Source organism: Dendrobates tinctorius, unplaced genomic scaffold, assembly GCF_039654945.1.
Source record: "Dendrobates tinctorius isolate UK_male_01 unplaced genomic scaffold, ASM3965494v1 ptg000341l, whole genome shotgun sequence".
In the NCBI taxonomy this organism is placed as follows: Eukaryota; Metazoa; Chordata; class Amphibia; order Anura; family Dendrobatidae; genus Dendrobates; species Dendrobates tinctorius.
The window spans coordinates 2175001-2442500 of NW_027362007.1; the positions used below are offsets into that span (position 1 = coordinate 2175001).

General features: G+C 45.8%; 4 protein-coding genes and 1 long non-coding RNA gene across 5 annotated transcripts in view; 2 read left to right on the forward strand and 3 right to left on the reverse strand.

Moving 5' to 3' along the window:
* GPAM (glycerol-3-phosphate acyltransferase, mitochondrial) overlaps window positions 1-562 on the reverse strand; it is a 45765-nt gene extending 45203 nt beyond the window's left edge. Inside the window, exon 1 of the mRNA XM_073562133.1 lies at window positions 455-562. Coding sequence (XP_073418234.1) covers window positions 455-530 — 76 coding nt within the window. The 5' untranslated portion in view covers window positions 531-562. The remainder of the gene's footprint in view (window positions 1-454) is intronic.
* A 10228-nt stretch (window positions 563-10790) lies between these two features.
* On the reverse strand, window positions 10791-17320 carry LOC141074871 (uncharacterized). The gene is made up of 2 exons (XR_012227235.1): window positions 17277-17320; window positions 10791-12276 (listed from the first exon to the last, which is right to left on the reverse strand). It is a non-coding gene; the product is annotated as an uncharacterized lncRNA (long non-coding RNA).
* Window positions 17321-56348: 39028 nt separating this feature from the next.
* On the forward strand, window positions 56349-143903 carry LOC141074879 (EF-hand calcium-binding domain-containing protein 6-like). Its single transcript, XM_073562188.1, has 17 exons — window positions 56349-56507; window positions 57573-57673; window positions 68309-68386; window positions 68464-68637; window positions 70202-70321; window positions 70412-70551; window positions 82646-82791; window positions 84123-84319; window positions 91405-91512; window positions 91804-91869; window positions 95242-95352; window positions 104018-104138; window positions 107427-107551; window positions 112045-112288; window positions 114473-114642; window positions 114913-115069; window positions 140814-143903. Exons 1-17 carry the CDS (start codon window positions 56349-56351, stop codon window positions 141030-141032), a joined length of 2436 nt encoding a protein of 811 aa, XP_073418289.1. The 3' UTR covers window positions 141033-143903.
* Window positions 143904-154498: 10595 nt separating this feature from the next.
* TECTB (tectorin beta) lies at window positions 154499-177491 on the forward strand. The gene is made up of 10 exons (XM_073562128.1): window positions 154499-154574; window positions 155601-155791; window positions 158847-158989; window positions 159092-159164; window positions 166252-166355; window positions 167627-167710; window positions 169275-169437; window positions 171617-171686; window positions 176267-176299; window positions 176807-177491. The coding sequence occupies exons 1-10, from the start codon at window positions 154499-154501 to the stop codon at window positions 176857-176859; spliced, it is 990 nt and encodes a 329-aa protein (XP_073418229.1). The 3' UTR covers window positions 176860-177491.
* An 8767-nt stretch (window positions 177492-186258) lies between these two features.
* LOC141074880 (guanylate cyclase 2G-like) overlaps window positions 186259-267500 on the reverse strand; it is a 107705-nt gene continuing 26463 nt past the window's right edge. Inside the window, exons 7-23 of the mRNA XM_073562189.1 lie at window positions 250701-250804; window positions 250218-250384; window positions 243653-243687; window positions 229382-229502; window positions 228786-228872; window positions 216907-217011; window positions 216008-216079; window positions 215554-215722; window positions 211186-211341; window positions 210878-211055; window positions 210497-210637; window positions 206134-206326; window positions 204264-204438; window positions 201654-201752; window positions 198519-198610; window positions 195543-195650; window positions 186259-188080 (exon numbers count right to left, since the gene is read on the reverse strand). Of these exons, the coding sequence (XP_073418290.1) occupies window positions 188057-188080; window positions 195543-195650; window positions 198519-198610; window positions 201654-201752; window positions 204264-204438; window positions 206134-206326; window positions 210497-210637; window positions 210878-211055; window positions 211186-211341; window positions 215554-215722; window positions 216008-216079; window positions 216907-217011; window positions 228786-228872; window positions 229382-229502; window positions 243653-243687; window positions 250218-250384; window positions 250701-250804 (2026 nt within the window). The 3' untranslated portion in view covers window positions 186259-188056. The remainder of the gene's footprint in view (window positions 188081-195542; window positions 195651-198518; window positions 198611-201653; window positions 201753-204263; window positions 204439-206133; window positions 206327-210496; window positions 210638-210877; window positions 211056-211185; window positions 211342-215553; window positions 215723-216007; window positions 216080-216906; window positions 217012-228785; window positions 228873-229381; window positions 229503-243652; window positions 243688-250217; window positions 250385-250700; window positions 250805-267500) is intronic.

Consider the following 267500-nt stretch of genomic DNA (forward strand, 5'->3'; position numbering starts at 1 on the left):
GCTATATATATATATATACACCCCGGGGTCCGGGCTTATCGCAGGCTATATATATATATATACACCCCGGGGTGGAGGGGCCGCGGGGTCCGGGCTTATCGCAGGCTATATATATATATATACACCCCGGGGTGGAGGGGCCGCCGGGTGTAAAGTGCAGGGAGGGAGTTGTCAGGAGAACAAGGACGGGTTGTCAGGTAGATACACTGCAGGTCAGCCACAGGCAGCAACGGGAAAGCAACTGAGGCCAGAGTGTGAACACGGCCAGGAGACGGGAGAGAGGGTCGTCAGGCCGGCACACCCCCCGTGCACAGAGCCAGCAGGGGGTACAATGCACGCCCGGAGCGGCGCCTCCACGTGCCGGTGATCGCCCCCTTGATTCCAGCGCAGAAGATACAATGTATCACTAGAGGCCACGTGACCCCAGCGGCCCCGCACTCACTCACTCACTCACCTCTCCGCTCCCGCAGCTGCACTGCGCCCTGAGTCGCCGCTCTCCGCACTCTGCAGCCTGGGAGTGGTGACGTCATCAGTGCCCGCCTCAGCTGCCTCAGCCGCCGCCATGATGAATGAGGGCAGCTGCCCTGACTGCAGGTGACGCTGTGCAGGAGGTCAGCCGTGAACAAGGGACAATTTCATCAATACTCTCAGTATTTTGCAGACCTTTCTGTGATTTCTGAGTGAGATTTGCAAAAAATGCTTGTATCAGAATAAAACACGAACGAAGAAATATCCGCTGCCAATCTGCTGCGTGTGAATGTCGCCATCGTGCAGTAACGCTGGCTGCCGCGATTCTGAGCCGCGTCTGGGGGCACAAGGGTCACGATCACACAAATCCCAAACCGTCATAAACCTTGGCCGTGTGACGCCCCCGTACACAATGCCACGGACGGACCGCCATAATCTGCAGCACAATCCGCTAACGCCAAAACAGCGAGGAAAGGTGAGCCATGATGGAAACCATCAGATCGGGGAATTGCTCTTCCAGCAGTTTTCTCCTGCTCCGCAGAGCTGCACTCCTCAGCCTCTGGTTTCCACATACAGCGATAACACGACAAGGCGCCAATGATGGAGGCGCTCACTGATGAAGGCGTCCACCGATGGAGGCGCTCACTGATGGAGGCGCTCACTGATGGAGGCGCTCACTGACCATTGGACCAGTGGACCATTCCCTATTATTACAGACCCTCTCATCTCTTGGTATCACAGACTTGGCCCTATCCTGGATCTCATCATACCTAACAGACCGGACATTCAGCGTCTCCCACTCACACACCACCTCCTCACCGCGCCCCCTATCTGTCGGAGTCCCACAAGGTTCAGTCCTAGGACCCCTGCTCTTCTCCATTTACACCTTTGGCCTGGGACAGCTCATAGAATCTCATGGCTTTCAGTGTCATCTCTATGCTGATGACACACAGATCTACATCTCTGGACCAGATATCACCTCCCTGCTAACCAGAATCCCTCAATGTCTGTCCGCTATTTCATCCTTCTTCTCCGCTAGATTTCTAAAACTTAATATGGACAAAACAGAATTCATCATCTTTCCCCCATCTCACGTGACCCCCCCAACAGACCTATCCATTACAGTAAATGGCTGCTCACTCTCCCCAGTCCCACAAGCTCGCTGCCTCAGGGTAATCCTTGACTCTGATCTCTCCTTCAAACCACATATCCAAGCCCTTTCCACTTCCTGCCGACTTCAACTCAAAAATATTTCACGGATCCGTACATTCCTCAACCAAGAATCTGCAAAAACCCTAGTCCATGCCCTCATCATCTCCCGCCTTGACTACTGCAACCTCCTGCTCTGTGGCCTCCCCTCTAACACTCTCGCACCCCTCCAATCTATTCTTAACTCTGCTGCCCGACTAATCCACCTGTCCCCCCGCTATTCCCCAGCTTCTCCCCTCTGTCAATCCCTTCACTGGCTCCCCATTGCCCAGAGACTCCAGTACAAAACCCTAACCATGACAATCCACAACCTGGCTCCTCCATACATCTGTGACCTCGTCTCCCGGTACTTTCCTGCACGCAACCTCCGATCCTCACAAGATCTCCTTCTCTACTCCCCTCTTATCTCCTCTTCCCACAATCACATACAAGATTTCTCCCGTGCTTCCCCCCTACTCTGGAACTCTCTACCACAACATATCAGACTCTCACCTACCATCGAAACCTTCAAAAAGAACCTGAAGACCGACCTCTTCCGACAAGCCTACAACCTGCAGTAACCACCGATCCACAAAACCGCTGCACGACCAGCTCTACCCTCACCTACTGTATCCTCACCCATCCTGCTGTAGATTGTGAGCCCTCGCGGGCAGGATCCTCTCTCCTCCTGTACCAGTCGTGACTTGTATTATTTAAGATTACTGTACTTGTATGTATTATGTATACCCCTCCTCACATGTAAAGCGCCATGGAATAAAGGGCGCTATAATAATAATACTAATTGATGGAGGCGCCCACTTATGGAGGTGCCCACTAATGGAGGCCCTCATTGATAGAGGCCCTCATTGATGGAGGCGCTCACCGATGGAGGCTCTCACCGATGGAGGCTCTCACTGATGGAGGCTCTCACTGATGGAGGCGCTCACTGATGGAGGCTCTCACTGATGGAGGCTCTCACTGATGGAGGCGCTCACTGATGGAGGCGCTCACTGATGGAGGCGCTCACTGATGGAGGCGCTCACTGATGGAGGCGCTCACTGATGGAGGCACCCACTGATTGAGGCACTCACTGATGAAGGCACCCACTGATGAAGGCACCCACTGATGGGGCGCTTACTGATGGAGACGCTCACAGATGGAGGCGCTCACTGATGGAGGCACCCACTGATGGAGGCGCTTACTGATGGAGGCCCTCACTGATGGAGGCGCTCACTGATGGAGGCGCTCGCTGATGGAGGCGCTCGCTGATGGAGGCGCTCACCAATGGAGGCCCTGACTGATGGAGGCGCTCACCGATGCTGCGCTCACTGATGGAGGCACCCACTGATGGAGGCACCCACTGATGGAGGCCCGCACTGACGGAGGCGCTCAGCAGGTTTCTCATTTGTCTGTCACTTTAGTAACAAGAGTCAGCCTTCTGCAGTTTTGCGTTGTAATCCCGGGTGACGCTCCGATTCCTGGACGTCCGGCATCTTGTGATGAGCACAGGATGGTTGTCTGTAAAAAGGAGTAAAAGCAAATTCATGTAACACGCCAACAATTCACCGGATACAAAGACTCAGCAATCAGAGGGGGAATATGAGTATTAACCCCTTCCCCTCCCCGCAGCTGGAGTCAGGATGAGGCGGAGTGGAGCCTGACATGTGTAACCTGCAGACTCGTTCCCTCTGCTCTTTCTGTAGGATCCGGACTCCGGGATTATCGCTCATATCGTACATCTTGGGTGATATAAGACCTCGGTGTTAGGACGCCGCAGATTTTAGACCATGGCTAACGGAAATGCCTGATTTTTGGGTGTCAAAACAAAACTCGAGATACATCCAGGGCCGTGGAGTCGGAGTCTACGTCCGGGGTCACTGTGTAATGCGAGAAACTCACATCTCAGTACCCATCACTGCCGCCGGCACTCGGGATCGGAGTGTGCGACTGCATGGATTTCTATGTATTTCTATGCAGCTGTGCACTCCGGTCCGAGTGCCGGTGGCAGTGACGGGTATTGATGCTAGAGACTTGCGCGAGTTTCTCACATCACACTCGTAAGTGTGACCCCGGCCTTGGTCAATGTCCATTTTGGTGGAGTCGGTATAAAATGGAGCGAATCCGACTCCTAAAATATATAATCCATTGGGTGCAGTAGTACAATGCAGGACGTGCCGTAAATGTTTCCATAAGAATTTGGGAAAGTTCTGAAATGTCCTATAAATGTCTGTTCTGTTACTGATCTCCGGATCTCGGCCTTTAGTGGAGATGAATCTGTGCTGCACTTCATGTCCAAGCTCAGTAGTGACCGGGGCTGTGGAGTCTGAGTCGTGGAGTCAGGGAAATTGAGGATTCGGAGGTTCAGCTTACTGACTCCACAGCCATGGCTTCATCCCCTCCTACCCCTCTATCTTGCCTTCTATTACATTCTTGCAGCTTCATCCCCCTCCTCCTTCTATATTCTGTCTCCTATCACATTACTGCAGCTTCATCCCCCTCCTCCTTCTATATTCTGTCTCCTATCACATTACTGCAGCTTCATCCCCCTCCTCCCTCTCTCTCCGGTCTCCTATCACATTACTGCATCTCCATCCCCCTCCTCCCCCTATATTATGTCTCCTATCACATTATTGCAGCTTTGTCCCCCTCCTCCCTCTCTATTCTATCTCCTATCACATTACTGCAGCTTCATCTCCCTCCTCCCTCTCTCTCCTGTCTCCTATCACATTACTGCAGCTTCATCTCCCTCCTCCCTCTCTCTCCTGTCTCCTATCACATTACTGCAGCTTCATCCCCCTCCTTCCTCTCTATTCTGTCTCCTATCACATTACTGCAGCTTTATCCCTCTCTATCTTATCTATTACTTACACTGAACAAAAATATAAATGGCCGCCCTAAGGGCCCCGTCATACATAGCGACTCACCAGCGATCCCGACAACGATAACAACTTGTCAGGATCGCTGGTGAGTCACTACATGATCGCTGGTGAGCTGTCAAACAGGCAGCTTCACCAGCAATCAGCACCAGCAAGCGACGCCGAGCGGGCGCATCGCTGTGTAGGTTAGTTACCAGCGCGCTGATGCAGGTGTAGGTAATAGCAGGTTCGCAGGATGCAGTGACGAGACGCGAGACTGCTTGAACTTTGAAAAGCAAACTTTTATAAATTGAAGCCGCTAAGGCTATACTAAGCAACCAAAAAGGGATAACAACAGTTGTCCTCGCAGGGACTCAGTACAACCAAACACTATTTGAAAAGACCACGACTAACCCGGCCGAGGCCGGTTACTATGGGGCCACGGTATGGCCGTCTACGGGTCCTTATACTCTATAATGTCACTTATCCGTCCTGACGTCCCTCGGCGTCTCTGTTGGAGCTGCGTTGCGGATGAAGCTGCTTTGGCGTCTTTGATGAGGCTGCCTTGGCGTCGCAGCCGCTGGGCCCAGCTGCTGAAGGTTTGGAGTAATCTTCAGGCGCCCCGGCGCCCAGCAGGAGTTGGGGCACAACAGGCCCTGATGGAGTCCTGAGATGGAATAACCCCTGTAGTAACAGCGAGGTTGCGCTTGTCAGCGAGTTCAATGGGACTCCTGTCCCCAAGCAGGGTTGTGTCGCAGTGCTCAAGAGTGGCGGTTTACTGGCACCATGCACAGCCTGAGGCTGTGTGCAGAGTGTCTCTGTTGACGAGGAACAGGCCCCAACTGCCGACTGCAGCGGGGTGAAGGTGGCTGTGAGCGGTAATAGACAGGCCGCAACCGCGGGCTGAAGTGAAACAGCAGCGTCCGCGGGTAGCAGCGGGCAGGCCACAACCGCGGGCTCAATGGGGATGGCAGCAGCCGGGAGAGGGAGCGAACAGGCCGCGGAGGGCTCAAGCTCAGCGGTATCGGCCGAGGATGACCGGGGGCAGATCGTAACCCAGGATTGGGGTGAAGAGGCAGTCCCCTGTCGGTAAGCTCGGCGCCTCTTTCCTGAGGGCCACTGCGTATCTACCCTCTGCTGCTGGTCTCTTCGCTCAACTGTCAGTGTCCTTTCCGCTCTCTCACGCCCCCTCCGTCTCCTGCTCCTTGTCTGACGTATCACCAACTGACTCCTCTGCACACTCCCTGCCCCTTTTATACTCGCCCCTCCCCTTGCTGTCCTGTCACTCTCAACAGTCCTCTCTCTTCCTCTGTTCTCAGGGTACTGTTTCCTTAGAACTCAGATGGCGGTCCCCTTGGTTCCCGCCCGGACACTCTGTGGGGGTCCTCCTCCCTACACTCCACCATCCTGTAAGCTCGCCAGTCCTCGGGCGAGGGCTTCAGTATACTTGGGCTGGTCTGCGGAGGTGTCAGTTTTTGTTGCCATATGAACTGGTCCTGTTCGTATCGTTCGGGGGGGTTTGCCGGCTGTTGACCGCTCGGAGCGTCTTAGTTCGACGAGGGTGGAGTCTTCTGGGGTGGTGGCCGGTACTGGGCTAGCTGGTTCGGGCGGGCTAATTGTGTCAGTTGGTTTGTCATTGAGTAGAGAGCCCCTGGTTATTGTGGGGAAGTCTTCCTCGTCGTCCGAGTCCCAGAACACGGGCAATGGTTCAGAGACCTGAGGAGCAGGTTCAGGTTGTTTCGGGTCGGTGGAAATACAGGGGCGTAGCATATTCCGATTCACTATGCGGGTAGGCAGCGTTTCATCTTTCTCGGGTCGTATTTCATACACAGGTCCTTGAGGGTTTATACGGCGTAGGACCCGATAGGGACCCTCTTCCCAGCGTGGCTCTAATTTGTTCTGGGGACGTTGGTCTAGTACGGGTACTCGGTCTCCGCTTTGGAGGACAGGAGGTAGAGATGAACTCTTTCCTGGGTGTTCTAAGTCTTGAAGTTTGGTATGTACGATTCGATGAAGAGTTTGCAGCCTGTGCCGGTGATTTCGGACCCGTGATGATATCCCAGTCCAGGGCTGAGGTTCCTCTGGGTCCAACTCTATCTCCGTGTTCCCCTTGCCCTCGCGTCCGAACAACAGGGAGTAAGGGGTATAGCCGGTAACTCAATGTACTCGGTTGTTATAGACCCATACTAGTTCAGGGACATATTCGGGCCAACGGGCCTTCTTGTCACTCTCCAGAGTACGCAACATTTGGATTAATGTCCGATTAAACCGTTTGCAGGCCCCGTTTCCCTGCAGGTGGTATGGCGTGGTCCGGGATTTGTCAATACCGTAGAGGCGGTGTAGTTCCTCCATTATTTTTCCCAAAAAACATGCTCCTTGATCGGAATGTATCCGTTGAGGGCAGCCGTAAACTTGTATAAAGTTTCTACAAATTGTGGAGGCGGCCGACTCCACGGTCTGGTCTCGAGTGGGGGTGACCACAGCGAACTTAGTGAAATGGTCTACCATGACGAGGCAGTGTTCATACCCCTGGAATGCCGGACCAATGGTCAGGTAATCCACCATCAGAAGCTCGAGGGGCGCTGAGGTCACGATTGTTTGTACTGGGGCTCGCTGGGCAGGCGGTTTAGCTAATTCACGTAGGCGACCAGTCCGGCAAGTCTCGTCCACAACAGCATGCAAGCGTGGATGGTAAATTTTCTGTTGTAACCATTGCAAGGTCTTTTGAGCTCCGAAATGAGCCCCTTTTTCGTGGGCTTCTCGAGCCAGTTCGTTAAGTTGGGCTCCTGGCGTAACTACCTGCCAACTCGTCATAGATGTCGTTCGTGATGTCATTTTACGATACAATAGTCCCTTTCGGATAACCAATCTCTCCCATTGTCGTAACATCAGTGACATGTCCTGAGTCAAAGTCTGTCTTTGGGAGTCAGTGCGTAATTTGCCAGCGGTTACCCATTCCCGGAGAAGCCCAATTTCTTCGTCTTCTTGCTGCTGTTGGATGCACTTATACCCGGATTGTTCCAGCATGCCTCTTAGGGTCTCCATGGGAGGTACTTCCTGGGTGGCAGCTGTAAGCACGGCAGCGGTGAGGGCAAACGGTATCTCTTCCCCTTCTAATTCGTCGTCTCGACTCTTCCCTATGGTTATATGTCGAATCCTGGAGAGAGCATCGGCGTGTACATTCTCGGCCCCTCTTTTATAGATAATTTTATAGTTGAATTTCTCCATCCGGGCCATCCATCTTTGTTCCAGAGCTCCCAGTCTGGCGTTTTCCAAATGGGCCAGCGGGTTATTGTCGGTCCGCACCACTACTTCGGAGCCCACCAGGTACTCTGCGAACCGCTCCGTCATGACCCACACTACTGTGAGGAGCTCGAGCTTAAAGGAGCTGTAATTGTCAGGGTTGCGCTCGGAATCATGGAGTGAGCGACTTCCATACGCGATCACTCTCCCTCTTCCCTCTCTACTGCGTCTACTTTGTACTAAATTACTGCAGTTTCGGATCCTTCTTCCCTCTCTCCTGTCTCTACTTTGTACTACATTACTGCAGTTTCAGATCCCTCTTCATCTCTCTTGCATCTACTTTGTACTAAATTACTGCAGTTTCATCTCCCTCTTCCCTCTCTCCTGCCTCTACTTTGTACTAAATTACTGCAGTTTCATCTCCCTCTTCCCTCTCTACTGCGTCTACTTTGTACTACGTTAGTGCAGTTTCATCTCCCTCTTCCCTCTCTCCTGCCTCTACTTTGTACTACATTACTGCAGTTTCAGATCCCTCTTCATCTCTCTTGCATCTACTTTGTACTACATTAGTGCAGTTTCATCTCCCTCTTCCCTCTCTCCTGCCTCTACTTTGTACTAAATTACTGCAGTTTCATCTCCCTCTTCCCTCTCTACTGTGTCTACTTTGTACTACATTAGTGCAGTTTCATCTCCCTCTTCCCTCTACTTTGTACTACATTACTGCAGTTTCATATCCCTCTTCATCTCTCTTGCATCTACTTTGTACTAAATTACTGCAGTTTCATCTCCCTCTTCCCTCTCTCCTGCGTCTACTTTGTACTAAATTACTGCAGTTTCATCTCCCTCTTCCCTCTCTCCTGCGTCTACTTTGTACTAAATTACTGCAGTTTCATCTCCCTCTTTCCTCTCTCCTGCATCTACTTTGTACTAAATTACTGCAGTTTCATCTCCCTCTTCCCTCTCTCCTGCCTCTACTTTGTACTACATTACTGCACCTTCATCTCCCTCTTCCCTCTCTCCTGCATCTACTTTGTACTAAATTACTGCAGTTTCATCTCCCTCTTCCCTCTATCCTGCCTCTACTTTGTACTACATTTCTGCAGTTTCAGATCCCTCTTCATCTCTCTTGCATCTACTTTGTACTACATTACTGCAGTTTCATCTCCCTCTTCCCTCTCTCCTGCATCTACTTTTTACTAAATTACTGCAGTTTCATCTTCCTCTTCCCTCTCTCCTGCATCTACTTTGTACTAAATTACTGCAGTTTCAGCTCCCTCTTCCCTCTATCCTGCCTCTACTTTGTACTACATTACTGCAGTTTCAGATCCCTCTTCATCTCTCTTGCATCTACTTTGTACTAAATTACTGCAGTTTCATCTCCCTCTTCCCTCTCTCCTGCGTTTACTTTGTACTACATTACTGCAGTTTCATCTCCCTCTTCCCTCTCTCCTGCGTCTACTTTGTACTAAATTACTGCAGTTTCATCTCCCTCTTCATCTCTCTTGCATCTACTTTGTACTACATTACTGCAGTTTCATCTCCCTCTTCCCTCTGTCCTGTCTCTACTTTGTACTACATTACTGCAGTTTCATCTCCCTCTTCCATCTCTCCTGCATCTACTTTGTACTACATTACTGCAGTTTCATCTCCCTCTTCCCTCTCTCCTGCCTCTACTTTGTACTACATTACTGCAGTTTCATCTCCCTCTTCCATCTCTCCTGCGTCTACTTTTTACTACATTACTGCAGTTTCATCTCCCTCTTCCCTCTCTCCTGCATCTACTTTGTACTACATTACTGCAGTTTCATCTCCCTCTTCCCTCTCTCCTGCGTCTACTTTGTACTACATTGCTGCAGTTTCATCTCCCTCTTCATCTCTCTTGCATCTACTTTGTACTACATTACTGCAGTTTCATCTCCCTCTTCCCTCTCTCCTGCATCTACTTTGTACTACATTACTGCAGTTTCATCTCCCTCTGCATCTCTCTTGCATCTACTTTGTACTACATTACTGCAGTTTCATCTCCCTCTTCCCTCTCTCCTGCGTCTATTTTGTACTACATTACTGCAGTTTCATCTCCCTCTTCCCTCTCTCCTGCCTCTACTTTGTACTACATTACTGCAGTTTCATCTCCCTCTTCCATCTCTCCTGCGTCTACTTTTTACTACATTACTGCAGTTTCATCTCCCTCTTCCCTCTCTCCTGCATCTACTTTGTACTAAATTACTGCAGTTTCATCTACCTCTTCCCTCTCTCCTGCGTCTACTTTGTGCTACATTACTGCAGTTTCATCTCCCTCTTCCCTCTCTCCTGCCTCTACTTTGTACTACATAACTGCAGTTTCATCTCCCTCTTCCATCTCTCCTGCGTCTACTTTTTACTACATTACTGCAGTTTCATCTCCCTCTTCCCTCTCTCCTGCCTCTACTTTGTACTACATTACTGCAGTTTCATCTCCCTCTTCCATCTCTCCTGCATCTACTTTTTACTACATTACTGCAGTTTCATCTCCCTCTTCCCTCTCTCCTGCATCTACTTTGTACTACATTACTGCAGTTTCATCTCCCTCTTCCCTCTCTCCTGCATCTACTTTGTACTACATTACTGCAGTTTCATCTCCCTCTTCCCTCACTCCTGCATCTACTTCGTACTACATTACTGCAGTTTCATCTCCCTCTTCCATCTCTCCTGCGTCTACTTTGTACTACATTACTGCAGTTTCATCTCCCTCTTCCATCTCTCTTGCATCTACTTTGTACTACATTACTGCAGTTTCATCTCCCTCTTCATCTCTCTTGCATCTACTTTGTACTACATTACTGCAGTTTCATCTCCCTCTTCCCTCTCTCCTGCGTCTACTTTGTACTAAATTACTGCAGTTTCATCTCCCTCTTCCCTCTCTCCTGCGTCTACTTTGTACTACATTACTGCGCCTTTATCTCCCTCCCCTGTATATTATTTACTGCATTTCTACACCTCATCTGCCATCCAATAGGTTTTTTTTCCCCCTATAATTGAAGATTTCCAGACAAAATATATTGGAAAGTTGCAGAACTTTTAATGATACAATGTGTCGGATTGGTTGACCTTAGATTATGACATCCCTTTAAGCCGCCCCCTCTGCGAGGACTTACATGTACGGAGAGCCCCTATCCACATCACCTGTGCCTACACCGCCCATCTCTCCTCCTCGTGGAGCCAGTGACGTCTCTGCGCCATGTGGCGGTGTAAAGCTGAGTGTGGGCTGATAATGTCTGCGCTGCTTTTTCTCTCCGGCAATTACCATGTTTTCTCATCCAGTATATGGGGTGGAACTGCTGATCAGTCACATTAGGAGGCAGCTGGTCCACAGTGCCCCCATATAATGATCGCCGCGCTACTCCCCTGAATGTGCTGAGCTCAGGTCTCTGATGGCTCCTGCGTCATCGACAATAAATCACCGGCACCGCTGTGGTGTCAGTCATTGCATGGGAGCTTCTGGTGGTTGGTTCGGGTCTCGGTGGTCTGTCTTCTCCGTCATCTACAATAAATCACCGGCACCGCTGTGGTGTCAGTCATTGCATGGGAGCTTCTGGTGGTTGGTTCGGGTCTCGGTGGTCTGTCTTCTCCGTCATCTACAATAAATCACCGGCACCGCTGTGGTGTCAGTCGTTGCATGGCAGCTTCTGGTGGTTGGTTCGGGTCTCGGTGGTCTGGCTTCTCCGTCATCTACAATAAATCACCGGCACCGCTGTGGTGTCAGTCATTGCATGGGAGCTTCTGGTGGTTGGTTCGGGTCTCGGTGGTCTGGCTTCTCCGTCATCTACAATAAATCAGCGGCACCGCTGTGGTGTCAGTCATTGCATGGGAGCTTCTGGTGGTTGGTTCGGGTCTCGGTGGTCTGGCTTCTCCGTCATCTACAATAAATCAGCGGCACCGCTGTGGTGTCAGTCGTTGCATGGGAGCTTCTGGTGGTTGGTTCGGGTCTCGGTGGTCTGGCTTCTCCGTCATCTACAATAAATCAGCGGCACCGCTGTGGTGTCAGTCATTGCATGGGAGCTTCTGGTGGTTGGTTCGGGTCTCGGTGGTCTGGCTTCTCCGTCATCTACAATAAATCAGCGGCACCGCTGTGGTGTCAGTCGTTGCATGGGAGCTTCTGGTGGTTGGTTCGCGTCTCGGTGGTCTGGCTTCTCCGTCATCGACAATAAATCAGCAGCACCGCTGTGGTGTCAGTCGTTGCATGGGAGCTTCTGGTGGTTGGTTCGGGTCTCGGTGGTCTGGCTTCTCCGTCATCTACAATAAATCAGCGGCACCGCTGTGGTGTCAGTCGTTGCATGGGAGCTTCTGGTGGTTGGTTCGGGTCTCGGTGGTCTGGCTTCTCCGTCATCGACAATATTGCATGGGAGCTTCTGGTGGTTGGTTCGGGTCTCGGTGGTCTGGCTTCTCCGTCATCGACAATATTGCATGGGAGCTTCTGGTGGTTGGTTCGGGTCTCGGTGGTCTTGCTTCTCCGTCATCTACAATAAATCACCGGCACCAGCGGCTGCAGCAACAAGACAAGTATTAACCAACGCTCAAGGCAAAAAATCGAAAATGTCAGAAGAAAGAAAATGTAACCTAGCGCGGGGTACAGTACGAAGCTAGGACTTAATATGGGGCCCCCAATATTTACTATGTCAGCAGCTGACAGTGGGGCTGCAGTATGATTGACAGCTCTGTAACAGACCCACCAGTGTGGAGCGTGTGCCCCCCTCAGTATCAGAACACAGCATTGCTTCCATTTCCTAAACAAGACCCCAGAGAGAACAGCAGCTGGATGTGTAATAAGATGTAGTGCTGAGCTGTTCCCTGTGATAATTGCTGAATGGGACTGAGCTGCATCGCACCTCACCCTGCATTATACTCCAGAGCTGCACTCATGATTCTGCTGCATCATAGTTAAGGGTGGCAGAATTTCCTGCTGATTCAGTGTCTGCACCCAGCATGCTGCGGACTGGTATTATAGAGTGTTATCTTTACACAAGGCTGCTTTACAGGAGCTAAGCTGCTTACTGACTGTTTCCAGTAACAACCAACAGAGCTGTATTGCAGCTCATTTATTAATCAATCTGGACTTAAAAAGGCCCCACCCCACTGTTTGGTAGGAGGTCTAGTGAGCCATGTCTCATTATATGACCTGGATCAATCGGCAGTCCTGGAACAATGCGGATAATGTGATCAGCGCCAGAATAATCACATGGACGGTCTCACTGACCGCCGCTCGTCCTGATCCTCCTCCAATACTTGGAATCTGGAACATTCACGTTTTCAATCACTCTTATAATGTGGATTTTTAAAGTTAAATTTCTTTTTTGCTTCGTGGGATTCTTTCCAGTTGTAGAGCAAAATTCTTCAGCGTGGTGCTGACGGGTTGATAAATTTTGTGCAAAATCAAAGATGTTCTTTGATTTTGTTTCGTACACTCCTTCCTTCCCCCCATCTTTTCCCTGCATTTTTTCTTTCCATTCACTTCTCTATATTTTTTTGTCTTTTTCCTTCCTCCCCATTTCCTCCTTCCTTACATCCTGTATTTCTTCTTTTTTGCTTTCCATCATTTAATTCCTCCTGTGGTGCAGTAACCTCTGTTAAAGCTAGGGGGCGCTGCATATGCGACTCAGAATATGCATGTGGGCATTTCCTTGATTGTGGTGGTGAAACAGTGACCGGCATGATTGTATATGTCCAGTAGGTGTCGCAGAGGTTCTCTGCGCTATAAGCCCAAAAATAGCGATGTTATGCTGGGACTTGTAGTCCATGAATTATTTACCTATAAGGGCGGCTTATAGGGCTAGTCAGAGAGCTGGGCGGGATCGGCTAGCCACACATACACCGCCCACATATGGGGTGGTTTGGGATATATAATGTGACTGAGGTCTGATCACATGGGTTGTGTGTTTTGATCCTGATTGGTCAGAGTGCAAGGTCCCGCAAGGCCTGTGTGTGCTGGAAGTGCCTGGGACTAAACTTCCTGGAGAGCACATGGAAAGGCCCGGACCTGCTAGAGTCTGTGACGGCTCTGTGTAGGGGTGCTACTGCCCGGCTGTGGGTCTGGAACTGCTAGGCGGCCTAGTGAGTAAGGCATTGTCCGGAACGATGATCCGAGTGCGGCCACTGCCCTGATAACCCGTGAGTAATGCTGCCCGAGGTCAGTAAGAAACTGTGTATGCTGTAAAGCTGAATGTTTATTGGACGTTGTACTGGAAGCTACATGCTATTTAGTTCATGAAGCGCGGTTTATGCTGCAGTTTAATAAACCGAATGAACTGTTTAACCCTGAGTGTCCCAGCATATGCCTCAAAGACCTGCCAAGCAATTAAATCCCCGATCCACTCATGGTGGATCTCTACACTCCCTTTCTCCTTTATGCCTTTTTCATTTGACCTCCATGTATCATTCCAATCTCTCATTCCTTTCTTCCACTTTTCATTCTTTCCTTTCTCCCTTCGGCCGCCCCTTCTCCCTTCGGCCGTCCCTTCTCCCTTCGGCCGTCCCTTCTCCCTTCCTCCGTCCCTTCTCCCTTCCTCCGTCCCTTCTCCCTTCGGCCGTCCCTTCTCCCTTCCTCCGTCCCTTCTCCCTTCGGCCGTCCCTTCTCCCTTCCGCCGTCCCTTCTCCCTTCCGCCGTCCCTTCTCCCTTCCGCCGTCCCTTCTCCCTTCCTCCGTCCCTTCTCTCTTCCTCCGTCCCTTCTCCCTTCGGCCGTCCCTTCTCCCTTCCTCCGTCCCTTCTCCCTTCCGCCGTCCCTTCTCCCTTCCGCCGTCCCTTCTCCCTTCCGCCGTCCCTTCTCCCTTCCGCCGTCCCTTCTCCCTTCCGCCGTCCCTTCTCCCTTCCTCCGTCCCTTCTCCCTTCTTCCGTCCCTTCTCCCTTCCTCCGTCCCTTCCCCCTTCGGCCGTCCCTTCTCCCTTCGGCCGTCCCTTCTCCCTCCGTCCCTTCTCCCTTCCTCCGTCCCTTCTCCCTTCCGCCGTCCCTTCTCCCTTCCTCCGTCCCTTCTCTCTTCCTCCGTCCCTTCTCCCTTCGGCCGTCCCTTCTCCCTTCCTCCGTCCCTTCTCCCTTCCGCCGTCCCTTCTCCCTTCCGCCGTCCCTTCTCCCTTCCGCCGTCCCTTCTCCCTTCCGCCGTCCCTTCTCCCTTCCGCCATCCCTTCTCCCTTCCTCCGTCCCTTCTCCCTTCTTCCGTCCCTTCTCCCTTCCTCCGTCCCTTCTCCCTTCGGCCGTCCCTTCTCCCTTCGGCCGTCCCTTCTCCCTTCGGCCGTCCCTTCTCCCTTCCTCCGTCCCTTCTCTCTTCCTCCGTCCCTTCTCCCTTCGGCCGTCCCTTCTCCCTTCCGCCGTCCCTTCTCCCTTCCGCCGTCCCTTCTCCCTTCCGCCGTACCTTCTCCCTTCGGCCGTCCCTTCTCCCTTCCTCCGTCCCTTCTCCCTTCCTCCGTCCCTTCTCCCTTCCGCCGTCCCTTCTCCCTTCCTCCGTCCCTTCTCCCTTCCTCCGTCCCTTCTCCCTTCGGCCGTCCCTTCTCCCTTCGGCCGTCCCTTCTCCCTTCGGCCGTCCCTTCGGCCGTCCCTTCTCCCTTCCTCCGTCCCTTCTCCCTTCCTCCTTCCCTTCTCCCTTCGGCCGCCCCTTCTCCCTCTGCCCCTTCTCCCTTCCTCCGTCCCTTCTCCCTTCCTCCGTCCCTTCTCCCTTCCTCCGTCCCTTCTCCCTTCCGCCGTCCCTTCTCCCTTCCTCCGTCCCTTCTCCCTTCCGCCGTCCCTTCTCCCTTCCGCCGTCCCTTCTCCCTTCCGCCGTCCCTTCTCCCTTCGGCCGCCCCTTCTCCCTTCCGCCGTCCCTTCTTCCTCTCCTCACTCTTCCTTCTTGTCTCCTGTACCAGTCATTGGAGCAGATTTTCTAAAGCTGGTTCCGATATGGACAGTCTGAATATGGCCATATTTGGTTTGTGCTTGATGATACATTTGTTGTTTTTATATTGTGACATTTTTTTGTCTAACGTTGGGCTCTTTGTCACATTTTAGACCACACCCCATTCCATCTTAGCCACGCCTCATTTCATCTTAGCCACACCCCTTATCAAATGAGCTGCAAAAAGTGTCTAAAACACATCGGCCTTGATTCCTCATCGCCTTTGCGCCTCTTTCATCTAGTTTTGCACCTTTGTTTGCACCCAATTCATTATTCTAGTTGCACCTTTTTTGGAGGCAGGATTTTTAGCTTTGGGGCAGAGGTTAGTGATTCCAAAAGCTTTAGTCTGATTCATCAATTGTAACTTTTAAAAAGTCACAACATTTGGCCTAACTTCACTGCAGTCCCCCTGGTGGATTTTTGGCACAATTGTGATACAGTTCAATACAGCAGGAAAGCCCATGAATCAAATTCATGAATCGTCTGCCTCATTTTGATGAATATGGCGACAAATAGGACATGACACAAAAAGGACCCTCCAGTGATGAGCGGGTCCATGTAGTAAATCCGCGCCAATGGCGGCATGGCGCTAAGTGACCGCCTGCTCGGTGCGATGTGCTGCAGATCTATCCGTTGTCACTCAGATCTACCAATAGTAGAAATCACAGATCTCCTGGGACTTGTGGTTCCCCATCTGCGGATGGTCAATGTCTGAGCCGGACCGCACATTCCCACACCGCAGGAATCCATTCTCCCTCATCTTCAGGCTGAGCTTTAATTGCTTCTTTGTTGTCGTTCTCACTGGTTGAAGTTACTGAGGAAACATCCGATGTGAAACCCTCGTCCCCCTCGGCCCCGTTCCCCCGACGGACGCTCACTGCTTTCTACACTGAGACAAAGAAGACAAAGGTTGTTTGTCCAAAGTGGCCCAAAAAATTCTCCTCAATTGGCCTTCACATCAGGAGAAAGCGACTAACCCCTTCACGACCAACACAGATTTAATGACAACACAGAACTGGGGCAACTAAGCCTGAAAAAACTATAGGGTGAAAAAAAGACCCCGTAAAATATAACTTTTAGAAAACTTTAAAAAAGTATTGCATGAATAGGACAAGGATACAGCACAAAGATGGAATAATGAAAAAAAAGTGCAAAAAGTGATGAAAACACTGAAAAAAATGAAAAAAAAATTGAGCAATAGGGGAGCGAAAGCCACCAAGGGAGCACAAGAGAAAAGTAGGAAATGATTACAGTATGTGGGCTAATATGCCCTATAAATCCCCGCTGGATGCCATAAGTTTCCACGGTATGGCGCCCCACTCGTCGGCGGCTACCCCTAAAACCCCTAGTGTATGGGTCTGGCTTCCTGGGACACTACGATGAGCCGACTACACATCATAGAGGAGTATTGAACCTTTATGCCTCTGTTGAGAGGTTTACAGGCCAGCATTTGGCTATGTGGACATTTCTTTTATATTTTCTAAGAGCATTATTTGAAATTGCTTCTCTGTTTCCTATTGTAATCTCACAATTTTGAACTATATGGAATGGGGGGATGTGACCGATTTCTTGGTGTCAATACCCTCCGCTTCCAACAGGTGCCCAGGGGCCAATATATAACACTCACCTTTCGGAGGTAGGGAGGGATAAATATCCACCGGTCACTTGGACTATACTGTTTGTAGGTGTTGGTCTCATGACATAGTCTCTGTGACCCTGCAATTTCCACTCCCCGTTTTGTCGCTCTCTTATACATAACCATTGTTCCTGACTGTTTTACTACACGTTAGGTTAAGGGATTTTTAGGGCTAGTCGCCAACGAGTGGGGCGCCATACCGTGGAAACGTAGGGTGCAGGGAGGGCATCCATCAGGGATTTCTAGAGCATATTAGCCCACGCATTGTAATCATTTCCTACTTTTCTCTTGTGCTCCCTTGGCAGCTTCCGCTCCCCTATTGCTCAAATTTTTTTTTTTCAATGTTTTCATTACTTTTTCAACATTTTTTTTCGTTAGTGCATCTTTGTATACTCTTCTGTTTGATAAAGTTAAATTTTGGTCTTTGTTTTTTCTTGCATGTGAACCTGTCATGTGTGATATGGGTATCTAATACTCTCCTGTGTGATACTGTCTGCTGAGCCATGTATCTAATCCTATCCTGTGTGATACTGTCTGCTGAGCCGTGTATCTAATCCTATCCTGTGTGATACTGTCTGCTGAGCCAAGTATCTAATCCTATCCTGTGTGATACTGTCTGCTGAGCCGTGTATCTAATCCTATCCTGTGTGATACTGTCTGCTGAGCCGTGTAGCTAATCCTCTCCTGTGTGATACTGACTGCTGAGCCGCGTATCTAATCCTGTCCTGTGTGATACTGTCTGCTGAGCCGTGTATCTAATCCTCTCCTGTGTGATACTGTCTGCTGAGCCGTGTAGCTAATCCTCTCCTGTGTGATACTGCCTGCTGAGCCGTGTATCTAATCCTGTCCTCTGTGATACTGTCTGCTGAGCTGTGTATCTAAGGCCGGGGTCACACTGGCGAGGAATACGGGAGAGTGAGAGGCGCAAAAAGCACGCATTAGACACGGACCAATGATTCTCTATGGGGTCACTCGAACCAGCTGTATATTTCTCCTCCGTATCCTCCGCTCCGTGCCACTCGCAGCATGCTGGGACTGTCAGCGTACTACGCCCGTATTACGCCAATGCAAGTCTATGGGTGCGCAATAAATACGGATTACACACGGACCACACATGTGACCTGCGAGCAATACGCAACCGGTGTCTTTTAGCAAAGCCGGCAATTCAGTGCGCGATACAGTAAACTCACACTGACAGTTTTAATAAAGAAATGAAAGAATAGATATAGACACATAGAATGCATGTGTATATATATATATGTATTCTATGAGTATATATCTATTCTTTCCTTTCTTTATTAAAACTGTCATAGGGCTCCATTATATGTCCATTTTGCAAGCCTGCGAGAAAATCTCACCATACGGATTACATACGGATTACATACAGATGCTGACATGCGCAAAATACGCGACCACACCTTGATTACGGATGACATACGGAGCACTGTTTAGGGGTCATTCATCCGCATTACGCCTGTAAACTACTGACTGTATTTTGCGCAGGTTAGTGTGACTCCAGCCTAATCCTGTCCTGTGTGATACTGTCTGCTGAGCCGTGTATCTAATCCTCTCCTGTGTGATACTGACCGCTGAGCCGTGTATCTAATCCTCTCCTGTGTGATACTGACTGCTGAGCCGTGTATCTAATCCTATCCTGTGTGATACTGTCTGCTGAGCCGTGTATCTAATACTGTCCTGTGTGATACTGAGTGCTGAGCCGTGTATCTAATCCTATCCCGTGTGATACTGTCTGCTGAGCCGTGTAGCTAATCTTAACCTGTGTGATACTGTCTGCTGAGCCATGTATCTAATCCTCTCCTGTGTGATACTGACTGCTGAGTCGTGTATCTAATCCTCTCCTGTGTGATACTGACTGCTGAGCCGTGTATCTAATCCTATCCTGTGTGATACTGACTGCTGAGCCGTGTATCTAATCTTAACCTGTGTGATACTGTCTGCTGAGCTGTGTATCTAATCCTATCCTGTGTGATACTGACTGCTGAGCCGTGTATCTAATCCTCTCCTGTGTGATACTGTCTGCTGAGCCGTGTATCTAATCCTCTCCTGTGTGATACTGACTGCTGAGCCGTGTATCTAATCCCATCCTGTGTGATACTGTTTGCTGAGCTGTATATCTAATCCTCTCCTGTGTGATACTGTCTGCTGAGCCCGTGTATCTAATCCTATCCTGTGTGATACTGTCTGCTGAGCCGTGTATCTAATCCTATCCTGTGTGATACTGACTGCTCAGCCGTGTATCTTATCCTATCCTGTGTGATACTGCTGAGCTGTGTATCTAATCCTATCCTGTGTGATACTTACTGCTGAGCCGTGTATCTATTCCTATCGTGTGTGATACTTACTGCTGAGCCGTGTATCTAATCCTATCCTGTGTGATACTAACTGCTGAGCTGTGTATCTAATCCTATCCTGTGAGATACTTACTGCTGAGCCGTGTATCTAATCCTATCCTGTGTGATACTTACTGCTGAGCCGTGTATCTAATCCTATCCTGTGTGATACTTACTGCTGAGCCGTGTATCTAATCCTCTCCTGTGTGATCCTGACTGCTGAGCTGTGTATCTAATCCTATCCTTGGTGATACTTACTGCTCAACCGTGTATCTAATCCTCTCCTGTGTGATACTGACTGCTGAGCCGTGTATCTAATCCTATCCTGTGTGATACTTACTGCTGAGCCATGTATCTAATCCTCTCCTGTGTGATCCTGACTGCTGAGCTGTGTATCTAATCCTATCCTGGGTGATACTGACTGCTGAACCGTGTATCTAATCCTCTCCTGTGTGATACTGACTGCTGAGCCGTGTATCTAATCCTATCCTGTGTGATACTGACTGCTGAACTGTGTATCTAATCCTATCCTGTGTGACCCTGCCTGCTGAGCTGTGTATCTAATCCTATCCTGTGTGATACTGACTGCTGAACCGTGTATCTAATCCTCTCCTGTGTGATCCTGACTGCTGAGCTGTGTATCTAATCCTATCCTGTGTGATACTGACTGCTGAACTGTGTATCTAATCCTCTCCTGTGTGATACTGACTGCTGAGCCGTGTATCTAATCCTATCCTGTGTGATACTGACTGCTGAACCGTGTATCTAATCCTATCCTGTGTGATCCTGACTGCTGAGCTTTGTATCTAATCCTATCCTGTGTGATACTGACTGCTGAACCATGTATCTAATCCTCTCCTGTGTGATACTGACTGCTGAGCCGCGTATCTAATCCTATCCTGTGTGATACTGTCTGCTGAGCCGCGTATCTAATCCTTTCCTGTGTGATACTGACTGCTGAGCCGTGTATCTAATCCTCTCCTGTGTGATACTGTCTGCTGAGCCGTGTATCTAATCCTATCCTGTGTGATACTGACTGCTGAGCCGTGTATCTAATCCTATCCTGTGGGATACAGTCTGCTGAGTCGTGTATCTAATCCTATCCTGTGTGATACTGACTGCTGAGTCGTGTATCTAATCCTATCCTGTGTGATACTGACTGCTGAGCTCTGTATCTAATCCTATCCTGTGTGATACTGTCTGCTGAGCCGTGTATCTAATCCTATCCTGTGTGATACTGTCTGCTGAGCTGTGTATCTAATCCTCTCCTGTGTGATACTGACTGCTGAGCCGTGTATCTAATCCTCTCCTGTGTGATACTGACTGCTGAGCCGTGTATCTAATCCTATCCTGTGTGATACTGACTGCTGAGCCGTGTATCTAATCCCATCCTGTGTGATACTGTCTGCTGAGCTGTGTATCTAATCCTCTCCTGTGTGATACTGTCTGCTGAGCCGTGTAGCTAATCCTATCCTGTGTGATACTGTCTGCTGAGCCGTGTATCTAATCTTAACCTGTGTGATACTGTCTGCTGAGCCATGTATCTAATCCTCTCCTGTGTGATACTGACTGCTGAGCCGTGTATCTAATCCTATCCTGTGTGATACTGACTGCTGAGCCGTGTATCTAATCTGAACCTGTGTGATACTGTCTGCTGAGCTGTGTATCTAATCCTATCCTGTGTGATACTGACTGCTGAGCCGTGTATCTAATCCTATCCTGTGTGATACTGTCTGCTGAGCCGTGTATCTAATCCTCTCCTGTGTGATACTGACTGCTGAGCCGTGTATCTAATCCCATCCTGTGTGATACTGTTTGCTGAGCTGTGCATCTAATCCTCTCCTGTGTGATACTGTCTGCTGAGCCCGTGTATCTAATCCTATCCTGTGTGATACTGTCTGCTGAGCCGTGTATCTAATCCTATCCTGTGTGATACTGACTGCTCAGCCGTGTATCTAATCCTATCCTGTGTGATACTTCTGAGCCGTGTATCTAATCCTATCCTGTGTGATACTTACTGCTGAGCCGTGTATCTAATCCTATCGTGTGTGATACTTACTGCTGAGCCGTGTATCTAATCCTATCCTGTGTGATACTTACTGCTGAGCCGTGTATCTAATCCTCTCCTGTGTGATACTGTCTGCTGAGCCCGTGTATCTAATCCTATCCTGTGTGATACTGTCTGCTGAGCCGTGTATCTAATCCTATCCTGTGTGATACTGACTGCTCAGCCGTGTATCTAATCCTATCCTGTGTGATACTTCTGAGCCGTGTATCTAATCCTATCCTGTGTGATACTTACTGCTGAGCCGTGTATCTAATCCTATCGTGTGTGATACTTACTGCTGAGCCGTGTATCTATTCCTATCCTGTGTGATACTAACTGCTGAGCTGTGTATCTAATCCTATCCTGTGTGATACTTACTGCTGAGCCGTGTATCTAATCCTATCCTGTGTGATACTGTCTGCTCAGCCGAGTATCTAATCCTATCCTGTGTGATACTGACTGCTGAGCCGTGTATCTAATCCTCTCCTGTGTGATCCTGACTGCTGAGCTGTGTATCTAATCCTACCCTGGGTGATACTGACTGCTGAACCGTGTATCTAATCCTCTCCTGTGTGATACTGACTGCTGAGCCGTGTATCTAATCCTATCCTGTGATACTTACTGCTGAGCCGTGTATCTAATCCTCTCCTGTGTGATCCTGACTGCTGAGCTGTGTATCTAATCCTATCCTGGGTGATACTGACTGCTGAACCGTGTATCTAATCCTCTCCTGTGTGATACTGACTGCTGAGCCGTGTATCTAATCCTATCCTGTGTGATACTGACTGCTGAACCGTGTATCTAATCCTATCCTGTGTGATCCTGACTGCTGAGCTGTGTATCTAATCCTATCCTGTGTGATACTGACTGCTGAACCGTGTATCTAATCCTCTCCTGTGTGATCCTGACTGCTGAGCTGTGTATCTAATCCTATCCTGTGTGACACTGACTGCTGAACTGTGTATCTAATCCTCTCCTGTGTGATACTGACTGCTGAGCCGTGTATCTAATCCTATCCTGTGTGATACTGACTGCTGAACCGTGTATCTAACCCTATCCTGTGTGATCCTGACTGCTGAGCTTTGTATCTAATCCTATCCTGTGTGATACTGACTGCTGAACCGTGTATTTAATCCTCTCCTGTGTGATACTGACTGCTGAGCCGCGTATCTAATCCTATCCTGTGTGATACTGTCTGCTGAGCCGCGTATCTAATCCTTTCCTGTGTGATACTGACTGCTGAGCCGTGTATCTAATCCTCTCCTGTGTGATATTGACTGCTGAGCTGTGTATCTAATCCTATCCTGTGTGATACTGTCTGCTGAGCCGTGTATCTAATCCTATCCTGTGTGATACTGACTGCTGAGCCGTGTATCTAATCCTATCCTGTGGGATACAGTCTGCTGAGTCATGTATCTAATCCTATCCTGTGTGATACTGACTGCTGAGCCGTATATCTAATCCTATCCTGTGTGATACTGACTGCTGAGCCGTGTATCTAATCCTATCCTGTGTGATACTGACTGCTGAGCCGTGTATCTAATCCTCTCCTGTGTGATACTGACTGCTGAGCCGTGTATCTAATCCTATCCTGTGTGATACTGACTGCTGAGCTGTGTATCTAATCCTATCCTGTGTGATACTGACTGCTGAGCTGTGTATCTAATCCTATCCTGTGTGATACTGACTGCTGAGCCGTGTATCTAATCCTCTCCTGTGTGATACTGACTGCTGAGCCGTGTATCTAATCCTATCCTGTGTGATACTGACTGCTGAGCCGTGTATCTAATCCTATCCTGTGTGATACTGACTGCTGAGCCGTGTATCTAATCCTCTCCTGTGTGATACTGTCTGCTGAGCCGTGTATCTAATCCTATCCTGTGTGATACTGACTGCTGAGCCGTGTATCTAATCCTATCCTGTGTGATACTGACTGCTGAGCTGTGTATCTAATCCTCTCCTGTGTGATACTGTCTGCTGAGCCGTGTATCTAATCCTCTCCTGTGTGATACTGTCTGCTGAGCCGTGTATCTAATCCTATCCTGTGTGATACTGTCTGCTGAGCCATGTATCTAATCCTCTCCTGTGTGATACTGTCTGCTGAGCCGTGTATCTAATCCTATCCTGTGTGATACTGACTGCTGAGCTGTGTATCTAATCCTCTCCTGTGTGATACTGTCTGCTGAGCCGTGTATCTAATCCTATCCTGTGTGATACTGTCTGCTGAGCTGTGTATCTAATCCTCTCCTGTGTGATACTGTCTGCTGAGCCATGTATCTAATCCTATCCTGTGTGATACTGTCTGCTGAGCCGTGTATCTAATCCTATCCTGTGTGATACTGACTGCTGAGCTGTGTATCTAATCCTCTCCTGTGTGATACTGACTGCTGAGCTGTGTATGTAATCCTATCCTGTGTGATACTGTCTGCTGAGCTGTGTATCTAATCCTCTCCTGTGTGATACTGTCTGCTGAGCCGTGTATCTAATCCTATCCTGTGTGATACTGTCTGCTGAGCCGTGTATCTAATCCTATCCTGTGTGATACTGACTGCTGAGCTGTGTATCTAATCCTCTCCTGTGTGATACTGACTGCTGAGCTGTGTATGTAATCCTATCCTGTGTGATACTGTCTGCTGAGCTGTGTATCTAATCCTCTCCTGTGTGATACTGTCTGCTGAGCCGTGTATCTAATCCTATCCTGTGTGATACTGTCTGCTGAGCCGTGTATCTAATCCTATCATGTGTGATACTGACTGCTGAGCTGTGCATCTAATCCTATCCTGTGTGATACTGTCTGCTGAGCCGTGTATCTAATCCTATCATGTGTGATACTGACTGCTGAGCTTTGTATCTAATCCTATCCTGTGTGATACTGTTTGCTGAGCTGTGCATCTAATCCTCTCCTGTGTGATACTGTCTGCTGAGCCCGTGTATCTAATCCTATCCTGTGTGATACTGTCTGCTGAGCCGTGTATCTAATCCTATCCTGTGTGATACTGACTGCTCAGCCGTGTATCTAATCCTATCCTGTGTGATACTTCTGAGCCGTGTATCTAATCCTATCCTGTGTGATACTTACTGCTGAGCCGTGTATCTAATCCTATCGTGTGTGATACTTACTGCTGAGCCGTGTATCTAATCCTATCCTGTGTGATACTTACTGCTGAGCCGTGTATCTAATCCTCTCCTGTGTGATACTGTCTGCTGAGCCCGTGTATCTAATCCTATCCTGTGTGATACTGTCTGCTGAGCCGTGTATCTAATCCTATCCTGTGTGATACTGACTGCTCAGCCGTGTATCTAATCCTATCCTGTGTGATACTTCTGAGCCGTGTATCTAATCCTATCCTGTGTGATACTTACTGCTGAGCCGTGTATCTAATCCTATCGTGTGTGATACTTACTGCTGAGCCGTGTATCTAATCCTATCCTGTGTGATACTAACTGCTGAGCTGTGTATCTAATCCTATCCTGTGTGATACTTACTGCTGAGCCGTGTATCTAATCCTATCCTGTGTGATACTGTCTGCTGAGCCGTGTATCTAATCCTATCCTGTGTGATACTGACTGCTGAGCCGTGTATCTAATCCTCTCCTGTGTGATCCTGACTGCTGAGCTGTGTATCTAATCCTACCCTGGGTGATACTGACTGCTGAACCGTGTATCTAATCCTCTCCTGTGTGATACTGACTGCTGAGCCGTGTATCTAATCCTATCCTGTGATACTTACTGCTGAGCCGTGTATCTAATCCTCTCCTGTGTGATCCTGACTGCTGAGCTGTGTATCTAATCCTATCCTGGGTGATACTGACTGCTGAACCGTGTATCTAATCCTCTCCTGTGTGATACTGACTGCTGAGCCGTGTATCTAATCCTATCCTGTGTGATACTGACTGCTGAACCGTGTATCTAATCCTATCCTGTGTGATCCTGACTGCTGAGCTGTGTATCTAATCCTATCCTGTGTGATACTGACTGCTGAACCGTGTATCTAATCCTCTCCTGTGTGATCCTGACTGCTGAGCTGTGTATCTAATCCTATCCTGTGTGATACTGACTGCTGAGCCGTGTATCTAATCCTATCCTGTGTGATACTGACTGCTGAACCGTGTATCTAACCCTATCCTGTGTGATCCTGACTGCTGAGCTTTGTATCTAATCCTATCCTGTGTGATACTGACTGCTGAACCGTGTATTTAATCCTCTCCTGTGTGATACTGACTGCTGAGCCGCGTATCTAATCCTATCCTGTGTGATACTGTCTGCTGAGCCGCGTATCTAATCCTTTCCTGTGTGATACTGACTGCTGAGCCGTGTATCTAATCCTCTCCTGTGTGATATTGACTGCTGAGCTGTGTATCTAATCCTATCCTGTGTGATACTGTCTGCTGAGCCGTGTATCTAATCCTATCCTGTGTGATACTGACTGCTGAGCCGTGTATCTAATCCTATCCTGTGGGATACAGTCTGCTGAGTCATGTATCTAATCCTATCCTGTGTGATACTGACTGCTGAGCCGTATATCTAATCCTATCCTGTGTGATACTGACTGCTGAGCCGTGTATCTAATCCTATCCTGTGTGATACTGACTGCTGAGCCGTGTATCTAATCCTCTCCTGTGTGATACTGACTGCTGAGCCGTGTATCTAATCCTATCCTGTGTGATACTGACTGCTGAGCTGTGTATCTAATCCTATCCTGTGTGATACTGACTGCTGAGCTGTGTATCTAATCCTATCCTGTGTGATACTGACTGCTGAGCCGTGTATCTAATCCTCTCCTGTGTGATACTGACTGCTGAGCCGTGTATCTAATCCTCTCCTGTGTGATACTGTCTGCTGAGCCGTGTATCTAATCCTATCCTGTGTGATACTGACTGCTGAGCCGTGTATCTAATCCTATCCTGTGTGATACTGACTACTGAGCTGTGTATCTAATCCTCTCCTGTGTGATACTGTCTGCTGAGCCGTGTATCTAATCCTATCCTGTGTGATACTGTCTGCTGAACCGTGTATCTAATCCTCTCCTGTGTGATACTGTCTGCTGAGCCGTGTATCTAATCCTATCCTGTGTGATACTGTCTGCTGAGCCATGTATCTAATACTCTCCTGTGTGATACTGTCTGCTGAGCCGTGTATCTAATCCTATCCTGTGTGATACTGACTGCTGAGCTGTGTATCTAATCCTCTCCTGTGTGATACTGTCTGCTGAGCCGTGTATCTAATCCTATCCTGTGTGATACTGTCTGCTGAGCTGTGTATCTAATCCTCTCCTGTGTGATACTGTCTGCTGAGCCGTGTATCTAATCCTATCCTGTGTGATACTGTCTGCTGAGCCGTGTATCTAATCCTATCCTGTGTGATACTGACTGCTGAGCTGTGTATCTAATCCTCTCCTGTGTGATACTGACTGCTGAGCTGTGTATGTAATCCTATCCTGTGTGATACTGTCTGCTGAGCTGTGTATCTAATCCTCTCCTGTGTGATACTGTCTGCTGAGCCGTGTATCTAATCCTATCCTGTGTGATACTGTCTGCTGAGCCGTGTATCTAATCCTATCCTGTGTGATACTGACTGCTGAGCTGTGTATCTAATCCTCTCCTGTGTGATACTGACTGCTGAGCTGTGTATGTAATCCTATCCTGTGTGATACTGTCTGCTGAGCTGTGTATCTAATCCTCTCCTGTGTGATACTGTCTGCTGAGCCGTGTATCTAATCCTATCCTGTGTGATACTGTCTGCTGAGCCGTGTATCTAATCCTATCATGTGTGATACTGACTGCTGAGCTGTGCATCTAATCCTATCCTGTGTGATACTGTCTGCTGAGCCGTGTATCTAATCCTATCATGTGTGATACTGACTGCTGAGCTTTGTATCTAATCCTATCCTGTGTGATACTGTCTGCTGAGCTGTGTATCTAATCCTCTCCTGTGTGATACTGACTGCTGAGCCGTGTATCTAATCCTCTCCTGTGTGATACTGTCTGCTGAGCCGTGTATCTAATCCTCTCCTGTGTGATACTGACTGCTGAGCCGTGTATCTAATCCTATCCTGTGTGATACTGACTGCTGAGCCGTGTATCTAATCCTCTCCTGTGTGATACTGACTGCTGAGCCGTGTATCTAATCCTCTCCTGTGTGATACTGACTGCTGAGCCGTGTATCTAATCCTCTCCTGTGTGATACTGTCTGCTGAGCCGTGTATCTAATCCTCTCCTGTGTGATACTGTCTGCTGAGCCGTGTATCTAATCCTCTCCTGTGTGATACTGTCTGCTGAGCCGTGTATCTAATCCTCTCCTGTGTGATACTGACTGCTGAGCCGTGTATCTAATCCTATCCTGTGTGATACTGACTGCTGAGCCGTGTATCTAATCCTCTCCTGTGTGATACTGACTGCTGAGCTGTGTATCTAATCCTCTCCTGTGTGATACTGACTGCTGAGCCGTGTATCTAATCCTCTCCTGTGTGATACTGTCTGCTGAGCCGTGTATCTAATCCTCTCCTGTGTGATACTGTCTGCTGAGCCGTGTATCTAATCCTCTCCTGTGTGATACTGTCTGCTGAGCCGTGTATCTAATCCTCTCCTGTGTGATACTGACTGCTGAGCCGTGTATCTAATCCTCTCCTGTGTGATACTGACTGCTGAGCCGTGTATCTAATCCTCTCCTGTGTGATACTGCCTGCTGAGCCGTGTATCTAATCCTCTCCTGTGTGATACTGACTGCTGAGCCGTGTATCTAATCCTATCCTGTGTGATACTGCCTGCTGAGCCGTGTATCTAATCCTCTCCTGTGTGATACTGACTGCTGAGCCGTGTATCTAATCCTATCCTGTGTGATACTGCCTGCTGAGCCGTGTATCTAATTCTCTCCTGTGTGATACTGACTGCTGAGCCGTGTATCTAATCCTATCCTGTGTGATACTGTCTGCTGAGCCGTGTATCTAATCCTCTCCTGTGTGATACTGACTGCTGAGCCGTGTATCTAATCCTATCCTGTGTGATACTGTCTGCTGAGCCGTGTATCTAATCCTCTCCTGTGTGATACAGTCTGCTGAGCCGTGTATCTAATCCTATCCTGTGTGATACTGTCTGCTGAGCCGTGTATCTAATCCTCTCCTGTGTGATACTGTCTGCTGAGCCGTGTATCTAATCCTATCCTGTGTGATACTGACTGCTGAGCCGTGTATCTAATCCTCTCCTGTGTGATACTGTCTGCTGAGCCGTGTATCTAATCCTATCCTGTGTGATACTGTCTGCTGAGCCGTGTATCTAATCCTCTCCTGTGTGATACTGTCTGCTGAGCCGTGTATCTAATCCTCTCCTGTGTGATACTGACTGCTGAGCTGTGTATGTAATCCTATCCTGTGTGATACTGTCTGCTGAGCTGTGTATCTAATCCTCTCCTGTGTGATACTGTCTGCTGAGCCGTGTATCTAATCCTATCCTGTGTGATACTGTCTGCTGAGCCGTGTATCTAATCCTATCCTGTGTGATACTGACTGCTGAGCTGTGTATCTAATCCTCTCCTGTGTGATACTGACTGCTGAGCTGTGTATGTAATCCTATCCTGTGTGATACTGTCTGCTGAGCTGTGTATCTAATCCTCTCCTGTGTGATACTGTCTGCTGAGCCGTGTATATAATCCTATCCTGTGTGATACTGTCTGCTGAGCCGTGTATCTAATCCTATCATGTGTGATACTGACTGCTGAGCTGTGCATCTAATCCTCTCCTGTGTGATACTGTCTGCTGAGCCGTGTATCTAATCCTATCATGTGTGATACTGACTGCTGAGCTTTGTATCTAATCCTATCCTGTGTGATACTGTCTGCTGAGCCGTGTATCTAATCCTCTCCTGTGTGATACTGACTGCTGAGCCGTGTATCTAATCCTATCCTGTGTGATACTGACTGCTGAGCCGTGTATCTAATCCTCTCCTGTGTGATACTGACTGCTGAGCCGTGTATCTAATCCTCTCCTGTGTGATACTGTCTGCTGAGCCGTGTATCTAATCCTCTCCTGTGTGATACTGACTGCTGAGCCATGTATCTAATCCTCTCCTGTGTGATACTGTCTGCTGAGCCGTGTATCTAATCCTCTCCTGTGTGATACTGTCTGCTGAGCCGTGTATCTAATCCTCTCCTGTGTGATACTGACTGCTGAGCCGTGTATCTAATCCTCTCCTGTGTGATACTGTCTGCTGAGCTGTGTATCTAATCCTCTCCTGTGTGATACTGACTGCTGAGCCATGTATCTAATCCTCTCCTGTGTGATACTGTCTGCTGAGCCGTGTATCTAATCCTCTCCTGTGTGATACTGTCTGGTGAGCCGTGTATCTAATCCTCTCCTGTGTGATACTGTCTGCTGAGCCGTGTATCTAATCCTCTCCTGTGTGATACTGACTGCTGAGCCGTGTATCTAATCCTCTCCTGTGTGATACTGACTGCTGAGCCGTGTATCTAATCCTCTCCTGTGTGATACTGACTGCTGAGCCGTGTATCTAATCCTATCCTGTGTGATACTGCCTGCTGAGCCGTGTATATAATCCTCTCCTGTGTGATACTGACTGCTGAGCCGTGTATCTAATCCTATCCTGTGTGATACTGCCTGCTGAGCCGTGTATCTAATTCTCTCCTGTGTGATACTGACTGCTGAGCCGTGTATCTAATCCTATCCTGTGTGATACTGTCTGCTGAGCCGTGTATCTAATCCTCTCCTGTGTGATACTGACTGCTGAGCCGTGTATCTTATCCTCTCCTGTGTGATACTGTCTGCTGAGCTGTGTATCTAATCCTCTCCTGTGTGATACTGACTGCTGAGCCGTGTATCTAATCCTCTCCTGTGTGATACTGTCTGCTGAGCCGTGTATCTAATCCTCTCCTGTGTGATACTGCCTGCTGAGCCGTGTATCTAATCCTCTCCTGTGTGATACTGACTGCTGAGCCGTGTATCTAATCCTCTCCTGTGTGATACTGACTGCTGAGCCGTGTATCTAATCCTATCCTGTGTGATACTGACTGCTGAGCCGTGTATCTAATCCTCTCCTGTGTGATACTGACTGCTGAGCCGTGTATCTAATCCTCTCCTGTGTGATACTGACTGCTGAGCCGTGTATCTAATCCTCTCCTGTGTGATACTGTCTGCTGAGCCGTGTATCTAATCCTCTCCTGTGTGATACTGTCTGCTGAGCCGTGTATCTAATCCTCTCCTGTGTGATACTGTCTGCTGAGCCGTGTATCTAATCCTCTCCTGTGTGATACTGACTGCTGAGCCGTGTATCTAATCCTATCCTGTGTGATACTGACTGCTGAGCCGTGTATCTAATCCTCTCCTGTGTGATACTGACTGCTGAGCTGTGTATCTAATCCTCTCCTGTGTGATACTGACTGCTGAGCCGTGTATCTAATCCTCTCCTGTGTGATACTGTCTGCTGAGCCGTGTATCTAATCCTCTCCTGTGTGATACTGTCTGCTGAGCCGTGTATCTAATCCTCTCCTGTGTGATACTGTCTGCTGAGCCGTGTATCTAATCCTCTCCTGTGTGATACTGACTGCTGAGCCGTGTATCTAATCCTCTCCTGTGTGATACTGACTGCTGAGCCGTGTATCTAATCCTCTCCTGTGTGATACTGCCTGCTGAGCCGTGTATCTAATCCTCTCCTGTGTGATACTGACTGCTGAGCCGTGTATCTAATCCTATCCTGTGTGATACTGCCTGCTGAGCCGTGTATCTAATCCTCTCCTGTGTGATACTGACTGCTGAGCCGTGTATCTAATCCTATCCTGTGTGATACTGCCTGCTGAGCCGTGTATCTAATTCTCTCCTGTGTGATACTGACTGCTGAGCCGTGTATCTAATCCTATCCTGTGTGATACTGTCTGCTGAGCCGTGTATCTAATCCTCTCCTGTGTGATACTGACTGCTGAGCCGTGTATCTAATCCTATCCTGTGTGATACTGTCTGCTGAGCCGTGTATCTAATCCTCTCCTGTGTGATACAGTCTGCTGAGCCGTGTATCTAATCCTATCCTGTGTGATACTGTCTGCTGAGCCGTGTATCTAATCCTCTCCTGTGTGATACTGTCTGCTGAGCCGTGTATCTAATCCTATCCTGTGTGATACTGACTGCTGAGCCGTGTATCTAATCCTCTCCTGTGTGATACTGTCTGCTGAGCCGTGTATCTAATCCTATCCTGTGTGATACTGTCTGCTGAGCCGTGTATCTAATCCTCTCCTGTGTGATACTGTCTGCTGAGCCGTGTATCTAATCCTCTCCTGTGTGATACTGACTGCTGAGCTGTGTATGTAATCCTATCCTGTGTGATACTGTCTGCTGAGCTGTGTATCTAATCCTCTCCTGTGTGATACTGTCTGCTGAGCCGTGTATCTAATCCTATCCTGTGTGATACTGTCTGCTGAGCCGTGTATCTAATCCTATCCTGTGTGATACTGACTGCTGAGCTGTGTATCTAATCCTCTCCTGTGTGATACTGACTGCTGAGCTGTGTATGTAATCCTATCCTGTGTGATACTGTCTGCTGAGCTGTGTATCTAATCCTCTCCTGTGTGATACTGTCTGCTGAGCCGTGTATATAATCCTATCCTGTGTGATACTGTCTGCTGAGCCGTGTATCTAATCCTATCATGTGTGATACTGACTGCTGAGCTGTGCATCTAATCCTCTCCTGTGTGATACTGTCTGCTGAGCCGTGTATCTAATCCTATCATGTGTGATACTGACTGCTGAGCTTTGTATCTAATCCTATCCTGTGTGATACTGTCTGCTGAGCCGTGTATCTAATCCTCTCCTGTGTGATACTGACTGCTGAGCCGTGTATCTAATCCTATCCTGTGTGATACTGACTGCTGAGCCGTGTATCTAATCCTCTCCTGTGTGATACTGACTGCTGAGCCGTGTATCTAATCCTCTCCTGTGTGATACTGTCTGCTGAGCCGTGTATCTAATCCTCTCCTGTGTGATACTGACTGCTGAGCCATGTATCTAATCCTCTCCTGTGTGATACTGTCTGCTGAGCCGTGTATCTAATCCTCTCCTGTGTGATACTGTCTGCTGAGCCGTGTATCTAATCCTCTCCTGTGTGATACTGACTGCTGAGCCGTGTATCTAATCCTCTCCTGTGTGATACTGTCTGCTGAGCTGTGTATCTAATCCTCTCCTGTGTGATACTGACTGCTGAGCCATGTATCTAATCCTCTCCTGTGTGATACTGTCTGCTGAGCCGTGTATCTAATCCTCTCCTGTGTGATACTGTCTGGTGAGCCGTGTATCTAATCCTCTCCTGTGTGATACTGTCTGCTGAGCCGTGTATCTAATCCTCTCCTGTGTGATACTGACTGCTGAGCCGTGTATCTAATCCTCTCCTGTGTGATACTGACTGCTGAGCCGTGTATCTAATCCTCTCCTGTGTGATACTGACTGCTGAGCCGTGTATCTAATCCTATCCTGTGTGATACTGCCTGCTGAGCCGTGTATATAATCCTCTCCTGTGTGATACTGACTGCTGAGCCGTGTATCTAATCCTATCCTGTGTGATACTGCCTGCTGAGCCGTGTATCTAATTCTCTCCTGTGTGATACTGACTGCTGAGCCGTGTATCTAATCCTATCCTGTGTGATACTGTCTGCTGAGCCGTGTATCTAATCCTCTCCTGTGTGATACTGACTGCTGAGCCGTGTATCTTATCCTCTCCTGTGTGATACTGTCTGCTGAGCTGTGTATCTAATCCTCTCCTGTGTGATACTGACTGCTGAGCCGTGTATCTAATCCTCTCCTGTGTGATACTGTCTGCTGAGCCGTGTATCTAATCCTCTCCTGTGTGATACTGCCTGCTGAGCCGTGTATCTAATCCTCTCCTGTGTGATACTGACTGCTGAGCCGTGTATCTAATCCTCTCCTGTGTGATACTGACTGCTGAGCCGTGTATCTAATCCTCTCCTGTGTGATACTGACTGCTGAGCCGTGTATCTAATCCTATCCTGTGTGATACTGACTGCTGAGCCGTGTATCTAATCCTCTCCTGTGTGATACTGACTGCTGAGCCGTGTATCTAATCCTCTCCTGTGTGATACTGTGTGCTGAGCCGTGTATCTAATCCTCTCCTGTGTGACACTGCCTGCTGAGCCGTGTATCTAATCCTCTCCTGTGTGATACTGACTGCTGAGCCGTGTATCTAATCCTCTCCTGTGTGATACTGACTGCTGAGCCGTGTATCTAATCCTCTCCTGTGTGATACTGACTGCTGAGCCGTGTATCTAATCCTCTCCTGTGTGATACTGTCTGCTGAGCCGTGTATCTAATCCTCTCCTGTGTGATACTGCCTGCTGAGCCGTGTATCTAATCCTCTCCTGTGTGATACTGACTGCTGAGCCGTGTATCTAATCCTCTCCTGTGTGATACTGACTGCTGAGCCGTGTATCTAATCCTCTCCTGTGTGATACTGACTGCTGAGCCGTGTATCTAATCCTCTCCTGTGTGATACTGACTGCTGAGCCGTGTATCTAATCCTCTCCTGTGTGATACTGTCTGCTGAGCCGTGTATCTAATCCTCTCCTGTGTGATACTGTCTGCTGAGCCGTGTATCTAATCCTCTCCTGTGTGATACTGACTGCTGAGCCGTGTATCTAATCCTCTCCTGTGTGATACTGACTGCTGAGCCGTGTATCTAATCCTCTCCTGTGTGATACTGCCTGCTGAGCCGTGTATCTAATCCTCTCCTGTGTGATACTGACTGCTGAGCCGTGTATCTAATCCTATCCTGTGTGATACTGACTGCTGAGCCGTGTATCTAATCCTCTCCTGTGTGATACTGACTGCTGAGCCGTGTATCTAATCCTATCCTGTGTGATACTGCCTGCTGAGCCGTGTATCTAATTCTCTCCTGTGTGATACTGACTGCTGAGCCGTGTATCTAATCCTATCCTGTGTGATACTGTCTGCTGAGCCGTGTATCTAATCCTCTCCTGTGTGATACTGACTGCTGAGCCGTGTATCTAATCCTCTCCTGTGTGATACTGTCTGCTGAGCTGTGTATCTAATCCTCTCCTGTGTGATACTGACTGCTGAGCCGTGTATCTAATCCTCTCCTGTGTGATACTGCCTGCTGAGCCGTGTATCTAATCCTCTCCTGTGTGATACTGACTGCTGAGCCGTGTATCTAATCCTCTCCTGTGTGATACTGTCTGCTGAGCTGTGTATCTAATCCTCTCCTGTGTGATACTGTCTGCTGAGCCGTGTATCTAATCCTCTCCTGTGTGATACTGCCTGCTGAGCCGTGTATCTAATCCTCTCCTGTGTGATACTGACTGCTGAGCCGTGTATCTAATCCTCTCCTGTGTGATACTGACTGCTGAGCCGTGTATCTAATCCTCTCCTGTGTGATACTGACTGCTGAGCCGTGTATCTAATCCTCTCCTGTGTGATACTGACTGCTGAGCCGTGTATCTAATCCTCTCCTGTGTGATACTGTCTGCTGAGCTGTGTATCTAATCCTCTCCTGTGTGATACTGACTGCTGAGCCGTGTATCTAATCCTCTCCTGTGTGATACTGCCTGCTGAGCCGTGTATCTAATCCTCTCCTGTGTGATACTGACTGCTGAGCCGTGTATCTAATCCTCTCCTGTGTGATACTGTCTGCTGAGCTGTGTATCTAATCCTCTCCTGTGTGATACTGTCTGCTGAGCCGTGTATCTAATCCTCTCCTGTGTGATACTGCCTGCTGAGCCGTGTATCTAATCCTCTCCTGTGTGATACTGACTGCTGAGCCGTGTATCTAATCCTCTCCTCTGTGATACTGACTGCTGAGCCGTGTATCTAATCCTCTCCTGTGTGATACTGACTGCTGAGCTGTGTATCTAATCCTCTCCTGTGTGATACTGACTGCTGAGCTGTGTATCTAATCCTCTCCTGTGTGATACTGACTCCTGAGCCGTGTATCTAATCCTCTCCTGTGTGATACTGACTGCTGAGCCGTGTATCTAATCCTCTCCTGTGTGATACTGACTGCTGAGCTGTGTATCTAATCCTCTCCTGTGTGATACTGACTGCTGAGCTGTGTATCTAATCCTCTCCTGTGTGATACTGCCTGCTGAGCCGTGTATCTAATCCTCTCCTGTGTGATACTGCCTGCTGAGCCGTGTATCTAATCCTCTCCTGTGTGATACTGACTGCTGAGCCGTGTATCTAATCCTCTCCTGTGTGATACTGACTGCTGAGCCGTGTATCTAATCCTCTCCTGTGTGATACTGACTGCTGAGCTGTGTATCTAATCCTCTCCTGTGTGATACTGACTGCTGAGCCGTGTATCTAATCCTCTCCTGTGTGATACTGTCTGCTGAGCCGTGTATCTAATCCTCTCCTGTGTGATACTGCCTGCTGAGCCTTGTATCTAATCCTATCGTGTGTTACTGACTGCTGAGCCGTGTATCTAATCATATCGTGTGTTACTGACTGCTGAGCCGTGTATCTAATCCTCTCCTGTGTGATACTGACTGCTGAGCCGTGTATCGAATCCTCTCCTGTGTGATACTGACTGCTGAGCTGTGTATCTAATCCTCTCCTGTGTGATACTGACTGCTGAGCCGTGTATCTAATCCTCTCCTGTGTGATACTGTCTGCTGAGCCGTGTATCTAATCCTCTCCTGTGTGATACTGCCTGCTGAGCTGTGTATCTAATCCTATCGTGTTACTGACTGCTGAGCCGTGTATCTAATCATATCGTGTGTTACTGACTGCTGAGCCGTGTATCTAATCCTCTCCTGTGTGATACTGACTGCTGAGCCGTGTATCTAATCCTATCCTGTGTGATACTGACTGCTGAGCCGTGTATCTAATCCTATCCTGTGTGATACTGACTGCTGAGCCGTGTATCTAATCCTCTCCTGTGTGATACTGCCTGCTGAGCTGTGTATCTAATCCTATCCTGTGTGATACTGTCTGCTGAGCCGTGTATCTAATCCTATCCTGTGTGATACTGACTGCTGAGCCGTGTATCTAATCCTATCCTGTGTGATACTGCCTGCTGAGCCGTGTATCTAATCCTCTCCTGTGTGATACTGACTGCTGAGCCGTGTATCTAATCCTCTCCTGTGTGATACTGACTGCTGAGCCGTGTATCTAATCCTCTCCTGTGTGATACTGACTGCTGAGCCGTGTATCTAATCCTCTCCTGTGTGATACTGACTGCTGAGCCATGTATCTAATCCTCTCCTGTGTGATACTGACTGCTGAGCCGTGTATCTAATCCTCTCCTGTGTGATACTGACTGCTGAGCCGTGTATCTAATCCTCTCCTGTGTGATACTGTCTGCTGAGCCGTGTATCTAATCCTCTCCTGTGTGATACTGCCTGCTGAGCCGTGTATCTAATCCTCTCCTGTGTGATACTGACTGCTTAGCCGTGTATCTAATCCTCTCCTGTGTGATACTGACTGCTGAGCCGTGTATCTAATCCTCTCCTGTGTGATACTGACTGCTGAGCCGTGTATCTAATCCTCTCCTGTGTGATACTGACTGCTGAGCCGTGTATCTAATCCTCTCCTGTGTGATACTGACTGCTGAGCCGTGTATCTAATCCTCTCCTGTGTGATACTGACTGCTGAGCCGTGTATCTAATCCTCTCCTGTGTGATACTGACTGCTGAGCCGTGTATCTAATCCTCTCCTGTGTGATACTGACTGCTGAGCTGTGTATCTAATCCTCTCCTGTGTGATACTGACTGCTGAGCCGTGTATCTAATCCTCTCCTGTGTGATACTGACTGCTGAGCCGTGTATCTAATCCTCTCCTGTGTGATACTGACTGCTGAGCTGTGTATCTAATCCTCTCCTGTGTGATACTCACTGCTGAGCCGTGTATCTAATCCTCTCCTGTGTGATACTGACTGCTGAGCCGTGTATCTAATCCTCTCCTGTGTGATACTGACTGCTGAGCTGTGTATCTAATCCTCTCCTGTGTGATACTGACTGCTGAGCCGTGTATCTAATCCTCTCCTGTATGATACTGTCTGCTGAGCCGTGTATCTAATCCTCTCCTGTGTGATACTGCCTGCTGAGCTGTGTATCTAATCCTATCGTGTGTTACTGACTGCTGAGCCGTGTATCTAATCATATCGTGTGTTACTGACTGCTGAGCCGTGTATCTAATCCTCTCCTGTGTGATACTGACTGCTGAGCCGTGTATCTAATCCTATCCTGTGTGATACTGACTGCTGAGCTGTGTATCTAATCCTCTCCTGTGTGATACTGACTGCTGAGCTGTGTATCTAATCCTCTCCTGGGTGATACTGACTGCTGAGCCGTGTATCTAATCCTCTCCTGTGTGATACTGTCTGCTGAGCCGTGTATCTAATCCTCTCCTGTGTGATACTGCCTGCTGAGCTGTGTATCTAATCCTATCGTGTTACTGACTGCTGAGCCGTGTATCTAATCATATCGTGTGTTACTGACTGCTGAGCCGTGTATCTAATCCTCTCCTGTGTGATACTGACTGCTGAGCCGTGTATCTAATCCTATCCTGTGTGATACTGACTGCTGAGCCGTGTATCTAATCCTATCCCGTGTGATACTGACTGCTGAGCCGTGTATCTAATCCTCTCCTGTGTGATACTGTCTGCTGAGCCGTGTATCTAATCCTCTCCTGTGTGATACTGCCTGCTGAGCTGTGTATCTAATCCTATCCTGTGTGATACTGTCTGCTGAGCCGTGTATCTAATCCTATCCTGTGTGATACTGACTGCTGAGCCGTGTATCTAATCCTATCCTGTGTGATACTGCCTGCTGAGCCGTGTATCTAATCCTCTCCTGTGTGATACTGACTGCTGAGCCGTGTATCTAATCCTCTCCTGTGTGATACTGACTGCTGAGCCGTGTATCTAATCCTCTCCTGTGTGATACTGACTGCTGAGCCGTGTATCTAATCCTCTCCTGTGTGATACTGACTGCTGAGCCGTGTATCTAATCCTCTCCTGTGTGATACTGACTGCTGAGCCGTGTATCTAATCCTCTCCTGTGTGATACTGACTGCTGAGCCGTGTATCTAATCCTCTCCTGTGTGATACTGTCTGCTGAGCCGTGTATCTAATCCTCTCCTGTGTGATACTGCCTGCTGAGCCGTGTATCTAATCCTCTCCTGTGTGATACTGACTGCTGAGCCGTGTATCTAATCCTCTCCTGTGTGATACTGACTGCTGAGCCGTGTATCTAATCCTCTCCTGTGTGATACTGACTGCTGAGCCGTGTATCTAATCCTCTCCTGTGTGATACTGACTGCTGAGCCGTGTATCTAATCCTCTCCTGTGTGATACTGACTGCTGAGCCGTGTATCTAATCCTCTCCTGTGTGATACTGACTGCTGAGCCGTGTATCTAATCCTCTCCTGTGTGATACTGACTGCTGAGCCGTGTATCTAATCCTCTCCTGTGTGATACTGTCTGCTGAGCCGTGTATCTAATCCTCTCCTGTGTGATACTGCCTGCTGAGCCGTGTATCTAATCCTCTCCTGTGTGATACTGACTGCTGAGCCGTGTATCTAATCCTCTCCTGTGTGATACTGACTGCTGAGCAGTGTATCTAATCCTCTCTTGTGTGATACTGACTGCTGAGCCGTGTATCTAATCCTCTCCTGTGTGATACTGACTGCTGAGCCGTGTATCTAATCCTCTCCTGTGTGATACTGACTGCTGAGCCGTGTATCTAATCCTCTCCTGTGTGATACTGACTGCTGAGCTGTGTATCTAATCCTCTCCTGTGTGATACTGACTGCTGAGCTGTGTATCTAATCCTCTCCTGTGTGATACTGACTGCTGAGCCGTGTATCTAATCCTCTCCTGTGTGATACTGACTGCTGAGCCGTGTATCTAATCCTCTCCTGTGTGATACTGACTGCTGAGCTGTGTATCTAATCCTCTCCTGTGTGATACTGACTGCTGAGCCGTGTATCTAATCCTCTCCTGTGTGATACTGACTGCTGAGCCGTGTATCTAATCCTCTCCTGGGTGATACTGACTGCTGAGCCGTGTATCTAATCCTCTCCTGGGTGATACTGACTGCTGAGCTGTGTATCTAATCCTCTCCTGTGTGATACTGACTGCTGAGCCGTGTATCTAATCCTATCCTGTGTGATACTGACTGCTGAGCCGTGTATCTAATCCTCTCCTGTGTGATACTGACTGCTGAGCCGTGTATCTAATCCTCTCCTGTGTGATACTGACTGCTGAGCTGTGTATCTAATCCTCTCCTGTGTGATACTGACTGCTGAGCCGTGTATCTAATCCTCTCCTGTGTGATACTGACTGCTGAGCTGTGTATCTAATCCTCTCCTGTGTGATACTGACTGCTGAGCCGTGTATCTAATCCTCTCCTGTGTGATACTGACTGCTGAGCTGTGTATCTAATCCTCTCCTGGGTGATACTGACTGCTGAGCCGTGTATCTAATCCTCTCCTGTGTGATACTGACTGCTGAGCCGTGTATCTAATCCTCTCCTGGGTGATACTGACTGCTGAGCCGTGTATCTAATCCTCTCCTGTGTGATACTGACTGCTGAGCCGTGTATCTAATCCTCTCCTGTGTGATACTGACTGCTGAGCTGTGTATCTAATCCTCTCCTGGGTGATACTGACTGCTGAGCCGTGTATCTAATCCTCTCCTGTGTGATACTGACTGCTGAGCCGTGTATCTAATCCTCTCCTGGGTGATACTGACTGCTGAGCCGTGTATCTAATCCTCTCCTGTGTGATACTGACTGCTGAGCCGTGTATCTAATCCTCTCCTGTGTGATACTGACTGCTGAGCCGTGTATCTAATCCTCTCCTGTGTGATACTGACTGCTGAGCCGTGTATCTAATCCTCTCCTGTGTGATACTGACTGCTGAGCCGTGTATCTAATCCTCTCCTGTGTGATACTGACTGCTGAGCCGTGTATCTAATCCTCTCCTGTGTGATACTGCCTGCTGAGCCGTGTATCTAATCCTCTCCTGTGTGATACTGACTGCTGAGCCGAGTATCTAATCCTCTCCTGTGTGATACTGACTGCTGAGCCGTGTATCTAATCCTCTCCTGTGTGATACTGACTGCTGAGCCGTGTATCTAATCCTCTCCTGTGTGATACTGACTGCTGAGCCGTGTATCTAATCATCTCCTGTGTGATACTGACTGCTGAGCCGTGTATCTAATCCTCTCCTGGGTGACACTGACTGCTGAGCCGTGTATCTAATCCTCTCCTGGGTGATACTGACTGCTGAGCAGTGTATCTAATCCTCTCCTGTGTGATACTGACTGCTGAGCCGTGTATCTAATCCTCTCCTGTGTGATACTGACTGCTGAGCCGTGTATCTAATCCTCTCCTGTGTGATACTGACTGCTGAGCCGTGTATCTAATCCTCTCCTGTGTGATACTGACTGCTGAGCCGTGTATCTAATCCTCTCCTGTGTGATACTGACTGCTGAGCCGTGTATCTAATCCTCTCCTGGGTGATACTGACTGCTGAGCCGTGTATCTAATCCTCTCCTGGGTGATACTGACTGCTGAGCCGTGTATCTAATCCTCTCCTGGGTGATACTGACTGCTGAGCCGTGTATCTAATCCTCTCCTGGGTGATACTGACTGCTGAGCCGTGTATCTAATCCTCTCCTGGGTGATACTGACTGCTGAGCCGTGTATCTAATCCTCTCCTGGGTGATACTGACTGCTGAGCCGTGTATCTAATCCTCTCCTGTGTGATACTGACTGCTGAGCCGTGTATCTAATCCTCTCCTGGGTGATACTGACTGCTGAGCCGTGTATCTAATCCTCTCCTGGGTGATACTGACTGCTGAGCCGTGTATCTAATCCTCTCCTGGGTGATACTGACTGCTGAGCCGTGTATCTAATCCTCTCCTGTGTGATACTGACTGCTGAGCCGTGTATCTAATCCTCTCCTGGGTGACACTGACTGCTGAGCCGTGTATCTAATCCTCTCCTGGGTGACACTGACTGCTGAGCCGTGTATCTAATCCTCTCCTGGGTGATACTGACTGCTGAGCCGTGTATCTAATCCTCTCCTGGGTGATACTGACTGCTGAGCCGTGTATCTAATCCTCTCCTGGGTGATACTGACTGCTGAGCCGTGTATCTAATCCTCTCCTGTGTGATACTGCCTGCTGAGCCGTGTATCTAATCCTCTCCTGTGTGATACTGACTGCTGAGCCGTGTATCTAATCCTCTCCTGTGTGATACTGACTGCTGAGCCGTGTATCTAATCCTCTCCTGTGTGATACTGACTGCTGAGCCGTGTATCTAATCCTCTCCTGTGTGATACTGACTGCTGAGCCGTGTATCTAATCCTCTCCTGTGTGATACTGACTGCTGAGCCGTGTATCTAATCCTCTCCTGTGTGATACTGACTGCTGAGCTGTGTATCTAATCCTCTCCTGTGTGATACTGACTGCTGAGCCGTGTATCTAATCCTCTCCTGTGTGATACTGACTGCTGAGCCGTGTATCTAATCCTCTCCTGTGTGATACTGACTGCTGAGCTGTGCATCTAATCCTCTCCTGTGTGATACTGACTGCTGAGCCGTGTATCTAATCCTCTCCTGTGTGATACTGTCTGCTGAGCCGTGTATCTAATCCTCTCCTGTGTGATACTGCCTGCTGAGCTGTGTATCTAATCCTATCGTGTGTTACTGACTGCTGAGCCGTGTATCTAATCATATCGTGTGTTACTGACTGCTGAGCCGTGTATCTAATCCTCTCCTGTGTGATACTGACTGCTGAGCCGTGTATCTAATCCTATCCTGTGTGATACTGACTGCTGAGCTGTGTATCTAATCCTCTCCTGTGTGATACTGACTGCTGAGCTGTGTATCTAATCCTCTCCTGTGTGATACTGACTGCTGAGCCGTGTATCTAATCCTCTCCTGTGTGATACTGTCTGCTGAGCCGTGTATCTAATCCTCTCCTGTGTGATACTGCCTGCTGAGCTGTGTATCTAATCCTATCGTGTTACTGACTGCTGAGCCGTGTATCTAATCATATCGTGTGTTACTGACTGCTGAGCCGTGTATCTAATCCTCTCCTGTGTGATACTGACTGCTGAGCCGTGTATCTAATCCTATCCTGTGTGATACTGACTGCTGAGCCGTGTATCTAATCCTATCCTGTGTGATACTGACTGCTGAGCCGTGTATCTAATCCTCTCCTGTGTGATACTGTCTGCTGAGCCGTGTATCTAATCCTATCCTGTGTGATACTGTCTGCTGAGCCGTGTATCTAATCCTATCCTGTGTGATACTGACTGCTGAGCCGTGTATCTAATCCTATCCTGTGTGATACTGCCTGATGAGCCGTGTATCTAATCCTCTCCTGTGTGATACTGACTGCTGAGCCGTGTATCTAATCCTCTCCTGTGTGATACTGACTGCTGAGCCGTGTATCTAATCCTCTCCTGTGTGATACTGACTGCTGAGCCGTGTATCTAATCCTCTCCTGTGTGATACTGACTGCTGAGCCATGTATCTAATCCTCTCCTGTGTGATACTGACTGCTGAGCCGTGTATCTAATCCTCTCCTGTGTGATACTGACTGCTGAGCCGTGTATCTAATCCTCTCCTGTGTGATACTGTCTGCTGAGCCGTGTATCTAATCCTCTCCTGTGTGATACTGCCTGCTGAGCCGTGTATCTAATCCTCTCCTGTGTGATACTGACTGCTGAGCCGTGTATCTAATCCTCTCCTGTGTGATACTGACTGCTGAGCCGTGTATCTAATCCTCTCCTGTGTGATACTGACTGCTGAGCCGTGTATCTAATCCTCTCCTGTGTGATACTGACTGCTGAGCCGTGTATCTAATCCTCTCCTGTGTGATACTGACTGCTGAGCCGTGTATCTAATCCTCTCCTGTGTGATACTGACTGCTGAGCCGTGTATCTAATCCTCTCCTGTGTGATACTGTCTGCTGAGCCGTGTATCTAATCCTCTCCTGTGTGATACTGCCTGCTGAGCCGTGTATCTAATCCTCTCCTGTGTGATACTGACTGCTGAGCCGTGTATCTAATCCTCTCCTGTGTGATACTGACTGCTGAGCCGTGTATCTAATCCTCTCCTGTGTGATACTGACTGCTGAGCCGTGTATCTAATCCTCTCCTGTGTGATACTGACTGCTGAGCTGTGTATCTAATCCTCTCCTGTGTGATACTGACTGCTGAGCCGTGTATCTAATCCTCTCCTGTGTGATACTGACTGCTGAGCCGTGTATCTAATCCTCTCCTGTGTGATACTGACTGCTGAGCTGTGTATCTAATCCTCTCCTGTGTGATACTGACTGCTGAGCCGTGTATCTAATCCTCTCCTGTGTGATACTGTCTGCTGAGCCGTGTATCTAATCCTCTCCTGTGTGATACTGCCTGCTGAGCTGTGTATCTAATCCTATCGTGTGTTACTGACTGCTGAGCCGTGTATCTAATCATATCGTGTGTTACTGACTGCTGAGCCGTGTATCTAATCCTCTCCTGTGTGATACTGACTGCTGAGCCGTGTATCTAATCCTATCCTGTGTGATACTGACTGCTGAGCTGTGTATCTAATCCTCTCCTGTGTGATACTGACTGCTGAGCTGTGTATCTAATCCTCTCCTGTGTGATACTGACTGCTGAGCCGTGTATCTAATCCTCTCCTGTGTGATACTGTCTGCTGAGCCGTGTATCTAATCCTCTCCTGTGTGATACTGCCTGCTGAGCTGTGTATCTAATCCTATCGTGTTACTGACTGCTGAGCCGTGTATCTAATCATATCGTGTGTTACTGACTGCTGAGCCGTGTATCTAATCCTCTCCTGTGTGATACTGACTGCTGAGCCGTGTATCTAATCCTATCCTGTGTGATACTGACTGCTGAGCCGTGTATCTAATCCTATCCTGTGTGATACTGACTGCTGAGCCGTGTATCTAATCCTCTCCTGTGTGATACTGTCTGCTGAGCCGTGTATCTAATCCTCTCCTGTGTGATACTGCCTGCTGAGCCGTGTATCTAATCCTATCCTGTGTGATACTGTCTGCTGAGCCGTGTATCTAATCCTATCCTGTGTGTTACTGACTGCTGAGCCGTGTATCTAATCCTATCCTGTGTGATACTGACTGCTGAGCCGTGTATCTAATCCTCTCCTGTGTGATACTGACTGCTGAGCCGTGTATCTAATCCTCTCCTGTGTGATACTGACTGCTGAGCCGTGTATCTAATCCTCTCCTGTGTGATACTGACTGCTGAGCCGTGTATCTAATCCTCTCCTGTGTGATACTGACTGCTGAGCCGTGTATCTAATCCTCTCCTGTGTGATACTGACTGCTGAGCCGTGTATCTAATCCTCTCCTGTGTGATACTGACTGCTGAGCCGTGTATCTAATCCTCTCCTGTGTGATACTGTCTGCTGAGCCGTGTATCTAATCCTCTCCTGTGTGATACTGACTGCTGAGCCGTGTATCTAATCCTCTCCTGTGTGATACTGACTGCTGAGCCGTGTATCTAATCCTCTCCTGTGTGATACTGACTGCTGAGCCGTGTATCTAATCCTCTCCTGTGTGATACTGACTGCTGAGCCGTGTATCTAATCCTCTCCTGTGTGATACTGACTGCTGAGCCGTGTATCTAATCCTCTCCTGTGTGATACTGACTGCTGAGCCGTGTATCTAATCCTCTCCTGTGTGATACTGTCTGCTGAGCCGTGTATCTAATCCTCTCCTGTGTGATACTGCCTGCTGAGCCGTGTATCTAATCCTCTCCTGTGTGATACTGACTGCTGAGCCGTGTATCTAATCCTCTCCTGTGTGATACTGACTGCTGAGCCGTGTATCTAATCCTCTCCTGTGTGATACTGACTGCTGAGCCGTGTATCTAATCCTCTCCTGTGTGATACTGACTGCTGAGCCGTGTATCTAATCCTCTCCTGTGTGATACTGACTGCTGAGCAGTGTATCTAATCCTCTCCTGTGTGATACTGACTGCTGAGCCGTGTATCTAATCCTCTCCTGTGTGATACTGACTGCTGAGCCGTGTATCTAATCCTCTCCTGGGTGATACTGACTGCTGAGCCGTGTATCTAATCCTCTCCTGTGTGATACTGACTGCTGAGCCGTGTATCTAATCCTCTCCTGGGTGAAACTGACTGCTGAGCCGTGTATCTAATCCTCTCCTGGGTGATACTGACTGCTGAGCCGTGTATCTAATCCTCTCCTGGGTGATACTGACTGCTGAGCCGTGTATCTAATCCTCTCCTGTGTGATACTGACTGCTGAGCCGTGTATCTAATCCTCTCCTGGGTGATACTGACTGCTGAGCCGTGTATCTAATCCTCTCCTGGGTGATACTGACTGCTGAGCCGTGTATCTAATCCTCTCCTGTGTGATACTGACTGCTGAGCCGTGTATCTAATCCTCTCCTGTGTGATACTGACTGCTGAGCCGTGTATCTAATCCTCTCCTGTGTGATACTGACTGCTGAGCCGTGTATCTAATCCTCTCCTGTGTGATACTGACTGCTGAGCCGTGTATCTAATCCTCTCCTGTGTGATACTGTCTGCTGAGCCGTGTATCTAATCCTCTCCTGTGTGATACTGCCTGCTGAGCCGTGTATCTAATCCTCTCCTGTGTGATACTGACTGCTGAGCCGTGTATCTAATCCTCTCCTGTGTGATACTGACTGCTGAGCCGTGTATCTAATCCTCTCCTGTGTGATACTGACTGCTGAGCCGTGTATCTAATCCTCTCCTGTGTGATACTGACTGCTGAGCCGTGTATCTAATCCTCTCCTGGGTGATACTGACTGCTGAGCCGTGTATCTAATCCTCTCCTGTGTGATACTGACTGCTGAGCCGTGTATCTAATCCTCTCCTGGGTGATACTGACTGCTGAGCCGTGTATCTAATCCTCTCCTGTGTGATACTGACTGCTGAGCCGTGTATCTAATCCTCTCCTGGGTGATACTGACTGCTGAGCCGTGTATCTAATCCTCTCCTGGGTGATACTGACTGCTGAGCCGTGTATCTAATCCTCTCCTGTGTGATACTGACTGCTGAGCCGTGTATCTAATCCTCTCCTGGGTGATACTGACTGCTGAGCCGTGTATCTACTCCTCTCCTGGGTAATACTGACTGCTGAGCCGTGTATCTAATCCTCTCCTGTGTGATACTGACTGCTGAGCCGTGTATCTAATCCTCTCCTGTGTGATACTGACTGCTGAGCTGTGTATCTAATCCTCTCCTGTGTGATACTGACTGCTGAGCCGTGTATCTAATCCTCTCCTGTGTGATACTGACTGCTGAGCCGTGTATCTAATCCTCTCCTGTGTGATACTGACTGCTGAGCCGTGTATCTAATCCTCTCCTGGGTGATACTGACTGCTGAGCCGTGTATCTAATCCTCTCCTGGGTGATACTGACTGCTGAGCCGTGTATCTAATCCTCTCCTGGGTGATACTGACTGCTGAGCCGTGTATCTAATCCTCTCCTGTGTGATACTGACTGCTGAGCCGTGTATCTAATCCTCTCCTGTGTGATACTGACTGCTGAGCTGTGTATCTAATCCTCTCCTGGGTGATACTGACTGCTGAGCCGTGTATCTAATCCTCTCCTGGGTGATACTGACTGCTGAGCCGTGTATCTAATCCTCTCCTGGGTGATACTGACTGCTGAGCCGTGTATCTAATCCTCTCCTGTGTGATACTGACTGCTGAGCCGTGTATCTAATCCTCTCCTGGGTGATACTGACTGCTGAGCCGTGTATCTAATCCTCTCCTGTGTGATACTGACTGCTGAGCCGTGTATCTAATCCTCTCCTGTGTGATACTGACTGCTGAGCCGTGTATCTAATCCTCTCCTGTGTGATACTGACTGCTGAGCCGTGTATCTAATCCTCTCCTGTGTGATACTGACTGCTGAGCCGTGTATCTCATCCTCTCCTGTGTGATACTGACTGCTGAGCCGTGTATCTCATCCTCTCCTGTGTGATACTGACTGCTGAGCCGTGTATCTAATCCTCTCCTGGGTGATACTGACTGCTGAGCCGTGTATCTAATCCTCTCCTGGGTGATACTGACTGCTGAGCCGTGTATCTAATCCTCTCCTGTGTGATACTGACTGCTGAGCCGTGTATCTAATCCTCTCCTGGGTGATACTGACTGCTGAGCCGTGTATCTAATCCTCTCCTGTGTGATACTGACTGCTGAGCCGTGTATCTAATCCTCTCCTGTGTGATACTGTCTGCTGAGCCGTGTATCTAATCCTCTCCTGTGTGATACTGACTGCTGAGCCGTGTATCTAATCCTCTCCTGTGTGATACTGACTGCTGAGCCGTGTATCTAATCCTCTCCTGTGTGATACTGACTGCTGAGCCGTGTATCTAATCCTCTCCTGTGTGATACTGACTGCTGAGCCGTGTATCTAATCCTCTCCTGTGTGATACTGACTGCTGAGCCGTGTATCTAATCCTCTCCTGGGTGATACTGACTGCTGAGCCGTGTATCTAATCCTCTCCTGGGTGATACTGACTGCTGAGCCGTGTATCTAATCCTCTCCTGTGTGATACTGACTGCTGAGCCGTGTATCTAATCCTCTCCTGGGTGATACTGACTGCTGAGCCGTGTATCTAATCCTCTCCTGTGTGATACTGACTGCTGAGCCGTGTATCTAATCCTCTCCTGGGTGATACTGACTGCTGAGCCGTGTATATAATCCTCTCCTGTGTGATACTGACTGCTGAGCCGTGTATCTAATCCTCTCCTGGGTGATACTGACTGCTGAGCCGTGTATCTAATCCTCTCCTGGGTGATACTGACTGCTGAGCCGTGTATCTTATCCTCTCCTGGGTGATACTTACTGCTGAGCCGTGTATCTAATCCTCTCCTGTGTGATACTGACTGCTGAGCCTGTATCTAATCCTATCCTGTGTGATACTGACTGCTGAGCCGTGTATCTAATCCTCTCCTGTGTGATACTGACTGCTGAGCCGTGTATCTAATCCTCTCCTGGGTGATACTGACTGCTGAGCCATGTATCTAATCCTCTCCTGTGTGATACTGACTGCTGAGCCGTGTATCTAATCCTCTCCTGTGTGATACTGACTGCTGAGCTGTGTATCTAATCCTCTCCTGGGTGATACTGACTGCTGAGCCGTGTATCTAATCCTCTCCTGTGTGATACTGACTGCTGAGCCGTGTATCTAATCCTCTCCTGTGTGATACTGACTGCTGAGCCGTGTATCTAATCCTCTCCTGTGTGATACTGACTGCTGAGCCGTGTATCTAATCCTCTCCTGTGTGATACTGACTGCTGAGCCGTGTATCTAATCCTCTCCTGTGTGATACTGACTGCTGAGCCGTGTATCTAATCCTCTCCTGTGTGATACTGACTGCTGAGCCGTGTATCTAATCCTCTCCTGGGTGATACTGACTGCTGAGCCGTGTATCTAATCCTCTCCTGGGTGATACTGACTGCTGAGCCGTGTATCTAATCCTCTCCTGGGTGATACTGACTGCTGAGCCGTGTATCTAATCCTCTCCTGTGTGATACTGACTGCTGAGCCGTGTATCTAATCCTCTCCTGGGTGATACTGACTGCTGAGCCGTGTATCTAATCCTCTCCTGTGTGATACTGACTGCTGAGCCGTGTATCTAATCCTCTCCTGTGTGATACTGTCTGCTGAGCCGTGTATCTAATCCTCTCCTGTGTGATACTGACTGCTGAGCCGTGTATCTAATCCTCTCCTGTGTGATACTGACTGCTGAGCCGTGTATCTAATCCTCTCCTGTGTGATACTGACTGCTGAGCCGTGTATCTATTCCTCTCCTGTGTGATACTGACTGCTGAGCCGTGTATCTAATCCTCTCCTGTGTGATACTGACTGCTGAGCCGTGTATCTAATCCTCTCCTGGGTGATACTGACTGCTGAGCCGTGTATCTAATCCTCTCCTGGGTGATACTGACTGCTGAGCCGTGTATCTAATCCTCTCCTGTGTGATACTGACTGCTGAGCCGTGTATCTAATCCTCTCCTGGGTGATACTGACTGCTGAGCCGTGTATCTAATCCTCTCCTGTGTGATACTGACTGCTGAGCCGTGTATCTAATCCTCTCCTGGGTGATACTGACTGCTGAGCCGTGTATCTAATCCTCTCCTGTGTGATACTGACTGCTGAGCCTTGTATCTAATCCTCTCCTGGGTGATACTGACTGCTGAGCCGTGTATCTAATCCTCTCCTGGGTGATACTGACTGCTGAGCCGTGTATCTAATCCTCTCCTGGGTGATACTTACTGCTGAGCCGTGTATCTAATCCTCTCCTGTGTGATACTGACTGCTGAGCCTGTATCTAATCCTATCCTGTGTGATACTGACTGCTGAGCCGTGTATCTAATCCTCTCCTGTGTGATACTGACTGCTGAGCCGTGTATCTAATCCTCTCCTGGGTGATACTGACTGCTGAGCCGTGTATCTAATCCTCTCCTGTGTGATACTGACTGCTGAGCCGTGTATCTAATCCTCTCCTGTGTGATACTGACTGCTGAGCTGTGTATCTAATCCTCTCCTGTGTGATACTGACTGCTGAGCCGTGTATCTAATCCTCTCCTGTGTGATACTGACTGCTGAGCCGTGTATCTAATCCTCTCCTGTGTGATACTGACTGCTGAGCCGTGTATCTAATCCTCTCCTGAGTGATACTGACTGCTGAGCCTGTATCTAATCCTCTCCTGGGTGATACTGAGTGCTGAGTTGTGTATCTAATCCTCTCCTGGGTGACACTGACTGCTGAGCCGTGTATCTAATCCTCTCCTGGGTGATACTGACTGCTGAGCCGTGTATCTAATCCTCTCCTGTGTGATACTGACTGCTGAGCCGTGTATCTAATCCTCTCCTGGGTGATACTGAGTGCTGAGTTGTGTATCTAATCCTCTCCTGGGTGACACTGACTGCTGAGCCGTGTATCTAATCCTCTCCTGTGTGATACTGACTGCTGAGCCGTGTATCTAATCCTCTCCTGGGTGATACTGACTGCTGAGCCGTGTATCTAATCCTCTCCTGGGTGATACTGACTGCTGAGCCGTGTATCTAATCCTCTCCTGTGTGATACTGACTGCTGAGCCGTGTATCTAATCCTCTCCTGTGTGATACTGACTGCTGAGCCGTGTATCTAATCCTCTCCTGGGTGATACTGACTGCTGAGCCGTGTATCTAATCCTCTCCTGTGTGATACTGACTGCTGAGCTGTGTATCTAATCCTCTCCTGTGTGATACTGACTGCTGAGCCGTGTATCTAATCCTCTCCTGTGTGATACTGACTGCTGAGCCGTGTATCTCATCCTCTCCTGTGTGATACTGACTGCTGAGCCGTGTATCTCATCCTCTCCTGGGTGATACTGACTGCTGAGCTGTGTATCTAATCCTCTCCTGTGTGATACTGACTGCTGAGCCGTGTATCTAATCCTCTCCTGTGTGATACTGACTGCTGAGCCGTGTATCTAATCCTCTCCTGTGTGATACTGACTGCTGAGCCGTGTATCTCATCCTCTCCTGTGTGATACTGACTGCTGAGCCGTGTATCTCATCCTCTCCTGGGTGATACTGACTGCTGAGCCGTGTATCTAATCCTCTCCTGTGTGATACTGACTGCTGAGCCGTGTATCTCATCCTCTCCTGTGTGATACTGACTGCTGAGCCGTGTATCTAATCCTCTCCTGTGTGATACTGACTGCTGAGCCGTGTATCTCATCCTCTCCTGTGTGATACTGACTGCTGAGCCGTGTATCTCATCCTCTCCTGGGTGATACTGACTGATGAGCTGTGTATCTAATCCTCTCCTGTGTGATACTGACTGCTGAGCCGTGTATCTAATCCTCTCCTGTGTGATACTGACTGCTGAGCCGTGTATCTAATCCTCTCCTGGGTGATACTGACTGCTGAGCCGTGTATCTAATCCTCTCCTGGGTGATACTGACTGCTGAGCCGTGTATCTAATCCTCTCCTGTGTGATACTGACTGCTGAGCCGTGTATCTCATCCTCTCCTGTGTGATACTGACTGCTGAGCCGTGTATCTAATCCTCTCCTGTGTGATACTGACTGCTGAGCCGTGTATCTCATCCTCTCCTGTGTGATACTGACTGCTGAGCCGTGTATCTCATCCTCTCCTGGGTGATACTGACTGCTGAGCTGTGTATCTAATCCTCTCCTGTGTGATACTGACTGCTGAGCCGTGTATCTAATCCTCTCCTGTGTGATACTGACTGCTGAGCCGTGTATCTAATCCTCTCCTGGGTGATACTGACTGCTGAGCCGTGTATCTAATCCTCTCCTGGGTGATACTGACTGCTGAGCCGTGTATCTAATCCTCTCCTGTGTGATACTGACTGCTGAGCCGTGTATCTAATCCTCTCCTGTGTGATACTGACTGCTGAGCCGTGTATCTAATCCTCTCCTGTGTGATACTGACTGCTGAGCTGTGTATCTAATCCTCTCCTGTGTGATACTGACTGCTGAGCTGTGTATCTAATCCTCTCCTGTGTGATACTGACTGCTGAGCCGTGTATCTAATCCTCTCCTGTGTGATACTGACTGCTGAGCCGTGTATCTAATCCTCTCCTGGGTGACACTGACTGCTGAGCCGTGTATCTAATCCTCTCCTGGGTGATACTGACTGCTGAGCCGTGTATCTCATCCTCTCCTGGGTGACACTGACTGCTGAGCCGTGTATCTAATCCTCTCCTGTGTGATACTGACTGCTGAGCCGTGTATCTAATCCTCTCCTGGGTGACACTGACTGCTGAGCTGTGTATCTAATCCTCTCCTGTGTGATACTGACTGCTGAGCTGTGTATCTAATCCTCTCCTGTGTGATACTGACTGCTGAGCCGTGTATCTAATCCTCTCCTGGGTGACACTGACTGCTGAGCCGTGTATCTAATCCTCTCCTGGGTGATACTGACTGCTGAGCCGTGTATCTAATCCTCTCCTGGGTGACACTGTATGTGGTTTGTAGACACAATATGTCGTTACTGGAGGATACATTCTCCCCGTCTCCGTGGTGACCATTGTCTCTGCTCCGGACGGTGAATTGTTTCCAGAGAAACTCTGTTGTTGATCCTGAAAGTTCCGAACCTTGTGTTCCCCGTCAGTCAGGGTTGCGTTCACACACTGCGGTCCTTCATGGCTCTGTCAGGCGCCGGGGGCCTCTCCGGGGCCCCTTCCAAGCTGCCAGGAATTCCGCACCCCGTCCCGCTCCTGGGGGCCCCACAAAGCCTTTCAGTGCGAGGATTCTCCAGATCTCAGGGGAGGGGGGAGAAGACCCTGAAGACCTTCCGGACCGAGCACCTGGACGACTGGAGGGCGCTGGACCACTGGGCCAATACTGGTAAAGCAGGATCAGAACCACCAGCACTTCTAGTGATAGGCGACATTTCTGCACCAAAATCAAGATCTCCGAAACATTCAGAGGCTGAAAACCAAAGAACTAAAGCTGGATTCACACCCGGCATTTCCGTGTTGTAGCTTCAAATACTAATACTTTCCACAGCTGAGGTTTTGCTACAATTCTATCCAGGCTATACAATCCTCTGAGGCTCACACATGGGCTGCACAAGGCTCTCCTGTCTGGATAGAGGATGGTCCAGACTGGATACAATGTAACAGACCCTCAGCTGTGAGCAGTGTTAGGATTGCTCTGGTTTTCAGTCTCTGGGCCTGGAATTGCTTCTGTTCTCATAAAGCAAAAAATCCAAGATAGATCGTCCGATCTAAACACTTCCAACAAACCAAGAAACCCAAAAAGAAAGGAAGCTAATGCCGCCATCAGCCAACGCCCTGCACGGATCCAAGTGCGTTAAGGAAACGTCAGTACAAAGATGGAAGGATCCAGCGATGTCGGGTGACAGTAAAAAAAAACAAAATGGCACTAAAATATTCTCCGGCACATAATGTCTGGCAACACTGCATGAAAACACAGATCTACGCGTTTCGACACAAGATCTGGCTGTGCGCACACTGAACAGCATATTGATACAGTGGCCAATGAGATGATTGGCTAGACAATTACCAGTGCTATAATATATGCATTTTACAAAAATAAAAACACAAAAGAGAGTGAATATATATACGAAAGAAAGAAAATATACATAAAAAACACAAAAAATTATGATAGAAAAATAATATACTGGAATGACATCAAATGCAGTTTCATGAATTGCTAAATTAATAGTGTTTCATAAGGTGTTGTCTGGCGTTCAGACCTGAGGGAGCCCTGGTGTTTACAGTAAATGCATATATTATAGCACTTAATTGTCTAGCCAATCATGTTCTTGGATACCATATAAATATGCTGTTCAGTGTGCACACAGCCAGACCTTGAAAAAGACCTTGCGTCGAAACGCGTAGATCTGTGTTTTCATGCAGCGTTGCCAGACATTATGTGCCTGAGAATATATTAATGCCATTTTCATATTAAATATTTTTTTTTTCTCTGGATCCTTCTGTTTTTGTACTGGTAATCTTTATTAATCCACGAATATGACATTTAAAATAGTCTAAAAAGAGGGGGAGAAGCGACAAAGAAAGAGGGGGAGAAGCGACAAAGAAAGAGGGGGAGAAGCGACAAAGAAACCCCAGATATCCAGGTCACAGATACAGTAATAGTTCTATATACATTGTCATCGCCATAGAACTCAGAAACTATAGAAATAAATCATAAGATCATAATAAAGGAATATAAATGAAACCTGGGCAGGTATAAAGGAAGGTATTAGCATATGAATAGACACAGCTCATGTATCGTACTCACTGTATGACTCTGGTATACAGGTACCGCAACACTTCTTCGGCAATGATACATTGAAAAATAGAACCTAAATCTATCAGAAAGATGCAGAGCAATCACTAAAGGGAAAGCTGATAGACTGTGTATATCCGAGTAGGGCCTAGCAGTGGGATGTGAGGGAGGTGAGAGTTCTGGGGCATGGCCGGTCCCCGCACTAGGCTCAGTGTATCAGCAGCTCCTTTAATGTCCTTTTTAATCTCCATTCATCAGATAGAAGATACAGGTCATCACTGGATGAAGGCAGCAGAATCCCACAACAAGACTAATATTGGCCTTTTATCAAGATTTTACTAACTTTTTTCACACTTTTCCAAGCACCAGCTGGATATAAAAGTGGCGGTTCTGGGGGTTCTGTGTCCTCGTCGTAGAGGCGGCCATAGTCCAGCTGATGATATCCGGCTCCGCTCTATGTGCGGATATCATGGCCTGATGGTGGCCGGGTCTGGACACTGCAGCCGAGGAATTCTCTCCAGTTCTGTAGGTTTACTTCTACTTTTCTCCTTTTTATTTAGTCCTCTTGTATACAGGGGGCCCCTGCGATTCTGCTATGCAGCGCCTTAGTCTATGGGGCCGCCATTTGGCATAGTATTCTTCAATACAAGCCAAACTCTTGGGAGGAAGTTTGGTAGAAAACTTTAGGAAGAACACCCACAAAACCTTCCAGAGACACCCGCTTTGGTTCACTTTTCCACACTTCCCTTTGAGGCTGTGTGCACACGATGCAGATTTGCAGCGGATTTTACCGCGCAGAAACGTTGCATATCCGCATTGTGATGTACAGTAGCATTTTAGTCAATGAAAAAAAAAAACCCGCTGTGCAGACGCTGCGGATTTTTCCGTGCGGTTTTCCTGCGGTACAAAATCCGCAGCATGTTACTTCTTTTGTGCGGTTTTCACCTCCCCTGTCTCCAAATCCGCAGGGGGGAAACCGCACAAAAACCGCAGGAAAAATGCAGGTCATTTGACCTGCGGTTTTCTTCAATTCTGTGCGGAAAAATCCGCAGGGCTAAAAAATACATGTGCACTCAGCCTTAGGGCTCATACCCATCACTGTTAAAAAAAAAAAAAAAAATGTGACCGAGTGTTATGACAATCCGATTTCTTTTTTTATTATTATTTATTTATTTTTTTACCACGTAGCATCCGGTTTACATGCGAATATGATCCGACTGCAATGAGATTTTTAACATGAGCTTTTACATAGAGCAACTCTCCACGGCCGCGCCAACACGCCACGACGGGCAAGGGTCGGCCATGTAACGAGCTGCACCCATCATATGAGCTGGACTGGGATTCAATGACAGTGAGCAGAGATATCGCAAAGTAATAATACACAAAGAATATTGTAAGATTCTGCAACATTTCACTACATAAAGAATAGCGTAGATTTTCTGATTCCGGAACTCTCCTGTAACGTTCAGCGAGCGCAATGTGACGGTTACATCTTCGCACATTGCTGCCGATCACGAGCATCACAGCCGTCGTCTAAATCTTATGATTACCCCAGGACGAAATACATTGTGTACCCCAATAATTGTCTGGTCCAGTGAGGGGGGTCACTGCACCCCCGATGCCCCTGGAAGTGACTGCTTCCAATAGGAAGCCTAATCCCTACATGCACCACAGTATATGGAGAATCACCAACTCTTCAATTACAGGCAGCAAAGGCCGGGAAAGATGGTGGAACGCAGAGAAGGACGGATCCAAGGAGAATGCAAGCCCCCAACTAGGCCGACAGTACGAAGAGGTGAGTGACGGCGTCCTGGACAGATAACTAGTATTACTGCACGGTGTCCCTTATCTAATCCTACTGTATGTGGTGACTGCACAATGCCACGGTCCACTGTGTGTGTACCAGGTGCAAGACAAAGCATTACCCTCCAGAGCGTCAATCACTATTCTACTGGAACGCACCTTTCCTGTTTCACAACCAGAGCAGCACTCACAAGTAAAGCTGTGGATGATAAGACAGTATACGTCTCAGAATCAGTAATGTAATGTATGTACACAGTGACTGCACCAGCAGAATAGTGAGTGCAGCTCTGGGGTATAATACAGGATGTAACTCAGGATCAGTAATGTATATACACAGTGACTGCACCAGCAGAATAGTGAGTGCAGCTCTGGAGTATAATACAGGAGGTAACTCAGGATCAGTAATGTAATGTATGTACACAGTGACTGCACCAGCAGGATAGTGAGTGCAGCTCTGGAGTATAATACAGGAGGTAACTCAGGATCAGTAATGTAATGTATGTACACAGTGACTGCACCAGCAGAATAGTGAGTGCAGCTCTGGAGTATAATACAGGATGTAACTCAGGATCAGTAATGTATGTACACAGTGACTGCACCAGCAGAATAGTGAGTGCAGCTCTGGGGTATAATACAGGAGGTAACTCAGGATCAGTAATGTAATGTATGTACACAGTGACTGCACCAGCAGAATAGTGAGTGCAGCTCTGGAGTATAATACAGGAGGTAACTCAGGATCAGTAATGTAATGTATGTACACAGTGACTGCACCAGCAGAATAGTGAGTGCAGCTCTGGAGTATAATACAGGATGTAACTCAGGATCAGTAATGTATGTACACAGTGACTGCACCAGCAGAATAGTGAATGCAGCTCTGGGGTATAATACAGGAGGTAACTCAGGATCAGTAATGTAATGTATGTACACAGTGACTGCACCAGCAGAATAGTGAGTGCAGCTCTGGGGTATAATACAGGAGGTAACTCAGGATCAGTAATGTAATGTATGTACACAGTGACTCCACCAGCAGAATAGCGAGTGCAGCTCTGGAGTATAATACAGGATGTAACTCAGGATCAGTAATGTAATGTATGTACACAGTGACTGCACCAGCAGAATAGTGAGTGCAGCTCTGGAGTATAATACAGGATGTAACTCAGGATCAGTAATGTAATGTATGGACACAGTGACTGCACCAGCAGAACAGTAAGTGCAGCTCTGGGGTATAATACAGGATGTAACTCAGGATCATACATTTACAGTGAATTGTTACATGTTATTCACTTTTTCTCATTGCAGTTGAGGTTTCAGCTGTTGGAGAAGATACATTCTGGTGGATTCTACCATCTGAAGCGTTTGTTCTTATCACATGACCCAGAAGGCAGAGGAAGAATATCCCGGTACTGTAATTCCCAGGTTGATGACTTGTCTCCCTGCGCTGTAACATAAGGACTGAGGTCCTCCCTCCACATAGATACCTGCAGGGTAATGGTCCCTGTTTGGTTTAATCCCATCGCTTATTCCCTAGATTCTGATGTTAGTAGGAAGCAGACGGTAATGGCTTCATTCCATCCGGTCTTGGGAAAGCTGGGTGGTGTGGAGTTATTGCAGCCCTCAGTGTGTCCAGCTTTCCTGTCTGACTCTTTTCTATGTGTCGCCGGCTGCTCTATCGCTATAGCCAGACTTTTCATGCAGGAAACCTGTGACAACCCTGTGTGCTGAAGTTGTAGTGATGTCGGTTGTGAGGCGACTTTAGAAGAGTTCTGATGACCGGTCCTCCCAGTCTCCGGCCTGTTGCTGGAGGAACTAATGCAGCGAGGTGGGATCACCCACATGGCAGCCCCCTCGCACCACCGCGGGGTCAATGACTGTAGTAGCTCAGAAAATCCTATTAGATAGGAAGCGCTTTCTGGCAGCATTGGTGACGTCTGTTCTCTGCTATAGGTCAGGGTGGGCGCTGCTATACGTCAGGGTGGTCGCTGCTATACGTCAGGGTGGGTGCTGCTATCGGTCAGGGTGGGTGCTGCTATCGGTCAGGGTGGGCGCTGCTATACGTCAGGGTGGGCGCTGCTATACGTCAGGGTGGTCGCTGCTATCGGTCAGGGTGGGCGCTGCTATCGGTCAGGGTGGGCTCTGCTATCGGTCAGGGTGGGCACTGCTATACGTCAGGGTGGGTGCTGCTATCGGTCAGGGTGGGCGCTGCTATCGGTCAGGGTGGGCGCTGCTATCTGTCAGGGTGGGCGCTGCTATACGTCAGGGTGGGCACTGCTATACGTCAGGGTGGGCGCTGCTATCGGTCAGGGTGGGTGCTGCTATCGGTCAGGGTGGGCGCTGCTATCGGTCAGGGTGGGCGCTGCTATCGGTCAGGGTGGGCGCTGCTATCGGTCAGGTAGGTTGGGCGCTGCTGACCACTTTTTTTCCCTACCCCATGACAGCACTGCAGACATGAGATGGTATCCGCCCCCAGGAAACCTGTAGCAGAGACATAAGAAGGGGCGGCACCTCTCTTCCTCAGTTTGGTTTCCTGTTTCCCGCAGGCGGATGCCTGGGGCAGAGTCCGTACCTCCGGAGGGATCCCCCTCTGATGTCGTCCGGTCAGGAGGCCGAGGTCCGTGGGGAGAGGATGGCATCGAGGCGCGGTGGCGCACGCCTGTCAGCCCAGCTCGGTAGGCGCTGTGAGCGGTGTCCTCCTCGTGAGACTCCCCGGCGGCCGCTCCAGTGGGAGGCTGGGCCGGGGGAGGCGTGGCCACCACGACACTGGCACCGACTGAGTGGCGACGGCTTCCGGGGTCGCACCGGAAGTGACGTCACACGCCGGGGGAGCGGTGTACTGGGCACTTCCGGGCGGCAGCGGTCCCAGAAGCGCGCACCGTTCCTCCATAAAAAGGGAGGCAAGGCAGGTGCCACTGGTCCCTGAGAGGCTGCACACAGGCTCCGGAGTTGTAGAGCCACATCAGCAGCGGAGCGCAGATGGATCCTGAAGGCGAGATGAGCGCGCAGGAGGAAGAGCCACCGGCTACCGGGGTACCCAGAGGCAGCTCAATATATTAACAACTGCCCCATGTATGTCTTCTGTAGGGGAAGGCCACATCAAAGCAAAAGAACAAGGAATGTGCACTATACAAAAAGGCCCTAGCTAAATCTTATGAGAAGCGACTGTGTCGCTCGTGCATTACAAAAACAATGGCCGAAGAGTCACCATCCCTGCTCCAGAGCATTAAAGCTATGATCCGGGATCAAGTAAAGTCGACGGTAAAAGATGAATTAAAGGAGCAGACTACACTTGGCTCCGATATAACTCCTGCTTCTCCCCCGCCTCCTCCTCTCCCTCCCACAGAAATAACTACACACATAGAGTCTGAGGAAGAGCAAGGGGAGATAGGGCCCTCGGACCCGGACTCCTCGGACGAGGAAAAGGGTCGTCCATATTTCCTATCTGAGGACATTGGGAAATTACTAAAGCTTGTAAGGTCCACAATGGGACTTGAAACACCAAAAGAGCCAAAGTCAATTCAGGATGCTATGTTTAGCAATCTCGAGGGGAAAAAACAAAGGGTTTTCCCTTCCATGATAACCTGTTAAATTTGATCAAGAGGGAATGGAAGAAACCCAACAAAAAAATGTCCATACCGCAGGCGCTCAAACGTAAATACCCGTTTGATGAGGAGGTATGCGATAAATGGGAAAAAGCTCCCAGACTAGATGCAGCCATTGCTACCACATCCAGAGGAATAGCATTGCCATTTGAGGACATGTGCGCCTTAATCAAGATCAAGTTCTTTGTCAAGATCCCCTTGACAAGAAAGCAGACGGCTTTCTAAAATCTGGTTGGGAAGCATCGGCTTGGTCATTTAAGCCGGGGGTGGCCGCCACTTGTACATCGCGTGCTATGGTCAAGTGGTTAGACGAATTAAGTGACCAAATTAAGAATAAATGCCCAAGGGAGACTCTGCTAGAGGCAATACCTTCCCTACAGAAGGCAGCGGGATTCCTGGCATGCGCCCTTTCAAATTCAGGCCGCAGAGCACTTTGGTTAAAGAACTGGTCGGCAGACTTCCAGTCAAAGGATAAACTCTGCACCGTCCCGTGTGAGGGTCAATACCTGTTTGGGAAAGCATTGGACGAAATTTTAGAAAAAGCGTCAGATAAGAAAATGGTTTCCACCCCCCCCCTTCTCTAGGCGTCGGTGGATTGAAGCTCGCTCGTCCTTTCGTGGAGCAGGGAACAGAGGGAGCCGAGGGCGGCCAGACGATAGAACCACGCGGGGCAGACCCTGGAGGGGAAAAGAGAAAGGATGCCTCTTTAGTAAAACCACCCCGAGACCCAATACTAAGCAATGACGCCAGGGCGGTCGGGAGAAGGCTTCGGTTCTTTGTCCATCAATGGGTAGCATTGCCCGCCTCAAAGTGGGTAACCGACCTGTTAGCCGAGGGCCTACGACTAAGTTTTCTAAGCCTTCCATCTCAAAGAGTAAAAGTGACCCGAGTAGCCAAAAAGAATCAGGCCACGCTAGAAAAAGAGATTCAACCCCTCATGCAAAAGGAGGTACTAATAAAAGTACCGTGTCATCAAGTAGGGAAAGGATTTTACAGCACTCTGTTCCTCACGCCAAAACCAGATGGGTCACTAAGAACAATATTCAATCTCAAAGCCCTGAACCAATACATCAGAACAGAGAAATTCAAAATGGAGACCTTGGGATCAGCAGTGAAGCTACTCGCCCTGGGCTGCTATATGGCAGTAATACAGTCATATGTTAAAGTTTGGGCACCCCTATTAATGTTAACCTTTTTTCTTTATAACAATTTTGGTTTTTGCAACAGCTATTTCAGTTTCGTATATCTAATAACTGATGGACTCAGTTATATTGATGGATTCAAATGAGGTTTATTGTACTAACACAAAATGTGCAATCTGCATTTAAACAAAGTTTGACCGGTGCAAAAGTATGGGCACCTCAACATAAAAGTGACATTAATATTTCGTAGATCCTCCTTTTGCAAAAATAACAGCCTCTAGTCGCTTCCTGTAGCTATTAATGAGTTCCTGGATCCTGGATGAAGGTATTTGTGACCATTCCTGTTTACAAAACAATTCCAGTTCAGTTAAGTTTGATGGTCGCCGAGCATGGACAGCCCGCTTCAAATCATCCCACAGATGTTCAATGATATTCAGGTCTGGGGACTGGGATGGCCATTCCAGAACATTGTAACTGTTCCTCTGCATGAATGCCTGAGTAGATTTGGAGCGGTGTTTTGGATCATTGTCTTGCTGAAATATCCATCCCCTGCGTAACTTCAACTTCGTCACGGATTCTTGCACATTATTGTCAAGAATCTGCTGATACTGAGTTGAATCCATGCGACCCTCAACTTTAACAAGATTCCCGGTGCCGGCATTGGCCACACAGCCCCAAAGCATGATGGAACCTCCACCAAATTTTACTGTGGGTAGCAAGTGTTTTTCTTGGAATGCTGTGTTTTTTAGCCTCCATGCATAACGCCTTTTTGTATGACCAAACAACTCAATCTTTGTTTCATCAGTCCACAGGACCTTCTTCCAAAATGTAGCTGGCTTGTCCAAATGTGCTTTTGCATACCTCAGGCGACTCTGTTTGTGGCGTGCTTGCAGAAATGGCTTCTTTCGCATCACTCTCCCATACAGCTTCTCCTTGTGCAAAGTGCGCTGTATTGTTGACCGATGCACAGTGACACCATCTGCAGCAAGATGATGCTACAGGTCTTTGGAGGTGGTCTGTGGATTGTCCTTGACTGTTCTCACCATTCTTCTTCTCTGCCTTTCTGATATTTTTCTTGGCCTGCCACTTCTGGGCTTAACAAGAACTGTACCTGTGTTCTTCCATTTCCTTACTATGCTCCTCACAGTGGAAACTGACAGGTTAAATCTCTGAGACAACTTTTTGTATCCTTCCCCTGAAAAGCTATGTTGAATAATCTTTGTTTTCAGATCATTTGAGAGTTGTTTTGAGGAGCCCATGATGCCACTCTTCATAGGAGAATCAAATAGGAGAACTACTTGCAAGTGGCCACCTTAAATACCTTATCTCATGATCTGATACACCTGGCTATGAAGTTCAAAGCTCAATGAGGTTACAAAACCAATTTAGTGCTTCAGGAAGTCAGTAAAAAGTAGTTAGGAGTGTTCAAATCAAGAAAATGAAAAGGGTGCCCATACTTTTGCACCGGTCAAATTTTGTTTAAATGGAGATTGCACATTTTCTGTTAGCACAATAAACCTCATTTGAGTCCAGAAATATAACTGAGTCCATCAGTTATTAGATATATGAAACTGAAATAGCTGTTGCAAAAACCAAAATTGTTATAAAGAAAAAAGGTTAACATTAATAGGGGTGCCCAAACTTTAACATATGACTGTAGATCTTACCGATGCCTATTACCATGTCCCAATATGGGGGGGGAACGCCAACAATATCTAAGATTGGTAGTAGAGATTGCGCAAGTCCCCACTCATCTACAGTACCAGTGCCTACCTTTCGGGGTATCAGTAGCCCCTCGTATATTTACAAAAATCATCGGGGAAGTAGCATCCTTTTTAAGAAGGGAGAAGAATATCCTGCTAGTACCCTAGCTAGACGATTTCCTCGTCATAGCAAACGACAAGCAAAATTGCAGTTACAAACGTCCTGGAAATATTAACCAGGTTAGGCTGGATGATCAATCTAAAAAAAATCCAAATTAGCTCCAGTGCAGTCACAAGAATTCCTTGGAATTCAATTGGAATCATTAAAACAGCAGTGCATTCTTCCAGAAAGGAAAGTTGGGGCTATACAACAAAAAATACAACGGATACAATCCGGTCGAGCCATATCAGTAAGAGAGACAATGTTGCTCATGGGCACGTTAGCAGCAACAATCCCAGCGGTCCGGTGGGCACAAGCCCATACGAGAGAGCTACAGTGGCAGATCCTATCCGAGCAGGAGAAGGGTCCTTCCAATTTAAATTGGGAGACCATTCTCTCACCTCAAGTGCAGGAGTCATTAAAATGGTGGCTGAGCACCAAAAACTTAAACAGATCAGTGCCCTGGACTACTCAAAACTCGGTGGTATTGACCACGGACGCAAGTCCGAGTGGTTGGGGGGCACACATAGAGAAACGAACACTACAGGGCCAGTGGGAACGCGGAATGAGGGAGGCATCCTCAAAACTAAAAGAACAGGCGGCTGTGAGGCGAGCCCTTCCCCTGGTAAAGCGAGAAGTGTAAGGGAGACATGTCACCATATTATCCGACAACAACACAGTCATAGCATACATAAACAGACAAGGGGGTACAAGGTCGGCAACCCTTATGTAGAGGCCAGGGAATTATTCGCATGGGCGGAAAACAATCTTCTGTCCTTATCGGGTACACATTTAAAGGGGGCAGACAATTATCTGGCCCATTATTTAAGCCGTCATGTACTACACCAGGGAGAAAGGTCCCTAAGCCAAAAAATATTTGGGGAAATCTGCGCTGCCTGGGGCACACCAGAAGTAGACCTGTTTGCTACCAGGGAAAATCGAAAAGTGGACAGGTTCTACTCCCTAAATCCAAGAGAGCAACCAGAGGGGGTGGATTCGCTTCTACATCGGTGAAAATTTCGTCTGGCCTATGCGTCCCCCCCCCCCCCCGTTTCCATTGATTCCAGTAGTCTTGAAAAAGATCCGACAGGACAAAGCTCGAGTAATCCTGGTTGCGCCCTTCTAGCCGAAAAGGGCATGGTTCACATGGCTCAGACGCATGTCTATCTCGGACCCATGGATCCTCCCAGATACCCCGAATCTGCTATACCAGGGCCCAGTAGAACATCCCAATGTTCACAGGCTGCACCTCACTGCGTGGAACTTGAGAGGGGACTCATTCTAGCAAAAGGGTTCTCATTCCCGTTAGTAACCACCCTGCTCGCTAGCAGAAAGGAGATAACTTCACGTAAATACCAAAAAATTTGGGAAAAATTCTTGCAGTTCACGGGCCGACAATGGAGTGGGACAGCCCAAAAAATACCAATAAAAGAGATCCTAGAGTTCCTCCAGAAAGGACTGGAAAAAGGACTGTCCAAAAGCACCCTAAAAGTGCGGGTATCGGGCCTGGGTGCGTTGTTTGATCAAAAACTGGCTGATCACCCATGGATCTATAGATTCATTCAGGCCTCCTTTACATCCACGCCCACAAAATTAACATCTAAGGTGGCTCCCTGGGATCTAAATTTAGTATTAAGGGCATTGACAGCGTCTCCATTTGAGCCTATTGCTTCCATCTCAATAAAGGCGCTGACGCTAAAAACAGTACTCCTGGTGGCCCTAACCTCAGCTTGTCGTGTCTGCGAGCTGCAGGCAATATCTGTAAATCCACCATATACCACCTTTTTGGATGATAGTGATCATAAAAACTGATCCGGCCTTCCTACCCAAGGTAAATTCCACAGGGAGCAGGAGATAATTTTGCCCTCGTTTTGTCCAAATCCCAGGGAGAGAGAACCTTCCATTGCCTAGATGTCAGACGTTGCCTGCTTCAATATATAGAAGCCTCAAAATCATGGTGACAGTCTTCAGCCCTTTTTGTCTCCTTTCAGGGGACAAACAGGGTAAGAAAGCTTCAAAATCAACGATTGCACGATGGCTTCGTATGGGTATTGCACTGGCTTATTCGTCTTTAGATCAGACTCCGCCACTGGGTGTAACGGCACTCTACGAGGGCAATAGCCACGTCCTGGGCTGAAAAGGCAAATGCTTCGGTTGAGCAGATTTGTAAGGCAGCAGTGTGGTCCTCACCATCCACTTTCTTCCGACACTATAGACTGGACCTAGGGCCCTCAGATCTGGCCTTTGGGAGAAAGAAAGGTGTTGTCTGCTGTTGTCCCACCCTAGGAGTCTTGACGTTGGGATTGTCAAGTTGTTCTCGTTTGTGGGAGACAAGACCATCCTGAAGACCAATACCACTCCCCATAACTTAACCCCATACGCCGCTTAATAACACCAGAGACCAAGAGTTTCTTTTGGAATATGTATGGCCACAGCAGCCTTTTATTAAATTAACAAACAACAATAAATAATGTAATATAGCAATACTTGAACACTGAGGAGGAGTCCTTGAAGCCACAAAGATCTAGGTGAATTAAACTGTTGTGGACGAAACCAACATATTATTCCCAGCCGTTACCCCACAGGCTCGGGAGCACCACCACACCGAGGTACATTGTCCACTAATCAACTAGGGGATCCGCCCACTTTACGGAAACTCCCCATCCAATTTTCACCAGATCACCACCACCAAATCAATGAACATAGGAGACCCAATACCATGAGTCTCCAAAAACAATTTCAAAACGACTCCAAGGACTCCCCCCCCCCCCTTCGAACCGCCATGACCCAAGTAATCCTGACCTTACAACTGCTTATTGTAGCAGAGCGGGAACTGAATTACCGCCCCCAGCTCCTGACTTCCCTTTTTTAAAACACTTAGACGCTCCATGGGAAGCACCGTTACAGGCGGAACAAAGGTGTTTGAATCTACAATTCGCCCCGAACTTGCACTGCCCATCGTTGAACTGCCAACAAACCCCCAACTTGTGGTGCCCCCCTTGCCCCGATCCACTCCCGCTTGTGGCACTTGAGTTACCGCTGCTCTGGCTGGTGCTGCCAGCCCCCCCATGAAAGGAGCTCCCATACTTGTTCTGAGCAATAACGCGCATCCATAACCCAATATCCTTCTGATCCCAACGAATGGCTGGGCGAACAGCCTTCCTCTGCCGGAATTGTTCATCGTACCTCAGCCACGCCTGACCCCCGTAAACCCTGTAAGCTTCACCTATCGCATCCAGGTAACAAAACAATGCCGAGCAATTGTCCGGGGCCCTTTCCCCTATAACGCTTGCCAAAATGGCAAACGCTTGCTGCCAATTCACAAACATTTGAGGAATTAAGCGCCACCTGCGTTTCTCCTCATCCTCCTTTTTGCTATCCACCTTCTTGCTCTTATCCAGATTAAATTTTTCGAGCGGCAATAACGAGAAAATCTCCACATATTCGTCCTTCCATATGCGCTCCTTAACTTCCTTCTTTAAATGAGCCCCCAATGGGCCCTCAAAGCAGACATAGACCTCGCCGTGAGCCCTGTCATCCAAGTGCACACGACATTCCTTCTCCTTTTCAGTTTGCACCGAAACTGACACTGGTTCGCTAGTACGACCCGCCAGCTCTGGACCGCTCAGCCCCACCTGTTCCCCAGCTGAAGACCCCACCCAGGCCGCCAAAGGGGATGATACAACGATGCCCCGCTCTAAACGTGACAGCAAATTGCGGACCTCTGCAAGCATGGACGTAACCCCCACCCCATTACTCAAACCGTCCGTCAAGAGACCCACCCCTCCTAACCCTGGAGACGCCAATGACTGACATACAGGGGACACAGATACATACTCACCGGGCTGCGAAGGAGCTGTGAGCCCTCCAGCCGAAGCGCCAGGATCCCCAGATGCGTTCCTGCCCGATTGGCTCCTGATGCCGTCACCACTTGACCACCGCCGTCGTCCGGGACTCCCCCCTGAGGGAACCGGGCCATCGTGCCCGAAGCCCAAGGAGGATCCCGCTTGTAGATCCCCAGGCGACGTTGCTGATTGCGCCACCACGGCCGGAGACCCCGATGACGCGCCAGCCGTCCGCGCTGACGCGTGTGCGGCCCCCGCCGGCGAGCTCCGTGGGACCACAGCATACCCCCTGCTGCCAGATTTGGGGGTGTATGACGCATGCCCTGCAGAGCAGCAGGCCGACTCGTCCCTGCTGCTAGGCCTCCTGTCGCTGCTCCCAGAGCAGGAAGCAGGCCGCATTGCGGGCACCCCCCCGCCGCGGCCCCCCCGATGGACCCGCAGACTCCGCCACACTGGAGGGTGAGAGGCAAGGCCCTGCCGTGGCGCAGGCCGCTGACGCAGTCCTCGCAGACCGGGGAGAGGAGCTGGGAGCAGGACGCGCTGGATTAGAGCCCCCAGCGCGGCCCTCCGATTGATCCTGTGACAAGCGCCGCCCGGCGCGTGTCCGCCCCACCCCCTGCATGGAGCGAGACTGAGGCCCGGACACCGCCGCAGGGCCTCGCCGGGTATGAGGATTCCTCCCAAGCCGGGGCCAGCTGGAGCGAGCAGCGCGGGGCGCCCGGCCTGGAGGGTCCCCGGAGGGGCTCCTGCGCCGACGGGAGGCCCTAGGAGCCACATCAGGGGAGAGTCTTTCGGGCGGCCTCACCCGCCGTGCGCGCTGCTCCCTCGGTGTCGGCAGGACCGGCTGCCCGGACGTCCCCGGGGTGACCGCCGCCAACTGCGCCTCCAGCCATCCTGGCGGCTGGTGCAAAGAAGCCGCCCTCAGGCACTGCAACGCCCGCTCCAGGTCAGCCATGGTGAGTGGAACAACTGCTTATTGTAGCAGAGTGGGAACTGTGAGGAGGGAGGCCCCACTACACGCCCATATAGTGGCAACACCCCCTCAACTAACCCACTCCCCCCACCTTCACCCCTCCAAACCCCCCCATCATGCTGGCCTCCGCCTAATGCCTTTCCTGAGGGAAGGGGAGGCTCGGCTCCAGCCACTACTATTCTCTTTCCTCTCATGTCTGCGGTGCTGTCATGGGGAAGGGAAAAAACGATAATTACTTACCGGTAATTTGATTTTCCAGAGCCATGACAGCACCGCATCGTTCCCGCCCTACCTTGGTGATGGTTGTGTGGTGCACCAAAAAAATAAAGTTGTATCTGGATATGTAAATCTATGTGAAAAAATATTAAAAAAAATATATAATAAAGGAAAAAGAAGGTGAATATTAGTGACACTGTTATGTAACATGTATGTAAACTAATAAGGCGGCTACCTTTGCATACTCTGAAACAAACTGAGGAGAGAGGTGCCGCCCCCTTCTTATGTCTCTGCTACAGGTTTCCTGGGGGGGATACCTACTCTCATGTCTGCGGTGCTGTCATGGCTCTGGAAAATCAAATTACCGGTAAGTAATTATCTTTTTTTTTTCCTCTTACAGGGACTCGTTACTGATCATCCTGACAACTTTCCTGGGGCGCTTCATTAATAAGTCGGTGTTTCAGCAGCTGCTGTGCAGGTCGCTCCTCACAGTCCTCTATGTTACCCACCTGGGGGGCTTCTACTTACTGACAGGTGGGATTTTACTTTGCACAGATTACACCTGGAAGAGAAACCTGTGATCACATTTGAAGCCTTCTATGATCATTTCAAGCTGGAGGAAGATCAGTCTCCCCCCGAATGGCTGGACCCCATGAAGAGGAAGCGAAAGGCGGCTGTGAAGACGGCACAGGAGGCTCATCTCCAGCTGAAGGAGATGGCTACTAACAGGTGAAAGGAGGCTCGCAACGGGGGCCATACTGTCCGGGCTGGGCAAGCTGCAGAACGTTTGCATTACAACCAATGTGTCTGACAACTCCTGTGCCATCCATCCATTGTGTCTGACAACTCCTGTGTCATCCATCCATTGTGTCTGACAAGTCCTGTGTCATCCATCCATTGTGTCTGACAACTCCTGTGCCATCCATCCATTGTGTCTGACAACTCCTTTGCCATCCATCCATTGTGTCTGACAACTCCTGTGTCATCCATCCATTGTGTCTGACAAGTCCTGTGTCATCCATCCATTGTGTCTGACAACTCCTGTGCCATCCATCCATTGTGTCTGACAACTCCTGTGCCATCCATCCATTGTGTCTGACAACTCCTGTGTCATCCATCCATTGTGTCTGACAACTCCTGTGCCATCCATCCATTGTGTCTGACAACTCCTGTGCCATCCATCCATTGTGTCTGACAACTCCTGTGCCATCCATCCATTGTGTCTGACAACTCCTGTGTCATCCATCCATTGTGTCTGACAACTCCTGTGCCATCCATCCATTGTGTCTGACAACTCCTGTGTCATCCATCCATTGTGTCTGACAACTCCTGTGTCATCCATCCATTGTGTCTGACAACTCCTGTGTCTGACAACCCAAATCATATTACTGTCTGTCAAGTCTGATTATGATCCTGTAATCATAGAATCATAGAATCGTAGTGTTGGAAGGGACCTCCTGGGCCATCTGGTCCAACCCCCTGCTCAAAGCAGGATTCACTAAATCATCCCAGTCAGATGTCTGTCCAGCCTCTGTTTGAAGACTTCCATTGAAGGAGAGGAGAGAAGTAATAAGCTGCTCCTCGCTGGCGGCCTCCACTGTTGGGTGCGGCTGCTCCAGAGGTGGATGCAGCAGTGAGGTCAGTGCCGGCAGTGTGCTTGCCACCCAGCATGCACCAGTGTTAGTGTTCTCCTTCCCTGCTGGGCGGCATGATCCATGAATGATAAAAATGGTCTTCATGGCAGTGAAGGTCCTGTTGGGTTCTGTACTCTGATCCTCATTATGCCCCGGCCTCTGACTATCGTGTATAACTTCCCTGGTGGAAATATACCAATACCTACAATACCAGAACCGATAACGTCCAGCTGATCAATTATTTGTCCTTCGGTGACGAGCACTTTTGGAATCACAAATTTTTCAGATAAAAAGGTTTTTACACTTCTTTCCTGGAAAGCAAATAATTCACAGATCTTATCCTGTTAATTTACTGACTTGCAGATCTGTAGGAAAATGAATTGCACACTTACAGTATTTATGTAATATTTTCATATCGCTAATTAAATGCTGGGGGCGCTGTTGTATTGGTGTCTATGGAAAGTTGTGCCCTCCATTAGTAGTCATAAGTGGTACTGCATGCTAGAAATGATGCAAAGTATCAATGGATTTGATGTCATTTGGCCAGATTAATAAGCCTTATTCTTACACAACTGATTCTTTTAACAAAGTTTGATAGCAGCCTTCTTGAACTTGAATTTGTACACATGATCATTTATTGCATTGGCGTTCAATTACAGATACTTTGAGCTGTTGAAACAATTTCCAAACGATTGTCTGACCGCTTCTGAATTCCGAAGTGTCCTGACCAAGATGGGTATAAAGATGTCAGAAGAGGAATATAAAAAGTTGTGGAGTAGGTTAGTAAATGCCTGCAGAGTGCAAGCTCTGAGGCCCAGGATCTGAACATTTCTTATTATCATCTGTGCTTCTTTGCGGATATTTTACAGATATGTCAGAGATGAGACTGCGGCTCTGAGGTTCGATGATTTACAATGTCATCTAGGTACGAAGCGACCTGAGGAGAAGCGCAGCGTCCTACTGTGTGCTCTGCAGAAGGTGTCGGACAGCCACGAGCCCCGGCAGATGAGTAGGTGGATTGTATTGTACATGTGATGCTTGGCTTTGTACTTACCTGCACTGCGTCCTGTCCTCCTCTCAGTCATAACCGCAGTGACATCATATAAACCTAGAAAAATGGCTTAATTTGTGGCACTTCCCAAATATCCACCAATCCAAAGCGAAACAAGGAAGCATAGGCCAACATCAAATACAAGAATATTCACAAACAGTTCTAAAATAAATAAGATAAAAAATGGAGACACAAATCCAAAGAGGCTGCGTACCAGGTAAATAGATCAGCTCCTAGCATTCCACAATTATCATAAAGGAACATTCAAAAGCCTAATCCAAAATAGAAGACCTTGAAGCAGTATGGGAAAGAAATAAATATTCTAGGTGCACATGGCATCCTAAAAATCAGATTGTGTAGTCAAGTACAGTCCGTGTGACGTAACGCTCCTGAAGGCTGAAAGGCTTACCGTAAGTCTGATATCCGGTGTATTAAACACAAGTTGGCCAACAATTGAATCAATTATCCTGGTTCTTCTCTATATAGAAGCTGCTAAGCATACACAAATGGTTATATATGTCATTGCATATGCTGCATAAAGTGCATTAAATAAATCTGTCTAAACAGACTACAACAACTGCAAAAGCATTCATAAGGTGCTAATGTAAGTATAGTTCCAAGATGTCCGATCAGGTGCGGACTGGAGCTGAAGTTCAGCCCTGGCATTTGAAATCTCACAGGCCCATACCGTCTTCACCCCCGAGCACCAGATGGGATATATTACTAATATTACCCTGGACGGAGGAAAGCAAAACTTACTACAAAACCAGTGATTCTAATAATACCCGTGGCCTGCTGGGCTAAGTGACAGCGTCAGCAACTTTGCGCTCTGTCACGACTCTTAACAGAATAGGGGTCTTGAGAACTCCGATTCTGTAAACAACATAGCAGACAAGGCAGCCCACGACCAGACAGACCCTTCTGGCATATGCCAGAAATGCCAGATCCCAGACCGGCCCTGTAACCGATACATTAATATAGCAGCAACAAGCTTAAAGCATTAAAATGGCAACAAAGGTATATACAGTGCATAGGCTGAAAGAAGGGTTACATAATCTGGTAGTACAGTGCACAACCACAGTGACATCATGTCCTCTTCTCCATTCATAACCACAGTGACATCATGTCCTTCTCTCCATAGCCATAGTGACATCATGTCTTCTTCTCCAGTCATATCCACAATGACATCATGTCCTCTTCTCCAGTCACACCCACAGTGACTTCATGTCCTCTTCTCCAGTCACACCCACAGTGACCTCATGTCCTCTTCTCCAGTCACAACCACAGTGACATCATGTCCTCTTCTCCAGTCATAACCACAGTGACATCATGTCCTCTTCTCCAGTCACAACCACAGTGACGTCATGTCCTCCTCTCCAGTCACAACCACAGTGACGTCATGTCCTCCTCTCCAGTCACAACCACAGTGACATAATGTCTTCTTCTCCACTCGTAGCCACAGTGACATCATGTCTTCTTCTCCAGTCATATCCACAGTGACCTCATGTCCTCTTCTCCAGTCACACCCACAGTGACCTCATGTCCTCTTTTCCAGTCACAACTACAGTGACATCATATCTTCTTCTCCAGTCACAACCACAGTGACATCATGTCCTCTTCTCCAGTCATAACCACAGTGACATCATGTCCTCTTCTCCAGTCACACCCACAGTGACCTCATGTCCTCTTTTCCAGTCACAACTACAGTGACATCATGTCTTCTTCTCCAGTCACAACCACAGTGACATCATGTCCTCTTCTCCAGTCATAACCACAGTGACATCATGTCCTCTTCTCCAGTCACACCCACAGTGACCTCATGTCCTCTTCTCCAGTCACACCCACAGTGACCTCATGTCCTCTTTTCCAGTCATAACCACAGTGACCTCATGTCCTCTTCTCCAGTCATACCCACAGTGACATCATGTCCTCTTCTCCAGTCATAACCACGGTGACATCATGTCCTCTTCTCCAGTCATAACCACGGTGACATCATGTCCTCTTCTCCAGTCATAACCACGGTGACATCATGTCCTCTTCTCCAGTCATAACCACGGTGACATAATGTCCTCTTCTCCAGTCATAACCACAGTGACATCATGTCCTCTTCTCCAGTCACACCCACAGTGACCTCATGTCCTCTTCTCCAGTCACACCCACAGTGACCTCATGTCCTCTTTTCCAGTCATAACCACGGTGACATCATGTCCTCTTCTCCAGTCATAACCACGGTGACATCATGTCCTCTTCTCCAGTCATAACCACAGTGACATCATGTCCTCTTCTCCAGTCATAACCACGGTGACATCATGTCCTCTTCTCCAGTCATAACCACGGTGACATCATGTCCTCTTCTCCAGTCATAACCACAGTGACATCATGTATTCTTCTCCAGTCATAACCACAGTGACATCATGTCTTCTTCTCCACTCAAAACCACAGTGACATCATGTCTTCTTCTCCACTCAAAACCACAGTGACATCATGTCTTCTTCTCCACTCAAAACCACAGTGACATCATATCCTCTTCTCCAGTCATAACCACAGTGACATCATGTCCTCTTCTCCAGTCATAACCACAGTGACATCATGTCCTCTTCTCCAGTCATAACCACAGTGACATCATGTCTTCTTCTCCAGTCACAACCACAGTGACATCATGTCCTCTTCTCCAGTCACAACCACAGTGACATCATGTCCTCTTCTCCAGTCATAACCACAGTAACATCATGTCTTCTTCTCCACTCAAAACCACAGTGACATCATGTCCTCTTCTCCAGTCATAACCACGGTGACATCATGTCCTCTGCTCCAGTCATAACCACGGTGACATCATGTCTTCTTCTCCAGTCACAACCACGGTGACATCATGTCCTCTTCTCCAGTCATAACCACAGTGACATCATGTCCTCTTCTCCAGTCATAACCACAGTGACATCATGTCCTCTGCTCCAGTCATAACCACAGTGACATCATGTCCTCTGCTCCAGTCATAACCACAGTGACATCATGTCCTCTTCTCCAGTCATAACCACAGTGACATCATGTCCTCTTCTCCAGTCATAACCACAGTGACATCATGTCCTCTGCTCCAGTCATAACCACAGTGACATCATGTCCTCTGCTCCAGTCATAACCACAGTGACATCATGTCCTCTTCTCCAGTCATAACCACAGTGACATCATGTCCTCTGCTCCAGTCATAACCACGGTGACATCATGTCTTCTTCTCCAGTCACAACCACGGTGACATCATGTCCTCTTCTCCAGTCATAACCACAGTGACATTGGATCGCCCTCCCAGGGCTGTGGGGTACTCGGTACCGGGCCGGTCTCTCAGAGGGGATTGTCACAGCAGCGGTGACCCGGTCCGTGACCCTGGGCGCCCTTGTGAAAGGGGTTGAGTTGGGAATAAAGTTTATAAGTGATTCGTGAGGCCACCTGTGGTGTTCGGCAAGGGAGGTGTTAAGCCGACGCTGCAGACAGATCTTCTGGGACAGAAGGTGTGGTGCAGCAATGATGTTGTAGCCCTCCACAGGCAGGGCTAATGTCCCAGGGCAGAGTAGCGGAATGTTTAGGAAGAGGGTGCAGTGTTTGGCACAGAGATGTAGCAGTGCTGAGGATGTTGCAGGAAGGAGGCAAGGACACAACAGGGTGCAGTTTCTTTACCTTTACTTGGCAAACGCAGTCAAGGGTCCTGAATGGCAAACGGCTGTAACCCTCTATCTCTCTTGGCTCACCCGTCGCTGTTGTGCCTCTGAGTCTTAGGTGGGAATAGAGCATTTACAGCTTCCTATTCCTCTGGTTTCTGTTGCAGGACCTTCAGTATCCATACAACCGTGGAGACCAGGCTCCAGATCATGCGCTATCACTGGGAGAGAGCTCTCTATCCTCAGCTCAACCTACAGCTTCTCTCCACACGTCTACTCACGTTTGCCCTCCTCACACTAACTACTTAATTTCCCCTCCTGGCCCTCAGAGAGCACTCCTCCCCCAATTCTGGTTCAGAGCTCCCTCTGCTGGCCTGGAGTGGGAACTGTGTTGCATGACATGGTTAACTGTTTTTTGATCAAATAGATTTTTATTAATCAGAATTCAAAATACAGAATATACAGTAAATCTTCCACAAACAATAGATTTACAAATTGAACATCCCTGTCCCCCCCCTCTTACCCCCCCCCCCATGTAGACAGTATATATAACTCTTTTCTCCATAAGATTCCTCTTACACCGTAATTTACCATTAGTCATCCTTTTTTACCGATATTGTCAATCAAACCATACAAAACAGAAATGTTCCTATATCCGGGTATTGATGGTTTATCCACAACACCAGCATTGTAAAATACAGCACATTCCCATCAGTTACCTGTACCGTATTGTAACCAGGGATTCCACAACCTCTCATAGGTCTTAGAATTGCCTCTTTTAGCATATATCCTTTCCTCCAGCCGGATGATACAAAACACCTGTTTCACAAACTCTCTCCCAGAAGGTGGTTCTTTCCTGATCCAGTTCCTCGCAATCAGCTTCCTTGCTACATACAATATAGTAGTCTGGCTATAGCAAGCTTTGCACTATTAACTATGTCAATTTCCTCCACATATCCCAGTATGCAGACCAGTGGGTTTTTGGGTATAACACTTCCGTAAGCCCCTTCTATCCTGTTAATGACATTAAACCAGAACGCAGATAGCCTGGGACAAGTCCACATCACATGAAGGATTCCGGCATCAGACCCCCCCCCCCCCCCCCCACATCTTGGACAGTGAGTTGTCCCTCAGCCCCATTTTAAACATCAGAAGGGGGGTAAGGTACACACGATGGATCACATAACGATGGGACAACCTAGCTGGTTCACTCATAGTGAGTTTGGGGACATATTCTAGGACGCTGTCCCATACCTGGTCAGTCATCACCCCAATCTCTCCCTCCCATTTGGATCTTGCTTTAAGTGGGAACCCCATTAAATGTGTATGCAATATATCTTTGTAGGTGTTAGAAATTACCCCCTTCGTAAGTCCAGCACCACCACATATATAGTCCAACACTATGTCAGATTGTATCTGCAGGTTTCTGGAAAGTTTTTGAGCCGTAATGGCATGCCGTACCTGACAGTAGTGATACCATTCAGAATCCGGCAACTGAAACTCACTCTGTAATTGCACAAACGGTCTCAGCTCCCCGTTACCCATAATTTGAGACATTAATGTCAGCCCCCTACGTTTCCAGCCTTCCAGTCTCCCAAGTTTCCGAATCTCTGGGAGGTTACTATTATCCCATATAACTGTGAATCTAGTCACCCCTCTCACCCTCTTTAGTCTGTTCCCCAAGTCTTGTAAGAGTCGCAGAGTGGGACACCCGTCTCCCATTACACCCATCTTCCCATCCTCTAGGCCAAGTATCAACGGGCTTCTATTTAGTACGTATTCCAGCACTCCTCTGACGACGCCTGCCTTCTCTGGATTAGACCACCCTCTGAGATGTTGACTTTGGGCAGCTAAAAAATACAGTTCCGGATTTGGCAGTGCCAGTCCCCCCTCATCCTTTGGTCTTTGCAAGGTTTCAAGCCTTATTCTAGGTTGTTTCTTACCCCATACCAAGGCCCTAAACAGTGAATTCACCACTCCGAACCTTTTCTGCGGTATCCAGATTGGGGAGTTGTGTAATATATATAAAAGCTTGGGCATTAAAACCATTTTAAGTAGATTAATCCTTCCCATCACCGACAAGTGTAATTTGTTCCAAGTATCCACCTTAGTTCTTAGAATTGCCAGTAGGGATACTAGATTAGTATTAAGGTACTCTGTCACCGGTAGGGAAACCTGTATCCCCAAATATTTAAACATTTCCACACATTGTAGTTTGTTGGCCCCTATGCAGCGTCGGACTGAAACACCTTGGGCCCACCAGAGAAAATCATTCTTGGGGCCCACTATGTAGCTGCATAGAGTTAAATACCAGACCACCAATTATGCGGTAAAACACGCTAATATCTGGGTATAATGTAAGGTTGTACATGTCTTAATTATGTAGCAGGAGTTGGGGTAGCCCCCTCATAGAATATAAAGCAGCCCCCTCACATAGTATAATGCAGCCATCTCATAGAATATAATACTGCCCCCCTCATAGGGAATAATGCACCCCCTCATAGGGTATAATGCACCCCCTCATAGGGTATAATGCACCCCCTCATAGGGTATAATGCTGCCCCCCTCATAGGGTATAATACTGCCCCCCTCATAGGGTATAATACTGCCCCCCTCATAGGGTATAATGCTGCCTCCTCATAGGGAATAATGCACCCCCTCATAGGGTATAATGCTGCCCCCCTCATAGGGTATAATACTGCCCCCCTCATAGGGTATAATACTGCCCCCCTCATAGGGTATAATGCTGCCTCCTCATAGGGTATAATACTGCCCCCCTCATAGGGAATAATGCACCCCCTCATAGGGTATAATGCTGCCCCCTCATAGGGTATAATACTGCCCCCCTCATAGGGTATAATACTGCCCCCCTCATAGGGAATAATGCACCCCCTCATAGGGTATAATACTGCCCCCCTCATAGGGTATAATGCTGCCCCCTCATAGGGTATAATGCTGCCTCCTCATAGGGAATAATGCTGCCCTCCTCATAGGGTATAATGCTGCCTCCTCATAGGGTATAATGCTGCCCTCCTCATAGGGTATAATGCTGCCCCCCTCATAGGGTATAATACTGCCCCCCTCATAGGGTATAATGCTGCCCCCCCTCATAGGGTATAATGCTGCCTCCTCATAGGGAATAATGCTGCCCTCCTCATAGGGTATAATGCTGCCTCCTCATAGGGAATAATGCTGCCTCCTCATAGGGTATAATGCTGCCCCCCTCATAGGGTATAATACTGCCCCCCTCATAGGGTATAATGCTGCCCCCCCTCATAGGGTATAATGCTGCCCTCCTCATAGGGTATAATGCTGCCCCCCCTCATAGGGTATAATACTGCCCCCTCATAGGGTATAATGCTGCCCCCCCTCATAGGGAATAATGCTGCCTCCTCATAGGGAATAATGCTGCCCTCCTCATAGGGTATAATGCTGCCTCCTCATAGGGTATAATGCTGCCCTCCTCATAGGGTATAATGCTGCCCCCCTCATAGGGTATAATACTGCCCCCCTCATAGGGTATAATGCTGCCTCCTCATAGGGTATAATGCTGCCTCCTCATAGGGTATAATGCACCCCCTCATAGGGTATAATGCACCCCCTCATAGGGAATAATGCTGCCCTCCTCATAGGGTATAATGCTGCCTCCTCATAGGGTATAATGCTGCCCCCTCATAGGGTATAATGCTGCCTCCTCATAGGGTATAATGCTGCCTCCTCATAGGGTATAATGCTGCCTCCTCATAGGGTATAATGCACCCCCTCATAGGGTATAATGCTGCCTCCTCATAGGGTATAATGCTGCCCCTCCTCATAGGGTATAATGCTGCCCCCCCTCATAGGGTATAATGCTGCCTCCTCATAGGGAATAATGCTGCCCTCCTCATAGGGAATAATGCTGCCTCCTCATAGGGAATAATGCTGCCCTCCTCATAGGGTATAATGCTGCCCCCCTCATAGGGTATAATGCTGCCCCCCTCATAGGGTATAATGCTGCCTCCTCATAGGGTATAATGCACCCCCTCATAGGGTATAATGCTGCCTCCTCATAGGGTATAATGCTGCCCCTCCTCATAGGGTATAATGCTGCCCCCTCATAGGGTATAATGCTGCCCCCTCATAGGGTATAATGCTGCCCCCTCATAGGGTATAATGCTGCCTCCTCATAGGGAATAATGCTGCCCTCCTCATAGGGAATAATGCTGCCTCCTCATAGGGAATAATGCTGCCTCCTCATAGGGTATAATGCTGCCCCCCTCATAGGGTATAATACTGCCCCCCTCATAGGGTATAATGCTGCCCCCCTCATAGGGTATAATGCTGCCTCCTCATAGGGAATAATGCTGCCTCCTCATAGGGTATAATGCTGCCCCCTCATAGGGTATAATGCTGCCCCCTCATAGGGTATAATGCTATATAGATATATAGATATAGAGTTAGATAGATATAGATAGAAAGATAGATGTAGAAATAGATAGATATAGAGATAGATAGTAGATAATGGATAGAAAGTAGATAATGGATAGATATAGATAGAAAGATTCATAGAGATAGATAGAGATAGATATAAAGATAGATATAGAAAGAAATATAGATAGATAGATAGATAGATAGATAGGTAGATAGATATAGAGATAGATAGAAAATAGATAATGGATATATAGATAGATAGATAGATAGATAGATATAGATAGATAGCTATAAATAGAAAGATATAGAGATAGATAGATATATAGATAGATATAGATAATAGATAGAGATAGATAATAGATAGAGATATACAGATATAATAATAATAATAATAATAATAATAATATAGACATATATAGATAGATATAGAGATAAATATATATAGATGGCTATAAATAAAAATAGATATAGAGATATATAGAGATAGATAGATATAGAGATAATAGATATAGAGATAGATAGATAGATATATATAGAGATAGATAGATATAGATATAGAGAGAGATAGATACAGAGAAAAGATATAGAGATAAATAGATAAAGATAGATAGATATATAGATATAGAGATAGAGATAGATAGATAGATATAGAGATAGATGTAGAGATAGATAGATAGATATAGAGATAGAGCGATAGAGATAGATATAGATAATAGATAGAGATAAAAAGATAGATAGATATAAGAGAGATAGAGAGAGAGATATATAGAGAAATAGAGATAGATAGATAGATAGATAGATATATAGATAGATAGATAGATAGAGACAGATAGAGAGAGCGAGAGAGATATAAAAAAAAAATACAAAACACAATACTCACCTCTCCTCCTCGCTCCCACGCTGATCCCGGCCTCAGTGTCAGGAGCTGCCCTCTCTGCCAGACACACAGCGGGTGAATGATGTAGTGACGTCATCGCGCTGTGAGCCAGGAGCAGAGAGGACTGAGGGCGGCGCCGGCCCTGATGCAGAGCGGCTTACTGGGCTGGGGGCGGGGCCTCTGGGGGCGGGGCCTCTGGGGGTGGAGACTGTGAAATGATATGCTCCGCAGTGAATATTCATTTCTCTTTAGCAGCGGGGACAGGGGCTCCTGCCTCCTGACACCCGCTGCTGCTCCGCTGGCAGGGGCCCCCATAGCAGCTGCATGGTGTGTGACACACCACTGGCTGGGGGCCCCTGGAGCAGCGGGGGCCCTAGGCAACTGCTGGCCCTGTATGCCTGCAGGTGCCAGGGCCCACCAGATGCCAGGGCCCACCGGAGAATCCTCCGGTTCCCCGGTGGACCAGTCCGACGCTGCCCCTATGTCTTCCTGAGTCCATACCACCTCCTTGTCCACTTTAAATAGGCTTGATTTAGACCAATTTATGGTCGTGCCTGAGATCCCACCGAACCCCTCAATGGTCTGCACAGCGTGATCCAATGAAGCCGAGGGGTCCCCTAGGAATAACAAAAGGTCCTCCGCATACAGGGCCACCTTTTCCTCCAAATCGCCATATTGAAACCCCTTTATTGCCTTGTTGCGTCTAATAGCAGCCGCCAATGGCTATATCGCAATAGCGAACAGGAGCGGCGACAGTGGACAGCCTTGCCTCGTTCCTCTATGCAGCTGTATTCCCGCGGACATTACCCCATTAATCTTAACTCTAGCTGTGGGTTGAGTATACAATAGCTGAATCCACGCTGTAAATTGAGGACCAAAGCCCACACTATACAGCACTCTCCACAGGTAAGACCATTCTACAGCGTCAGAGGCTTTATGGGCATCAAGTGAGGCTATCACCCTCCCACCTGGGTTATCGACTGGCAACTGCAGATTGAGATATGAGATATAGTCTCCGTATATTGGCTGCTGTTGATCTGTTGGGCATAAACCCCGATTGATCCATATGGATCAATGAATCAACAACACCAGTTAGTCGGTTCGCCAGCACTTTAGCCAGTATTTTCACATCAGCTGTCAGCAAGGATATTGGCCAGTATGAATCTGGAATTCCTGGATTCTTACCGTCCTTAGGAATCACCACTATCACCGCCTCCCGCATAGACGCAGGCAAAATCCCTTCTTTCATAGCCTCCTCAAACACTATTAATAGCTTGGGTAGCAGAATTTCTTCTAGGTGTTAGTATATTTCCGCAGGAAGACCGTCTGCTCCCGGGGCCCTCTCAGTAGTCATGCCATGCAGAGCCATCTCCAACTCCTCTACTGTGATAGGAGACTCCAACATATCCCTATCTTCCATAGATGGTGTCGGAAGCAGTCCCGCTCCTAGAAATGCCTCCGCCCCCCCTTCCCCTCCCATTCTACTCAATGAATAGAGGTTCTGGTAAAAACCTGCGAAGACCTCCAGAATGTCGGGCGTCTCAGTAACCCTTGTCCCCTTTGCAGTATCCATACTATGTATAAATGAGCTGCCTCTCTGGGCTGCAGCTATAATCGACAATAGATGACCAACTTTTTCCCCTTCTTCATAGAATCTAATCTTCTGAAAAGTCTGCTTCTTAGTTTCTTTATCTAGTAGTAACTTATTGACCCTTTCATGTGCCTGCCTAAGTGTCAGTTGAGTGTCGGGTGTAGCGTGCTGTGCCACTTCTATTTCCGCCCTAGTAGGGCTTCCAGACTATCCACCTCATCTCGCTTAGTTTGTGTCTTTCTCCTACATATATCCCTCTGTAGAATTCCCCGGAGATATGCCTTCATGGCGTCCCATACCACCAGAGGGTGAGCACTATCATCATTATGGACAAAGAAGTCCCCAATCTCCCGCATGATGCCCTGCATATTTATATGTTGTATCCAGGCCGGATGTAACTTCCACTCTCCCCTTATCCGCCCTCTCAAACGCTCCCGTTTAATGGACACAAGGATGGGACTGTGGTCCGAGATCACTCTCGGTAAGTACTGCACATCCCCCACCACTGCATTCATCAGCTAATGCCATGTCGATGCGGGATAGGGTATTATAAGAAGCTGAATAGCAGGAGAAGCCCTGTTTCCCGTCATTTCTTACCCTCCAAATGTCCATCAAACCCATTTCCCGAACTAAATTGCCAAATGGGGTTATAGTGTCACTCAACACTCCCAACGGCCTCCTATTCCTGTCCCAATAAGAGTCTTTTACATTATTATAGTCACCCACTATCAAAAGAGGCAATACTCCCCCTCTTCCTGAGAATTCCCAAGTCTCCCTCAGCTTAGTACTCGAGTAGGGGGGTGGAATATAAATAGCGGCAATGCACATAAGGTGGCCAAATAATTTACATTTGATGACTACACACTGCCCATCCGGGTCAATAAGCACCTCTATCTCCTCATATTGTATTGAAGTATGAATTAGCACAGATACCCCCCTTGCGTAGCTAGAAAAAGTAGAGTGGTCGGCCCTCTGTATCCATCGCCTACTCAAGAGTCTCGTTATGTCCGGTAAAAGATGAGTCTCCAGGAGGCATGCCACCGAGGGGCCCTGGTCTTGTATATATTTGAATATTGCTGCCCTCCTAGTTTTGTCAGATAAACCCCTAACATTCCAACTTAGTACCTTAATTCCCCCCCCTCCATAGTGTTGATATTTGGAATTATTAATCGGTGTAGTTTTCCCCCTTTCTGTCTGAACCCATCCCTCCTCCCTATAGAAATACTTGGCACTCATATAGGTGTGTTCAAGAACTTATTTATTGAATGAAGAAATTCCAGAAAAATGAGACGCTTCCTGTGTTAGCAGTGGACACTGCAGACCCTCACACGGCGCGCTGCCACACACATCTCCTCTATCCAGGTGATTGATGAAGGTCAGATAGTGACCGAAACCTCTCATTTTTTCTGTAATTTCTTCATTCAATAAATAAGTTCTTGAACACACCTGAGTGCCAACTGTAGATGTGACTGGAGAACGACAAAGCTCCGGTAACAAAGTGACACGTGTTCTTCACTTTTACAGAAACTACCAATATTACAGTCTCCAAAATTGGAAATGAAAGGAAATTGTCTCTGAGTATAGAGAAATGGCTAAAGGAGAAATTCAGGGAGGGGGCTCGAGCCATGAAATCAGAATTTTCAGTACATGACCCACAGGGATCTGGTGCGGTGAGTTTACAACCATATGACAATTCTCTAAGCGGTGGCGTTATAGTTAGTGATGGAGTCAAAAGTCATCAAAATTCTGACCTGAGCCCCACTTTGCGCATCATCACCAGTAGATATGGCTCCTGGTTACAACTGAAAGCTGGACACGAGCCGCTCACGACACGGGCCGCACTCGACACAGGCTGCTCAAGACACAAGCCACACTCTCTGTACGCTTACCGCAAACTTGTTATACTGTGCTGCACGCTGACCACTCACACACCAGACGTGTGCTGCACGCTGACCACTCGCACACCAGACACGTGCCGCACGCTGACCACTCACACGCCGGACGCGTGCCGCACGCTGACCACTCACACGCCGGACGCGTGCCGCACGCTGACCACTCACACGCCGGATGCGTGCCGCACGCTGACCACTCACACGCCGGACGCGTGCCGCACGCTGACCACTCACACGCCGGACGCGTGCCACACGCTGACCACTCACACGCCAGACACGTGCCACACGCTGACCATTCACACGCCGGATGCGTGCCACACGCTGACCACTCACACACCAGACGCGTGCTGCACGCTGAACATTCACACACTAGACACGTGCCGCATGCTGACCACTCACACACCAAACACGTGCCGCACGCTGACCACTCATAACACATCGGACGCGTGCCGCACGCTGACCACTCACACGCCGGACGCGTGCCGCACGCTGACCACTCACACACCAAACACGTGCCGCACGCTGACCACTCATAACACATCGGATGCGTGCCGCACGCTGACCACTCACACGCCGGACGCGTTCCGCACGCTGACCACTCACACGCCGGACGCGTGCCGCACGCTGACCACTCACACGCCGGACGCTTGCCGCACGCTGACCACTCACACGCCGGACGCTTGCCGCACGCTGACCACTCACACGCCGGACGCGTGCTGCACGCTGACCACTCACACGCCGGACGCGTGCCGCACGCTGACCACTCACACGCCGGACGCTTGCCGCACGCTGACCATTGACACGCCAGACACGTGCCGCCCGCTGACCACTCACAACACATCGGACGCGTGCCGCACACTCACGCTTGACACACCGGACACGTGCCACACACTGACGATTGACACACCGGACACGTGCCGCACGCTGACCACTCACACACCAGACTCGTGCTGCACACTGACCATTCACACACTGCACACATGCTGCCATTTTTGTATTTTAAGTTGTTAATTTTTTAAGTTTTTTTTATTCTTGAAATATAATGGATTTGACCCTTTCCCGAATTCCCCGGAAGTCTCCATAACTGTGCGCTACATCGTTTCTTCCAGGTAACAAAGCAAACCTTCCTCCAAGTCTTGGCGACATTTAATCTCCACCTCTCCGAGGATCAGCTGGGACACTTTCTATCTCGTTGTGGACTGGACGAGACGTTGCCTCACGTCAATTACCTGGAATTCCTGCAATGTCTCCAGACCCGAAGTCAGAATGGAAGCGGGTACAAGGTCCCCCGAAAGCCGGACTGTGGGTATGGTCATAGCGCGGTGTCAAGGGCCAAACACGGTGATTAGAGATGGCCCTGACTGAATACTCTAGTCACAGCCAGAGCTGTGCTCAGAATTCTCCTAGGTCACTCTTGACTCTTAGTTGCAGATGTTCACATCTGACTGCAGCACCTGCTGGTTCAGTGTCTGGACTGCTGAGGTCTTAGATGCAGGAGAAAAGACATCATGCCCAGCCTTACAGTTTCCATGTCTACCACAGAATATGCAGTGACTTTTATTTTTAGGATACGGAAGCTTACACTTCATTTCAAGCGCTGCTGGTCCAGTGTCTGTGCAGACATTTCACTCTCATAGCCTTAAGCTAAAAGGGCTGATTTCTCCTTGCAGGCCCTCCTGGTTCAGTGTCTGCATGGACGTCGCTTGGACAAAGATTGCTATTTGCCGCCGCAACAAGTGAATAACGTTCCACCATTGTGGTACCGCGGACAACCGGGTCCAACTTTTTGCAACTCTTTTGCTGCAGTCGGTACGTTGCAGTGGCACATAGTGATCTTTGGCCACGTGACCTGTGTCATGGGGAACTTCTCCGCTCATGGTGGCTCAGTGGTTACATAGAGTAAACTCTGGAGCGGTGTTAGGTGAGCTCATTTATCACTCTGGGTTCTCCTCAAACGAAGGGAGGCGATGCGGGGTTCACATCAAGGAGTAAATCAGCAGAATCCTAAATTCAGCTCTGAAGGGGACTGCTTTATAAGACATTATTGCTCTTAGTGGGGAAAAAAAAATAATCTTGTAGTTATGATAGCTTTTAATGGCTAAGAAAAACAAAATAAATGATGTCACAAGGCAAGCATTCGAGATGTTCTCTTCATCAGGCATGGTTTAACAAAGTATCTTAAGAAGCACAAAGATCTACACACAAAGAACAGAGGCAAAAAATAATAAATGGACGTTTAAATAAAGCGAGCTTAGAGAGGGAATCCCTAATTATATTAGATTAGTGGTGTGAAAGTTTTATAGTTTGAATATCCACGTAAGATCAGAGGTCTGGTGCCCTCACTGTCTCTGCAGCCGATTCTTCTATATACTTCCCAATATTCATAAGCCAGGTATCTGAAGTTTCCTGTCGTGGGATTCTCGGGTATGAAGTCCAGAAGGTTTGTGGAATCTGTACACCGATCGCTGATGACTTTTTTCCACTCCTTCCTATGAGGGAGTTGGGTCATCATCCAGCTTGGTGTAGTATTGTCTGTCTGCTTCTGTAATGTCGTCAGTTGTGTTCAGAAGGACTATGGCTCCACCTTTATCCGCAGGCTTAAGGGCATGTGCACACGTTGCGGATTTGGCTGCGCGGATCCGCAGCAGTTTTCCATGCGGTGTACAGTACCATGTAATCCTATGGAAAATAAAAACGGCTGTGCACATGCTGCAGAAAATTCCGTGCAGAAACGCAGCGGTTTACTTTCCGCAGCATGTCAACTCTTTGTGCGGAATTCGCAGCGTTTTTACACCTGTTCCATTATAGGAATCCGCAGGTGTAAAAACGCAGGCGAAATCCGCAGAAAATCCACAGAAAATCTGCAGGGAATCCGCAGGTAAAACGCAGGACATTTCACCAACGGATTCTGCAAAATCCGCACTGGTGTCCGCAACGTGTGCACATACCCTAATAGTGATCTCCTTATTGTTCTTCAGACTGTGACTTGCCCTTATCTCCTGTACACTGATGGTAGATGTACGGTATGTCCTATTGGGGGTCTCTACATTGAAGAAACAGGGCAGGAACTGAGAGCCAGGATGAGGTCTCATCGCCACACGATTACAGACTAAAAAAAATCCATCTACCTGTGGCCGATAGGGATGAGTGAGTAGTGTAGTATTCGGACTCGCTGTACTCGTTATGAGTACCTCATAATATGTGGGTACTGGTAACGAGTCCAATGTGAGTCTATGGGAAATGCGAGTAATGGGCTGTGTGTGTGTGCGGGACTGTGCTGGTCTGTGTAAGTACTGTGCCGGGCTGTGTGGGATTGTGCTGGTCTGTGCAGGTACTGTGCGGGGACTGTGCTGGCCTGTGCGGGGACTGTGCAGGGACTGTGCCGAATATTGCGAGGCGAGAAGTGTAATACTCGCCAGGATTCGAGTACCGCATTACTCGCCGAGTACCGAAATCCTAACCCGTATACTCATCCCTAGTGGTCGAACATTTCTGTGGTCCAGGACACAGCATAAAATATATAAACGTTGTCATATTAAAAGACAAATTTAAAACACAAAAACATCGATGGGTCAGGAATGCAAACTTATTAGGATTTATGACTCCCTACAATATCTGAAGAATCTGCTCCAGAGACAGTGAGGGCACCAGACCTCTGATCTTACATGAATATTGGGACTATAAAACTTTCACACCACTAATCGAATGTTATTAGGGATTCACTCTTTAATCTCTGTTTGCTTATTTAAATGTCAATTTATTATGCCATGTCTCTGTTTTTTTTTTTTTGTGCATATGTCATGATCCAGACCGGAGTTTGAGTCCTGTTTTTTTTTTTTTTCTTTCCCCAGTCTGGTCATGTAGGGGTTAACGTTCTCAGCCTCAGTTTGGGATCAAGTTTGCTATTTATCGCAATGTTAGTTATAGTTTTTGCCTAGGGCTGCTGTAGCTGACTCTGATTGGTCCTTTTACGCTTGCTATCTGATCCCATGTCTGTGTTTTCCCCTGTTCCCGTCCTGACTCAGTGTTTCCCTATAGTGTGTTGACTTCCTGGTTTTGACTTGGCTTGTATCCTGACCTGCTTCTGTCTTTTGTATTTTGTCTTATCCGCTTCCTACCATTGCTGATTCCCTGACTTGTCTCTGACCCTGAGTTTGCTTATTCCTTTGCTCCTGCACTACAGTCTAGGATTTGACCCGGCTTGTTTGACTATTCTGCTGCCACCTGTGGTAGTCTTGTTGCTGCACAGCAGGGCAGCTCTGTTAACCCCTTCATGACCAAGCCTATTTTGACCTTAATGACCAGGCCATTTTTTGCAATTCTGACCAGTGTCCCTTTATGAGGTAATAACTCAGGAACGCTTCAACGGATCCTATTGATTCTGAGATTGTTTTTTCGTGACATATTGGGCTTCATGTTAGTGGTAAATTTAGGTCGATAATTTTTGCGTTTATTTGTGAAAAAATTAGAAATTTGGCAAAAATTTTGCAATTTTCAAATTTTGAATTTTTATTCTGTTAAACCAGAGTTATGTGACACAAAATAGTTACTAAATAACATTTCCCACATGTCTACTTTTACATCAGCACAATTTTGGAAACAAAATATTTTTTTGTTAGGAAGTTATAAGGGTTAAAAGTTGACCAGCGATTTCTCATTTTTACAACAAAATTTACAAAACCATTTTTTTTTAGGGACCACGTCACATTTGAAGTAACTTTGAGGGGTCTATATGGCAGAAAATACCCAAAAGTGACACCATTCTAAAAACTGCACCCCTCAAGCTACTCAAAACTACATTCAAGAAGATTATTAACCCTTCAGGTGTTTCACCGGAACTAAAGCAATGTGGAAAGAAAAAATGGACATTTTAATTTTTCCAACAAAAATTTTCTTTTAGCCTCAGTTTTTTCATTTTCACATGGGCAACAGGATAAAATGGATCCTAAAATTTGTTGGGCAATTTCTCCTGAGTTCATCGATACCTCATATGTGGTCATAAACCACTGTTTGGGTGCACGGCAGGGCCCGGAAGGGAAGGAGCGCCATTTGACTTTTTGAATGGAAAATTAGCTCCAATCGTTATCGGACACCATGTCGCGTTTGGAGAGCCCCTGTGCACCTAAACTTTGGAGCTCCCCCACAAGTGACCCCATTTTGGAAACTAGACCCCCCAAGGAACTTATCTAGATGTGTAGTGAGCACTTTGAACCCCCAAGTGCTTCACAAAAGTTTATAACGCAGAGCATTGAAAATAAAAAATAATTTTTTTTTCCTCAAAAATGATTTTTTAGCACACTATTTTAATTTTCACAAGGCTAACAGGAGAAATTGGACCACAAAAGATGTTGTCCAGTTTGTCCTGAGTACGCTGGTACCCCATATGTGGGGGGAACCACTGTTTGGGCGCACGGCAGGGCTCAGAAGGGAAAGAGCGCCACGTGACATTTTGAAATGCAAATTACCGTACTTCTAATCATTAGCGGACACCATGTCGCGTTTGCAGAGCCCCTGTGTGCCTAAACTTTGGAGCTCCCCCACAAATGACCCCATTTTGGAAACTAGACCCCCTAAGGAACTTATCTAGATGTGTAGTGAGCACTTTGAACCCCCAAGGGCTTCACAGAAGTTTATAACGCAGAGCCGTGAAAATAAAAAAAATTTTTTTTTCTTCAAAAAATTATTTTTTAGTGCACAATTTTTTATTTTCACAAGGGTACCAGGATAAATTGGACCCCAAAAGTTGTTGTCCAGTTTGTCCTGAGTACGCTGGTACCCCATATGTGGGTGGGGACCACTGTTTGGGTACACGTCAGGGCTCGGAAGGTAAGTAGTGACATTATGAAATGCTGACTTTGATGGAATGGTCTGCGGGCATCATGTTACATTTGCAGAACCCCTGATGTACCTAAACTGTGGAACCCCCCACAAGTGACCCCATTTTGGAAACTAGACCCCCCCAAGGAACTTATCTAGATGTGTGGTGAGCACCTTGAACCCCCAAGCACTTCACAGAAGTTTATAACGCAGAGCCGTGAAAATAAAAAATATTTTTTTTTCCTCAAAAAAAAATGATTTTTAGCCAGCAAATTTTTTTTTCACAAGGGTAGCAGGAGAAATTAGTACCCAAAAGTTGTTGTCCAGTTTGTCCTGAGTACGCTGATACCCCATATATGGGGGGGAACTATTGCTTGGGCACACGTAAGGGCTCGGAATGGAAGTAGTGGCGTTTTGAAATGCAGACTTTGATAGAATGGTCTGCTGTTGTCGTTACGTTTGCAGAGCCCCTGATGTGCCTAAACAATAGAAACCTCCCACAAGTGACCCCATTTTGGAAACTAGACCCCCCAAGGAACTTATCTAGATGCCTGGTGAGCACTTTGAACCCCCAAGTGCTTCACGGAAGTTTATAACGCAGAGACGTAAAAATAAATAAAAAAATGTTTCCACAAAAATATTTTAGCCCCCAATTTTTTATTTTCCCAAGGTTACCAGGAGAAATTAGACCCCCAAAGTTGTTGTGCAATTTTTCCTGAGTACACTGATACCCCATATGTTGGGCTAAAACAATGTTTGGGCACACGTCGGGACTTGGAAGGGAGGGAGCACCGTTTGACTTTTTGAACGCAAAATTGGCTGGAATCAATGGTTGCACCATGTCGCGTTTGGAGACCCCCGTGATGTGCCTAAACAGTGGAAACCCCTCAATTCTAACTTCAACCCTAACCGCAACACATCCATAACCCTAACCCCAACACATCCCTAACGCTAACCATAACCCTAACCTCAACACATCCCTAACCCTAACCATAACGCTAACCCCAACACATCCCTAACCCTAACCCTAACCCCAACACATCCCTAACCCTAACCATAACCCTAACCCCAACACATCCCTAACCCTAACCCTAACCCCAACACATCCCTAACCCTAACCCTAACCCCAACACATCCCTAACGCTAACCATAACCCTAACCTCAACACATCCCTAACCCTAACCCTAACCCCAACACATCCCTAACCCTAACCCTAACCCCAACACATCCCTAACCCTAACCATAACCCTAACCCCAACACATCCCTAACCCTAACCCTAACCCCAACACATCCCTAACGCTAACCATAACCCTAACCTCAACACATCCCTAACCCTAACCCTAACCCCAACACATCCCTAACCCTAACCCTAACCCCAACACATCCCTAACCCTAACCATAACCCTAACCCCAACACATCCCTAACCCTAACCCTAACCCCAACACATCCCTAACGCTAACCATAACCCTAACCTCAACACATCCCTAACCCTAATTCCAACCCTAACCCTCGTTCCAACCCTACCCTAATGGAAAAATAGAAATAAAATCTTTATTTTATTAGTTGTTCCTGCCTATGGGGGTGATAATCGGGGGGTTTATTTACTTTTCATTCTATTTTGATCACTGTGAGAATTTATCACAGTGATCAAAATGAATGAAAGGAAATTGCAGCAGACGGGTGCACTGCGCATGCGCCCGCCATTTTCCAATATGGCGGCGCCCATGGTCCGGGACTGCGGGACATCGGGAGCCATAGCGGCACTCGGTGAGTACCAGGGGGTGGGAGGAGGGGCGGGGGAGCGGAGGGAAGGCGGGGGGGCAGATGATGACAGCGGTGGCACATCGCCGCTGTCATTCAGTGGCGGGGGGCAGATCGCCCCCGTTAACCGGTGGAGGGGGGGTCGGATCGGTGCCACCAGCCATGTCCGATGCTACAGCAGCGTCGGACATGGCTGGATTGTAATATTTCATCAATTTTCATTGATGAAATATTACTATTGCTCTGATTGGCTGTTAAAGTGAAACAGCCAATCAGAGCGATCGTAGCCACGTGGGGGCGAAGCCACGCCCCCCATCGTGAAGTACAAAGCCCCCTGTATCTGCGGGTCGGGTGACCTAGGTCACCCGACCCGCAGGGGGGCTTTGAAGTCACTGGTCGTAAAGGGGTTAAGGTGGAGTCCTGCTTCCACTCTACTGCCATCTTGTGGAGTCTGCCCCTTCCTGCATTGCAGCGGCATGGTAATATATGTGCTTTTTCAGATACTTTGTTACACCATGCCTGATGAAGAGAACTAAGAAATCTCGAATGCTTGCTTTGTAACATCATTTATTTTATTTTTCTTAGCTATTAAAAGCTATCATAACTACAAGATTATTATTTTGTTTTCTTCCCACTGAGAGCAATCTTTTTTCAACTCGCTAAGGCCGGAACAAAACCTTTTTTTTCTATCAACTACATAAGACATTATGTAACAGAATAACATTAATATGACGACTGTATTGATAAGAACCCAATACTCCTGACTACAGATATTCTAATAACTTGTTTTCTAATCTTCTGTTTCATCCAGGACCAGAAACGGAGAATCGTCACGCTCCCTGTCCGCAGCCGGCGTGGCACAACAACAACTCTTACATTTATTCCACACGGATTTTAACTCTCTCCTCTCTGAATTTAGGTGAGAGTTATGTACTGGGGTGCCAACAGTCATATATATTAACATACACTGTCCTAGCAGAAATGTACCACCTTCAATATTGTTGGACCGGGTGGTCAAGGCTGTGGAGCAGTTGCTCGATTTGCCCATATTGTAACTCAGCCTCATGACACTCGTCAAATCCATTGATGGAGCGCAACCGGTTGATGGTTCTGATCATTGGTGAAACCAGAACAAAAATGTCCTCAGAATATAAATGACTCACCACAAAAGCTGCAAATGACTAACATCAAACGTCTTCTGCATTTACAGAAAAGCAGATAAAAATAACCTACAGGTTGTCAGCCACAAAGATTTCAGAGCAATCATGGAAAAAAGGTAAATTTACGTGCAGCAAATACACCAAGAGATCATAAGATAATATAATGTTTTCTATCTAATATTAAGGACATAATACAACTACTATAATACTGCCCCTATATACAAGAATATAACTACTATAATACTGCCCCTATATACAAGAATATAACTACAATAATACTGCCCCTATATACAAGAATATAACTACAATAATACTGCCCCCTATGTAGAAGAATATAACTACTATAATACTGCTCCTATGTACAAGAATATAACTACTATAATACTGCCCCCTATATACAAGAATATAACTACTGTAATACTGCCCCTATATACAAGAATATAACTACAATAATACTGCCCCCTATGTAGAAGAATATAACTACTATAATACTGCTCCTATGTACAAGAATATAACTACTATAATACTGCCCCCTATGTACAAGAATATAACTACTATAATACTGCCCCTATGTACAAGAATATAACTACTATAATACTGCCCCCTATGTACAAGAATATAACTACTATAATACTGCCCCTATGTGCAAGAATATAACTACTATAATACTGCTCCTATGTACAAGAATATAACTACTATAATACTGCCCCTATATACAAGAGTATAACTACTATAATACTGCCCCTATATACAAGAATATAACTACAATAATACTGCCCCCTATGTAGAAGAATATAACTACTATAATACTGCTCCTATGTACAAGAATATAACTACTATAATACTGCCCCTATGTACAAGAATATAACTACTATAATACTGCCCCCTATGTACAAGAATATAACTACTATAATACTGCTCCTATGTACAAGAATATAACTACTATAATACTGCCCCTATGTACAAGAATATAACTACTATAATACTGCCCCCTATGTACAAGAATATAACTACTATAATACTGCTCCTATGTACAAGAATATAACTACTATAATACTGCCCCTATGTACAAGAATATAACTACTATAATACTGTCCCCTATATACAAGAATATAACTACTATAATACTGCCCCCTATGTACAAGAATATAACTACTATAATACTGCCCCTATATACAAGAATATAACTACTATAATACTGCTCCTATGTACAAGAATATAACTACTATAATACTGCTCCAATGTACAAGAATATAACTACTATAATACTGCTCCAATGTACAAGAATATATCTACTATAATACTGCCCCCTATGTAGAAGAATATAACTACTATAATACTGCCCCCTATGTACAAGAATATAACTACTATAATACTGCCCCTATGTACAAGAATATAACTACTATAATACTGCCCCCTATGTACAAGAATATAACTACTATAATACTGCTCCTATGTACAAGAATATAACTACTATAATACTGCCCCTATGTACAAGAATATAACTACTATAATACTGCCCCCTATGTACAAGAATATAACTACTATAATACTGCTCCTATGTACAAGAATATAACTACTATAATACTGCCCCTATGTACAAGAATATAACTACTATAATACTGTCCCCTATATACAAGAATATAACTACTATAATACTGCCCCCTATGTACAAGAATATAACTACTATAATACTGCCCCTATATACAAGAATATAACTACTATAATACTGCCCCTATATACAAGAATATAACTACTATAATACTGTCCCCTATATACAAGAATATAACTACTATAATACTGCTCCTATATACAAGAATATAACTACTATAATACTGCCTCTATGTACAAGAATATAACTACTATAATACTGCCCCCTATGTACAAGAATATAACTACTATAATACTGCCCCCTATGTACAAGAATATAACTACTATAATACTGCCCCTATGTACAAGAATATAACTACTATAATACTGTTCCTATGTACAAGAATATAACTACTATAATACTGCCCCTATGTACAAGAATATAACTACTATAATACTGTTCCTATGTACAAGAATATAACTACTATAATACTGCCCCTATGTACAAGAATATAACTACTATAATACTGTTCCTATGTACAAGAATATAACTACTATAATACTGCCCCTATGTACAAGAATATAACTACTATAATACTGCCCCTATGTACAAGAATATAACTACTATAGTACTGCTCCTATGTACAAGAATATAACTACTATAATACTGCCCCTATGTACAAGAATATAACTACTATAATACTGCTCCTATGTACAAGAATATAACTACTATAATACTGCCCCTATGTACAAGAATATAACTACTATAATACTGCTCCTATGTACAAGAATATAACTACTATAATACTGTTCCTATGTACAAGAATATAACAACTATAATACTGCCCCTATGTACAAGAATATAACTACTATAATACTGCCCCTATGTACAAGAATATAACTACTATAGTACTGCTCCTATGTACAAGAATATAACTACTATAATACTGCCCCCTATGTACAAGAATATAACTACTATAATACTGCTCCTATGTACAAGAATATAACTACTATAATACTGTTCCTATGTACAAGAATATAACTACTATAATACTGCCCCTATGTACAAGAATATAACTACTATAATACTGCCCCTATGTACAAGAATATAACTACTATAATACTGCCCCCTATGTACAAGAATATAACTACTATAATACTGCTGCTATGTACATGAATATAACTACTATAATACTGCTACTATATACAAGAATATAACTACTATAATATTGCCCCTATGTACAAGAATATAACTACTATAATACTGCTCCTATATACAAGAATATAACTACTATAATACTGCCCCTATGTACAAGAATATAACTACTATAATACTGCCCCTATATACAAGAATATAACTACTATAATACTGCTCCTATATACAAGAATATAACTACTATAATACTGCTCCTATGTACAAGAATATAACTACTATAATACTGCCCCTATGTACAAGAATATAACTACTATAATACTGCCCCTATGTACAAGAATATAACTACTATAATACTGCTCCCTATATACAAGAATATAACTACTATAATACTGCTCCTATATACAAGAATATAACTACTATAATACTGCCCCTATGTATAAGAATATAACTACTATAATACTGCCCCTATGTACAAGAATATAACTACTATAATACTGCCCCCTATGTACAAGAATATAACTACTATAATACTGCCCCTATGTACAAGAATATAACTACTATAATACTGCCCCTATGTATAAGAATATAACTACTATAATACTGCCCCTATGTATAAGAATATAACTACTATAATACTGCCCCCTATGTACAAGAATATAACTACTATAATACTGCCCCTATGTACAAGAATATAACTATTATGTAGCTGCATATAACGGATGATCTCTCTCATTATCTGTAGGTTTTCTATAAAGGTAGCAGATGAGGAATTTGCCTATTTGATGGAGAAGTTTCCCGTGAATCATCTTGGAGATATCAGATATTTGGAGTTTATGGCCAAGTTCGATAGCAGGTAAAAATGAAAGCAATTAGTGAGATTAGTGATTGCTGTCGGTGGAAGATAAAACTCTTTTATTCAATAAGAAACATTTGTTGCTGGATGCAATGTGACTATTGTCATTAGTATGACTCTGGGCAGATGGAGAATCTGATTACATATCTGTGGACTTCCTAGCTATTAATGGACGATCTGCCCTCTAGTGGTCAAATGGTTAATTGCATTTATTATTGATATTCTTGCCATCATCCATTTGTCCAGAACTTCTGATCTTTTGGAATTTCTTTTCTAACAGAGCAACAAAATGTCCAATATGGTTTGATACTTTGATTGCTTTTTGTTTGTGGTTTGCCTTATTCTTTGGTCACATTCAAGGCTGCATTTCCTATTGATTCACTATGGAGGATGTGATGTTTCCAGACTGCCGGTCATTGGCCATTGCAGCAGAGCGCTCACTATAGAGCTGTAATTAAAACCAAAGGCATGAAGAAAATAAATGGAGGGAGTAGCTTTCAGAATAGTAGTGCCGACAGGAAAAAAACTAAATTCCACTAGTAGAAAAACTTTTGGCACAAAATAGGATTTGATTGCAAAAAACGTGTATTTATTGATTCAGTGTATAACAGAACCCAACGTTTTGGCCAAATTCCGGCCTTTATCAAGGTCTAAACAAAAGCACCGAAATATTCATATAATATAGCAGACGTGTGTAATCCAATATGAAGGACACAGAATTGACATATAATTACCATTAGCATATAATACAGGCTGGGCCATCTGTATGGATACACCTAAATACAATGGGAATGCAGGTGATAAAGTGGATTGGCCGTCGTGAGCCAGTTGATTGGCCACCAAGGTCTCCCGATCTGACCCCCTTAGACATTTATCTTTGGGGTCATCTGAAGGCAATTGTCTATGCTGTGAAGATATGAGATGTGCAGCATCTGAAACAACGGATACTGGAAGCCTGTGCTAGCATTTCTCCGGCGGTTTTGCTATCAGTGTCAAGAGCGGGAGAAGAGCGCTGCATTGACAATCCAACACAATGGGCAGCACTGTGAACACATTTTATAAGTGGTCATAAACTTGTAAATAACTCATGAAAGAATAAAGTTATGTGAAAACCAAGCACACCATTGTTTTTCTTGTGAAATTCTCAATAAGTTTGATGTGTCACATGACCCTCTTCACGTTGAAAAAAATAAAGTTGGATCCAAAACGGCCGACTTCATAATGACCGACATGGTCACCACCCATCTTGAAAAGTTTCCCCCCTCCCATATACTAATGTGCCACAAACAGGGAGTAGAGATCACCAACCATTCCCATATTATGTAGGTGTATCCATATAAATGGCCTACCCTGTATAATAAACAATAAATGAAAAAGTAGGGTTTCCTTATTGCCAAGTGAATCACACGGCTGAAAAACAATAAATGACTGTATTACCCCAGTAACAACCTGACATGTCGCATATGTATGATAATAACATGAATGAAATGTTCTGACATTATGTAAGGGGGACGACCAGACCGCAGGTACCTGGTTACCGATCTGGAACTGTTAAGGCTGTGTAGGAATGGGGCCAGGAGTGTAGCCATGGCCGAGGACACCCGTGGCTTGGTGTCCTGGCCTTTTCCCACAGATATGTATTCCGCACCTGTCTGCATACCTTGTGCTTCATCTGGGACGCCATCAGGGATACCACAGTGGTTCTGTCACGTGCCCCGTCCTGGGTGACACGGCCAGCAGGCCGGTAACTGATACAACAGGACGCGGCACGTGTAATTGTCCTATGTGACGCGGCCCGCAGGCCGGTAACTGATAAACAGGACGTGGCACGTGTAATTGTCCTATGTGATGCGTCTCGCAGGCCGGTAACTAATACAATAAGACAAGGGAATAGGGAAAACCTGGGTAACAATAACAATGGTGGCCCTGCGATAGGGAACGGGGAAGTGGAGACCTCCTGCACTCCCCTGAGTCAGTGTCTCTACACTCCTAACGTTCCCTAGGCCGGTTCCGCACCGGGCGCCGATCAGGAACCTAAAAACCCTGACTCGCCCTGCACCTAAACCCTCGCTAGGGAATTGGTCGGTGCGGAAACTAATTCCACCATTGCACTAAACACATAAGGAAAAGTGACAAAACAGGGGAACACCACTTGGCTTTGCTCTGTTGCTTACACTCCCAGCAACAGAGCCCACCACCTGCGTCCATCTTTTCCTCCACCGAGTCCAACATCTGGGTGCACTGTCCAGCAACAGAGTCCAGCACCTGAGTGCAGCTTCAGCAAAAGAGTCCAGCAACTGAGTGCAGCTCTACACCATAGCTGCCACTCCACCAAGCTTTGCAAGAATTCTTCACTGACACCATAGCTGTCACTCCACCATACTTTCCATGAACTCCTCGGTGACACCATAGTTGCTACTCTAGCACTCTGACTGGGCTGCCCGTGACTCTCCTTCAGCTCCATTCTTTACCCAGGTTTGCTTGCAAATGAGGAACTATCACCAACAGTGATTAACACACCTGATACCCTCTTAGAGCAATCACACCTGTTACATAATCACGTGCACAAACTAAGGTAACCAGAGTGCAATGACCCTAATGGCCACCGGGGGGGAAACTACAACTAAAATCACCATAGTGCAATGACCCTAATGGCCACCGGGGGCAAAACAACCTTTGGCACACAGCCAAAGAAAAAAAAAAAAGGTTACTTTGTGCATTTAATCTGTCAGATCCAACCTGGATCATGACAGGTTCCAGGAGCTCGGTTTTGCATACGGTCGCTGAATAATGGAGGCAGAAATGGTGGTCAATGCAGAACTTTCAATTTTACTGTTTCCTTCAGTCAAGGCAGGCACATTACAAGACATGCAGCATTCTTCCTGTACTTTCCCTACTACTACCTCCTGCCCGACCTCACGTACATTCCGGGGTAGTAGCGCCTTAGGCGATACCGCAGTATCACGTCTGTACATTCTCACCACGTAGGGTAGACGGCCGGTCTGTTTCACCCAGATCTTGCCTCAGCCCCTGTAATGAACTACCACATCGTAAACGCCTGCGCCCTGCACATCTCTTCATCTGGCTGTTCCAGCTATAGTCTGCTATTCAGCTGCAGCGCCTTCTGTTTTTCTTGTTGCCCTGTACCCGGCTGCCTTTCCTGAGTTTCTGTTACCACTTTTCAACGTTTCGTAGCTGCTGTGCAGTCCTGGGCTTAGAGCCCCTGTGGACACTATGGGCGTGTCCGCCCTTCTGCCTCACTTCCTACACTCATCACTATCTTATTCCACAGCAGCTCCTCCTATGTGATTTATCCCTAAGCTAACTCTATCCACTAACTGTAACTTGTGTGTGCTAGGATGCCCCCCCATCTAGTGGCCATCCTAAACACTGCACTCTCCCTATCTAACACAGAAATATATATATATCTATACATCACACCTTACATATTGGTAATACACTCTCTTGTGTAGCAGTACCAAGGTGTCAAGGTGATAGTACACATACAGTGGGGAAAAAAAGTATTTAGCCAGTCAGCAATAGTGCAAGTTCCACCACTTAAAAAGATGAGAAGCGTCTGTAATTTACATCATAGGTAGACCTCAACTATGGGAGACAAACTGAGAAAAAAAAATCCAGAAAATCACATTGTCTGTTTTTTTTTTCATTTTATTTGCATATTATGGTGGAAAATAAGTATTTGGTCAGAAACAAAATTTCATCTCAATACTTTGTGATATATCCTTTGTTGGCAATGACAGAGGTCAAACGTTTTCTGTAAGTCTTCACAAGGTTGCCACACACTGTTGTTGGTATGTTGGCCCATTCCTCCATGCAGATCTCCTCTAGAGCAGTGATGTTTTTGGCTTTTCGCTTGGCAACACGGACTTTCAACTCCCTCCAAAGGTTTTCTATAGGGTTGAGATCTGGAGACTGGCTAGGCCACTCCAGGACCTTGAAATGCTTCTTACGAAGCCACTCCTTCGTTGCCCTGGCGGTGTGCTTTGGATCATTGTCATGTTGAAAGACCCAGCCACGTTTCATCTTCAATGCCCTTGCTGATCATAGAATCATAGAATCGTAGAGTTGGAAGGGACCTCCTGGGCCATCTGGTCCAACCCCCTGCTCAAAGCAGGATTCGCTAAATCATCCCAGTCAGATGTCTGTCCAGCCTCTGTTTGAAGACTTCCATTGAAGGAGAACTCACCACTTCTCGTGGCAGCCTGTTCCACTCATTGATCACTCTAACTGTCAAAAAGTTTTTTCTAATATCTAATCTGTGTCTCCTCCCATTCAGTTTCATCCCATTGCTTCTAGTCTTTCCTTGTGCAAATGAGAATAAAGTTGATCCTTCTACAATGTGACAGCCCTTTAGATATTTGTAGACAGCTATTAAGTCTCCTCTCAGTCTTCTCTTTTGCAAACTAAACATTCCCAAATCCTGCAACCTTTCCTCATAAGACAGGGTTTGCAGACCGGTCACCATTCTGGTCGCTCTTTTCTGAACTTGCTCCAGTTTGTTGATGTCTTTTTTAAAATGTGGTGCCCAAAACTGGACACAATATTCCAGATGAGGTCTGACCAAAGAGGAGTAGAGGGAAATAATGACTTCACATGATCTAGACTGTATGCTTCTGTTAATACATCCTAGAATTGCATTTGCCTTTTTTGCTGCTGGACCTTTGATGGAAGGAGGTTTGCACTCAAAATCTCACGATACATGGCCCCATTCATTCTTTCATGTACCCGGATCAGTCGTCCTGGCCCCTTTGCAGAGAAACAGCCCCAAAGCATGATGTTTCCACCACCATGCTTTACAGTAGGTATGGTGTTTGATGGATGCAACTCAGTATTCTTTTTCCTCCAAACACGACAAGTTGTGTTTCTACCAAACAGTTCCAGTTTGGTTTCATCAGACCATAGGACATTCTCCCAAAACTCCTCTGGATCATCCAAATGCTCTCTAGCAAACTTCAGACGGGCCCGGACATGTACAGGCTTAAGCAGTGGGACACATCTGGCACTGCAGGATCTGAGTCCATGGTGGCGTAGTGTGTTACTTGTGGTAGGCCTTGTTACATTGGTCCCAGCTCTCTGCAGTTCATTCACTAGGTCCCCCCGCGTGGTTCTGGGATTTTTGCTCACCGTTCTTGTGATCATTCTGACCCCACGGGGTGGGATTTTGCGTGGAGCACCAGATCGAGGTAGATTATCAGTGGTCTTGTATGTCTTCCATTTTCTAATTATTGCTCCCACAGTTGATTTCTTCACTCCAAGCTGGTTGGCTATTGCAGATTCAGTCTTCCCAGCCTGGTGCAGGGCTACAATTTTGTTTCTGGTGTCCTTTGACAGCTCTTTGGTCTTCACCATAGTGGAGTTTGGAGTCAGACTGTTTGAGGGTGTGCACAGGTGTCTTTTTATACTGATAACAAGTTTAAACAGGTGCCATTACTACAGGTAATGAGTGGAGGAAAGAGGAGACTCTTAAAGAAGAAGTTACAGGTCTGTGAGAGCCAGAAATCTTGATTGCTAGTTTCTGACCAAATACTTATTTTCCACCATAATATGCAAATAAAATTAAAAAAAAACAGACAATGTGATTTTCTGGATTTTTTTTTCTCAGTTTGTCTCCCATAGTTGAGGTCTACCTATGATGTAAATTACAGACGCCTCTCATCTTTTTAAGTGGTGGAACTTGCACTATTGCTGACTGACTAAATACTTTTTTTCCCCACTGTATACGTGTAGCATTACTGACAGTCGCAAAAGCAATTTACAATACACGGGAAACACAGATGAATATGTACAATGCAGGAGGTATCGGAACGATGGACACTGGCAACACAGCCCATCCCCCTACAGCTGCATCCCTTGTTTCAGGGGGGAAGCAATAGCAAGCAGGACCTTCCTCCTGACCAAGGGGACAGGGAGATAAAGGGAGAAAGTGCGCGCAGCAGAGCAGTTTGGCACAAACCCAGGGCAGCACGCAGAGAGGTGAGCGGTGCGCTCTGCTTCCCCTTCCCCCACCGAGTACTGGCATTGCGGAAGCCCCCATCTACTGTAAAGGGACTGCACCAGAGAAAGAGAGAAGCCGGGAGTGCTGCAGCAATCTAGAGAGAGAGGGACTGCTGCGCTCAGGGAAGCCGCGTGTTCAGCAGCCGGAGAGAGAAGTGCTCCGTCCTGGGAGCACCCGCCACGCACAGATCCGCGTCCATCGTCTCCTGCCACCAGCCATGGGGACCAGAGAGAAGGAGACGTAGAGTGTGAGCCCGGTGACTACCAGAGAACAAGGCGCCGTACGGTCCGCGACACCTGTGCATTGACGTTGCCGGAGAATATTTGCCCAGACGCTTGCGCCCTGACTTCACCAGAGTATATTTGCTGTGCCACATTGGGCTCGTACCCTTGTCAGCCACTGCAGTATATGGACTAGGGGCTCAGCGGAGGGTACGGAGACCGACCGCTGCCACCAGAAGATGGGGCATTGTTGCCCACAGGACCTTCCTGTTAAAGAAACTGTGCCAGCCGTTGTCGGCGCTATTCGCTTCATGGACTTCGGAACCACTGACTCTCATCAGAACTGCCGTTATCTGAACCGTTGTCCTCCCTCTCACCTTATCCTTTGCCATTTTAACTGTTTAACCCCCTGTTTAACCCTTTACCTCCCTGCGTGGAGTATTCCGCTGTTGTTAAACTTGTTAACCCTTGCTCTGCCTCCTGTCCATCACTGCATCCCGCAGCCTGCTCACAATTACAGTAAAGTAGAACACTACAGAACCCACAGTAATGTTGTTCTCTATGAAGGTTGTGCTGCTGTCCATTTGCTTAGACAGGTATGACCTCTGACCTGTCCCTTTCCGTCTCACCTTCTGCCTCCATCTGTTTCTTTACCTCTCCAGGCTTCTCCTTGCACACTTCTTCTGATACCTGAAGGTCATGCGACCTTTTTCACCACTTTGTGTCTATAACCTTTGTGCTCTTTAACCCCTTTTCGACATCAGGCGTAAAACTCCCTCCCTTTTGATGTTGGCTCCGGTGGTGAGCCCACATCTTCCCCCCGCACATATCAGCTGTTGTGAACAGCTGCCTCGGGTGGAACCGCTATCCACACATGGCTATTAACCCGTTAAATGCCGCTGTCAAACGTTGACAGCGGCATTTAACATGCGCTTCCGGCAATCACATCGGAAATCCGCCCACCGGTGACCCCTGTCATGTGATAAAGGATCGCCGGTGGGTTGGCATGAAGTGTCCTGGAGACCTCTATGGTTGTCACTGCTGGCTTGCTGTGAGCGCCACCCAGTGGTCGGCGCTCATAGCAAGTGAGTAATTCTACTACATACAGACGAACTGATCATCGCCTGTATGCAGCAGAGCCGATCGGGCTATGGCACCTTCTAGTCTCCCATGGAGACTATTGAAGCATGCCAAAAGTAAAAAAAAAAAAAAAAGTTTTTAAAAATAGAAAAAAAATAAAAGTTCAAATCACCCCCCCCCTTCGCCCCATTCAAAATAACACAAAAAAAATCAAACCTACACAAAATTGGTATCGCCACGTTCAGAATCGCCCGATCTATCAATTAAAAAAAAAGGATTAACCTGATCGTTAAACTGCGTAGTGAGAAAAAAAAGTCAGAACGACAGAATTACAAAAAATGGCAGCTCGGTGCAGAAAAAAATAAGTCCTCACCCAACCCCATATCACAAAAAATGGAGACGCTGCGGGTATTGGAAAAATGCTGCAATTTTTTTTTTTAACAAAGTTTGGAATTTTTTTTCACCACTTAGATAAAAACCTGGACATGTTTGGTGTCTATGAACTCGTAATGACCTGGAGAATCATAATGGCAGGGCAGTTTTACCATTTGGTGAACATGATAGAAAAAAAATCCAATAAACCGTTGTGGAATTGCACTTTTTTTGCAATTTCACCGCACTTGGAATTTTTCCCGTTTTCTAGTAAACAACATGGTAAAACCAATGGTGTTCAAAAGTAAAACGGCGGTCACATTAAAACTGCGCATGCGCTCCTCCCGTACAAGGATGTCAGTGAATCATTCGGCTGATCCCGGCGGCGGCGTGTTCGCAACGGTGTTCCGCTGGTGATACCGCGCAAGAAGCTGAGTACAGCGTATACAGTGTGTGTTTCAGTGTGGTGCGTACGGCGTATACAGTGTGTGTTTGTGTGTATGTGGTGCGTATACAGTGTGTGTGGTGCGTACGGCGTATACAGTGTGTGTGTGTGTGTGGTGCGACCGTGTTCCGCTGGTGGTACCGTGCAAGAGGCTGGTACCACCAGCAGTTTCCATATTGAGACTCCCATCACTTGGGTGTCCCAATATGGCGGTCGTTGAACTTCCACCGCTTGGAATTCTGGGATCCGGACACATCTGGATAGAACAGGATGTGAAGACATTACAAGGTAAGTATATATTAGATTCTGGGTCCTTCATATTGGATTACACACGTCTGCTATATTATATGAATATTTCGGTGCTTTTGTTTAGACCTTGATAAAGGCCGGAATTTGGCTGAAACGTTGGGTTCTGTTATACATTGAATCAATAAATACACATTTTTGCAGGCAAATCCTGTTTTATGCCAAAGGTTTTTCTTCTCGTAAAATTAAAGCCAAAACACATAAAACTTATTTCTGAACTTCCAGAGATGGGAATTTAAGTATCTGGGACGGACGTGAGACGGTTCTGACTGACTGCAGCCGAAAAGCAAAAGTGACCAATGACAGCGCTGGAAAGAGTCGCAGAAGAGAGAGGAGCGAGGAGCAGGTAGAGGTCACACGGGTTCTTTATGTGAATTATTAAAGGCAATGTGTCATCAGAATTCGGCATCCTGCATGTCAGGTTGTAATGTAAATACATTTTTTTATCTATTCTTCAAATTAAGTTCTGGGCTAATTTTAGAATCTTTCTTCCGGTTTTTTTTTTCAAAAGACTTTTCAGCAGTCTCATTTGCATCTCAGTAGCTATGAAGCCGAGAGCAACAGTAAATTCAGCTGCACTTAGAGATCAGGTTACAGCTGCCACCAAAACATTTATATGGAGAGTGGAGAAGAGAGGGAACAGCTGCAGCTTCCCAGAACAGGCACATCTATGAGGCTGTGTTCACACATAGCGTTTTTTTTGCATTTTCTCGGCGTTTTTAAACGCACGATTTTGCCACGAAAATGCAAAAAAACAGCATCCCATGCAATCCTATGGGATTCCGCAATGCTGTGCTAATGCTGCGGATTTTCCCGCAGCGGAATCGCATTGCAGAAAAATACGCAGCATGTTCATTAATTTTGTGGAATCGCGGCGATTCCGCCCACATAGGAATGCTTTGTTCTGCTTACTTTCCACATGTGGCTGTGCACACCATGCAAAAAGTAAGCAGAACATTTGCGGATGGTACCCACGGTCCGGAGGAGAGGAGATTCTCCTCTGGGCTCTGGGTACCATATCCCTGTAAAAAATAGAATTAAAATAAAAAATCGTGATCTTCTCACCTTCCGATGTCCCACGTAGCGTCAGCAGGCTTCAGCGATGCCCCCGGCAGGTCCCTTTCCCAGTGATGCATTGCGATAATGACCTTTGACGTCGCGGTCTCGCTATACTGTAACGGTCTCGCGAGACCGCGACGTCATCAAAGGTCATTGCCGCAATGCATCACTGGGAACGGGACTTGGCGGGAGCATCGCGAGGATCGGGGATGCTGCGTGGGACGCCGGAAGGTGAGAAAAACATGATTTTTTATTTTTTTTATTATTTTTAACATTAGATCTTTTTACTACTGATGCCGCATAGGCCGCCTCCTCCACTGTGTTTGACGAGTGTGACCAACCTGTCAATCAGTTCTCCAAGCGATGCTACAGCTCGCTTGGAAAACGCTAGCATTCTGTAAGCTAATTACGCTTGCAAATCGCTAGTTTTTCCCACGGGAAATAGGCGGGAATTAAAATGCGGTTTTCTTGCATATTTCCCGCAGAATGGAATTCAGGAATTCCAGCTGAAAGTTCCGCGGGAATTCTGCAACTTGTGCACATAGCCTTAGATACTCCAATTCTGGCACTTTGCCCAGCTCGTCTCACTTACCCTGGTGCGGTGGCAAGTGAGGTAATATTTGTGGTTTATGTCATTTTTTGTAATATCAGGTGACATCAAGCCCACAGGGTAGTAATGGACAGGCGTGTATAAGAAGCCCCCATTACTAATCCCATCATAAGATTATAATAAAGACACAGCAAGAATAAAGTCCTATATATGAAATAAAACTACCCACCCTTTTTGTTCCGGTTGGTGTGAAGAGCGGTCGTATCACTGATGTGACTGCTCTCCAAACCACCCAGATTGTCATGGAACAGATAGGGATTATCTTCTTGTCCAACAGATGAGGAATATGATGTTTTGGTTTTTTTTTACGGTAATAAATGGATAAAGACACCGCCAGACTTTATTCTGGCTGTGTCTTTATTTCAATATCTCCATGGGGTTAGGAATTGGGGGTGTCTATTAGACACCTCTGCATAACTAACCTCTCAGCTTTATGTCAGCTGACATTACAAAGCTGACATCAAACCCAATACTATTATCACACTTGCCACTGCACCAGGGCAAGTGGGAAGAGACAGACAAAGCACCAGAATTGGCACATCTAATATATGCACCTTTTATGGGAGGCTGCGGGCTGCTATTTTTAGGCTGGGGGGGGCAATATCAATGGCTCCTTCCCAGTCTGAGAATACCAGCCTCCAGCTGTCTGCTATAGCTTGGCTGGTTGTCAAAAAATATGGAGGACCCTACTCCGTTTTTCTAAATTATTTAAATAATTAAAAGAAACGGTGTGGGGTCCCCTCTACTTTTGATAACCAGCCATGATAACGCAGCTTTGACCAGCGGTAAATTCGATCAGAGCCGGTGTTTCTCGCTCTGTCACACAGATGTCAGCGTGGGAAACACCCAATTTTCGGGCTGCCAAACCAGAACAGTAACATGGACTTCCTGGAGAAGTCCGTGTTCGGGGTCCGTGTATGGACACTAAGTGTTCGGTACAGACCCTGAGCTTTACTGTTCAGGTTCGCCCATCACACCTTCTATCCTGCGCTGATGCATTGTATCAGTCTGGAGTCCAAGCGGAGCATTGTCTACACTGGATACATTTGTAACAAACTCTCTTTTGTAAGAACTACACACAGATTATTTGCGGAATCCACTGAAATTCTTCCAATAATAAAAAAAAAAAAATAGGACATTTTATATCCACATGCTCCACATTCACATGCTCAAAAAAAATCCGCATCTTACATATTAGCTATGGATTGTGCTCAGGAAGTCACAGGACTCGCTCCATGGAATTACAGAACTGCAGATCTGATAACTGAAATTCTAAAGCCTATGAGGAATCAATCTGTGTAATTGTACCCGGAGACTGAGCTGATTTTTTTTCAGCCTTGTTTATTGAATATTTCTGCTCATTGACAACAAGCAGAGATCTTGGAAAATGTGAGCAAGTAAAATGCAAAGTAAATTAGAGTTGCAGATGTTCACATCATACAGCGATTAAGATTAAAGGGTTAATCCTGCTCCGCTCGCTGCACCACATCTACTAAAATCTGTCCCGACATATGGGCCGTCTGCAGGTAAATGTGCACCTGGCGGGGGCAGGTGGGTGTACAATACCACCTGCCGGTCACGCTCGCGCCCCGTGAAGTTGTAGTAGGTGTGACATCACCGGAATCGCTCATCTTTTGATGCAGCAGTGAGAGGAGCAGAAGTAACCCTTTAATATACTGAAGACTAGAGAGCTCCTTATAATTTCGCTTTTGCTCCTTTACCTCCGTCCCCTTTTTTGTCATTTTAAACATTTTTGAGCCAGAAGATGCCCTTGGGGCAAATGTGAACCCCAAATTTCCCTTGATTCCACCCTTCACAGTGTGACATGCAGGACATTCCACTAGTGATCAGGACGAACAATGTGAAAATGTCTCCGACCTGCTCCAATAATGGACAGGACAATGCTGAGTCTGAGTGTGATTTGTGTCTCCGGAGACATCGTCTCATGCTGTCATTACTCTGCAGCTCACGGAAATCATCAGACGTCTTGTCAAAAACAACTACAAGACTCTGGAGCAGAACTTCAACGAGATGGACGAGGGGAACACGCGAAGGCTGACGGCGGAAACCTTGTACCAGCTGCTGAAAAGGTAATTATGCGGGGAGGAGGTAAGCCCTGAAGTAACCCAATAGCGCCCCCATCTGGTCAGGGCCGCCATCAGGAATCTCTGGGCCTTGAGGAAAAAAAGGCCTCTGCGTGAGAGTAACATCACCTTGAAGGAGGCAACACCACCTGAAAGTAATATCACCTTGAAGGAGGCAACACCACCTGAAAGTAATATCACCTGGAAGGAGGCAACACCACCTGAGAGTAACATCGCCTGCAAGGAGGTAACACCACCTGAGAGTAACATCACCTGCAAGGAGGTAACACCACCTGAGAGTAACATCACCTGCAAGGAGGTAACACCACCTGAGAGTAACATCACCTGGAAGGAGGCAACACCACCTGAGAGTAACATCACCTGGAAGGAGGCAACACCACCTGAGAGTAACATCGCCTGCAAGGAGGTAACACCACCTGAGAGTAACATCACCTGCAAGGAGGTAACACCACCTGAGAGTAACATCACCTGGAAGGAGGCAACACCACCTGAGAGTAACATCGCCTGCAAGGAGGTAACACCACCTGAGAGTAACATCACCTGCAAGGAGGTAACACCACCTGAGAGTAACATCGCCTGCAAGGAGGTAACACCACCTGAGAGTAACATCTCCTGCAAGGAGGTAACACCACCTGAGAGTAACATCGCCTGCAAGGAGGTAACACCACCTGAGAGTAACATCTCCTGCAAGGAGGTAACACCACCTGAGAGTAACATCTCCTGCAAGGAGGTAACACCACCTGAGAGTAACATCTCCTGCAAGGAGGTAACACCACCTGAGAGTAACATCACCTGCAAGGAGGTAACACCACCTGAGAGTAACATCTCCTGCAAGGAGGTAACACCACCTGAGAGTAACATCTCCTGCAAGGAGGTAACACCACCTGAGAGTAACATCACCTGCAAGGAGGTAACACCACCTGAGAGTAACATCACCTTGAAGGAGGCAACACCACCTGAAAGTAATATCACCTGGAAGGAGGCAACACCACCTGAGAGTAACATCTCCTGCAAGGAGGTAACACCACCTGAGAGTAACATCACCTGGAAGGAGGCAACACCACCTGAGAGTAACATCGCCTGCAAGGAGGTAACACCACCTGAGAGTAACATCACCTGCAAGGAGGTAACACCACCTGAGAGTAACATCACCTGGAAGGAGGCAACACCACCTGAGAGTAACATCGCCTGCAAGGAGGTAACACCACCTGAGAGTAACATCACCTGCAAGGAGGTAACACCACCTGAGAGTAACATCTCCTGCAAGGAGGTAACACCACCTGAGAGTAACATCTCCTGCAAGGAGGTAACACCACCTGAGAGTAACATCTCCTGCAAGGAGGTAACACCACCTGAGAGTAACATCACCTGCAAGGAGGTAACACCACCTGAGAGTAACATCTCCTGCAAGGAGGTAACACCACCTGAGAGTAACATCTCCTGCAAGGAGGTAACACCACCTGAGAGTAACATCTCCTGCAAGGAGGTAACACCACCTGAGAGTAACATCACCTGCAAGGAGGTAACACCACCTGAGAGTAACATCTCCTGCAAGGAGGTAACACCACCTGAGAGTAACATCTCCTGCAAGGAGGTAACACCACCTGAGAGTAACATCTCCTGCAAGGAGGTAACACCACCTGAGAGTAACATCACCTGCAAGGAGGTAACACCACCTGAGAGTAACATCACCTGCAAGGAGGTAACACCACCTGAGAGTAACATCACCTTGAAGGAGGCAACACCACCTGAAAGTAATATCACCTAGAAGGAGGCAACACCACCTGAGAGTAACATCTCCTGCAAGGAGGTAACACCACCTGAGAGTAACATCTCCTGCAAGGAGGTAACACCACCTGAGAGTAACATCACCTGGAAGGAGGCAACACCACCTGAGAGTAACATCGCCTGCAAGGAGGTAACACCACCTGAGAGTAACATCACCTGCAAGGAGGTAACACCACCTGAGAGTAACATCACCTGCAAGGAGGCAACACCACCTGAGAGTAACATCTCCTGCAAGGAGGTAACACCACCTGAGAGTAACATCACCTGGAAGGAGGCAACACCACCTGAGAGTAACATCGCCTGCAAGGAGGTAACACCACCTGAGAGTAACATCACCTGCAAGGAGGTAACACCACCTGAGAGTAACATCACCTGGAAGGAGGCAACACCACCTGAGAGTAACATCGCCTGCAAGGAGGTAACACCACCTGAGAGTAACATCTCCTGCAAGGAGGTAACACCACCTGAGAGTAACATCTCCTGCAAGGAGGTAACACCACCTGAGAGTAACATCTCCTGCAAGGAGGTAACACCACCTGAGAGTAACATCTCCAGCAAGGAGGTAACACCACCTGAGAGTAACATCACCTGCAAGGAGGTAACACCACCTGAGAGTAACATCTCCTTCAAGGAGGTAACACCACCTGAGAGTAACATCTCCTGCAAGGAGGTAACACCACGAGAGTAACATCTCCTGCAAGGAGGTAACACCACCTGAGAGTTACATCACCTGCAAGGAGGTAACACCACCTGAGAGTAACATCACCTGCAAGGAGGTAACACCACCTGAGAGTAACATCACCTTGAAGGAGGCAACACCACCTGAAAGTAATATCACCTGGAAGGAGGCAACACCACCTGAGAGTAACATCGCCTGCAAGGAGGTAACACCACCTGAGAGTAACATCACCTGGAAGGAGGCAACACCACCTGAGAGTAACATCGCCTGCAAGGAGGTAACACCACCTGAGAGTAACATCACCTGCAAGGAGGTAACACCACCTGAGAGTAACATCTCCTGCAAGGAGGTAACACCACCTGAGAGTAACATCTCCTGCAAGGAGGTAACACCACCTGAGAGTAACATCTCCTGCAAGGAGGTAACACCACCTGAGAGTAACATCTCCTGCAAGGAGGTAACACCACCTGAGAGTAACATCACCTGCAAGGAGGTAACACCACCTGAGAGTAACATCACCTGCAAGGAGGTAACACCACCTGAGAGTAACATCTCCTGCAAGGAGGTAACACCACCTGAGAGTAACATCACCTGCAAGGAGGTAACACCACCTGAGAGTAACATCGCCTGCAAGGTGGTAACACCACCTGAGAGTAACATCACCTGCAAGGAGGTAACACCACCTGAGAGTAACATCACCTGCAAGGAGGTAACACCACCTGAGAGTAACATCGCCTGCAAGGAGGTAACACCACCTGAGAGTAACATCGCCTGCAAGGAGGTAACACCACCTGAGAGTAACATCGCCTGGAAGGAGGTAACACCACCTGAGAGTAACATCGCCTGGAAGGAGGTAACACCACCTGAGAGTAACATCGCCTGGAAGGAGGTAACACCACCTGAGAGTAACATCGCCTGGAAGGAGGTAACACCACCTGAGAGTAACATCACCTGGAAGGAGGTAACACCACCTGAGAGTAACATCGCCTGGAAGGAGGTAACACCACCTGAGAGTAACATCGCCTGGAAGGAGGTAACACCACCTGAGAGTAACATCACTAAAAGGAGGTAACACCACCTGAGAGTAACATCACCTGCAAGGAGGTAACACCACCTGAGAGGGAGTCTGTGGAGATAGCGCCAAACTTCTTGGGGTAGTGGCTGCACGCACAGTGCGAGGGACAGGGCAGTGACAGTAATTAGGAATGGTTCTTTGGGGATGAATAGGCAAGATGTGGCTGAGCTCTCTGACAATGGAAGGGAAGACACAGGAAGAAACAGAAAGGGGCAGGAGGAGACACAACTTACATGGGGCCCTGTAGAAGGACAGGAGCAAGGGGGAAGCACTAAAATAGGTGGCCGGGGGGCTCCGCAGGGGCGGAGAGGACTATGTGGGTGTTGGGCACTTCCCTCTTTGCCACAATGCTGCCAGTTGATGACGTTTTGACTGGAGGCAGGTAGGACTCCAGCTTATCTGTTAGAGTGGCCACTTCTTCTTCAAATTTGGCAAGCACTCCATATCACTGAGGGAAGGGGAGGCTCCCTGCCGGCTCCGGGCCTATGTAGTTAACTTTATGGACAAGGCCGAGGGATATAATGGGGCCTTTTTTTTTTTTTTTTTTTCCACTTACCGTAAGTTAAATTAATTGGGCCACATTGAGGAGGTTTGGTGGTTACATTATCTGGAGGTCAACGAGCCGCCTCTTTTTTTGATCTTTGCCAACTTAGACCCCTTAGTCATGCCCACCTTGCTGTTCTGCTGGCGGTCGGGGATCCGGTGATAAAGGATCTTTGGTTGCTGTGGTCTTATAGATTAACTCTCAAGGTTTTACTTCTCCATCAGGGCAGGGAAAGAATACATGGCCAACATAAAATAAAAATATTCACATTGTTACAAAAATGTTTTAAAACTTAGAGAAGTGTTTGGATTTTCAGTTTTTGGAGCATGAGGTTTAACCTTCAGCCCTCGAAATGTGAATCTCAAACTCTACACTTCTACTTTACATTGCAGATGTAACGTCAGGCCAGAGGTTTCCAGAGAAGAAGTGCAGCGAGTCTGGAAGATCCTCATTCTTAATCAAGACCAGACGGTTGACTTCTTGCAGTTTGTCCGCCATTTTGGTTTTTCCATAAATTCTTCGTGCTTCCCGAATGCTAAAATTTCTCCTCCGGTGAGAGGCGATGTTGACTGCCTGATTCGCTCTTTGAAGCTTAACTCTGACACCAAGATCATTGCAAATTTCCTGCAGACAAAGGTGAGGTCCTTGGACGCTTAGATTTGTGAACTGCAGTACCACTTTTCACCACAAATAGTGACTTTTTTCCATAGACACCAATACAACAGCGCCCCCATCTCTGATTTAGTCGATTTTATTGGCCACGAGACGTCCTTCTGCTCTCCGATTGTTTTGCAGTGTCGATTTTTTTTCTCAACCACTGATAAATATAGTTATATTTCTCCCTGTCATATGTCAGACTTGAACCATGAGTCGGCTGGCATAATGTGCAGCAAATGTATTAATAGCCTATTAATAAATATGTTCTATATATGTGCCAGAAACTGAAATCTATGCCATCCATGAGCCATGGGGCCACCAGAAAAGGAGGAAAAAATGTTTATGCAGAACTGATCCTTGTGCTTTGCAACTTTTTGATGCCCGTTCTGACTGTGGGAGGTCATTAACTCTCCCTTTTGGGGTTAACCATCCCAATATCAGATGCTGAAATATGTCCAGCCCTATAATTCTCACTGCTGGAGGTTTGTTACATTTGTATCCCATCTTCTGTGAGCGAAGCAGCCTGACACATCTTTTCTGCATTGATACATTGAGGCGGTGTACTTCATAGAGGATTATCAAGTCCGGATACAGTTGTAACGAGCCTTCTGCTGCGAGAAGTTTTAGGTCTGTACAGGTTTTCACCGCCTATATGTGAACTAGAATATTCCCATTCACTTGCAGCAATCAGATAATGAAACTGATGGATAAATGAGATACAAACGTATATTAGAAAGTTCCAGAACTTTTTGTTGGGCGTCTTTGTTAGGAATCGCCCGTAAATATTGTGATCTATTTGATACAATGTAATCGTGAGGCTGTAGGGGAAAGTTATCCGAGTCTCAAGTGCCCTCCCAAGTCTTGGTAAGTGGCTGGGGGCTCGATAAGCTGTACATTAATGGAGCTTAAAAAAAAAAAAAAAAAAAAGAGGTTCTCTTTGTGCCGCGAGGCGGAGGCGCTGCCCCCATTTACAATACAATGTGTCTGCTCCGAGGGACGAGCCGCAAAAAGGAGGACACTGAGCGGACAATGACCGCAGTGTTAAGAAAGACATGGACCAATGAGATAATGGATCCGCCACTCCGAGGGGGGGAACGCTCCGATTCTAATCATTAAAAAGCTTTTATTCTGCAGAGACGGGTCAAGGTGGAAACTATAACAAGAAACCAGAGAAGATGGTGCGGGCGCGACTGTCAGATGACGAGCCCCTGAGACGGCGTGGAGCGGGGGAGGGCTGGGACGAGTTCACACTATGTCACGTTCCGTCCACTGCGGCAGTCTCCTATCTTCACAGTGAAAAAAGTTTGTGATAAATTCTTCATTTGCAAGATTTTAACGATGGCGACAAAATATGTCGGAATTAGCGCAGATATGTTGTGAAAATAACCCTTGTGCAAAATGTTATGACCTTTTGAGAAAAGGAAACTGACGCAGAAGGATAATAAATCCCCCCCCAATCACCCATTTGCTTTTTTAGTTCTTTACCATTAGCAATATGTCTGCTTGCTGTCAGTGAAAAGGGACATTATAGGGTTAATACTTGTAGACCGCTTACTTCTCGAAGTGCTGGATTTGCAGCAATGTAAAACAGCAGCAACCAACTATTCTGACTAGTAAGACCTGCACCGATACACTGCAGCAAACTCCCAAGTGTGAGCAGAGGACTGAGGCTGTACTGGAATTTCACATCTGAATAGAAGCAATAAAGTGTTTGCATTTGCTGAAGCTTCAGGCGTAAAAAAAAAACAAAAAAAAAAAAAACACTTTTGGAGACTGGATTAGATTTGTGCAAAAATTTAGCAATATTTTTTAAAAAAGTGTCAAATAATAAATCGGCCACAAACATCTAGATTGCAGACGGTGAACAGAGATAGAAACAGACGAAAAAGTAAAACGTAGATATGAAAATAGGCTGCGGAATTTAGCAGAATAATAAACTTTTAAATTTTGGAAAACGAGACTAAAATTAGGCACAAATGTAATAATGAATTGGGACCAAAGTTTATCAGAAAGTTGCAAAACTTTACACACAGATTTAATAAAATGGGTCACCGGCCCTTTAATGATTAGTTATGAGGAAACTTAAGAGCACGGCAGCAGAAGACATTACCAGGCCGGGTGTAGATCTCCTCTTCTTACGCAGTCATGTCACTTGTCATTCAGATGAAGCTACTTCTTGATGACCTCTGGGTCCAGTTCAAGGAGTTGGATCCCCAGAATTCTGGATTCATCACTAGAGAAGAATTTCTTGATAAGCTCCAAGAGCTGAGTCCAGACCTGACCAAACACCAGTGCAACGCCATCACGGCCAAGTTTATTGACGGACAGAACAGGTGCGTACATGTGGTATATGCCTATATACACCCTCCAGGAAGGGTTCAGCCAGAGGAGTCATTATACAATCAGTGATGTCATCACCAGGGGGCCGGGGCTGACAACCTCACACATCTTATACAGGCTGGTTGTCAGCAGTGGTAGGTGAGGAGCTCGTGCTGAAGTATGGGGTGTGCTCTCGGGTCTAATTATGGCCGAACGGGACAATAAATATGGTTTATAATTTCACTTTTCGTCGTTAGCTTCTGTGTGATGGATTTTTCTTGCAGTGTTTCCTATGTGAAGTTTCTGCAGCCATATCAGACTGGAAGGAACATAAATAACCAAAGTGGAAAAGAAGCGATGAAGTCAGAAGGGAAGGCGCCATCAACGAAACAGCCCATAGACTCCGGCCTTAACGCCATCACTGTCAAACTGCGGCAGAAGGTACCAGAAGTATTCACCAACACTAAGACACTGGAGAATCTCCGAATCAGGGGCCAATATCTACATGGGATTTATGGCAAAGTCATGGTATACCATTTAGAGGGGTTTGCCAGACTTATGTATGGCTGACTCATCATCCTAGATGGGGCTGATCTTATGGAGGCCTCTAGTAAAAATCCTTTTATTAATGCAAGTTACGGCCACATTCCTTCCCTTCGCTGACTCAAAACAGCGCTGGTCAGGGGATGTGGCTATTCTTTTTAGAAAATTATGGGATCACCAACTTCTACGATATCTTCGCCCCTGGAGGTCCCAGGTGGAAGATATTACAGTAATGTTTCCCATCACGATTTCATATTTCCATAGATAGGTCATAAATCTGTCACCTTCCCCATTTTTTCTGAAAGTTGAGAAATGGAATTATGTCTGTGATCTATTAGATGACCAACTTTAATGACCTGTTTGCAGATGGGCAGTTAGAGGGTCTCAGCTGCAGTTATGGGCTATCCATTTAATCCAAGCTTCAATGTGAATATAAGAACTTTATAGATTTTACAGTTATATCTATAACACCTCCCCCTTTTAGAGATGGCATGGTTAACCGATTTACAAATCGTTTCCCAAGCCCTTCTTCCCGGCATCCCCCTGGAGGGACAAGATGTCGGCGATGACATGTTCGCTAGCCTTCTTGTGCTAGATGGTATAATTGCAGTGTTGTAGAGCCAAGTTTCCCCCTCAGTAGTTTACCATTGTCGTCGGCCATCCTATGCAGCCAGCTGAGAAGGTTGTGGTCAGTTACTGTGGTGTGGTTGCCTTAGTATACGTAGGGCTGCAGCTTCTGCATGGCCCACACTATAGCAACACACTCCTTCTCCACAGTGATGTATGCCACTTCCTGCTGTAAGAGCTTGTGGCGGAGAAACATCAACGGGTGCCCCTCTCCCTCTTCGTTTACCTGGTTGAGCACTGGCATCTGTTTGAGCTACAAACCACCGTGTGAAATCCCAGGCTTGTAGAACTGGGGAACTAGAAAGGCCATCTGTGAAGGACCGCTCAGTCAGCCATCTAGTCGACTGTTTGCGGTAGCTTCTTTTTGCTGAGGTCCGTCAGAGGCTTGGCAAGGGCACTATAATTGGAGACAAACTTCCTATAGTACCCTGCCGTACCCAAGACAGACATCACCTGCTTTTTGGTCTTGAGGGTAGGCCAAAAGGCAATAGCATTCATCTTCATGGGTTTCAGAGTTCCGCCACACACTCTCCGTGACCAAGGTACTGCACCTCTGTCAAGCCTATTTGACATTTTCCTGGCTTTATAGTCAAACCAGATCCGCCTGAGAACCATGTGAGAATGAAGACGACAATATCATCTAGGTAAGCTACAGGAAACCCATCTAATCCCTTGAGAAGTTGGTTGACCAATCGCAGGAGCATTTCTCATGCTAAAAGGCATGATGAGTGATTTGTGTAGTCCAAATGGGATAATGAAGGTGGACCTCTCCTGTGCCTCCTTGGACATAGGAATCTGCTTGTACCCCAACTCAAGTCCAATGATGTTCAAATAACGGGCACGGGCTAAGCGATCCAGCAGCTCATCGATGCGTGGCATTGCGTACACATCGGGGGGCTTTGATGGCATTTAGCCTCCAGTAGTCCATGTAGAACTGGGTTGTCCAAAAATTTTTCCGGGACCAGGACTACAGGCGAGGCCCATGCATTTTTGGATCACCCCCAGGCAAAGCACTTTGTCTACCTCCCTTTTAATGTCCTTTTGCACCTCTAAGGAGACACTGTATGAAGGTTCTCGGACTGGAGGTGACTCCTTGTGTCCACCTGGTAGATAGCTGATTGTGTCCTTCCCCTGACACCAGTGAAGATTGTCAGGTAGGGCTGGAATACCTCCCTCAGCTATGAACTCAGGTCCTGGGAAAGCTACAGGTTTAATTCCACATCCTCAATAGACATGCCTTTCCGGGCTGTGGGCAACAAATCTATCAGGACTGTAGTCTCGACTTTGCCACGAAGGATACACACAGGAAGGGTGCACGCCTCCCTGTTATGATGAGCTTTCATCACGTTGATGTGGAAGATTTTCTGCCTCTTGCTGGCATGGTCAGTGACCATTTAATTCATGGTCTAAGAAGTAAGGTTTCTCCTTGCGGAGAGTGACATGCCAGCTGTGGCTTGTCAAGGTAAGGAGACTTATTCGCCGTGCAATGCTCCTCTGGGAAAATAATATGCAAATTGCCTCTTCAGAAAGAAAGAGGACTTTTACTCTACAGCGCCACCTATTGGTAGTAGCGATCCTACAAGTCACAATCAACCCTTTAACGAGTCTTGTAGTATGACTTAGGATACAAGCCAAATCAGAATCTCAATTTGCAGACACGGTGTTTCGAGCTGTTGGCTCTCGTCAGTGCAAAGTATGAGATCTGATTTGGCAAGGTGAGAGGCTCTGGACTAGGGTCTAAGAAGTAAGGTTTCTCCTTGCGGAGAGTGACATGCCAGCTGTGGCTTGTCAAGGTAAGGAGACTTATTCGCCGTGCAATGCTCCTCTGGGAAAATAATATGCAAATTGCCTCTTCAGAAAGAAAGAGGACTTTTACTCTACATAGTAGGTGGCGCTGTAGAGTAAAAGTCCTCTTTCTTTCTGAAGAGGCAATTTGCATATTATTTTCCCAGAGGAGCATTGCACGGCGAATAAGTCTCCTTACCTTGACAAGCCACAGCTGGCATGTCACTCTCCGCAAGGAGAAACCTTACTTCTTAGACCCTAGTCCAGAGCCTCTCACCTTGCCAAATCAGATCTCATACTTTGCACTGACGAGAGCCAACAGCTCGAAACACCGTGTCTGCAAATTGAGATTCTGATTTGGCTTGTATCCTAAGTCATACTACAAGACTCGTTAAAGGGTTGATTGTGACTTGTGGGATCGCTACTACCAATAGGTGGCGCTGTAGAGTAAAAGTCCTCTTTCTTTCTGAAGAGGCAATTTGCATTTAATTCATGTCATTGAGGTGCTGAAGCACAAGACTTGGACCCTCACAAGCCGCATGATGCTTGTTCTGGGTCACTGGGATAAACCCTTTCACCCCAAAGCCGATTTTCACCTTCCTGACCGGGCCAATTTTCTTAATTCTGACCTCTGTCACTTTATGAGGTGATAATTCTGCAATGCTTCAACGTATCCCAGTGAATCTGAGAATATTTTCTCGACACATATTGTACTTCCTGACAGTCTAAAAATTTCTATGATATGACTTGCGTTCATTTTTGAAAATATTGGAAATTTTGCCAAAATTTTGAACATTTTGCAATTTTCAAATTTTTAATTTTTATGTCCTTTAAATCAGAGTCATGTCACACAAAATAGTTAATAAATAACATTTCCCACATGTCAACTTTACATCAACACAATTTTTGAAACATATTTTTTTGCTAGGAAATTAAAAGGGTTAAAAGTTGACCACTGATTTCTCATTTTTACAACAAAATTTACAAAACCATTTTTTTTAGGGACCACCTCACATTTGAAGTGACATTGCGGGGCCTATATGACAGAAAATAGCCAAAAGTGACACCATTCTAAAAACTGCATCCCTGAAGATGCTCAAAACCACATTCAAGAAGTTTATTAATCCTTCAGGTGCTTCACAGGAATTAATGAAAAGTGAAAGGAAAAAATAAACATTTAACTTTTTTTCTCAAAAATTTTCCTTTAGACCCAATTTTTTTTTTTTTTTACTTTCACAAGAGTAACAGGAGAAAATCGACCACAAAGTTTGTTGCGCGATTTCTTCTGAGTAAGAAAAAGCACTGTTTGGGCGCACGGCAAAGCTTGGAAGGGAAGGAGCGCCATTTGACTTTTTGAATGTAAAATTTGCTGGCATAATTAGCGGATGCCATGTTGTGTTTGCAGAGCCCCTGATGTGCTTAAACAATGGAAATCCCCCACAAGTGACATCATTTTGAAAGTAGACCGACCCCTCAGGGAACTTATCTAGATGTGTGGTGAGCACTTAGAACCCCCAGATGCTTCACAGAAGTTTATAACTTTGAGCCGTGAAAATAGAAAAAAATCACATTTTTCCCACAAAAAATTTTGCATTTTCACAAGGGTAATGGACCCCCAAATTTGTTTCGCAATTTCTCCTGAGAATACTGATACCCCATAGATGCTCAAAAACTACTTTTGTGGCACATTCAAAGCTGAGAAAGGATGCAACACCATATTGAAGTTCAGATTTAGCTGGACTAGTTTGAGGGTGCCATGGCACATTGGCAGGTTCTAGACCAGCACAACCCTCCATAAGTGACCCCATTTCACCAATTAAACCTCTCAATGAATTCATCTAGGGGTGCAGTGATCATATTGACACCACATGTGTGTCACAGAATTTTATACCATTGGGCAGTGAAGAAAAAATAATTTACATTTTTACCACCAAGATTGTGTAAGCCCCAAATTTTACATTTTCATGGGAAATGGGTAAAAATGGCACCAAAATTTTTCCCACAATATCTGCTGAATGTAGCAATACCCCATATATGTGGCTGTACAGTACTGCTTAGCCATGCGGAGAGACTCGGGAGGAACGGAGCGCTATTTGCCTCCTGGAGCGCAGATTTTCCTACAATAGTATGCAGACTCCATATACAGAACCCGTAAGTGCTAGAAATGCAGAATTCTCCCCCAAGTGACCCCATTTTGGAAATTATACCCCTTTGGGAATTTATCTACAGATGTAGTGACGATTTTGACTCCATGGGTGTTTTCCAGAATCAAGCAGCAGTGGATGTTGCTGAGTGCAAATTGCAAACTGCCGTTGTAGTGACCAATATGTCATAGTGACCGGTATGTTGTAGTGACCAGTACGTTGCAGTCATCAGTACATTATGCCCAGCTCATGCTTCTGTAGACATGCACTTGTAAATTAGGTGGGCTCTCATCACTACAGAAATGACAAACATGTGGGTGCTAAATGTGATTTAGGCATACTGGGGCTCAGAAGGGAGGGGGGCATTTGGATTTCGGAGCGCAGAATTTGCTGAATTTCTTTTGGGGGATGAGGAGCCATTTTGCTTTTCCAGAGCCTTTGTGCTACCATTAATGTGGCAACAGAGTTACTGTAATCAGTGGTGTCCTTCTCAGAAGTGCACAAAATTGTAATTGACCACGCTGTTATGCAAGCCTAAAAAGATGGACACCGCCGGATCACAGGTCCTATGGCATCCACAGTGCCTCCATCTGCCTCATTATAGGGAATCTTCCACCAGAGGTTCCGTCTGAATTATGTATTTCAGAGAATTACACGGAAACCCTGGTGTAAGCGCTCAGCATAAGAGCACAGGATAAATGTGCGGCGTGCCTTACTGCGATCTTTGGGAGGCAGAATGAACAAATCAACAGAAGGTGAAGAATTGTTTTAATTTTTTTTTACACCGTTCCTAGTGCGGTATACATGATTAGTTGACTTTATTCTTTTGGGCCAGTGTGTTTACAGAGATATCAGTTTTATGTTTGGCTGCTGTCACACACTAATAGATGCTTTTTGTGTTTTTGCATTGCTTTATTTAGACAGCTATAATTTTTTTATATTTCGTCCTACAGAGTCATGAGAGGGCTTCTTTTTAGGGTACATGACATTTTTTGATCACTATCTTTTCCAATTTTTGAAAGGCAGAATGAATAAAAAACAGCCATTCCTAATTGGGTTTTTTTTTTTATATCGTTCCGCATGTGGTAAAATTGATAAGGCAGCTTTAGGCTATGTGCCCATGTTAGCGTTTTTAAACGCTCAGGAAACTGATCCCCTTCCCAGAAAACGCGCGTCTTTTTTCCGCGCGTTTCTTGCGCGTTTTTTGCACAAAAGACGCGTGTTTTTGACGCACATTTTCTGGGAACATTGGGAAAGGCAACCCTCAGCAATGCGGAAATGAATGAGCATGCTGCGTTTTTAGCTGCTAAGAGATTCCTGAGCGTTTAAAAACGCATGCATTGGCACAAAAAGCCAAAAACGCCTGCAAATTAATTTGAAGCTTCTTTTAAGCGTTTCTGCAGCGTCTGAGCCCGGCACAAACGCTGCGGAAACGCGTAAAAATACGCAGCGTGGGCACACAGCCTTATTCTTCAGGTCAATACAATTACAGAGACACCTCATTTATATCGTTTTTTTTGTTTTGTTTTTGCTCTTTTACACAATAAACTGTTTTATAGAAAAAATAATTATTTTTGCATTGCTTTATTCTGATGAGAGTTATAACTTTTTTATTTTTCTGCTGACTGACCTTTATGGCGGCATGTTTTTTGTCGGACAAAATGACGTTCTCAGCGGTACCATTATTATTTAGATTAGTTTTTGATAGTGTTTTATTGCATGTTTTGTTCGGCGGTATGATGATAAAGCATTGTTTTTTGCCTCCTTTTTTCATTATGGTGTTCACTGAAGGGGTTAACTAGTGGAACAGTTTTATAGCTTGGGCCATTCCAGACGATGATACCAAATATGTGTACTTTTTTGTTTATTTTTTTACATAAATGTATTTTATTGGATTAATATTTTGTCTCTTTTTTGTTCTTTGTTTGTGTTTTTTTTTTTAATATTTTTACAATTTTGTAATTTTTTGTTCACTTTTATACATTGTCCCAGTATGGAACATCATCTTTACACTGATCTGATACTCTGCAATGTTTCTGCACTGAGGCATCAGAGCAGCTTCTGACTGGCACGGAGGAGGCGTGTCGGCTTCTGCTTTTAGCAGGCGCTCACAGGTCACCTAACCTGAAGGACCTCGCAGCCATCTTGTGACCCGGGGTCACCATGGAGGAGATCATCAGTACAACGCGTTCACATCACTCCCTCTGCGATGCTCCACGATGTCACTGTCACTATTGACAGTGGCATCAGAGGTTAAACGTCCACGATTGGTGCTAGCACCGATCATGGGCGTTCCTGCAGGGGAGTTGACACCCACACTTGATTGCGGCAGTGCTCAGCATGAGTCCGCGCGATCGAGAAGAAGTATATGTACGGCGTTTTGAGGGAACGCAGCTCCGGGAGGACCGTACGTGTACAGTGCATGTTGGGAAGGGGTTAAGGACACACACCTTTGACCCACTTCGTACAACCGCTCCCGGGCGTTGCGGTCATACCACAGCTTTTGGGTGGCCTGGGCCTGCACCGTTTTCTTATGCACCAGCCACGTCATTGACTGAATTTTGTCACAGAGCCGCATGACAAACCCGATGACGGACACTTCGGGGGTGTCCAATTCTCCCTACCAGACCAAGGGGCCCCCCGGACTCATCTGCCGTACAGGAACTCAAAGGGGGAGAACCCCGTTGAGGCTTGTGATACCTCTCTGTAAGCAAAGAGCAGGTGTGGGAAGTATCGCGCCCATGAGACTCAACCAGCATCTTAAGCATCTGCTAAGGGTACCATTGGGTTCACACAAACCTTTTTGAGAAAATATGGCCAAAAGGCCATCTGCCACCTTATCAGCCCTAATTGAGGACAGAGTTACCGCCACCGGGTAGCACAGTCTACCACAGAAAGGATGAATCATTTTTCAGAGATGCTGGGGATATCAACAATATCCACAGCAATCTTCTGGAAAGAATCCTTTATCACCAGCAAAGGGATCGAGGGGAGCATGGGGGCAAGCTCCGACTTCCCCACTTTTTGGCATGTGATACATGTGTGGCAGTAGTTGGCAATATCTGTCACCATTTTGGGACACTAGAAGTGGTGGGACAGCGGGCCTTGGTTTTGCTGACCCCCAAGTGTCCAGCTGGAGGCATCTCATATTCAACCCGCAGCAACTCCTCCATAGATTGATAGGACACAACCAGCTGTCTGCACCTCAGCTACTCATGTTGGGGGTTACAGAGAACAGTCTCCAAGTACAACCCCCCAGCCCCAGAATACTCTCTCCTTTTCGGACTCGGAGGAGGTGGGCTACTCAACATCTCTAGGCTGGCATCTGAGCGCAAAGCCGACTGAAACTCCTTGCTAAAGGCAGCCAGAAGCAAAGTTAAGGCCCCAACCTCACTTGAACTCTCTGGGACCTGCTCTACGTCCATAACTGGTTTTGTTATCCCGCTGGATGATGAGTGCTCAGAAGGCAGCACGATACCTGCATTGAGGACACTCTGACAACAGATGAGATTGGCTACGTATACTGTCTCCGCGGGGAATAACACCTTCCCCTCATCCTGACAGGCTGTGGATACCACTTTTTCACCATCCTGACAGGGTATGTGTACCATTTTCTCACCCTCCCCTAATACCTCAGGAGCAGTGCTAATCATGTTGCAGCTACCACCAGCCATGTCACTGTCCGTCTGCATGAGACCAGCTACTTCATGATCCCCCATGCCTGTTCCCATCACCCTTAGCGCTGATTCTTACACCTTTGAGGGGATCCTCATTAGCATCAGCCGGATGACATGGATGATTTCTTTTCTTCGGTACAATGAGCCACACAGACATTCAAGTTATCGACATTTGAATCACATGAACTACCAGATCTGGGAGGGTTGTCAGGAACACATTGAGCGACCAACCATCCCAGATTGGTCCCCAATAAAACATTTGTGGGAGGTTCTCTGACACCATCACTTCCCTTAACTCCCTCCCGGCACCACAGTCTAGGAAAGCTAATGGGAAAGGTCGGTGAATACCCCCAATCCCGGTGACAGGATCTTCCCAGTTCTTCAAGCGACACCAATTCAGGGCAGATGAGGGTTCTTTCTGCACCGACCTTGAACCCCACAGTAACTGTATCATCCACAGTAACTCTAATGCAAGTTGTCACTGGCCCTCCCAACCACCCTTCTCAAAGGAAAAACAGCTACATTAGACCCCAGCACCTTGGATGTGGGTTTTTCTTCTGCCTCTCCGGGCAGGTGGTGTGAAAATGTTCAGGCCTGCTGCAGGTAAGGCTCCGGTGGGAGTCAGCTACAGACAGGGTTCTAGAAGATGGAACGAGACACCCCCAAGACTGGTTAGCAGGGGCATTGGTTGTTGGCTTACCAGCTTTCCAGTTGGTGATGACTGACTTCTGCACCTCAGATGTGTGGTTGGTCTCATAGCTATCAGTATCAGCAATCTGTGTGGACTGGGCGGTCTCCTTTGGTTTTCCAATCCATCACGAACTGTCTCACCTCCACAGTGCAAAGGTGAAGAAATTGGTTCTTCACCATCAGGTCCTTCAGTGCCTCGAAGGTGGAAACCGATAGGCCCTGGACCCACTACTCAAAGTTGGTTCTGAGCCCATCCATCACATCATGATATTGTGAGGGTCCGCCTGTATGATGGCATTATAGTTTCCAACTTATTCTCGAGGGAGAGCAGCAAATACCTCCAAAAATTTGCCTTATAGCCCTGGGGTTAAGTATCGAGCCCAGTGGACATTGGGTAAGCGCTACTCTCTGTAGGCATTTCCAAACCACCTTAAAAATGTGTCCAGATTCTCGTCCTTTTCTGTAACAGGAAAATTCTCTTTACAGAGTTTAAAGTTGGCATTACTTGATTCATTGTTCAGTGGGTTAGATTGCTTCTTTTGGAGTTGGGCTAAAGCCAGCTGGTGCTCTCTGTCGGTATGCAACTCCGCGGCTTCTCATTGGGCCTGCTGCTCCGCATATTGCTAAATCAGCTCCAGTAGACCCTCATGATCATCTGCATCAAGTTGCAGTATGGCCAACTGCAGGTGGGGGTCCACACTACCCTGGTTGTAATCTATTTAGTAATATGGCCGCCCTTCTCCTCAGTGTGATATAGTAATATGGCCGCCCTTCTCCTCAGTGCGATATAGTAATATGGCCGCCCTTCTCAGTGTGATAAAATAATATATAGTGATATGGCCGTCCTTCTCCTCAGTGTGATATAATAATATATATAGTGATATGGCCGCCCTTCTCCTCAGTGGTGATATAGTAATATCTATATAGTAATATGGCCGCCCTTCTTCTCAGTGTGATATAGTAATATAGCCGCCCTTGTCCTCAGTGTGATATGGTAATATGGCCGCCCTTCTCCTCAGTGTGATATAGTAATAAATATAGTCATATGGTCGCCCTTCTCTGTGTGATATAGTAGTATATATATAGTAATATGGCCACCCCTTCTCCTCAGTGATGATATAGTAATACATATAATAGTATGGCCGCCCTTCTCCTCAGTGTGATATAGTAATATATATATAGTGATATGGCCGCCCTTCTCCTCAGCGGTGATATAGTAATATCTATATAGTAATATGGCCGCCCTTCTCCTCAGTGTGATATAGTAATATATATAGTAATATGGCCGCCCTTCTCCTCAGTGTGATATAGTAATATATATATATAGTAATATGGTCGCCCTTCTCCTCAGTGTGATATAGTAATATATATAGTAATATGGCCGCCCTTCTCCTCAGTGTGATATAGTAATATATATACTAATATGGCCGCCCTTCTCCTCAGTGTAATATAGTAATATATATAGTAATATGGCCACCCTTCTCCTCAGTGTGATATAGTAATATATATAGTAATATGGCTGCCCTTCTCCTCAGTGTGATATAGTAATATATATAGTAATATGGCCGCCCTTCTCCTCAGTGTGATATAGTAATATATATAGTAATATGGCCGCCCTTCTCCTCAGTGTGATATAGTAATATATATAGTAATATGGCCGCCCTTCTCCTCAGTGTGATATAGTAATATATATATAGTAATATGGCCGCCCTTCTCCTCAGTGTGATATAGTAATATATATAGTAATATGGCCGCCCTTCTCCTCAGTGTGTTATAGTAATATATATATAGTAATATGGCCGCCCTTCTCCTCAGTGTGATATAGTAATATATATAGTAATATGGCCGCCCTTCTCCTCAGTGTGATATAGTAATATATATAGTAATATGGCCGCCCTTCTCCTCAGTGTGATATAATAATATATATAGTGATATGGCCGCCCTTCTCCTCAGCGGTGATATAGTAATATATATAGTAATATGGCCGCCCTTCTCCTCAGTGTGTTATAGTAATATATATAGTAATATAGCCACCCTTCTCCTCAGTGGTGATATAGTAATATCTATATAGTAATATGGCCGCCCTTCTTCTCAGTGTGATATAGTAATATAGCCACCCTTGTCCTCAGTGTGATATAGTAATATGGCCACCCCTTCTCCTCAGTGATGATATAGTAATACATATAATAGTATGGCCGCCCTTCTCCTCAGTGTGATATAGTAATATATATATAGTGATATGGCCGCCCTTCTCCTCAGCGGTGATATAGTAATATCTATATAGTAATATGGTCGCCCTTCTCCTCAGTGTGATATAGTAATATATATGATAATATGGCCGGCCTTCTCCTCAGTGTGATATAGTAATACAGCCGCCCTTGTCCTCAGTGTGATATGGTAATATGGCCGCCCTTCTCTTCAGTGTGATATAGTAATATGGCCACCCTTCTCCTCAGTGTGATATAGTAATATATATAGTAATATGGCCGCCCTTCTCCTCAGTGTGATATAGTAATATATATACTAATATGGCCGCCCTTCTCCTCAGTGTAATATAGTAATATATATAGTAATATGGCCACCCTTCTCCTCAGTGTGATATAGTAATATATATAGTAATATGGCTGCCCTTCTCCTCAGTGTGATATAGTAATATATATAGTAATATGGCCGCCCTTCTCCTCAGTGTGATATAGTAATATATATAGTAATATGGCCGCCCTTCTCCTCAGTGTGATATAGTAATATATATAGTAATATGGCCGCCCTTCTCCTCAGTGTGATATAGTAATATATATATAGTAATATGGCCGCCCTTCTCCTCAGTGTGATATAGTAATATATATAGTAATATGGCCGCCCTTCTCCTCAGTGTGTTATAGTAATATATATATAGTAATATGGCCGCCCTTCTCCTCAGTGTGATATAGTAATATATATAGTAATATGGCCGCCCTTCTCCTCAGTGTGATATAGTAATATATATAGTAATATGGCCGCCCTTCTCCTCAGTGTGATATAATAATATATATAGTGATATGGCCGCCCTTCTCCTCAGCGGTGATATAGTAATATATATAGTAATATGGCCGCCCTTCTCCTCAGTGTGTTATAGTAATATATATAGTAATATAGCCACCCTTCTCCTCAGTGGTGATATAGTAATATCTATATAGTAATATGGCCGCCCTTCTTCTCAGTGTGATATAGTAATATAGCCACCCTTGTCCTCAGTGTGATATGGTAATATGGCCGCCCTTCTCTTCAGTGTGATATAGTAATATAGCCGCCCTTCTCCTCAGTGTGATATAGTAATATATATAGTCATATGGTCGCCCTTCTCTGTGTGATATAGTAGTATATATATAGTAATATGGCCGCCCTTCTCCTCAGTGGTGATATAGTAATATATATAGTAATATGGCCCCCTTCTCCTCAGTGCGATATAGTAATATGGCCGCCCTTCTCAGTGTGATAAAATAATATATAGTGATATGGCCGTCCTTCTCCTCAGTGTGATATAATAATATATATAGTGATATGGCCGCCCTTCTCCTCAGTGGTGATATAGTAATATCTATATAGTAATATGGCCGCCCTTCTCCTCAGTGCGATATAGTAATATGGCCGCCCTTCTCAGTGTGATAAAATAATATATAGTGATATGGCCGTCCTTCTCCTCAGTGTGATATAATAATATATATAGTGATATGGCCGCCCTTCTCCTCAGTGGTGATATAGTAATATCTATATAGTAATATGGCCGCCCTTCTTCTCAGTGTGATATAGTAATATAGCCGCCCTTGTCCTCAGTGTGATATGGTAATATGGCCGCCCTTCTCCTCAGTGTGATATAGTAATAAATATAGTCATATGGTCGCCCTTCTCTGTGTGATATAGTAGTATATATATAGTAATATGGCCACCCCTTCTCCTCAGTGATGATATAGTAATACATATAATAGTATGGCCACCCTTCTCCTCAGTGTGATATAGTAATATATATATAGTGATATGGCCGCCCTTCTCCTCAGCGGTGATATAGTAATATCTATATAGTAATATGGCCGCCCTTCTCCTCAGTGTGATATAGTAATATATATAGTAATATGGCCGCCCTTCTCCTCAGTGTGATATAGTAATATATATATATATAGTAATATGGTCGCCCTTCTCCTCAGTGTGATATAGTAATATATATAGTAATATGGCCGCCCTTCTCCTCAGTGTGATATAGTAATATATATACTAATATGGCCGCCCTTCTCCTCAGTGTAATATAGTAATATATATAGTAATATGGCCACCCTTCTCCTCAGTGTGATATAGTAATATATATAGTAATATGGCTGCCCTTCTCCTCAGTGTGATATAGTAATATATATAGTAATATGGCCGCCCTTCTCCTCAGTGTGATATAGTAATATATATAGTAATATGGCCGCCCTTCTCCTCAGTGTGATATAGTAATATATATAGTAATATGGCCGCCCTTCTCCTCAGTGTGATATAGTAATATATATATAGTAATATGGCCGCCCTTCTCCTCAGTGTGATATAGTAATATATATAGTAATATGGCCGCCCTTCTCCTCAGTGTGTTATAGTAATATATATATAGTAATATGGCCGCCCTTCTCCTCAGTGTGATATAGTAATATATATAGTAATATGGCCGCCCTTCTCCTCAGTGTGATATAGTAATATATATAGTAATATGGCCGCCCTTCTCCTCAGTGTGATATAATAATATATATAGTGATATGGCCGCCCTTCTCCTCAGCGGTGATATAGTAATATATATAGTAATATGGCCGCCCTTCTCCTCAGTGTGTTATAGTAATATATATAGTAATATAGCCACCCTTCTCCTCAGTGGTGATATAGTAATATCTATATAGTAATATGGCCGCCCTTCTTCTCAGTGTGATATAGTAATATAGCCACCCTTGTCCTCAGTGTGATATAGTAATATGGCCACCCCTTCTCCTCAGTGATGATATAGTATTACATATAATAGTATGGCCGCCCTTCTCCTCAGTGTGATATAGTAATATATATATAGTGATATGGCCGCCCTTCTCCTCAGCGGTGATATAGTAATATCTATATAGTAATATGGTCGCCCTTCTCCTCAGTGTGATATAGTAATATATATGATAATATGGCCGGCCTTCTCCTCAGTGTGATATAGTAATACAGCCGCCCTTGTCCTCAGTGTGATATGGTAATATGGCCGCCCTTCTCTTCAGTGTGATATAGTAATATGGCCACCCTTCTCCTCAGTGTGATATAGTAATATATATAGTAATATGGCCGCCCTTCTCCTCAGTGTGATATAGTAATATATATACTAATATGGCCGCCCTTCTCCTCAGTGTAATATAGTAATATATATAGTAATATGGCCACCCTTCTCCTCAGTGTGATATAGTAATATATATAGTAATATGGCTGCCCTTCTCCTCAGTGTGATATAGTAATATATATAGTAATATGGCCGCCCTTCTCCTCAGTGTGATATAGTAATATATATAGTAATATGGCCGCCCTTCTCCTCAGTGTGATATAGTAATATATATAGTAATATGGCCGCCCTTCTCCTCAGTGTGATATAGTAATATATATATAGTAATATGGCCGCCCTTCTCCTCAGTGTGATATAGTAATATATATAGTAATATGGCTGCCCTTCTCCTCAGTGTGTTATAGTAATATATATATAGTAATATGGCCGCCCTTCTCCTCAGTGTGATATAGTAATATATATAGTAATATGGCCGCCCTTCTCCTCAGTGTGATATAGTAATATATATAGTAATATGGCCGCCCTTCTCCTCAGTGTGATATAATAATATATATAGTGATATGGCCGCCCTTCTCCTCAGCGGTGATATAGTAATATATATAGTAATATGGCCGCCCTTCTCCTCAGTGTGTTATAGTAATATATATAGTAATATAGCCACCCTTCTCCTCAGTGGTGATATAGTAATATCTATATAGTAATATGGCCGCCCTTCTTCTCAGTGTGATATAGTAATATAGCCACCCTTGTCCTCAGTGTGATATGGTAATATGGCCGCCCTTCTCTTCAGTGTGATATAGTAATATAGCCGCCCTTCTCCTCAGTGTGATATAGTAATATATATAGTCATATGGTCGCCCTTCTCTGTGTGATATAGTAGTATATATATAGTAATATGGCCGCCCTTCTCCTCAGTGGTGATATAGTAATATATATAGTAATATGGCCCCCTTCTCCTCAGTGATGATATAGTAATACATATAATAGTATGGCCGCCCTTCTCCTCAGTGTGATATAGTAATATATATATAGTGATATGGCCGCCCTTCTCCTCAGTGGTGATATAGTAATATCTATATAGTAATATGGCCGCCCTTCTCCTCAGTGTGATATATATGATAATATGGCCGGCCTTCTCCTCAGTGTGATATAGTAATATAGCCGCCCTTGTCCTCAGTGTGATGGTAATATGGCCGCCCTTCTCTTCAGTGTGATATAGTAATATGGCCACCCTTCTCCTCAGTGTGATATAGTAATATATATAGTAATATGGCCGCCCTTCTCCTCAGTGTGATATAGTAATATATAGTAATATGGCCGCCCTTCTCCTCAGTGGTGATACTATAATGTGAGATGGGGAGGTAACTGTGGGCGAGATAGTAATCTCTTAGCCCCGGCACATAACATGAAAGTGAGGGTCCTGGCAGGACGTGTGGATTTCGTCTATGGGGGAGCTACGCTTTTCAGGTCACATCGCATGTTACCGACGACTTTAGATGGCCAAGACCAAATGTTGAAGACTTTATTGAGGGAGACCACCAGTGAAAAGTACACTTTTTAAAGAGCGATAACTGAGTGGGGTCTGGGGATTATATAGAAAAAGACAGCTGGTGCACAGCTTAATGAACGTTTGCTTCACAATATGGAGCATTTTCACACACCGTCTCCTGTTATGAATGAGTCACCGTAGGAGGCAAAAACAGAAATACTAGCTAAGTCCAGAAAACCAGAGAAGTTGGCAGCTATCGGATTGCAGACCCCTGAACCTATCAACAACAACTAGCAGTAGCCGTGGGGGGTTCCTACGGTGCCCTAGACCCCTCGATCACAGCCGGAGAACTACATAGCCTAAAGACAGAAAGGGAAATCTAAACTGCCCCAGAGCAGACCCCAAAGCAATAGGCAGCCAACAAACATATAATGATGGTGAAGCAAGATGAAAAAACACTCACACAGATAGAAAGATAGGCTGAGCAAATGATGGGGCCCAAGCTAACTAAATAGGACAGGATAGGAAAGCTGCTGTCTGCAATCCGCCAAAAACCCTATCAAAACAAGGGCCAACAGGCTGATAGGGAAAAAGGCCCTGAAGACGCTAGGCTTCATAGAATCATAGAATCATAGAATCGTAGAGTTGGAAGGGACCTCCTGGGCCATCTGGTCCAACCCCCTGCTCAAAGCAGGATTCGCTAAATCATCCCAGTCAGATGTCTGTCCAGCCTCTGTTTGAAGACTTCCATTGAAGGAGAACTCACCACTTCTCGTGGCAGCCTGTTCCACTCATTGATCACTCTAACTGTCAAAAAGTTTTTTCTAATATCTAATCTGTGTCTCTTCCCATTCAGTTTCATCCCATTGCTTCTAGTCTTTCCTTGTGCAAATGAGAATAAAGTTGATCCTTCTACAATGTGACAGCCCTTTAGATATTTGTAGACAGCTATTAAGTCTCCTCTCAGTCTTCTCTTTTGCAAACTAAACATTCCCAAATCCTGCAACCTTTCCTCATAAGACAGGGTTTGCAGACCGGTCACCATTCTGGTCGCTCTTTTCTGAACTTGCTCCAGTTTGTTGATGTCTTTTTTAAAATGTGGTGCCCAAAACTGGACACAATATTCCAGATGAGGTCTGACCAAAGAGGAGTAGAGGGAAATAATGACTTCACGTGATCTAGACTGTATGCTTCTGTTAATACATCCTAGAATTGCATTTGCCTTTTTTGCTGCTGCATCACACTGTTGACTCATATTCAGTCTGTGATCTATTAGTATACCCAAGTCTTTTTCACATGTGCTGTCACTTAGCCCTATTCCTCCCATTCTATATATGCTTTTTTCATTTTTATTGCCCAGATGTAGTACTTTGCATTTCTCCCTGTTAAAAACCATTCTGTTAGTTGCTGCCCACTTCTCCAGTTTATTTAAATCTTTTTGAATCCTCTCTCTCTCTTCTCTAGTATTAGCTATCCCTCCTAGCTTTGTGTCATCAGCAAATTTAATCAGTTTACCCTCAATTCCTTCATCTAAATCATTGATAAAGATGTTGAACAATACAGGGCCCAGGACAGAGCCCTGTGGTACCCCACTTGAGACATTCTTCCAACTGGATGTGCAGCCATTTACGACCACTCTTTGGGTCCGATCACTAAGCCAGTTATGAATCCACCTAACAGTTGCCTTGTCCATTCCATACTTAGTCATTTTTTCAATAAGGATTGTATGAGAGACTTTGTCAAATGCTTTGCTGAAGTCAAGATATACTATATCTACAGCATTTCCTTGATCCACCCAATCAGTGATACCGTCATAGAAGGAAATTAAGTTAGTCTGACATGACTTATTAGTTAGAAACCCATGCTGACTCTGTTTAATCACTTCATTCTTATCCAGGTATTGACATACATGTTGTTTAATAATTTGTTCAAAGATCTTTCCTGGTATAGAAGTCAGACTCACCGGCCTATAGTTGCCTGGGTCCACCTTCTTCCCCTTTTTGAAGATAGGAACAACATTTGCTCTTCTCCAGTCTTCTGGCACTTCTCCTGTTCTCCAATAATTTTCAAAGATTATGGAGAGGGGTTCAAAAATTTCTTCTGCTATCTCCTTCAGTACTCTGGGGTGTAATTCATCTGGACCTGGAGACTTGAATTCATTTAGGTTAGCTAAGTGTTTCCTCACTATCTTTCTGTTTATAGATATCCTGGATTCTTCTATTCCCTTAATAGGACAGTGAATAACAGTTGATGTTGCATTTCCTTTCTGAGAGAAAACATATGCAAAATAGGAATTTAAAAGTTCAGCCTTCTCAACATCCTGTCTTACCATTTCATCATTTTCATCCTGTAAAAATCCTATAGCATCTTTGACTTTTCTTTTACTTTTGACATATCCCCAAAATCCTTTATTATTGCTTTTGACATCTCTTGCAAGCCTCAGTTCATTTTCAGCTTTAGATAATCTGATTTGTGCCCTGCAGGTTCTGCAGACAGCATTATATTCTTCTTTAGATATGCCTCCCTCTTTCCATTTTATAAACATTTTTTTCTTCCTTTTTAGCATGTGCTTAAGTTCTGTGTTCATCCATCCTGGTTTCCTTAAATGCTTCCTATTCTTCCCTCTTTTCGGAATTGTTAACAACTGTGCTTTGAGAATTTCATTTTTCAAGATTTCCCATCCTTCCTGGACATTTTTGTCTTTAAGGATATCCAGCCATTGGATCCCTCCAATTCTCTTTCTGAATCCCTTAAAATCTGCCTTTCTGAAATCTAACCTTGACGTCTGAGTCTTCACAGGTCTTCCACCTCTAGTTATCCAAAATTCTAAAATAGCATGGTCGCTACCTCCTAGGGTCCCAGCCACTTTTACCTCCTCAACCATTTCCTCCCTGTTTATAAGGATTAGATCCAAGGTAGCAGTTCCCCTTGTTTTCTCCCCTACCTTTTGGAAGATAAAGTTGTCAGCAAGAGAGGATAAGAATTTCCTTGACCTGTTAGTTTTGCCTGAGAGAGATTCCCAACAAATGTCTGGATAGTTGAAATCTCCCATGACAACTATGTCATATTTTTTGGAGAACTTGGCCATCTGATGCATAAAGAGTTCATCTATATCTTCGGCTTGCACAGGCGGCCTGTAGTAAATGCCTACAATGGTGTCCTTTCCATTGTTCTGTCCTTGTATTCTTACCCAAACAGTTTCCACAGAACTCCCAGTCTCTGAAGCTTCAATCTCTGTGCAGATATACGCGTTTCGAACATACAATGCGACACCCCCTCCTCGTTTATCAAGTCTGTTTCTTGCAAATAAGTTGTATCCTTCTAGTCTTGTATTCCAATCATGTGTATTGTCCCACCAAGTTTCAGTGATTCCAATTACATCATATTTCTTTTCCTGTGTTAGTAGTTCCAATTCTCCTTGTTTGTTGCCCATGCTTTGTGCATTAGTATAGAAACATTTTAGTTTGTGATTGGTTTCTCTTTCTCCAATATTTTTATTAATTAGATTCTTTCGTCTTTGTTCTTCCTTTCCACTTCTAATAGCAGAGTTCTCAATAGCATTTGTCAGGTGTATGGCTTTTTCTGGTCTTTTGCTTCCCTTCCCATGTTGTTCTAGTTTAAAGCTCTCCTTACAAGTGTAGCAAGGCGACTTCCAAATACATGCTTTCCAGTCTTCGTAAGGTGCACCCCATCTCTAGCAAGTAGTCCATCATATAAGTAGTTCACTCCGTGATCCAGAAATCCAAATCATTGCTGACGGCACCATCGACGTAGCCAGTTCAAAAAGACTATATCAGCACTCAGGTATTTTCTGAAGACAGAGCAAAAAGGAATTCAACTCACCCCAGCAGGGAATGGCAGAAATTCCGAAAAACAAGGCAAAACAAAACACAAATGCAAAAAGCAGTGCAGAAAACTTAGCTTTTGAGGAACAGGAATCAGACTGGTCTCCTAGAATCCCTCAAAGAGATCACCAGCAAGGCAGAAGGGCGTCGGCTGCCTTATATCCAGTCAGCAATTCCCGTCACCCAGTCCTCATCATCATACCCAGGTGCTTGGTAATCAGCCTCACTACCTTCCTTCACCAGAAGAGGGAGTTCATCAGACCTCAATGGTGAAGGGGAAAATGAACTCACAACAGTACCTCCCCCTTGAGGAGGGGTCACCGAACCCTCATCCACGCCACCAGGGCGATCAGGGTGAGCCCGATGAAAGGCACGCACCAATCTTTTGGCATGAATATCAGAGGCAGAGACCCAGGAATTATCCTCCTGACCATAACCCTTCCACTTAACCAAATACTGGAGTCTCCGTCTAGCCAGACGGGAATCCAGTATCTTCTCTACCTCATATTCCATGTTTCCTTCAACCAATACAGGGTCCGGAGGTGCCACCCCAGGAACTACTGGTTCAACAAACCTCTTCAACAAGGACTTATGAAACACATTATGGATTTTAAATGTGACAGGATGAGCCAAACGAAAAGAGACCGGATTAATAATCTCCAAAATCTTGTAAGGTCCAATAAATCTAGGCTTAAACTTAGGAGAAGCCACCTTCATAGCGATATTTTTTGATGATAACCAAACCATATCACCAACCTTAAACTGGGGACCAATGGTCCTATGTCGGTTGGAAAACCGTTGGGCCTTTTCCTGGGAGAGAGATAACTTATCCACCACTTGGTCCCAGATCTGGTGCATTCTCTCCACCACCGTGTCAACACCTGGGCAGGCAGAAGGCTCCACCTGCCCTGAAGAAAATCGAGGATGAAACCCAAAGTTACAAAAAAAAGGTGACATCAAAGTGGCAGAACTAGCTCTATTATTTAAAGCAAATTCGGCCAAGGGCAACAATGAAACCCAATCATCCTGATCAGTGGAAATAAAACATCTCAAATACGACTCCAAGGTCTAGTTTGTTCTCTCCGTCTGCCCATTGGTCTGAGGGTGAAAAGCAGAGGAGAAGGACAACTGAATTCCCAGCTTGGAACAGAAAGTCCTCCAAAATCTAGACACAAACTGAACTCCTCTGTCAGATACAATGTTCTCAGGAATCCCGTGCAAGCGAACCACCTGTTGCAAAAACAGGGGCACCATCTCAGAGGAAGATGGCAACTTAGGGAGTGGTACAAGATGAACCATTAGAGAACCTATCACAAATCATCCAAATAACAGTCATTCTCTGAGAGACAGGCATATCAGAGATGAAATCCATTGAAATATGGGTCCATGGCCTCCTGGGGACCGGCAAAGGCATCAACAACCCACTAGAGCGAGAACAAGGTTTAGACCGGGAGCAAGTCCCACAGGACTGCACAAAATTCCTGACATCATGAGACAAGGCGGGCCACCAAAAAGACCGACTCACCAGATCTCTAGTACCAAAAATACCTGGATGACCAGCCAATGCAGAGCAATGAACTTCAGACATCACCCTCTTCTTCCACTGGTCAGGAGCATACAACTTTCCCCTGGGACAACGCTCAGGTTTGTCCTCCTGGAACTCTTCCAGAGCACGTCTCAAATCGGGCGAGATGGCAGAAAGAACTACCCCTTCGCCTAAGATGGTAGCAGGCTTGGTCACCACAGGAGAATCAGCAAAGAAGCTCCTAGAGAGAGCGTCAGCCTTGACATTCTTAGTGCCAGGAAGAAAAGAGACCACAAAATCAAAACGTGTAAAAAACAAGGCCCACCTAGCCTGTCTAGGGTTCAAGCGTTTGGCCGACTCCAGGTAAATCAAATTCTTGTGGTCAATGAGGACCACGACTTGATGTTTAGCTCCCTCCAACCAATGTCTCCACTCCTCAAATGCCCATTTCATAGCTAACAGTTCCCGATTCCCCACATCATAATTACGTTCAGATGGAGAGAACTTTCGGGAAAAGAAAGCACAGGGATTCATTTTAGATGTTACAGGATCCTTTTGGGACAAAACAGCTCCTGCACCAATCTCAGAAGCGTCCACCTCTACCTGGAAAGGGAGTGAGACATCAGGTTGCCGCAAAACCGGGGCAGAAATGAATCTTCGCTTCAGCTCCTGAAAGGAAGAAACAGCCTCCGGAGACCAATTCAACACATCAGCACCCTTCTTAGTCAGATCAGTCAATGGCTTGGCAATACTAGAAAATTTTGCTATAAATTTCCGATAAAAATTAGCAAAACCCAAAAACTTCTGCAGGGCCTTCAAAGAAGTGGGCTGAACCCAATCATAAATGGCCTGTACCTTGGCCGGGTCCATTTCAATAGTTGACGGAGACAAAATAAATCCCAAAAAAGAAATCCTCTGTACTCCAAAAAGGCATTTCGATCCTTTGACATACAGGGAATTCTCCCTCAAGATCCGGAACACAGTCCGAACATGTTCCACATGAGAATCCCAATCCTTGGAGAAGATCAAAATATCATCCAGTTAGATAATCAAAAATTTATCCACAAAGTCTCGGAAAATGTCGTTCATGAAGTACTGGAAGACAGAAGGGGCATTAGTGAGCCCAAAAGGCATCACCAGGTACTCAAAATGTCCCTCCGGAGTATTAAACGCCGTCTTCCAATCATCCCCGTTCTTAATGCGGATAAGATTATACGCCCCCCTGAGGTCAAGCTTAGTAAACCAGCAAGCACCTTTAACTCTGGAGAATAGATCCAAAATCAGGGGTAACGGATACTGATATTTAATAGTAATTTTGTTGAGGGCACGATAATACAAGGCCTTAATGAACCATCCTTTTTGGCCACGAAAAAAAACCCAGCACCTAGGGGTGAAGAGGATGGTCTAATATGACCCTTCTCCAACGCCTCCTTAATATAGGATCACATAGCATCGTGCTCGGGTACAGATAAATTGAAGAGCCGACCCTTGGGAAATTTACACCCTGGGCTCAGTTCAAATGCACAGTCATAACTCCTATGAGGAGGCAAAGACGCAGACTCATTCTCACTAAATACATCATAAAAGTCCGCCAAATAGTCAGGAACATCATGCGACTGAGGAGAGGTGGAAAAAAACGGAGCCTCACTAAGGGCACACCGACAACCCCAACTCACCACAGACACAGATTTCCAATCCAAAACTGGATTATGAATTGCAACCAGGGAAACCCCAGAACAATGGTATCATGCAAATTATGCAACACCAAAAATCTGCAATTTTCTTGATGGTCTGGGGCGACCCGCATTACCTCCTGGGTCCAAAACTGAGGTTTATTTTTCGCCAAAGGAGTGGCATCAATCCCTCTCAAAGGGATAGGCGTCCGCAGAGGTGTCATCGGAAATCCACAACGTTTAGCAAAATCCAAGTCCATTAGGTTCAGGGCTGCTCCCGAATCCACAAAAGCTTTGGCAGAAAATGTGGACAGGGAGCAGATCAGAGTAATTGCCAGAAGAAACTTAGATTGAACACCACCCACAGAAAACGTGTGTGCAAAACGTTTCTCTCGTTTAGGACAGACAGAAATAATATGCGAGGCATCTCCATAAAAAAAACACAGCTTATTACGCCTTCTGAACTCCTGACGCTGCTCCCTGGACAAAACTCTATCACATTGCATAGGTTCAGACACTTGTTCAACAGGTGGCAACACCTCTTGTGCAGTCCTGCGTTCACGTAAATGCCGATCAACCTGAATGGCTAATAACATAGAATCGTCAAGACCAGAGGGAACAGGGAATCCCACCATAGTATCTTTTACGGCTTCTGACAAACCATTCCGAAAGAGAGCTGCCAAGGCATTATCATTCCAGGTAGTAAGGACCGCCCACTTTTGGAATTTTTGACAGTACAATTCTGCAGAATCTCGACCCTGGCTCAATGCCAACAGGGTCTTTTCAGCCTGATCAATAGCATTAGGTTCGTCATATAACAACCCCAAGGCTTGAAAAAATGCGTTCACATTAGTCGGAATAGGATCATCTGGTTTCAAAGAAAACGCCCAATCCTGGGGATCGCCACGCAGCAAAGAGATGACAATTTTAACCTGCTGCACGGAGCTCCCTGACGAGTTAGGCTTCAAGGCAAAAAATAATTTACAATTATTTTTGAAATTCAAAAATTTAGACCGATCCCTAAAAAACACATCAGGAGTAGGGATCTTTGGTTCAGCAGCATGTGAATGAGCAAGGTAGGCGGAAATTCCCCGCACTTCCGCAGCGAGCTGCTCCACACGATCAGACAATTGCTTTATCTCCATTGAGAGAAAAAAAAAATTCCCCCTACGGCCTCAGAGATATAGAGGAAAGAATGTACACCCTTTTTTTTTTTTTTTTTAACAATTCTTTCCTGCTATTGAGTACCCTAGGACCTGCGGTATGGCTGGTGATTCTGTTATGAATGAGTCACCGTAGGAGGCAAAAACAGAAATACTAGCTAAGTCCAGAAAACCAGAGACGTTGGCAGCTATCGGATTGCAGACCCCTGAACCTATCAACAACAACTAGCAGTAGCCATGGGGGGTTCCTACGGTGCCCTACACCCCTCGATCACTGCCGGAGAACTACATAGCCTAAAGACAGAAAGGGAAATCTAAACTGCCCCAGAGCAGACCCCAAAGCAATAGGCAGCCCCCAACATATAATGACGGTGAAGCAAGATGAAAAAACACTCACACAGATAGCAAGATAGGAAAGCTGCTGTCTGCTATCCGCCAAAAACCCTATCAAAACAAGGGCCAACAGGCTGATAGGGAAAAGGGAAAAAGGCCCTGAAGACGCTAGGCTTTAAAAAGACTAATTCAGCACTCGGGTATTTTCTGAAGACAGAGCAAAAAGGAATTCAACTCACCCCAGCAGGGAATCGCAGAAATTCAGAAAAACAAGGCAAAACAAAACAAAACACAAATGCAAAAAGCAGTGCAGAAAACTTAGCTTTTGAGGAGCAGGAATCAGACTGGTCTCCTAGAATCCCTCAGAGAGATCACCAGCAAGGCAGAAGGGCATCGGCTGCCTTATATCCAGTCAGCAATTCCCGTCACCCAGTCATCATCATCATACCCAGGTGCTTGGTAATCAGCCTCACTACCTTCCTTCACCAGAAGAGGGAGTTCATCAGACCTCAATGGTGAAGGGGAAAATGAACTCACAACAGTCTCCCCTGCTTTCTCTTAACTCGCTAGGTTTCTGTCTCCACTAGTTTATCCGCCTTCACCACAACCCAGCACACTACAACAGTCCAGTTATTGACAGTCCTACTCTAAACCTCTTAAGGGAACTAGATTGTCAGTATGGCTAGTACTTAGCTTCTCAGCTTGCTGATGCCTTGGAACGCCTTCCTGGGGCACTCTCTTTGTCTCATGTTCTCTGTTCCCTCCTGGCCCGTTACCGCTCTGAGTTATAAACTCAAGCCTGTACTGCTAGGCATCATGTCCCAGTGCATCACTCTGAACACCTTGTACTTTTGTGTCTTGCTCAGTGGTGGTCGGGCTCGGCCTCCTCACCTCGGCCGTGTGTCTGTGTTGCTGGTTCTGGGATCTGCATCCTCTGTATACTGGAAGCAATCTGGGATGTCTCAGAGACGAGAAGTCTCTTTTTTGACCCATTTTGCCTGAGGAGAACAAACTGCTAATAATTCAGTACACCCTGAGGCCATAGCCCCTGATTACACAATTAGACATCACCTGATCTGCTTCATACCATCCACATTCAGCTTTATACAGGTGGAGGCAGGAAATCTGCAGATAATGATGATCTGGTGACATCCGCACTGCTGAGAATTCGCCACATAATATGTGAAGGGAGCTCATATAGTAGCGATACACCCAGTGTATATACACATATACCCTGCTCAATCCTCACGTCTGATAATTCTATGCACAATGTATGGATTCTTTAATGTACAGGCAGTAGGATTGTGTGTTATTTGCTGTATGAGCGGAGACTATATCTCATCCTGTCACTGTCCTGATAAAATGTCTTCCTGATCCCTATAGATCTCCAGCGCAGAGTGGAGGAATCTTCTCCAGTCCTGTCTGAAGATGGACAAGGATGGATCCGGCCTCCTCAGCCTCCCGGAGTTCAGATCTGTGGTGAAGCTGTGTAATATTGTGCTGGATGAGGAGATTTATCACATCATGTCTCACTACAACAAGAATCTGCTGGGGATGATCGACTACTCCCGACTCCTGAGAGACCAAAGAAAGAGCAAGTGAGGCTGGAAGAGAAAGAAAGGGAGACGAAGAATATATAACGTGTGTTAGGAGGAGGGGGTAGTATTATTTCTCCCCTTTCCATCCCCCTGTGTTTCGAACGGTCTCTAAACTAACCAACTTCTAGAAAATGCAGTGATTTTACCAAAACTCCACCCCTTAAATGTAGACCACACCCACAAATATTTAACAGTGACTGCATAGTGTCCCCATAACTGTGACATCCTCAGTACCCTAATAAGTGACTGCATAATGCCCCATAACTGTGACATCCTCAGTACCCTAATAACAGTGACTGCATAGTGTTCCCATAACTGTGACATCCTCAGTACCCTAATAACAGTGACTGCATAGTGCCCCTATAATGGTGATATCCTAATAACAGTGACTTCATAGTGCCCCAGAACTGTGACATCCTCAGTACCCCAATAACAGTGACTGCATAGAGTTCCCATAACTGTTACATCCTCAGTACCCTAATAACAGTGACTGCATAGTGTTCCCATAACTGTGACATCCTCAGTACCCTTATAACAGTGACTGCATAGTGCCCCCATAACTGTGATATCCTCAGTACCCTAATAACAGTGACTGCATAGTGTTCCCATACATGTGACATCCTCAGTACCCTAATAGCTGTGACTGCATAGTGCCTCCATATATGTGACTTCCTCAGTACCATAAATAACAGTGACTGCATAGTGCCCCCTTAACTGTGATATCCTCAGTACCCTAATAACAGTGACTGCATAGTGTTCCCATAACTGTGACATCCTCAGTACCCTAATAACAGTGACTGCATAGTGCCCCCATAACTGTGATATCCTCAGTACCCTAATAACAGTGACTGCATAGTGTTCCCATACATGTGACATCCTCAGTACCCTAATAGCTGTGACTGCATAGTGCCTCCATATATGTGACTTCCTCAGTACCATAAATAACTGACTGCATAGTGCCCCCTTAACTGTGATATCCTCAGTACCCTAATAACAGTGACTGCATAGTGTTCCCATACCTGTGACATCCTCAGTACCCTAATAAGTGACTGCATAGTGCCCTCATAACTTTGAAATCCTCAGTACCCTAATAACTGTGACTTCACAGTGCTCCCATAACTGTGACATCCTCAGTACCCTAATAACAGTGACTGCATAGTGCCCCCATACATGTGACATCCTCAGTACCCTAATAACAGTGACTGCATAGTGCCCTCATAACTGTGACTTCATACTGCTCCCATAACTGTGACATCCTCAGTACCCTAATAACAGTGACTATATAGTGCCCCCATACATGTGACATCCTCAGTACCCTAATAACAGTGACTGCATAGTGCCCCCATAACTGTGATATCCTCAATACCCTAATAACAGTGAATACATACTGCCCCCATAACTGTGACATCCTCAGTACCCTAATAACAGTGACTGCATAGAGCCCCCATAACTGTGATATCCTCAGAACTCTACTAACAGTGACTGCATAGTGCCCGATTACTGATATCCTCAGAACCCTAATAACAGTGACTGCATAGTGCCCAGATTACTGTGATATCCTCAGTACCCTAATAACAGTGACTGCATAGTGCCCCCATAACTGTGATATACTCAGAACCCTAATAACTGACTGCTTAGTGCCCAGATTACTGTGATATCCTCAGTATCCTAATAACAGTGACTGCATAGTGCCCAGATTACTGTGATATCCTCAGAACCCTAATAACAGTGACTGTATAGTGCCCAGATTACTGTGATATCCTCAGAACCCTAATAACAGTGACTGCATAGTGCCCAGATTACTGTGATATCCTCAGTACCCTAATAACAGTGACTGTATAGTGCCCCCATTACTGTGACATCCTCAGTACCCTAATAACAGTGACTGCATAGTGCCCCTATAACGGTGATATCCTAATAACAGTGACTGCATAGTGCCCCCATAACTGTGATATCCTCAGAACTCTAATAACAGTGACTGCATAGTGCCCCGATTACTGATATCCTCAGAACCCTAATAACAGTGACTGCATAGTGCCCAGATTACTGTGATATCCTCAGTACCCTAATAACAGTGACTGCATAGTGCCCCCATAACTGTGATATACTCAGAACCCTAATAACTGACTGCATAGTGCCCAGATTACTGTGATATCCTCAGAACCCTAATAACAGTGACTGTATAGTGCCCAGATTACTGTGATATCCTCAGAACCCTAATAACAGTGACTGTATAGTGCCCAGATTACTGTGATATCCTCAGAACCCTAATAACAGTGACTGCATAGTGCCCAGATTACTGTGATATCCTCAGTACCCTAATAACAGTGACTGTATAGTGCCCCCATTACTGTGACATCCTCAGTACCCTAATAACAGTGACTGCATAGTGCCCCTATAACGGTGATATCCTAATAACAGTGACTGCATAGTGCCCCATAACTGTGACATCCTCAGAACCCTAATAACAGTGACTGCTATAGTGTCTCTAGAACAATTAACCACAGTACCACCATAATAGGGACAGTTATAATGCCCGCAAGAAAGTGAAGCTCATTGCTCCCATAATAATGGTGACATTCCCAGTGCTCCCATATAAGAATAGGGCCACCCATCGTGCCTCTTCTCTTTCCGGGTGATGCCATTGGTGGTTTGATGATTACAGCATGGACTGTTGTGTTCTTGTTGCTTGGCTGCGGATGATACTTGTGCACTAGCAAATACTCCCTTTCCTTCCTTTCCTCCCCTTTATTTTTCTTCTCTTCCTTTCCCTTCCTTCCTTTCTCCTTCCTTCCACCTCTGGTCACTTGTGGTGCTTAGGATTTATATTTCTCTCTATATCTGAAAATTAATGCAATAAAGATGATAAAATGTGTCCCATCAGTCGTCGTCTTTTTCTTCGGCCTGCAGACTGTTTAGAGGGAAGACTTATATTCATATCCAAATCTGAACTTCTATAATATGAGTGGGGTCTTGCTTTCACATATCTAATCATTCACAAACTATCCGTTCAATTGTACTGGAAGGTTTGGGGCTGAAAAAAAGTTTACCCAGAATAAGAGGCGGTGCAAATTAATTTGCAGGACCCGGTGTATCGCCCCCGTCAGTAATCTGTGGCTGCTGGTTGGAAGCCCTGACAATCGCCTCCCACATCCGGGCATCCGCGGCTCTTGTTTTGATTGGCGGGCATGATGCACATGGGATGTTGCTCCAAGAATAGGAATCGATTTGCATCAACTCTGACATTTCTTCACTTTTTAATAGGAGAAGCAACATCCGACGATCGCTGATAATAATCCGATTTGGATTATAAAAAAAATAATATAAAAATACTATCAAAAATTGGTCCGAAGACATAGATGAGACCCACGAGATCTGACTATGATACAATGTTTACCAGAAGGTTTCATTCTTCTTCACTTAAGAAAGGAAGAAACGTAAGATCTAATTAAAAGTTGTTACAAAATAACTGTCCGGGATGAGCTGAATATACCCGCTCCGGTTTCTCTGGGAGAGAGAAAGACGTCCCTCATTCCTGCATTTCTATCAGATTCGCCATCACTCGCTGCTCGGACTAAGTGAATTCTATTTCTGGCCCATTCTCATGTAGATAGTAACATGTATAGACAACCTGCGCTGAAATACAAACTCCCTGTCTCCTGAATGGCGCAGATTCTAGATTCATCTGCTAGTTTTATACATTTGGCCTGAATGATAGATCAGGTTACCGACGGCAATAATATTGTGTTTTTCCTCAGTAAGATCATCTGGGAAGATTACATTTATTAGTCACTTACAGACAATCTGATTCACACAGACCACAGCTTCTTATCGTTTCCAGTTATGCATTTCAGAGAGGTAAATTGATACATTCTAGATGATGTCTGTTATGTCATTCTAAAGAAAAACTTTCATCATTAAAATTGTTTTTATTTTTTCTTTATAAACTTGGTTATATTTGGAAATCATGTAGCGGAAAGTGCAAAGGAAAAGAGAGAAACCAGGGAAAGGAAAGAGTGAAACCAGATAAGAAGAATAGGAAAGAAAAAAGAAGTTCCAGCGCCAGGAATGGAAAATTAAAAATCCATTTTATTGTGCCATTGCATATTAAAATTCCAGCAGGTACAGCATATCCGACAGATATGCTGTACCTGCTGGAATTTTAATATGCAATGGCACAATAAAATGGATTTTTAATTTTCCATTCCTGGCGCTGGAACTTCTTTTTTCTTTCCTATTATTGATTGACTGCCTAGTCAAATCCGTGCGCAGGATCTGGATCCTACCAGCAAGGCAGTGCGGTGAGCTGGATTAATTTCTCTTTTTTTATTTATACAGGAAAGAAGAAAGTGCAAAGGAAAAGAGAGAAACTAGGGAAAGGAAAAAATTAAACCAGGAAAGAAGAAATGCGGAGGAAAAGAGAGAAACCAAGGAAAGGAAAGTGGAAAGTGCAAAGGAAAAGAGAGAAACCAGGGAAAGGAAAGAGGAAAGTGCAAAGGAAAAGAGAGAAACCAGGGAAAGGAAAGAGGAAAGTGCAAAGGAAAAGAGAGAAACCAGGGAAAGGAAAGAGGAAAGTGAAAAGGAAAAGAGAGTAACTAGGGAAAGGAAAGAATGAAACCAGGAAAGAAGAAATGCGAAGGAAAAGAGAGAAACCAAGGAAAGGAAAGAGGAAAGTGCAAAAGAAAAGAGAGAAACCAGGGAAAGGAAAGGAAAGTGCAAAGGAAAAGAGAAACCAGGGAAAGGAAAGAATGAAACCAGAAAAGAAGAAAGTGCAAAGGAAAAGAGAGAAACCAAGGAAAGGAAAGAGGAAAGTGCAAAGGAAAAGAGAGAAACCAGGGAAAGGAAAGAATGAAACCAGGAAACAAAAAAGTGCAAAGGAAAAGAGAGAAACTAGGAATAGGAAAAATTGAAACCAGGAAAGAAGAAAGTGCAAAGGAAAAGAGAGAAAATAGAGAAAGGAAAAAATGAAACCAGGAAAGAAGAAATGCAAAGGAAAAGAGAAACCAGGGAGAGGAAAGTGAAAAGGAAAAGATAGAAACCAGGGAAAGGAAAGTGAAAAGGAAAAGAGAGAAACCAGGTAAAGGAAAGAGGAAAGTGAAAAGGAAAAGAGAGAAACCAGGGAAAGGAAAGTGAAAAGGAAAAGAGAGAAACCAGGGAACAGAAATAATGAAACCAGGAAAGAAGAAAGTGCAAAAGAAAAGAGTAACTAGGGAAAGGAAAAAATTAAACCAGGAAAGAAGAAATGCGAAGGAAAAGAGAGAAACCAAGGAGAGGAAAGTGCAAAGGAAAAGAGAGAAACCAGGGAAAGGAAAGGAAAGTACAAAGGAAAGAGGAAAGTGCAAAGGAAAAGAGAGAAACCAGGGAAAGGAAAAAATGAAACCAGGAAAGAAGAAAGTGCAATGGAAAAGAAAGAAACTAGGGAAAGGAAAAAATGAAACGAGGAAAGAAGAAAGTGCAAAGGAAAAGAGAGACACTAGAGAAAGGAAAAAATGAAACCAGGAAAGAAGAAATGCAAAGGAAAAGAGAAACCAAGGAAAGAGGATGAAAGTGCAAAGGAAAAGAAACCAGGGAAAGGATGAAACCAGGAAAGAAGAAATTTCAAAGGAAAAGAGAGAAACCAGGAAAGGGAAAGGATGAAAGCAGGAAAGCCGAAAATGAAAAGGAAAAGAGAGAAACCAGGGAAAGAGGATGAAACCAGGAAACTGCAAAGGAAAAGAAAGAAACAAGGGAAAGGATGAAACCAGGAAAGAAGAAAGTGCAAAGTAAAAGAGAGAAATCATGAAAGGGAAAGGATGAAACCAGGAAAGCCGAAAATGAAAAGGAAAAGAAAGAAACCAGGGAAAGGATGAAACCAGGAAAGTTGTAAGTGCAAAGGAAAGGATGAAACCAGGAAAGAAAGTGCAAAGGAAAAGAGAAACCAGGGAAAGGGCTGAAACCAGGAAAGATGAAAGAGCAAAGGAAAAGAATGAAACCAAGGAAAGGAAAGGGATGAAACCAGGGAAGGAAAGGATGAAACCAGGAAAGAAGAAATGCGAAGGAAAAGAGAGAAACCAAGGAAAGGAAAGAGGAAAGTGCAAAGGAAAAGAGAGAAACCAGGGAAAGGAAAGAATGAAACCAGGAAAGAAGTGCAAAGGAAAAGAGAGAAACTAGGGAAAGGAAAAAATGAAACCAGGAAAGAAGAAATGCAAAGGAAAAGAGAGAAACCAGGGAAAGAGGATGAAAGTGCAAAGGGAAAGGATGAAACCAGGAAAGAAGAAAGTTCAAAGGAAAAGAGAGAAACCAGGATAGGGAAAGGATGAAACCAGGAAAGCGGAAAGTGCAAAGGAAAAGAGAGAAACCAGGGAAAGAGGATGAAACCAGGAAAGAAAGTGCAATGGAAAAGAGAGAAACCAGGAAAGGGAAAGGATGAAACCAGGAAAAAAGAAAGTGCAAAGGAAAGGATGAAACCAGGAAAGAAGAAAGTGCAAAGGAAAAGAGAGAAACCAGGGAAAGGGCTGAAACCAGGAAAGATGAAAGAGCAAAGGAAAAGAAAGAAACCAAGGAAAGGAAAGGGATGAAACCAGGATAGAAGAAAGTGCAAAGGAAAGGATGAAACCAGGAAAGAAAAAAGTGCAAAGGAAAAGAGAGAAACCAGGGAAAGGAAAGGATGAAACCAGGAAAGATGAAAGAGCAAAGAAAAAGAGAAAAACCAGGGAATGGGAAAGGGATGAAACCAGGAAAGAAGAAAGTGCAAAGGAAAAGAGAGAAACCAGGGAAAGGGCTGAAACCAGGAAAGATGAAAGAGCAAAGGAAAAGAAAGAAACCAAGGAAAGAAAAGGGATGAAACCAGGAAAGAAGAAAGTGCAAAGGAAAAGAGAGAAACCAGGGAAAGGGCTAAAACCAGGAAAGATGAAAGAGCAAAGGAAAAGAAAGAAACCAAGGTAAGGAAAGGGATGAAGCCAGGATAGAAGAAAGTGCAAAGGAAAGGATGAAACCAGGAAAGAAAAAAGTGCAAAGGAAAAGAGAGAAACCAGGGAAAGGAAAGGATGAAACCAGGAAAGAGGAAAGTGTAAAGGAAAAGCGAGAAACCAGGGAAAGGAAAGGATGAAACCAGGAAAGATGAAAGAGCAAAGAAAAAGAGAAAAACCAGGGAATGGGAAAGGAAAGAGATGAAGCCAGGAAAGAAGAAAGTGCAAAGGAAAAGAGAGAAACCAGGGAAAGTGAAAAGATGAAACCAGGAAAGCAGAAAGAGCAAAGGAAAAGAGAGAAACCAGGAAAGGGAAAGGAAAGGGATGAAACCAGGGAAGATGAAAGAGCAAAGGAAAAGAAAGAAACCAAGGAAAGGAAAGGGATGAAACCAGGAAAGAAGAAAGTGCAAAGGAAAGGATGAAACCAGGAAAGAAGAAAGTGCAAAGGAAAAGAGAGAAACCAGGGAAAGGGTTGAAACCAGGAAAGATGAAAGAGCAAAGGAAAAGAAAGAAACAAAGGAAAGGAAAGGATGAAACCAGGAAAGAAGAAAGTGCAAAGGAAAAGAGAGAAACCAGGGAAAGGGCTGAAACCAAGAAAGATGAAAGAGCAAAGGAAAAGAAAGAAACCAAGGAAAGGAAAGGGATGAAACCAGGAAAGATGAAAGAGCAAAGGAAAAGAAAGAAACCAAGGAAAGGAAAGGATGAAACCAGGAAAGAAGAAAGTGCAAAGGAAAGGATGAAACCAGGAAAGAAGAAAGTGCAAAGGAAAAGAAAGAAACCAAGGAAAGGAAAGGATGAAACCAGGAAAGAAGAAAGTGCAAAGGAAAGGATGAAACCAGGAAAGAAGAAAGTGCAAAGGAAAAGAGAGAAACCAGGGAAAGGGCTGAAACCAGGAAAGATGAAAGAGCAAAGGAAAAGAAAGAAACCAAGGAAAGGAAAGGATGAAACCAGGAAAGAAGAAAGTGCAAAGGAAAAGAGAGAAACCAGGGAAAGGGCTGAAACCAGGAAAGATGAAAGAGCAAAGGAAAAGAAAGAAACCAAGGAAAGGAAAGGGATGAAACCAGGAAATAAGAAAGTACGTAGGAAAAGAGAGAAACCAGGGAAGGAAAGGATGAAACCAGGAAAGAAGAAAGAGCAAAGGAAAAGAGAGAAACCAGGGAAAGGAAAGGGATGAAACCAGGAAATATGAAAGAGCAAAGAAAAAGAGAGAAACCAGGGAAAGGAAAGGGATGAACCCAGGAAAGAGGAAAGTGCAAAGGAAAAGAGAGAAACCAGGGAATGGGAAAGGAAAGGGATGAAACCAGGAAAGAGGAAAGTGCAAAGGAAATGAGAGAAACCAGGGAAAGGAAAGGATGAAACCAGGAAAGATGAAAGAGCAAAGGAAAAGAGAGAAACCAGGGAATGGGAAAGGAAAGAGATGAAACCAGGAAAGATGAAAGTGCAAAGGAAAAGAGAGAAACCAGGGAAAGTGTAAAGATGAAACCAGGAAAGCAGAAAGAGCAAAGGAAAAGAGAGAAACCAGGAAAGGGAAAGGAAAGGGATGAAACCAGGAAAGATGAAAGAGCAAAGGAAAAGAAAGAAACCAAGGAAAGGGATGAAACCAGGAAAGAAGAAAGTGCAAAGGAAAGAATGAAACCAGGAAAGAAGAAAGTGCAAAGGAAAAGAGAGAAACCAGGGAAAGGGCTGAAACCAGGAAAGATGAAAGAGCAAAGGAAAAGAAAGAAACCAAGGAAAGGAAAGGGATGAAACCAGGAAAGAAGAAAGTACGAAGGAAAAGAGAGAAACCAGAGAAGGAAAGGATGAAACCAGGAAAGAAGAAAGAGCAAAGGAAAAGAGAGAAACCAGGGAAAGGAAAGGGATGAAACCAGGAAATATGAAAGAGCATAGGAAAAGAGAGAAACCAGGGAATGGGAAAGGAAAGAGATGAAACCAGGAAAGATGAAAGTGCAAAGGAAAAGAGAGAAACCAGGGAAAGGAAAGGATGAAACCAGGAAAGCAGAAAGAGCAAAGGAAAAGAGAGAAACCAGGAAAGGGAAAGGAAAGGGATGAAACCAGGAAAGATGAAGGTGCAAAGAAAAAGAGAGAAACCAGGGAAAGGAAAGGGATGAACCCAGGAAAGAGGAAAGTGCAAAGGAAAAAGAAAGAAACCAGGGAAAGGAAAGGATGAAACCAGGAAAAAAGTGCAAAGGAAAAGCGAGAAACCAGGGAAAGGAAAGGAAAGGGATGAACCGAGGAAAGTGCAAAGGAAAAGGAAGAAACCAGAAAAGAGAAAAGTGCAAAAGAAAACAAAGAAACCAGGAAAAGGGAAAGGAAAGGGATGAAATCACTGAAGAGGAAAGTGCAGAGGAAAATGAAGAAAAGCAGAAAAGGAAAGTGCAAAACAAATGTAAAAAACTGAGTCATAGGCTGAAGTAGTAAATGTGATAAGTAGATTACAGACAAGCAGAAGCTGCAATGTCCTAAAGCAGTATAACCAATACCAGATTTATCATAATATTGACACCGGGTGTACACACACCCTATAAGTGCACTTGACCACTCCCCAGGGGGTTAATCACCCTTTACCAATCCCCCATGCCCTGGACTCAAAGCATAAAACCCCATATGAATCTCAATGATGCCATGACTAAAGCCGGCTATCCATATAGCCTCTAAGGTCCTACTTCAAGTAGGCGGCCACCATGTGCAGATGAATGCTCAAAATGGGAAACAATGAAATGAACAGGACAGGGGGCGACAATGATACTCACATCCAGGAGCGCTACCACCATGACCCGGGAAACCCCGACGCGCGTTTCGCCAACCAGCGTTTAGCTTTCTCGAGGGGAGAAACCCACTGGGGTTATTATCTATGGTGAGCGCGATATCACATGTTCCGATATTGGTGTACACACTTAATTCATTGTCTATGTATGTGTGATATAATTTTATCCTTTTGTATATGGAAATAAAGACCATGTTTTATTCTTTAAACTCCCATTGTTCTCCGGCTCTTTAATGTCCTAAAGCAGTGTTCCCAAACTCCAGTCCTCAAGAGCCACCAACAGGACAGGTTTTAAGGATTTCCTTAGTATTGCCCAGGTGGTGGAATTATTGCCTGTGCATGTGAGCAGATCTCACCTGTGCAATTTTTAGGGAAATCCTGAAAACACGACCTGTTGGTGGCTCTTGAGACTGGAGTTGGGGAACACTGTCCTAAAGGAAAGAGGATGTGGGTGCAAATTAAATGTAAAAGTCACATGGTAAGGTAAAAAAAGTTCCCTTTCAGTGAACAGGTCATCTATCACTTCCTATTCCTGGAAAAAATGCTGATCCTGAGTTACATCCTGTATTATACTCCAGAGCTGCGCTCACTATTCTGCCATTACTGGCATCATCACCTTTCAACAATGGCGTTCAGGATGTCAGTTGTACGGTATATGAACACTTTCATATACAACAGGTTACTAATTGTCTGCACTGGTCACGTTTTAGCAGCTTGTAATCAAAGACCAAGAAGAGCAGCATTAGCACTGAGACACTGGGGAGGAGGAATTTTACATTTGAAGTTTTTTAACATTTTTTTCAAGTAGTTCTACATTTTCATGATGGAGAGATTCCGCCTGGCACAGGTAGGAACTTCATGCTTGTAACATTCTTTGGCTTTTGTCAGATCCTGGGGAATGTATCCGTCCAGAGCGCAGATGCTGAACACTAGATCTTTATTGGCAGCTGACAATTATCTGGAGAAGAACGATCCTATTTTTCCTCTAGACTATAAAGGGGAGAGATCGGCGCAGTGACAATCAGATGGTTCACAGGAGAGACTCCTCTTAGTCTCTTAGGTCATGTCTATGGGACTGGGAAGCCATGAGTACCTGGACTAAAACTCCCTGAATCAAACAAGTAAGTAGTAACAATGTATGTCTAACTTGCGGACAAAAAACATTTATAAATCAATTTTTTATATAGAATAAAAAAGCTAACATTATAGTAAATAGAATAAAAACATAAAATAAGTGCCAATAATATTATTTAAATTTAAAAAAGGAGAAAAAAAAATGTTTTGCATTTCGTAGATTAATAAATTGGATGAATTGATTCTAATAAATCACTTATCCTTTCATTCTATGCATTGGAGAATAAAGCAAAGTTGTTTGCTCATCACAAATAAATTAATGTTTTCTATTTCTTTTAAATATAAACATTGATGAAAATGTACGATGAAAAAACGTAAATGGCATCAAACATCGAAAAATGCAGCTATCGCCCAACCACAACTTATGTACATGTTTTTGTCTTGCATGGATATGTACGTCATACTTTGTAAGGTTTAGCACAGACTCCGGTTCTTCTGGTCGACACTATATTCCTACCATTCAGGGGAAGACAAAACCCCTCTGAGGCAGAGGGCAAGTACCCAATATTAGAGTAAATATTCCTTCCCAAATTCATATGGCAATCAGACTAGTTCTCTGGTTCAGCATCCCATCTCCAGAAGTCTAGTACCCATAACCTATGATATTACATTTTTCAGAATGGCATCCCAACCCTCCTTGACCCTGTGCAGTAAATTAATCATCACAACATCATAATAGAGCGTGCCATAGTTTGGTTGCTTATACAGCAAAGAAGCCATAATGTCACTACTTGTAGCATAAATAATCCATATTCTCACTGCTTGTACAGTAAAGAATCCATAGTTTCACTGCTCATGCCATAAATGATAGTCTCACTGCTTGTACAGTAAAGAATCCATATAATCCTTACTAATGCAGCAAATAATCCATAGTCTCACTGCCTGTACAGTAAATAATCTATAGTCTCAATGCCTATACTGTAAATAATCTATAGTCTCAATGCCTGTACAGTAAAGAATCCATAGTCTCACTTCTTATAAAGAATCTATCATCTCACTGCTTGTATTGTATAGTAAAGAATCTATAGTCTCACTGCCTGTACAGTAAAGAATCTATAGTCTCACTGCCCGTACAGTAAAGAATCTATAGTCTCACTGCCTGTACAGTAAAGAATCTATAGTCTCACTGCCTGTACAGTAAAGAATCTATAGTCTCAATGCCTGTACAGTAAATAATCTATAGTCTCAATGCCTGTACAGTAAATAATCCATAGTCTCACTGCTTGTATAGTTAAGAATCTATAGTCTCACTGCCTGTAAAGTAAAGAATCTATAGTCTCACTGCCTGTACAGTAAAGAATCTATAGTCTCAATGCCTGTACAGTAAAGAATCCATAGTCTCACTTCTTGTTTAGGAAAGAATCTATCATCTCACTGCTTGTATTGTATAGTAAAGAATCTATAGTCTCAATGCCTGTACAGTAAAGAATCTATAGTCTCAATGCTTGTACAGTAATCTATAGTCTCAATGCCTGTACAGTAAGAATCCATAGTTTCACTGCTTGATAGTAAAGAATCTATAGTCTTACTACTAATACAGTAAAATATTCCATAGTCTTGATGCTTGTACACTAGATAGTCCAAAATCTCACTGCTTATAAAGTAAGTAATCCATAGTCTCACTGCTTGAACAGTAAATAATCCATAGTCTCAGTACTTATACAGTAAAGAGTCTAGTCTCACTGCTCATACAATAAAGTAAATAATGTATAGTCTTACTGCTTGTAAAGTAACAATCTACAATAATCACTAATTGTCCAGTATAAAATCTGTAATCTTACTGTGAGCAATGTAAAAGAAACCATAAACTTACAATTCTTACAGAAAAGATTCCATAGTCTCACTGCTTGTAAAGTAAAGAATCTACAGTTTTCATGCTTGTCAAGAATCCATGGTCTCACAACTTGTACGGTAAAGAATCCATAGTCTCCCTGCTCATACTGTAAAGACTCCATAGTCTCACTGCTTGTCTGGTAAATAATCTATAGTCTCACTGCATTTATAGTGAAGAATCTAATCTCACTGCTTGTACAGTAAAGAATCATCATCCATTCAAATATATGAACATTGCAATTAAATTGCACCCAAGTTGCTTTTTTTCCCAAACAGAATATGTGGCCTGTCTATCGATTTGGTATTATAGTAAAACTATGTTCTGTCCGTGAGCATCTTGGCTTCTTGTTACAAACCCAGATATTTTTCTTTGCCTTGGTGGCAGCCACCTGGCACTGATCGCTAAGGTTAAGTTTTCTGTCCAACGTTACCACCAAGTCTTTGTCAGGGTCAGATTGACGCAGTTTTCTTATTTAATGCTTATTTGTACATTTCCTTACTTCTCCCCAAAGTCAGGATTTTACATTTATGTTTTTCGTGGAAATTTGCATTCTTTACTTTCTCACAAAGAATAATTAATTTATCTAGTAACGTTCTGCGGAATATGTTGGCGCTAGATAAATAACGAATATTATTACTATTTGTCATCTCTTCCAGCATTACAGAGAAGAGATGGCGATATCCCAGCTGGTCGTCCTTGATTTGTGAGACCCCCGCGGAGCCTCGTTTGCCTTCTGGATTCTTGTTTGATTGTTTTTTTTTTTTTTTGTTTTGCAAATCAATCTTGACGAAATGTTGCTCTTTACTCTCACTACGTTATCTGTACTGATTGCAAGCTCTGCAGGAAAGTGTGTTCCCAATAAAGCAGGCAAGTACCAGATACCTTAGAGTGTGTTCACACGGTCAGGTTTTTATGCAAAAAAAAAATGTAACAATCACAATGTAAATTACAAACATTTTTTATTGTTTTTTTTTTTCGCTCTAAGCCATAGTAAGGGTATGTGCACACGTTGCGGAATTTTCCGTGCGGAATCTGCATATTTTGGCAGAATCCTCAGGTCAGGATCCGCGCGTTTTTCCTGTGGATTTCTAGCGGATTTGGCCTGCATTTTTACGCCTGCGGATTCCTGTAATGGAATGGGTGTAAAAACGCTGCGGAATCCGCACAAAGAATTGACATGCTGCGGGAAATAAACCGCTGCGTTTCCCCACGGAATTTTTTTTCTCCTACAATAACATTGTACCGTAAATCACTAGCAAATCTGCAGCGGATCGGCAGGGGCAAATCCGCAAAGTGTGCAGAGACCCTAATAGGGAAAAACGGAACTAAAACCAGTGAAATCATTACCACGCTGCGGTTTTTAAGCAGGTCTGAAAGCGAAAGGACCGTGTGAATGAAGTTTTAGAAATCTCAGTTTTGCTGTTCCCCTAAAATTCATTTGTCAAAAAGAAAACGCAAACACACAAAAAATGCCATGTGTGAACAAGCTCTGAAATACAAGCTCAATTTCTTCTGTAAAGCCAATTCATTTGACTTTTTCATACCTCTTGTTCCTGCGTTTATATGTTACCGTATATATTATTAATCTGGGATTATTTGAAAAAAAAAAAGAAAAACTGCATGAAAAAAGAAAATGGAATTCTTCACAGGGGCCATTACACTTATCACGCTTCAGTTAGTAAATGGCTAGAATGTTACATATTTCTTTTACTCTTCTTAATTCCTTTTTGATATACGTTTGATTGTTAATACTTTTATTTTTTTCACAAAAAGATATATCAATAAATATCGCAAAAGTGGCAAAATAATCAAAAAATACTCTAATATAAAATAATTTTCTTTTATAGTTAGTGATTTAGGGATAACCCCATGTTGTCACCGTTTGTCTTCCAGATGTGATTATTGTTCATTGTTTTCCTAAATCTATTGTGGCTAAAATTCCCGAGTGTCCGTACGGATGGGAGATCAACCAGCTGGCGCTGGGCGGGGTGTGTTATAATGGAATTATCGAGTCCGGTTATTATCAATTCACCATTCCTGATTTATCTCCAAGGAATAAATCCTATTGTGGAACACAATCTGATGTGAGTTATGTTTTGTTTTATTCAGAAATTATTTAATTTGATAAATTCTTAATTTTTTTTAAAGATTTTTCAAAAAGAAATTAGATTTTTTATTTAATCTAAATTTTACTCAAACAGTTTTAATGGGTTTAGGATAAAGTAGATTTTTTTAAAGTTTTTTTTAAAGTAAAAAAAAAAAATTCACCGAGAAATAGGCAATTACACCGCATAGTAAACAAATAGGGAAATATTATAATATTTAAAACAGTAGAAATATGAACCTTACCATAATTTAGATCTTAAGCCAAATATTTTTCTTTTAATGTAATTGTTCACTCCTTAAGGTTCTGGCATCAATTCCGACCCACTGAAGCCACCACTAGGTGGAGCTCATGAGGTTCCTGATTCTGTGTTAATGAATTCAACAATCAGTATTCAGTAAGCTCCTGAGCTCCCCCTAGTGGTGGCTGCAGGAAGCCAGGATCTTATCATGACTGTATCAAAGTAGGGGATTTCAAACTTTATATCATAAAAAAATGGAACATTGGTGAGAATTTGGTGTTGCAGACATTTTTTTTCCAATCCTGGAGTTCATTGGATTTGTAATTAGGCTACATTTATATTAAAGGGTCAAAATTTAGGTTATGGGGACAATGGAAAAAAAAAATTCAATCATTTTAATATAACATAAATTCAGTCAAATATAACAATGTTTATGGACTAATGCTGGTGTATACTAAATTCAGGAAAAATTATTTTACAAGGGGTTAAACAGCAGAGTATGCTCTGATCGCCGCCAATAATACAGATGTGCAGCTGGGACTCAATGCCAGTAATTGCATAGGAACAAGCTTACAGTATATGTATTCCTGGTCATGGCTTATACTATGTGGTCAAAAGTATGTGAACCCCTTTTCTAAAGAAAGTTCTAAGTTCAGATCATTAACCACATCTATGACAAACAAAAGCATGAAATCCAGTGCACAGCCATAAAGTCTCCATATAAACTTGCCTTTGGTGTAGTGTGGGTCATACCGAGGAGCCAAGTGGCTCCATGGCATTATTAAAGGAGGTCAATGTCCCCTATTTTTGGAAAGTGTCACCCCTATGGTACATTGGTCATCGCAGAGCTCCAAGTAGTCTCTGTTTGTAAGATTAGCACAAGAACTGAGCAACAGAAGCTTAACCTCAAGAGTTTCCATGATGGACCCTCACCCTCCACAAACAAGCCTAAAGTCAGCATACCCAATGCCAGATGGCAGCCGAATGGTGTAAAGCACGTTGTTATTGGACTCCAGAGCAGTGGAGACCTCTGTTCTTTAGCGATCAATCGCAACTCACTGATGACTATTGGTTAGGTGGATGCCCGGAGAATTACCTCCGATCCAGAATGCATTGCACCTGATTTAACCCCTTAGTGACTGAGCCAAATTTTTTTAAATCTGACCAGTGTCACTTTATGTGGTAATAACTCTGGAACGCTTCAACAAATCCCAGTGATTTTGAGACTGTTTTTTTTCGGGACACATTATACTTTATGATAATGGTAAATTTAGGTCGATATATTTTGTATTTATAAAAAAAAATCAGAAAGTTGAGAAAAACTTTTTAAAAATTAGCAATTTTCAAACTTTAAATGATTTATCCCTTTAATCCAGATAGTCATACCACGGCATAACATTAATAAATAACATTTCCCACATGTCTGCTTTACATCAGCAACATTTGTAAAATGTTTTATTCTGTTAGTATTTGAGGAGGTTTAAAAATGTAGCAGTAATTTTTCATTTTTTTCAAGGAAATTTAGAAAATTTATTTTTTGAGGGACCTATCCAGGTTTGAAGTTCCTTTAGGGGTCCCATATATTGGGAAACCCCCGAAAGTGATAACATTTTAAAAACAGCACCCCTGACATATTGAAAACTGCTGTCAGGTAGTTTATTAACCCTTCAGGTGATTTTCAGGAATTAATGCAAAGTGGAATAACAGAAATGAAAATATGTAATTTTACCACCTAAATGTCGCTAACTTCTGAACAGAGTACTACAGATTAAATACGTTGAACATCTAACACTTGTAATGGTTTGCTCAGCTGTCCAGGCTCTAGTGCCGGGTTTTACTTCCTCTCTCTTTGCTAGTCTGGGTTATTGTTGCAGCACCATCGATGTCATCATGCAAAGGCTTGAAAGGCCAGCTCAGGCACCTTCCCCTGCCTTAGTACTCAAGAAATATGGCACCCTGCTGCCGTATACTTTTCCTGGAATTACCTCATCTTCCATTAGGCTCTGCTCCCGACAATGGTCTAATCATCTTCCCCGCTACTCCTGTCTGCAATCCAGCAACCAGTTAATACTTTTAAGTTCATTCCAGCAATTCTTGGTGCTATTGCACTCTCGGTTCTGCTGTATAATATTATGCTAACAAGCTTCTCTCTGCTACCATGATGGTTTTCACGTTGGTTACTCTGTTATTCCTGGTAGTAAACAGATCTCTGCAAGCAAGTTACTACTTTCCCTGTACATCTGTTATTCCATTGTGCAGCTTCAGCAAGCAAGGTACCTAAATATCTCTGCTGTTCCTATCCAATCCACACATGTGGTTCAGCTGCATCTAGTACTTCCAGCCCTGCTTGCCCATCTGCTGTACTGCACGCCCTGTTGTCACTGATACCCATGCCATCCAACAAACTGAGATCCTCTGTATTATCGCCTCCAGTCTGTGCTACTCACCCTGATATACAGCTTACGGAATTCAGCTCACCTAGTGAACCGCTAACAACGCTACCAACCGGCAAAGAGCTCCATTAATACATGTGGTGGCTAATTTGTTGTGGAGGAACTTGGATCGCCACGAAGGCTATCATATTCCATATTAATTACAATAAGTTTGATATGGAATATCTAAATCATTTGGTCAGGGACATCTACATATTTTTGGCTATGTAGCATATATTTACACCAAAGTACTAAAACATGAATGTAGATATTGTAAAGCGCTGTTAAAAATGTTCAAAATTGAATATTTTTCTATATATAAAGAGTTAAAGACCAGTACGTGACTTTGATTTTTCTTCCAGTTCAAGAACCCAATCTACCATTTTTACAACTCGATAGTTTCCAATGACAGCACCCTGATCATCAAAAGCCAGCCGGTGAATTACACTTTTACCTGCACTTATCAGTCCAATTACTTGGTCAGTCATGCTGCCTTTGACCAAAGGTAAGTTTGTTCCTCAGCTGCTGCCACATTTCGAGTATTAATCCCCCAGGCATCTTCCACTCATGTATGTTTCAGTCTTACATATTTTTTTCCTTCTTCTAGAGTAGCCACAGTCCATGTGAAGAATGGGAGTTCGGGATCATTTGAAAGCACATTGTCCCTCAATTTCTACTCTGTGAGTCTTTCAAACGTCCCTCTCTTCACCTCCACCCACCTCATTTCTTTTTCCTTGGCTTATGCTGGGCATTTACTTTTTTAATGGTGTGTTTCATTTGTAAAATCATTGGTGGTCCTTTGTTTGTCCTCCATCAATTTGTAGAGCAGAAATGGCTACACAAAGAGTCTGCTCACCGCTCTATTGCTATTAACTGGAAAATGTAGTGCAACTTTTCTCCTGCGGGGGAACTGCAGGGAAATTGAACCCTTTCTGCCTAGTTCACCACAGCTGCTAATTGGATCCTTAGCCTCAGGATAAACTGCAATCACTTTATATTTAATGAAGGTTTCTAACAAAATATTAACATCCAAAAGGTTGTCTAAGATTAGAAAAACATGGCTGCTTTCTTCCAAAACAACATCACATCTCTCCATGGGTTCTGTCTGGGATGTCTGCTCTGCTTTATTGAAGTGGATAGATGCTACTTAATATCGGTTTCTGTCTCAGTTGGTCCTTCCCCTGGATGTTGGTTTCTAGCTCAGTTGGCCCTTTCCCTGGATATTAGTTTCTGGCTCAGTTGGTCCTTCCCCTCGATGTTGGTTTCTGTCTCAGTTGGTCCTTCCCCTGAATCTTGGTTCCTAGCTCAGTTGGCCCTATCTCTGGATATTAGTTTCTGGCTCAGTTGGTCCGTCCCCTGAATCTTGATTTCTGCCTCAGTTTGCCCTTCCCACGGATGTTGGTTTCTGGCTCAGGTGGTCCTTCCCCTGGATCTTGGTCTCTGGCTCAGTTGGTCCTTCCCTGGGATCTTGGTCTCTAGATCAGTTGGCCCATCCCCTGGATCTTGGTTTCTGGCTCAGTTGGTCCTTCCCCTGGATCTTGGTTTCTGGCTCAGTTGGTCCTTCCCCTGGAAGTTGGTTTCTGACTCAGTTAGCCCTTCCCCTGTATCTTGGTTTCTAGCTCAGTTGGACCTTTCCCTGGATATTAGTTTCTTGCTCAGTTGGCCCTTCCCTTGGATCTTGGTTTATGACTCCGTTGACCCTTCCCCTGGATCTTGATTTCTGGCTCAGTTGGCCCATCCCCTGGATCTTGATTTCTGGCTCAGTTGGTCCTTCCCCTGGATCTTGGTTTCTGGCTCAGTTGGTCCTTCCCCTGGATCTTGGTTTCTGGCTCAGTTGGTCCTTCCCCTGGATCTTGGTATCTGACTCAGTTAGCCCTTCCCCTGTATCTTGGTTTCTAGCTCAGTTGGACCTTTCCCTGGATATTAATTTCTTGCTCAGTTGGCCCTTCCCCTGGATCTTGGTTTCTGCCTCAGTTGGCCCTTCCCATGAATCTTGATTTCTGACTCAGTTGGCCCTTCCCTTGGATCTTGGTTTATGACTCCGTTGACCCTTCCCCTGGATCTTGATTTCTGGCTCAGTTGGCCCTTCCCCTGGATCTTGATTTCTGGCTCAGTTGGCCCTTCCCGTGGATGTTGGCTATACATATATTTTTATAGTCCTTCACTTTTTTGTAGTTTTCTTATAAAAAAATCAGGCAGACTGGGAGTGCTTTTGCCAGAGGTTCTCTTTCCAGCTGGCTTACTTTGAGCGATTTACATGTGGTACCATGCTTTTCCCCTTCGAGCCTCAAGACCTCATCCACAAATCCTTCCAATTGTCCTTATGGAGGCAACTCTCCAGAGCTGTTCCTCCTGGCTTAGGTTTCGCCACCTTGTAAGAAAGTCCTTTCTGAGAGCTGGAAGATCCGGCAAGACACTGTAGACAATTCTTCCTTTTTAAACCAAGGCTGAAGTTTATTCAGAGATACAGAACAGTTCACAAAAGACAGAGAGGCATAGCATGCAGGCACATACAGGTGACCAGATAAGCAAAGTAACGCTGGGATGTCTGGCGTGGTCTGGCCATGACCTGGCGATGGTGTGACCTGGCGGTAGACTGATGATGATGTCACCCCAAACAACAGTATCAGGAGCTTTTTATACATGATTTAGACAAAGAAAGTACATTATGACAAAAAGGACGTATACATGATATCCTCATACTGCAGAGAAAAACGTGTTTTAGAACAAAGCATACAATGACACAATATGACAACATTAATAAACATTTCCTCCAGACTACATTAAAAAATCATACAATGGGTTTAAAAAGTATTCAGACCCTTTTCAAGTTTTCACTCTTTGTTTCATTGCAGCCATTTGGCAAATTCAAAAAAGTTCATTTTTTCTCATTAATGTACACTCTGCACCCCATCTTGATTGAAAAAAAAAAACAGAAATGTAGAAATTTTTGCAAATTTATTTAAAAAGAAAAACTGAAATATCACATGGTCATAAGTATTCAGACCCTTCGCTCAGACACTCATATTTAAGTCACATGCTGTCCATTTCCTTGTGATCCTCATTGAGATGGTTCTTCTCCTTCATTGGAGTCCAGCTGTGTGTAATTAAACTGATAGGACTTGATTTGTAAAGGCGCACACCTGTCTATATAAGACCTCACAGGTCACAGTGTATGTCAGACCAAATGAGAATCATGAGGTCAAAGGAACTGGCCAAGGAGCTCAGAGATAGAATTGTGGCAAGGCACAGATCTGGCCGAGGTTACAAAAGAATTTCTGCTGTACTCAAGGTTCCTAAGAGCAGAGTGGCCTCCATAATTCTTAAATGGAAGAAGTTTGGGACCACCAGAAGTCTTCCTAGACCTGGCCGTCCAGCCAAACTGAGCAATCGTGAGAAAAGAGCCTTGGTGAGAGAGGTAAAGAAGAACCCCAAGATCACTGTGGCTGAGCTCCACAGATGCAGCAGGGAGATGGGAGAAAGTTCCACAAAGTCAACTATCACTGCAGCCCTCCACCAGTCGGGCATTTATGGCATAGTGGCCCGATGGAAGCCTCTCCTCAGCGCCAGACATATGAAAGCCCGCATAGAGTTTGCTAAAAAAACACATGAAGGACTCCCAGACTATGAGAAATAAGATCCTATGGTTTGAGGAGACGAAGATAGAACTTTTTGATGATAATTCTAAGCGGTATGTGTGAAGAAAACCAGGCACTGCTCATCACCTGCCCAGTACAATCCCAACAGTGAAACATGGTGGTGGCAGCATCATGCTATGGGGTGTTTTTCAGCTGCAGGGACAGGACGACTGGTTGCAATTGAAGGAAACATGAATGCGGCCAAGTACAGAGATATCCTGGATGAAAACCTCTTCCAGAGTGCTCTGGACCTCAGACTTGGCCGAAGGTTCACATTCCAACAAGACAATGACCCTAAGCACACAGCTAAAATAACAAAGGAGTGACTTCAGAACAACTCTGTGACCATTCTTGACTGGCCCAGCCAGAGCCCTGACCTGAACCCAATTGAGCATCTCTGGAGAGACCTGATAATGGCTGTCCGCCAACATTCACCATCCAACCTGACGGAACTGGAGAGGATCTGCAAGGAAGAATGGCAGAGGATCCCCAAATCCAGGGGTGAAAAACAAGTTGCATCATTCCCAAGAAGACTCATGGCTGTACTAGCTCAAAAGGTGCTTCTACTCAATACTGAGCAAAGGGTCTGAATACCTATGACCATGTGATATTTCAGTTTTTCTTTTTTAATAAATCTGCAAAAATTTCTACATTTCTGTTTTTTCAGTCAAGATGGAGTGCAGAGTGTACATTAATGAGAAAAAAAATTAACTTTTTTGAATTTACCAAATGGCTGTAATGAAACAAAGAGTGAGAAATGTAAAGGGGCCTGAATACTCTCCGAACCCAATGTACATCTCCAGGTTCCTCTTAGCTACTGTCATTGATCACATCACTGTTTTTAGCCTAATCACATAACTCTTATAACTCTTCTTACACTGACAGCTCTTGATTCTTGTTTCTATCTTAATTAAACATATATACTACTCACTACCTTAAAACACCACTTATTAACTATCACATGCTCTTCTGCTTTTCCAATTAGTCTCCCCGGACTCCATCCATACCTACTAATGGCATTGAGATCATTTTATCCCTCTATTCTAGGGAGAGTCTCAGCTCTTTTAGCAAAGTTAGTTGACTAGAGATTGTCCAAGATGGCTGACCATTCTCTTACAGGTTACTGGCTCAGTTAGTCCATCCTCTGGATCTTAGTTTCTTGCTCAGTTGGCCCTTCCCCTGAATCTTCATTTCTTGCTCAGTTGGCCCTTCCCCTGTATCTTAGTTTGTTGCTCAGTTGGCCCTTCTTCTGGATATTGGTTTCTAGCTCAGTTGGCCCTTCCCATGGATATTGGCTGTTATGATCCAGGTCGGGGTTTGCTTTCTGCTTCCCGACACGAACAGGCGGGGGTTAACCTTCTCTGTGTGACTGTTCCCCACAGTGTATGACCCGGCTTGACTTCTGACCTGCCCATTCATCTTCCGTTCTGGTTTTGGATTGTTCTGTCTGTCTCTGACCTTTGGCATGTTTCTGGCTGTGCTTTCATCTCGTCTTCTTGTTACTGCTCTCCCGACCGGCTTTTTGACCTCTGACTTGCTTCAGACCTTGCTCCTGCCTTCCCCTCTGACACTGCGTTCCCGGCTGTTGCTGACTTGGCTTGTAGGACCTCTCTGCTGCCCCCTAGCGGTGTTTGCTCAGCTCTACAGGTCTTCGCTTGAGGAGAGCTCCTGTTACCTCCCTTCCTCGCCTTCTGGTGGTTGTCCCTGTATTGCACAACATTGGTATCTGGCTTAGTTGCCCCTTACAGTAGATTGTGGTCTCTAGATCAGTCACCCCTTCCCCTACATCTTGGTCTATGTATCATTTGCCTATTCCCCTGGATCTTGGTCTCTGGCTCAGTTGATCCTTCCGCTGGGTCTTAGTTTTTGCTCAGTTGGCCCTTCCCCTGGATCTTGGTCTCTGGTTTGGCTCAGTTGGCCCTTCCCCTGGATCTTGGTCTCTGGCTCAGGTGGCCCTTCCCATGGAACTTGATTTTTGTCTCAGTTGGCCCTTCTCCTGGATCTTGGTATCTGGCCCAGTTGGCCCTTCCCCTGGCCCTTGGTTTCTGGTTCCATTGGCTCTTCCCTTGGATATTGGCCTCTGGCTTAGTTGCCCCTTACACTGGATTGTGGTCTCTAGATCAGTCACCCCTTCCCTTGGATCTTGATCTATGTATCATTTGCACATTTTCCTGGATCATGGTCTCTGGCTCAGTTGCCCCAACCCCTGGATCTTGGTATTTGGCTTAGTTCCCCTACTCCTGGATCTTGGAATTTGGCTTAGGTGTCTCTTCCCCTGCATTATGGTCTCTGGGTCAGTCATCACTTCCCCTAGATCTTAGTCTTTGGCTTAGTTGCCCGTTACCCTGGATCTTGGCCTCTGCCTCATTTGCCCCTTTAACCAGGTTTTTGGTCTCTGGATCAATGAACCATTCCCCAGGAACGTGGTTCTATGAGAGGTGCAGCACTGTTTTTGAAAGAAGCCACCAAGTTTTCTAATCATGGAAACTCTAATCCCATCATGTCACTTCTGCTGAACCATAGGAAATTTTTCAAGAGTTAAAATTATTTAAAAACATCCACACCATCCAACACCTAATGGTAATTCACATCTTTTCATTAGATACTTGTTCTGGAGACCTTTGGCATAGTCTCTTGTAAAAATTCAGAATGGTAGATTTTCTTGGCAAAGTACCAAAATGCTGTGAAAAAATGACTATATGGTGTGTGCCTAATGTTTGATGTGTTTTAGACACATTTCATATCTGACTCTATAGTTTTGAAAAGTGACAAAATATAAGGGAGAGGTAAAAGGATGAATAACATACCGGTAATTCAAACTTTTAAAGATGTTAACTATTCTAGAGCAGAAACACATTTGTTCTCCGACCACAGAAGAGAAGATTGGTTCTAGCTAAAAATTCCTACTAAATGTTTTTGTCTTGGGTGCATATAAATGGAGCAAAAAAAGTCACAAATATACAGTGGGGGAAAAAAGTATTTGATCCCTTGCTGATTTTGTAGGTTTGTCCACTGACAAAGATATGAACAGTCTATAATTTTAAGGGTAGCTTAATTGTATCATTGAGAGATAGAATATCAAAAATAAAATCCAGAAAATCGCATTGTATAAATTACATAAATTTATTTGAATTTTGCAGTGAGAAATAAGTATTTGATCCCTCTGGGAAACAAGACTTAATACTTGGTGGCAAGACCCTTGTTGGTAGGCACAGCAGTCAGACGTTTCTTGTAGTTGATGATGAGGCTTGCGCACATGTCAAGAAGAATTTTGCTCCACTCCTCTTTGTAGATCATCTCTAGATCATTAAGAGTTTGAGGCTGTCACTTGGCAAGTCGGCGCTTTAACTCCCTCCATAAGTTTTCTATGGGATTAAGGTCTAGAGACTGGCTAGGCCACTCCATGACCTTTAATGTGCTTCTTTTTGAGCCGCTCCTTTGTTGCCTTGGCTGCATGTTTTGGGTCATTGTCTTGCTAGAAGACCCAGCCACGACCCATTTTTAATGTCCTGCCGGAGGGAAGGAGGTTATCACTCATGATTTTATGGTACATGGCTCCATCCATTCTCCCATTCATGCGGTGAAGTAGTCCTGTGCCCTTAGCAGAGAAACACCACCAAAACATAATGTTTCCACCTCCATGCTTGACAGTAGGGACGGTGTTCTTGGGATCTTAGGCAGCATTTCTCTTCCTCCAAACACGGCGAGTTGAGTTAATGCCGAAGACCTCAATTTTTGTCTCATCTGACCAATGGATGAGGTGTGAAACCGCGGCGTTTCTGCACAAAAGAATTGACATGCTGCGGATTGTAAACCGCAGCAAAACCGCGCGGAAAAATCCGCAGCATGTGCACAGCGTTGTCCAGTTTACCATTGAAAACAATGGTACTGTACAACGCACCTAAATCTGCTGCGGACCCACAGGGCCAGAAACGCTACGGATCCGCAGCAGAATCCGCACCGTGTGCACATAGCCTCACTGTTTGCAATAACAGTAATTTTACATACCATGGTAATTTGTAATTTTTTTTGACAGATTACAATCCTCCTCTACCCTGTAGATAATTCCATTAATTTTTATTTGTCTTGTATTATTGGTTGTTTCTGTTGAATTTTTCTGTTTGGAAAGAATGCCAAGTTTTCAACCCAAAGAGAAGCCCCATTCGTGGTGGACACATCAGACATTGGATCAGATATATTTGCTGGGGTTGAAGCCAAAGGAATTAGCAACAGGTACAAAAAGATCAAAATCGATATATATGTGCTGAAATAAAATGTGTAGAGCAATGTCTATGTAATGCCAGGAGGAGGCAGGGAAAGCTTTACATTCCAAGGAAGTATATTCTTGGCATGGACACATTGAGGGGGGTGGTAAACTGCACAGCACCGCAGGGTCCCAGATCCCACAGATTTTTCAGTGGTATATTGTCTTGGGAAACTAATTATATGTTGAAATTATAAGGCTATGTGCACACGTCCGGAATTCTCGTGGAAATTTCTGCAGGAATTCCGCAATTCCATTCCACGGGAAATACACGAGAAATCCGCATTTGTAATTCCCGCGTATTTCCTACGTTTTAACTAGCGTTTTGCATGCGATCTGTAGCATCGCTTGGTGAACTGATTGACAGGTTGGTCACACTTGTCAAACATAGTGTTTGATTAGTGTGACCAACTTTTTTACTATTGAGGCTGCCTATGCGGCATCAGTAGGAAAAAATATAAAGTTTAAAATAATTTTAAAAAATTAAAAATCGTGATATTCTCACCTTCCGGCGTCCCCCGCTGCGTTCCCGATCATCGCGATGCTCCTGGCAAGTCCTGAGAGACCGCAACATCATCAAAGGTCATTGTCGCAAGGCATCGCTGGGAACAGGACTTGGCGGGAGCATCGCTAAGGCTTGGGGACTCTGCGTGGGACGCCGGAAGGAGAGAATATCACGATTTTTTATTTTAGTTCTATTTCTTACAGGGATATGGTACCCAGAGCCCGGAGGACAGTCTCCTCTCCTCCGGACCGTCGGACCATCTGCAAATTTTCTGCTTACTTTTCGCATGGTGGGCACAGCCACATGAGGAAAGTAAGCTGAACAATGCATTCCTATGTGTGCGGAATTCCCGCAAAGAATGAACATGCTGCGTATTTTTCCGCGATGCGATTCCGCCGTGGAAACATAAGCAGCATTAGCACAGCATGTGCGGAATGCCATAGGATTGCATGGGATGCTTTTTTTTTTTTTACAATAAAAGCGCTACGTGTGCACACAGCCTAAGGCTGAATTATATGAAGTTTTTTTTTATTGGACACTGCACATGATTTTCTCATTTAATGGCACCATTATGTGGGCTACTTACAGTATGGCAGTATATTCTTTGCACTATATATTGCTACAGTGCTATTATGTTTTCAGCATTTACATAAAAAAATTAAAAATGGAAAAAAATGCCCTTAATTCTGTGGAGGAGAGACTGTATTTATTATGTTTTCTCTTTATGTGATGTAGATTCAAAGTTGTTCTGAACTATTGTTGGGCCACCCCATCTGCTGATTATGCATATCATATCCAATGGCAACTAATAAGCAAAGGGTAAGGCGCAAAACATGTACCATGTCATGTATAACAACCGAATTATACAAGAACCAATTATGTATTGCTCATATTTTCAGCATGATATATACGGTACACATTGTTGCATTGCAAAGCACGCTGTGCAGCCAACAGATAGAAAAATATAACTACCGTACTATAGTACTGCTCCTATGTACAAGAATATAACTACTATAATACTGCCCCTATGTACAAGAATATAACTACTATAATACTGCTCCTATGTACAAGAATATAACTACTATAATACGGCCCCTATGTACAAGAATATAACTACTATAATGCTGCCCCTATATACAAGAATATAACTACTATAATACTGCTCCTATGTACAAGAATATAACTACTATAATACTGCCCCCTATGTACAAGAATATAACTACTATAATACTGCCCCTATGTACAAGAATATAACTACTATAATACTGCTCCTATGTACAAGAATATAACTACTATAATACGGCCCCTATGTACAAGAATATAACTACTATAATACTGCCCCTATATACAAGAATATAACTACTATAATACTGCTCCTATGTACAAGAATATAACTACTATAATACTGCCCCCTATGTACAAGAATATAACTACTATAATACTGCCCCTATGTACAAGAATATAACTACTATAATACTGCCCCTATGTACAAGAATATAACTACTATAATACTGCTCCTATGTACAAGAATATAACTACTATAATACTGCTCCTATGTACACGAATATAACTACTATAATACTGCCCCCTATATACAAGAATATAACTACTATAATACTGCTCCTATGTACAAGAATATAACTACTATAATACTGCCCCTATATACAAGAATATAACTACTATAATACTGCTCCTATGTACAAGAATATAACTACTATAATACTGGTCCTATGTACACGAATATAACTACTATAATACTGCCCCTATGTACAAGAATATAACTACTATAATACTGCTCCTATGTACAAGAATATAACTACTATAATACTGCTCCTATGTACAAGAATATAACTACTATATACTGCCCCCTATGTACGAGAATATAACTACTATAATACTGCTCCTATGTGCAAGAATATAACTACTATAATACTGCCCCTATGTACAAGAATATATCTACTATAATACTGCTACTATGTACAAGAATATAACTACTTTAATACTGCCCCTATGTACAAGAATATAACTACTATAATACTGCCCCCTATATACAAGAATATAACTACTATAATACTGCCCCCTATGTACACAAATATAACTACTATAATACTGCCCCCTATGTACAAGAATATAACTACTATATTACTGCCCCCTATGTACAAGAATATAACTACTATAATACTGCCCCCTATGTACAAGAATATAACTACTATAATACTGCCCCTATGTACAAGAATATAACTACTATAATACTGACCCTATGTGCAGTATTGATATGCAGCGTTCATTATTATACAATTTCCCATATAATGTATAGTATTTTATTGCTTACACATATTTGTCTCTGGTATTGAGGGATTATCCATATATTTGATATGTGCAGGTGTCCATCAGATGACACAGTTATTGTGCATGAAAATGGGAAGAACAGCCGTGCAACTTTCCAGTTTAATGCCTTCCGCTTCCAGAACGTCCCCAAATTATCCAAAGTCTGGCTACATTGTGAGACATATCTTTGTGACAGTGAGAAGTTCTCCTGCCCGGTGGTAAGAAAATAAATATTCCTTATACATTAGGAATTTCAAGTCATTAACTTATCTGACACTTATGACACCTAAGTGAGATACAGATGATGGATGAGCTTGCTTGGAATTTTCTAAAATTAAAATGTAGGATATAATCCTTTTATTAATTTTGGTATTCATGGAGTTCCCCCTAGTGGTGACTGCAGACAGGATCTTATCATGTATCTCTGTATACAGGGAGCTCCCCTAGTGGTGACTGCAGTCAGGATCTTATGTATCTCTGTATACAGGGAACTCCCCCTAGTGGTGACTGCAGACAGGATCTTATCATGTATCTCCATATACAGGGAACTCCCCCTAGTGGTGGCTGCAGACAGGATCTTATGTATCTCTGTATAAAGGGAGCTCCCCCTAGTGGTGGCTGCAGACTGGATCTTATCATGTATCTCTGTATACAGGGAGCTCCCCCTAGTGGTGGCTGCAGACAGGATCTTATGTATCTCTGTATAAAGGGAGCTCCCCCTAGTGGTGGCTGCAAACAGAATCTTATCATATATCTCTGTATACAGGGAGTTCCCCCTAGTGGTGGCTGCAGACAGGATCTTATCATGTATCGCTCTATACAGGGAGCTCCCAATAGTCGTGGCTGCAGACAGAATCTTATCATGTATCTCTGTATTCAGGGAGCTCCCCCTAGTGGTGGCTGCAGACAGGACCTCATCATGTATTTCTGTATACAGGGAGCGCCCCCTAGTGGTGGCAGTAGTCAAGATCTTATCATGTATGTCTGTATACAGGGAACTTCCCCTAGTGGTGGCTGCAAACAGGATCTTATCATGTATCTCTGCATTCAGGGAGCTCCCCCTAGTGGTGGCTGCAGACAGGATCTTATCATGTATCTCCGTATACAGGGAGCTCCCCGTGGCTGCTGACAGGATCTTGTCATGTATCTCTGTGTACAGGGAGCTCCACCTATTGGTGGCTGCAGAGAGGATCTTATCATGTATCTCTGTATTCAGGGAGCTCCCTTTAGTGGTGGCTGCAGACAGGACCTTATCATGTATCTCTGTATACAGGGAGCTCCCCCTAGTGGTGACTGCAGACAGAATCTTATGTATCTCTGTATACAGGGAGCTCCCCCTAGTGGTGGCTGCAGACAGGATCTTATCATGTATCTCTGTATACAGGAAACTCCCCTAGTGGTGACTGCAGACAAGATCTTATGTATCTCTGTATACAGGGAGCTCCCCCTAGTGGTGGCTGCAGACAGAATCTTATCATGTATCTCTGTATACAGGGAGCTCCCACTAGTGGTGACTGCAGACAAGATCTTATGTATCTCTGTATACAGGGAGCTCCCCCTAGTGGTGGCTGCAGACAGAATACCATCATGTATCTCTGCATACTGGGAGCTCCCCCTAGTGGTGACTACAGACAGAATCTTATGTATGTCTGTATACAGGGAGCTCCCCCTAGTGGTGACTGCAGACAGAAACTTATCCTGTATCTCTGTATGAAGGGAGCTCCCCCAAGTGGTGGCTGCAAACAGAATCTTATTATGTATCTCTGTATACAGGGATCTCCCCCTAGTGGTGACTGCAGATAGGATCTTATCATGTATCTCTTTATATAGGGAGCTCCCCCCAGTGGTGGCTGCTGACAGAATCTTATCATGTATCTCTGTATACAGGGAGCTCCCCCTAGTGGTGGCTGCAGACAGGATCTTATCATGTATGTCTGTATACAGGGAGCTCCCCCTAGTGGTGGCTGCAGACAAGATCTTGTCATGTATCTCTGTATACAGGGAGCTCCCCCTAGTGGTGGTTGCAGACAGGCTCTTATCATGTTTCTCTGTATACAGGGAGCTCCACCTATTGGTGGCTGCAGACAGGATCTTATCATGTATCTCTGTATACAGGGAACTCCCCCTAGTGGTGGCTGCAGACAGGCTCTTATCATGTATCTCTGTATACAGGGAGCTCCCCCTAGTGGTGGCTGCAGACAGGATCTTATCATGTATCTCTGTATACAGGGAACTCCCCCTAGTGGTGGCTGCAGACAGGATCTTATAATGTATCTCTGTATACATGGAGCACCTCCTATTGGTGGCTCTGGACCGAGTTGTATGTATCTACAGGAATCTGTATATGCAGATCTCTGTTTAGAGATTTTCAATTATCTGTTTTATTTTATTTATCAGACATGTGGAAGACGGAGACAGCAGAAGGAGCAGACTGGAGGTGTCTTAGTGGCAGAATTTATACTGCAGAGTATGTATCCCCGTTATATGAGCTTTCCTTTGCCTGTAATAGTCTTTCTTTTATTCTTTTCCCTTTTTTGGATCCATGCCTGATTTTGCAATCCCTTAAAATTGCATGTCTAAGTTTTGTTGCATTTGTCCAAAATGTCAGGTCGTCATTTAACTGCATCCTAACACAAGTGCAAACAAGTAGGGCAGCCTATATTTTTTTATTCCCCCATGCATAAGTGATGATGTGATAATGCCGCAGCATAACTGAGCTTTCATAATGCTGTACTAGTGATGAGCGAGTACCGTAATATTCGTAATCGCTATACTCGAGTACTTTGTAAAAATAGCGCATTCGTCCCGAATAGCGAGTGCAATGCAAGTCAATGGGAAATGTGAGTAATTTTCTGCTGGACCCTACAAAGGTGCCTGGGGGGCCTGAGGAAAAGGCTGAAATGGATGGGAAAGTGATGAAACAGAATGGTTAGAGCCTGGAGAAGATGCCTGCCTGCATTTCTGACTCGCACATGGTTTCTGGGAATAAGTTTGTCGCAGTATTACGCCACTTTTACAGATACACAAGAACAACTACCAAACCTAGATTTCTATTGAATATGTATCCCGTGTCTCAGTCACAATGTGGGACAACCTGTCACCAGGGCCTCCAATCACAAGTGGTAGTTAGGCTGGAGTAGGCATACTGTCTTGGTTTGTCCACTGCGCAATTTGCATAGGATTTGTAAAAAAAAAAATAGCCCTATGGGCTGAGTCATGGTTCACGCAGGAAGGAAACGAGTTTTTATGGGAAGGGGTTGACGTTAACAGCCGTAGCATTAATCGGCATTTTTGGTGAATTTAGGTTGGCTTGCTGTCATCTGGAGGGATTGTAGACTGTGGAGATATCCAGTCATTGTTGAGATTAATCAGAGTAAGTCTGTCTGCATTTACCGTGGAGAGGCGTGTGCGCCTATCAGTGATGATTGACCCAGCGGAACTGAAAACACGCTCTGACATCATACTAGCAGCCAGGCAGGCCAGCACCTCCAAGGCACAGAAGGAGAGGTTGGGCCAAGTGTTCAGCTTGGACACCTTATAATTAAAGGGACCTGAAGCGTCAGAAAGGACGCACGTATGGATTGATCACTTAAGTACCGCTTGACCATGTTCTGCAACTTCTCCCTCCTTGGCATTGTTACAGGCACAGATAGCCCTTGCTGTTGTGCTTGATTATTGAAAATTGCCCAATTTGTGCACATTTCCCCCCCCCACATGTTAGACCTGGTGTTCTTGTCTCTCCCCATTATCTCTGGGTGTTGAAAACAGCCTCTACCACCAGCATTGTCTGAGGGTGATGTTTTCAGCAACTGATATACAACGGCCCTCTTGAACGATTCCATTGTAAAACTCTTTGGTGACGCCAAAAGGAGAGAAGGAAATTTCTCCTTGTACCGTGGATCGAGAAAGGTGGCCAACCAGTATTGGTTGTTGGATAAAATGTGTGTCACGAGAGGGTCTTGCCACAGACACTTACATATGAACTGTGCCATGTGAGCCAAGCTGCAAAAAGGCAAATGTTCTGTGTCCCCAAAAGTAGAAACAGCACCCATCCTCTCCTCACACTGACTCGCTTCTTCCTCCTCCACCTCCTCCTCTCCAGCCCATCCAGGCTGCACAGACATGAAACTTGGGTAGGGTGTCCCCTCTGTAGCATTAGAAGTCCCCTTGGTAGCACAGAAAAACAAGTCCTCTCCCTCCTCATCTTCCTCCTCATCACCCACTGTTGCCTCAGGATATTGGCTGGGCTAGGTAGTATCACCCATTGTGAAATCTGGCTCCATACCAACAGGCCGGGCACTCAAAGCTTCCTCTTTGAGATTAAGTGTGGCGCCCCCAGGAGCATGGTTGCCACAGTGACCTTGCCTCCCTACTAGGGGAGAGGATCTCTTTATCAGGTAGTTCCAGCACACAAGGCCGTTCCTACTCCAGGCCAGCAGAGGGAGCTCTGAACCTAACAGCAGAGGAGTTGCTCTCTGTGGTCAGGAATAGGAAGTTAGTTAGTTGGAGTGTAGACAGGGAAGAGTGTGAACGTGTGGAGATGAGTTGGGGACTAGAGCTGGAGCAGAGCTCGTCCCCAAGCTAAAGCGCAGAGGCCGGACGCCAGAGTCCGAGGCTGTGTGGATACTAAAGGTCCCACAGCAGAAACCGGAGGAACAAGAGACTGTAAATGCTCTGTTCCCAATGGAGACTCGATGACACAGTAGCAACATGTGAGCCAGAGAGAGAGGGCTACAGCTACCTGTCTTGCGAGAGGAGTTCTAGGTAACAGACAGAAAGAGGAACTTGTGTGGAGTTCAGAACTGCAAGTACTTCAGAATAGCACTAGAAAGGAGACCTCACAACCCATCTGCATAGAGATCCCCAAGTTGCTTCCAGGCTGACTAACTCCTGTACCATCTGTAATCTGAATTCTGGACTGTACCTACAAAGCACAGTAAAAGGTAAAAGAAACTGCACTCTGTTGTGTCCTTTGAATTCTTCCTGCAACCCTTTCAGCTCTCCTACATCTCTATGCCTAAACACTACACCATCTACCTCAACATCTTTTACAACTGCCCTGGGACTCAGCTCTGCCTGTGGAGAGCTATTACATCTCTGCTGCATCCCACCATCGGTCCCAGAGTATCTGCACTGCAGCGCTGGTCCCTTCTGACCAGATACCACAGGTGGTATCATGATTACTCTTTACAAAAACCCTTATCTTCATTATCCCCTGTAAATAATCCCCTTCCATTGGACGCCCAGGGCCACGGACCGGTTGACCACTGCTGTGACATCCCTTTAAGAACCGGCCCCATACCGAGTAACCCACTGCCCTAGTGGGCGGTCCATAAGCAGTGAATGTTTCAAGAGACACAGCAGCGGGATGGTAACGCTGATAATAGCCTGATCACCGCTCAAGAGCTTGGTGCAGTACTCAAAGTTCTCAAGAACCTCACAAATGTCAGCGATCCACACCCACTCGACAGTTGTTATGTGTGGTGGCAGACTCTGAGTCTAACGCGCATGTTGAAGCTGGTATTCAGCTACTGCCCTCTGCTGCTCACTAATCCTTGCCAGCATATGATAGGTTGAGTTCCAGCACATGGGCAGGTCGCAAATGAGTCAGTGACTTGGCAAATTCAAGCGCTTTTGCAGCACTGTAAGGCCAGGTTCACATAGAGTTAATGCAGTCCGTTCAACGCATAGCGTTGACGAACTGCATTAACGCTACTCCCATAACGTGATCGCGTTATGTGATCCCGCTAGCGAAAATGCTTCATCTGCGCTAGCAGTGACGGACCCCCGGACACTGCAGCCCGCGTCCGAGGGGCCACCACAGAACGCATACCGATTATTGCATGCGTTAGCGATGCGCTCGTCTATAGCAGTGTATGGGTGCGTTAATGCCGCTATGTAACGGATACATTAAACACATACCATTAACGCTATGTGAACCTAGCCTAAGACCAGCAGAAGCGGTAGAGGAATGGTGGAAATGGGCACTAATATGGCGCATCTCCTAAAGTAGGTATTGCAAGACAGGGTAACTTTTCAGAAATTTCTGAACAACTAGGTTCAGCACGTGAGCCAGGCATGAGACCTTTAAAGCCGCCACCAGGTACGCCCATTATCGCAGACGACCTGACGGGTTGGAGGTGCAGCGGGGAGAGCCACAGCTCGGATATTGTTTGGATTACTGCTTTACGTAGGGAACTAAACGCCTTTTTCAGTGGACTGATGTGGACAGCAGAAGCCAGGCTCTGACCCAAAAAACAGCAGGGAAAGTAGACCGGTGCTTTAAAAAAAAAGGCAGCACTAATTGCTAGTACTCTGTGTACTGGAAAAATATTGCTTTGCCTCTAACAAGTTTTAGGATTGACACAGGAAGATCACTTTCACCTCTCCCTACCTAATACACAATCTCTCCCTCCCTGTACTCTGTGTTGTGTGTCTCCAGCTCTGAAAAGAGCCATTTTTTGGTGGTATTATGGTGCTAGTCACTGGCTGCTTTACACTGTCCCTGCTCGAGAGTCTCTCTCTCTCCCTACTCTACACTGACCTTTTGTGTTATCGAGAGGCCTAAAGACTCTCCCTCCTAGCAGCTGAGCGATCTCTCCCTATGCTTTTAAATGCAATGTGCGCAAAATTGGCAGCGGCAGGGCTCAAATACACCCTATGACGCCGGGCGGCCAGCCAATCACAGTAATGCCACAACCAAGATGTCTGCGGCATTACTGTGATTGGTTAAGAGGCCCAGGATGTTTAGTGGCTGCAAAGGAGGCGCCAAAACTGCAGGGTGGGACATCCGAATATAGCGAGGCGAGTACACAAATACAATGTAACAAGTAACCCGAATACCGGACTATCCGTGCGAATAGTAACGGATACACTCGCTCGTCACTATGCTGTACGCGGTAGACACTATTCATGGTTATATTGCATTTCCAGCTGATCTTATCCCATAGAATTTACAATCCAGCCTGAAACCAACTGAACAGCAACGTTTCCTTTTTGCTAGCTTGGGCTCATGTCTAATAATCTTGTTTTCTACTTCTGCCTTAGGTTCGGCATCTTTCGGCTATCCTGGCCTTGCAGGTAAAGTTCATGACAACTGTCTCCAAATTTGACTCCATGCCACCCAACCTTAAAGGGGCATTAAAAAATGAAACATAATTTGCTCATTCCCCGGATAAGTGATACGTGCTAGATCAGTGGTGGTGTGACCGATGGAAGCCCCATTGACCTCCAGACATGGGGACCCTGGATTTCTGTCTCACCCCGCTGCAAACACCATTACTTAATGTAAAGTAGACCCCCAGACCTGCACTCTGCTGTTCTACCCAGAGGTTGAACCCCCCATAATTTAGCATTTACCCCTTTATCATGGGGTTCTCTTCCTATGAGTAAGGGCTTATGAGGAGCTTGTATGACCATTAAGGTATCACCACTACTGGACTACAAATCTGGTGACAACCTCTGAGGACGCTGGAATGTTACGTTGTGTCACCCAGCTTTCCCAGGCTCAGATCAGATGAGCCGTGTATCCCAGAGCCTGGAACCTTGTATAACAGTGGTCATGTCTCTCGACTCTTCCCTCCCCAGTGGTCGCCCACCATCTGCTCCTGACTATGGGAATCTACAAGATGCTCACCTAAAAGAAGCCAACCGCAGAGCGACGTCCCAGGACATGAAGCCAACGCCGTCCTCGGCCACTCCAGTCATACACACACCCTCAGGAATAAAATGGCCTCCGATCGGCCTCAGGGCAGACTCCGCTGTACAGAACCTGAAGATGGAGCACGTCCTGTACGTCATATTAGCCATCAAGCTGGACTCCACATTCAGATACTTAAAGGGATCTCTGGTCCTATGTGAAGAAAGCGTCAACATGGCATCAACTTCTGCAACTTTCTAATCCACGTTGTGATGTATTTTGTTGCTCTTTTCGAGATCTCCGCTTGCTGTCAGGGAATATTTACGTATAAAAGATAAAAACCTGTATGGCCCCAATAGTTCTCACAGCGGAGAGGAAACAATTGTATCTAGTCTGAACAATCCTCTGTGCCCTTCACCCCGATCCGGAGATTGACACAATTGGATCCAATCCAGACAATGTCAGTTTTTCTGCCGCAAAGTGTCGTCCAGAATATTCCCCTTCACTGACAGAAGGCAGAGATCAGAATGATACGGAATATCTCACAATCTGCATTAGGAAGTTGGAAAACTTTTCAATATATAATAAGTAAAGTTTAATGAGATTAACGCAGATTTTCCGTCTACGTTCTGATACTCGCTGATACGCAATGGTGCATTACTCTGTAAATAGACTTTCATCCTTGTAATCCTTATCTTTAGTGTGTGAGGAAAAAGACAAAAGGTACATAAAAGAGATTTCTTACTGGCTACATTGTCCAGAAAATCTGATGATTATGCAACAATCTAATTAAAAAAAGAAATCTTGTCACAGTGAGATCAGTGAATAAGGCAGATCCTCAAATTGACAAGAAAAAAAGAAAATGGAGCTTTGCATGTACAGTATATAACAGTCTAGTTATAGACGCAATAAAGGTTTGTAATACACTGCCACCACTAGGGGGAGCTCCCTGCGTGCAGAGATACATGATAAGATCCTGTCTGCAGCCACCACTAGGGGGAGCACCCTGCATGCAGAGATACAGGATAAGATTCTGTCTGCAGCCACCACTAGGGGGAACTCCCTGCATACAGAGATACATGATAAGATCCTGTCTGCAGTCACCACTAGGGGGAACTCCCTGCATACAGAGATACATGATAAGATCCTGTCTGCAGCCACCACTAGGGGGAGCTCCCTGCGTACAGAGATACATGATAAGCTCCTGACTGCAGTCACCACTAGGGGGAGCTCCCTGCATGCAGAGATACAGGATAAGATCCTGTCTGCAGCCACCACTAGGGGGAGCTCCCTGCGTACAGAGATACATGATAAGCTCCTGACTGCAGTCACCACTAGGGGGAGCTCCCTGCATGCAGAGATACAGGATAAGATTCTGTCTGCAGCCACCACTAGGGGGAACTCCCTGCATACAGAGATACATGATAAGATCCTGTCTGCAGCCTCCACTAGGGGGAGCTCCCTGTGTACAGAGATACATGGTAAGATCCTGTCTGCAGTCACCACTAGGGGGAACTCCCTGCATACAGAGATACATGATAAGATCCTGTCAGCAGCCACCACTATGGGGAGCTCCCTATATACAGAGACACATGATAAGATCCTGTTGCAGTCACCACTAGGTGGAGCACCCTGTATTCTTGAAGAAAAGATCCAGCTATGAAGGATAATAAACACTTGTCTAAGAACACTTGTTCGAAACGCGCCCAGTTCTCCTCTGGCAACCTTTCCTCCAGGACTACAGGTCGGGTTTTTTGGATTTTATCTGAATTTGGAATAAAAGTTTTGGATTTTATTATCCTTCATAGCTGGATCTTTTCTTCAAGAATATTTGCTACTTACCGTCTCACAGGGACGTGATCCATGCTCCGAAGGCATAAAGAGTATTTAAGGGGTGAGCTGAACATATCTTTCCATGCATGGAGCTCCCTGTATACAGAGATACATTATAATATTCTGTCTGCAGCCACCACTAGGGGGAGCTCCCTGTATACAGAGATACATGATAAGATTTTGTCTGCAGCCACCACTAGGGGGAGCTCCCTGTATACAGAGGTACATGATAAGATCCTTTCTGCAGCCACCACTAGGGGGAGCTCACTGTATACAGAGATACATGATAAGATCCTGTCTGCAGCCACCACTAGGGGGAGCTCACTGTATACAGAAGTACATGATAAGATCCTGTCTGCAGCCACCACTAGGGGGAGCTCACTGTATACAGAGATACATGATGATAATCTGCCTGCTGCCACCACTGGGGGGAGATCCCTGTATACAGAGATACATGATAGGACTTAAAGGGGTTGTTCGGGACTTTCATATTGATGGTCTAGCCTTAGAATCATCAGTATCTGATCTGTGGGGATACAACACCCTGAACCCTTAATAATCAGCTGTCCCCAGTGCCAATAGCTGCCAAATGTACTGAATTATAGAGCTGCAGAACTCTGACAATGGTATAGTGGCCGTGGCCAGGTGCTGCACATCTGGCCCCTATTTGAATCAATAGGATAAATAATATTCAATAGGTTTATTAATTTCCATAACATAGTTTACTTAATCTGGCCAGATATGCGCAAATCAGTGGGAAACTAGTTGAGGAGTCATCTTCTTTCCTTGGACTAATTGTCCAAATAATCATGTTCTCACGCTACTGTGGGCATGAGCAGGCTCGGACTGGCCCACAGGAGAACAGGAGAATCCTCTGGTGGGCCCCTGTGCTGTAGTAAGCCACCACACTTGATTCACCATATGCAGACAATGGCAGCATCCTATTAATTTACAACCAAGTTTACTGCTATAGAAATTTGTGGATGAGGATAAAGTCATATTTTCATGAAGCTGAACCATGGGGCCCTGGAGCCTTTAGGACCCCAGTCCATCGCTGGGTACGAGTAACGATTAAGATTGGTGTCACTGCCATCTTTTGGAAATCTCTGCAAATTTGCAGATACGACAGTAATGGCTGGCAGTGCTCTACATCACCAACACCTCCCTGGCATGCCCAGTGTGCCGATGAAGCTAGGGTGCGTACACCCGGCTTACTGCGCATTGGCAGGGCTGCAGAGATTTGGTGATGGATATCGCTCTTGGAAATGACATCACTCACATCCACAGAAGCATAATAACATGATTAGTCGGATGATTCGTCCAGAGGAACAAAATGCCCCCTAGACTGGTCACCCACTGGTTCGCATGTACCTGGAGACAAATAAATTATTTTATGGAGATTAATGCAACAAAATAATTTTTGGGAGCAATAAAAAGTGTGATGAAGAAGTGGCCTCTTTGTGGGATGCAGGGAAGCTGTCAAGTTACATGTAATCTCCAATGGAAATTGTAGTCTTCTCCTTATTGATATCAGAGAGAACAAGTGACCTCCAGGCACAACCACAACAGCCCACTATGCCAAGACTAATATACCAATAATACTACATGCAAGGGAGAAATACCACACCATGACTAGACCACATATTACCACCACATAGTGACCAAATAACATCACACTGATCAGTAACAAATACTAGTACTAACATCAGTATTACCACCAGTGATATTATACACAGGAGCTTTGTATACAGTGTCAGTGTACAGGTAATACAGTGATCACCGGTGACATTATACCCAGGAACTCTGTATATAGTGTATAGTGTACATGTAATACAGTGATCACCGGTGACATTATACACAGGAGCTCTGTATATAGTGTATAGTGTACAGGTAATACAGGGATCACCAGTGACATTATACACAGGAGCTCTGTATATAGTGTCAGTGTACAGATAATACAGGGATCACCAGTGACATTATACACAGGATCTCTGTATATAGTGTCAGTGTACAGGTAATACAGTGATCACCAGTGACATTATACACAGGAGCTCTGTATATAGTGCCAGTGTACAGGTAACACAGTGATCACCAGTGACATGATACACAGGATCTCTGTATATAGTGTCAGTGTACAGGTAATACAGTGATCACCAGTGACATGATACACAGGATCTCTGTATATAGTCTCAGTGTACAGGTAATACAGTGATCACCAGTGACATTATACACAGGAGCTCTGTATATAGTGCCAGTGTACAGGTAATACAGTGATCACCAGTGACATTATACACAGGATCTCTGTATGTAGTGTCAGTGTACAGGTAATACAGTGATCACCAGTGACATTATACACAGGAGCTCTGTATATAGTGCCAGTGTACAGGTAATACAGTGATCACCAGTGACATTATACACAGGAGCTCTGTATATAGTGTCAGTGTACAGGTAATACAGGGATTACCGGTGACATGATACACAGGATCTCTGTATATAGTGTCAGTGTACAGATAATTGTTATGAATGGGTCACCGTGGAGAAAAAAGCAAACAAGCTAAGCCACAGAAAACCAGAGTGGTTGGTACCTATGCAGATTGCAGATCCCTGATCTTACCACACAACTAGCAGTCACCGTGGAGCGTGCCTACAATGAACCTAGACGCCTTGTCACGGCTGGAGGACTACATAAGCCTAAAGCAAGAAAAGGGAAAACTAACTGCCCCAGAGCAGACCCCAAAGGAATATATAGCCCCCACACATATATTGATGGTGAAACAAGATGAAGGCACAAACACAGGCAGGAAAATAGGCTGAGCAAATGCTGGTGCCCAAACTAACTAGACAGGAAAGGAAAGGGAAGACACTATCTGCAACCTGCAAAAAAAACCCTACAAAAATAATGTCCAACACTTCTGATAGCAAAATTAACCCTGAAGTCACTAGACTTCTCCCACTATATCAGCACTCCGAAATATTCTGAGACAGAGCAAAAAGAGACCGAACTAGTAAGGGACAAAAAGTCAATTGGCAAAATACTGATAAATAAGAGTGGAAATTCAGCTCAGCCCACAGCCAAGGCTGGCAGACCACACAAAAAACTGAGTAGACCAATAAAATCAAGTGTGAACATTAGCAGAAAAACTTAGCTTTAGATGACTGTAACAGAGCTGAAAACCAAGAGCTGACAAGCCAGAGGGAATCACCAGCAACTGAATAGGGCGTCGGCTGTCTTAAACCCAATCTGAGAATCCTGAGATCCAATCGTCATCCTCATTCTCAGGTGGCAGATCTCCACCGATCAAACCAGCCACACCACCTCCCGTCACCACCAGAGGGAGTCCAGAAGGGGAACTCACAACTGGTGAGAATGAACTCACAACAGATAATACAGTGATCACCGGTGACATTATACACAGGAGCTCTGTATATAGTGTATAGTGTACAGGTAATACAGGGATCACCAGTGACATTATACACAGGAGCTCTGTATATAGTGTATATTGTACAGGTAATACAGTGATCACCAGTGACATTAGTCACAGGAGCTCTGTATATAGTGTCAGTGTACAGGTAATACAGTGATCGCCAGTGACATTATACACAGGAGCTCTGTATATAGTGCTAGTATACAGGTAATACAGTGATCACCAGTGACATTATACACAGGAGCTCTGTATATAGTGTCAGTGCACAGGAAATACAGTGATCGCCAGTGACATTATACACAGGAGCTCTGTATATAGTGTCAGGGAACAGGTAATACAGTGATCGCCAGTGACATTATACACAGGAGCTCTGTATATAGTGTCAGGGAACAGGTAATACAGTGATCGCCAGTGACATTATACACAGGAGCTCTGTATATAGTGTTAGTATACAGGTAATACAGTGATCACCAGTGACATTATACACAGAACCTCTGTATATAGTGTCAGTGTTCAGGTAATACAGTGATCACCAGTGACATTATACACAGGAGCTTTGTATATGGTGTCAGTGTACAGGTAATAGTGATCACCACTGACCTTATACACAGGAGCTCTGTAGATATAGTGTAGCATATAATGTAAATTTACAGGTAAATCCAGTTACATCTCCAGTTGAAGTCATTCATCTTCGTTTTTCTTCTTCATCTAGCACAGACCGTTATGCCGTCTTCCAGCCACGCCTTCTCTCTATAGATTGAAGCTTAAAGACATCTATAACAATCATTTTTGGAGCACTTTCCTCACTTTTTTTCCCCACTGTTACACTGTGCTAGATAAAGACTGAATGTGTCATATTGCCCCCCCTACTTGGCTGCATAGTAACACCCCTTGTGGCCCTCATACAGTATTAATACATATGTCCCCTTTTGAGGGCCCTGTACAATAGTAATCTTCTCAGTGTCTCCATATAGTATTCATGTTTTTATTGTCTTTATTCTCAAATGCAACAGCAATGCCACCTCCCCAGTGACATCAATACAGTAATAGATTCCACCATTTAAGCCTTGATACAGTTGGAACGTCGACATGTGTGGCCCAATAATGAATAATGTAAGTGGTGACAAGAGGGGAATTATTAGTGTGAGGATTCATTGTTAATGTGACCTTATAAATTAAAAAGTTAGCCAAACAGTATAATGTTACCAAATCTGGTCCCCAACATAGTAATATCCCACTTTGTTGCCCCATAGAGTACACTATTGCCCCTTTTGGGCCCATGTGATATGTCGTCTCCCTCTCTGTCCCCCATGTAATATAATATCCCATTCTCTAGCACCCAAATTGTCAAATATCCCCCTGCATAGTCCCAATATTTTATAATGTTACCATCTCTAGCCCTACGTAATATAATGTCCCTGGCTCTGGCCCCATATTGTATAATGTCAGCCTCTCTGTCACTCATAAAAATGGAAAAGATAAAATAGACATGATCCTACTCACCTCTCCCCACTCCAATGACGAGAGACTCCGGCTTCCTGTTCCATCACTCACACATTGCAGCTACGTCATCTTCTACCGCCAGTCTTCTATAGCAGTGTTCCCCAACTCCAGTCCTCAAGGCCCACCAACAGGTCATGTTTTCAGGATTTCCTTTGTATTGCTCAGGCGATGGAATTATTTCCTGTGCAGGTGATGCAATTATCACCTGGGCAATACTAAGGAAATCCTGAAAACATGACCTGTTGGTGGGCCTTGAGGACTGGAGTTGGGGAACACTGTTCTATAAGCCGGTGTCATCTGTTCGTATTGTGGGGCAGGGAGCTGGTGGCTGTCTGCCCCACAATACTTTTCAACTGGATGGACACACCTCCAACTGAAATTAGCAGTGGCAGAGGAAGGCCCTTGTGCGACCATGATCATTAAGCCTGGCTCCAGTGCCAACTGAGGACCAGGGAAGACTCTCCGGTAGATCAATCTGAACAGCATCACTTCCAGGAGTTTGTTCTTCTATCATGTCACAGGTCATATACATGACAGCAAGACTGAGCAAAGCAACTACATACAAGGTAATTATACTGCATCAGCCAGGTCTCTCCAGGTAAAGATTTTAAAGCAGTTTGGGGTCACGCTATATGCTGGTCAAGCGCTTTTAAAGAAGCACCAAGAAATGTTGATTGTTGATGCCATGGTCAACCAAGAAAACTTAGTACAGTAACAAATCGTGTTACTTTCCCTTGAAATCAGTAGATGTGCAGCAGTGACATCAGCTCGGAAATGGTAGAAACCAGTGAGACCAGCTGCACCTTCTACTGTTCAGGGGAGTCTGGACAGAGTTTGTCTTAATGAAGAATTGTGGTGAAAAAGAGATACCATCTACATGGAAACCAAGCCAAGTAAGTCAACTATGCATGAAGAAGAAGAAAGTTTGAGGCGGCCGATTGGCTCCAAATTTATACTGCACCAGTACAACAAACCCCAACATCCAGCATTAAGGAAAATGAGTCCTGGCAGTGATGATTCGGCCCTACAGAGGATTAATTAATATATATAGAGAGAGAGAGAAAGAGAAAAACCTGTCCAGCACCTCCTAAGTGTGAACAGGTGCAAGCTGCGATAGCAGCATTATATAGAAAAAGAAATCACAGCAGCCTCTATATAAGCCAAGATGTATGCAATATATATAAAGTGCTCTCAGTGAGAGAAACAAAATAGGAATCTTGTGGGTATGATACCTTTTAATGGCTAACAAATAATAGTGAATGTTGTTACAAAGCAAGCTTTCGGGACTGCTTATGTCCCTTCATCAGGCTGATGAAGATTCCTATTTTGTTTCTCTCACTGAGAGCACTTTATATATATTTTTTTCTACTGGCTAACACGGTACCAAACCACTTTTTTCGTTTTACAAGATGTATGCAAACACTGAAAACATTGAATCTAAACTGTTATTACTTAGTAAGATGTATTTACAATAATTAAGGTTGTTAGCGTTAGCGTTCTAAAGACATACTAATAGGGAATTTAGATTGTGAGCCCCATCGGGGACAGTGATGATGATGTGTGCAAAATGTAAAGCGCTGCGGAATATGTTAGCGCTATATAAAAATAAAGATTATTATTATTATTATTATTATTAGCGTGTAAATTGGCCAATTCATGTGCACCCATCAACCACAACTAGGTGACCTCCTTCTGATGGGTCCTATTCTACTGTACATACCCCTATTGAGCCATCAGCCTACAGTTAAATGGACAAACATGTCTCTCCTGGGCTATGAGCCTATAATTCAAATGGGTAAGTAGAACTTGTATACATCACCTGCTGGTCAAGGTGAGGAGTGCAGAATCAGGCTGGAGGCAGTCACACCTCCAATAGTAAAATATAGCTATGTACAGTAGAATAGGACCCATCAGACAGAGGTGACCTCGCTGTGGTTGATGGGCACACATGAATTTGCTAATTTATAAGCTAGAAACATTCATTTTTGTAAGTGAATATAAACTGTGTTATTGCTCAGTAAGATGTAATGTCTTCAGTGCATGCATTTAACTGTATGGAAGACTATGCCGTCCATATTGATAAGTCTGCAGTCACACTGTGCACTGTGAGGATTCGCCGGTTTTTGAGCTTTATAGAATTTTGAATAGTTATCACTCAAGTAATGGAAGAAGTGAAATCTTTGGCATTGTACTGTACCTATATTTGTTATCTGTGCATCATGAATTGTGGTATGTGTTAAAAGGGCTCACTGAGACTCTTTCGCATGGGGCCACCGAAAACCTGGAGCCGACCCTACAGACTTGAACACTAACTATACTGTAACAGGACAGGCACCTATGTAAAGTTGTTCTTGAAAACAATTTATTGAAGCAGAAAGGAGGAGATAATATTGCCGAGTGCAGGACTTTCTGGGTAAAAAAAATGAGAATTTGGCATCTGTGATTTTGATCACAGAGATCCGTGATCACGAGTATAAATGCGCAGGGAAGCGCTGGATCCATTCATTAATAAATGTCAAGAAATTTAGAAAATTTTAATTTTTCCAAAAGCTCTGAAAACATCATAACCAGATAATGAACATCAAGGATTAGAATTATTAGGAATGTCATTCTCAAAGCAGAAGGAAACAGAAGGCAGGTAGAAAAAGAATCATTTAATAGTGAAACCAATTTTTGGATGATCCTTGATAGTTAATATATTTAAGTAGGCCACTGCATTAAGAAAAAGGCAACATCCTGCTGAATGTAGTTTCAAATTAATTAGTAGTGATAACCAAACACAGTGTTGCCCCCTTCCTGATTTCCTATTCTTTTGCATGTCTGTCACACTTAAATGTTTCACTTCACCAAATTTAAACATTAGACAAAGATAATACAAGTAATCAGAAAATGCAATTTATAAATGAAGGTATTAATTATTAAGGGAAAAAGAAATCCAAACCTACAGGGTACTGTGTGATAAAGTGTTTGCCCCTCCTATTAAAACTTGAATTAAATATGGTTTATCAAATTTTGGGGAAGCTGAGCTCAAATTCCCTAGCCACACACAGGCCTGATTAATACCAAACCTGTTCTCAATCAAGAAATCTCTTAAATAGGACCTGCCTGAAAAAGTGAAGTAGACCAAAAGTTCCTCAAAAGCTAGTCATCATACGTGATCCAAAGGAATTCTGGAACAAATGAGAAACTTGAGATCTATCAGTCTGAAAAAGGTTATAAAGCCATTTCTAAAGCTTTGGGACTCCAGCGAACCACGGTAAGAGCCATTATCCAAAAATGGCGAAAACATGCAACAGTGGTGAACCTTCCCAGTAGTGGTCGGCGGACCAAAATTACCCCAACAGCGTAGCGACGATTCATCTAAAAGACACCACAACAACATCCAAAGAACTGCAGACCTCACTTTACTAAGTTAAGATCAGTGTTCATAAATCCACCATAAGAAAGAGACTGGGCAAAAATGGCCTGCATGGCAGAGTTCCAAGACAAAAAACTGCTGAGCATTAAGAACATAAAGGCTCGTCTCAGTTTTGCCAGAAAACAACTTGATGATCCTCAAGACTTTTGGGAGAATACTATGTGGACTGACGAGACAAAATTTGAACTTTTTGGAAGGTGTATGTCCCATTATATCTGGCATAGAAGTAACACAGCAATTCAGAAAAGGAATACCATGCCAACAGTAAAATATGGTGGTGGTAATGTGATGGTATGGGGCTATTTTGCTGCTTCAGGATCTGGTAGGCTTGATATAGAACCATGAATTCCGCTGTCTATAGTATAGTATATATACACTGCTCAGTACTACTTCTCCTGTCCTGTATATATACACTGCACAGTACCACTCATCCTGTCCTGTACATACACCCTGCACAGTACCACTCCTCCTGTTTATATTCACTGCACAGTGCCACTCCCCCTGTATATATACACTGCACAGCACCACTTCTGTCCTGTATATATACACTGCACAGTACCACGCCTCCTGTATATATACTGCACAGTACCACTCCTCCTGTCTTGTATACACTGCACAGTACCACTCCTCCTGTATATATACACTGCACAGTAGCACTCCTCCTGTCCTGTATATATACCCTGCACAGTACCACGCCTCCTGTATATATACACTGCACAGTACCACTCCTCCTGTCCTGTATATATACCCTGCACAGTACCACACCTCCTGTATATATACACTGCACAGTACCACGCCTCCTGTACTGTATATATACACTGCACAGTACCACTTCTGTCCTGTATACTGTTCTGATAGGGAATTTAGATCGTGAGCCTCAATGGGGACAGCAATGCTGATGTCTGTAATTTGCTGGGGAATCAAGTGAGAAAAATAAATAATAAAACGTATTTAAATGATCAAATCATAATCACTGACGGACCGATGAAGGTTCGAATTCAAGCTCCTGAGGTCATTATTCAGTGAACACTGATCTCTTCTGACTATGAGAATAAAAAAACAAAAATTGATAAATTAGTAACAATAAGAAATGGTATAATATACAACATATAGTGATATGGAGCCTACTGGTGTCTCCTGTATGTAATTACAGCTGGTATAACCTGGGCATCTGCTGTATATAATTATATATGTACAGCTGGTATAAAATGGGCATCTCCTGTATATAATTATATATGTACAGCTGGTATAACCTGGGCATCTACTGTATATAATTATATATGTACAGCTGGTATAACATGGGCATCTCCTGTATATAATTATATATGTACAGCTGGTATAACCTGGGTATCTCCTGTATATAATTATATATGTACAGCTGGTATAACATGGGCATCTCCTGTATATAATTATATATGTACAGCTGGTATAACATGGGCATCTCCTGTATATAATTATATATGTACAGCTGGTATAACATGGGCATCTCCTGTATATAATTTTATATGTACAGCCGGTATAACCTGGGCATCTCCTGTATATAATTATATATGTACAGCTGGTATAACCTGGACATCTCCTGTATATAATTATATATGTACAGCTGGTATAACCTGGACATCTCCTGTATATAATTATATATGTACAGCTGGTATAACCTGGGCATCTCCTGTATGTAATTATATATGTACAGCTGGTATAACCTGGACATCTCCTGTATATAATTATATATGTACAGCTGGTATAACCTGGACATCTCCTGTATATAATTATATATGTACAGCTGGTATAACATGGGCATCTCCTGTATATAATTATATATGTACAGCTGGTATAACATGGGCATCTCCTGTATATAATTATATATGTACAGCTGGTATAACCTGGGCATCTCCAGTATATAATTATATATGTAGAGCTGGTATAACCTGGGCATCTCCTGTATGTAATTATATATGTACAGCTGGTATAACCTGGACATCTCCTGTATGTAATTATATATGTACAGCTGGTATAACCTGGGTATCTCCTGTATATAATTATATATGTACAGCTGGTATAACATGGGCATCTCCTGTATATAATTATATATGTACAGCTGGTATAACCTGGGCATCTCCAGTATATAATTATATATGTGCAGCTGGTATAACCTGGGTATCTCCTGTATATAATTATATATGTACAGCCGGTATAGCCTGGACATCTCCTGTATATAATTATATATGTACAGCCAGTATAACCTGGACATCTCCTGTATATAATTATATATGTACAGCCGGTATAACCTGGACATCTACTGTATAATTATATATGTACAGATGATATAACCTGGGTATCTCCTGTATATAATTATATATGTACAGCTGGTATAACCTGGGCATCTCCTGTATATAATTATATATGTACATCTGGTATAACCTGGGCATCTTCTGTATATAATTATACATGTACAGCTGGTATAAACTGGGCATCTCCTGTATATAATTATATATGTACAGCTGGTATAACCTGGGCATCTCCTGTATATAATTATATATGTACAGCTGATATAACCTGGACATCTCCTGTATATAATTATATATGTACAGCTGGTATAACCTGGACATCTCCTGTATATAATTATATATGTACAGCCGGTATATCCTGGACATCTCCTGTATAATTATATATGTACAGCTGATATAACCTGGACATCTCCTGTATGTAATTATATATGTACTGCTGGTATAACCTGGGTATCTCCTGTATATAATTATATATGTACATCTGGTATAACCTGGGCATCTTCTGTATATAATTATACATGTACAGCTGGTATAACCTGGGCATCTCCTGTATATAATTATACATGTACAGCCGGTATAACCTGGACATCTCCTGTATATAATTATATATGTACAGCTGGTATAACCTGGACATCTCCTGTATATAATTATATATGTACAGCTGGTATAACCTGGGTATCTCCTGTATATAATTATATATGTACATCTGGTATAACCTGGGCATCTCCTGTATATAATTATACATGTACAGCTGGTATAACCTAGGCATCTCCTGTATATAATTATACATGTACAGCCGGTATAACCTGGACATCTCCTGTATAAAATTATATATGTACAGCTGGTATAACCTGGACATCTCCTGTATATAATTATATATGTACAGCTGGTATAACCTGGGCATCTCCTGTATATAATTATATATGTACAGCTGGTATAACCTGGACATCTCCTGTATATAATTATATATGTACAGCCGGTATAACCTGGGCATCTCCTGTATATAATTATATATGTACAGCTGGTATAACCTGGGCATCTCCTGTATATAATTATATATGTACAGCTGGTATAACCTGGACATCTCCTGTATATAATTATATATGTACAGCTGGTATAACCTGGTCATCTCCTGTATATAATTATATATGTACAGCTGGTATAACCTGGGCATCTCCTGTATATAATTATATATGTACAGCTGGTATATCCTGGGCATCTCCTGTATATAATTATATATGTACAGCTGGTATAACCTGGGCATCTCCTGTATATAGTTATATATGTGCAGCTGGTATAACCTGGACATCTCCTGTATATAATTATATATGTACAGCTGGTATAACCTGGACATCTCCTGTATATAATTATATATGTACAGCTGGTATAACCTGGTCATCTCCTGTATATAATTATATATGTACAGCTGGTATAACCTGGGCATCTCCTGTATATAATTATATATGTACAGCTGGTATATCCTGGGCATCTCCTGTATATAATTATATATGTACAGCTGGTATAATCTGGGCATCTCCTGTATATAGTTATATATGTGCAGCTGGTATAACCTGGACATCTCCTGTATATAATTATATATGTACAACTGGTATAACCTGGACATCTCCTGTATATAATTATATATGTACAGCTGGTATAACCTGCACATCTCCTGTGTATAATTATACATGTACAGCTGGTATAATCTGTACATCTCCTGTATATAATTATATATGTACAGCCGGTATAACCTGGGCATCTCCTGTATATAATTATATATACAGCTGGTATAACCTGGGCATCTCCTGTATATAATTATATATGTACAGCTGGTATAACCTGGGCATCTCCTGTATATAATTATATATGTACAGCTGATATAACCTGGGCATCTCCTGTCTGTAATGATATATGTACACCTGGTATAACCTGGACATCTCCTGTATATAATTATATATGTACAGCTGGTATAACCTGGGCATCTCCTGTATATAATAATATATGTACAGCTGGTATAACCTGGGCATCTCCTGTATATAATTATATATGAACAGCTGGTATAACCTGGGCATCTCCTTTATATAATTATATATTACAGCTGGTATAACCTGGACATCTCCTGTATATAATTATATACGTACAGCTGGTATAACCTGGGTATCTCCTTTATATAATTATATACTTAGAGCTGGTGTAACTTGGGCATCTCCTGTATATAATTATGTATGTACAGCTGGTATAACCTGGGCATCTCCTGTATATAATTATATATGTACAGCTGGTATAACCTGGGCATCTCCTGTATATAATTATATATGTACAGCTGATATAACCTGGGCATCTCCTGTCTGTAATGATATATGTACAGCTGGTATAACCTGGGCATCTCCTGTATATAATTATATATGTACAGCTGGTATAACCTGGGCATCTCCTGTATATAATTATATATGTACAGCTGATATAACCTGGGCATCTCCTGTCTGTAATGATATATGTACAGCTGGTATAACCTGGACATCTCCTGTATATAATTATATATATACAGCTGGTATAACCTGGGCATCTCCTGTATATAATTATATATGTACAGCTGGTATTACCTGGGCATCTCCTGTATATAATTATATATGTACAGCTGGTATAACCTGGACATCTCCTGTATATAATTATATATGTACAGCTGGTATAACCTGGGTATCTCCTGTATATAATTATACATGTACAGCTGGTATAACCTGGGCATCTCCTGTATATAATTATACATGCACAGCTGGTATAACCTGGACATCTCCTGTATATAATTATATATATACAGCTGGTATAACCTGGGCATCTCCTATATATAATTACAGTATATATGTACAGCTGGTATAACCTGGGCATCTCCTGTATATAATTATATATGTACAGCTGGTATAACCTGGGTATCTCCTGTATATAATTATATATGTACAGCTGATATAACCTGGACATCTCCTGTATATAATTATATATGTACAGCTGGTATAACCTGGGCATCTCCTGTATATAATTATATATGTACAGCTGGTATAACCTGGGCATCTTCTGTATATAATTATATATGTACAGCTGGTATAACCTGGGCATCTCCTGTATATAATTATATATGTACAGCTGGTATAACCTGGATATCTCCTGTATATAATTGTACATGTACAGCTGGTATAACCTGGGTATCTCCTGTATATAATTATACATGTACAGCTGGTATAACCTAGGCATCTCCTGTATATAATTATACATGCACAGCTGGTATAACATGGACATCTCCTGTATATAATTATATATATACAGCTGGTATAACCTGGGCATCTCCTGTATATAATTACAGTATATATGTACAGCTGGTATAACCTGGGCACTTCCTGTATATAATTATATACATACAGCTGGTATAACCTGGGCATCTCCTGTATATAATTATATATGTACAGCTGGTATAACCTGGGCATCTCCTGTATATAATTATATATGTACAGCTGGTATAACCTGGGCATCTCCTGTATATAATTACAGTATATATGTACAGCTGGTATAACCTGGGCATCTCCTGTATATAATTATATATGTACAGCCGGTATAACCTGGGCATCTCCTGTATATAATTATATATGTACAGCTGGTATAACCTGGGCATCTCCTGTATATAATGATATATGTACAGCTGGTATAACCTGGATATCTCCTGTATATAATTATACATGTACAGCTGGTATAACCTGGGTATCTCCTGTATATAATTATACATGTACAGCTGGTATAACCTGGGCATCTCCTGTATATAATTATACATGTACAGCTGGTATAACCTGGACATCTCCTGTATATAATTATATATATATGTACAGCCGGTATAACCTGGGCATCTCCTGTATATAATTACAGTATATATGTACAGCTGGTATAACCTGGGCATCTCCTGTATATAATTATATATGTACAGCCGGTATAACCTGGACATCTCCTGTATATAATTATATATGTACAGCTGGTATAACCTGGGCATCTCCTGTATATAATTATATATGTACAGCCGGTATAACCTGGGCATCTCCTGTATATAATTATATATGTACAGCTGGTATAACCTGGGTATCTCCTGTATATAATTATATATGTACAGCTGGTATAACCTGGGCATCTCCTGTATATAATTATATATGTACAGCTGGTATAACCTGGGCATCTCCTGTATATAATTATACAGTATATGTACAGCCGGTATAACCTGGGCATCTTCTGTATATAATTATATATGTACAGCTGGTATAACCTGGGCATCTCCTTTATATAATTATATACACTCACTGGCCACTTTATTAGGTACACCATGCTAGTAAGGGGTTGGACCCCCTTTTGCCTTCAGAACTGCCTCAATTCTTCGTGGCAGAGATTCAACAAGGTGCTGGAAGCATTCCTCAGAGATTTTGGACCATATTGACATGATGGCATCACACAGTTGGCGCAGATTTGTCGGCTGCACATCCCTGATGCGAATCTCCCGTTCCACCACATCCCAAAGATGCTCTATTGGATTGAGATCTGGTGACTGAGGAGGCCATTTGAGTACAGTGAACTCATTGTCATGTTCAAGAAACCAATCTGAGATGATTCGAGCTTTATGACATGGCGCATTATCCTGCTGAAAGTAGCCATCAGATGTTGGGTACATTGTGGTCATAAAGGGATGGACATGGTCAGCAACAATACTCAGGTAGGCTGTGGCGTTGCAACGATGCTCAATTGGTACCAAGGGGCCCAAAGAGTGCCCAGAAAAAATTCCCCACACCATGACACCACCACCACCAGCCTGAACCGTTGATACAAGGCAGGATGGATCCATGCTTTCATGTTGTTTACGCCAAATTCTGACCCTACCATCCGAATGTCGCAGCAGAAATCGAGACTCATCAGACCAGGCAACGTTTTTCCAATCTTCTACTGTCCAATTTCGATGAGCTTGTGCAAATTGTAGCCTCAGTTTCCTGTTCTTAGCTGAGAGGAGTGGTACCCAGTGTGGTCTTCTGCTGCTGTAGCCCATCTGCCTCAAAGTTCGACGCACTGTGCGTTCAGAGATGCTCTTCTGCCTACCTTGGTTGTAACGGGTGGCAATTTGAGTCACTGTTGCCTTTCTATCAGCTCGAACCAGTCTGCCCATTCTCCTCTGACCTCTGGCATCAACAAGGCATTTCCGGCCACAGAACTGCCGCTCACTGGATTTTTTTTCTTTTTCGGACCATTCTCTGTAAACCCTAGAGATGGTTGTGCGTGAAAATCCCAGTAGATCAGCAGTTTCTGAAATACTCAGACCAGCCCTTCTGGCACCAACAATCATGCCACGTTCAAAGGCACTCCAATCACCTTTCTTCCCCATACTGATGCTCGGTTTGAACTGCAGGAGATTGTCTTGACCATGTCTACATGCCTAAATGCACTGAGTTGCCGCCATGTGATTGGCTGATTAGAAATTAAGTCTTAACACACAGTTGGACAGGTGTACCTAATAAAGTGGCCAGTGAGTGTATGTACAGCTGGTATAACCTGGACATGTCCTGTATATAACTATATGTACAGCTGGTATAACCTGGGCATCTCCTGTATATAACAATATATGTACAGCTGGTATAACCTGGACATCTCCTGTATATAACTATATATGTACAGCTGGTATAACCTGGGCATCTTCTGTATATAATTATATATGTACAGCTGGTATAACCTGGGCATCTCCTGTATATAATTATATATGTACAGCTGGTATAACCTGGGCATCTTCTGTATATAATTATATATGTACAGCTGGTATAACCTGGACATCTCCTGTATATAACTATATATGTACAGCTGGTATAACCTGGGCATCTTCTGTATATAATTATATATGTACAGCTGGTATAACCTGGGCATCTCCTCTATATAATTATATATGTACAGCTGGTATAACCTGGGCATCTTCTGTATATAATTATATATGTACAGCTGGTATAACCTGGGCATCTCCTGTATATAATTATATATGTACAGCTGGTATAACCTGGGCATCTCCTGTATATAATTATATATGTACAGCTGGTATAACCTGGGCATCTCCTGTATATAATTATATATGTACAGCTGGTATAACCTGGGCATCTCTTGTATAATTATACATGTACAGCTGGTATATAGATTATTCTTGGCATCAGATACTTACTTCATACGAGCCACAGAAAGGATCTTCTGTATCAGCTGGAAAGTCAGGTAGGGGCATTCGGAAGCCAGATTTACCTTTCAGCCAATATGTCCTCTGTTTTCCTTTCCCCTAAGAACATTTTATTATTTTGTATGTTATCTGCAGATGATGCCCCCACGTTTTTTACTGTTTACCTTTTTGTCATGCAAATAAACTATTTTCACCTTGCACAAAATTTCCATTATTTTTCGTCACATCCATCAATTGTTTTTTTCTTTTTTTTTAGGGAGGTGTTGGACATAGCGTGGTTTCGCATACCAGCTGTTTCTCTGATAAGACTGATTTGTTTGTCGGGTCGGTACGATTACAGCGGTTCCAGATTTATATTGTTTTTTATACTTTGCTGGTTTGGACACTAAACACAGTACTTTACAAAAATCAATTTATTTTACCATCTCTTTATTCTGAGAGCTGTAACTTTTTTACATTTTTTGGCGAGTGAGTTATATTAGGGCTTGTTTTTGCAGGACGGTTTGGCGTTTTCATTTTCACCATTGTTATTTACATATGACGTTTTGATCACTTTTTATTCAATTTTTTATGTGTCATCAGTATGATGCAAAAGAGACATTTTTGGCATGTTTACTAATTTTTTAATGGAATAAATAACGTGACAGTTTTAGAGATCAGGTTGTTCCGGACATGGCGATAACAATTATATGTACTTTTTTTTTGCTTATTTTTGTCTTTACACAAAAGATGCATTTTTAGTGATAATAAAGCTTTTCATTACTTTTTTCGCTTTTTTTTTACATATTTCATTTAACTTTTTTTTTTCTTTTTTCCTTAGTACCACGGTGGGACACAAATACGTTTCAGGGTGCGACAGTAACTACCTGTGATTATGATCGCAGGGTGTTCCAAGTGCTAAAGGGTGCGTCCTCTCTCCCTTTTAACCATTTAAAGGGAATCTGTCACCAGAAGTTGGTGGCCTATGTAAATGGCCTGTGTCCGGTCCGATGTGCGGTGTTTCTTCTTCTTTCTCCTCCCCACCGTGGCCCCCGTCCCCGATCTTTGTCGGTATTAGAGAAGTTCAACTCCATAGTTCGCGCATGCGCAAAGCAATCTTGCTTCGCGCACGTGCAGTATGCTTTGCCCAACTGCGGGCAAAGACGAAAATCATTACTGCACATGTGCCGGTACACTATGTCCCGGAAGTATTTCGCCGTGTTGCGGGACATAGTGTACCGGCACATGCGCAGTAATGATTTTCGGCTTTGCCCACAGTTGGGCAAAGCATACTGCACGTGCGCGAAGCAACATTGCTTTGCGCATGCGCGAACTATGGAATTGAACTTCTCTAATACCGGCAAAGATCGCGGACGGGGGCCACGGATGGGGTGGAGGAAGAAGAAGAAAGGCCGTCCATCGGACCACATAGGCAGCCAACTTCCGGTGAGATTCCCTTTAAATGTTGTGGTCATGATTGACAGCAGTATTTTAGGGGTTAATCGGCCCTGATCAGTTTCAAAACCAGTTGAGGTCGAGCTGATCTATGCAAGTGACATCTTCAAGATTTTCACCATCTGAGCGGAGCTTCACCCTTATTCCTCAGCGGTGTGAAACAGCGTATCGGCAGTGGTTAAAGGGTTGTTGTCTTTCAGCAAATGAATGTCGCCAGATGAAGATTATTATAAAGAAATAAGCCACGATGTGCTCTCCTTCCTCGCGTCAGACATACAGTACACTGTCACTAGCTCATCAGGCCTGCTACGATGTGGGGTGGCAGAGAACAGCACAGAAGAGGATGCTTTCTCTCCTCTCTCCAGCAGGATAGTGTGAGAGGCGGGGCAGAGAATAGAGGCACTGATTGGAGAAAGGGCAGCAGGTGTACTCCAATCACAGGGGAGGAAGGAGAAGGATATCAGGAGACAACACGCTAGTTTCCCAGTCTCCCTGCAACGTCTAGCATCTGCAGCTGAGGGTAAAAGTGCTGTGAATGGAGCAGACACAGCAGATAAGGCTGGAGTCACACCAGCGTATGGCATCGGCTCCTGCTCTGCTGCGAGTGTGATCCGAGTGTCAGATGTCTGTGCACCGATCCTCCTGCACGACAGAATCACAGCACAGGTGTGGAGGAGAGGGAGAAAGTAATTTCTCCATCTCCTCCATGGCCAGACTTGGCGTATATTGGACTGTACTGGGATGACATCTGTGTGCTGTCTTATACCTGCATGGGCACGTGTGAGCCGAGTATTGCCGCCCATCACAACATGCGGCCGAAATGGCATGAGAAAATAATGGCAGATGGGATCTGCCCCATAGTATACCGCTGGGCTGAGTACAATGCAATGTTTTATCTCCTAGCACTCGGCCGTGTGAAACGGTAGTGTGACTCCGGCCTTAAGGTCCCGTTACATTTAGCGATGCACCAGTGATCCCGACCACGATACGACCCGGTCAGGATCGCTGGTGCATCGCTAAATGGTCGCTAGTGAGCTGCCACACAGGCAGATGTCACCAGCGATGCAGCAGCTGTCGGCGGTCGTCACTTACCTGTCACACGCAGCGAGGGTGATGTCTTCCGCCGCGTCCATGGAGTCGCTCGTCGTGTGCCAGCAGGAAGCCGACAACGAGAAATGGACCATCCCGTTCTCGCGCAATCAGTGATATCCAGCGGGGAGCCGGGTTGGAGGTAAGTGTCACATGTAGCGAGATCGCTACCGATATCGCTGTTGCATCACAAAATCAGTGACGCTTTAGCGAGATCGCTAGTGATCTCGCTATGTGTGAAGGTGGCATAAGGCTCATTTTCTGACTCCCTGCAGCGCCCCCCCACTGAAATATGGCAGCCGACACCCTGTGTAACCAGACCAGTCGCACATAGCTACAGTAAGGCTGGCAATGAACTGGAGCATACAAGAAAGTGTGACTGGCGCGTACAGGGAATTATGACGTCAGATTAGCAGGAGATAGCAGATATCTTGCGGCTTTTACCTTCACTTGGATCCATCCTCTTTCAGATAACGAATATCCACCAATTTGCTTCAAAGCGCTGGCCGAGGTCTCGGAGATGTGAATCCTCAGAGCTGTGGATGAATCACATGTTTATGAGCTGTAAATATGTTCTAAAAAGCAGGACATAATGAAAAACCATGAGCAAATAATGTGCGCTCCGCCAAACACACGATGAAAAATACTGTAATGACGTAAGGGACATTAGCACCATACAGTGCAAGATAACAGTGCCATACAGTGGACAAATAATACTGTCATATAGTACCTACATGATAAAGCCATACTAAAACTCTTGTACATGCCCTCATCATCTCACGCCTTGACTACTGCAACACTCTCCTCTGTGGCCTCCCTGCTAACTCTCTTGCACCACTCCAGTCTGTCCTCAACTCGGCTGCCCGACTAATCCACCTCTGTCCTCGCTACTCCCCTGTCTCTCCCCTCTGCAAATCCCTCCACTGACTCCCAATTCCCCAAAGAATCCAGTTCAAACTACTAACACTGACCTGCAAAGCCATCCACAACCTGTCCCCTCCCTATATCTCTGAACTAATCTCCCAATATCTTCCCTCACGTACTCTTCGATCCTCCCAAGAACTCCTACTCTCCTCCACACTTATTCGTTCCTCACACAACCGCCTCCAAGACTTCACCCCTATCCTCTAGAATTCCATGCCTCAACACGTCCGATTATCCACCACCCTCGGATCCTTCAGACGGAACCTGAAACCCATCTTTTAGGCTAAGTTTACACATTGCGGAACTCCCGCGGAAGTCACTGCGAGAATTCCAGAATGCCATTCTGCGGGAAAATCGCATTTTAAATTCCCGCGATTTTCCCGCGGAAAAACTAGCGATTTGCAAGCGTAATTTAGCTTGCAGAATGCTAGCGTTTTCCAAGCGATCTGTAGCATCGCTTGGAAAACTGATTGACAGGTTGGTCACACTCTTCAGACATAGTGTTTGACAAGTGTGACCAACTTTTTACTATTGAGGCTGCCTATGCGGCATCAGTAGTAAAATCGGAAGGTGAGATGCCGGAAGGTGAGAATAACAATATTTTTTATTTTAATTCTATTTTTTTACAGGGATATGGTACTCAGAGCCCGGAGGACACTTGTGGCGCCCCTGAGCATCAGTCGCCACAGAGGTACTGCACCTTCTCCTAAGGTGTAGTGCCCCACCATCCTGGTAAGTTGGGAGCTCCTTTCTACACTCCAACACCTACACCCGCTCACAGGATAGTTCAGCAAAGGACCAGATTGCAGCTCCATGCTTAGAGGGTAGCAGAGCACCTTTCGTGGGTCCTTGCTTCGGAACATGAGATGTGCTGGGAGGTGGGTGGAGTTTAGATCCATGTAAAAGGTTGGGAAGGTTTAGAATTACAAGTCAGTCCCTTAGGGGAGTTGGGTGAAGCACAGTCAGTCAGGAGAGTCTGAGGACGGGTCCGAGGAGAAGGAGAGAGACGTAGACCTGTAACCTAAGCATCCATACGAAGGAGAGACAAGTACGGAACGAAGGAGCAAAGAGAACAGAGAGGAGGAGTAGGTTGGATCGGAACCCTGCCTATAGGTTCTCAGTGCAAGGCCAGGGCCCGGTCCCCGAGGTTGTATGGACACTTATGGTTCTGCAGCAGACACCGGTGGAGTAGTTGGCTGTAAATGCACTACTCCCATCCAAGACTTGGGACACAACAGCAACACGGATAGAGAGCCGGGATCCAGGAGCATCCCCAAGCAGGCTACAGCTGTCTGTCATACAAGTAGAGTTCTAGGAACATCTAGACAGGAGGCATTCGAGGGTTACTAAGTACTGGAGTGCTCCACACCACAAGGCGCATTGGCGGAGTCGTTCAGGAAAGGCACATGTTGGCGGAGTGTTGGAGAGGAGAGCCCTGACTTGCCCGGGAGGTTGATTGAGTCTTTACCCCGGAGGACATGGCACGGAGGCAGGCACCAGTGTGTATCACGGACTGTGAGTAAAGCTTTGAAACGGCAAGCTCTGGTGTCCTCCTTTCCTTCGTCGCTAACACCTTCAGCATCGCTACATCTGGGTACCAGCATCCACACCATCCTGCACTTCTCCAGATCCATTGCACCTACACTGCCCTGGGACTACAGCTACACATGTGGGGAGCTACTCCATCCTTGCTGCGCTACACCATCAGTCCCGGCGGATCTGCATGCAGCGTTGGGTTAACATCTTACTTGCCAAACACCACAGGTGGCGTCACGAACTATTATCCCATTAACTACTACATTCCCCATTACTTGAGCGCCCAGGGCCACGGACCGGGTCACCGCTGCTGTGACACATCCCCCTGACACCGGCCCGGTACCGAGTACCCCACGGCCCTGGGAGGGCGACCCAAACTCTCCTCTCCTCCGGACCGTTTGTACCATCCGCAAATGTTCGGCTTCCTTTTTGCATGGTGGGCACAGCAGAAAGCCATACAGTGCTCACATAATACTGTCATATAGTACCTACATGGTAAAGCCATACGGTGCTCACATAATACTGTCATATAGTACCTACATGGTAAAGCCATACGGTGCACACATAATACTTTCATATAGTAACTACATGATAAGGCCATACAGTGCTCACATAATACTATCATATAGTACCTACATGATAAAGCCATACAGTGCTCATGCTCACATAATACGGTCATATAGTACCTACATGATAAAGCCATACGGTGCACACATAATACTGTCATATAGTACTTACATAATAAAACCATACACTGCTCACACAATACGGTCATATAGTACCTACATGATAAAGCCATACACTGATAACATAATACTGTCATATAGTACCTACATGATAAAGCCATACAGTGCTCACATAATACTGTCATATAGTACCTACATGATAAAGCCATACAGTGCTCACATAATAATGTCTTACAGTACCTACATAATAGTGCCATACAGCGCACACAATACTGACACAAGGTACCGCTATAATAGTTCCATATCGTGCTCATATTATAATAAAGTCTCATATCACCTACATACTTGGACTAATACAATAAAACGATGTAACTTATCTTACACCGATGGCTTCACAGCTGCAGTACGGGAGAATGTATCGGGGTTCACCTACGTAAACTGTTGCTTTCCATGCGAGATGCGGTGTTAACAGTATCCCCAAACAGACAGTACCGCGGCATCGTCACCCCCACCACCCCGGCTACCACAGGACCTGCAAACAGGAGGAAGAGGAAGAAAGTCACAGAATAGCAAGGAGACATCACACAAGCAAGAGCTCAACGTGAAATTCCTCCAGAGCAGCATTCACATTATATAAGATTCCTCTTAGCTCTCAGGGTGCAGGTCCGACTGAGTGATGGCTGCGCATGTGCGGAGGACAGGTGTGGGAGCTGCTCGGAGGATGATAATTATCATGTATGTGTACAGTGACTGCACCAGCAGAATAGTGAGTGCAGCTCTGGAGTATAATACAAGATGTAACTCCGGATCAGTAATGTAATGTATGTACACAGTGACTGCACCAGCAGAATAGTGAGTGCAGCTCTGGAGTATAATACAGGATGTAACTCAGGATCAGTAATGTAATGTATGTACACAGTGACTGCACCAGCAGAATAGTGAGTGCAGCTCTGGAGTATAATGCAGGATGTAACTCAGGATCAGTAATGTAATGTATGTACACAGTGACTGCACCAGCAGAATAGTGAGGGCAGATCTGGGGTATAATACAGGATGTAACTCAGGATCAGTAATGTAATGTATGTACACAGTGACTGCACCAGCAGAATAGTGAGTGCAGCTCTGGGGGTATAATACAGGATGTAACTCAGGATCAGTAGTGTATGTACACAGTGACTGCACCAGCAGAATAGTGAGTGCAGCTCTGGAGTATAATACAGGATGTAACTCAGGATCAGTAATGTAATGTATGTACACAGTGACTGCACCAGCAGAATAGTGAGTGCAGCTCTGGGATATAATACAGGATGTAACTCAGGATCAGTAGTTTAATGCATGTACACAGTGACTGCACCAGCAGAATAGTGAGTGCAGCTTTGGGGTATCATACAGGATGTAACTCAGGATCAGTAATGTAATGTATGTACACAGTGACTGCACCAGCAGAATAGTGAGTGCAGCTCTGGAGTATAATACAGGAGGTAACTCAGGATCAGTAATGTAATGTATGTACACAGTGACTGCACCAGTAGAATAGTGAGTGCAGCTCTGGAGTATAATACAGGATGTAACTCAGGATCAGTAATGTAATGTATGTACACAGTGAGTGCACCAGCAGAATAGTGAGTGCAGCTCTGGGGTATAATACAGGATGTAACTCAGGATCAGTAATGTAATGCATGTACACAGTGACTGCACCAGCAGAATAGCGAGTGCAACTTTGGGGTATAATACAGGATGTAACTCAGGATCAGTAATGTAATGTAATGTATGTACACAGTGACTGCACCAGCAGAATAGTGAGTGCAGCTCTGGGGTATAATACAGGATGTAACTCAGGATCAGTAATGTAATGCATGTACACAGTGACTGCACCAGCAGAATAGTGAGTGCAGCTCTGGAGTATAATACAGCATGTAACGCAGGAGCAGTAATGTAATGTATGTACACAGTGACTCCACCAGCAGAATAGTGAGTGCAGCTCTGGAGTATAATACAGGATGTAACGCAGGATCGGCAATGTAATGTATGTACACAGTGAGTGCACCAGCAGAATAGTGAGTGCAGCTCTGGGGTATAATACAGGATGTAACTCAGGATCAGTAATGTAATGTATGTACACAGTGACTGCACCAGCAGAATAGTGAGTGCAGCTCTGGAGTATAATACAGGATGTAACTCAGGAACAGTAATGTAATGCATGTACACAGTGACTGCACCAGCAGAATAGTGAGTGCAGCTCTGGGGTATAATACAGGAGGCAACTCAGGATCAGTAATGTAATGTATGTACACAGTGACTGCACCAGCAGAATAGTGAGTGCAGCTCTGGGGTATAATACAGGATGTAACTCAGGAACAGTAATGTAATGCATGTACACAGTGACTGCACCAGCAGAATAGTGAGTGCAGCTCTGGGGTATAATACAGGAGGCAACTCAGGATCAGTAATGTAATGTATGTACACAGTGACTGCACCAGCAGAATAGTGAGTGCAGCTCTGGGGTATAATACAGGATGTAACTCAGGATCAGTAATGTAATGCATGTACACAGTGACTGCACCAGCAGAATAGCGAGTGCAGCTCTGGAGTATAATGCAGGAGGTAACTCAGGATCAGTAATGTAATGCATGTACACAGTGAGTGCAGGTCTGAAGTATGCACACAGTGAAAAAATTGCCAAAAATTAAAAAAACACATCTTTATGTTGGCTTGGTTTTTCCTGTGTGATGCATATATATATTTAGTGCTGAGCAGCCCGCCTGCTAATACTGTGAGTGTCATTAATAGGCTGCTCAGACACTTTGCACCACACTTATCTGTGTGACTGATGTCCTATACAAGCCCTATTTGTGTGCATTTTTTCCACTAGGCAGCCAGACCCTCTTGGGTGGTTGGCTGTTCTCATCAGTGGTTTGCACCTGTGCTGCCCCAGCCTTTATCAGTGGCGGTCTGCTGTATCCTGCCAGTGCATTAGTCAGGGTTTGGTGAGTTGACCCCCACGTGTGATGTAGGCAGATGTGGGTTCACATTACTCACATACCGGTGTTCAGACCAATCCGCAGCTTCAGCTTTTCGTCTGGCATGTGTCGGATTCTGAAGGTCATCATTGCGCTGAGGAAATGCAGAGACATGGTGGCAATTTCCTCCACGTGACCGATGCCGTTGCGGAGTGGGAGACCACTGGCGACCATATAAGCATCTCCAATAGTTTCCACCTGCAAACAGTGGCTGTCGATCAAAACTATAACTCTCAACATGGTCTGATTACTTGCAGGCTATAACTGGGCAAAGCTGCGGCTGCTTAAAGGCAAGCTGTCATGTCATTTTTAGCATGTATACTGTCCCCAGCGCCTTGTTAGTGATGCAATGTGCATCACTAAGGCTGATTTCAAATTAGCGTTTTTTAGCGCTGCGCATCGTGCGCGTCCATGCACATGCGTCATGCACACCTATCTTTAACATGGCGGGCGCATGGTCTAGCTTTTGCACGCGTTTGTATGCGCTTTCGTGCGCATGCGTTTTTTTAAGGTGTGCGCCTAGGCGCGCCAGACGCAACCTGTTGCATTTTTGGGTCCGTCCAACGGCGTCAAAAAAGCATGCACACGGAATGTGACAAAATAACGCATTACAGTCTATGGGAACACGGGCGTGTGCATGGACATGCGCATGCCTGCGTTTGTAAACGCATGCGTTTTAAGAGTTAACATGGCTAGAAACTGGTTAAAACACATGCGCCTTCAAAACGCAAAGGCATGCAAAACACATGATGAATTTTTTTGCCTGTGATTCTATTGCGCACGAAGTGCAGCGCTAAAAAACGCTAATGTGGAAGCAGCCTAACACGTCTTTTTTCACAGTGGTCTAGTCGTGCGCTTTCTATAGTTAGATGGCACCTGCTCGTGTAGTTACAGGGACGTGCTTCATTTCATTCAGACATGGTTGTTGCCACCCAAACAATTTGAACGATGTTCCCGGGTTTGTGCTGACGTCAAATCCACTTTGAATAATCCTGCACTTGCACATTGTCGAATGGGGAGCCGCGCTTGTGCCGTGACGAGTGGCTCCGGCTGCGCAGTCATTGAAGCTGGGTACATTGTGCACTCACGGGGAGCCGCTCGTCACTGCGTATGCGCAGCTCCCTGATTGACACTGTGCAAGCGCGCCTCTACGTTACACTGCGGAAGCGTGGGACTTTTCAGAGCGGATTTGAGTGATGTCGGCACAACTCCGGGAGCATCATTCATTCTGCTTAGGCGGCGACAACCGAGAATGAAATGAAACACACCCCTGCGACTAAACGAGCAGGTACGATATACGACACACTGGGGACAGTGTACAAGCTAAGGGGATCAGGATCTCTTTAAAGACCAAGCAATGGGCTGCTGGTAATAAATTGTTACAGCACGGACCCCCTGTGGTTGTTCTCTGAAATGGACCGCCCCTTTAAATTAAAAGGGTTCCAATCTTCTGTAAATGAAGAATTGTAGAATACACATGCCTTTCACAATCTAATACACTTTAAGGGTATGTACACACGTTGCGGATTACCCTGCGGATTTTGTGTGTATTTCCCCTGCGTTTTTACACCTGCGGATAGTGGAGCAGGTGTCAAAATGCTGCGGATTCCGCACAAAGAATTGAAAATCCGCGCGGAAAAATCCGCAGCATGTGCACAGCATTTTTTCATAGACTTTAATGGTACTGTACAATACAGCAGAATCCACAACGTGTGCACACACCCTAAAGGTCAAGATGAAATAGAATATCTGCTAATCCAGCACATCAGTAGCACCAACAATGCCTGATTATCAGAATATTCCTGCCATATAATGAAGATAACGCTTGTATCAGCAGATAATCCTAGGCACAGAATACAATGTGTCGCTCTAGGACCCCGGGGCCCCTCTTACCTTGTACACGTCGTATGCTTTGATAATCTCATCGAACAAGCTGTACAGGTCATTGAGTAAATCTACAACCTGGAGGGGCGTGCTGGCCGAGCAGAGGGTGGTGAACCCCACAATGTCCGAGAAGAAGATGGTCACCGAGCTGAAGCTCTCCGGTTCCACCGATTTACCGGCCATGAGCTGCTCTGCAATGAAGCTGAACATGGAAGATACACAGTGATATTGCCCCCCATGTAAGCCTGAGGAAAGACCCCACCATCATCTCAGAGGAAGAATGGGGAAAGTGGGGTTATGTGGCTTTACAGAAAAGTGGAGGGGTTCATCTAGGCTATGACCGGGGGGCCCTAACAATTAGAAACCTACTGCCCCCATCCTACATTACAGGCTCTAAAAACATATGTGACATGCACAAGTGTGAACAAGTCGGTCAGACAATGCTCACACCATCCAATGGCTGAAACACAACAAGAAAACACAAAATGACAAATTTGCAAAAAATACTCTGCAGTAAAAAAAATAACAGTAATCAGCAAGTGCTGTATAACAAACACAGGGTATTTAGTCGATACGTTTTTTGCAAAAAATGTATACCAAGCCGCTTCACCACGTCACGGTAACCCTTCACGAAGCAGTCCCTATCTAAGGCTGGTTTCACATTTGCGTTTTTTAGCGCTGGAAAAAAACGCATACCTGCGCATGCGTTTTTTCCCCTATATTTAACATGGGTGCGCATACCTGCGCGCTGGTAAGCGCATGTATGCGATTTTCATGCGCTGCGTTTTTTTGGGGTGTGCGTTGGTATTTTCCAGACGCAGCATGTTGCATTTTTTGGCCCTGCAAAAAAGCGCATGCGCACATATGCGCACGTTTTGCGCTAAAAATGGCCATTATAGCCTATGGATGCGCATATGTGCGCACTGGCATGCTCATGTATGCGTTTTTTTGCATATGCGTTTTTTTTTTTTAACCATGGAATTTAGGGGTTTGGGTTAGAGTTAGGGTTAGTTAAGGGGGTTTAGGGTTAGGGTTAGGGTCAGGGTCAGGGTTAGGGTTGGGGTTTGGGTCAGGGTTAGGGTTAAGTATGGTTTGGTTAAGGGTTAGGGTCAGGGTTAGGGTCAGGATTAGGGTTAAGTATGGTTTTGTTAAGGGTTAGGGTCAGGGTTAGGGTTAGGGTTAGGGTTAGGGTCAGGGTTAGGGTTGGGGTCAGGGTTAGGGTTAGGGTCAGGGTTAGGGTTAAGTATGGTTTTGTTAAGGGTTAGGGTCAGGGTTAGGGTTAGGGTTAGGGTCAGGGTTAGGGTCAGGATTAGGGTTAAGTATGGTTTGGTTAAGGGTTAGGGTCAGGGTTAGGGTTAGGGTTAGGGTCAGGGTTAGGGTTAAGTATGGTTTTGTTAAGGGTTAGGGTCAGGGTTAGGGTTAGGGTTAGGGTCAGGGTTAGGGTTAGGGTTAGGGTCAGGGTTAGGGTTAGGGTTAGGGTCAGGGTTAGGGTTAGGGTTAGGGTTAAGTATGATTTGGTTAAGGGTTAGGGTCAGGGTTAGGGTTAGGGTCAGGGTTAGGGTTAGGGTTAGGGTCAGGGTTAGGGTTAGTAAAGTCATGGTTTGGGTAGTGTGAGGGGCCACCTAAAAATGTTGGAAAAAAACGCAAACACGGTAAAAACGCACTAAAAACGCATACAAACGCATAAAAACGCTGCGTTTTTTTCATGCATGCTCATAAAAATGCTTGAAAAAAACGCAGCAGTTGTATGCTTATGTATGCGTTTTTTCAATGCGTTTTTTTGCGGGAAAAACGCGCTGCAAAAAAAAGCAAGTGTGAAACTAGCCTAATGTATTTAAAATCCGTTTTTTCCTTGCTCAGCATGGTTTGGGAGACCCCACCCCTCTCCTGCGTGACATGCACATAAATGAGCTGTCTTACACCACAAGCCCATAAACTAGGAGGCGCCTGTCTGTATCCTGTTCATTTAGACACTGTTCACATGTTCAGGTTTTAAATACATTAGATAGGGACTGCGTCGTGAAGGGTTACCGTGACGTGGTGAAGCGGCTTGGTATACATTTTTTGCAAAAAACATATCGACTAAATACCCTGTATTTGTTATACAGCACTTGCTGATTACTGTCATGTTTTTTACTGCAGAGTATTTTTTGCAAATTTGTCATTTTGTGTTTTCTTGTTGTATTACAGGCTCTAATGTTATGAATGAGTCACTGGAGGAGGAAAAAACAAAAACACAAGCTAAGTCCAGAAAACCGGAGAGGTTGGTAGCTAGCGGATTGCAGACCCCTGATCCTATTCACCACAACTAACAGTAGCTGTGGGGGGTTCCTACGGTGCCCTAGACCCCTCGTCACAGCCAGAGAGCTAAATAAGCCTAAAGAAAGAAAAGGGAAATCTAAACTGCCCCAGAGCAGACCCCAAAGCACTAGACAGCCCCCAACATGTATTGTCGGTGAAAAACAGATGAAAACACAAACACAGACAGAAAGACAGGCTGAGCAAACGATGGGGCCCAACTAACTTGATAGGAAAGGACAGAAAAGATGCTGGCTGCAATCAAGCAAAAAAACCCTACCAAAAATAATGTCAAACACATCTGATAGAAAAGGCCCTGAAGTCACTAGACTTCAAAATCACTATATCAGCACTCAGGTATATTCTGAAGACAGAGCAAAGAGATTAACTGATCAGAGACAAAAATGGAGTTCAGCCCGTCCCAACCAGAGCAGGCTGAACACAAACACTAAGTAAACAGACAAAATCTCATGGAAAAATAGCAGAGCAAAAACTTAGCTTTTAGTAGACAGGAACTAAACTGGATGCAAGAGCTCAGAGCAGAAAGGATCACCAGCAACCCAGCAAGGGCGTCTGCTGTCTTATATCCACTCAGAAATTCCGGATGTCCAATCACACTCCACCTGTTCAGATGAAAGGTTCTTCCCATCCAGATCAATTTCACTACCTCCTTTCACCAGCAGAGGGAGTTTATCAGACATCAGAGGTGAAGGAGAAAATGAACTCATAACACTCTAAGCAGTGAGGCTGTTGTCTGTCTATGACATGCTTGCTGACTGTTTCCAATAACGGCCAAAAGGATTATCCATGGATTTTAGGTGTGTGATGCTCTACGTAAGTAACATTTACTCACTGTCACATATATAACAAAATATCTGCAATTTCATTTTCCTACGTGTTTTCAGCATCATGGCTTGCAGTCAGGGAATAGTTAGATGTAGTTTACATTCAGGGGTGGAAATCCAGCATGGCCATCAGTCTAAGCTTTGTGCTAGGGCCCAGTTTAGCCTGCCGGTAGGGCCCAGTGAGCAGATAAGGGGCCCGATGCGGGCCCCTTCTGCCCACCAGGCCCCATTACGCCAGTCAGGGCAGTAATGCCCTGATGGCGGCCCTGTGTGCAACGGTTGCTTAGTTGTTATTTCTCAGAGGATTTTCTACACTGATACAATGTAACAAACCAACAAACCCATATCTGTGAATGGTTTTATTTCTCTCCTTGCAGCTCCTTTCTCAGCTCTTAAAAGAAGTGTAATCTGCTGTACTGCAGACTGCATCTCCATATTGCACAGACTTGTTTAAGACTGCACAGATAATTATGCATAGTGGTGGTAAAGCAAGACGATGGAGCCGTGCTGCGCCCTGATAGAATTGTTGAGCCGGCGCATTGGTTGCACCACAAGAAACAAAAGATTTTATTACCAGAAATCCCATTAATGACCAACAAAAACTGACTTGATTGGGTGAGTGACGTCCGATATCACAGTGAAATCACAGCATACTGCCCCATTACTGTGTGTGACATCGGTCCGAGTGCCATCCAGTGAAGCCAGATAGCGCTCGTCCGATGTATACGCTGGCGTGAGCGCCCCTCATCCTGCGTATTGCTGGCTAATAGAGAATCTGTCAGTAAGCTCATTCTAAGGGGGAGTTTGTAACTAAATCTGTCTGTTCTGAGCTCCACTCAGCTATTTATGACATCAAAGTTCAGCTCCTCTTTAATGTGGTCTATGGTCATAAATCTGTACAGGAAAAAAAAGAACAAAACTCCCCGTCTGTATGAGCTCACTGACATATTCCCAGTTAAACCATTATGCAGTCAGTAATGGGAATCAGCCAGTAAAAGCCAAATGATGCAAGTTGTTTAATGAAACCGAATTGTAAAAACGATGAAGTAGAATAATATTGCCCCCACTCGAGTCCGCGCTTATTTACGGTAAGAAGCAGGAATTGTTTTCCATGGTGATAACACTAGCGATCATGGATTGCCTGGTGGTGTACGACCCTTTAATAACCAGCATCTCAGAACCATCAGAGCTCCGGTCGGCTCACAGGTTGAGTGTCCGGTAGAGCTCACCTTGGTAACATGGTGGACAGCAGCTTGTCGGTCTTCTTCTTCTCAGCCACCAGCTGCACCGTCCGTTCCTCCACCACCTCCTCTAAGTGATTGGCGTATTTCTCCAGCTTGTTGACCATATTGTCCAAGATGCTGACGTGTCTACACAGAGACAGACACACAAAGAGTTAACACAATAATTCTGCTTGCCATTTTCCACTGATCTTTCGTTCTTTCATGCTTCTACTAAAGTCACATCCGGAGCTGCACTCTTAATTCTGCTTGTTTCCTGACATCTCACCACTGCCCCTGGCTGGTACGATGTGGTACAAAGCTCCCCATATAACGCGAGACATCAGTGTTATTAGATTGCAAGCTCTTGTGTCCAGGATTCATTCTCACCCTTCAGGGCTGGCTCCTCGCAGACTTCTCTTTATAGAAACGAATGATGGCCGCCGTTCTGGGTTTTCGTCCCAACACATTCTTAGCATGGCGATGATCCTTTCATTGCACTTTTCCGCCGATAGAGATGGTCGCAGCGGGATCGTCGCATTTGGATCTTTGATTCTGTGGATAATTTCTGAAATGAACGCGACGGTAAGTATTTTCTAATCGAATTTAAATAACTGTAAACTTTTACTGCAATTTACAAATGGAGTTGTCAAAAAGTGAACAATTCCTTTAAGCCCCATCTACATTAATGATTTTACCTTCCGGCTCCATGCCCAGGTCCTGGAAAGGTCCATCCTCGTGGTCGTATATGAGCTCCCTCATAATGAGGGCAAAGCTGTAGACATCTCCTTTCTGGGTTCCCTGGCAGGGAAATCGCTCCAGTCGCAGCAGTTCAGGAGACGTCCAATAAAGTTCTATCCGGGCGACACATAAAAATATGGGACACAGGACAGTAAAAATGGCCATAAATATGTGAATGCACAAGGACGTGAACACACCTGCTAAAAATGCACCTGAAAGATTACACTGCATCGCCACATGGTGCACAGAAGTAATGGCGAAAAACAGGGGAAGAAACCCGCAGAACTCCACACAGCGGCACCAGAGGGGAGAGCAGAGCTGCATGGTCTCCGTACAAATCTACAAAAATATCCACTCCGCTAAGTGGAGCATACCCCGAAGACGTGACATGGATCTAATCCTCAAACAGGGAGGAAATGGTTGAGGAGGTAAAAGTGGCTGGGACCCTAGGAGGCAGCGACCATGCTATTTTAGAATTTTGGATAACTAGAGGAGGAAGACCTGTGAAGACTCAGACGTCAAGGTTAGATTTCAGAAAGGCAGATTTTAAGGGATTCAGAAAGAGAATTGGAGGGATCCAATGGCTGGATATCCTTAAAGACAAAAATGTCCAGGAAGGATGGGAAATCTTGAAAAATGAAATTCTCAAAGCACAATTGTTAACAATTCCGAAAAGACGGAAGAATAGGAAGCAGTTAAGGAAACCAGGATGGATGAACACAGAACTTAAGCACATGCTAAAAAGGAAGAAAAAAATGTTTATAAAATGGAAAGAGGGAGGCATATCTAAAGAAGAATATAATGCTAATGGAGATTCAGTGGCACTTGTGTATGAGTGTAATTCCAGCAGCAAACAATAAGACACCTGTCACAAGGGTGTCAAGAAATAAGGTAAAATAACTCATAATATTAGTGTGCGCTTGGAACACTTTGTTCCAAGCGCACACTAATATTATGAAGAATATAATGCTGTCTGCAGAACCTGCAGGGCACGAATCAGATTATCTAAAGCTGACAATGAATTGAGGCTTGCAAGAGATGTCAAAAGCAATAATAAAGAATTTTGGGGATATGTCAAAAGTAAAAGAAAAGTCAAAGATGCTATAGGATTTTACAGGATGAAAATGATGAAATGGTAAGATAGGATGTTGAGAAGGCCAAACTTTTAAATTCCTATTTTGCATCTGTTTTCTCTCAGAAAGGAAATGTAACATCACCTGTTCTTCACTGTCCTATTAAAGGAATAGAAGAATCCAGGCAATCTATAAACAGAAATATAGTGAGGAAACACTTAGCTAACCTAAATGAATTCAAGTCTCCAGGTCCAGATGAATTACACCCCAGAGTACTGAAGGAGATAGCAGAAGACATTTTTGAACCCCTCTCCATAATCTTTGAAAATTCTTGGAGAACAGGAGAAGTCCCAGAAGACTGGAGAAGAGCAAATGTTGTTCCTATCTTTAAAAAGGGGAAGAAGGTGGACCCAGGCAACTATAGGCCGGTGAGTCTGACTTCTATACCAGGAACCATCTTTGAACAAATTATTAAACAACATGTATGTCAGTACCTGGATAAGAATGAAGTGATTAAACAGAGTCAGCATGGGTTTGTAACTAATAAGTCATGTCAGACTAACTTAATGTCCTTCTATGACAGAATCACTGATTGGGTGGATCAAGGAAATGCTGTAGATATAGTATATCTTGACTTCAGCAAAGCATTTGACAAAGTATCTCACACAATCCTTATTGAAAAAATGGCTAAGTATGGAATGGACAAGGCAACTGTTAGGTGGATTCATAACTGGCTTAGTGATCGGACCCAAAGAGTGGTCGTAAATGGCTGCACATCCAGTTGGAAGAATGTCTCAAGTGGGGTACCACAGGGCTCTGTCCTGGGCCCTGTATTGTTCAACATCTTTATCAACGATTTAGATGAAGGAATTGAGGGTAAACTGATTAAATTTGCTGATGACACAAAGCTCGGAGGGATAGCTAATACTAGAGAAAAGAGAGGATTCAAAAAGATATAAATAAACTGGAGAAGTGGGCAGCAACTAACAGAATGGTTTTTAACAGGGAAAAATGCAAAGTACTACATCTGGGCAATAAAAATGAAAAAAGCATATACAGAATGGGAGGAATAGGGCTAAGCAGCAGCACATGTGAAAAAGACTTGGGTGTACTAATAGATCACAGACTGAATATGAGTCAACAGTGTGATGCAGCAGCAAAAAAGGCAAATGCAATTCTAGGATGTATTAACAGAAGCATACAGTCTAGATCATGTGAAGTCATTATTTCCCTCTACTCCTCTTTGGTCAGACCTCATCTGGAATATTGTGTCCAGTTTTGGGCACCACATTTTAAAAAAGACATCAACAAACTGGAGCAAGTTCAGAAAAGAGCGACCAGAATGGTGACCGGTCTGCAAACCCTGTCTTATGAGGAAAGGTTGCAGGATTTGGGAATGTTTAGTTTGCAAAAGAGAAGACTGAGAGGAGACTTAATAGCTGTCTACAAATATCTCAAGGGCTGTCACATTGTAGAAGGATCATCTTTATTCTCATTTGCACAAGGAAAGACTAGAAGCAATGGGATGAAACTGAATAGGAGGAGACACAGATTAGATATTAGAAAAAACTTTTTGACAGAGTGATCAATGAGTGGAACAGGCTGCCACGAGAAGTGGTGAGTTCTCCTTCATGGAAGTCTTCAAACAGAGGCTGGACAGACATCTGACTGGGATGATTTAGCGAATCCTGCTTTGAGCAGGGGGTTGGACCAGATGGCCCAGGAGGTCCCTTCCAACTCTACCATTCTATGTGACCGAACAAACAGAAAATCTGTCAAAGAATCCAAAAGTTATAGATAATACGATCTAAATAATGTAGCTCATAAATCTAGAGATAATCAGACATGAGGGGGCTCAGCAAAAATATTCAATATTTATTAGACATTAAATATCTGATAATAACAATATTGTGGAATAAGAGAGAAAGATACAGCTAAAGAGACAGCGAAAACTGAGGGGGAAACAGGAGGAAAAACTGACATCACATCCGATAGAATACAAAAGTGTTCCACTGGCGCTTCAATCACATACAGTGTAAAGAATCTATCCTGGTGCAGTATAGCACTAAGATCAATGATGGAATACATCGACCTATTATCGGGTAGCAGTATATATGGTAGGGCAGGAAAATAATGCTGCCACATATAAATCTCCTATAGGTGAGTGCAACTGAGATAGGAGTATAATACAGGATGTAACTCAGGATCAGTAATGTAATGTATGTACACCGTGACTGCACCAGCAGAATAGTGAGTGCAGCTCTGGAGTATAATACAGGATGTAACTCAGGATCAGTAATGTATGTACACAGTGACTGCACCAGCAGAATAGTGAGTGCAGCTCTGGGGTATAATACAGGATGTAACTCAGGATCAGTAATATAATGTATGTACACAGTGACTGCACCAGCAGAATAGTGAGTGCAGCTCTGGAGTATAATACAGGATGTAACTCAGGATCAGTAATGTAATGTATGTACACAGTGACTGCACCAGCAGAATAGTGAGTGCAGCTCTGGGGTATAATATAGGATGTAACTCAGGATCATTAATGTAATGTATGTACACAGTGACTGCGCCAGCAGAACAGTGAGTGCAGCTCTGGAGTATAATACAGGATGTAACTCAGTATCAGTAATGTAATGTATGTACACAGTGACTGCACCAGCAGAATAGTGAGTGCAGCTCTGGGGTATAATATAGGATGTAACTCAGGATCAGTAATGTAATGGATGTACACAGTAACTGCACCAGCAGAATAGTGAGTGCAGCTCTGGGGTACAATACAGGATGTAACTCAGGATCAGTAATGTAATGTATGTGCACAGTGACTGCACCAGCAGAATAGTGAGTGCAGCTCTGGGGTATAATATAGGATGTAACTCAGGATCAGTAATGTAATGGATGTACACAGTAACTGCACCAGCAGAATAGTGAGTGCAGCTCTGGAGTACAATACAGGATGTAACTCAGGATCAGTAATGTATGTACACAGTGACTGCACCAGCAGAATAGTGAGTGCAGCTCTGGAGTATAATACAGGATGTAACTCAGGATCAGTAATGTATGTACACAGTGACTGCACCAGCAGAATAGTGAGTGCAGCTCTGGAATAAAATACAGGATGTAACTCAGGATCAGTAATGTAATGTATGTACACAGTGACTGCACCAGCAGAATAGTGAGTGCAGCTCTGGAATAAAATACATTGTTCTAACAGCAATTCCCATTATTTGTTTGTTTCCTTCCTACCTGAATAGTTGACATGTTTAGTTGTGAGGTCTCTGTGGGTTGTGCCATGCGTGAATTCCCATAAAGCAAAGCCTGAGAGTTTAACTTGCATGCGACTATCCACCAGGCAATTTGTAGGCTTCAAATTTCCATGAGAGTCCAGGGGGCTGCTGTGCAGAAATACCATCCCCTGTAATGAGAAGAAACGCTAAAAGTGTAAATGATAGCCATGAATATGTATTCTGGTACATTGCAGTGTGGCACATGAGTATATCACATTGGATGGTGGATACACCGCACCTTCCACAGATCTGATGAATTTACACTCTGAACCAGCAGCGATCTGCGGTTCTGCAGCCGTTATGAAACCTCAACTCTCAGCAATTCGCCAATGCAGTTTTCCCAGAGATGGAGAAGGAGCGTCACGTGAGAGCAAGAACAGAAAAAGGTCGAGAGCTGATCCCACAATACTCACGTTCACAATGTCATGAGCAAACGAAAGTTTAAAGACCCAGTCCAGCTCTACGTCAGTATTGTGCAAAACGTCCTGTAATTACCAAGAAAACAGATGATGCGAATCAATCCATCTATCAATCTAAGTATCATCTATCTATCATCTACTATAATCTATCTATAATATATCTATTATCTATCTACAGTATAATCTATTATCTATCTATTGTCTATCATCTATCTAGCAATTATTTATTTTCTGTCTATCTATTATCTATTTATCTATTATTTATGCATTATCGATCTATCTTATGTTTATCTATCTATTTTTCTTTCTAACTTCTATCCTTTACTCTTTTAATCTTCTCCATCTGGCCCAGACCATCATGATAACTTCCTCCAGCGATAACCTGATTGCAGATTTGGGTGTCACCTCGCGTTTCCAGCTTTCTGCTCCCCTTTTACCAACCAACATGATCTCCACATTCTGCTGCTACCCCTAATCCTGAGCCTGTGATGTGAGCCTTTGCTCCTATTACTGCACTTACTGTGGGAAACGTTACTCTCACATACAGTACTTAAAAATAATGATGTCATAGCCATAATTACCCATTAAAAAGTGCCCCACAGACAGTGCCACATAGATAGAACCCCAAAACTAATAGTGCCAAACAGTGCCCCATATTGTGCCCAGACAGGAGTGCTGACTCGGATCTTAGACAGTAATAATAATCACCTATGTGCCCTCCGCACAGATAAACGCCCATCTTTGTGCCCCTAAAAAAGGATTCATGCCCCCTTTGTGCCACCTATAAATATGGAAATAAATAATCCTAACAGCGATCACCCAAAATGTAATAACATTGCCCGAGTGACCCGAAACAGAAATGCCCACCTTTATGCCCCTTTTTGCTCACCTACCTTCAGACTCCCCTTCTTGCAGTATTGGGTCACAACACAAACATTGGGGGGTTCAATGCAGACACCAAAGAACGTGTTCAGGTTCTCGTGCTTCAGCTCCCGGATCTGGAGTGATGGACAAAGGTTTAGGATCAGAAAATATCAAATTGTAACAAAGTTTCGGCTGATACAATTGAAGATTCTTAAAGGGACACACACGAGTAAATGTTCTCATTGTATCCACGTGTCACGATAATGTGCCAGTTACTATTAACAAAGGATATTACTAGTGATGAGTGAATACATTTGGCACTATTCGTTACTCGTACGAATACTACGGTATTCAGGCTATTCATTACTCGGCGACTAATTAGGTATTCGCCTCGGTATATTCGAAAGACCCATCAAGCATGTTTGGCGCTTTATTTAGAGCCAATGAACATGCTGGGCTGACTTGCCAATCACAGTAATGCCGGCGCCATCTTGGTGTGGCATTACTGTGATTGGCTGACCTTCCTGTGTCATAGGGACTATTTAAAGGCTGATGGCGCCATCTTGCGCCCATTGCAGCTGGAAACAGTGTAGGGAGAGCATAGTTTCAGCGTAGGGAGAGTGCAAGTAGCATAAGAAGAGTGATAGGAGGTTATAGTGAGCGTTATTTATTCCAAAAAGCTCTTTTAAGAGCTGAAGATTGTCAAAAGATTACTTGTTTGTTAGGTGGGGATTTAAGTAGGGAGAGGTTTAATAGGAGGGAGGGTGAAAGGCAGGCACACAGGTGTTCTCATCATTGCAAGTACATGCTTGAGCTCTCTGCTATTTTCCACTTAAAATACCTAATACTTGTCTAGCAGTTGAGCGACTGGCCCAATTCGGGTACAGATAATCTTACGTGACAATTTAGCAGGGGTAATGATCTTCATTACTCTGCATTTGGAGTGTGTCAGCAAGATGACTGAAAAAAAATCGTAATTTTCTATTGGTTTATAAAATAACATTTCTTTATCTAGCAGTTGTGCGGCTGGCGCAAAGCCTGCAGAGATACGCAAACGTAACTATTTACCTGTAATGTTCGTCAGTCTGCTGTTGCCGTGTATAATCAATAACAGCCACACATTGCTAGACACACTGAATTTGTACATGAGACCTTTGTAAGGGCACTTGAGAAAAATAAAGCCAGTATTTTTTGGTTTCATAAGCATAAGATGAAAAAGTTTGACATTAAGGGACGTAGATGTGGTGGTGCCCGCCAAGGCCGTGTGACAGATCCGAAGGCGACTGTATTTCATTCTAGGTTCCTGTCAAAATTTGGTCAGCACGTTACACCACTAATGAACCCAGACAAGTGCGAGGAAAGCTGGTCCATGTTCCATGCATGGCCCACGTGCCGAACTTGGTTGTACAGTGGTTTTTAAAAACATACCCTGACTTGCCTGACCTACTTGCCAAGGTACAGCATGTCAGCGCACATTTCTAAAAGTCATCAATTTGCCTTGTCAACAACTGATTTGTGACCTGCCCTCAAGCTGGAATTCGATGTTCCATATGTTGGCAAGACTTAGTGAGCAGCAGAGGGCAGTCTCTGAATCCCAACTTCTCAATGCCCGTCAGAGTAACACTTGGCCCCCACACATAACAACTGAGGAGTGGGTGTGGAACGCTGACATATGTGAGGTTCTTCAAAACTTTGAGTACTGCACCAAGATAGTGAGCGCTGATGACGCTATTATGAGCGCAACCATCCCACTGAACTGTCTATTAAAAGATTTGCTGCAGAATCTGAAAAAGGAAGCTTGAATACCGAGCAGGTGGCTATGGAGCAAGATTGTTCAGTGGCCGATACCTCACAGTCCAGCCTCACACAGTATTCTCAGGCTATATTGGGTGATGACGAGGAACAGGAGGAGGAGGATGAGGAGGAACAGGATTTTTTGCTCTGTGATACAGAGGGGACTCCCAATCCCATCTTCAAGCCTGTAAAGCATGGATGACCTGTAGAAGAAGGGGGGGATGAGGCTATGCATCGTGAGGAGGAGAGGATGGTTGGTGTTCTTCCTGGTGAGGACAATGAATGTAAGACTTTTTGTAGACTGCCACACATGGTAGAGTTCATGTCCAGATGCCTTTTTAAAGATCCTCGCGTGAAACACATTTTGTCCAACATGAAATACTGGCTGTGCACCTTTCTTGACCCATGAAGCAAGGAAAAATTTCCTTCTGTCATGTCAGAGGCAGAAATGCCATTTTCAGTGCATGTGTGCCAGAGGGACGTAGTGGAAGACTTGCTCAAAAGATTACCCTCAGGCAGCGCTGCTGGAAGAGGTACCAGCTCTTTTCGCCCACAAAGATTACAGGAGAGGGCCACAAACACTAGGTGAAAGTCGGGAGGGGGGGGGGATGTCCACCAACTGGGCCATTTTCATCAGACCATCCCATTAGCAAGCACTATCTGTGGGTGTAACTATGACAAGGAAGGAGAAGTTGACCAAGATGATGGACTACTTCAGTGACCATACAAGCATCCTTCCTGATTCTTCAGTGCCCTTTAACTATGGTTGTCCAAGCTGCACACTTGGCCCGACCTCTCCTTGTACGCCTTGGAAGTGCTGCCATGCCCTGCCACGAGTTGTCTGAGCAGGTTTTTAGTTCGGCAGGTGCATTCATAACGGATAGGCGCTCAAGGCTGTCAACGGAAAATGCAGACAGGCTTATTCTTCTAACATTGAACAAGGGCTGGATTTCTTCCGACTTTGTGAACCCTATGGATGACAGCAACGTTATGTAAATGCAGCCCAAATGTTTTTTTATCGGAAGTTGTGTTAACATCCATCCCTTACCGCATGTGGGTGTGGTAGGGGCCCGGATTGGGGGGTGGTCCACTGCTTACCGCGACCAGACGATGCAAAGACCAGACGGAGGCAGATTCCAATTGTAACAGGTCCGAGTTTATTAGCCGTCCTCCTGACGACTGTAGCCACACACTGCAGCACCTTTACAGCTCTCCGTATCCAGGCCCGGGTACCTTCACCTTTCCTTCAGTCGTGGTGACGTTCCTCGTGGATCTTTCGCTGGGGCTGTCCTAGACTAATCTACCGCCAGCGCTTCACCTGCCTGAGGTCGTCGTCCAATCGGTACCCCCGGGGCCTCGTCTGTCCTGCGGTACGTCGTGTCAGGGCCACCCCCCTGACTGTCTTCTCCTGTCAGTCCCTTGGTTGAGCTCTCCACCGTCATCAGTCTTCTGTAGTGAGTCTCTCCACCTGAGCTCTTCGCGGGACTAACCTCTCCTGGAACCCTGTCCTGTCCTATTTATCCCCTCTCTCACTGGGAATTTCCCTCCTGGGTTCCTATCACCCCGCCCCCATGACTAAGCGGATTCCTAAGCCTTAAGCTGATGTCAAGTCCTGTACTACACTCCCCCTGCCATCTTGTGGTCAATTCTAGGTACTGCACTCCCTTTTCTATCTTTCCCAGCTGTTACTCTTCTGTCATGGCCAATCTCCGTCTATAGTGCACAAACCATCCCCTCCTACTTCCAGTCAAGTCTGTCCGTCAAGTCAACTTCCCCACATGGGTATTGTTTTGTACTCCTTGAAGTCTTTGTACATGGTGACATTTGTACTCTCTCTTTCTCTCTACTGCTTGTAATAACTGCAAAATGCATTGTGAGGTTCCCATCACGGCCTCTTTCAGAGTTTATGATGTAGACGCTTTGGGTAATTTTTGGAGAACTTTGCACATTGTGCAATGGTCACATTTCTAATCTCAATCTCTATATATTCTATTATAATTTTTTTATTGTGTTGCTGTCGCACCCCTGAGGGTTCAGTCGCCACAGAGGTACTGCACCTCCTCCTGAGGTGTAGTATCCCACTCCCCAGGTAAGATGGTAACACCTGACCAGACTCCAACACCTACATCCAGCACAGTCACCTTAGAACAGCAGAGCACCCTTTATGGCAGCTGCTTTGGTTCATGAAGGGTGCTGGGTGGAGCCTAGAAACACTAGAGGGGAAAGCTGACAGGAAGCTAGGTCAGTTCCAGGAGGGAAAGGACGTAGATGCAGGAGCCTCCTCTAAGCCGGAGCTGCTGGCAAGGAAAGCGGAAGAAAGAAGGATCAGTTGTTCAGGAGGAAGACAGATAAGAACGGAACATGAGGCTGGGGACTAGGGCTAGAGCAGAGCCCTTTCCTAAGTTTAAATGCGCCAAGGCCGGGCGCCGGTATCCGAGACTGTGTGTGATACTAATGATCCTGCAGCAGAAACCAGAGGAATAGAAGTTGTGACCACTTTATTCCCACCTAAGACTTGAAGACACAGCAGCAACGTGAGTGGGCCGGGACATGATTGTATGGAGTCCCCGAAGCAGGCTACAGCTGCCTGTCATACGAGTGGAGTTTAAGTAACATCAAGAAGGAGGAACTTGAGTGTAATTCAGAACTACAAGTACTTCAGATTAGCGCTAGAAAGGAGACGTTCAGAAAAGGCTCCTTTGGAAGGGAGTGCTGGAAGGGTTAATCCATCTGCCTGGGAGTTGGCTGAGCCCTTGACCTGGAGGCTGCAGCACTGAAGCGAGCACCAGTCTGTGCCAGAAACGTGAGTAAAAGAATTGGAACTGCACTCAGCTGTGTCATTGTCTTCTTCCTGCGCCAACCCACTCAGCACTGCTACATCTCTGTGCATAACACTACACCATGTACCTCAACATCTACTACCGCTGCCCTGGGACCACAGCTCTACCTGTGGAGAGCTATTACATCTTTGCTGCGCCCCACCATCTGTCCCAGAAGATCTGCACTGCAGTGCTGGTCATCTCTGACCAGATACCACAGGTGGCATCACGAACTACCTACATATAAACTCTATTCCATTCCACCTATTTTACATTGGATGCCCAGGGCCACGGACAGGGTCACCGCCACCGCAACACATCCCCTTTAAGACACCGTCCCGGTACCGAGTAATCCCCACAACCCTGGGGGTGATCCATTGCCCTTCTCACGGCCCCTTTAAGCATGTATCTGGGAGCCTGATGTTGTTTTTTGGGTCTGCATTTGGATATTTTGGGACATAAGTTCATTAATATGCTCCACACAATTCTTTAGGTTTCAGCCTTACAGAGAATAATAATATATGCTGTATATATATGCCGCTAGTTTGTAAATCTTACCCACACATCCCTTTACAAAGGGAAATTGGACATAATACCTCTGTTAGCATATGCCATATACTGCTCATATACACAGCACCCCAGTAGGTGGGCGGAACACCTGGGTGCAAAATCTGTGTCTGACGGTGAAACCACTTCCCAATCTGCTGTCCATGAAGTAGGTGCTGAGGCCTCCTGTCCGCAACCTGCAGATGCATAGACACAACTGTTGTGAGCTCTTTTGATCCGACTTTTAAGGCAAGGCTCCCTCTGGTGGATACTGCTGGTAGTGGTGCTGGTCAACATGATGTTAACCTAACAGCTGCAGAAGATAATTGGAGGAGTGGTGGTAGTGACTGGGACTACAAAAGCCAGCTGACTTCTCTTAGTGACTGCCGGTGATACTCCTTTCTTTGCTTACTGAGGATTTCTGTCTGCTGCCTGATCCTGCATTTTTTCAGCTAAGTGTCATTTGCTAAACCCTTTGCATCTGTTTTTGCCTTGCTGTCAGGTGTCGGCTTGCTCCCCCTGGGGCTGTTGGCTCCTGCCCTGTATTTTTGGATCTTGTGTTTGTTTGCTCGGTCCTCTGCTGTATTAGCCTGTTGCTAGCCGCCAGTTCACACCTGAGTGCTGATATAGTGGGGGCAAGGTTGTTCAAACCTCAGTATTTTTGTACATCAGTCGTGTTGTATTTATTAGGGTTTTTGCGTGATTGCGTGACAGTGCCTTTTCTGTCCTGTCCTACCTAGTCAGTGTGGGACCCATCATTTGCTCAATCTATTTTCTATCTGTGTTTGTGCTCCATCTTGTCTCACCGACAATATATGTTTGGGGGCTGTCTATTCCTTTGGGGATCTGCTCCGGGGCAGTTTAGATTTCACCTTTCTGTCTTTAGGCTTAGTTAGTCCTCCGGCTATGACGAGGTGTCTAGGGCAACGTAGGAACGCTCCACGGCTACTGCTAGTTGTGTTGTTAAGATCAGGGGTCTGCAATCCGCTGAGCGACCAACCTCTCTGGTGTTCTGGTGGCATAGCCTATTGCGCTCTCCTCCTCGGTGACCCATTCATAACAGTTGTCCCAGCGCATCATTCAGTTGTCCCTTTGTGACGGTGTGTGCGATAGAGCAGGAAGGGACACCAGGCCGAAGATCAATCCAACGGGATTTATTGAGACAGGGAGCATAGAACCTAAAGTATCAATAGCGTCTCTTAGAGTCCACAAGGAGTCCACACCAAAAGGGGAACAGTTTTGGAGGTGCCAGGGAAAAAACAAAATAATCCTGGGATGAGTTCAATGGATGCAACAGATGAGGGACATAACACCATTCCACGTGGCAGCTTTTAACTCTCCACACACAGGCACTTGGATCTCGCCTCAGCATAAGATCCTAGCCCCTGGCTCGCCAACACCCAACTGCCTGGGCCAAATGTGTCTATTGTTCTATGTCCTGGGATCCACCCCTCTATGGGGAAGGGCTCCCACCTACTTTTGACTATGTGACTAACTTAAGAAGTTTCCAGAAGCTACAAGCTTGTATTGGATAAGTCCTATGCTGAGGAGAACAAAGACAGACTCTCCCACTGGTTGTTGACTCAGGCCTGAGTACATTGCAGTCCAGGGACACAGACCGGGAGGAGGGACACGCTTTTACACCCTTGTCCACATATACAGTATGTCTACTCACAAATTGTTAGATAGATAGGGCATACATATTCATTAGCACTATACATTGTCCGGTGCTGGACACAGACCATTGTTGACTTTTCCAGGCTCCAAAAGGAGACTTGTGTCTCTTTATTAAATTGTCGCTTCCCTTACATTTAAAACATTTGAGCATATTTTTAGCAGGTCTAAAAGACAGGGTTAATACGCTCCACAGACCTATTCAGGCCGCAGCCTTACACATATTGGACCATGGTCATTGCCACGCTAAGGCCTTTACCTGAGCTCTGTAGCACTGCCTGTCACACCTGAGTAATACTCTCCACAGACCTCGTCACTCTCTGGGACATATCCTGGAATTTCTCCATTGTTGCTCAAAACCATGAAAGATCCATTCTGCCTGGTTGGGAGGTTTCCAGAAGTGCTTGGTTTTGTGCAGATTGGTCAATGGCTCTCCTGTCTCTTTCCCTTGAGGAGGCTTCTTCCAAGTAACATGAGGCTTGTCCATGTTCCTGACATGGGTCTCAGGCCTGACAGACAGAGCACAATACCGGCCCTCGCTTCTTACACTGGATTCAGAATTTAATTCTAAGGGCCCCGTCACACTAAGCGATATATCGCTAGCAATATCGCTGTAACGTCACTGGTTTGGTGACGCAGCAGCGATATTGCTAGCGATATTGCTATGTGTGATACTTACCTCCGACCGGCTCCCCCCGCTGATTATCGCTGATCGCGTGAGACCGGCCTGGGCCATTTCTCGTCGTCAGCTTCCTGCTGGGCTTCCTGTGGAGAGACGAGCGACAAGCGTTGGACGCGGGCGGGAGGACGTCAGGATCGCCTCGTCTGACAGGTAAGTAGCGACCCCTGACCGCTGCTGTCGCTGGTGAGATCTGCCTGTGAGGCAGCTCACTAGCGACCACTTACCGATGCACCAGCGATCCATATGGTTGTCGGGATTGCTGGTGCATCCCTAAGTGTGACAGTACCTTAATGCTTTTGGTGTCTGGTAGAAACTAATTTCCTGACATTGATCATACAGCTCCCCCAACTCCTGCTTTATATTCACCTTACATCAGCTTCACCCGCTATGACAGTGGCTCCATTGGGATCCGGGGGCCAAAATGAACTGCGGAGCTCACATAACGCAGGTTTCAAGGCACCTGGTGGCCCCATGACAATGTGAAGTGAGGTCCACATAATGACATGGCGGTGGAGGTGGTGGGGTGGCGGGCAAAGCCCAAAATTCAAATGGGCATGTTTTATCTGGCATTGTAAAGGGTGAGGGGAATATGTATTCCACTATCTAGCTAACTATTTGGCATGAGGGAGGGACCTCCCGAATGAAAAGGAAAAACTAAAGTCAAAAGGCTCCGTGTGAACATTTGCTAAAGGGGAGGTATCTTTTTATTATTCTTATTTAGCGTTATATTCAAGTAATTATGAAGGAAAAATGTTTCTTAGGATTTTTCACTTTAAAAAAAAATTTTGTTTGAGTGACAGAGACAGTTTGGTACTTAATGACCAAACCAATTTTTACAATTCTGACCACTGTCACTTTATGAGGTTATAACTCTGGAGCTTCCATGGATCCCGGTGATTCTGAGAATATTTTTTAAATACATATTGCACTCCATGTTAGTGGTAAAATTTCTTCGATTTAACTTGTGTTTATTTATGAAAAAAATGGAAATTTGGCAAAAATTTTGAAAGTTTTGCAATTTTCAAAATTTTATTTTTTATACACTTAAATCACAACGTTATGTCACACAAATTAGTTAATAAATAACATTATTTCCCACATGTCAACTTTACATCAGCACAATTTTGGAAACATATTTTTTTTTTGTTATTAGGAAGTTATAAGGGTTAAAAGTTGACCAGCAATTTCTCATTTTTCCAACAAAATTTACAAACCCAATTTTTTTTTAGGGACCACCTCAAATTTGAAGTGAGTTTGGGGGGTCAATATAACAAAATACCCAAAAGTGACACTATTCTAAAAACTGCACCCCTCAAGGTGCGCAAAACCACATTCAATAAGTTTGGTAACCCTTCAGGTGCCTCATGATAACTAAAGCAGTGTGGAAGGAAAAAAATGAACATTTTACTTTTTTTTAATTTTTTTTATTTTCACAAGGGTATCAGGAGAAAATGGACCACAAAATTTGTTGTGCAATTTCTCCTGAGTACGCCGATACCCCTCATGTGGGGGAAAAGTCATTGTTTGGGCGCACGTCCGGGGCTCAGAAGGGATGGAGCACCATTTGACTTTTTGAATGCAAAATTGGCTGGAATCAATGGTGGCGCCATGTCGCGTTTGGAGACCCCCTGATATACCTAAACAGTGGAAACCCCCCAATACTAACTCCAACCCTAACCCCAGCACACCCCTAACCCTAATCCCAACCCTAACCATAACTCTAACCACAACCCTAACCACAACCCTAACCCCAACACACCCCTAACCCTAATCCCAACCCTAACCATTACCACAACCCTAACCCTAATCCTAACCTTGTCCATAATCCCATCCATAACCACAACCCTAACCCTAGCTCAACCCTAAGGCTGGGTTCACACGTAGTGGAACTCTCGCGGAAATTACAGCGAGAATTCCGGAATTCCATTCCGCGGGAAAATCGCATTTTAAATTCCCACGATTTTCCAGTGGAAAAACTAGCATTTTGCAAGCGTAATTAGCTTGCAGAATTGCTAGCGTTTTCCAAGCGATCTGAGCATCGCTTGGGGAACTGATTGACAGGTTGGTCACACTCGTCAAACATAGTGTTTGACGAGGGTGACCAACTTTTTACTATTGAGGCTGTCTATGCGGCATCAATAGTAAAAGATAGAATGTAAAAAATAATAATAAAAAAAATATATATTGTTATTCTCACCTTCCGAAGTCCCGCGCAGCCTTCCCGCCTCTCTCCACACTCCTGGTCCCAGTAATCCTTTGCGACAATTACCACGATGACATCCGTTCTCGCGGGATCGCGACGTCTCGCGTTCATTCGCGGTGACGTCGCTCGAATGACCACGAGACTTCGCGATCCCGCGAGAACGGACGTCATCGTTCGCAAAGGCTTACTGGGACCGGGAGCGTGGAGAGAGGCGGGAAGGCTGCGGGGGACGTTGGAAGGTGAGAATAACAATATTTTTTATTTTAAATTCTATTTTTTACAGGGATATGGTACCCAAAGCCCGGAGGACAGTCTCCTCCCCTCCGGACCGTGGGTACCATCCGCAAATGTTCTGCCTACTTTTTGCATGGTGTGCACAGACACATGCGGAAAATAAGCAGAACAATGCATTCCTATGGGTGCGCGATCGCCGTGATTCCGCGAAATTAATGAGCATGCTGCGTTTTTTACTGTGAAGCGATTCCGCCGCGGTAAAAACCGCAGCATTAGCACAGCAATGCGGAATCCCATAGGAATACATGGGATGCTTATTTTTCTCATTTTCGCGGTTAAAACCGCTGCAAAAACACGAAAAAAACGCCACGTGTGTACTCAGCCTAACCCTCACTTTAGCCCAACTTTAACCCTAATGGAAAAATGGACATAAATACATTTTTTTATTTTATAATTTTTCCCTAACTAAGAGGGTGATAAAGGGGGGTTTGATTTACTATTTTTTTTTATTGAACCAATAGGAAAAATGTCCTATTGTTGCCGGTCGGCAGATCTTTGTGGGCGCAATGCGCATGCACCCGCCATTTTCTCCCAGAAGAAGACACCAGCAGCCCGGGGCATTTGACGGGTGGGGTTGCAGGGACAACAGAGGTACCGGGGGTGGATCGGGAGACCCTATTTCTCTCTCCTCTGATGTGTGATCAACTCAGAGGAGAGAGAATATAAATGGAAAATCTGAATTTTTTGTTTGTTTTTTTTGCGTTCGCCGTTATACTGTTAATAACGGCGATCACAACACCGGGATCGATAAAAACTGACCCGAATCATGTTCTCTGAGGTCTCAGCTACCCCCTGGTATCCGAGACTCGGAGAAATTCCGACTCTGAGGGGGGCCCTAAACCCTTATTCCTCACCACCATTAAAAAGCGGCGCTGTGGTTTAAGTACCTTTAACTGCCGCCGTTAAAAGGCGTATCGGCAGTCGTTAGGGGTTAATAATCCATAAAACCTGCTCAGTAGTCTGACAACATTATTCCTAGATACCATATGTGAGTCAGAAAGGCATGCATATATATTCCCAATTAGGCTATGTTCACACGTGGCGTTTTTTTCGCGTTTCCGCGGCGGTTTTAACCGCGCGATTTTGCCGCGAAAACGCGAAAAATAAGCATCCCATGCATTCCTATGGGATTCCGCAATGCTGTGCTAATGCTGCGGTTTTTACCGCGGCGGAATCGCTTTGCGGTAAAAACCGCAGCATGCTCATTAATTTGCGGAATCGCGGCGATCCCGCACCCATAGGAATGCATTGTTTCGCTTACTTCCCGCATGTGGCTGTGCACAACATGCGGAAAGTAAGCAGAACAATTGCGGATGGTACCCACGGTCCGGAGGAGAGGAGACTGTCCTCCGGGCTTTGGGTACCATATCCCTGTAAAAAATAGAATTTAAAATAAAAAATATTGTTATTCTCACTTTCCGACGTCCCGCGCAGCATTCCCGCCTCTCTCCACGCTCCCGTTCCCAGTAAGCCTTTCCGAAAATTAGACATCGCGATCCCGCAAGAATGGACGTCATCGCGGGCATTTTCGCAAAGGCTTACTGGGAACGGCTGCGCGGGACATCGGAAGGTGAGAATAACACCATTTTTTATTTTTTTTTTACATTCTATCTTTTACTACTGATGCTGCATAGGCCGCCTCAATAGTAAAAAGTTGGTCACACTTGTCAAACACTGTGTTTGACGAGTGTGACCAACCTGTCAATCAGTTCTCCAAGCGATGCTACAGATCGCTTGGAAAACGCTAGCATTTTGCAAGCTAATTACGCTTGCAAAATGCTAGTTTTTCCGCGGGAAAATCACGGGAATTTAAAATGCGATTTTCCCGCGGAATGGAATTCCGGAATTCTCGCGGTAATTTCACTAGATATTACAGAAAACATTGGAAAGTCTTACCAAACGGAATTCCTTCAGGACAGACGAGCTTCTGACGCGTGTTGCAGCCGTTTGGTCACTGAGATACTTGAGGGCGATATTATTACCCTAAAATACATAATCCTCATTTTATCACAACGTATCCTCCAGTCACCCCCAGGGCTGCATTCAAGAATCACCCATCCTCTCCAACAATAGCACTTGGGAAGACAGCTCTGGATTTGACTAGAATATAAGATGAAAAGTGACTGCAGCTTTGGATGTGACTGGAGCATAAGACACGATGTAACAGCAGAATAGTGAACGCAGCTCTGGAGGTGAATGGAGTATAAGACTTGATATACAGCAACATCAGAATAGTGAACACAGCTCTGGAGGCGAATGGAGTATAAGACTTGATATAACAGCAGAATAGTGAACACAGCTCTGGAGGTGAATGGAGTATAAGACTTGATATACAGTAACAGCAGAGTAGTGAACGCAGCTCTGGAGGTGAATGGAGTATAAGACTTGATATAACAGCAGAATAGTGAACACAGCTCTGGAGGTGATTAGAGTATAAGGCACGGTGTGATAAAGATTAGATGACGCCTGTTGCATGAGAGAATGGCGGTTACCTGGTAAACGCCGATGGAGGAGTAGAACCTCTCTCTTCCTTGCCTGTCGGTGAACGTGCAGCTCTGATTGCTGGAAATGATGGCGCTGGATCCCAGACTCTCCACTCTTTTGGATGGAGTACTCGAGGGTGTCTGAGGAGAGCAGGGAGGGAACAAGATCATACACACCATCCATGTACCCTACAGAAAAAGCTTCATCCAACATTAGGAGGAGGAGGGGGGGCTCGCTCTCTTGCCCCCACATAAGACATCCACAGGTTATATAAGACATACAATCCAGAGATGTAACCAAAGCCTCCAGCCCGGACCACGGGGGGTGCTCTGACCCAGCCGGAGGCGCACAATATCTTGGTCTTCTCTACAGGGGTCTCTATATTCATTTACTGTAGTGCTGGTTGATAATGAAAACAGTCAGCAAGATCCTGGACAAACACAAAAGCTACAGCAAAGCCAGAGTCCGACATTATGGAAAGCAAAGCAGTGAGGTTCTCATACAACAGAAGATGTGAGGAGTAAAGAAGACACAACTCAGAAAGCAGAGCGGACGCATGGTCTGTACAGACACTTATCCAACAGGAAATGACGGGTAACTTCAGATCTTAGGAAAGCAGAATAGTGAGTGAAGCTCTGGAGTGTAACACAGGAGGTAACTCAGGATCAGTAATGTAATGTATGTACACAGAGACTGCACCAGCAGAATAGTGAGTGCAGCTCTGGGGTATAATACAGGATGTAACGCAGGATCAGTAATGTAATGTATGTACACAGTGACTGCACCAGCAGAATAGTGAGTGCAGCTCTGGAGTGTAACACAGGAGGTAACTCAGGATCAGTAATGTAATGTATGTACACAGAGACTGCACCAGCAGAATAGTGAGTGCAGCTCTGGAGTATAATACAGGATGTAACGCAGGATCAGTAATGTAATGTATGTACACAGTGACTGCACCAGCAGAATAGTGAGTGCAGCTCTGGGGTATAATACAGGAGGTAACTCAGGATCAGTAATGTATGTACACAGTGACTGCACCAGCAGAATAGTGAGTGCAGCTCTGGGGTATAATACAGGATGTAACTCAGGATCAGTAATGTAATGTATGTGCACAGTGACTGCACCAGCAGAATAGTGAGTGCAGCTCTGGAGTATAATACAGGATGTAACTCAGGATCAGTAATGTAATGTATGTACACAGTGACTGCACCAGCAGAATAATGAGTGCAGCTCTGGAGTATAATACAGGATGTAACTCAGGATCAGTAATGTAATGTATGTACACAGTGACTGCACCAGCAGAATAGTGAGTGCAGCTCTGGAGTATAATACAGGATGTAACTCAGGATCAGTAATGTAATGTATGTACACAGTGACTGCACCAGCAGAATAGTGAGTGCAGCTCTGGAGTATAATACAGGATGTAACTCAGGATCAGTAATGTATGTACACAGTGACTGCACCAGCAGAATAGTGAGTGCAGCTCTGGGGTATAATACAGGATGTAACTCAGGATCAGTAATGTAATGTATGGACACAGTGACTGCACCAGCAGCATACTGAGTGCAGCTCTGGACACGCCCAGGAAGAGGAGGAGCGTCGCAGCTGAGCCTCTGTAGGCTGGGGTTTTGCTAAGCTCCTGGGAAGGGAGGTTTTTTTTTCCTGCAAGGACTTTCCATCTGCCCCCTTCCCAGGAAAGAGGACTCTCCCTGGGACTGAGCGCCGGGGCTGTGCCCCTGGCTCCCACCCTCCGGCAAGCCAGCTGGGGGTGGGGGGCCTCATCCACCACCAGGAGGCCCAAGGCACAGTCAGCCAGTCCCAGGGATGGGGAAAAAGCAGACCCCAGGGGGCCGCAAGGCTCCAGGGTCCGGGACCCCTGAAGTGAAGGCTGTGGCGGGCCCTTCCCCCGGAGGTGCAGCAGCCGGCAGAGGTGAGGCGGGGCCCCCCCTTAACATCTGGGGCTCCAAGGTTGCGGGAGAGCCAGCTACCACCTACGCCTCCCGCATTCATGCCCACCTCTCCGAGTACGAGGAGGCCGGCAAGCAGCTCAGGAGACTCCGGGGGGAGTTGGAGGGAGCCCGGGTCATCAGTAAAAACAGGCTCCCTGCCTCAAAGAGAGCGGAGGTCACCGCCACGGTCAAGCGGCTGAAAGGGGAGATTCGGGCCCTGGAGGACAGGCGAAGTTCCATCATGGCCGGCAGCGGCCCCTTCCAGGAAAAGCTGCAGAACGAGGACCGGTTCAGGGCCATGGCCGGTGGGTTTCCTGGGGGGTCAGGAGTCCCCATCCAGGTGGAGGAAAGCGAGGAGGAGGAAGAGCAAGATGGCGCCCACACCACACCCGGGCCGCCTCCACCTGAAGACCTGGCGGACACCAGCGAGAGCCAGGTAACATGCAGCGAGATAGCCCCTGAGCAGGTGGCCCTCCCGCTGGACTCCAGTAACGCGGAGGAAAGCGGGAGCGAGGGGGAGGATGGAGGGAGCGGGAGTAGTTCTGAGGGGGGCTGCCTCATCCTTAAACAAGTACGGCAGACTGAATCCCCAGCACGGTTTGGCACGCTGTTGTTTGGGTATGAGGTCTGCCCGGAGGATGGGGCAACCGGGAAGAGGAGAAACAGGAGGCGCAGGCGTAAGGCCTCTGAAGGCGTGGAGGAACAACTGGTTTTTGCTCCTCTTCCCGGGGCCCCTCTGTCCCGCTGTGTGGAACCCGCTACCCACCCCGGCTCGGGCCCTGTGGTGGGTCCGCAGCAAGGGAGCGGGGAGAGAGATGACTGTTGTGACCTGACTGTCGCATCTGGTGACAGTTCAGACCAGGACAGCGACATGGAGGTCGGTGCTGGTTGTGGTGTTGGTGGTGGTGTCCAGGCTCAGCCCTCGGTGGCAGGGGAGGCTGGCCTGGCACCAGGTAAAGTTGGTACAGCCAGGGCCGCACCTCCGGCGGCGAGTGCTGGGGCTTCTGGACCCCCCACGTACGGATCCGCTAAGTCTGGATCGCTAGTGGGGGTCCAGAAGCCTAGGAAGGGCGAACAGAACATCAAGCAGCAGCTGAGGCGGTGCAAAGTGCTGGTCGCTCCCATGTCGGCGCCTGTGGTGAGAGCGGGGTCTCCGGCACGTCGACCCAAAAAGGGGTCCGTGCAGGGGGCTCCGCCGCCGCTGGGCGACGAGGGGGAGTGGCCGGCCTTGCCTGTCTCAAGTGGTGGGCATGGGGTGGCGGCGGTGGTCCGTGAGGGGGGCGTGGCCTCCCCAAGTGTTGCCCGGCCTGCAAAGGCTGTGGCGTGCGGGGGGGGCATGTCCTCCTCGGCCGTCATCCCACCCGCTGCGTCTGCGTCGCCCGGGGGGGGCATGGCCTCGCAAGGGGTCGCCGCTCTGCCCGTGGTGGCTGTGACTGGCGGGGGGGCGTGGCCTCAGCGGTCGCGACTCCGCCCGCTGTGCTCGCGTCACCCGGGGGGGCCGTGGCCTCGCAGGGGGCCGCGGCTCTGCCTGGGGTGGCTGCGACCGGCGGGGGGGCGTGGCCGCTGCGGGCCCGCTGCTTTCTGTCCCACCCACCCTTCCAAGTAATGCTGTGCTGCCCCCAAAAGCTGGCGGGGAGTTGTCGGGGTCCCCGGCCCACCTACCTTCATCTGAGGGTGCGGGGACTCTGGCGCTCCCTGGCAAGCCGGCGGCGGGGGTGAAGAAAAGTGCAGGGCAGGGAGCGGTGCCAGTGGCCGTCCCTGCCCAGAGTAAACAAAACTCAGCAAAAGAAAAAAAAATGGAGCTGAAACCAGGAGCTGCTGTTGCTCCTAGGCCCAGCCAGGGCAGAGTGCATGATGTCATCTGCACTGAGGCATTTAAAGGGGCAGCGGCGCTCCTGGACAGGAGCTGGAGTAGCTCCCAGCAAGAGAGCTCAGGGCCCCCAGCAGGCAAAGAGAGGAACTACACTGGTTTGGGAAATGTTAAAAATGTAAATAATGTTGCTATGTTCACCAATTGTGCGAGTGAGAGTGAGTATGAAAGCGGAGTGGACATATTTGAGGAGATGTTTGCTGAAGTGAATGGTGATATGAGTGACATGGATGAGGGAGTGAGTGCTACTGTGAATGTGGGTGAGTGTGCTGGAGTGAATGCAAATAATAAAAGAGTGAATGGGAGAGTGAGTGGGAGGACGAATGAGGGTGCTGGCACAAGTGGTGGTAGTGGTGGGAGGGCTGGCCCGTCTGCCCCCCTGGCCGCAAGACCCCAACATAGTTATGCGGGGGCCGCGGCTGGGGGTCGGGGTGGTCCTGGGGGGTCTCCTCGCCTCCGGGCTCCAGGGACGGCACTTTGCACCACCGTTTCCTGGAGGCCCTCAAAAAAGGAGAAAGGTCGATAGTGGTAGAGGGGAGGACAGTGGACTTGTCTTTCTGGATAGAGAGACATGGCCTTGCTGCCTTCCAAAACCAAAGGGAGGGAGGGACTGTTTGGTCTCTCCCCACAGCCGGGCAGGGGCTGCAAAGGAGGAATGTGGTCCGTCTTAGGTGGGGGGGCAGTGAAGCCACTCCACCTAGGAGCAAGGTGGTGGAGCTCCTCCTTAAGATGGGCTTCGGGGCGAATGACATCTTTGCCCTGATACATCCTTCGGCGTCCCGCTTCTTCGACGTCAGCTTTGTGCGGCCAGAGGGGCTTGAGCTCTTCTGGTCTAACTATGAGCTGGTGCGGGAAGAGCCCGAATGGCGAGACTTCGTTGCGCAAGCGGTGTCTCGCCAAAATTCCGTCAAGCGAGTGACCGTGGTCACTTGTAACGAGTCACTTGCCGGCGTGGACATTATGACGTGGCTTTCCCGTTACGGGGAAGTCACCGAGGTCCCCAAAAAGAACAGGGACGAATTCGGCATCTGGTCGGGGGGCTGGACCTTCATGGTTAAACTGAAGGTTTCCGGCGGCACGGTCACCCACATCCCTTCCTCGGCGTTCCTGGGAAGGGACAGGATCCTGGTCTTCTACCAGGGGCAACCGAAGGTCTGCCACAAGTGTGGCGACCCCACTCACTTCAGCGCTAGCTGCAAGGTACAGAAATGTGCCTTGTGTGGTGGGGTAGGTCATCTGGCCGCCTCGTGTAAAGACATTCGGTGTCACTTGTGTGGTGACCTAGGTCACCCTCTCAGCCGCTGCCCTCGCTCCTTTTCTAATGCCGCTGCAGGCCCGGCGGGAGGAGTCCGTGAGGGAGAAACCTCTGGCGGCGCTCCTGCAGCTGTGGCAGGTGGTGGCGGAGGGGAAGGGGCTGAGGGACCGGTGAGGAAGGGCAATGCCAAGGTGAGGGGCCCCGCGTATGTGCGGAGGCAAGAAAAACGCCATGGGGGTGGGGGGCAGGTGAAGTCTCGGGCAACCGGGTCGATGCCTGCTCCTCCCTCCAGGCCCGTGGCAAAAGCCTCTGAGGTCCTGAGGGAGAGTGTGGTGAGAGAGGAGATCAGGAGGATGGAGAGGGAGGATAAAGCGGCTGACTCGGACGGGTCCTCACAGTATGAAAGTGTTGATGAGGAGGTCCAGGAGCAGCCTACAGCAGCGGGTGGCAAAAGTAAACGTGCCAATCGTAACAAATCGGGGGGGAAGAAGGCTGGCAAGCCTTCAAAATCTCCCCCGCCCCCGACCACCAGGGTGCGCACGGAAGGGCCCGCTGACCCCCCTCTGATTGATCTCTCCAACCGGTTCAGCGTCCTCGGAGGCTCGGATGATGGGCCGCAAGACGAGGATGCTGGGCCGGGGGTACCACCGGAGGGTCCTTCGGGGGATGGTGGGGTCCGTCCCTCAGGGGGCAGTGTTCCTCCTGGGGGGGGACAGACCTGGAACCCGGGGGCGAGGACACCGGGGGGGGTGGGATGGACACAACGGGAGCTTCCCTGAAAAGGAAGGTGTCCGACCCCTCCCCAGGTGGAGGTGATAGCAGTGGTAAGAAGTTGGCCATCCAACTTGATCACCCATGATGGCGGAACTCGCCCCGTTGACGCTGGCATCTATTAATGTTGCCAGCATAAAGTCAGATGCGGCTCGCTTCACGGCCTATGATTTTTTCTCCCGGATTGAGGCAGAAATTTTATTCTTGCAAGAGACCAGACTAACAGACATGGGGGCCATCTATAAAGCACGAAGGGAGTGGAGGTGCGGGCCCTCATACTGGTCTCTTGCGGCCGAGCCGTATAGCGGGGTGGCAGTCCTTTTTAAGACTGCAGCTGTTGAATGCCGACGGGTTACTGAGTTGGAAATGGGGAGGTGCCTGATCCTAGATGTCTTCATGAGGGGACAAGAGCTCCGGCTCATCAACATCTACGGCCCGCAGTCCAAGTGGGACCGCAAATGTCTCTTCCTGAGGATCAAGCCCTTTCTTTTTACGAGCCGGCAGGTGGTCTTCGGTGGGGACTTCAACACCATTACGAGGTCCCGTGACCGGGGGGGTCCCGGAGATCGCCTGGCTTATGATAGCGTCGCGTTGAATAGCATAGCCAGCGAAGCTCGCCTGGTGGATGTCCACATCCGGCACACCCCAGGTCACGGAGGTTTCACCTACCATAGGGGTAGCTGTAGGTCTAGAATAGACAGGTTTTTTTTGAAGGAGGACGCCATCTTTTCTGCTGTGTCCGCCGTTGAGGTGGAGTTCTCCGATCACTGTCTAATTTTCTTTTCTCTGAATGTTGCAGAGACTCATCGGATGGGAAGAGGGCTGTGGAAGCTCAATTCGTCCCTGCTGGAAGAAGCGGAGGTGAGACAATCCTTCGAGGACTTTCTTCAGAGCCAGGTACCGCTGTTGGATCTCTGTAGTAGTAAGTCAGAGTGGTGGGAGATCTTCAAAAAGCGGGTGGCGGGGTTCTTCCGTCAGCTCTCGAGCCTCAGGAGTCTGAACAGGCACCGCTTGTACCAGGCCCTGGGGAGGAAACTCGAGCAGCTTGTCTCGACTGGAGGTGACCGTGAGGAAATCTCCAGAGTGAAATCTTTGCTCAAGAGGTGTCAGTATGATAGGCACACATCTTTAGTTTTTGAGAGGGACTTCGGGAAGTACCGCTCACCCGACCCTTACCGAAACTGTAAGATGTCAGTGAATTGTAAGATGGTGACAGGACTGATCGACAGTACGGGGTCCCTGAACAGATCCAAATCAGGGATCCTGGAGGTGGTCAGATCCTTCTACTCACACCTCTTGGAAAAGAAGGATCTGGATCGGGACAGGATGTCGGCTTTCCTGGCTGAAACCGTCCCTGAGCCAGGGGGTGATCCCTCTCTTGGTGTTTTGGCAGAGGAAATCAGGGAAGAGGAAGTGAGACTGGCCATTGATGGGCTTCGGCCCAAGAAATCGCCAGGTCCGGATGGCTTAACATCCGAGTTCTATAAGACTTTTAGGGACTCCTTGGTCCCTCTCTTGACAGGGGTATTTAATGAGTGTCTCTCCTCGGGCACTCTTCCCGACTCAATGAGGAAGTCAGCCCTCATTATTCTGTCAAAGGGTAAGGATCCGTCCCGTATCGAGAATTGGCGTCCCATAGCGCTTCTCGATACGGACCGGAAGGTTCTGGCCAAGGTGCTGTTTAATCGGCTGGTGAAGTTTGCACCCCGGCTCCTTTCAGGGGCCCAGCATTGCTCTGTTCCGGGCCGCAGTACTTTTAGTGCTGTGCTCGGTGTCCGAGAGGCAGTGGAGCAGGGTAGGGCAGGTCACTGGAGGGGGTACTTGCTGTCATTAGATCAAGCGAAAGCCTTTGACCGGGTCAACCACGAGTACCTCTGGTCCGTCCTTTTGAGGTATGGTCTGCCTGGGAGGTTTGTAAAATGGTTAGAGATCTTGTACCAAGGGGCTGAGACTTTTCCGCTGGTGAACGGTTGGTCAGGTCGCCCTTTTGAGGTGGGTTCTGGGGTCCGTCAGGGCTGTCCGCTGAGCCCGCTTTTATACGTGTTCGCGATCGATCCCTTCCTAAGGAGGGTAGATCGTGGACCGTTGGCGGGAGTCGGGATGGACCAGGCGGGCTCTGGGTCCTCTCTGAGGGTGGTGGCGTATGCCGATGATGTTTCCCTTTTCGTGTCCTCGAGAAGGGAGGCGGACTGGGTCATGTCGGAGGTAGTGCGCTACTCGGAGGCATCCGGGTCCATGATCAACCGGGATAAGTGTGAAAGTCTCTGGCTGGGAGGGGGAGATCCCAGGTTTGATCTCCCGGACACCCTTCCAGGGCCCCAGGCCACCGCCAAAATTCTAGGCATCGAATTTGGCCCCGGGGATTACCCCCAGCAAAATTGGGAGGGCAGACTTAAGATCGCCGCCCAAAAGGTGGACCAATGGAAGGGTTGGTCTTTAACCCTGAGGGAAAGGGTTGCCCTGGCTAAAGGCTTTCTGCTACCTTTATTAATATACCTGGGCAGTGTGTGCATCTTGCCGGAACCTCTCTGGACACGGGTCTATAGCCTGTTCTTCCAATTGTTATGGGGGAATAGGCTTAACCTAATCAAGAGGGAGGTTACATACCGTACGAGGAGACTAGGTGGGTTGGGTATGGTCAACCCGGTGGTGTTTCTAGTAAACACCTTTCTTAAGACTAACATCTCCAACCTCTGGCTAGAGAGGGCTCCTCCGTGGGTAGTCTCCTGCAAGGGTTGGCTTTGGCCTTTCTTCCAGGAATGGGAGACAGGAGGGCAGGTGAAGGACCTACGCACACCTCATGGGCATCTCCCGGCTTACGCTACCCCGGTTCTGAAGGTGATCCGCCGGTGGGGTCTGGGAATGTGGGAAATCAGGACCATGTCGAGGCAATGCCTTGACAGGAGGGTCCTGTTGACCCATTTCCAGAAGCCCCTGGCCCTTAAGGATTGCCCAGGCCGGGATCTGGAGGTCGGGCTGGGGCTTTTAAATTCTAAGCGGATCCCCATGAAGTTTTGGGACTTGACCTGGCGTTGCTTCCACGGGAGGCTGTATGTAAAGGATAACCTGAAGTGCAGGAAATCCGATGATCGGGGTTGTCCCCGTGAGGAGTGTGGCGACGTGCTGGAAAGCATGGAGCACTTCCTGCTTCAGTGTCCCTTTAATGCAGAGGTGTACAACAGGGTGGGTGCTTCCATACGTTGGCCGCGGCTGGCATCCCTCTCCTACGCTGAGTGGGTTTATGGAGCGTTCAGATCCCTGGGTGGCCGGGACCCGTGCACTTTATTTCTAGTCAGTGTAGTGGTTAGGTTCTACACTTGGAATGCACGGTGCCTAGTTTCGACGCGGAAAAAAACCCTCCCAAGGGATGAGGTGGTAGGAAACATCTTGGGTGACCTGGTGAAGGTCCGTTCTTTGGAGTTCGAAAGGTTGGGTGTGAGGAAGGCCTCTTGGCTTTGGAGAGGCCTCTCCTTTTAAAAACGCACTAAAGGGAGAGCTATCTCCGTGTGAATGAGGGTAGGGATAGCATAAGTTTCACTGGGTGTGCTAGGGACAGAAGTAGGGGCAGATAGGGACAGGGAGGGACAGGCACTGAGGGACAGATAGAAAGTTAGTTATGTTAAGTTAGGTGGAGTAGGGACAGATAGGGACAGTTTCTTTAGGGACAGAAGCAGGGACAGTCTTAGTTGTTGAGGGACAGGGTGAATGAGTTAGTGAGGGACGGGGCCTCGAGAACTCCTTTTCCTGGTGGTGGGCTAAAGCATGCCACTCTAGACTTTTGTTTTGGAAACATAGAGCATTAATGGATATTGGGCTTGCAGGCACTGATCTTGGGTCTGCAAAGGAAAGTGTGTGGTGGCAAGCCAAAACAAATATGGTAATAATGTTATGTGGTGTATATGTAGATATATATTGTATATTTGTATTTTTGTGTATTATACATACTTTCTTTTGTTTTAGTTAGGAGTGCATGGGAGGGTGTAGTGAGGTTGGGAGGGGGGTGAATGGGGGGTGAGAATGGGAAAAGAGGACCTTTATCTGAAGGGAAAGTGGATGGACAAATCGTGGAAAGGAAAAGAAGAATGGACCACGTGGTAAATAGCATAGGTTTTGGGTGGAGCCGGGTAAGGGTTTTCCTCTTGGAGCATAAACTGTTTTTGCCAAGAGATAGATGTGATAGGCCATGAACATTGATGGACCTTGTGTGTTTCGTGTAATGGGCCATGGACTTTTGGACCTTGGGTGTGGTGGGGGGATGATACATAAAAAAAAAAAAAAAAAAAAAATTTTCGTAGAGGTGTTAGGCTGGTGCTGGGGTTTTGCCAGTATAAGTGGCTATGGTTTTTTTTAAGGCAGAAGGGCCGGAATATGGTTTTTTTTTTTTTTCCTTTATTACTTGTATATAGGTATGGGTGCAAAGCGCGAATGGAGTGTGAAAGGGTGTGCGTAGGGGATGAATGTGTTACATAGGGGTTTCTTTATTTCAAATTGTATAGGGGTGGAGGGATCCTGCTGGGGCCCTCTAGGCTGGAAAGCCTGGGGGATCAGGTAAAATTGCGAGGTTTGCACAAATATTTATGTCGGGAGCATTGTTTGTCTGCTATGTATTGTGTTTTGTATTATGTAGTCTGTTATGTATTGTGTTTTGATACTTTTATAATAAAAAAGTGCTACAGGATGTAACTCAGGATCAGTAATATAATGTATGTACACAGTGACTGCACCAGCCGAATAGTGAGCGCAGCTCTGGAGTATAATACAGGAGGTAACTCAGGATCAGTAATGTATGTACACAGTGACTGCACCAGCAGAATAGTGAGTGCAGCTCTGGGGTATAATACAGGATGTAACTCAGGATCAGTAATGTACTGTATGTACACAGTGACTGCACCAGCAGAATAGTGAGTGCAGCTCTGGAGTATAATACAGGATGTAACTCAGGATCAGTAATGTAATGTATGTACACAGTGACTGCACCAGCAGAATAGTGAGTGCAGCTCTGGAGTATAATACAGGATATAACTCAGGATCAGTAATGTAATGTATGTACACAGTGACTGCACCAGCAGAATAGTGAGTGCAGCTCTGGAGTATAATACAGGATGTAACTCAGGATCAGTAATGTAATGCATGTACACAGTGACTGCACCAGCAGAATAGTGAGTGCAGCTCTGGAGTATAATACAGGATGTAACTCAGGATCAGTAATGTAATGCATGTACACAGTGACTGCACCAGCAGAATAGTGAGTGCAGCTCTGGAGTATAATACAGGATATAACTCAGGATCAGTAATGTAATGTATGTACACAGTGACTGCACCAGCAGCATACTGAGTGCAGCTCTGGGCACGCCCAGGAAGAGGAGGAGCGTCTGGGCTGAGCTCTGCAGGCTAGGCTTTTGCTAAGCTCCTGGGAAGGGAGGTTTTTTTTCCTGCAAGGACTTTCCATCTGCCCCTTCCCAGGAAAGGGGACTCTCCCTGGGACTGAGCGCCGGGGCTGTGCCCCTGGCTCCCACCCTCCGGCAAGCCAGCTGGGGGTAGGGGGCCTCATCCACCACAAGGAGGCCCAAGGCACAGCCAGCTAGTCCCAGGGATGGGGAAAAAGCGGACCCCAGGGGGCCGCAAGGCTCCAGGGTCCGGGACCCCCGAAGTGAAGGCTGTGGCGGGCCCTTCCCCCGGAGGTGCAGCAGCCGGCAGAGGTGAGGCAGGGCCCCCCCTTAACATCTGGGGCTCCAAGGTTGCGGGAGAGCCAGCTACCACCTACGCCTCCCGCATTCATGCCCACCTCTCCGAGTACGAGGAGGCCGGCAAGCAGCTAAGGAGACTCCGGGGGGAGTTGGAGGGAGCCCGGGTCATCAGTAAAAACAGGCTCCCTGCCTCAAAGAGAGCGGAGGTCACCGCCACGGTCAAGCGGCTGAAAGGGGAGATTCGGGCCCTGGAGGACCGGCGAAGTACCATCATGGCCGGCAGCGGCCCCTTCCAGGAAAAGCTTCAAAACGAGGACCGGTTCAGGGCCATGGCCGGTGGGTCTCCTGGGGGGTCAGGAGTCCCCATCCAGGTGGAGGAAAGCGAAGAGGAGGAAGAGCAAGATGGCGCCCACACCACATCCGGGCCACCTCCACCTGAAGACCTGGCGGACACCAGCGTGAGTCAGGTAACATGCAGCGGGATGGCCCCCGAGCAGGTGGCCCTCCCGCTGGACTCCAGTAACGCGGAGGAAAGCGGGAGCGAGGGGGAGGATGGAGGGAGCGGGAGTAGTTCTGAGGGGGGCTGCCTCATCCTTAAACAAGTACGGCAGACGGAATCCCCAGCACGGTTTGGCACGCTGTTGTTTGGGTATGAAGTCTGCCCGGAGGATGAGGCAACCGGGAAGAGGAGAAACAGGAGGCGCAGGCGTAAGGCCTCTGAAGGCGTGGAGGAACAACTGGTTTTTGCTCCTCTTCCCGGGGCCCCTCTGTCCCGCTGTGTGGAACCCGCTACCCACCCCGGCTCGGGCCCTGTGGTGGGTCCGCAGCGAGGGAGCGGGGAGAGAGATGACTGTTGTGACCTGACTGTCGCATCTGGTGACAGTTCAGACCAGGGCAGCGACATGGAGGTCGGTGCTGGTTGTGGTGTTGGTGGTGGTGTCCAGGCTCAGCCCTCGGTGGCAGGGGAGGCTGGCCTGGCACCAGGTAAAGTTGGTACAGCCAGGGCCGCACCTCCGGCGGCGAGTGCTGGGGCTTCTGGACCCCCCACGTACGGATCCGCTAAGTCTGGATCGCTAGTGGGGGTCCAGAAGCCTAGGAAGGGCGAACAGAACATCAAGCAGCAGCTGAGGCGGTGCAAAGTGCTGGTCGCTCCCATGTCGGCGCCTGTGGTGAGAGCGGGGTCTCCGGCACGTCGACCCAAAAAGGGGTCCGTGCAGGGCTCCGCCGCCGCTGGGCGACGAGGGGGAGTGGCCGGCCTTGCCTGTCTCAAGTGGTGGGCATGGGGTGGCAGTGGTGGTCCGTGAGGGGGGCGTGGCCTCCCCGAGTGTTGCCCGGCCTGCAAAGGCTGTGGCGTGCGGGGGGGGGCATGTCCTCCTAGGGCCGTCGTCCCACCCGCTGCGTCTGCGTCGCCCGGGGGGGGCATGGCCTCGCAAGGGGTCGCTGCTCTGCCCGTGGTGGCTGTGACTGGCGGGGGGGCGTGGCCTCAGCGGTCGCGACTCCGCCCGCTGTGCTCTCGTCACCCGGGGGGCCGTGGCCTCGCAGGGGGCCGCGGCTCTGCCTGGGGTGGCTGCGACCGGCGGGGGGGCGTGGCCACTGCGGGCCCGCTGCCCTCTGTTCCACCCACCCTTCCAAGTAATGCTGTACTGCCCCCAAAAGCTGGCGGGGAGTTGTCGGGGTCCCCGGCCCACCTACCTTCATCTGAGGGTGCGGGGACTCTGGCGCTCCCTGGCAAGCCGGCGGCGGGGGTGAAGAAAAGTGCAGAGCAGGGAGCGGTGCCAGTGGCCGTCCCTGCCCAGAGTAAACAAAACTCAGCAAAAGAAAAAAAAATGGAGCTGAAACCAGGAGCTGCTGCTGCTCCTAGGCCCAGCCAGGGCAGTGTGCATGATGTCATCTGCACTGAGGCATTTAAAGGGGCAGCGGCGCTCCTGGACAGGAGCTGGAGTAGCTCCCAGCAAGAGAGCTCAGGGCCCCCAGCAGGCAAAGAGAGGAACTACACTGGTTTGGGAAATGTTAAAACTGTAAAAAATGTAAATAATGTTGCTATGTTCACCAATTGTGCGAGTGAGAGTGAGTACGAAAGCGGAGTGGATATATTTGAGGAGATGTTTGCTGAAGTGAATGGTGATATGAGTGACATGGATGAGGGAGTGAGTGCTACTGTGAATGTGGGTGAGTGTGCTGGAGTGAATGCAAATAATAAAAGAGTGAATGGGAGAGTGAGTGGGAGGACGAATGAGGGTGCTGGCACAAGTGGTGGTAGTGGTGGGAGGGCTGGCCCGTCTGCCCCCCTGGCCGCAAGACCCCAACATAGTTATGCGGGGGCCGCGGCTGGGGGTCGGGGTGGTCCTGGGGGGGTCTCCTCGCCTCCGGGCTCCAGGGACGGCGCTTTGCACCACCGTTTCCTGGAGGCCCTCAAAAAAGGAGAAAGGTCGATAGTGGTAGAGGGGAGGACAGTGGACTTGTCTTTCTGGATAGAGAGACACGGCCTTGCTGCCTTCCAAAACCAAAGGGAGGGAGGGACTGTTTGGTCTCTCCCCACAGCCGGGCAGGGGCCGCAAAGGAGGAATGTGGTCCGTCTTAGGTGGGGGGGCAGTGAAGCCACTCCACCTAGGAGCAAGGTGGTGGAGCTCCTCCTTAAGATGGGCTTCGGGGCGAATGACATCTTTGCCCTGATACATCCTTCGGCGTCCCGCTTCTTCGACGTCAGCTTTGTGCGGCCAGAGGGGCTTGAGCTCTTCTGGTCTAACTATGAGCTGGTGCGGGAAGAGCCCGGATGGCGAGACTTCGTTGCGCAAGCGGTGTCTCGCCAAAATTCCGTCAAGCGAGTGACCGTGGTCACTTGTAACGAGTCACTTGCCGGCGTGGACATTATGACGTGGCTTTCCCGTTACGGGGAAGTCACCGAGGTCCCCAAAAAGAACAGGGACGAATTCGGCATCTGGTCGGGGGGCTGGACCTTCATGGTTAAACTGAAGGTTTCCGGCGGCACGGTCACCCACATCCCTTCCTCGGCGTTCCTGGGAAGGGACAGGATCCTGGTCTTCTACCAGGGGCAACCGAAGGTCTGCCACAAGTGCGGCGACCCCACTCACTTCAGCGCTAGCTGCAAGGTACAGAAATGTGCCTTGTGTGGTGGGGTAGGTCATCTGGCCGCCTCGTGTAAAGACATTCGGTGTCACTTGTGTGGTGACCTAGGTCACCCTCTCAGCCGCTGCCCTCGCTCCTTTTCTAATGCCGCTGCAGGCCCGGCGGGAGGAGTCCGTGAGGGAGAAACCTCTGGCGGCGCTCCTGCAGCTGTGGCAGGTGGTGGCGGAGGGGAAGGGGCTGAGGGACCGGTGAGGAAGGGCAATGCCAAGGTGAGGGGCCCCGCGTATGTGCGGAGGCAAGAAAAACGCCATGGGGGTGGGGGGCAGGTGAAGTCTCGGGCAACCGGGTCGATGCCTGCTCCTCCCTCCAGGCCCGTGGCAAAAGCCTCTGAGGTCCTGAGGGAGAGTGTGGTGAGAGAGGAGATCAGGAGGATGGAGAGGGAGGATAAAGCGGCTGACTCGGACGGGTCCTCACAGTATGAAAGTGTTGATGAGGAGGTCCAGGAGCAGCCTACAGCAGCGGGTGGCAAAAGTAAACGTGCCAATCGTAACAAATCGGCGGGGAAGAAGGCTGGCAAGCCTTCAAAATCTCCCCCGCCCCCGACCACCAGGGTGCGCACGGAAGGGCCCGCTGACCCCCCTCTGATTGATCTCTCCAACCGGTTCAGCGTCCTCGGAGGCTCGGATGATGGGCCGCAAGACGAGGATGCTGGGCCGGGGGTACCACCGGAGGGTCCTTCGGGGGATGGTGGGGTCCGTCCCTCAGGGGGCAGTGTTCCTCCTGGGGGGGGGACAGACCTGGAACCCGGGGGCGAGGACACCGGGGGGGGTGGGATGGACACAACGGGAGCTTCCCTGAAAAGGAAGGTGTCCGACCCCTCCCCAGGTGGAGGTGATAGCAGTGGTAAGAAGTTGGCCATCCAACTTGATCACCCATGATGGCGGAACTCGCCCCGTTGACGCTGGCATCTATTAATGTTGCCAGCATAAAGTCAGATGCGGCTCGCTTCACGGCCTTTGATTTTTTCTCCCGGATTGAGGCAGAAATTTTATTCTTGCAAGAGACTAGACTAACAGACATGGGGCCATCTATAAAGCACGGAGGGAGTGGAGGTGCGGGCCCTCATACTGGTCTCTTGCGGCCGAGCCGTATAGCGGGGTGGCAGTCCTTTTTAAGACTGCAGCTGTTGAATGCCGACGGGTTACTGAGTTGGAAATGGGGAGGTGCCTGATCCTAGATGTCTTCATGAGGGGACAAGAGCTCCGGCTCATCAACATCTACGGCCCGCAGTCCAAGTGGGACCGCAAATGTCTCTTCCTGAGGATCAAGCCCTTTCTTTTTACGAGCCGGCAGGTGGTCTTCGGTGGGGACTTCAACACCATTACGAGGTCCCGTGACCGGGGGGGTCCCGGAGATCGCCTGGCTTATGATAGCGTCGCGTTGAATAGCATAGCCAGCGAAGCTCGCCTGGTGGATGTCCACATCCGGCACACCCCAGGTCACGGAGGTTTCACCTACCATAGGGGTAGCTGTAGGTCTAGAATAGACAGGTTTTTTTTGAAGGAGGACGCCATCTTTTCTGCTGTGTCCGCCGTTGATTTGGAGTTCTCCGATCACTGTCTAATTTTCTTTTCTCTGAATGTTGCAGAGACTCATCGGATGGGAAGAGGGCTGTGGAAGCTCAATTCGTCCCTGCTGGAAGAAGCGGAGGTGAGACAATCCTTCGAGGATTTTCTTCAGAGCCAGGTACCGCTGTTGGATCTCTGTAGTAGTAAGTCAGAGTGGTGGGAGATCTTCAAAAAGCGGGTGGCGGGGTTCTTCCGTCAGCTCTCGAGCCTCAGGAGTCTGAACAGGCACCGCTTGTACCAGGCCCTGGGGAGGAAACTCGAGCAGCTTGTCTCGACTGGAGGTGACCGTGAGGAAATCTCCAGAGTGAAATCTTTGCTCAAGAGGTGTCAGTATGATAGACACACATCTTTAGTTTTTGAGAGGGACTTCGGGAAGTACCGCTCACCCGACCCTTACAGAAACTGTAAGATGTCAGTGAATTGTAAGATGGTGACAGGACTGATCGACAGTACGGGGTCCCTGAACAGATCCAAATCAGGGATCCTGGAGGTGGTCAGATCCTTCTACTCACACCTCTTGGAAAAGAAGGATCTGGATCGGGACAGGATGTCGGCTTTCCTGGCTGAAACCGTCCCTGAGCCAGGGGGTGATCCCTCTCTTGGTGTTTTGGCAGAGGAAATCAGGGAAGAGGAAGTGAGACTGGCCATTGATGGGCTTCGGCCCAAGAAATCGCCAGGTCCGGATGGCTTAACATCCGAGTTCTATAAGACTTTTAGGGACTCCTTGGTCCCCCTCTTGACAGGGGTATTTAATGAGTGTCTCTCCTCGGGCACTCTTCCCGACTCAATGAGGAAGTCAGCCCTCATTATTCTGTCAAAGGGTAAGGATCCGTCCCGTATCGAGAATTGGCGTCCCATAGCGCTTCTCGATACGGACCGGAAGGTTCTGGCCAAGGTGCTGTTTAATCGGCTGGTGAAGTTTGCACCCCGGCTCCTTTCAGGGGCCCAGCATTGCTCTGTTCCGGGCCGCAGTACTTTTAGTGCTGTGCTCGGTGTCCGAGAGGCAGTGGAGCAGGGTAGGGCAGGTCACTGGAAGGGGTACTTGCTGTCATTAGATCAAGCGAAAGCCTTTGACCGGGTCAACCACGAGTACCTCTGGTCCGTCCTTTTGAGGTATGGTCTGCCTGGGAGGTTTGTAAAATGGTTAGAGATCTTGTACCAAGGGGCTGAGACTTTTCCGCTGGTGAACGGTTGGTCAGGTCGCCCTTTTGAGGTGGGTTCTGGGGTCCGTCAGGGCTGTCCGCTGAGCCCGCTTTTATACGTGTTCGCGATCGATCCCTTCCTAAGGAGGGTAGATCGTGGACCGTTGGCGGGAGTCGGGATGGACCAGGCGGGCTCTGGGTCCTCTCTGAGGGTGGTGGCGTATGCCGATGATGTTTCCCTTTTCGTGTCCTCGAGAAGGGAGGCGGATTGGGTCATGTCGGAGGTAGTGCGCTACTCGGAGGCATCCGGGTCCATGATCAACCGGGATAAGTGTGAAAGTCTCTGGCTGGGAGGGGGAGATCCCAGGTTTGATCTCCCGGACTCCCTTCCAGGGCCCCAGGCCACCGCCAAAATTCTAGGCATCGAATTTGGCCCCGGGGATTACCCCCAGCAAAATTGGGAGGGCAGACTTAAGATCGCCGCCCAAAAGGTGGACCAATGGAAGGGTTGGTCTTTAACCCTGAGGGAAAGGGTTGCCCTGGCTAAAGGCTTTCTGCTACCTTTATTAATATACCTGGGCAGTGTGTGCATCTTGCCGGAACCTCTCTGGACACGGGTCTATAGCCTGTTCTTCCAATTGTTATGGGGGAATAGGCTTAACCTAATCAAGAGGGAGGTTACATACCGTACGAGGAGACTAGGTGGGTTGGGTATGGTCAACCCGGTGGTGTTTCTAGTAAACACCTTTCTTAAGACTAACATCTCCAACCTCTGGCTAGAGAGGGCTCCTCCGTGGGTAGTCTCCTGCAAGGGTTGGCTTTGGCCTTTCTTCCAGGAATGGGAGACAGGAGGGCAGGTGAAGGACCTACGCACACCTCATGGGCATCTCCCGGCTTACTCTACCCCGGTTCTGAAGGTGATCCGCCGGTGGGGTCTGGGAATGTGGGAAATCAGGACCATGTCGAGGCAATGCCTTGACAGGAGGGTCCTGTTGACCCATTTCCAGAAGCCCCTGGCCCTTAAGGATTGCCCAGGCCGGGATCTGGAGGTCGGGCTGGGGCTTTTAAATTCTAAGCGGATCCCCATGAAGTTTTGGGACTTGACCTGGCGCTGCTTCCACGGGAGGCTGTATGTAAAGGATAACTTGAAGTGCAGGAAATCCGATGATCGGGGTTGTCCCCGTGAGGAGTGTGGCGACGTGCTGGAAAGCATGGAGCACTTCCTGCTTCATTGTCCCTTTAATGCAGAGGTTTACAACAGGGTGGGTGCTTCCATACGTTGGCCGCGGCTGGCGTCCCTCTCCTACGCTGAGTGGGCCTATGGAGCGTTCAGATCCCTGGGTGGCCGGGACCCGTGCACTTTATTCCTAGTCAGTGTAGTGGTTAGGTTCTACACTTGGAATGCACGGTGCCTAGTTTCGACGCTGAAAAAAACCCTTCCGAGGGATGAGGTGGTAGGAAACATCTTGGGTGACCTGGTGAAGGTCCGTTCTTTGGAGTTCGAAAGGTTGGGTGTGAGGAAGGCCTCTTGGCTTTGGAGGGGCCTCTCCTTTTAGAAACGCACTCAAGGGAGAGCTAGCTCCGTGTGAATGAGGGTAGGGATAGCATAAGTTTCACTGGGTGTTAGGGACAGAATTAGGGGCAGATAGGGACAGGGAGGGACAGGCACTGAGGGACAGATAGAGAGTTAGTTATGATAAGTTAGGTAGAGTAGGGGCAGGTAGGGACAGATAGGGACAGTTTTTTTTTTAGGGACAGAAGTAGGGACAGTTTTAGTTGTTGAGGGACAGGGTGAATGTGTTAGTGAGGGATGGGGCCTCCAGAACTCCTTTCCTGGTGTTGGGCTGGTGCATGTCACTTTAGCTTTTTGTTTTGGAAGCATGAAATTTAATGGATATTGGGCTTGCAGGCACCAAACTTGGGCCTGTGGCAAGGTTTTTGGAAATGTGGTTAATACTTATTGTTTGGGTAATATTATCACTGGTTATAGCAGGTCGTATCTTAGGTGTATAACAAGTGTAGTATGTGCTTTTTGTGTATCTGTACATGTATGCAGTATTGTATGTATGTCGCTAGGATGGTGCTTTTAAAAAAAAAAATGTATATATTATAGTTAGGAAAGGGGGAAGGGGTACAGTCAGGTTGGGTGGGGGTTTCTTGCGGGAGGGAGGGGGGAAGTTTGGACCCTGGAATGGACCCTGAGAAATCAAGGGCCGAAGATCAGAAGGAAGATGGCCTGGGAACTACACCAAGGACCATGGGAAATATATAAGGAAATGTAGATACGGGCCATAAACTTTCCTGGACCCTGAGGTGCTGTTTTTTTTTCTGAGGCCATAAACTTTCATGGACCTAGGTGTGGAAAAGGCTACGAACTTGTGGACCTGTGGTGTGGGTGGTGGGAAAAAAAAAATAAAAAAAAAATATATATAAAAAAAAAAAAGGGGAAAAAGGGGGGTGGTTTCTTGCTGTGTTGAGGGGAAGTAGTTGAGGGTCTGCCAAGATGGCTGTTTTTTCTGTTTAAGGCAGTGGGCCAGAAAAAGTGTTTACTTTCCTGTTTTAAATCCAGTATATAGGAATGAACGGGAGCATGAGTGAAGGTGTGAATGGGGTTGAATGTTTGTTTTGTTTGTTTTTTTTAGGAGGTTCCTGCTGGGGGTCCCTCAGGCTGCAAAGCCTGGAGACACTGCACTATGTTCTTCAGAGACGGACTGTCGTAAGCTCGCATATTTGCACAAGTTTTTTTTGTATGTCGGTGTGGTTTATTTTAGTTCATGTATCATGGTTTTTGATTTCTGGAATGTGTTTTGATATTTTCATAATAAAAATAGAGTTACAGGATGTAACTCAGGATCAGTAATGTATGCACACAGTGACTGCACCAGCCGAATAGTGAGCGCAGCTCTGGAGTATAATACAGGAGGTAACTCAGGATCAGTAATGTATGTACACAGTGACTGCACCAGCAGAATAGTGAGTGCAGCTCTGGGGTATAATACAGGATGTAACTCAGGATCAGTAATGTAATGTATGTACACAGTGACTGCACCAGCAGAATAGTGAGTGCAGCTCTGGAGTATAATACAGGATGTAACTCAGGATCAGTAATGTAATGTATGTACACAGTGACTGCACCAGCAGAATAGTGAGTGCAGCTCTGGAGTATAATACAGGATGTAACTCAGGATCAGTAATGTAATGTATGTACACAGTGACTGCACCAGCAGAATAGTGAGTGCAGCTCTGGAGTATAATACAGGATGTAACTCAGGATCAGTAATGTAATGTATGTACACAGTGACTACACCAGCAGAATAGTGAGTGCAGCTCTGGGGTATAATACAGGATGTAACTCAGGATCAGTAATGTAATGTATGTACACAGTGACTGCACCAGCAGAATAGTGAGTGCAGCTCTAGAATATAGTACAGGGTGTAAGTCTTGATTTATCTCACCTTGTTTTCTTTGATAATGGAAATTTCTTCATATTTAATCAGCCACCAAAATTCGCTGTTAAACTGAGTCTTAAGTTTCCCTTTCTGAACCAGAAGGTAAAACACAAAAATGAGCCCGGCCACAGCAGTGACGATGAGGGTGATGATCAGTGCAAGAAGAGGAATGTCTGCAATAACCAGGCATGGAGAGGGTTAATTATTACACGTAATCGTCAGTCAGATTTAGGATTCTGCTGATGACAGTAGACGCGTTACAGACGGTGATTTTTGTCTCCTTTCATTGTGCGGTCACTGCCCGTTTCCATTTATTAAAGGGGCGGTCATGTTTGTTATAAAGTACAGAGCACTGTGCACCAACCAGACATTATATATGGCTTTTCTATAAGTTACTGACAGTTAATGTCTCTTAGCCATTACTGCCCACCTCATGGGGCAATCACTAGTCTGACACCTCAGGGGGCAGGCGGGGAGCCGGGTACTTACTGGTTATTGTGACTCTGCACAGCTCATTGAGGATCCCGCAGTCCGGTCGGTCTTTAGGACGAGTCGTTCCCGGCCAGCTGATCTGGGAGAAGGCACTTGTGGGGCTAAAAATGAGACATATCAATGGGGTCAGCTCATTGTTAGATGACAGATTAGCCCTCTAGGGCGCCCCCTGTCTGTAGGTGAATGAACATAACTATTCTGGGAACTATAATCACTATTTATCTGGGCATCGTATGTCACTATATATTTGGGCGCTGCATAATGCTATTTATCGGGGCACAATTTATTTGGTCATTATATAGCACTAATTATCTCGACCCTGTATTGATCAATTTATCTGAACACTGTACATTTATCATGATTCTGTTGTCAGGTGTCCGAGGAACTGGGTGCTCCTTCCCCATCCCTAATGCTAGGGGGCGACCCAGCTCGCCCTGTTCCCCAAATTACTTCTGATGGTGAAGACTCCAGGGCCAGGCTACTTGCCTTAGCTCCTGAATCCACCCACATTCAGTACCCTTCCCCCATCCAGGGAAGAGGGGAGTAGTAGTGTACCGTAATACACCAACTAGACTAATAAGGTACCGTATTTTTCGGACTATAAGATGCACTTTTTTCCTCCAAAAAAGGAAAATGGGGTGTGTGTCTTATAGTCTGGATGGACCTGCTGTGGATGGGGAGGTGGGGGAGTGGCAGCGGCGGAGCAGCGGGTCACAGGAGGCAGAAGCTGGCTGCTGTGGCTAACACCTGTGCCCGCTGCTAAAGAGAAATGAATATTCACTGCTCTCCACACCCAATGGTTAATTGATCTTTAATCGCAGGCACAGAAGTCTTAGCTGCCGGCTTTCTGCAGCCTGCCAGGCGATGACGTTTGCCTGCTGTTAGCCAGCATAATTTTCTGCACAAAAATTTTGCGGAATTTATGCAGATTTCTTGCGGATTGTAATGCGAGAGAGATAAGCAGCTCATGATGTCACTTCATTGCGCTGCTTACAAGCATAAATAAGTTGTTGGCACCGGAACAAGACGCTGCGAGGGAGCGCAGGACGGTAAGTAGGATAGATTATATTTTTAATGTTTTTCTCATGGGTCTGTGGGTCAGGAGACTGCAGGCACGTCGGATGCAGTAACGGACTGTACACAAACCAAGGGTGAAAGGGGTTTATTATACAGTAGAAACTCCACGCGGGGAGAAAATGGAGGGATAATATTCCCTAATACAGCAAAAGGCTAAAGGGGATAAGTTAAGGAACAGGGACAAGCCAACAATACAATAAAATATAACTTATCACTCAGGCGCCAGTAACGGTTGAACTTCTGTCTGTGACTGTAGCGGCCTAGATTGTGTCACAGTGGGGGTCTGTCACAATCCTGAGGTAAATGATGTGGTATCTTTTGGTGCTGCCTAGACTGCATCACAGTGGGGGTCTGTCACAATCCTGAGGTAAATGATGAAGAATCTTTTTGGTTCTGCCTAGATTGCGTCTCAGTGGGGGTCTGTCACAATCCTGAGGTAAATGATGAAGAATCTTTTTGGTGCTGCCTAGATTGCGTCACAGTGGGGGTCTGTCACAATCCTGAGGTAAATGATGTAGCATCTTTTTGGTGCTGTCTAGATTGCGTCTCAGTGGGGGTCTGTCACAATCCTGAGGTAAATGATGTGGTATCTTTTTGGTGCTGCCTAGATTGCGTCACAGTGGGGGTCTGTCACAATCCTGAGGTAAATGATGTAGCATCTTTTTGGTGCTGTCTAGATTGCGTCTCAGTGGGGGTCTGTCACAATCCTGAGGTAAATGATGTGGTATCTTTTTGGTGCTGCCTAGATTGTGTCACAGTGGGGGTCTGTCACAATCCTGAGGTAAATGATGTGGTATCTTTTTGGTGCTGCCTAGATTGCGTCTCAGTGGGGGTCTGTCACAATCCTGAGGTAAATGATGTAGCATCTTTTTGGTGCTGTCTAGATTGCGTCTCAGTGGGGTCTATCACAATCCTGAGGTAAATGATGTATCTTTTTGGTGCTGCCTAGATTGCGTCACAGTGGGGGTCTGTCACAATCCTGAGGTAAATGATGTAGCATCTTTTTGGTGCTGTCTAGATTGCGTCTCAGTGGGGTCTATCACAATCCTGAGGTAAATGATGTAGTATCTTTTTGGTGCTGCCTAGATTGCGTCTCAGTGGGGGTCTGTCACAATCCTGAGGTAAATGATGTAGTATCTTTTGGTGCTGCCTAGATTGCATCACAGTGGGGGTCTGTCACAATCCTGAGGTAAATGATGTGGTATCTTTTTGGTGCTGCCTAGATTGCGTCACAGTGGGGGTCTGTCACAATCCTGAGGTAAATGATGTAGCATCTTTTTGGTGCTGTCTAGATTGCGTCTCAGTGGGGGTCTGTCACAATCCTGAGGTAAATGATGTGGTATCTTTTTGGTTCTGCCTAGATTGTGTCACAGTGGGGGTCTGTCACAATCCTGAGGTAAATGATGTGGTATCTTTTTGGTGCTGCCTAGATTGCGTCTCAGTGGGGGTCTGTCACAATCCTGAGGTAAATGATGTAGCATCTTTTTGGTGCTGTCTAGATTGCGTCTCAGTGGGGGTCTGTCACAATCCTGAGGTAAATGATGTGGTATCTTTTTGGTGCTGCCTAGATTGCGTCACAGTGGGGGTCTGTCACAATCCTGAGGTAAATGATGTAGCATCTTTTTGGTGCTGTCTAGATTGCGTCTCAGTGGGGTCTATCACAATCCTGAGGTAAATGATGTGGTATCTTTTTGGTGCTGCCTAGACTGCGTCACAGTGGGGGTCTGTCACAATCCTGAGGTAAATGATGTGGTATCTTTTTGGTGCTGCCTAGATTGCGTCACAGTGGGGGTCTGTCACAATCCTGAGGTAAATTATGTGGTATCTTTTTGGTTCTGCCTAGATTACGTCACAGTGGGGGTCTGTCACAATCCTGAGGTAAATGATGTTTCTATTTGGTTCTGCCTAGATTACGTCACAGTGGGGTCTATCACAATCCTGAGGTAAATGATGTGGTATCTTTTTAGTGCTGCCTAGATTGTGTCACAGTGGGGATCTGTCACAATCCTGAGGTAAATGATGTGGTATCTTTTTAGTGCTGCCTAGATTGTGTCACAGTGGGGGTCTGTCACAATCCTGAGGTAAATGATGTAGTATCTTTTTGGTTCTGCCTAGATTGCGTCTCAGTGGGGATCTGTCACAATCCTGAGGTAAATGATGTTTCTATTTGGTGCTGCCTAGATTGCGTCACAGTGGGGGTCTGTCACAATCCTGAGGTAAATGATGTAGTATCTTTTTAGTGCTGCCTAGATTGCGTCTCAGTGGGGATCTGTCACAATCCTGAGGTAAATGATGTGGTATCTTTTTGGTTCTGCCTAGATTGCGTCACAGTGGGGGTCTGTCACAATCCTGAGGTAAATGATGTAGTATCTTTTTGGTTCTGCCTAGATTGCGTCACAGTGGGGGTCTGTCACAATCCTGAGGTAAATGATGTAGCATCTTTTTGGTGCTGTCTAGATTGCGTCTCAGTGGGGGTCTGTCACAATCCTGAGGTAAATGATGTGGTATCTTTTTGGTGCTGCCTAGATTGTGTCACAGTGGGGGTCTGTCACAATCCTGAGGTAAATGATGTGGTATCTTTTTGGTGCTGCCTAGATTGCGTCTCAGTGGGGGTCTGTCACAATCCTGAGGTAAATGATGTAGCATCTTTTTGGTGCTGTCTAGATTGCGTCTCAGTGGGGTCTATCACAATCCTGAGGTAAATGATGTATCTTTTTGGTGCTGCCTAGATTGCGTCACAGTGGGGGTCTGTCACAATCCTGAGGTAAATGATGTAGCATCTTTTTGGTGCTGTCTAGATTGCGTCTCAGTGGGGTCTATCACAATCCTGAGGTAAATGATGTAGTATCTTTTTGGTGCTGCCTAGATTGCGTCTCAGTGGGGGTCTGTCACAATCCTGAGGTAAATGATGTAGTATCTTTTGGTGCTGCCTAGATTGCATCACAGTGGGGGTCTGTCACAATCCTGAGGTAAATGATGTGGTATCTTTTTGGTGCTGCCTAGATTGCGTCACAGTGGGGGTCTGTCACAATCCTGAGGTAAATGATGTAGCATCTTTTTGGTGCTGTCTAGATTGCGTCTCAGTGGGGGTCTGTCACAATCCTGAGGTAAATGATGTGGTATCTTTTTGGTTCTGCCTAGATTGTGTCACAGTGGGGGTCTGTCACAATCCTGAGGTAAATGATGTGGTATCTTTTTGGTGCTGCCTAGATTGCGTCTCAGTGGGGGTCTGTCACAATCCTGAGGTAAATGATGTAGCATCTTTTTGGTGCTGTCTAGATTGCGTCTCAGTGGGGGTCTGTCACAATCCTGAGGTAAATGATGTGGTATCTTTTTGGTGCTGCCTAGATTGCGTCACAGTGGGGGTCTGTCACAATCCTGAGGTAAATGATGTAGCATCTTTTTGGTGCTGTCTAGATTGCGTCTCAGTGGGGTCTATCACAATCCTGAGGTAAATGATGTGGTATCTTTTTGGTGCTGCCTAGACTGCGTCACAGTGGGGGTCTGTCACAATCCTGAGGTAAATGATGTGGTATCTTTTTGGTGCTGCCTAGATTGCGTCACAGTGGGGGTCTGTCACAATCCTGAGGTAAATTATGTGGTATCTTTTTGGTTCTGCCTAGATTACGTCACAGTGGGGGTCTGTCACAATCCTGAGGTAAATGATGTTTCTATTTGGTTCTGCCTAGATTACGTCACAGTGGGGTCTATCACAATCCTGAGGTAAATGATGTGGTATCTTTTTAGTGCTGCCTAGATTGTGTCACAGTGGGGATCTGTCACAATCCTGAGGTAAATGATGTGGTATCTTTTTAGTGCTGCCTAGATTGTGTCACAGTGGGGGTCTGTCACAATCCTGAGGTAAATGATGTAGTATCTTTTTGGTTCTGCCTAGATTGCGTCTCAGTGGGGATCTGTCACAATCCTGAGGTAAATGATGTTTCTATTTGGTGCTGCCTAGATTGCGTCACAGTGGGGGTCTGTCACAATCCTGAGGTAAATGATGTAGTATCTTTTTAGTGCTGCCTAGATTGCGTCTCAGTGGGGATCTGTCACAATCCTGAGGTAAATGATGTGGTATCTTTTTGGTTCTGCCTAGATTGCGTCACAGTGGGGGTCTGTCACAATCCTGAGGTAAATGATGTAGTATCTTTTTGGTTCTGCCTAGATTGCGTCACAGTGGGGGTCTGTCACAATCCTGAGGTAAATGATGTAGTATCTTTTTAGTGCTGCCTAGATTGCGTCTCAGTGGGGGTCTGTCACAATCCTGAGGTAAATGATGTGGTATCTTTTTGGTTCTGCCTAGATTGCGTCACAGTGGGGGTCTGTCACAATCCTGAGGTAAATGATGTAGTATCTTTTTGGTTCTGCCTAGATTGCGTCACAGTGGGGGTCTGTCACAATCCTGAGGTAAATGATGTGGTATCTTTTTAGTGCTGCCTAGATTGCGTCTCAGTGGGGATCTGTCACAATCCTGAGGTAAATGATGTGGTATCTTTTTGGTGCTGTCTAGATTGCGTCACAGTGGGGGTCTGTCACAATCCTGAGGTAAATGATGTATCTTTTTGGTTCTGCCTAGATTGCGTCACAGTGGGGGTCTGTCACAATCCTGAGGTAAATGATGTGGTATATTTTTGGTTCTGCCTAGATTGCGTCTCAGTGGGGGTCTGTCACAATCCTGAGGTAAATGATGTAGCATCTTTTTGGTGCTGCCTAGATTGCGTCACAGTGTGGGGTCTGTCACAATCCTGAGGTAAATGATGTGGTATATTTTTGGTTCTGCCTAGATTGCGTCTCAGTGGGGGTCTGTCACAATCCTGAGGTAAATGATGTAGCATCTTTTTGGTGCTGTCTAGATTGCGTCACAGTGTGGGGTCTGTCACAATCCTGAGGTAAATGATGTAGCATCTTTTTGGTGCTGCCTAGATTGCGTCACAGTGGGGGTCTGTCACAATCCTGAGGTAAATGATGTAGTATCTTTTTGGTGCTGCCTAGATTGCGTCACAGTGTGGGGTCTGTCACAATCCTGAGGTAAATGATGTAGTATCTTTTTGGTGCTGCCTAGATTGCGTCACAGTGGGGGTCTGTCACAATCCTGAGGTAAATGATGTAGTATCTTTTTGGTGCTGCCTAGATTGCGTCTCAGTGGGGGGTCTGTCACAATCCTGAGGTAAATGATGTAGTATCTTTTTGGTTCTGCCAAGATTGCGTCACAGTGGGGGGGTCTGTCACAATCCTGAGGTAAATGATGTAGTATCTTTTTGGTTCTGCCAAGATTGCGTCACAGTGGGGGGTCTGTCACAATCCTGAGGTAAATGATGTATCTTTTTGGTTCTGCCTAGATTGCGTCACAGTGGGGGTCTGTCACAATCCTGAGGTAAATGATGTAGTATCTTTTTGGTGCTGCCTAGATTGCGTCACAGTGGGGGTCTGTCACAATCCTGAGGTAAATGATGTAGTATCTTTTTGGTGCTGCCTAGATTGCGTCTCAGTGGGGGTCTGTCACAATCCTGAGGTAAATGATGTATCTTTTTGGTTCTGCCTAGATTGCGTCACAGTGGGGGTCTGTCACAATCCTGAGGTAAATGATGTAGTATCTTTTGATGTTGGCAATGTCCTCCCGTGATCCTGACGATGGTGGCGAATCCTCGGGATCCTGATACGGGTCTTGGGTCCAGCAGATGTGGTGATGAGGAGGGATACGTCCTCATCCTCAGCGGTGAGTGTCCCAACACTATGGAGACCTGCAGCACTGCCCAAACACAGTTTACAATGGGCAGCATGGTTCGCTGTGCCGAATCGACACACGCCTAATCCCGTTCACAGATCTTGTCTCTCACGGTCAGTACTGTCAGCGGGGGCGGCTGTGGCAGCGTTATCAGATGTGTTAACGGTCTCAGCGAGGGCAGTGATGTCGGCTGGGACAGCGGTGTCTGACCGGTACTCAGTCGACGGTCTCCTGTCAAAGCGCTCTGCCGTCCCAGGCTCTGCTCTCCTCTGTCCAAACGCCTCTCAGCGGATTTGACCTCACAGGCGTCCCGTGCGCCTGAAGTTCCCGCCCAAACAGTCTGGTCACTCACGCTCAAACACCGAATACGGTCAGGAGTCTCAAGCTTTCTACTCCGCAATATAGGTGACAGCCCCGACAGTTCCGGACCCTTCACGGAGGAGACATGCCTAGTTAGTTCCTTCTCCTTACACGTGCATACCAGGATAGGAATCATGGGGCCATGCATACTAGGATGGGGGAGAGGGCACCATACATACCAGGATAGGGGATATCACTACAGAATTGACCACAATTTTTAATGTACCTGTTTATTCTATTTTCCTCTAAAACCTAGGTGCATCTTATAGTCTAAAAAATATGGTAATATGAACAGGGGTAACAAAAAATACCAAACGTACAAATACAAGTGCTCCGCACTAAATTAGAATATCATCAAAAAGTGAATTTATTTCAGTTCTTCAATACAAAAGTGACTCTCCTATAATCTATAGAGTCATTACACACAGAGGGATCTATGTCACGGGTTTATTTCTGGTAATGTTGATGATTATGGCTCACAGCTAATGAAAACCCAAAAGTCATTTTCTCAGTAAATTAGAATAATTAACAAAAACCACCTGTAAAGGCTCCTAAGTGTTTATAAAGGTCCCATAGTCTGTTTCAGTAGCTCCACAATCATGGGGAAGACTGCTGACCTGACAGATGTCCAGAAGGCCGTCACTGACACACTCCACAAGGAGGGGAAGCCACTAAAGGTCATTGCTAAAGAAGTCGGCTGGTCACAGAGCGCTGTATCCAAGAATATTAATGGAAAGTGGAGTGGAAGGAAAAAGTGTGGCAGAAAAAGGAGCACAAGAAACCGGGATAACCGCAGCCTGGAAAGGATTGTTAGGAAAAGGCCATACAAAAATTTGTGGGTGACTGACAAGCACTTGTATAGTCACACGGAGAAATCTTTCAATTTTATGTGGTACAGTAGAGTAGAATTTTTTTTTTGAGTGTCTTACACAATTTCTTGACACCATTTTGCTGAACCCCGCAAAAAAATACATACAGGCCACATATTTTACAGTGTGGTACATCTGTGACACACCTCATCCATCAGTCTGCTAAAAATTTGGTCATTTTAGGCCTAAATTCCATTTTTTTTCTTGCGTGTCACTGTAGTTATATACAGCACTATTTAGCCTAAAAAAGCAAAAAATGCAGGGCACAGATATATCAGTGTGGTATCTCCGTGCCAGGCCTCATTTATCTGTGCAAAAAATTTGGCCATTTTAGGTCTACATATTCTAGTGTTTTTGCAGTCTGTTACCGTACTTATTGACACAAATCTGATAAGTCAAAAAACATTTTTACCTACTGGACGATAGGTAAGTGTGGTTTTCCCGCACATGTATGACATACAAGTTGGCTCCCAAATCATCCATTTGTAGTGAATGTGTATAATATTCTAATCCATTTACAATGGGCATGGTGCATGGCAAGGGATGGGGAAGTGGACGTGATGGTGATGGTGCAGGCCGAGGCCGTTGCCAAGCTGAAATTGGGCCACCAAAAACACCCACATCTTCTCACTGGATCTTAGTGTCCGAAGTCCTAGGGTTCCACGGCAAGACAGCACTATTGAAGCCCGAGCAGTGTGAAAAGGCTGTTGGTTGGATAGCGGATAATACTTCCAGTTACTTATCCATCACCACCAGCACCCTGTCTTCCACACGGTCAAGTCAGAGTAGCCGTGAATCTGTGAATCTGGACTGCATATTCCTCACCCTGATCCTCCTTCCTCTCACCATGCTGAGTGCCCTGAGACAACTGATCCCACACTCGGACACTCCGAAGAGCTGTTCAGTTTTCCATTTGGGGATTCGTGCCTCTCACCCGGTCCACTTGAAGAGGGGCATGATGATATTCCATGTAGCAATGCACAAATATTTGAGCAGCCACGGTCACAAGAGGTGGACGATGATGAGACACAATTGCCGGAAAGTCAGGAGGAGGGCGAGGGTGCGGAAGTGGAAGATGAGGTGGTGGATGATCCAGTAACAGACCCAACCCGGCATGAGAATGTGGTGTTTGCAGGTACGCAGGATACAGTGACGAGTTGCGAGACAATTAGGTGCTTTCTATATTAACGTTTATAAGACTAAAGGTAACTTTCCTCAGTCCCGGCCTGATCACCAAAAGGGGTAACACGGGTTGCCCTCGCAGGGGTTCAATACAAGCACACACAAACGGGTAGAACACGACTACTTCCGGCAACAGCCGGTCACTATAGGGCCACGATATGGCCGACTACGGGTCCTTAATTATAAAGTCAACTTAGCCGTCCAGACGTCCCTCGCCTTTCGTGTTGGTGGTCTTTCGGTGTTGTAGTTGCTGGGCCCAGTTGCTGAGGCGATCACGAAGTCTTCACGCACTCCGGCGCGCTGATGACTCTGGAGCCCCACAGGCTCCGGCGGAGTCCATGGACAGTTGGGACGCAGCTCCTGGCCTGGGGCAAGTGGTGGCAATGTGTGGTGGCGAATGACAGGCCACCTGCGCATCTAAGGGCTGCGACGGGGGGTCCGCGGTCAGCAGAGGCCCGGCCCCTGCTGTGGACCGGAGCGGGACAGTGGTGGCCGCCGGCGGTACTGTACTTGCCGCGGCCACTGGTGAGAACAGGGCGGCTGCAGGTGGTATGGAACAGGCCGTAGCCACGGGCCCACGGTCTCCTGCTGTCTCTGTGTTGGTCTGCTGACTCATCGTCCCGGGAATTCCCCGCCTCTTTTGTACTGGTCCCTCTGTCTGTCTCAACGGTCCGTCCCTGAATTCTGCCCCCCCGGGGACAGTTTCCCCCGGAACCCAGATGACGGCTCCCTTGGTTCCTTGGTTCCGGCCCGGACACTCGACGGGGGCCGTTCCTCCCACACTACCCCGCCCTGTATGCTCGCCAGTTCTCGGGCGAGGGTTTTTGTAGATTCGGGTTAGCTTTTTAGGACGACAGTCCTTGTCGCCATACGAACTGGTTCTGTTCATAACGTTCAGGGGGTTTGCCAGCTGTTGACCGCTCGGAGCGTCGAAGCTCGGGTGTAGTGGAGTCTTCTGGAGTGGTGGACGGTGGTCGAATAGTTGGTTCTGGTGGGATGCCCGGGTCTACTGTAGTGCCACTATTAGGGCGACCCGCAGATGCGACGGGGAAGTCCTCTTCGTCATCCAGGTCCCAGACCGGGGGCAGGGGATCGGGGACCTGGAGGGTCGGTTCGAGCTGCGGTGGATCGGTAGACGTACAAGGTCGTAACATGTTATGGTGCACAATCCGAGTGAGAGGCGCGTTGCTTCTTTCAGATTGTATTCCGTACACAGGCCCGTCAGGGCTTATTCGGCGCAACACTCGGTACGGGTTCACTTCCCACCGTGTTTCTAACTTGTTTTGGGGGCGTTGATCAAGTACAAGTACCCAATCCCCAGTTTGAAAGTCAATGGGTGGGGCACTGCTCCCCCCTGGTGTTCTAGATCCTGGAGCTTTGTATGGACAATACGGTGGAGGGTCTGCAGCCGGTGCCGGTGGTTTCGGACCAACGAGGATTCCCAGCTCCAGGGTTGGGGTTCTTCCGGGTTCAATTCCACCTCTGTAATTCCTTTTCCTTCCCGTCCGAACATCAATGAGTAGGGGGTGTAACCAGTCACTCGATGAACCCGATTGTTATACAGTCGTGGCCAAAAGTATTGATACCCCTGCAATTCTGTCAGATAATACCCAGTTTCTTCCTGAAAATGATTGCAAACACAAATTCTTTGGTATTATTATTTTCATTTAATTTGTCTTAAATGAAAAAACACAAAAGAGAGTGAAGCAAAAAGCAAAACATTGTTCATTTCACACAAAACTCCAAAAATGGGCCAGACAAAAGTATTGGCACCCTCAGCCTAATACTTGGTTGCACAACCTTTAGCCAAAACAACTGCGACCAACCGCTTCCGGTAACCATCAATGAGTTTCTTACAATGCTCTGCTGGAATTTTAGACCATTCTTCTTTGGCAAACTGCTCCAGGTCTCTGATATTTGAAGCGTGCCTTCTCCAAACTGCCATTTTTAGATCTCTCCACAGGTGTTCTATGGGATTCAGGTCTGGACTCATTGCTGGCCACCTTAGAAGTCTCCAGTGCTTTCTCTCAAACCATTTTCTAGCGCTTTTTGAAGTGTGTTTTGGGTCATTGTCCTGCTGGAAGACCCATGACCTCTGAGGGAGACCCAGCTTTCTCACACTGGGCCCTACATTATGCTGCAAAATTTGTTGGTAGTCTTCAGACTTCATAATGCCATGCCCACGGTCAAGCAGTCCAGTGCCAGAGGCAGCAAAGCAACCCCAAAACATCAGGGAACCTCCGCCATGATTGACTGTAGGGACCGTGTTCTTTTCTTTGAATGCCTCTTTTTTTCTCCTGTAAACTCTATGTTGATGCTTTTGCCCAAAAAGCTCTACTTTTGTCTCATCTGACCAGAGAACATTCTTCCAAAACGTTTTAGGCTTTTTCAGGTAAGTTTTGGCAAACTCCAGCCTGGCTTTTTTATGTCTCAGGGTAAGAAGTGGGGTCTTCCTGGGTCTCCTACCATACAGTCCCTTTTCATTCAGACGCCGACGGATAGTACGGGTTGACACTGTTGTACCCTCGGACTGCAGGGCAGCTTGAACTTGTTTGGATGTTAGTCGAGGTTCTTTATCCAACATCCGCACAATCTTGCGTTGAAATCTCTTGTCAATTTTTCTTTTCCGTCCACATCTAGGGAGGTTAGCCACAGTGCCATGGGCTTTAAACTTCTTGATGACACTGCGCACGGTAGACACAGGAACATTCAGGTCTTTGGGGATGGACTTGTAGCCTTGAGATTGCTCATGCTTCCTCACAATTTGGTTTCTCAAGTCCTCAGACAGTTCTTTGGTCTTCTTTCTTTTCTCCATGCTCAATGTGGTACACACAAGGACACAGGACAGAGGTTGAGTCATCTTTAATCCATGTCACCTGGCTGCAACTGTGATTTAGTTATTGCCAACACCTGTTAGGTGCCACAGGTAAGTTACAGGTGCTGTTAATTACACAAATTAGAGAAGCATCACATCATTTTTCGAACAGTGCCAATACTTTTGTCCACCCTCTTTTTTATGTTTGGTGTGGAATTATATCCAATTTGGCTTTAGGACAATTCTTTTTGTGTTTTTTAATTTAAGACAAATTAAATGAAGATAATAATACCAAAGAATTTGTGTTTGCAATCATTTTCAGGAAGAAACTGAGTATTATCTGACAGAATTGCAGGGGTGTCAATACTTTTGGTCACAACTGTAATTATATATGTACAGCTGGTATAACGTGGGCATCTCCTGTGTATAATTCTATATGTACACCTGGAATAACCTGGACATCTCTTGCATATAATTATATAAGTACAGCCGTTATAACCTGGGCATCTCCTATATATAATTATATATATACAGCTGGTATAACCTGGGCATCTCCTGTATATAATTATATATGTACAGCTGGTATAACCTGGGCATCTCCTGTATATAATTATATATGTACAGCTGGTATAACCTGGGCATCTCCTGTATATAATTATATATGTACAGCCGGTATAACCTGGCCATCTCCTGTATATAATTATATATGTGCAGCTGGTATATCCTGCGCATCTCCTGTGTATAATTATACATGTACAGCTGGTATAACCTGGGCATCTCCTGAATATAATAATATATGTACAGCTGGTATAACCTGGACATCTCCTGCATATAATTATATATGTACAGCCGGTATAACCTGGGCATCTCCTGTATATAATTATATACATACAGCTGGTATAACCTGGGCATCTCCTGTATATAATTATATATGTACAGCTGGTGTAACCTAGGCATCTCCTGTATATAATTATATATGTACAGCTGGAATAACCTGGACATCTCCTGTATATAATTATATATGTACAGCTGGTATAACCTGGGCATCTCCTGTATATAATTATATATGTACAGCTGGTATATCCTGGGCATCTCCTGTATATAATTATATATGTACAGCTGGTATAACCTGGACATCTGTATATAATTATATATGTACAGCTGATATAACCTGGACATCTGCATATAATTATATATGTACAGCTGATATAACCTGGGCATCTCCTGTATATAATTATATATGTACAGCCGGTATAACCTGGGCATCTCCTGTATATAATTATATATGTACAGCCGGTATAACCTGGGCATCTCCTGTATATAATTATATATGTACAGCCGGTATAACCTGGGCATCTCCTGTATATAATTATATATGTACAGCCGGTATAACCTGGGCATCTCCTGTATATAATTATATATGTACAGCTGGTATAACCTGGACATCTCCTGTATATAATTATATATGTACAGCTGGTATAACCTGGACATCTCCTGTATATAATTTTATATGTACAGCTGGTATAACCTGGGCATGTCCTGTATATAATTATATATGTACAGCCGGTATAACCTGGACATCTCCTGTATATAATTATATATGTACAGCCGGTATAACCTGGGCATCTCCTATATATAATTATATATATACAGCTGGTATAACCTGGACATCTCCTGTATATAATTAAATATGTACAGCTGGTATAACCTGGGCATCTCCTGTATATAATTATATATGTACAGCCGGTATAACCTGGACATCTCCTGTTTATAATTATATATGTACAGCTGGTATAACCTGGGCATCTCCTGTATATAATTATATATGTACAGCCGGTATAACCTGGGCATCTCCTGTATATAATTATATATGTGCAGCCGGTATAACCTGGGCATCTCCTGTATATAATTATATATGTACAGCCGGTATAACCTGGGCATCTCCTGTATATAAATATATATGTACAGCCGGTATAACCTGGGCATCTCCTGTATATAATTATATATGTACAGCCGGTATAACCTGGGTATCTCCTGTATATAATTATATATGTACAGCCGGTATAACCTGGGCATCTCCTGTATATAATTATATATGTACAGCTGGTATAACCTGGGCATCTCCTGTATATAAATATATATGTACAGCCGGTATAACCTGGGTATCTCCTGTATATAATTATATATGTACAGCTGGTATAACCTGGGTATCTCCTGTATATAATTATATATGTAAGATCAGAGGGAGTTCATCATCCTTTAGTATACCTTTGTTTATACCTGAGGAAATACCGGGTACTCCCTCTGATCTTATAGACTTTGGGAATGTTGCAGTGGAGGATCTGTGAGATCTCTCCATACATGCTGATACACCATCACAGGTTACTTCTCAAGATGTGGTTAGTAATATAAATTTTGGTTCAAATATTGGTTGTAAAATTTCAGTTTCAGATACTGATCAGAAAATGTATAATAACCAAATTATTATGGTAGATAATAGTTGTAACAATTCGGCAGGGATTGTTCCTTCTTGCCAGTGGCCAAAACCATAAAAGTAAAGAAAAAGAACAATCTGGAAGATTTGTTTTGGAGCAAAACCAAAAAAAAGAAAGCCCCCTACAAAGGTACCGGGGGGGGGGGGGGGGAAGAAAGAAAGGCAACAAAAATGAAAAAGAAGTAACCAGTGATACCAGGGTGAGTGATAAAATTACAAATATTTTTAACTTGTCTTCATATAAACTTAAACCAATTGAAGAGAAAGTATTATCTAAGGGTTTGTCTTTTAGCCCCTCCCACTACCCTAGTGATTTCAATTTATTTATGGATGTTCAATTTTTTTTAAGAAAGCTCACACTTCGTAGACATTTTTTAATACTGAAAAAGGATAATGGGAAAGTATCAAAAGAAACATTGACCCCGGTTTCTGATACTCATTTACATGTGGATGTGAAACCTAAATCAAAATTTTTTCCTACAGAGAATATGGGGAGTTTTTTATTAATGTATTTGGGGATCTGGTATTGAAGGAATTTAAATCCTTGAAAAATTTCAATGATAAAAAAGGTAACCTGACTAGATTAGAGAAAACGGCATTGAAAAATCTGGCAAACAATCGCGAAATAGTTATATGCCAGCAGATAAGGGCGGGGGGATTGTTATACAAGATTTTAATATTTACTGCCAAGAGGCGTTTAGAATTTTATCAGACTCCAATTTTTATTTGAAAGTTAAATCTCATCCTGGTACTAATATTAAAAAGGATATTTATCATTTATAAAAAATGCAAAAAAAAAGATGGTATCCTTAATGAGAAAGAGGGGAGGGTTTAATGGTAAAAAACCCGAATATTCCTTTTTTTTATCATCTCCCCAAGATACATAAAGATCTCAATAACCCCCCAGGCAGGCCCATGATATCTAGCATTGGTTCTATTTATAACGGATTGGCTGAATATATTGATTCTGTGATGAAAATCCATGTTTTTACACTACCTAGTTTTTTAAGGGACTCAGCTCACTTGATTCAGCTTCTAAAGACTGTACAATGGAAGGATTCATATCTATTTGTGACTCTCGATATTACAGCACTTTATTCAAATATCCAGCAGGATGTAGCTCTATCTTGTTTACTATTTTATTTGGAATCTGATGATCGACTTTCGGCCCCCAAAAGAACTTTTATATATATAAGGGTATTTCATTAATCATGAAAAATAATTTCTTTTCCTTCTTGGGTGCTTTTTATCATCAATTAACAGGTGTGGCTATGGGATCTAAAGTAGCACCAACCATTGCTAATCTTGTTATGGGACGTTTTGAGGACATTTTTATAGAGAACTAGCTGAAGAGCCCGGCGCTGCCTGGGCATAGTAACTAACTGTGCTTAGTTATAGCAAATTATAATTATCCTCCATCCCATACACTCACTGGCCACTTTATTAGGTACACCTGTCCAACTGTGTGTTAAGACTTAATTTCTAATCAGCCAATCACATGGCGGCAACTCAGTGCATTTAGGCATGTAGACATGGTCAAGACAATCTCCTGCAGTTCAAACCGAGCATCAGTATGGGGAAGAAAGGTGATTTGAGTGCCTTTGAACGTGGCATGATTGTTGGTGCCAGAAGGGCTGGTCTGAGAATTTCAGAAACTGCTGATCTACTGGGATTTTCACGCACAACCATCTCTAGGGTTTACAGAGAATGGTCCTAAAAAGAAAAAAAATCCAGTGAGCGGCAGTTCTGTGGCCGGAAATGCCATGTTGATGCCAGAGGTCAGAGGAGAATGGGCAGACTGGTTCGAGCTGATAGAAAGGCAACAGTGACTCAAATTGCCACCCGTTACAACCAAGGTAGGCAGAAGAGCATCTCTGAACGCACAGTGCGTCGAACTTTGAGGCAGATGGGCTACAGCAGCAGAAGACCACACTGGGTACCACTCCTCTCAGCTAAGAACAGGAAACTGAGGCTACAATTTGCACAAGCTCATCGAAATTGGACAGTAGAAGATTGGAAAAACGTTGCCTGGTCTGATGAGTCTCGATTTCTGCTGCGACATTCGGATGGTAGGGTCAGAATTTGGCGTAAACAACATGAAAGCATGGATCCATCCTGCCTTGTATCAACGGTTCAGGCTGGTGGTGGTGGTGTCATGGTGTGGGGAATTTTTTCTGGGCACTCTTTGGGCCCCTTGGTACCAATTGAGCATCGTTGCAACGCCACAGCCTACCTGAGTATTGTTGCTGACCATGTCCATCCCTTTATGACC

Excerpts from the sequence above, each read along its gene's own strand:
- LOC141074879 (XM_073562188.1), top strand. The coding sequence starts at position 56,349 with ATGCCACGGTCCACTGTGTGTGTACCAGGTGCAAGACAAAGCATTACC. Across the intron at positions 68,387-68,463 it reads TTTCAGCAGCTGCTGTGCAG|ATTACACCTGGAAGAGAAAC; the intron begins GTCGCTCCTCAC and ends TACTTTGCACAG. Across the intron at positions 95,353-104,017 it reads ATGGCCAAGTTCGATAGCAG|AGATGGGAATTTAAGTATCT; the intron begins GTAAAAATGAAA and ends CTGAACTTCCAG.
- TECTB (XM_073562128.1), top strand. The coding sequence starts at position 154,499 with ATGTTGCTCTTTACTCTCACTACGTTATCTGTACTGATTGCAAGCTCT. Across the intron at positions 155,792-158,846 it reads ATTGTGGAACACAATCTGAT|TTCAAGAACCCAATCTACCA; the intron begins GTGAGTTATGTT and ends TTTTTCTTCCAG. Across the intron at positions 169,438-171,616 it reads AGAAGTTCTCCTGCCCGGTG|ACATGTGGAAGACGGAGACA; the intron begins GTAAGAAAATAA and ends TTTATTTATCAG.